Source organism: Eschrichtius robustus, chromosome 16 (genome assembly GCF_028021215.1).
Source record: "Eschrichtius robustus isolate mEscRob2 chromosome 16, mEscRob2.pri, whole genome shotgun sequence".
In the NCBI taxonomy this organism is placed as follows: Eukaryota; Metazoa; Chordata; class Mammalia; order Artiodactyla; family Eschrichtiidae; genus Eschrichtius; species Eschrichtius robustus.
In genome coordinates, this window is record NC_090839.1 from 15678789 (window position 1) to 15942286 (window position 263498).

The window sequence follows — 263498 nt, forward strand, 5'->3', positions numbered from 1 at the left end:
TACAAAAAGAACAACAGATCTCATTCAATTGGTTTTCCACAGCACTGCACATGCCCTTTTAAAAAATTTAGAGTTGAGCTCCAAATGAAAGTTCTTTTTTTATTGAGGTAAATTTGTTATATAGCAAACTTTAAATTTTTGGCATTATATAAATTATAATTTGATATTTGTATACACTACAAAGGGATCACCAGCATAAGTCTAGTTACCGTTCATCACTATACAATTGATCCCCTTCACCCTCCCCGCAACCAGCTTCCCATCTGGTAACCACTGATCTGTTCTCTCCATCTATGCGTTTGTTCTTGTTTTGTTTGTTTGTTCATTTGTTTTCTTATTTAGATTCCACATATTAGTGAAATCATATGGTATTTGTCATTCTCTGTCTGATTTATTTCACTTAGCGTAATACACTCTAGGTCCATCCATGTTGTCACAAATGCAAGATTTCATTCTCCCACGTCCTTATCAAGGATTATATCTCCCCAGGAGGTATAAGCTGCCAATATATCTCAAACTCCCCCGGCCCCCAGCTCTACGTTTCAGGACCTAAATTCCAGCTGAGTGTGGCCAAGAGATAGGGAGCTCCATTCTTCTACCCCAACTCCACTTGTAGGGTTGAGGCTCTACCCTACAGACTGAAGGTCAAGAATGCTGAGGCCACAGCAGCCCTTGGAATGGCTCATTCATAGGGTGGAGTTTTCATGCCAGGAAATAAATGTCTGTAAGACCAGAGGCTTCTGCCCATGCACAGAACGCTGTCTGTAAAACAGGGGTTCACCTCCAGAGAAGTGAACCACTATCTCCATCACAGCGCCATAGACATAGCTCAGAGATTTTGCCCAGGTTAAGAGGCTGTCTTTAACAACAGAAAGCTCTAAAGCTCTCCCCAAAGGAACCGACTTTTTTTGGAACAGAGTGTGGGAAAGTTCAAGCTGGAAGGCACTCTTAAAAACAACGGAGAGCCAAAAATAAATAAATAAATAAATTTTAAAAAAAACAACAAACAATGGAGAGGGGCTTCCCTGGTGGCGCAGTGGTTAAGAGTCCACCTGCCAATGCAGGGGACGTGGGTTTGAGCCCTGGTCCAGGAATATCCACATGCCATGGAGCAACTAAGCCAGTGGCCACAACTACTGAGCCTGTGCTCTAGAGCCCGCAAGCCACAAGTACTGAGCCCATGCGCCACAACTATTGAAGCCCGCGCACCTAGAGCCCGTGCTCCACAACAAGAGAAGCCACCGCAATGAGAAGCCCACACACCACAACGAAAAGTAGCCCCCGCTCGTAACTAAAGCCCGCATGCAGCAACGAAGACCCAACACAGCCAAAAATAAACAAATAAAATAAATAAATTTATTTAAAAAATTAAAAAACATTGGAGATTTTGGTGGTAAGCAATTAGGAGGAAGCTGCCGCTCCGTGAGAGCAAAAAACTCAACTACAGGCTAACTAGTTTACCTTTAAGTCAGATTTGAAGGTAACTCCCAGAGAGATTCACAGAAAAATAAAACTAAGAAGAACCTCCTAGGTGCAGCAAAATGGATGGACCTAGAGATTATGATACTAAGTGAAGTAAGTCGGAGAGAGAAAGACAGATACCATATGATATCACTTATATGTGCAATCTAAAATATGGCACAAATGAACTTATTTACAAAACAGAACCAGACTCACAGATATAGAGCACAGACTTGTGGTTGCCAAGGGGGAGGGGGGTGGGGGAGGGATGGACTGGGAGTTTGGCATTAGCAGATGCAAACTATTATATATAGGATGGATAAACAAGTTCCTATTGTATAGTACAGGGAACTATATTCAATATCCTGTGATAAACCATAATGGAATAGAATATGAAAAAGAATGTGTGTGTGTGTGTGTGTGTGTATATATATATATATATATATATATATATATAAAACTGAATCACTTTGCTCTACAGCAGAAATTAACACAACATTGTAAGTCAACTATACGTCAATAAAATACATTAAAAAAAAAAAAGAACCTCTTGTGGTCAGAGCAAACCTCAAAGACAAACCTCAAAACCTACCTCTGCAAAGGGGCCCAAATAATTGGAAAAGACTGTGTAGCAATTTATGCCACAGGGAATTTTTGGAAAAAAATAGAGCCATTCGCCTGCAATTTAGTGGAGCCTAAAAACTGAGTGTCATGCTGACAGTCACATAGCTTAACCGGAAGATCAGGAAAGACGGCTGAGGAGACCGTCTGATGATAACTTTCCTAAAGTAACGATTACGGGTTGGTACGTGGGAAAGGACTTAAGCTTGTTGGAAATTTTCCAGCGTTTGAGTATGTTTAGTGCTTCGAGAGATCCAATGTTCTGGGGTAATGGGATTAGGATAGATCAGTGGTTCTCAATCAGGATGATTTTGCGCCCCTGAGGACATTGGGCAGTGCCTGGGGATATTTTGCCATAACCTGGGGGGATGATCTTTCTAGTATGTAGAGCTCAGGAATGCTGCCAAACATCCTACAATCCACAGGAAAGCCCTGATCCCCACAAGTGGTAATAGTGTCAAAGGTAAGAAATCCTGGGTCAGATATATCGGGCCAGTATTTGTGTTCATCAAGGACAATTCCTTTGGGGAAACTGAAGGAAGAAAAGACATAATTGAGTGTTGAGAGCAGCATTATCAAGCAGATTTTGGTCAGCTGTCCTTCTGTGTCCCGACCTTTATGAAACATTGGTTCTTTCAGCTCACAATACCTAAAGGTGTCCTAATGCATAGATTCCAGATTCTCAGCAGAACTTCAGCTCTTGGCTTTATTTTAAAGGTCCAGTTTTTTCATCAGACGTTTGACTTGAGTTTTAGTGTTCTTACTTTTCAGAGCCCATTGAACATCTCAGTAACATGTTTGAAATCATATTAATACATTTATTTTTTAATTGAGGTGTAATTGGCATATAGCATTATATTAGCTTCAGGTGTACAACATAATGATTCAGTATTTGTATACACTTCGAAATGATCACAACAATAAGTCCAATGACTGATTTCAACGCCACCAAAATTGTCATAAAAATATATCAACTGAAATAGAACACACAGTAATGGTGAGGGAATACACACAACATAACGGAAGAAAAGAGAAACTCAATGCTTATGGGAATTTACAAATGATAAAGGCAGAATTCCCCGTCACCAGAGAAATGTTAGATAACTCAGTAAATGATATCGAGACAGATTATCAGCAGTTCAGGGGGAAATACTGGATTTCTGTCTCACCCATTATCTTCAAATAGGCTTTAGATGATCCAGGATGTAAACATAAAACTTGAACTATAAAAATACTCAAAGAATACGTAACCGAAGTTTTGTACACTATTGATTTGGGAATGATTTTCTGAAAGCAAACTGACACAGATAACCACATACAAATGAAAAACTTTTGTAGGACAAAATCAATCCTACAGTAGGAAAAATAATTAGAAATTGGAAAAATATGAGTAAATACATACAATAGGAATATATATTCCATAATATATAGAAAGATCGTTTACAATACAATAAAGAAAACAGATTACCTAATATAAACATGAACACAGACCAGGAATATGTGGATGGCAGAAAAAGTAATGCAAGTGGCATATATATATAAGTGGCCTACATATATATATATAAAACTGCACCTATAATTAAAGAAATGCAAACTAAAGTAAACACAATTCCTATTTTTTTCCCCATGAGACTGGTTTCCCACTGTTGATTTGGGGCAAGTTCCATCCACCATTGGTCTCTGTCTCAGTTATTGTAAAATGGGTGGCTTGAGCTCTTAGGACCCACCTTGCTTGAGAAAGACTCCAAGACTCTAAGCAAAGGTCTCTGCCTGGTGAGGAGTAAATTGGCACAAGAAGAGCAGAGAGATCATTGAGAGGACACCAAAATGAGGCAGGACACTCATGACAATGGCTAACTTGGCAAATTGTGGAGCATCAGTTCATAGCTGACTTCTTCTCATCTTCTCCCCAAATCTACGTTATCTTTGATTCTACACTTTGGCTTGAGAAATTCTGTTCCCCTGGAATTCCTGCCATGAACATGATGTCCGGTTCAGGTCAGACGAAAAGATCATAAAGTCTTTCTTTGAAAGGTTACTCATCCTCCTACCTTATTCAATATCTTACAGAAAGAGCAACAACCATTATATCAGGACAGGTAGTTCTCGGCCCCAGCTCTGTCCTTGACCCCTCGTGTGAACTTCGATGGTGCCCCTCGACTTCAGTTTTCTCATCTTCGAGATGAGGGTGTTTGTCTGGACCATGTCCAAGGGGATTTCCAACTCCAAATGCAATGGAAGGTTGTGGCTCAGAGCATCTGGGACGAGCTGAGAAGCACCAGGTGTCTGTGCATGACCCTTGTCACACCGGACTCCCTGGGGCAGATGCGCATGGCTGGCTAGAACAGAGTCTCCTCACGCAAGGAGGCTCTGGACAAGGAGAGCCTAAGAAGTGGCCAAAGAATGTCCAAAAATTATCAGTGACCCCAGGGTGCACACAAAGCCTGCAGATATGACATCAGGGCTTCATCTCGGCAAAAAGCTCCTCAGCTGGGGAACACTATGTCTCTGGTAGGAGCGTGGTAGCAGTTGAGCTGTTCCCAATGAACCACATGTTTTCTGGCTGCACTGCCCATTCTGGGAACTTCAGCAAGCATCTCTTGATGATTTCACTAATATCATGCAGCCCCAGAAGTTCTCACCTTTCCTGTGATCCTTGCTCTCTCCTCACCATGACATGCAGAGTGTGATGAGGCAGTAGGTGGTGTAGAGAATATTGGAGCCCTCCTGCTCCATCCAATCCCCTTTCCTTTTAACAGCTGGTTAAACGACAGGCCAGAAGCTGGGACCAGAACACAGAATGAAGAGGAGGCTCACAGTGGGAATGAGAATGCTTTAGACAACTTTCATGTCTTGACTTCTAAGCATACACACACCCTTCCTATAATGAGGGAGTATCGCACCAGGTCAGTCTTGGGAGTGGGAGGCTGAGGCCACATCCCCCGTGGAAGCTGGAAAGTCCAGATGCCTGTTCCCTCTTCCTTCTTTGCAGCCAGCACATATGCAGGAGTGCTTGTTTTAAGAACCCAGGCACAAACGCCATCATGGATGTGAGGACTAGTGATTGTTAGAAGCAGACACAGAGAAAGGAAGAAGCGAGGATTTCTCCTGGCAGCCAATGGCTGCAGCATCTCAATTCCAGGGAGAGAAGCGGAACGGATGTCCAAGGCTTTGGTAATGTTGGCTGGACAAGACGTGACATCATTCTGACCGGAGGCAGCGGTGGGGTGCTCTAGGGTGATTCAGGAGGAAACAACTCTGGGACAAGTATTATTGAAGAATTAGTGCCTTAGTATCTAAAAACACTCAGCTGCAGACTAGGGAAGACCAAGTACCATCTAGCGTGGAAAAGCTGGGAAGATAACCTGGGATTAAAATAGGGGCAGAAAAAATGATTCAGGTCCATTAAAAGTGACCTTGTGAAAGAAATTACTGCTCATAGAGAAACTGATAGAAGAGGTGTCTTGCTGTCTGGTCCGATAAGAGAAGGCACTTTCCCAGGGACATTTCCATGGTGACTAGGGAGTGTGGCCTTCTGTTTCCGAGGTGGCAACATTTGTGCTGTTCTCCCAATGTGAAAAGTCTCTGGAGTTTCACGGAGGGTATTTGACGTTCGTTGACTGACCACTACATTTTGGTACCTCCCTTTGGAGTTCATATTTGACTCTTGATGGACATTCTGGCTTCCCGTTGCAAAGGGTCACTTTCCTTCACTCTGATACCTCGGGCTGCGCTAAGATGCTTGGCATATGTGATGCTCCCACCTGACACTTAGATCTCCACTGAGTGACCCAAAGCAGCAAGGACCAAGGGGCAGCCTTTCCCAGGGCAATGCAGTATTGTCATCCACAGCAGCACCCAACCAGGGGCATTGGTGGCTGCGGTGAGTGTCCAGGACCACAGCAGAGGGGTCCACATCACACAGTCGTTGAGCTGTTGTTGGCTGTGATCACGCTGCCTGGACACTCATTCTCACAATGCCCTGAGCCTGAATCCTGATAATTCCATGCGCCACGTTTTGCAGATTGCATTCTCAGGGGAGCAGGAGCTGAGACAGAGTTAGGAGCGCAAGTTTCATGGCAAAGGAACACCTGTGCAATGGAAGGAGTGGAAGCAGGACTAGGTACCAGGAGCATCGCTGTGCTGACCTGACCTCATCCCTGCCAGCCCATTGGGGGAGCTCTGGGGCAAGGATTTTCCATTAGAGGTGTCCTCCCTTAGGACCCTTGAACCACAGCCTTACTCTGTCCCTGGCCAGGGGTCCCCTGGGTATCGTGTGACCTCAGCTCAATTACCAGGTTGTGGCTGAGAAGCACTTGCTGTCCGTGATCAGCTAACACACTCCGAGAAGCTGGGTGGCGAGTTGCTTCTCGAAGGGGGTCTGAGCTGCACAGCTCCTTCTGCTGCGGGGATTCACATCTCCATACACATTTGGGAACAGCTCTGGTGGGCTTTCTTCCTGCAGGAAACCATAGAGGATGAAGGTCCACGGGGCAAACTACAGCCCCGGCCCCTGCAATTGGTGTCAGGGCTACAACCGCTCGTCATCCTCGCCCTTCTCGTCACCCCATTCTAGTCTCCTTGTCCTCAGCTACCATCAACGCGACTCCCCGTGGCTTACCTGGTGGTGTGACCCAAACCCTCATTCCTGAGCATCGCCACACCCTTCTCAGGCCACGGTGGTGACACTTGTCCATTCACGGTCACATAGGGAAGGTACTACCAAGATACTGTGCTTTTCCTCTGTGCATCTTCACTGCTCTCTTCCAGTTCTGCCTGGCCTATCCTCTCTGAGATGCAGTTCAAGTTGAGAAAAATTCTGTCTGATTGGTTTGGCAGATCAGCTACTTAAAGGCTCTGTATTCTAAATATCATGAACTTTGTTTGCGGCCCCAATTAGTGAAACTGAAACATTATTCACCGTGAGCCTTGAAAATAACAGCTCGATTGTATTTCAGGGAAGATAGAAACTCACCCAAAGAGCAACCACGTGGACGTCGCCCAGCCACCTCATCCCTCTCGCAGACTCCTCGTCCTCAGGACCATGGGACCCGGAGAGCAGCCAAAAGGGTGAGAAAAGAAGCCAATCTGCAAAGTAGTCTCAGGATCATTTTTTTTCTCATACCACGGTGCTTTCCACCATTATACTTTATTATATTTATTTCTGCTTCCTTCCATTTTATTTTTTCTTCCTTTTTAAATCTAGGTTAAGTAGCTCGTGGTTTCACTATTTTGTAATTTTTTAAAATAGGATTTTGATTTAGTAATTAGATCTACTGTTTTCCTATTCTTGACTTTAGAAATTTTATGATTTTATCTTTATCATTATTTTCCTTTAGTTGTCCTTTGTTTTACTCTGTCCTTTTTTAGTTCCTTACGTTAAATTCCAGATTTTTCAAAATTTCGTTTTTATTATTCATATATATAAATGTTATATATATGAAATCTTGCCATTTGTGACAATATGGATGAATCTTGAGGACACTATGCTAGGTGAAATAAGTCAGAGAAAGACAAATACTATATAAACTCCCACATTTATAGCAGCATTTGTCACAATAACCAAGGTATGGAAACAACCTGAGTGCCCATAACAGATGAATGGATAAAGAAGATGTGGTATATGTAAATACATGTATACAATGGCATATTATTTAGCCATGAAAAAGAAGGAAAGCCTGCCATTTACAACGACATGGATAGACCCTGAACACATTATGCTAAGTGAGAAAAGTCAGACAGAGAAAGATGAGTATTGTATGATATCACTTATATATGGAATCTAAAGAAGCCAAACTCATATAAACAGAGAGCAAATTGGTGGTTACTAAGGTACAGGGGGGGATAAGAGAGATGTTATTTAAGGGTACAAACTTGTAAAGAGTAGTAAATAAGTCCTAAAGATCTAATGCACAGTAGAGTGAATATATACAAAAATATTGTATTATAATCGTCAAACTTGCTAAGAGACTAGAACTTAATTATTCCATCCACTAAAAAAATAAGATAATTATGTAACATGATGGAGGTGCTAATTATCACTACAGTGGCAATCATATTTCAATATATGTGTAACAAATTAACACGTGGCACACCTTAAATTTACACAGTGTTATATGTCAAATATATTTCAATTTTGCTAATCAAAACTACAATGAGGTACCACCTCACACCAGTCAGAATGGCCATGATTAAAAATTCTACAAATAATAAATGTTGGAGAGGGTGTGGAGAAAAGGGAACCCTCTTACACTGTTGGTGGGAATGTAAATTGGTACAGCCACTATGGAAAACAGTATGGAGGTTCCTCAAAAAACCAGAAATGGACTTGCCATATGATCCAGCAATCCCATTCCTGGCATGTACCCAGACAAAACTATAATTCAAAAAGATACGTGAACCCCTATGTTCATAGCAGCACTATTTACAATAGCCAAGGCAATAGAAACAACCTAAATGTCCACTGACAGAGGAATGGATAAAAGGAGATGTGGTATATATATGTACAATGGAATATTACTCAGCCATAAAAAAGAATGAAATTTGCAGCAACATGGATGGAGATTATCATACTAAGTGAGGTAAGTCAGAAAGAGAAAGACAAATACCGTATGATATCACTTGTATGTGGAATCTAAAATATGACACTAATGAACATATCTATGAAACAGAAACAGACTCACAGACATAGAGAACAGACTTGTGGTTGCCAAGGGGGTGGGGGGAGGGAAGGATTGGGAGTTTGGGATTAGCAGATGCAAACTATTACATATAGGATGGATAAACAACAAAATCTTATTGTATAGCACAGGGAACTATATTCAATATCCTGTGATAAACCATAATGGAAAAGAATATGAAAAAGAATATATATAGCTGAGTATAACTGAGTCACTTTGCTGTATAGCAGAAATTAACACAACATTGTAAATCATCTATACTTCAATAAGTTTTTAAATAAATAAAATAAATTTAAAAAGAAGAGCTGTGACAAAGCAATTAAACTTATCATCAAAACAGCTAAATAAAAAAGGCAACAAGTGCATGAAAAGGCAGTTCACAGAGGGAAAAAAAGTGTTAACACCTGAATCGATATGAAAGATGTACCATCTCATTGATCATAAAACACCAGTTCAAAAAGCATTTTGTTTCCACTGCATTTTACTGAAACATATTTTGTTCGCTAAAGACTTTGGATAATTCTTTCCCTTCTCTGGGCTTCAGTTCTACCAACTGTAAAATGAGGGAGCTGGAGAGATTGTTGCCAAGGGCTCCATCAGTCCCTTCCACAATGAAAGAGGCTGAAAGATTCTATCAGAGCCATTTTTCTGAATATTGTGAGATAAGAGTAGGAAACACAGGGAGTTGAGACCATTGAAAAGGAAGAATAAGTGGGTGAAGACTCCATTGAGAATAACTGCCTTGACATTGAGAAGAGCTGACTTGACAAATTTGTAGAGGATCATCTCGGCCAAATTGCTTCCATATGAACCAACTTCCCCATTAACTGTATTTTTCCATCGACGCATTTCCTACTTCCCCATTAACTGTACTTTTCCATCGACGCATTTCCTTGTACTGTTCCATCAGTCAAGAATATCGATCTCATCTTAGGGACCACCCTTCAAGATCCAAATCGCGTGAAACCATCAACGTGACCTTATTAAGAAGTTAGCTCTACATCTTGGTTTTGGACCCAGCGTGGCGGGGGAGCGCTCTGTGACTTTGGGAAGCCCTTCATCATCCTCTCTGGGCCTCAGGTTTTTCATGTTTAATGTAAAGAAGTGGTTCATGATAATCTCAGAGTGTACTGTCCGTTCTAACTAGATGGAAGGCTGTGTGATCAGGGAATTGCCAAGAGCTGATAACCAGTGGGCGCATGTTTTTGCCTCCGAGGACTGGCACCCCTGAGAAGGATGATACATGTGCCCAGTGGGAAGAGAGTGTTGTGTCCTTGTTCCTGTTCTAGATAGGGAATAAGAAGTACTTACAGTTCTCTGTAAACTTTGCAGTGACTGCTCAGTTGTTCTGCCCCTGGGACTGACCATGAAACCTCAGAGATGGGCAGAGGGCTCCCAGCCTCAGAGGGACGCTCAAGTCTGGTGGATGCTGGATCCAGTGGGTGGAAGTAGGGAGCAGGAATATGAATCCTTCCACTGGCACTGAACGTTTGATGTCTGTTCTTCTCACCAAGCCACTGTGAGTAGCTCAAAGGGCTTTTTGTGTGTGTGTGACCTTAATAGTGCCTGGAAGTAACAAATCAACTTTCTTACCCTCCCCCTGACTTCCTCCCCAGAGTTACTCACATGGTCAGATATGCCTGTATTAGGTTCTAGGTCGTTTGTGGAGGTTTACTGCAAAGAGCTCGAAAACCTCCATGTGCTCTGGCCTTCTCTTTTACAGATGGTGTCAGTGAGGTTCAGAGAGTGTGTGGAACTTTTCTGAGTCTAAGTGGATCAGAACAGAGGTCTGGGTGATGGCACAGTATTGCCTGCTTCTGAAATCCGGAAGGAAATCAGAGAACAGGGGGTACCTGGACGGAACGTGAGGCTGGATGTCTGAATGGGGATGAAAAGACTCTCTTCCCTGCCCAGGTATGGGCTCCCAGGTGAGCAGAACCTGGCCCAAATGGGGACATGGGACCAATGGATACCTGGTCCAAAGTCATGTCTCCCAAAATGGGCCCCTTATCATGCCATGAACCCCTTATTTCTTTGAATTAATAATTCCCCTTGACACTATAAATGATTAAAAATACTAGTGGGCTCCAGCTGCCAGGAGACAAATGTTTAGGCATCAGTTGGAATCAGAGAAATTTACGTTTGTAACAATTTGATCAAAATAGCCAGTTCCATAGGAAGGTAGAATGAACACTGGTCTAGGAAACAGGGAACCAGATCTTGGTGGCCCTGATTTGCTGAATGAAATTGTGAAAGGCATTTCTTCCTAAATTTCTCCCCATAAAATTGATATAAAACAATGATGAAAAATCTGAAAGTGAAATTAAGAAAACACTCCCATTTACCATTGCAACAAAAAGAGTAAAATATCTAGGAATAAACCTACCTAAGGAGACAAAAGACCTGTATGCAGAAAATTATAAGACACTGATAAAAGAAATTAAAGATGATACAAATAGATGGAGAGATATACCATATTCTTGGATTGGAAGAATCAACATTGTGAAGATGACTCTACTGCCCAAAGCAATCTACAGATTCAATGCAATCCCTGTCAAACTACCACTGGCATTTTTCACAGAACTAGAACAAAAAATTTCACAATTTGTATGGAAACACAAAAGACCCCGAATAGCCAAAGCAATCTTGAGAAAGAAAAACGGAGCTGGAGGAATCAGGCTCCCTGACTTCAGACTCTACTACAAAGCTACAGTAATCCAGACAGTATGGTACTGGCACAAAAACAGAAATATAGATCAATGGAACAGGATAGAAAGCCCAGAGATAAACCCACGCACATATGGTCACCTTATCTTTGATAAAGGAGGCAAGAATATACAGTGGAGAAAAGACAGCCTCTTCAATAAGTGGTGCTGGGAAAACTGGACAGCTACATGTAAAAGAATGAAATTAGAATACTCCCTAACACCATACACAAAAATAAACTCAAAATGGATTAAAGACCTAAATGTAACGCCAGACACCAGCAAACTCTTAGAGGAAAACATAGGCAGAACACTCTATGACATAAATCACAGCAAGATCCTTTTTGACCCACCTCCTAGAGAAATGGAAATAAAAACAAAAATAAACAAATGGGACCTAATGAAACTTAAAAGCTTTTGCACAGCAAAGGAAACCATAAACAAGATGAAAAGACAACCCTCAGAATGGGAGAAAATATTTGCAAATGAAGCAACTGACAAAGGATTAATCTCCAAAACATACAAGCAACTCATGCAGCTCAATACCAAAAAAACAAACAACCCAATCCAAAAATGGGCAGAAGACCTAAATAGACATTTCTCCAAAGAAGATATACAGATTTCCAACAAACACATTAAAGAATGTTCAACATCATTAATCATTAGAGAAATGCAAATCAAAACTACAATGAGATGTCATCTCACACCGGTCAGAATGGCCATCACCAAAAAATCTACAAACAATAAATGCTGGAGAGGGTGTGGAGAAAAGGGAACCCTCTTGCACCGTTGGCGGGAATGTAAATTGATACAGCCACTATGGAGAACAGTATGGAGGTTCCTTAAAAACTAAAAATAGAACTACCATACGACCCAGCAATCCCACTACTGGGCATATACCCTGAGAAAACCATAATTCAAAAAGAGTCATGTACCAAAATGTCCATTGCAGCTCTATTTACGATAGCCAGGACATGGAAGCAACCTAAGTGTCCATCGACAGATGAACGGATAAAGAAGATGTGGCACATATATACAATGGAATATTACTCAGCCATGAAAAGGAACGAAACTGAGTTATTTGTAGTGAGGTGGATGGAGTTAGAGTCTGTCATACAGAGTGAAGTAAGTCAGAAAGAGAAAAACAAATACCGTATGCTAACACATATATATGGAATCTAAAAGAAAAAAAGAAAAAAGAATGGTCAGAAGAACCTAGGAGCAAGACAGGAATAAAGATGCAGACCTACTAGAGAATGGACTTGAGGATACAGGGAAGGGGAAGGGTAAGCTGGGACAAAGTGAGAGAGTGGCATGGACATATATACACTACCAAATGTAAAATATATAGCTAGTGGGAAGCAGCCGCATAGCACAGGGAGATCAGCTCGGTGCTTTGTGACCACCTAGAGGGGTGGGATAAGGAGGGTGGGAGGGAGGGAGTTGCAAAAGGGAAGAGATATGGGGACACACGTATATGTATAACTGATTCACTTTGTTATAAAGCAGAAACTAACACACCATTGTAAAGCAATTATACTCCAATAAAGATGTTAAAAAAAAAAAGGTGGGGGGGAGGTACATCTACCCACAGACTTTTCTTTGTCCCTAACCCCTTGCTTGGATTGTTTTGTAAATCCGGTGCCAAGATCACCAAGGGAGGCTGTGCAGGGGCAAAACTATTTTATCCTTGAAAGTTACTATGAAAGTAGAGCTTTAACGTTTTCATCATAACAACAGCAAAAACAAAATGGTAATTACCTGAGGTGAAGGATTTGTTAACTATTCTTATTGTGGTAAACATTTTGCAGGGTATACATGTATCAAATCACCACGTTGTACACCTTAAACATTCATGTTATATGTCAATTTTTATCTCACTAAAGCTGGGGGGAGGGGGGCTTCCCTTGTGGTGCCGTGGTTAAGAATCCGGCTGCCAATGCAGGGGACACGGGTTCAAGCCCTGGTCTGGGAAGATCCCACATGCCGTGGAGCAACTAAGCCCGTGCGCCACAACTACTGAGCCTGCGCTCTAGACCCTGCGAGCCACAACTACTGAAGTCCACACGCCACAACTACTGAGCCCACGCATAGCAACTACTGAAGCCCACACGCCTAGAGCCCATGCTCTGCAACAAGAGAAGCCACCACAATGAGAAGCCCACGCACCGCAACAAAGAGCAACCCCCCTTCGCCACAGGTAGAGGAAGCCTGCGCGCAGCAAGGAAGACCCAACGCAGCCCTAAATAAATAAATAAATAAATTTATTTTAAAATAATAATAATAATAATAATAAATAAGTAAAGCTGGGGGGAAAAGAGACAAAATCGAAGGGGTAAATACTGCTATCTTCACCATACAGAATCTTCACATTCGGGAGCATGTTAATTATTTATTCAAGGCTTTTTTCTGTGCTACATGAACGCTTGTTTACATTTCTTTTTTAAAGTTCTGCCTGTTTCTCATTAAGTTTATTTGTTGAGCGGTTTAATTGTGTTGATATTATAAGTGGAAATTTTTTTCCATTCCATTTTCTGATTATTGCTAGTTTATAATAAAAATAGGATTTATGGGAATTCCCTGGCAGTCCAGTGGTTAGGACTCAGCGCTTTCACTGCCGTGGGCCCGGGTTCAATCCCTGGTTGGGGAACTAAGATCTTACAAGCCGCGTGGCACAGCCAAAAAAATTAAAAATTAAAAATTAAAATAGGATTTAGTTTAATTTTTAAATAGGATTTATCATCACATGTTCACTGTGTGTCTTTGGGTGATTAAGTGAAGCTTTCATGGTTTCAATCTCTTAACAAAATTAAAGATGTGTATACTACCCATCTGAGAGAGTTCTAATGAAAAATAAATAAGACAATACATATAACATATTTAGTACAGGATCTGGAACAGAGAAAACACTAAAACACAGAAACTGTTCTTACCACCGATGGTGTATTACGTGTTTGTCAGGCCAGAAGTTTAGCCACTGCTCTCACCTGTGCTCCAAGATGCGCAGTCCAGTCCATCCCCTGGAGAATGAGAGGGAAACCCTGGCTTGTAGGCCCCTGGGACGGACCAAGGGGCAGCGGGCTCTCTGTTCTCTCACCCCCAACAAAGCTTCTGCTCCCCACCTCCCCTCTAGCAGGAGCCCAACACACACACAAAAAGAAGAGGTGTTTCAGGGCCATAATGTCAGGGCTGAACTGACATTCATTATTATACTTCCAGAATAATTTCATCCAACCCTCCTCAGAATGAGTAGACAACTGAAGATCAGAGATTTGTCTGAGGTCATCCAACAATTGGGGAGGAGGCTGGGGCTAGAACTCAGGTCTCCTGATGCCCAAGCCTGTGCTCTGCCCACTTCACCCCAAATGCTCCTCCCCCTGCAGCTTTGACCTTCCCTGAGAACTTCATTGCACAAGGACAGTGGGGCAGGTGAGCCAACAGCAGAACCACGAGGTCATCAAAGTTTGCCCAACATACACCCTTATGCTGTCTTCACTCCTCGAGTCTGCTCTGCCCCAACTTGTATGTCTCCAGAGAACATTATTCAGCAATCACAAGAAAGGATCACGGATTCAATGTGTCTTGCCTCCTCATTCACATCTTAAAACAGAAAGCTGGGAGAGGATATTGCTTAACCCAAAGGAATTATATGTTATTGGAGGCATCTCAGGCATGAATAGGGGAAATGCTTCATGAGCAGGGATTTCCCAGCATGTGTTTCTATGTCTTCTTGGGAGGACATAGATCCCTGGGAAACATGAAAGGAAAAGAAGGAGGGAGCTATAGATTTAGCCGCAAGGGTTGGCTAGTCACACCGACAGGGCTGATCATAGCCAGGTCAGAAGTAGGGGTCAATTGGGAAGGTTTTGGGTTTTATTTCCCCCGTCCAAGGCCAAAGGCAAAATGTCTAGGTTTCCATTTCCTGGTGAAATGGAGGCTGCAGTTCTTGGGTTGATTATTGGATTTCTACAGTGAACCCTAGGAATGGGCCTTTCGTTCCTGCCCCCGCTCTCCTTCACACATCAGTAACATCTGCCGTGGGTCCCTCTCCACTCGCCACTGGGGACTGGAAGTCCCAACTCCACACCCATCTCCCCAGAGCCTCCAGGAGCCCAGAAGTCATAGGAGCCAGAAACAAATGGAGTAGAAAGTGGTCTTTTATTGGAAAGTACATGAGAGAGGCATCCCAGGTTTGGGCACCCTGGAGGAAAGGAAGAATGGGCAGTGTGGGAGAGGGTAGTGCTACAGGCACCAGGATCTGCATCCCTGGGGCTTCACAGGTGCAGTGAGAACAGACTCCGCCTGGTAGGAGAAAAGAGAATCAGAGATGCGATTCAGCAGGTCAAAGACTCAGAGGCAGTGGGAGGCAGGACCAAGCCCACTCGTCATCCCTCTCAGGACGAGACCCCTCAATCTCTCCATCACCTCCCTATGTCCTCTCCCCCACCAACCTAGGATCACTCTCCACCGCTCAGCCTTTCTGTGCCTTCACAGGTCACCTCTTCCTCCCCCCAGTTCTCACCTCACCAAGGATTCACACAGTCTCTCCCGCAAAAGCCCACACAGCACTTCATTCTCCCTGGGCAATCAGCATCTCTCAGACATTTGTTAGCGGGATTTATCATGGTGCACTGCATCTGAATGATGGGGCAGAGGCCAGGCTTATAGGGGAGTGTGACTTTGACTTGATCTTGTCCTTTGACTGGATCTTGTCCTTTGAATGGATGTTGTCCTTTGACTGGATCTTGTCCTTTCGCATTGCCTTGACCTTTAGAACAACAAAGAAATATCCCCACATTTACAACAGTGTATCTGCTTTAACCATCTAGTCTTTCCTCCAGGTCCAGCCACTGTTCACTGCAGTGTCCCTCAAAATGTGACTTGAGATAGGGGAGGGTCACCAGGGCTAGCTGGGGTCTGTGCTCTTGGAAGGCTGGGACCAGGGTTCCTCGGGTGTCCATCTCTTCCCCTCATCCTCCATTCTGGGTCCTAGGGCCCTCACGAGGGTATGCCAGACTGAAGTGTCTTTCAGAGGTGGTAAGGTCACTTTGGCATCTTTGAGGAAACTTAATGGAAGGGAAAGGAGCCGTGAGACACTTACCAGGAGACCTGAGCTCCATCCTGGCTCTGGAGATTGTTTTGGCAAATCCTCACCCCTCCCTAGGTCTCAATGTCCTCCTTTGGAAAATAGGGGTCCTCAAACTACATGATTTCTGAGGCCCTGTTGGTTTTTAACCTTCTCTTAGAGGACTGATGACAGGTGATTTTATGGGGCAGACAGGCAGGGGACAGACCCCACACCAAGGGATCAGATTCCTGGAGCCCCTCACTTCACTGAAAGTTCTGTCCAAGTATCAACACTTGAGGCCAAGGTCATGTAACAACACTCCTTCCACAAACAGCCCTGATATCTCAGTCCTGGGATGGAAAGCATGTAGAGTCTAGTAGGCAACTTCCTACTTCTCCGGATATGCTGGAAACCTACTGTCCAGGCTGAAGAGTGGGCTCTAGCCCTGCCTGCTGCTCTGGAAGTACCCCCTGTCAGTACCCAGGCTGCCCCCAACATCCTCTCCTCAACCCAACCCAGCCCCACCCAGGCCCCTTCCCCATTCACCTTTTATGACAGCTGCCTGTGCCACCAGTGTCCCAAGGACAAGAAGTACCACCACCGGGCTCAAGAAGTTTCTGGACTTCATGTTGTCAGACTTCATGTTGTCAGGAAGGTGAATGGCTAAGAGCTGAGGCCAAACCTAGTTTTATGCAGCTCCAGCTTGGCCTGGCGCCAAGGGTGGATCTCTGGTTTCACAAGGGACAAGGCGTACATTTTCTTAGTTCTACCAGGAAATATTCACCTCCATCCTGGGAGGGACCTTGGGCCTTTCCCCAAGGATAATTCACAGGGAGAAATGGCAGTTACTGTTGCATCATCTCTGATAGCCCCAAGAGTTACCTCACTTTCTCACAAAGAAGCAGGGCTGGCTGGCCCTTGGGCACCATTACAGCCAAATTCTTCATACTTAGAATAGAAAGAATATGGAGCCCAAAGAAGAGAAAGGAATCACCCATGGTCATTTAACAAGTCAGTGGTAGGTCTGGTGTTCAGTTTTCATAGCCAAGGTGTTCCCCAGTTACTCCCTGTTCCTGCAAGACCCACTCAGACCTACCCTAACAGTTTACCCCTCCCAGCATCAAGCTGGGCTTTTCTTTCATTCTCCCCTAACCCCAAGAAAAACTCTCAAAGGCATGTTTGCCTTGAACGTCTAATGACTAATCAGTATACTTTTCCATTTCACAGGTAGTCTCTGAAATGCCCCAAGAAAGTAACAGGGAAGGTGGAATTTGACATCTGGAATGGCATGATGCCCTTGAAATCACAGTCAGAAGAGAGAAAACACCCATAAAATAAAAGGAAGAAAATATAAATCATCTATAAGGTGGACATCTACAGTGCATACATCCAACATGGCTTCCTCCTTCTTAGAACAGCACCCTGTTTCTTCTGAAGAACTCTTGTTTCTTTGTACCATCAACTTAGGAATCTAATGGGGACTGCTGATTGTGAAAGCCTGACACCCAGTCACAGGAGGGTGTGTGTGTGTGTGTGTGTGTGTGTGTGTGTGTGTGTGTGTGTCTCAGGTCTACTGACGTCCTTTATTTGAATAGACACTAAGGGGAAGGGGGAAGTCCCTCCTTTTGGTAAAGGTGGTAGAGATGAGCCTGGGAACTCCAGAAGCTATGGTTCCAGTCTGGGAGGAGGTTAACTGTGTGAGAAAAAGGAAACTAATTCACTTAGAAAATCAGAGAAATGATGGTGAGAGAGGATTCGGAAGGCACAAGCCAGCCCTTCATTCCCCTTTATCTTGAGAGCAGCTCTTCCCACACCCTTCCCCTACTTTGGTTATGACCCAATAAATTGGCCTTCTGCCTAAGCTAGTCTGAGAAGGTATTTTGTCATTGCTACCATAGTTCAGAGTAATAAAAATGAATACCCAGAAGTTGGGTGTTGTCAGGGGCAGAACCTGAAGTGTGGAAATGACAATTGAGTTCTGGGTGAGACAGGGATTAAAGCAAACTAATTATTTTATAGTAAGCCAGTTGTTTAAATCTTCACCTTTGTCTCTTTGGATTCAGACCACATGCCCACCAATGCTGAAACATTAAGGAGATATAAACAAATGTCAGAACATTAGAGTCTGCAGGCTACTTTAAAAAAAAAAAAAAGCTCACTGCAAAGTAAGCTATACAAACAAAAGAATTGTGTAGAACATACCTATATTCTTTAAAGAATTAAGGCATTAAAATGGAAGCCTGTACTCACCTGCCAGGTGAAAAAGGAGACTAGTTACTCTATAGCCTATTACCCTATTAGCCTTTACTCCTATCCAATTTCTTCCCTCTCCATCCTCCACAGAGGTAACACTTTCCTGGATTTTCTAATTTTCTGTTAATTCAAGCATCTTGCTCATTTCTAATTGGGTGGTCTATCTTTTTCTTGTTGATCTGTAGAGAAAAGAAACTCTCACACATTACTAGTGAGAGTATATATTCATGCAACCTATTTGAAAGTAAATTTGGATCAGCTAGTAAAATTGAACATGAGCAAAATCTTTTAGATTTTTATCAATCTGATGGGCGAGAAGTGATACATTGCTGAAGTTTTTAGTTAGCATTTCTCTATCATGAATTATTTCAAGCATTTCTTCATATTTTAAAAGCCACTTATATTTCTTTACCTGAAAACTTCATTTCTTTTGCTCATTTTCCTGTATAGTCATTAACCTTTTTCTTCTCAATTTCTAGGCACTCTTTATATATTATAGAGAAAGGTCCTTTGTCTATGATATGGTTTATAAATAAAAAAATTTTTTAAACACTGAAGTCTTTTATTCTGTTTCCCTCAGATCCTAAGAGTTTCCTTTTCATTTGTTACCCCCTAGATGAAGTCTATTAGCAAACTGCATGCATATTTACATCAGTCAAGAAGTGTGAGCAGATACTTCCAACAAAGCATATAATATTTGAATTAGACATTTTGAATGTTGAAAGAATTAAAGAATCAGTCAGCTACTGGAGGTAATTTGTGCGGATTCTGAAGTATTTCTATACAACTTTGTTTCTAACAGAAAAGGGAAAACCCTGACTCTGAGTTTGGCTTCTTATTGTGCAGAAAGATTTGAGGACCAAGTTTCAGATATGGTGGGGTCACTCACCCTCATATCTAGTGAGCTCCATATATGAAGAGGCTTTCCTTTTGTTTTACAAGTAGCTCCTTATTGTAGGCTAGCCTTTCACCATTGAGAAATTAGGGTTTAGGTCTTAATCTAAGCAACACTGAGGTTTATTGCATCACCTCCATCCACAGGGGTCTGGTACCCAGGGAAGCCAAGGGTGAGAACAGGGTGAGCCCAGGACACACATGTTAGCAGAGACAGTGCAGCATGATGAGTTGTGCATCCAACACCCTAAGTGTGCTTTAGTTACCAGAATATTTGACACACCCACAAATTAAGTAGCAAAACATTTTAATCCATTAATTCTAAAAATAACGGAGACATTTTATATCCAGTGCCACTTCCTCAAAAGTCTACTGCAGATTAGACAGCCAGACTGCAAATTACAAAGCCAGACATTAAAGTTGAAGATGCAGTTTGGGACAAGACCATCATGGGGAGATTTCCCTCCTCTTTGCTCATAAACATAAGTTGTCAGCTTAAAAAAATCCTCAGACAGAAAAATAAAGCTTTCTCTCTATATAACGTCTTTATTTTAAATCTGTTTGTAATGTTTGAAGGCAAAACAGATAATCAGAAAACCAACCTCCCAAGCAAGTACAAGGATCTGAGCTGGACTCCTGGGACTAAAGACTGGTTTAGTTCTATTTCTACCAACACTGTGATGTGAGGTACCATGGTTCTTGTTTTAGTTACAAGAGGTGTTAGGAATGAATGCCCACACACAATTAATAATAGCTTATCTAGCACATAACTCTGCAGCACAGTACCAACAACAGGAGTATTTTAAAGCAGGGTGGAGAAGAAAGTAGACATTAATACAACTTAAGGTTTCCTTTGTTCTTCCCCTCCTTTTACAAGGAGAATTCAGCTCAGAAACAAAACTCCAGAATGCCCGTACTGTCCTTTGGCCCACCAGGCCCAGAGAGCCTCAGGCTTTAGTGATGTATCCTTCTCAGATGCGGAAATCATAGATTTCCCGTGTTTTGCTCACGTTTATCTTGATGAGTGTTCTTGCCTGTGCCAGTCTCAAGCCTCCTTGCTTGTTACATTCGTTCAGTAGAGCAGATTTGTATTCTAAATAGGCTCCTGGGACCAACCTCACCATCTGACAGATCTCCTTTTGTTTTTCATTCAACATCTCTGTGCCAGGGAGGCCAGTGAGGTTCAAGGGCGGTGCACTTCGTCTACCTGAATTCGAAGCCATTGGTACAGAAGGACTCAGGCCAGATTCAATGTCAGCCTGCCGGCGGAGCCACTGCTGGCAGGCTCTACTGTCCTGGATGTACTGGAGAACCTCTGAGAGCACAGTGCGTTTGAGGCGTTCCTCTTCTGGAGTCTTTTTGAGGTGATCCTAGGTTTGGCACTACAAAAATTGGTAATGCCTGCTGTCCTGTATTTCTGGAGCCTCTTGATTTCCCTTCGGAGTTCGAATTCCAATGCATGGCTTTCAATGAACTTGTCATGCTCCACTGGCGCCATTATCCTTGCAAATCGCCTCATTGTTTCATAAAGGTCTTGGACTTCCTTGGGATACAGCCGTTCCATTAACTGAAACTTTCCAAGGTTGATTAATCCATGGTCTCTTATAATTTTTTTTCCCCTTTGTCTCTCCTTTAACCTAGAATGATAGATATCTACAACAGCCATCTTCAGAGTGTGTAAAATGTCTGAGTCATCTTCAACAAAATCAATGTCTCTCAAGTCCCATTCTGCATAATTGTCAAACTCCTCATTGAAATCTGCTCGAGCTGGCATGTATCCTGCCATGTCCCAAGAAAGCAAGGAGTCAAAGGCAGGTCGGGGAGGGTCATCTGTAGAGTGAAATGGAATGGCTGTGTCAGCAGTTTTTGCCTCCTCTGCTTGCTTCAGGTTTAGCAGGGTAGAGGCGAACAGATGGTTATTGATGAAATGCTTCATGTAGTGCTTCTCACACTCCTCCTTGGTCTTGGTGCACATTTGATCGGCTACATCTTGTCAATTTCCAAAGCCACAGTCCATCACAGCTTCTAAAAGTGCCGTTTCTTCTTGAGCAGTCCAGCTGGGGTCAAGAACAGGAAAATCTGAGGTCATTATTTCATAAGTATGATCACTTTGATGTTTCTTGTACTCAAATCCTCGAGTGAAACATGCTTAAGGAACTCAAACGGTCCATTCCCCAGTTGGCAAAGACTGCTGCTTTGATATTCCTCAGTGTAAGGCTCCTTCAAGGAGATTTCAGAACTGGCCAACACATACAACAAAGCTGACCACCCCCCCCCCCACCGCGTCCCCCTCCTCCGCCTAAATAAAAATTTTAACTCATTCTTAGACCTGCACAGAACAGCTCAGGGTGGCACCCTTTCCTCCTTTTATCTAGATATTGCCTCCTGTTGTTTGGTTATTTCTGCTCTGGACTTCTGCATTTCTGCTTCATGATATCCTTAAACTGGTGAAATTGGTTCATTATCTTCTTTCAATTCATGTGCCAAAAAAAAAAATCTAAATGATACAAAAAGGATCATAGAAAAAAAATAACTTTCTAAATTGAAACAGACACCAGAAAAAGTAGAAAATCTGAATAATATTGTAAACATCCTAGAGATGGAATCAACAGTCAACAATTATTTGACCAAAAAAAAGCATTAGGATCAGATTTCTTCATATGCATATTCTATAAGGCAATCAAGGAACAACTAATTCTAATATGACATAAATAGAAAATAAGATACAATTTCCAGCACGTTTTATGAAGTAAACATAATCTTGATACCAGAACTTAATAAGAATTTATGTCAATTATATCTCAATAAAGCTGTTAAAAAATAAAATTCTCAACAAGGATACTATGAAAAAGGAAGATTCTAAGCCAATCTCAGTCATAGAACATAGATTCATGAACACAAAAAATCCTAAATGAGTCACTTACCACCTGAATGCAGTAATATGCAAAAAGGACAATTTTTTGTGACTAATTTTAATTTATCTGAGCTATCAAAGGTAGTTTAATGCTAGAAACTCAATTAATGTAATTCACCACACTAACAGATTAAAGAAAAAATATAAGCTTAGATACAGAGCAGCATACAATAAAATTCAAGATGCAGTTGCAATATAAAAATAGCAAATTAGGAATGAAGAATAATTCTTCTAAAGCGATAAAAACTACCCCATAGCAAACATCATACACAAATGTGAAAGGTTTTAACCTCTCCTTATAAAATCAGGAACTATTCCCAATTCTGTTCAATATTATTCTGGATACCCTATTCTATAACATCAGACAAGTAGAAGAAATAAAAGGTGCAAGTAAGTATTGGAAAGAAAAAACGAAACTGTCATTATTCAAAGATGATGCAACTGTGTTCAAAAAATTCCAGACAAATCTACAGATAAATTGTTAGAATCAATGAGAGTTTATCATGACAGACACATACAAAGGAAATATACAAAAATCAATGGTACTCTATACATCAACAATACAAATCAGTAAATGAAATTTTAATGATATATATAATTATATAAAATATGAAGAGCTTATGAATAAATGTAATAAATTTTGTGCAGAACCACTACAGAGAAAATTAGAAAACTTTAGTGAGAGACATTTTTTAACACCCTCAAAACAGAAAGGTATACCATGTTCATGGATTGGAAGACTCAATATGATAAGGGTGCCAATTCTCTTCAAACTGATTTTTAGTCTCAATGCAATCAAACCCCCAGAAAGGTTTTTGTAAAATTAAACCAAAAAAAAAAAAAAAGACAATATAATTCTAAAATGCATACAAAAAATGCAAAAGACAAGATAGCCAAGATATTCTTGAAGAAGAATAATTTAATAAGACTTGATATAGGAAATATCAAGGTTTATTTTAAAGCTGTAATAATTATGATAAAGTGGTATTACAACAATGATAGATATGCAAATGAAACAGAATAGAGAGTCCTAAAACAGATGATTGCACATAATGAGATTATGTTTTTAACTTGGCTATAGTAAACAAATATCACTTTGGTTATATTAAGAAGGCTGCACATCATAATATTAATATACATTCCTGAGTGGTTGATAGGAGGATACAGGTTAAAAAGGTAGGATAGAAAGAAGGAGAAGGCAAATAAAAACAAACAAATAAATAAATAAATATTGCTTTACCAAAGAACTCATCAAGTCTGATGTGATCCTATTACATTTATAAATATAAATGTCCACGAAATCTTACCAACAGAAAAAAAAGTAGGAGAGTAATATATGTGTTTTGATAACATTTCAGTCGAATATAGAACTCCTGACAATATTTATGTATGAAAAAGGAAAAGGGTTTGAAGGAATACACACTGCTGTGAACATTGGTTACATGATGATGATGGGAGGGGACAAGTATGAGTAGTTTTTCCTTTATATGTATTAGTTTCTAAGTTTTTTACTTGTCACAACTGTCGACAAAACTTCAGTTAACAGTCAAGTTAAGAAGAAAAGAGGGAATTTTATTTGAGCCAAACTGAGGATTATAAACCGGAAGACAGACTCTCAGAAAGCTCTGAGAAACTGTTCCACTTCCACCAACTTCAAGGTGGAAGTTGAAGGCACAGTCATATACATTTTCGAGACAAAGGATCATACATCAAAATGACATACTGATACTTTACACAAAGTTCACCAAGGTTACATAGTCCGGGTAAGCACATACAAAGAGAGCAGCAAGTCCATGACCCACTACAGAGTTGGGAAAGAATGCTGTTCTTTTAAGAAGTTACACTGCTAGTGTCAAAAGAAAGGGGAAAAAATTATCTTTATGGTCAAGCAGACACTATTATCTTTGAGGAGGTTTGGTTAATGTGTAATGCAGATGCACACTGCATATTAAGGAGGGAGGGAAGAGGCCCAAACGAATGCAGAGAGAGAATTTTATGTTTAATTTTTTCTTGTCCTGCCTGAAAATATGGATTTTATTTCATCACAGCAAAAGTGATCTGAACATATCAAATAAAGAAAATTAAAATTCATAATAAATTAGAATAAAGAACTTAAGCAATCATGTGAGTGGAGAAAGGTTAATTGAGAGTTGTATCTAAAGAAGTGATTATATACATGTAATCACTTTTTTAAAATATTTATTTTATTTATTTATGTATTTTGGCTGCACTGGGTCTTTGTTGCGGCATGTGGGATCTTTTAGCTGCGACATGTGGGCTTCTTAGTTGCGGCATGTGGATTCTTAGTTGTGGCACACATGTGGGACCTATTTCCCAGACCAGGGATCGAACCTGGGCCCCCTGCATTGGGAGTGCTGAGTCTTACCCACTGGACCACCAGGGAAGTCCCTATATGCATGTAATCATTAATGCAAGTGTTAAGAAGAGATGCTTAAATTATGTGTCATAATGTAAAAATATAATAGTGTGTTATTCTGATGCAGTCAAAAGAAATCACTCTAGGTAGTTCAAGCAGAAAAAAGAACTTCAGCTATTGTACAAGCACATTTCACTGTAAGAACCCAAATCACACGTGAAATCCTGGATGTGAAAGAGTCTGGGAAAAGATAGGCATTTGATTTACAACCCCTGCAGGAAGGCATTCTGGGAGCAGTTGAAATGCTTGTTGATGAAGACACTGCAGGTACCTGCCATACCCCTGCACCCTCCCACACTTACAGTTCCAAACATCAGCAAATATTCACCTCCCAGAAGGCAAAGCGCCCACCTTGCGTGGGAGTTGAAGTGAACGGGTCTGAGAACAAGAAAGGTCGGACACAAGTGCTGGGAGATAAAAAAAAAAAAAAAAAAAAAGATAAAAGAAAATGCATCGGGGAAAAAGAATATGGAGTATTTGAGAGAGGTTATTACCTTGAAATGTTAGAGTAATGTCTCTTAGTGGCCATGGCTGATGGCGGAAGCCCTCCTATTTCAGATGAGTATTTAACAATCAAAGAAGTCCACACGTGTATTAAGGAAACTGTCCGTTATTGTAGCAACAGAGGAGGGAGCCCTTGAGCTAAGAAACTAAGGAAACTATTCTAACCTCCAACCCTTACCACTCCAGTAAGATATTCCTTTCAATAACTGGTCCATGAAAATCTACTGATTTTAAAATAAGAAAGAAATTTGGAAATCATAGACCATACAAAAATACTCCTTTTTAAAAAACAGAAATGAGTAGCAAAGCTTAAAAGCATTTAAAACAGGATTTTTAAAATCCCCAGTACAATGTCACCACAAAGCTGAGAAAAACTGATATTCTAAAATAAATGTTTAAAATTAGTAAAGCAAATTAAAGGTATGAGGAACCATCATAAAGCAGAAATACAGAAACTCAAAGAAGAGATAGCAAAATAGCAGGGAGATGTGAAATGGAATCTGAAAGACAGTAGAGAAATTGAAGAAAAGGACAAAAACATTTCATATATAAGGACTAAGTAAAGTAAGGAAGAAAATGGAAAACATAAGAAAAGCAAAGAACATGAAATAAACATAAAGAAGTAGCTTAAAAATACAGAGAGAGTCTTAAATATTAAAAAGTCAATGGAGATTCACCAGAATCAAGTCCCACAAAGAAGAAAATCAAAACAACAAAATAGAAGAATTATTTAAAACTATAATTGAGGAAAATATTTCTGAAATAAAAGATTTGAGTCTACATATTAAAAGCTCACATTGTGATAAACATAAGATGAATGCAAGTAAAATTTTTGGACTTTCAAGATAAAAACAGAAGACTTCAGGAAGCCACCCTCACCCCCAACCCAAAAAACAAAATCTAAAAAAATCAGATTGTATGACAGCAATACTCAATGCCAGAAAATTGTGCAGCAAAACTTAGATACTCAAGGAAAGAAAGTGTGTACAGAGGATTTTTGTACAACTAATTTGTCCTGGACGTAAAAGGCTACAAGAATATATTTCTAAATGTGCAAGAACTCAAGGACTGTTGTTTCTAAGAGCTTTCCTGAGGAATTTATAAGGGACAAGTTTTATCCAACCAAGAAACATTTGTGAGAATTAGCAACATGATTACTGTTGAGTACTGAACATTTTAACTGTGGAACTAAGTCTAAGATGAAGGAATAACTAGTAAATAGTATGCAGATATGATCTGCTGTGAAAATGTAGAAATAGCAACACTTCCATCAAATAGGAGAATAAGGGAGAGTGAAAGTGATCAAAGAGTAAGCTCGATGATTGCTTTATATATAATAGCTTCAAGTCAAAGAATATTTAAAACACATAAGCTTCAACAAAATTAAAAATTTTTGTGCATCAGAGGGCATTATCGGGATAGTGAGATCACCTGCAGAGAGGGAGAAAATATTTGCAAGTCAGGCATCATCTGATAAGGGTCTAGGATCCAGACTATATAAAGAACTCTTAAAACTCAACATTAAAAAGGTGAACAACTCAATTTAAAAATGGGCAAAGAACTTGAAGAGATGTTTCTCTGAAGAAGATATACAAGAGGCCAGTGAGCACAAGAAAAGATATTCAGCATCATTAGTCATTAGGAAGATGCAAATCAAAATCCCAACAAGATACCACTTCATACCGAATAGTGTGACTATAACAAAAAAAATTTAACGGAAAGTGACAAGTGTTGACAAGGAGGTGAAGAAATTGGAACCCTTGTACATTGCTGGTGAGAAGGTAAAATAGTGCAGCCTCTGTGGAAAACAACTTGACAGCTCCTCCAAGAGGTCAGCATAGAATTACCAGATGACTCAGTAGTTCCACTCCCAGGTATACACCTAAAAGAACTGAAAACAGGAAGTTCTGGTCCATGACTGAGACATAGGAGTCTCCTGAACTCACCTCCACCCATGGTCATGCAAAGTCTACAGCAACATGCAGAGCAATTCTCCTGAAAGAAATCCAGAACCGAGCTAAGCCAATGCTACATATTGGGCAAGCAAAGAAATACCCACATTGAAAATGGTCTTGGCATACCCTTGGCATATGGGGAGCCACTGAGGACAAAGAAGGCAGCGTGGACAATCACAAAGGTTCAAGAGACAAACAAGAGCTTGGGAGGGTGGATGACAAGTTTCCTCTCCTACATGAGGCCACGCCATCAACACTGGGAGACGTGGCTGTTTTATCAAATGCCCAGAAACCAGTACAGACAGTCAAGGAAAATGAAGTCTCCACACTGGGTCTTGGATATCTGGAAATCCCTTCCCCCTACTGGGCACACCCACTTTCACCGAAATCTCCAGCTCTGACCACCGACCCTCAGCTCTGCTAGTCCTGCCATCTCACCAGGACTCCCAGTGCCTAATTATGTCCCAGAAATATCAGAAAGTTTTGCTGCAACAGTTTACTGGGAGGTCCCTGCTCTTTAAGCATCTCCCCTTTTGGAGTCTGAGATTCAGTCTCCACTGGCAGCCACTTTGTCCCCCTAGATGACACAGTAACCTCTTCCTGTGGTCTCTTTTGAGAAATAAATGATGAGGCAAAACACCCTGAGTCTCCAACATGTTAGAATAATTTACTGGCATGAGCAGTCTCCTCTAGACACTTGGGGTAGGGCCGACTTGGGGGGTGGCAGGAACTTACAGTGCAAAGGGAAGTTTCCTAGACAGAACCCAGTGACCTCATGGCTCTGCTGTCCATGGGCTGGTCTCGCTGCCCTGTTCCAAGGAAGCGCCAAGGAAGTCCAAGGCCCCAGGAGGAAACACTTTGAGTGACTACCAGAATGCTGGCCTGGAAGTCAGTCTCAGCTTTGCCCCCAATTTGCTGGGTGAACTCAGGAAAATAGCTCTCCCTCTCTGAGCTTCTGTTTTGGGTTTTGATTTTTATTGAGCTTGAAGGGCTCAGATGCAAAGGGCCATACTAGGCCAGGCATTATGAGGTTCTGAATACATCATCTCCTCTACCAAGAATAAAATTAACTCCTCTTGAAAAAATTTCATAAAAAGAAATTATACCTGAATTAAGTTGGCTTTCTAAAATTTAACTTTTGGAGGGTTGGCTTCCTTCTGTGAGTGGAGGTGGGAAACAGAAGCTGAGGGCTGGGAGTGGGCAAACAAGGAAACCCATGTCTCTTTTTGCCCCTGCAGGAAGACACCATCCATGGCTCCACCCGACCCCCATTCTCTGGGGACACGGGAAAGAGTGTGGGCTGGGCTGGGATAGAACCTTGACACCGGGGCAGCTTAAGACCAAGCCAGGGCCAGTGCCTGACCTCCAGGCCTGGCAAATTAAGAGGTACCACAAGTGGTGACCATCATTCATATTTTTAAACATTTTCTATGTTTCAGTCTCTGTACCAAATACACTATATGCATTATCTCCTTTAACCCTATTAACAACCCTCAAGATGGCATTAACTATTTTCCCAGTTCTGCAAACATATTGTTGAGACTTACAGAGGTTAATAACTCCCAGAGAAAAACGTGTTTCTTGATTGGTTCAAGAGGGCACAGTAGAAGGATGACTCCCTCTTTTTTTTTAAGATTTTTAGAAATTTCATGTAATGTCTGAAACATTTATATTTACATATTTCCATACAAATAACCCAATGAAAGTTTAGTATTAGTTGTTTTGTTTGTTTGTTTTTTATACTGCATGTTCTTATTAGGCATCAATTTTATACACATCAGTGTACACATGTCAATCCCAATCGCCCAATTCAGCACACCACCATCCCCAGCTCACCGCAGTTTTCCCCCCTTGGTGTCCATATGTCCGTTCTCTACATCTGTGTCTCAACTTCTGCCCTGCAAACCGGCTCATCTGTACCATTTTTCTAGGTTCCACATACATGCGTTAATATACCATATTTGTTTTTCTCTTTCTGACTTACTTCACTCTGTATGACAGTCTCTAGATCCATCCACGTCTCAACAAATGACTCAATTTCGTTCCTTTTTATGGCTGAGTAATATTCCATTGTATATATGTACCACAACTTCTTTATCCATTCGTCTGTTGATGGGCATTTAGGTTGCTTCCATGACCTGGCTATTGTAAATAGTGCTGCAATGAACATTGGGGTGCATGTGTCTTTTTGAATTATGGTTTTCTCTGGGTAAATGCCCAGTAGTGGGATTGCTGGGTCATATGGTAATTCTATTTTTAGTTTTTTAAGGAGCCTCCATATTGTTCTCCATAGTGGCTGTATCAATTTACATTCCCACCAACAGTGCAAGAGGGTTCCCTTTTCTCCACACCCTCTCCAGCATTTGTTGTTTGTAGATTTTCTGATGATACCCATTCTAACTGGTGTGAGGTGATACCTCATTGAAGTTTTGATTTGCATTTCTCTAATAATTAGTGATGTTGAGCAGCTTTTCATGTGCTTCGTGGCCGTCTGTATGTCTTCTTTGGAGAAATGTCTATTTAGGTCTTCTGCCCATTTTTGGATTGGGTTGTTTGTTTCTTCAATATTGAGCTGAATGAGCTGTTTATATATTTTGGAGATTAATCCTTTGTCCGTTGATTCGTTTGCAAATATTTTCTCCCATTCTGAGGGTTGTCTTTTTGTCTTGTCTGTAGTTTCCCTTGCTTTGCAAAAGCTTTTAAGTTTCATTAGGTCCCATTTGTTTATTTTTGTTTTTTTTTTTCTAATTACTGTAGGAGGTGGAGCAAAAAAGATCTTGCTGTGATTTATGTCAAAGAGCGTTCTTCCTATGTTTTCCTCTAAGAGTTTTATAGTGTCCAGTCTTACATTTAGGTCTCTAATCCATTTTGAGTTTATTTTTGTGTACGGTGTTAGGGAGTATTCTAATTTCATTCTTTTACATGTAGCTGTCCAGTTTTCCCAGTACCACTTATTGAAGAGACTGTCTTTTCTCCATTGTATATCTTTGCCTCCTTTGTCATAGATTAGTTTACCATAGGTGCTTGGGTTTATCTCTGGGCTTTCTATCTTGTTCCATTGATCTATGTTTCTGTTTTTGTGCCAGTACCATATTGTCTTGATTACTGTAGCTTTGTAGTATAGTCTGAAGTCAGGGAGTCTGATTCCTCCAGCTCCGTTTTTTTCCCTCAAGACTGCTTTGGCTATTCGGGGTCTTTTGTGTCTCCATACAAATTTTAAGATGATTTGTTCTAGCTCCATAAAAAATGCCATTGGTAATTTGATAGGGATTGCATTGAATCTGTAGATTGCTTTGGGTAGTATAGTCATTTTCACAATGTTGATTCTTCCAATCCAAGAACATGGTATATCTCTCCATCTATTTGTATCATCTTTAATTTCTTTCATCAGTGTCTTATAGTTTTCTGCATACAGGTCTTTTGTCTCCCTAGGTAGGTTTATTCCTAGGTATTTTATTCTTTTTGTTGCAATGGTAAATGGGAGTGTTTCCATAATTTCTCTTTCAGATTTTTCATCATTAGTGTATAGGAATGCAAGAGATTTCTGTGCATTAATTTTGTATCCTGCAACTTTACCATATTCATTAATTAGCTCTAGCAGTCTTCTTGTGGCAGTTTTAGGATTCTCTATGTATAGTATCATATCATCTGCAAACAGTGACAGTGTTACTTCTTCTTTTCCAATTTGTATGCCTTTTATTTCTTTTTCTTCTCTGATTGCCATGGCTAGGACTTCCAAAACTATGTTCAATAATAGTGGTGAGAGTGGACATCCTTGTCTCGTTCCTGATCTTAGAGGAAATGCTTTCAGTTTTTCACCATTGAGAATGATGTTTGCTGTGGGTTTGTCATATATGGCCTTTATTATGTTGAGGTAGTTTCCCTTTATGCCCACTTTCTGGAGAGTTTTTATCAGAAATGGGTGTTGAATTTTGTCAAAAGCTTTTTCTGCATCTATTGAGATGATCATATGGTTTTTCTTCTTCAATTTGTTAATATGGTGTATCACATTGATTGATTTGCGTATATTGAAGAATCCTTGCATCCCTGGGATAAATCCCACTTGATCGTAGTGTATGATCCTTTTAATGTGTTGTTGGATTCTGTTTGCTAGTATTCTGTAAAGGATTTTTCATCTATATTCATCAGTGATATTGGTCTGTAATTTTCTTTTTTTGCAGTGTCTTTGTCTGGTTTTGATATCAGGGTGATGGTGGCCTCATAGAATGAGTTTGGGAGTGTTCCTTCCTCTGCAATTTTTTGGAAGAGTTTGAGAAGGATAGGTGTTAGCTCTTCTCTAAATGTTTGATAGAATTCACCTGTGAAGCCGTCTGGTCCTGGACTTTTGTTGGAAGATTTTTAATCACAGTTTCAATTTCATTACTTGTGATTGGTCTGTTCATATTTTCTGTTTCTTCCTGGTTCAGTCTTGGAAGGTTATACCTTTCTAAGAATTTGTCCATTTCTTCCAGGTTGTCCATTTTATTGGCATAAAGTTGCTTGTAGTAGTCTCTTAGGATGCCTTGTATTTCTGCAGTGTCTGTTGTAACTTCTCCTTTTTCATTTCTGATTTTATTGATTTGAGTCCTCTCCCTGTTTTTCTTGATGAGTCTGGCTAATGGTTTATCAATTTTCTTTATCTTCTCAAAGAACTAGCTTTTAGTTTTGTTGATCTTTGCTATTGTTTTCTTTGTTTCTATTTCATTTATTTCCGCTCTGATCTTTATGATTTCTTTCCTTCTGGTAACTTTGGGGTTTGTTTGTTCTTCTTTCTCTAGTTTCTTTAGGCGTAAGGTTAGATTGTTTACTTGAGATTTTTCTTGTTTCTTTAGGTAGGCTTGTATAGCTATAAACTTCCCTCTTAGAACTGCTTTTGCTGCATCCCATAGGTTTTGGGTCGTCGTGTTTTCATTGTCATTTGTCTTTAGGTATTTTTTGATTTCCTCTTTGATTTCTTCAGTGATCTCTTGGTTATTTAGTAATGTATTGTTTAGCCTCCATGTGTTTGTCTTTGTTACATTTTTTTCCCCGTAATTCATTTCTAATCTCATAGCGTTGTGGTCAGAAAAGATGCTTGATATGATTTCAATGTTCTTAAATTTACTGAGGCTTGATTTGTGACCCAAGATGTGATCTATCCTGGAAAATGTTCCGTGCGCACTTGAGAAGAACGTGTAATCTGCTGTTTTTGGATGGAATGTCCTATAAGTATCAATTAAATCTATCTGGTCTATTGTGTCATTTAAAGCTTCTGTTTCCTTATTAATTTTCTGTTTGGATGATCTGTCCATTGGTGTAAGTGAGCTGTTGAAGTCTCCCCCACTATTATTGTGTTACTGTCAATTTCCTCTTTTATAGCTGTTAGCAGTTGCCTTATGTATTGAGGTACTCCTGTGTTGGGTGCATATATATTTATAATTGTTATATCTTCTTCTTGGATTGATCCCTTGATCATTATGTAGTGTCCTTCCTTGTCTCTTGTATCATTCTTTATTTTAAAGTCTATTTTATCTGATATGAGTATAGCTACTCCAGCTTTCTTTTGATTTCCATTTGCATGGATATCTTTTTCCATCCCCTCACTTTCAGTCTGTATGTGTCCCTAGGTCTGAAGTGGGTCTCTTGTAGACAGCATATATACGGGTCTTGTTTTTGTATCCATTCAGCAAGCCTGTGTCTTTTGGTTGAAGCATTTAATCCATTCACATTTAAGGTAATTATCGATATGTATGTTCCTATGACCATTTTCTCAATTGTTTTGGGTTCGTTTTTGTAGGTCCTTTTCTTCTCTTGTGTTTCCCACTTAGAGAAGTTCCTTTAGCATTTGTTGTAGAGCTGGTTTGGTGGTGCTGAATTCTCTTAGCTTTTGCTTGTCTGTACAGCTTTTGATTTCTCCATCAAATCTAAATGAGATCCTTGTCGGGTAGAGTAATCTTGGTTGTACGTTCTTCTCTTTCATCACTTTAAGTATATCATGCCACTCCCTTCTGGCTTGTAGAGTTTCTGCTGAGAAATCAGCTGTTAACCTTATGGGAGTTCCCTTGTATGTTTTTTGTCGTTTTTCCCTTGCTGCTTTCAATAATTTTTCTTTGTCTTTAATTTTTGCCACTTTGATTACTATGTGTCTCGGCATGTTTCTCCTTGGGTTTATCCTGTATGGGATTCTCTGTGCTTCCTGGACTTGGGTGGCTATTTCCTTTCTCATGTTAGGGAAGTTTTCGACTATAATCTCTTCAAATATTTTCTCGGGTCCTTTCTCTCTCTCTTCTCCTTCTGGGACCCCTATAATGCGAATGTTGTTGTGTTTAATGTTGTCCCAGAGGTCTCTTAGGCTCTCTTCATTTCTTTTCATTCTTTTTTCTTTAGTCTGTTCCGCAGCAGTGAATTCCACCATTCTGTCTTCCAGGTGACTTATCTGTTCTTCTGCCTCAGTTATTCTGCTATTGATTCCTTCTAGTGTAGTTATCATTTCAGTTATTGTATTGTTCATCTCTGTTTCTTTGTTCTTTAATTCCTCTAGGTCTTTGTTAATCATTTCTTACATCTTCTCAATCTTTGCCTCCATTCTTTTTCCGAGGTCCTGGATCATGTTCACTATCATTATTCTGAATTCTTTTTCTGGAAGGTTGCCTATCTCCACTTCATTTAGTTGTTTTTCTGGGGTTTTTTTCTTGTTCCTTCGGCTGGTATATAGCCCTCTGCCTTTTCATCTTGTCTATCTTTCTGTAACTGTAGTTTTTGGTCCACAGGCTGCAGGATTGTAGTTTTTCTTGCTTCTGCTGTCTGCCATCTGGTGGCTGAGGCTATCTAAGAGGCTTGATGGGAGACTCTGGTGGTGGGTAGAGCTGACTGTTAGGATGACTCCCTCTTGCGAGAACACCAGAATCACAGCAAATGGCTGAAAAATCATCGACAGGAAGACATTGGAACTCACCAAAAAAAAGATACCCCACATCCAAAGACAAAGGAGAAACCCCAATGAGATGGCAGGAGGGGTGCAATCACAATAAAATCAAATCCCATAACTGCTGGGTGGGTGACTCACAAACTGGACAACACTTATACCACAGAAGTCCACCCGCTGGAATGAAGGTTCTGAGCCCCACGTCTGGCTTCCCAACCTGGGGGTCTGGCAACAGGAGGAGTAATTCCTAGAGAATCAGACTTTGAAGGCTAGCAGGATTTGATTTCAGGACTTCGACAGGACTGGGGGAAACAGAGACTCCGCTCTTGGAGGGCACACACAAAGTAGTGTGCACATCGGGACCCAGAGGAAGGAGCAGTGACCCCATAGGAGATTGAACCAGACCTACCTGCTAGTGTTGGAGGGTCTCCTGCAGAGGCAGGGGGTGACTGTGTCTCACCATGATGACAAGGACACTGGCAGCAGAAGTTCTGGGAAGTAGTCCTTGGCATGAGCCCTCCCAGAGTCCGCAATTAGCCCCACCAAAGAGCCCAGGTAGGCTCCAGTGTTGGGTCGCCTCAGGCCAAACAACCAACAGGGAGGGAACCCAGCCCCACCCATCAGCAGACAAGTGGATTAAAGTTTTACTGAGCTCTGCCAACCAGAGCAACAGCCAGCTCTACCCACCACCAGTCCCTCCCATCAGGAAACTTGCACAAGCCTCTTAGATAGCCTCATCCACCAGAGGGCAGACGGCAGAAGCAAGAAGAACTACAATCCTGCAGCCTGTGGAACAAAAGCCACATTCACAGAAATATAGACAAGACGAAAAGGCAGAGGGCTATGTACCAGATGAAGGAACAAGATAAAACCCCAGAAAAACAACTAAATGAAGTGGAGATAGGCAACCTTCCAGAAAAAGAATTCAGAATAATGATAGTGAAGATGATCCAGGACCTCGGAAAAACAATGGAGGCAAAGATCGAGAAGATGCAAGAAATGTTTAACAAAGACCTAGAAGAATTAAAGAACAAACAAACAGAGATGAACAATACAATAACTGAAATGAAAAATACACTAGAAGGAATCAATAGCAGAATAACTGAGGCAGAAGAACGGATAAGTGACCTGGAAGACAGAATGGTGGAATTCATGCTGTGGAACAGAATAAAGAAAAAAGAATGGAAAGAAATGAAGAGAGCCTAAGAGACCTCTGAGACAACATTAAATGCAACAATATTCGCATTATAGGGGTCCCAGAAGGAGAAGAGAGAGAGAAAGGACCCAAGAAAATATTTGAAGAGATTATAGTCGAAAACTTCCCTAACAAGGGAAAGGAAATAGCCACCCAAGTCCAGGAAGTGCAGAGAGTCCCACACAGGATAAACCCAAGGAGAAACATGCCAAGACATATAGTAATCAAACTGACAAAAATTAAAGGCAAAGAAAAATTATTGAAAGCAGCAAGGGAAAAACGACAAAAAACATACAAGGGAACTCCCATAAGGTTAACAGCTGATTTCTCAGCAGAAACTCTACAAGCCAGAAGGGAGTGGCATGACATATTTAAAGTGATGAAAGGGAAGAACCTACAACCAAGATTACTCTACCCGACAAGGATCTCATTCAGATTTGATGGAGAAATCAAAAGCTTTACAGACAAGCAAAAGCTAAGAGAATTCAGCACTACCAAACCAGCTCTACAACAAACGCTAAAGGAACTTCTCAAAGTGGGAAACACAAGGGAAGAAAAGGACCTACAAAAACAAACCCATAACAATTAAGAAAATGGTAATAGGAACATACATATCGATAATTACCTTAAACGTGAATGGATTAAATGCTCCAACCAAAAGACACAGTCTCGCTGAATGGATACAAAAACAAGACCCATATATATGCTGTCTACAAGAGACCCACTTCAGACCTAGGGACACATACAGACTGAAAGTGAGGGGATGGAAAAAGATATTCCATGCAAATGGAAATCAAAAGAAAGCTGCAGTAACAATACTCATATCAGATAAAGTAGACTTTAGAATAAAGAATGTTACAAGAGACAAGGAAGGACGCTACATAATGATCAAGGGATCAATCCAAGAAGAAGATATAACAATTATAAATATATATGCACCCAACATAGGAGCACCTCAATACATAAGGCAACTGCTAACAGCTATAAGAGAGAAAATCGACAGTAACACAATAATAGTGGGGGACTTCAACAGCTCACTTACACCAATGGACAGATCATCCAAACAGAAAATTAATAAGGAAACAGAAGCTTTAAATGACACAATAGACCAGATAGATTTAATTGATATTTATAGGACATTCCATCCAAAAACAGCAGATTACTCTTTCTTCTTAAGTGTGCACGGAACATTCTCCAGGATAGATCACATCTTGGGTCACAAATCAAGCCTCAGTAAATTTAAGAAAATTGAAATAATATCAAGCATCTTTTCTGACCACAACACTATGAGATTAGAAATCAATTATGGGGGAAAAAATGTAACAAACACAAACACATGGAGGCTAAACAATACGTTACTAAATAACCAAGAGATCACTGAAGAAATCAAAGAGGAAATCAAAAAATACCTAGAGACAAATGACAATGAAAACACGATGATCCAAAACCTACGGATGCAGCAAAAGAAGTTTTAAGAGGGAAGTTTATAGCAATACAAGCCTACCTCAAGAAACAAAAAAAACTCAAATAAACAATCTAACCTTACACCTAAAGGACCTAGAGAAAGAAGAACAAACAAATCCCAAAGTTACCAGAAGGAAAGAAATCATAAAGATCAGAAAGAGCAGAAATAAATGAAATAGAAACAAAGAAAACGATAGCAAAGATCAATAAAACTAAAAGCTGGTTCTTTGAGAAGATAAAGAAAATTGATAAACCATTAGCCAGACTCATCAAGAAAAACAGGGAGAGGACTCAAATCAATAAAATCAGAAATGAAAAAGGAGACGTTACAACAGACACTGCAGAAATACAAACCATCCTAAGCGATGACTACAAGCAACTCTATGCCAATAAAATAGACAACCTGGAAGAAATGGACAGATTCTTAGAAAGGTATAACCTTCCAAGACTGAACCAGGAAGAAACAGAAAATGTGAACAGACCAATCACAAGTAATGAAATTGAAACTGTGATTAAAAATCTTCCAACAAACAAAAGTCCAGGACCAGATGGCTTCACAGGTGAATTCTATCAAACATTTAGAGAAGAGCTAACACCCATCCTTCACAAACTCTTCCAAAAAACTGCAGAGGAAGGAACATTCCCAAACTCATTCTATGAGGCCACCATCACCCTGATACCAAAACCAGACAAAGATACTACAAAAAAAGAAAATTACAGATCAATATCACTCATGAATATAGATGCAAAAATCCTCAAGAAAATACCAGCAAACAGAATCCAGCAACACATTAACAGGATCATACACCATGATCAAGTGGGATTTATCCCAGGGATGCAAGGATTCTTCAATATACGCAAATCAATCAATGTGATACACCATATTAACAAATTGAAGAAGAAAAACCATATGATCATCTCAATAGATGCAGAAAAAGCTTTTGACAAAATTCAACACCCATTTATGATAAAAACTCTCCAGAAAGTGTGCATAGAGGGAACCTACCTCAACATAATAAAGGCTATATATCACAAACCCACAGCAAACATTATTCTCAATGGTGAAAAACTGAAAGCATTTCCTCTAAGATCAGGAACAATACAAGGATGTCCACTCTTACCATTATTATTCAACATAGTTTTGGAAGTCCTAGCCATGGCAATCAGAGAAGAAAAAGAAATAAAAGGCATACAAATTGGAAAAGAAGTAGTAACACTGTCACTGTTTGCAGATGACATGATACTATACATAGAGAATCCTAAAGATGCCACTAGAAAACTATTAGAGCTAATCAATGAATTTGGTAAAGTTGCAGGATAAAAATTAATGCATAGAAATCTCTTGCATTCCTATACACTAATGATGAAAAATCTGAAAGAGAAATTAAGGAAACACTCCCATTTACCATTGCAACAAAAAGAATAAAATACCTAGGAATAAACCTACCTAGGGAGACAAAAGACCTGTATGCAGAAAACTATAAGACACTGATGAAAGAAATTAAAGATGATACAAATAGATGGAGAGATATACCATGTTCTTGGATTGGAAGAATCAATATTGTGAAAATGACTATGCTACCCAAAGCAGTCTACAGATTCAATGCAATCCCTATCAAATTACCAATGGCATTTTTTACAGAACTAGAACAAAAAAATCTTAAAATTTGTATGGAGATGCAAAAGACCCTGAATAGCCAAAGCAGTCTTGAGGGAAAAAAACGGACCTGGAGGAATCAGATTCCCTGACTTCAGACTATACTACAAAGCTACAGTAATCAAGACAATATGGTACTGGCACAAAAACAGAAATATAGATCAATGGAACAGGATAGAAAGCCCAGAGATAAACCCACGCACCTATGGTCAACTAATCTATGACAAAGGAGGCAAGGATATACAATGGAGAAAAGACAGTCTCTTCAATAAGTGGTGCTGGGAAAACTGGACAGCTACATGTAAAAGAATGAAATTAGAACATTCCCTAACACCATACACAAAAATAAACTCAAAATGGATTAGAGACCTAAATGTAAGACTGGACACTATAAAACTCTTAGAGGAAAACATAGGAAGAACACTCTTTGACATAAATCACAGCAAGACCTTTTTTGCTCCACCTCCTAGAGTAATGGAAAAAAAAACAAAAATAAACAAATGGGACCTAATGAAACTTAAAAGCTTTTGCAAAGCAAGGGAAACTACAGACAAGACAAAAAGACAACCCTCAGAATGGGAGAAAATATTTGCAAACGAATCAACGGACAAAGGATTAATCTCCAAAATATATAAATAGCTCATGCAGCTCAATATTAAAAAAACTAAGAACCCAATCCAAAAATGGGCAGAAGACCTAAATAGACATTTCTCCAAAGAAGACATACTGATGGCCAAGAAGCACATGAAAAGCTGCTCAACATCACTCATTATTAGAGAAATGCAAATCAAAACTACAATGAGGTATCACCTCACACCAGTTAGAAGGGGCATCATCAGAAAATCTACAAACAACAAATGCTGGAGAGGGTGTGGAGAAAAGGGAACCCTCTTGCACTGTTGGTGGGAATGTAAATTGATACAGCCACTATGGAGAACAGTATGGAGGTTCCTTAAAAAACTAAAAATAGAATTACCATATGACCCAGCAATCCCACTACTGGGCATATACCCAGAGAAAACCATAATTCAAAAAGACACATGCACCCGAATGTTCACTGAAGCACTATTTACAATAGCCAGGTCATGGAAGCAACCTAAATGCCCATCGACAGACGAATGGATAAAGAAGTTGTGGTACATATATACAATGGAATATTACTCAGCCACAAAAAGGAACGAAATTGGGTCATGTGTAGAGACGTGGATGGATCTAGAGACTGCCATACAGAGTGAAGTAAGTCAGAAAGAGAAAAACAAATATCGTATACTAACGCATATATGTGGAACCTAGAAAAATGGTACAGATGAACTGGTTTGCAGGGCAGAAATTGAGACACCAATGTAGAGAACAAACATATGGACACCAAGGGGGGAAAGCGACGGGGTGGGTGGTGGTGGTAGTGGTGGTGGGATGAACTGGGAGATTGGGATTGACATGTATACACTAATATGTATAAAATGGATAACTAATAAGAACCTGCTCTAAAAAAAAAATAGAATAAAATTCAAAAATTCAAAAGAAAAAAACCTCCGATATTTCTCTTGGTAATTAAGTAGGAGTAATTCGTATTATTAAATACTAGCATAAAGTAGATAGAAAATATGAGTAAAAAAATTCCTATTGAGCATTATCAAAATACATAAAATACCTACAAATAAATGAATCTAGAAATGTACAGAAATTTTCTGAAAAAAACCTACAAAACTTTACTAAATGACATTTAAAAAGGTATGGATAAATTAACTTTGAAATTTTCCATAATGAGAAAAAAAAGATTCTAAAAAGGTATGCTCTTCCCCAAACGGGAAGCCTCTACAAGGTCAAGATGTCCTTCTTGGCCAACATCATTTATACCTTAAATATAATCAAAATCAAAACCCAGTGGGTTTTCCAACCTCTAATGAAGTAATTGATTCAGGTGATGATCATCCATGGCTTCTAAAATCATTTGGTAAAAGTTTGACTGGGACGGGATATTTACAGGGGGCCGAGTCTTCACCTCACAGTTTATCTGCAGTTGTAAGTAGGAAAGCACCACTTTACAAAGAGAGTATGAGGGGATATCACCTAAAAAGCATTAATCTATCTTCACTGAACTAAAAGTCTTCCTCCTGAGATGCTGCAATACAAACACACAGCATGGCTGTGATGTGTTCTTGTCAAAATACCGAACTTGAACCTCAACCGACCTCATCTACAGGAAATACGAAGGATAGAGAAGTAAGTTGAAAGATATCACAGGGAAGTAACATGGGGTACTCTAAAGAACAATTCCTCTGTTTCGTTCAACAAATAAATAACACGAAGTAGGAAGAGGAGGACGGGAAGGAAGAGGAGAAGTACGCGTTGAAGAAATGTTCTAGATTAAAAGAAACTTAAGAGACATACAGCCAACTCGATGTGTGTGACTTGTTTGGATTCCATTCGAACAAACCAAGTGTACCAAGTTCTTTTTGAGATGGTGAGAAAAATAGACTATTAGATGATGTTAAGAAAATACTCTTAATTGTGTTAGGTATGACAACGGTATTGTGATTACGTGAGAACATGTCTTTATTTTTTTGAGATGCAAATTGAAGTATTGAAGGATAAAAATGAGAGATGCAGTGGATTTACTTTAAAATACTTCAGCCAAAAAAGGGGCGGGCTATACAAGAAGGAAGTGTTGTCAAATGTTAATTGCTGAGACTTATAAGTTTCAGAGATGTAATGTACAGGATGATGACTTTAGCTGTCAATACTGTATTGTACACTTGACAGTTGCTAAGAGAGTAGAGCTTTTTTTGTTGTTGTTCTTGCTGGATTATGCTCACTCTTTTCCCTCTCAGTTCTACTGAGATCACTGACACACAGCATTCTCTGTAAGTTTAAGGTGTACAGTGTAATGATTTGACTTACATATATCATGAAATGATTGCCACAGTAAGTTTAGTTAACATTCATCATCCCAGATACAAAAGAAAAAAACAATGTTCTCACCATAACAACCACTACCACAGAATGGTAATTGTGTGAGCTAAAGAATGTGTTCACTGTTGGTGGGAATGTAAATTAGTGCAGCCACTATGGAAAACAGTATGGAGGTTCCTCAAAAACCTAAAAATAGAGTTGCCATATGATCCAGCAATCTCAGTCCTGGGCATATATCTGGACAAAATTCTAATTCAAAAAGATACATGAACCCCTATGTTCACAGCAGCACTATTCACAATAGCCAAGATATGGAAACAACCTAAATGTCTATTGACAGATGAATGGATAAAGAAGATGTGATATATATATATAATGGAATATTACTCAGCCATAAAAAAGAGTGAAATAATGCCATTTGCAGCAACATAGATGGGCCTAGAGATTATCATACTAAGTGAAGCAAGTCAGAAAGAGAAAGACAAATACCATATGCTATCACTTATATGTGGAATCTAAAATGACACAAATGAACCTATCTACAAAACAGAAACAGACTCGCAGACATAGAGAAGAGACTTGTGGTTGCTGGGGGGCAAAGCAGTGGAGGGATGGACTGGGAGTTTGGGATTAGCAGATGCAAAATATTCTATATAGAATGGATAAACAACAAGGTCCTACTATATAGCACAGGGAACTATATTCAGTATCCTGTGATAGACCATAATGGAAAAGAATATGAAAAAGAATGCAGATATATGTATAACTGAATCACTTTTCTGTACAGCAGAAACTAACACAACATTGTAAATCAACTGTTACATCAATAAAATAAATTTTTTAAAAAAGAATGTATTAACTAACATTATTATGGTGATATGTAATATATATGTGTACCAAATCATCACATTGTGCACCTTAAACTTACACAATGTTATATGTCAATTAATATATCAACAAAGCTGGGAGAAATGTTGATTGTTGAATCTGGCTGATAGGTATACCGGGCCTCAGAAAAGTATTTACTGTTTTTTTGTGTGTGTGTGTTTGCAAATTTTTATGATAAAATGTTTAACAAAAAACAATGAAATTATTTTTGAAATTTAAAAAAATGATTGTTAGGTCCACATGAAAGAATGAAATACTTGTGACATGGACACTTGAAAATGTAGATTAATGAAGGGTAATGGGCACCACCAGTCACTAAAATGTATTGTGAAGCTACAATTACCAAAGCAATGATGGCACAAGAATAAACAGTCAATGAAGAAGAACAGAAACCCCAAACACAGCCCCTGTTACATATAAAACTTGAGTTTTTATAAAGTTCTGATTTCCAATCAATGGCAAAAGTTTGAATTATTCACTAAATGACACTAGGACAATTGCTTAATAACTTAGAACAAAAGGTATTTCCCTATCTCATATCCCTATGCCAAAATAGATTTCAGATGCATTAAAGAATTAACATGTTTTTCAAAATCCACAAAAGAAATGTAAGTTAATATAGTAAACATGCGTCTGACATCAGAGTTGAAAAGACTCTTTGCAGCATAAAAACAAAGGGAGAAAACACAAATGAAAAGACTGATCTGACTATCCCCAAATTTAAAACTTTGGTACAAAGCAAAAAACAAGAAAACAAATATTTGCAGGATAAGATTAAAACAAGCATTTAACAAACTCATCTCATTCAATCCTCAGGACCATCCTATAAAATAAATATTATTATCTCTATTTTATAGAGAGTAAACTGAGGTTTAAAAAAGTTAAGAAACGTGTCCAAAGTCACATGGCTAGAACCTGGTGGCACTAGGATTCAAAAGTAGGTCTGACCTAGAGAGGTGGGATAGGGAGGATGGGAGGGAGATGCAAGAGGGGGGAGATATGGGGATATATGTATATGTATAGTTGATTCGCTTTGTTATAAAGCAGAAACTAACACACCATTGTAAAGCAATTATACTCCAATAAAGATGTTAAAATTTTTTAAATAAATTAAAATATAAATAAATAAATTGGGAAAAATAAAGTAGGTCTGCCTGAGAAGCAGATTCGCAGATACAGAGAGCAAATTAGTGGTTACCAGTGGCGGGGTGGGGGGGCAACTTGAGGGGGAGGTACAAACTACTGGGTGTAAGATAGGCTACAGGGATGTATTGTACAACATGGGGAATATAGCCAATATTTTGTAATAACTGTAAATAGACTATAACCTTTAAAAACAGTATAATAATTTTAAAGACTTATTAAAAATAAATTAATTTAAAAAGTAGGTCTGCCTGACCCCAGTTTACATCCACTAACCACTTTACCATACTGCCTCTTGTGTACGACAAGCTAGTAGTATCCTTAATATATAAACAGTTCTTAGAACTCAATAATAAAAATAAAAGTACCCCCAATAAAAATGGGCAAAGTACAAAATCAGGTAATTCACACAAGAAGAAATACAGTCGGTCAGTGTGAACATATAAAGAAATGCTCTTCATCACCAACATTCAGAGAAAGGTGAATTAAAATGAGACACCATTTTCCATTGGCAGAGATTTTCTTTACTTCTTTTTAAATAGCATGTTATTTGGTGAGTATATCTGTTAAGGATATTTGGTTGTGAGCAATAGCAACTGAATTTTAGACAGTTCTCTTTAGAGCATTGCCTTCTCTGTTCAGGATTTGAGTGGAGGGGTGGGCAGGTTAGAGGTCATGGAACTGGGTCAAATGCCCTCACCTGTGATACAGAAATTACCTGGTGACTGGCAGGCAACCAGAATTATAGGAGTTGGGGAGCAATGACTCCACCAGGGATGCTGGGCAAACAAAAACAAGAGACGTCTACTGCAAAGCAGGTGCAGGCTCTCCTACACTCATTTCCTTCCTTTCTGAAATGGAATTTGATTGGATACTCAAAGCCTGAAATAGATCATGCCCTTTGACCTTGCATTTTTTTGTTGTTTTTGTTTTTGTTTGTTTTTTGGTTGGTTGTTTTATTTATTTATTTATTTACCTAATATTTTCTTTTAATTTTATTGCCAGCTTTATAAACTTTTTCACACTATATTGATATATATATATTTTTAAACATCTTTATTGGAGTATAATTGCTTTACAATGGTGTGTTAGTTTCTGCTTTATAACAAACTGAATCAATTATACATATACATATGTCCCCATATCTCTTCCCTCTTGCATTTCCCTCCCTCCCACCCTCCCTATCCCACCCCTCTAGGCGGTCACAAAGCACCGAGCTGATCTCCTTGTGCTATGTGGCTGCTTCCCACTAGCTATGTATTTTACGTTTGGTAGTGTATATATTTCCACGCCACTCTCTCACTTTGTCCCAGCTTACCCTTCCCCCTCTACATATCCTCAAGTCCATTCTCTAGTAGGTCTGCATCTTTATTCCTGTCTTGCCCCTAGGTTCTTCATGACCACTTTTTTTTTTAATTCCATATATATGTGTTAGCATACGGTATTTGCTTTTCTCTTTCTGACTTACTTCGCTCTGTAGGACAGTCTCTAGGTCCATCCACCTCACTACAAATAACTGTTTCATTCCTTTTTATGGCTGAGTAATAGTCCATTGTATATATGTGCCACATCTTCTTTATCCATTCATCTGTTGATGGACACTTAGGTTGATTCCATGTCCTGGCTATTGTAAATAAAGCTGCAATGAACATTTTGGTACATGACTCTTTTTGAATTATGGTTTTCTCAGGGTATATGCCCAGTAGTGGTATTGCTGGGTCGTATGGTAGTTCTCTTTTTAGTTTTTTAAGGAACCTCCATACTGTTCTCCATAGTGGCTGTATCAATTTACATTCCCACTGGTTGTTTTATTGAGGTATAATTAACATATAACATTATATTACTTTTAGGTGTACCACATGATCATTTGCTACTTGTATAGATTGTGAAATTGATCACCACAATAAAACTTGTTAACATCTGTTACCATATATAGTTACAAAATTTTTTCTTGTGAAGAGAACTTTCAAAATCTACTCTCTTAGCAACTTTCAAATATCTAATACAGTATTATTAACTATAGTCACCATGCTGTACATTACATTCCCAGGACTTATATATTTTATAACTGGAAGTTCGTACTTGTACATTTCTACTTTGACAAATTTACCCTAAGAAAATAAAGATGTGACTCAAAATGTATGTATAGAGATTGTTTCACAGCTTTATGTATGAAAGTTAAAAAATGGAAACTTATGTGTTTCACAATAAGGAAATAATTATATATGTTTTGGCATATCAATCTTACAAAATACCATATAATCATTAGAAATGATGATATTGGAGGACACTTCATGACACCGGAAAATGTCTACAAAATCATCTTATTTGGAAAAGCATTTCTCCAATATACATGTGTAGTTTGTAATCAGGAAGAAAAATTAGCCTCATAAAATTCTCCTTCTAAATAAAGCTGCCAAGGGGATGCTAGAATTCCAAAAGTCACATCAGATCATAGACTACAGGGCTCCTCTTTTCCTGAGAGCTTAGAAGATAGCATGAGGGATTCAAGTTAAACACAAGAAAGAACTTCCTGACTGTGGGAGCTGTCCTGGACTGGAACATGCCCTTCCATTCTCAGGGTCACATGAGGTATCGCCTCACTTCCAAGGACCTGGATGGGGATCATGGAGAGGTGATGACAGATGTCCCAGCCTAGTTAGAAATTAAATTTGTGTCCTTGAGCCAGCCCCTCCCATTGACAGCCTACAGTTTCCTTATCTTTCAAATGGGAGGGTGGGGAGGATGGTCTTGATCTCCTCCAGTCCTGGTAAGTTACTAAGGTTCAGTGGGGTTTCTGCTTGGGGGCCCTTAGGACCCTGAGCCCCAGTTGTCTCTCTTCCACCAAACGCAGGAGCGAGATGATGTGAAATCTACGGTGGGGGCCTTGGCTGAGACGATTTTTTGCTCAGGATCCCTTAGGGCCAGAGAAGGGGTCCCAGAGGCCACCTCCATCTGCTGTGACCAGCGACCGCAGCCAAACCTAAACCCTTGCCCCATCCACCCCCGACAGCTCAGCCAGCCCCAGGCGGAGGGCAGTTCTACCAGATGCCGCTGAAGGTGACCTTACCAAAGGTGGGGAGGTCTCACTCGCCCCTCCACGGGAGCCCAAGAGGGGAGGCCAGGGCTGGCCTCAATCACTGTGCCAGCCTGGGCCAGCCTTCTCCAGCAGAGAGCGCTGACCCTAACTCGAATGCTTCCTAAGCACCCAGAACTCTGCAAACCCCTCCTGGCCATTCAGAGCTGACTTTTATCCTCTGCCTAAGCCATTGCTGGGGCTTCAAAGTCTTAGAGAACCAGGAAAGGGAGCATCTGACTCAACAACCCTCACTCTTTATACAGATGAGAAAAACTGAAGTTCAAAGAGGAACAAGATTTCTCCAAATCACAGCCCAAGTCGGTGATACAGGCAGGACTGGATCCTAGCCCCAGGCACCCAGGGTCTGTCCCCACCCATCATCACTTCTTGCACAAGCACCCTTGCACAGAGGCTCTTGAGCAGGGGGTGAGGCCAGGATGAGGCAGACACATGCCACTCCATCCACCCCCTCTCCTTCCTCCCCTGACTCAGTTGCTCTAGCCTCCCTGAGGCTGCAGGTGTTAATTTAGGGGCCTCTGGGTTCCACCTTATTAGGTGTTGGCAACAGAAACATGAGGGCCCACAGCCTCCTTCTCCTGGTGGCCCTCCTGGCTTTGGGGAGCCAGCTGCCTGCTACCTTGGGCAGGAGGAAGGGAGGTGAGTATGGGTAGGTTTCTCTGCTCCAGGCATAGAGGTGGTTTCTACCTCGTAGGGGAGAATAAGAGTTTGGGGGAAAGCAAGCAATGCAGTGTGTGTGTGTGTGTGTGTGTATGTGTGTGTGTGTGTGTGTGTGTGTGTGTGAGTGTGCCTGTTTCTTAGTGCTTCCAGCAGCTTGCCTTTTGTCTGTATATCTTTGTGCCTGTAAGCCTGCCTGCGTGTGTTGCTGTAAATGTCTTCCTGCCAGTTTCCCCATGCTTGTCTGTGCCTGTCTACACATCTGAGTGTAAGATTGTGTTTACACACGTGCGCCTGTCTCTATGTACACGTGTATCTTTGTGCCTGCTTGTCTGCGTGGTTTGCATCTGCACATGTATCCTTAGGAACGACCGCATACATGTGTGCCTGAGCCTGTGTGCCTGTCCACATGAGAACACGCGTCTCCCTGTGCCTCTGGGGAGGGGAGGAGATGGACCAGCGGTCCCTGCTCTTTGGTTGTCTCCATGGAGGTGTCTGGATCTGTGGGTTCGCATGGCAGGGAGATGACTTTTCTGTCACCTTCTGTGGCCAGCTAGGCCTGGTCTGGCCCCCTGTCCATCTTGTTTCTGTCGTTCTCCAGCCTTCTCTGTCCCCCAGCCCAATCTGTGAAAGGGCCTCCAGAGTTGACTAGGGGGAGTGGTTTCTGGGATCTGGGATCTGTCTGGAGGAAGCTTTACCCCTACCTGTCTTCTCCTCCGCCTCCTCCAAAAGGCTGGGTCTGACCTGTCAACAGGTGCAGGAGGCTGGGGCTGCTGGGGTAGCTACACAGGTGCCTCCCGGCTCGGGCGATGCCTCCACCTCCAGCCCTTCTGGGGCTGTAACACTCTGACCTACATACACCCGGGCAGCCCTGGCCCTGCTTTGGGGGAAAAAGACAGTCACGGGGGCAGGTTCCCTCCTCCACAGGGCCCTGGGGAGCAGTTCTCTGCATCCTCTCTGCCCCTCGAGCCTTCCTCAGAGCTGCGAGCTGGTTTGGGAAGGACAGTGCTCAGAGGCCCCCAGGCTGACGAGGGAAGGATGCTGGCGAGTTCCAAGGCCAGGGCCGTGCTGGTTGTGATTCATGCACCATCACCACATTCCTCTCATTGCCATGTTGTGAGGTCGGGACTATCTTTATCCCCATTTTGGAGATAAGGAAACTGAGGCTCAGCGGGAAACCCCTTGCGCAAGGCCAAGGACAGGACTCTGAGTTAGTGTCACAGGTGGCATTTGGATGCAGGTCTTTGGAATCAGGCAAACTCACCCTCCCAACTTACTCCTTGGAAAATGAGGTCGCATGACTCTCTCATAGGAGTAAACAACATCTTGAGGAATAAGGTCCTGGCATCCAGTAAGTGCAGCCTAAGTGGGCACTTCAGGAGAGCTTCTGGGGGCACTGGGAGAGGACACCCCGAAACCCAGCCCAGCTGCACAGAGATGAGAGCTGGCACCTGCAGAACCTGAGCCCACGTCGGACCTGTGTCACGGCTCAGTGGGACACGCTGGTTTCCCCCTAATTCACACGCCCCTTTCTCCCCTGATTCTCTCCCATGAGACATCGGCCCGGGACTCAGTAGGATTTCAGACAATGGAGAGAGACACAGTGTTGTCTGTGAAAGCCCAAACACCTCTGTTTAAAAGACGCCTCCCCCCGTCCCCCTTACTCCCACCCCTCAAACATCTGGGCATCTCTGACATAAAGAGCCTGCACAGTCCCTGGTAAATAGTAAGTGACTGACCAATGTTTTCAATGGTTATGTGAACAGATCTGTGTCTGTGTAGCTCTGGGTGTGTGGTTGTGTGTATATGACTGTGTATGCACTTATATGTCTCCCTGTTCACAACAACACATATGCTATACACTTATGCATATATGACTGTGTATGTCTCAGTGTATGTATAATTATGTGTGTATATATTTATGTGTGTAGGCATGTGTTTATAACTTATTTGACTATGTGTATATGTCCCAGTTCATACATCCCAGTTCATTACACATGTATGTAACTATTAACTATCTTGTGACTGTCTGGATATATATATGTATATGAATATATACATATGTATGTGTATAGGTCAAACCATATGAAATTGCTATCTTTGTAGATCAACGAAGTTGAATATCAGCTATTTCATATGGTTAAGCCCATAGCTAATTGTGTGTATACATCTAAGTGTGTTTGCATATTTGACTGTGTATATGTATCTATTTCTATGAGCACAGATATCTATGTAACTGTGTCTGGCTGTGAGTCCTTCATTCTCTGAGTCTTCATATCCAAAGGCACATGAAGACTTGAGTGTGATGGGCAAAAAACAGGCCCTGCAAAGAGAAGCAGCTTGGAGTTGATCAGGAGCCAGCAAGTTAAAGAGTGTAGACAATGAGACCAGAGAGATGGGCAGGGTCCAGACCAGGCACAGCCTTGTTGGCCCAGGTGGAGATTTTGAACTTCTTTTTTTTTCTGTCTTTTATGTCATCTGAGTCTCAAACCAGCCCTGGGAGGAAGGAGTCCAGCTTCCGATTTCACAGACAGAAAACTGAGGCTTGGAATACAAAAATTAAAAAAAAAACTTGCCAGCCATTTACAACATGGATGGACTTTGAAGGCATTATGCTAAGTGAAATAAGTTAGACAGAGAAAGACAAATACTGTATGATCTCATCAAAAAAACAAAACAAGGGACTTCCCTGGCGGTCCAGCTTTTAAGACTCCACGCTTCCGCTGCAGGGGGCGCGGGTTCCAACCCTGGTCGGGGAGCTAAGATGCCGCATGCCACGCAGTGCAGTCAAAAAGTAAAAAAGAATAATAATTTTAAAAAAACCAAAGCAAAACAAAACAAATCAAGCTCATAGATACAGAAAACAGTTGGTGGTTGCCAAAGGTAGGGCGTGGCGGTAGGAGTGAAATGGGTGAAGGGGGTCAAAAGGTACACACTTCCAGATGTAAAACAAAATAAGTCACGAAAATATAATGTACAGCATGGTGAATATAGTTAATAATGCTATAGTGCATATTTGAAAGTTGCTAGGAGAGTTGATCTTAAAAGCTCTCATCACGAGAAAAAAAATTGTAACTTTATATGGTGACCAACGTTAATGAGACATTGCGGTGATCATTTCACAATATATACAAATGTTAAATCATCACATTGTGTACCTGAAACTAATTTAATGTTACATGTCAATTAGACCTCAATTAAAAAATTAAATAAAAAATTCAATACAAGCAAGTCCATTCAAAAAAAACATTGCCAAAGGACAGGCAAGAAGTAAGTAGTGGAGAATTTAGATTGTGTGATCTCCAGGACAATGCTTATACCTATTTCTGAACTGCCTCCAGCTGCAAAATTTGGGGGGTTCTCTTACAGAGAAATCTGGGGGCTGCCCACCAGACGATGGGCCCTGCATCCTATCGGTGCCTGATCAGTGTGTGGATGACAGCCATTGTCCCTCGAGGATGAAGTGCTGCCACAAAGCATGCTTCCGCCAGTGTGTCCGTAAGGTTTTCGGTAAGAGTCCCTCTCTACTTTGCTGACCGCCAGCCAAGCCCCAAGCCCCAGGGCCAGGGTACAGGCGGGAATCACCCGGCTCCTGTGTTGCAGTTAAGATGGGCAGCTGCCCCGAGGACCGACTGCGCTGCCTCAGCCCCGTGCAGCACCTGTGCTCCAAAGACTGGGACTGCCCAGGCCACAAACGGTGCTGCCTCAGTGCCTGCGGCCGGGACTGCAGAAACCCTCTCTGAGGTATGGCTGTGTGTGCCCGGGGCGAGTTCTTTCCCTCTCTGAGCCCCAGCCCTAAGAGATCCCTCCAGTTCAACAAGCTTAGCAGGAACCAACCCAGAAGCCTGGACCTCCTGTGGACGGAATTGGGGAAGTGAATGGGGTGGGAGGGGTCCTGTTAGGATGACAGAGGAACCAGGGATCCTTGTTCTCTTACTGAAATTGCTGCATCACCTGGACCACAACCCTAAACGCTCTGAGCTTCAGTTTGCCTTTGTGAAGGAGGGTGGGGAGTCCGGCCTTAGTGTCTGGGCTGATGGGGTCTGGATGGGGGATCAAGTCCAGAACCCAGAGCTTTATTATGGGAGGGGGTTAACCCTTTCCTTCTCTCTCCTCAGGCTAATTCTGATTTAGGATCCATAGCTCTGAACCTCAGGATGGGATTCCCTGCAGGAAGATATGATGATGGGGGGCCTGGGACCCAGCCACCAGATAACACTCTTTGCCAGCGGCAATTCCAACCTTCTGATAAACACTGTTCTAGAAGAATTTTCCAAACATCAATCTATTCACATACCCTTTTCACAATGTTCGCCATACCTGCAAAATAGCATGACGATATTCTGTGTATTGCCTGTACTCCTATTGCCTGTACTTCTGTATAAAAATAAATTTATTTCAAGAGAAACACTGGATATCGCTACTCTATATGGGATAAGCAGGATCACCTGTCACAAATAGAATGTACTTGTAAAAGCAGATGGAAAAGGGACTTCACTGGTGGTGCAGTGGTTAAGACTCTGAGCTCCCAATACAGTGGGCCTGGGCTCGATCCCTGGTCAAGGAACTAGATCCCACATGCATGCCGCAACTAAGAGTTTGCATGCCACAAATAAGGAGCCCAGCTGCCACAACTAAGACCCGGTGCAACCAAATGAATGAATAAAATATTTTTTAAATGTGTAACTTGGCAATTTAGAAAAAAGCAGATGCAATGAAAACAGCAAATTCCATTAAAGTAAATCATGTCAGATTAAAAGATATTAAATAATAGTATTAAATTCTGGCTAGATACTGCCACCTGCCAGGATGTGAGCCTGAAGCCTACTCTCTGTCTCTGTTGTAATAAAGGAAGATTAATGAGGGTTAAAGAGATGTTAAAGACACAGGCTTCTTATCTGAGAGTTCTTTCCTGGTGTAATTGGAAGGATTGAAAAGAACTTTCTCAATCCAAGAGTCAGTGTTGTATGATGTTGCATCCAGGCACACCCTAAGATCATTTCGAATCGCTCCATATTTGGGGAAATGTTGCCTGAACAGTTGGGATGTCATTATTTATGGGTGGGTCTGTCTCCATCACTGGACGATACCTCATTGGCCTCTATTTCTTGGGGGCCTGGTCATGGTCAGGACTTAATGAGTGGGGCTGTCCATGAGGGAATGACAGCCACCCCAAGGGACATTCCTGGACCCAGGGAGCTGGATTTCTGACTCTCCCTCTTCCCCAGGACTCACTTTGGGGTGGGAAAGGAGGCAGGCAGATTCCTCCCTGCTTTATCTGCTGGGTCTCCATTTGTGTCCTGATAGAATCTGGGGATGAAGTTGGGGATCCTGGGTCTTCTCCCCTTGTTCCTTTGCCCTTGCGGTGTCATCACAGGTGAGTCACTGCTCTGGCTTTCTGTTGGCCCTGTTGGAAGATGCAAGGATTCTACTTCTTCACTGCCACAGTCCTTCTCACAGGATTCAAATGGCTGAACTGATGACTCAAAAGCAGCAAATGCTAATTATATGGATACAAGGTGAGGCCTGGGAGGGGAGAAGATGGAGAACATTCAGGGAGTCACTGACTGCCTGTGAGCTTGGGTATTTCCCTTCCTCTTTCTGGGCCTCAGTTTGCCCATCTATAAACTCATGTGGTTAACTCAGAGAATACGGTACATTGTATTCTTTGCCCATAGTCTCTCCTTCCCTCCCCAACCTGACCCTGGCTTTTGTGGAGGAAAGTATACATCCCCTGCCTAGTGATTTGGGGCTTGGCCCTGGAACTTGCTTTGGCTAATGGGACGTGGGTGCAGGTGACAGTGTGCCAGTTTCAAGGCAAGGCACCAGGCTTCTTGGAGCTTCCACCCTCTGCCATGAGAAGAACTTGCCTAGAAGCCGCTGGTCTCAGATGAAAGACACCTGGTGGGGAGGGGCAGGCCTGAACTTGAGGTGTCCCAGCCAATCTTCAAACTTGTGAGAGGGAAATAAGTGTTTGTGATAGGAAGTCAGTGAGATTTGGGGGTTGTTCCTTACAGATTTATCACACTAAGAGCTTGTCTAATTCAGATAATGATTATTATTCTTTAGTGAACGCCCACTGTATGCTTCACACTTTATTTTATTTTTTAAATTAATTAATTAATTTATTTTTGGCTGTGCTGGGTCTTCGTTTCTGTGCAAGGGCTTTCTCTAGTTGTGGCAAGTGGGGACCACTCTTCATCGCGGTGCGCGGGCCTCTCACTGTCGCGGCCTCTCTTGTTGCGGAGCACAGGCTCCAGACGCGCAGGCTCAGTAATTGTGGCTCACGGGCTCAGTTGCTCCGCGGCATGTGGGATCTTCCCAGACCAGGGCTCGAACCCGTGTCCCCTGCCTTGGCAGGCAGATTCTCAACCACTGCGCCACCAGGGAAGCCCTGCTTCACACTTTAAAAGATCATTTCATCCACCCAATAAGCCCGAGAAAGGTGGGTATCGTTATTCCCATTTGCCAATGAAGGAGCGGAGCGTTGAGCTAAGAGGTGAAACAGCCAGAACTAAACCATATCATGTTCATCCTCAGATACTGATAAAATCAGCCACAGTTAAAATCACAGTGCACTTACCCTGTACCAGGTGTCATTTTCATTACTTTACCTGTAAAATCTCATTAAGTGCTCACAGCTTTACTATGTAGGCTTTATCATTTTTGCCCACGTCATGTATGAGGAAACTGAGGCACAAAGAGGTTAATCTGGCCAAGGTTGTACAGCTTATAACTAGTAGAGCCGGGATTCAACCCCGAGGAGTCTGATGCCAAAGCTTACAACCTTATTGACCACAATAATTACATTCTGTAATTATTGAAAAGAAGGAATTTGAAAATTCCTTCTAGCTCTAAAGACTCAGCTTCCATATCTGAAAACTGCGGATCACAAGACCCAAGACCCAAGAAGCATGAGTGACCAGCCTTAATTCTAGGTACCTAGAGCCTGAGTCTGAGGGTGTGCAGCTCATTGCCCTGGGTTCCTTTCCTGAAAGGCATCAGGGGGAAGAGATTCCCACATGAGCCAGTTAGGATTTGGCTGCCAAGGGCCCCATGTCCTGAGGCTTTGAGTTCTGAGCTAGTTGCCTGGAACAGCTGCAGGCGGCAGATCACAGGTCACGGCTTCCCTGGCTACAGGTGGCAGGCAGCAACTACACAGGCCATTCTAGGGTCACCTGCTTAGCTTCCTGGTTAACTTACTACTGTTCCATAAGGTCTGTGCTTTGGTCTCTGCAGTGTCAGTTCTGTCCTCAGCTACCAAATTCCAGCCCATCCAGCTCCATCTCCACTGCTTGTCTCCACTGCCCTTCTGGAAAATGCGGTGGGAGGCTGGACACCTGCGTCCAGGAGCCTGGGCCTTCAAACTCCAATCTCGCTTTCCTCCCTCCCTCATCCACGAAATGTTTGCTCACCACTTAGTGCAGGCTCTAGGCTGCGCCTTCACAGAGCTCCCACACTGGAGGCTGAGACAGAGCCCTAGCTACAGAGTTTATGTTATGCATCAGACTGGAGGAATCCAGGGGACCACGGGAGGCCAGGAGGGACCTAACTCAGCCTGGAGACCAGCGAAGACTTCCTGAAGGAGGGGCAGCCAAGCCAAGACCTTGAGTTTTAGTAGGAATTCACCAAGTATGACACCAACAGCAATGTCCCCAGTTAGATATATTTGCCCACCCCCAGGTTACCGGGGTGCTGGTGGCATTCTCTATTTTGACCTGGGTGGCTGTCACACAGATGCATAGATATGTAAAAAAAAAATCATTCAGCTGTAACTTAAGATTCATGCACTTTACTATAAGAACATTGTACTTCAATTTATTAAAGTAAATTAAAATTTTAAAAATTTGTTTCCTCCCTAGGAGGTCTCTGTTTCCTCACTGGTAAAATGAGGGAATCAGACAAGAGCATCTTCCTGCTCTAACCTCTTTTTTTTAAAATTTTTATTTAGTTTTGGCTGTGTTGGATCTTTGTTGCTGCGCGCGGGCTTCCTCTAGTTGCGGAGAGCGTGGGCTACTCTTCGTTGCGGTGCGCGGGCTTCTCATTGCGGTGGCTTCTCTTGTCGCAGAGCACGGGCTGTAGGCATAATCTCTTATTCTGAGGGAAGAACTGAAGTGGCACAGCCCAGAGATGCACCGTCCAATTGGTAGTCACTAGTCACAAGTGGCTACTGTGCACGTGAAATGTGATTAACCCAAATTGGGATTTACCGTCGGTGAATGTAGTAGGCAGAATTCTAAGATGATTCCCAGTGACACTTACCCCTGTATACTCTCCTCCTCTTTGAGAGTAGGTAAAAGGGAGACTGTCCTGGGTGGGCCTGGCCTTTAAAAGCAGAGCATTTTCTCTGGCTGCTCACACAGCCCTCCGGTTTGCCTAGGAGAATTTAAACATCCACGTTGGGACTGCCTGTGGGCCCACGTAGCCAGGAACCGCAGGCAGCCTTCAGGAGCTGAGAGTGATCCGCAGCAGACAGCAAGCAGGGAAAGAGGGAGGTCAGTTCTACAACCACAGGGAAACGAATTCCGCCAACAATCTGTGAGCTGGAGGAGAAGCCCACACCCCAGATGAGAACCACCACCCTGGCTGACACCTTAACTTCAACCTAGTAAGACCCTGAGTAGAGAATCTAGCCATGCCATACCCAGACTTTTGACCCACAGAAACTATGAGATGATCAATTTTGTATTGCCTTAAGTTGCTAAGTTTGTGGTAATTTGTTACACAGCAATAAAAAACTAATACCCTGGGGCTTCCCTGGCGGTGCAGCGGTTAAGAATCCGCCTGCCAACGCAGGGCACACGGGTTCAAGCTCTGGTCCGGGAGGGTCCCACATGCCGTGGAGCGGCTGGGCCCGTGTGCCGTGGCTAATGAGCCTGTGCTCTAGAGCCCATGAGCCACAACTACTGAGCCCGTGCGCTGCAACTACTGAAGCCTGTGCGCCTAGGGCCCGTGCTCCGCAACGGGAGGGGCCCCTGCAGTGAGAGGCTCGCGTACCGCAACAGGGAGTGGACCCCACTTGCTGCAGCTGGAGGGGGGCCCACGCGTGGCGGCGAGGACCCAATGCAGCCAAAAATAAATAAATAAAATAAATAAATTTATTTAAAAAGAAAAAAAACTAATAGCCTGGATTTTGAAGACTTAGCAGCAAAATGAAAATGTAAAATATCTCGTTAATAATTTATTTACTGATTCCATGTTGAAATTATAATATTTTGGTTAAATAAAATACGTTATTAAGACTAACGTCACCCGTTTCTTTTTACTGTTTTTAAATGTCACTATAAGAAAATTTAAAATTCTGTATGTGGCTTACATTACATCTATTGGACAGTGTTGGCCTAGAGGACTCAGAAGTCAACCATATGACCTTGAGCAAGTCACCTCACCTCTCAAAGCCTTACATTTCTTATCTGTGAGATTGGAATAATATCAATACTAGCACCTACGCCACAGATATATTTGCAGTTTAAGAGATGAGGTTTGTAGAATACTGGGCCCAAGGTAAGAGCTCAATAGATAAATCATTATTATTAACCATATTTGTAAAGTAGGAATCCTTTCCTGTATCCAGGTCCTAATCTTCAGGACCCTCTCCCCAAACAGGCACACAGTAGGTGCTTAATAAATGTTTGTGGGTTACACAACCTTGACAAAACTCTTTGGCACAGTTCTCTCTTACCCCCGGCACCACGAATCAGGAATCTGTGGGCAGGTGATGACACTGAACTTCAGGGGCAAAATGATCTGTTTCAAGATTTCCTTGCGGAAATCTTGGAAGATGTGAGTTCCAATCCCAGGTCCACAACTCCTAGCTAAGTGCCCTGAGCGAATGACTGGGCCTTGTCTGTGAAATGGGTAACAGAAGACCCTGTCCATGTCGTTTGTGTCAGGAATAACTTAGGTAAGTCACCTGAAGCCTGGTGCCTGGCCCATACTAAGGACTCAATTAAAGGAAGCTATTATTACTTCTGCTGCTGTTGTTGTTCCTTTGTCAGAGAAGCTCTGGCCAAAATCCCTCTCTAGAGGGACCCGCGCCCCTTAAATTACCCCTCATCCCCTGGCCCCTGACTTGTGGGGGGGTGCCCTGGCTGGGCCCCGTCTCCAGACATCCCCCCTCTCCCCAACTGCGTCAGGGATAGAAACCCCCGCCTCCGACAGCCCGCGGCCTCCCTCCCTCCCCCGGCAGCGATCGATGCGGCCTCAGCCACCAGGACGGAGGAAGACGGGGAAGGAGGGGTCAGCGGGGCCTCCGGGCAGAGACGTCGGGCGCGGCAAGCGGCTCCCCAGCCGCGGCACCTTCCGGGACCACGCTGCTGGCGGACGCCCTACAGGGCCCGCGACAGGTACGGGACCTCCCTGGGGGAGGGAGGCATGGTCCAGGGAAGGGGCGGGGGCTGCGAGAATGGGAGGCCAGGCTGCCCTGGGTCCCGGTGCCCGTGTCCCCGCTATGAGACCCCCCCCACCCCCACCCCTAGCCCAGGAGGGTGCAACGTGGGGCTGGCCGGGCTTGGGCTGTCCTGTCTGCTCATCAGCACAATGGGATTCGAAAACCTCCCTGTCAGGGTTGGTGGAAGGATTAAACCCGCGAAGTGTATCTGGAGCCCAGCGAAATGACCAGCACGTAGTAGGTGCTCAAAATAAATGTGTGGAGAGAGTCTTGAATCAAAAAGCCTAGTTTCCAACCTCAACTGTGCCATGGGCTAGCGGGGTAATTTGAGCAAATCACTTAGTCTTTCTTACTGATCCTCAGATTCTAGGCCGGGAAGGTCTGTGAAATTGATCGTCCCATTTCACAGAGCAGGGAGGTGAGTTCCAGAAAAAAAGAGAAAGCGATTTGCCCACAGCCCTGCACCTAATGGTTGATGGAACTAGATTAGAAACCCCATCTTTTGACACCAAGTCCAAGGAGGGGGGGAAGGCGTGGAGCTGCATTATATATGTATTTATTGTGCACAAATTATGTGCCAGGGACTGTGCTGCCGATAAACAATTTACCTCATTTAAGCCTCAAAACTTCTTATGGAAGGTATGATGGTCCCCAGTTTACAGATGAGGAAACCGAAGTTCACAGAGGGGCATGATTCTGCTCAAGGTCAACAGTTAGTAAGTGGCAGACTCAGAATCGGAACCTATGTCTGATGAGGGACGTGCAAGGGGTTGACATTTATTGCGCACCTATTGTGTTCCAGGGGCTTTGCACACATACTCACAATAACCCTTCACCAGAAGTGCTGCTATCCCCATTCTGTAGATAAGGGAGCTAAACCCCAGAGCTGGAGGAGACTGGCCAGAGGTCACACAAGTGACAGAGCTAAGGACGAAACCCTGACCCCCTTAAACACCAAGCCCAGGGTAAGTGAAGGGCACCCTGCCCGCTCCCTGCCAGGCACCGGGCCAGCTGCTTGATACATACTCAGTCCCCCGTCCACCCAAGGGAAGCAGGCATTACTGAACCCACAGCACAGATGAGATTTCTGAGGGTCAGGAGGTGAGTCACTAGTCCTCAGTTCCAGCAGAACTTGGAGACAGTAAGCAGTGGAAAGATGTAACACTTCCTGAGCATCCACCAAGGCCGAGCACTTCCATAACCTACCTTAATCCTCCAGCCTTCCTTGGGAGCAGGTGCTATTGTCCGCATTGTGAGTTGTGCACCATGCCAGAAAATGGGACCTGGAGGAAAGCATCTTCCTCAAGGCTCCAGAGGCATCAAGGGTGGCTATAAACCCAGGTTTGCCTGACTCCAGGAGACAAACAGGTCGATGATTTACTACACCCCTTCTGGGAGCCAGGCCTGCTAAAGGTCATTTAATCTTTCTAACCACACTTGGAGATGGATATTTTTAGCTCCGTTTGACAGAAGTTCAGAGAGGTGACATGACTTGCTTATGGTCACACAAGAGTGCCAAAATTCAATCAGACTGACTCTGCAGATGCTTTAAATAGCCTAAGCGAATGGCTCTCAATCTTGATCATGCATCAGAATCACCCTCCAAGCTTGTTGAAACACAGACTGCTGGACCGCATCCTCTGACTTTCTGATTCAGCAAGTCCAGAGCAGGCTGAGAGTACGCTGCATCCCCGACAAATTCCCAGGTGATGGTGAAGCTGGTAGTCCAGGGAACACACCTTAAGAACTTCTGGTCTAAACTGATTCTCTCAACGACCCTAGATAGTAATGCTTACTATCCCGCTGTGTAGAGGAGGAAGCTGAGCTTCAGAGTGCTGGCTTGAGCAAGAGCCCATAGGAAGCCTCTGGTATGCGAGAATCCAAGTTTCAGCAAGGAGACGTCCTGAATGAGCAGCCATCGGGTGCCAGGACATCTTGCCATTCGATAGCTTGCATAATCCTCCAAGGGATATCTCAGCATCCACTTTATGAAAATGAAGGGGTGGGGGGAGTTCTCAGTGATTTGGCCAAGGACCCCAGTGGGGGAGTGAGGGATATTCAAGCCCAAGCTTGACTCTTGAGTCCAGAGGGCACTTGACACTGTGTGCCTACGGCGTACCAGACGCTTCACGTAGAGCCTCCAACACCCCTGGCTGGGGATGGAGCAGGGAGGGGGTTTAGACCTGGTCTTCGTGGAAGGGAGGTCGTCCGGGAACGCCCCCTTCAGCGTGCCCCTCCCCTGTCCGCAGGGCCAGCGCGCGGCAGCCATGGTGAGCGAGTCCCCGGGGCCCGGAGCCCGGGTCCCCTGGCGGCGAAGCGACGAGGCGCTGCGCGTGAACGTGGGCGGCGTGCGGCGGCGGCTGAGCGCCCGCGCCCTGGCGCGCTTCCCGGGCACGCGGCTGGGCCGCCTGCACGCTGCGGCGTCGGAGGAGCAGGCGCGACGCCTGTGCGACGACTACGACGCGGCGGCGCGCGAGTTCTACTTCGATCGGCACCCGGGCTTCTTCCTGTGCCTGCTGCACTTCTACCGCACCGGCCGCCTGCACGTGCTCGACGAGCAGTGCGTCTTCGCCTTCGGCCAGGAGGCCGACTACTGGGGCCTGGGCGAGAGCGCGCTGGCCACGTGCTGCCGCGCGCGCTACCTGGAGCGGCGCGTGGCACGACCGCGCATCTGGGACGAGGACAGCGACACGCTGAGCAGCGTGGACCCGTGCCCCGAAGAGATCTCTGACGTGCAGCGAGAGCTGGCGCGCTACGGGGCGGTGCGCTGCGGCCGCCTGCGCCGCCGCCTCTGGCTCACCATGGAGAACCCGGGCTACTCGCTGCCCAGCAAGCTCTTCAGCTGCGTCTCCATCGGCGTGGTGCTCGCCTCCATCGCCGCCATGTGCATCCACAGCCTGCCCGAGTACCAGGCCCGCGAGGCAGCGGCCGCCGTGGCCGCGGTGGCCGCGGGCCGCAGGGTGGAAGGTTTGCGCGACGACCCGGTGCTGCGGCACCTCGAGTACTTCTGCATCGCCTGGTTCAGCTTCGAGGTGTCGTCGCGCCTCCTGCTAGCGCCCAGCACGCGCAACTTCTTCTGCCACCCGCTCAACCTCATCGACATCGTGTCCGTGCTGCCCTTCTATCTCACGCTACTGGCTGGCGTGGCACTCCCAGACCGGGTCGGAGCGGGTGGCGAGGAGCTGGGCGACCTGGGCAAGGTGGTGCAGGTGTTCCGGCTCATGCGCATCTTCCGCGTGCTCAAGTTGGCGCGCCACTCCACTGGGCTGCGCTCGCTGGGTGCAACGCTCAAGGTAAGGTTAGGGGTTTCGGGGAGGCGGGTGTAACCATGGGGCAGGTTAGCAGGGGAACTTCCAAGCCTGTGGTGTCCAGGCACACGGGGCTAGACACCAGGTGTGCATTTCACGTCCAGTCCTACCTTCCAAATAGCCCTGTAAGAAAGGTCTTTCTGTTATCTGTTTCCCAGGAGAGAAACGGAAAACCGAGGCAGAGCTTTGCTTGTCTTTCTTTCCAAAACCAAACCAAAACAAACAAACAATAACAAAAACAAGACAAAGGTTACTTTGGATCTATCTGTCAAACATCACAAAAATATGCCAAGCAGGATGCTCACTGGCTTCTCTGCTGAGCCTTCGTGCTGATATTATCAGGGAGCACGGGTATCATAGGTCACCCGTCATAGGCTAAGTCTAGCAATAGCCCCAGAACTAACACTTACTGACTGCTAACTCTGTGCCAATTTCATATCCATTATCGATTTCATCCTCAGGACAGCTTCCTCAGGAAGATGCTACTATTTATTCCCTTCCCATAGATGAAGAAGCTGAGGTTGGAGGGTTGGCTTTTTAAAGCCTGGTTGCAATTTATTGAGCACCTGCCCTGTGTCGGGGCCTGCGCTGGGGGTGAATCACTGCCCTGGCAAGCTTACCCTCAAGGGGGTGAAATTAGCCTGGTTTTGGGAGGGAGGAAATGTGAACAGCTTGGAAGAAGGCCTGGAGAGGGAAAAGGATGATGCTGGGAGGGGGACATGGAGGGAAGGGTGTGCCCACTGAGGAGGTTGGAGAGGTGAGTGGGGCAGGGTACTGAAGGGTCGTGAACTCTTGGCCCACAATTTTGGACTTTTTCCCGTGGGAATAGGGGATCCTGTGAGAGGTTTAAACAGGGGCAAGTGTTTTTGTGACTACTTTGCAGATGTGGAAACTGAGGCTCCAAGAGGTGGCAGGACTTGTCAGAGGTTCCTCAGCAAATAAGTGGTGCAGCCCAGAGAAGAATCCACCTGGTCCTGACCCTAGCACCTCTTTCTCCTAAAGCTCCATGCAACCCTGTTAAGAATCCCTAAAAGGTGCTGAAAGACCCCTTCCACCCGTGGCTTAGGAAAGCCTTTTGCATGCTCTCACGGCAGGGCAGCCAGGATGCTGGGTGCAGGCAGGGTGACCTGGGCAGACTGCTAGGGCAGGTAGAGGGAATTCCATTAGCCAGACGCCTGAACTGAGCATTTCTCCAGGGACAGTCCGCCCCAGAACTCTGCCTTGCCTCCACCATGCAGGAAGCCAGGGCCTGATGCTGCTAGCTTTTTCTGCAAGGAAGGAGAAGAGTGCTGATCAAAGCTGCAGCGTCCAAGGCACGGGTGTGAGACTTTGGATGAGAGCCTTGCTACTCAAAGCCAGGCCCCTGGCCAGCAGCAGTTTTCTAATTACCTGGGAGTTTGCAAAATCTGTGGCCCTACCCCAGACCTACTCAGTTAGTTCCCCCTACATGATTTCTCTGCACCTTACAGTTTGGGAGGCCCTGTTCCAGACTAGGGGTTCTCAGCCTCAGCACTATTGACATTTGGGGCCAGATAATTCTTCGTTGGGTTGCGGGGTGCTGTCCTGTGCATTGCAGGGTGATTAGCAGCATCTCTGGCCTCTACCCACTAGATGCCAGTAGCACGCCTCTCCCAGCTGTGACGACCAAAAATGTCTCTAGATATTGCCACGTGTCCCTTGGGGGACAGAACTGCACTATTCGAGAATCAGTGCCATAAGGCTTGGCCTTGGGGGCAGAACAAATATACATACCCATAGGCAAGTGCATTCAATGGGTGGTCCAGGGAACTTATATATCCTCTTAGCTTCCTTGAGAGGCAGAAAATATTTTTGTACTTATCAGAAATGGGATAGACCAGTCAGAAGGACATGAAACCAACTCTTTACACTGTGGAATATAAACTGTGGTTCTCTCTTGGTTCTGCAACAGTGTAAAAATCACCAGCTTTCCATTAACAGGCTGGCGCCACCAGTGGCCCCTGCATTAGAAGAAACAGCCATGGTTTAGCAGGCAGGCACTTTGGACAACAGAAATCAGGCCTGTGTTCAATCTCAGGGCGATTTGCTGGCTACTGTAGTTGAACAATCTTAGTGTGCAGGCAGGGCACCTGGGTGTTGGCACCAGCTCCACTTTGCTCCATGACTTTGGACCTGCCCCTTCTGCTCTCTGGGCCTCAGTTTCCCCATATGCCCAATACCAGGTCTGTAAGTTCACCAACTCTGACTTTCTGCATTCTCTTCCAGCACAGCTACCGTGAGGTGGGCATCTTGCTGCTGTACCTGGCCGTGGGTGTGTCTGTGTTCTCCTGCGTGGCCTACACAGCCGAGAAGGAGGAGGATGTGGGCTTTGACACCATCCCGGCCTGCTGGTGGTGGGGCACGGTGAGCATGACCACCGTGGGCTATGGGGATGTGGTGCCGGTGACAGTGGCTGGCAAGCTGGCAGCGTCGGGCTGCATCCTCGGGGGCATCCTGGTGGTGGCGCTCCCCATCACCATCATCTTCAACAAGTTCTCCCACTTCTACCGATGCCAGAAGGCCCTGGAGGCTGCCGTGCGCAACAGTGACCACTGGGAGTTTGAGGACTTGCTGAGCAGCGTTGACGGAGTGTCGGAGGCGTCTCTGGAGACCTCCCGAGAGACCTCCCAGGAGGGAAGATCTGAAGACCTGGAGGCCCAGGCCACTAGTGGGCCTCCAAACTCTCAGGTTTATTAAAACCAGGGCTCCATGCCCCCCTTCCCACACCCCTGCAGTGAGCTGAAACAGAGCAGAGATTCCTCCCCTGCTTAAGTTCTTCCTGGTGGCATGACCTCTCAGTATCACTCACTCTGGCTTCAGAAGTGATACCTGGAGGCCGGGTCCTTTCCTCCAAAGGCGCAGGGCAGCGTAGCGCTACCCTAGATTCTGTGAGTCTGGGGAGCAACCCAGAGACCTTCTAAACGAACCTCCGACCCACCCACGATGCAGGCATGAGCCAAAGAGGGAAAGTCAGAAGGATGCTAGCAATTCCTGAGCACCTTCTGTCTCTTAGCCATGTCACATTGGCCCTGTGTTGGAGGATGAGAATCGTCCCCATTTCACAGATGAGGAAACAGGCTCAGAGAGGCACAATGACTTGCCCAGATGTCGCACAACTAGAACTGGTAGAGCCAAGGTTGGAATCCCAGCTCGTTGGTCTGCCAAGGCAATGTTCCTTCCGCTGGTCTTTCTTCTGCCCTCACAAAATTTGCATGTGGTTGTAGGGGGAACCCCCTACATGGGGGGAACCCCCAGAGTTGGTTCATAGGGTTAGAACCTTCTGTTAGAGCTAGGGAAAGGACCAGACGGGGGATTCAGATGTAGGCTCCTGGACCTCAGAGGTGGTTCTTTTCCAGGAGCTTCCAACAGGAGTCAGCTTTCAAAGATGAGGTCTTTAAGGAAGGACTAGGAGGCTGCCCTCTTAGTGGATGGGCAAGACTTGCTAAACAATAGTCCTGAAGCTTCCTCCCAGGGCTGGCTTAAGATACAGAAAATCTGAAGGGGGCCCTGGCCTGAGGCCTGAGGTCTGGACCAGCTATGCTAGGACCTACTCCATTTCCACATTTCAGCCCATCTATTAGATGGTCACCATCTGTGCCCCAGAGGGAGATGAAAGCCAAATGGAGCACTGATTTAAAGCCAGCTCAGCTCTGAAGTGTTGGTGGCAAGGAGCTGCCGTGCATCGACACCTGTCCCCCCTTCCCTAGATTCCCCCCAGGCTGATCTTGGCAGTTCCCTTCTGCCCATGACGCAGACTTCCAGCCCTACCTTGGGTCACCATCCGGGCAAACGCTTGAGCCTCCTGTCCCTTGCGGCCAGGGCCAGCCCTCTCATCCTTGCTGGGGCCACATGTTTTATACTCGCCTGCTGAATCCTCTCTCTATTTGCTGAGAAAGTTGGGAGGGAAGGGTTCCTGCAGCCCTTTCCACATACTGTGGCTGGGACAGCCATCACTATCATGTCATTGCCGGACTGTGGCTCTGTCTGTCCCACCACACTGAGCTCCAAGATGGAAGACACTGTCTGCTTGAACCTGGCTTTGCGTGGAGCAGGTATTTAGTAAACGTTGAATAGATCAGCCAATTTGTACAGCCTACTGCATGTGGAGCACTGAGGAGAAAGAGGAAATAGAGAGACCTTGTCCTTAAGAGGACAGAGACAAGACCGAAAAGGAGATCCTTTCAGTTTGCCTCTCTCCTCCTCCTTGCTTTTTGAGGATTTAAAAATGACTTCCTGGGACTTCCCTGGCGGTCCAGTGGTGAAGACTTTGCCTTCCAATGCAGGGGGTGCGGGTTTGATCGGGGAGCTAGGATCCCACATGCCTCATGGCCAAAAAACCAAAACATAAAACAGAAGCAACATTGTAACAAATTCAATAAAGAGTTTAAAAATGGTCCACATCAAAAAAAATCTTTAAAAAATAAAAATAAAAATGACTTCCTTGTAAATTCTTTACTCGTTCATTCAACAAATATCTTTTAGAAGAGGCATTAGCTGGGGCTTTACGTGTGGCCTGCAGATGTGTTTTGTGAACAGTATTTTTAGTGTATTTTTTAAAATTCAAATGCCTTTGGGCGAGGCGCAGCCTCTCCAGTTCCCCATAGCGCCCCCCTCCCTCCCCCCCACCCACCTCCTCATACACACAGACACCACGGTGTTAGCCCCGCCACTTCTCAGATTTACTTTACCCACCTGGCCTCCTATTTATTAACTGCTTACTGGGTTTCAGAGATACAGTGGGAAACAAAATATATATTCCTATACTCATGAAGCTTACAGACTAGTGGGGGAGATGGATTTTAATTCAATAACCACATAAATATGTAATAGCTTTATGAAGTAAAGGGAACTACAAGCGTGTAAGGGAGCAGGGACCATTAACCGAGGTCAGAGAAGACTTTCCTGAGCAAGTGACTATCCCATCATAGGGATAAATACCTAATTAGGCAATGAGGGTGCCTGGAAGCGTGTTTCAAGCAGAGGGAACAGCATGTGCACAGGGCCTGGTACATAGTAGGCCCCTACATGTGGGTGGATTCTGAGTCTCCAGATTGGAGCAGAGACTGGAGCTAAGCCAAGGGGCTGCCTATGAATTCACCACACACACACACCAGCCCTCCTGCACACTCACCTCCTAACTTCTAGGCCCAGCTCTGCTCAGGTCAGAGCCCAGAGACCAGAAGGGCTGCATGCACCACCCTTGTGGTCTTGCTGGACATACACCAAGGAGCCAGACAGCTTCCAGACTCTGAGTCCCTAGAGAGGGTGTGAGGAAAGCTCAGGGAAAAATCATCTGACCTGCATCCATCATGAGGCTGTGTGTGGCCCTGGTAGAAAGGCAACAACTCACTCCCACTCCCGTGTATCAGTGAAAACCATTCTGCAAATAGAGAGACTGGGCCCAGGGGCCTGTTTCTGCCTGTGCGAAGCTGGCTGCCTGGCGTGCTTTCTGGGTGACTGGGGATGGTGGATGATACGTGGAGTGACTCAGAATCCACATTCTCGGGTTCCAATCTTGGATTAGGCACAGGTTGTAAGTGATAGGAATCCAGCGGGTTACTAACTTAGTCAAAAAGGGTAATTCATCAGAATAAATAAGTGAAATGATGAACAACCGTTACAGTTAGAGCTCTTTGTTTGCAAGCAACAGAAACTGACTTCCTTAAGAAAAAAAATTAATTTATTGGAGGGTGTACTGTTTCCTGTGGCTGCTGTAACCGATTGCCACAAACGATGAAACAAACTTGAAACAAGAGAAATTTATTTCTCTCACAGTTCTGGGGGCCAGATTCCAAAATCAAAGTGTGAGCAGGGCCACATTCCCTCCAGAAGCTCCAGGGTAGAGTCCTCTCCTTGTCTCTTCTAGCTTCTGGCAGCTGCCAGCATTTCCTGGCACGTGGCTGCATCCCTCCATTCTCTGCCTTTGTCATCACGTTGCCTTCTCCTCTGTGTGTGTCACATCTCCCAGGGCCTCTTTCTTATAAGGAGACTTGAGATGGCATTTAGGGCTCACTGGGATAATCCAAGATGATCTCACCTCAAGATCCAAATAAGGTAACATTTATAGGTTCCAGAGATTAGGATGTGGGCATATTTGGGGACCACCATTCAGCCCACAACAGAAAGGTATTGGTGAAGTTCACCCAGTCAAAGGAAAAACTGACTGGCCAGGCCTCAGGAAATGTAGGAATGAGCAGAGGTCTAGGGACCTCAGTAGCAGGACCCATGAACCTTCTGTTGAGGACATTGCCATTCAAATGATCCCTCTCCAATCACTTTCCTTCCCTGTATCATTCTGCTCAAAGCCCCAATCCCAGGAAAGAGGTTGATTTGCCTAGCTTGAGTCAGATGCCTCTCCCTTGATGGGGGCGAAGGGCAGGGTACCTGAATAAACATCTACAACAGACCACTTGGGATGGAAGAAAAGTAGTTACCCAAAGAAAAGTCCATGTGAGGTCACCAAAATAAAGGGGAAGGATGTTAATAGGCAAAAATAGCAGGTGTCAATTACATTCCAACCCCTGGCTGCCCAGCACATCATATGCTCACAGCTTCTTCCCATGCACACAATCTTATCAATGTTTCTAACATAAGGAAGCTATCTTGTATGTAATCAAAAATACACTTGTGGGGCTTCCCTGGTGGCTCAGTGGTTGAGAATCTGCCTGCCAATGCAGGGGATACGGGTTCAAGCCGTGGTCTGGGAAGATCCCACATGCCGCGGAGCAACTGGGCCCGTGAGCCACAACTACTGAGCCTGCGCGTCTGGAGGCTGTGCTCTGAAACAAGAGAGGCCGCGATGGTGAGAGGCCCGCGCACGGCGATGAAGAGTGGCGCCCACTTGCCGCAACTAGAGAAAGCCCTCGCACAGAAACGAAGACCCAACACAGCCATAAATAAAAAATAAAATTAAAAAAAAAATACACTTGTTACTCTCCAGGCCCTGTTAATGTTAATCAACATAGTGGATCAGTTTGATGTTGTGTGGAACAGGGATGACCAGGGAATCAAAGTCTTTCTGCTACAGAGCTAGAGAACTAAGGTATCCCTGGGTTGGATAGTCAAGGAAAACTGTTATCCCTTCCAGCTAATAGTAAAATTCTTCTAGTGGTTTCTGTTTCTTCGAATAGAGAATGAAACCCATAGAGGTATATTAGCTCCAGGAACTATGATTAGGTGCACGTACCTAACACAGAAGCTAAAATGGGATTTGCCACTTGATTAAAATAATCCACTGCCATTTTCTAAGACCCATCTAATTTTGCACCAGCCAAAGAGGGGAAACTAATGGTGTATTGATAGGAGTCATCCATCACCCTGTGGGAGCTTTGGTGGAAACACTAATCTATGCAGCCTCCCCAAAGATGTGGTATCTCTGTCGAGTTGTCTATTTTGAAACAGTTACTGAACTGAATTCTACTGGTCTCTTACATTATAATGGCCTCCATGGGTCAGGGAGCCAATGTAGGGATCTTTTCCAACTATCATTCAGGAACTGAAGAGACAGGATAACTTTGGGATCCCACTGGACCTCCAGTGATATGCACCAAGATCAAAACACAATTTTTCACATGATTGGTGGACCTGCAGTGGTCCTCTAGGACCCAAGTAATTGATATTAGCTTGAAGTCTTCATCCAAGTTTCCCTAAAAGGTTTGGGTATTTCCCTTTCTTCAGCACCCAGTTACCCTTGTAAATGGCCACAGTTCGTTTTGCAAGAGAACTGTTCACATTCCACTCAGGCCATAGTATGGCAGAGTCCTTCCTGTAGACAAGTAGTGTATCCTTCATTCAAAGAACTTTAGATCAATAAAAGAATTCAAGCCAGGGTGTTAGGTGGCCATCTGTAACTGTCACGGTGGTTTAAGTCAGGGCTTTTTTTATTTTGCATGGGCTGGAGAATGCCTTTGGTTTTTGTTTTGCTGAGTTTTGTTTTGTTTCTTGTGCCTTGTTCGTTATGCAAATCAAGTAAGACTTTAGTGGTCACCTTTGATGTCACTTTTCAGGGCCCTCTGGCATGAGATCTATGCCTGCTGAATATGATGATGATGGTTCCTAGTTAATTTCTGACAGTTAAATGCCAACACCTGGCCTCCCGCACCTCTGCATTCTTCCTTCTTTCTGAGATCAGAAACCCCACTTCAAATTGCAGCCCCTCCACCCAGCACTCCTGGTCTAGACTTTCCTCAAGCAAGGGTAAAGTGTTCTGAGTTCACCGAGGGCCATAGTTAGAGATATTTATGGGAAGGAGGCACAAAATGGATCCAATCCAGCATCACTGTCTTCAGAAATCTTTGAATCTCTTCCTCTACATGATGCTAAGGGACTTGGGAACTTTAAATTCCATTTCTCGTGGGCCAGCCTTTGGTCCAGGTGTGCATCAGCCAACCCATCCTTCATTAGAACCCATACCAGAATCCATGGTATGTGCACCCATGTCAAGAAGATCAGCCTGGTCCAAAATTACGTTTCCCCTTCCTTCATCCACTGCCCCAAAAATCCATTCCCACAAATACACGCCAAATTTCTGATGGCATCAATTAACAAGTTTCTGCAATTCTCTGTGGATCCAAGATTCTTTCCTACTCAGAGTCTATTTTTCACCCTCTAGGTTAAAACTGATCCTCACCTTCCAGCTAAGCAGGCTTGAGGGTTGGGGCAAGCAGGACATTGGGAAACTTCTGCAGTAAGGAAGGGTGAGGGCTGCTTCCCCCCGGTGTTGCAGATTGCCTCAGATTTCTCTCACACATCCTCTCTTACAGCCGTTCCACTGGTCATAATCCCACTCTTTCTCTCAGTACCTAACTTCATACATGTGCAGCAGGGCTGTGAATTCAGCAACCTGCAAAATCAATGGCCATCTTTGCTTTTTGGAGATCTCAGCCCACTGCAGGTCATAAGAGATTCTTTCTCTGTGGCCATATGCTCTACTCTTCCCCTCCCCCCCATTATATTTGGACTTCCTTTGTTGACTTCCCCTTTACATTATTCTGTACAGTTAGAAATAAGGCATTCTATTCCACAGCCTGGGCATTCCTCACATCCTTAAAGTTGAAGTGTGACACAAGCTGTCCCTTCCCTGAGAGCCAGATCCTCAGCCGTCGAATGATAACAAGTAACACAGGAAATAGCCTTTTACCGCTGCATCCCATGGTCTGCTGGTGTCCCAGGCTAGAGCACAAGCAGCAACCTTATTGTGTTTTGCCCTGTGACAGCCCAATTATGGAGGTATGTTGCCGTAACTCCACCCTAAGTCCAGTTTCTGTATCAGTTAGGAGTCTTTGGTTGTACACAACAGAATCGAACTCTAGAAAACTTAAGTAAAAAAAGACTGCATCTGATAGGTAGTGGATAGGATTAAAGTAAAATTAAACAACCAGGCTCTGAGAATGATAGGAATGAGGGCAAGACAGGGATCAAAGTAGTCAGAACCCATGAATCACCTCTTCAGGGCACTGCATTTAAAATGCTTTAGTGACACCTGCCTCTATTTTATGTATCACTCTGCTCAAAATTCACCAAAGATTGAATCTAACCGGACTGGTTTGGGTCACATGCTGATCACATTGCTGGGGATGAAGGAACCACCACTGATGGTCTCTCAGAACCCAGATGATGGAGCTCCCTGAAGAAAAGACGGGGTGCTTTCATTAAAATGAGGGAAAGGGATCCTGGGTGGGCAAAACCCAACAAATACCTATTACGATATCACTCGTCACTGGTGAGTGATGGTAGCCAGATGACTCGGCTTCAGCAATAACAGAATCTAGGGACAAGAGGGAGAGAGACCCAGAGACAGAGAGAGAGAGAGACTGATTTCTGCATCCCGTGGCAGACAACAGGGTTACCACCATCTCCCAATTAATTCCACCTCTTGTAGCACCCCTGCCAGCGAACTCCTTCCCAGTTCCAGTTTCAAAAATGTGTTAGAAGAGCTCTGATTGGCCCAGGTCCAGATGAGGTGACTGGATCACTCAACTGATGCAAAGAGTTGCATCTGTGAGGAGGTCGCCGCCACCATGTGAACCCTGGGCTGGTGTGGGAGTTGGACCTTTTCTAGAAGAGGAAGGGAGCGCCGCACAGGTCCCCGGGGTATCCCTTGCTGTCGTGCTCTCTTGGGCTTCGGTTTCACCTTCTGTAAAATGGAGAGATGTTGTTCTGAGATGTTCAGGAGTAACTGCAGAGTACATGGGACAGCTCTGTGTCCAGGGCTCTAGGATGGGACATCTGTGATGGTGTCTCCCTGTTTGCAGTGACCTGGGGTGGAGGGGAACTTCCCGAGTAAGTGAGACATAATGTTCCTTAGGGATGATCAGATTTGAGCTCTGCCCCATTCCCAACCGCATATTACAGAACAGAAAACCAAGACCCAGAGAGGTCCACAGTCATACCTCAGTTCGTTTGTGTGGAGACAAGCTTTTTAGCTCAAATAAGGGCCAAGCAGGGTGTTCATACTGGAAAATGGAGGTGGAAGGGAAGCTGGTTGACTCATAAGGTATTTCTTGCGGCTCCCAAGAGTGAAGATGACCTACCAACTGAAAATAATAACCACCCTTCACATGTCCGTGGCACACTACAGTTGACAAAGTGATTTCACATCCTTTATCTCATATATTTTTCACAACAACCCTGCAAGACAACAGCAACAATAATAAAATAGTATGATCATTTTTGAGCAGATTCAGGAAACTGTAGCCCATAGTCACTCAAAAAAGTAGTGAATTTTAAAAAAAAGCGGTGAATCAGGGATTCAAACTCGGGCTTCCTAATACTGCACTGTCCTCACTGGGCAGCACACCCCACCGTCATCACTTTGTCTGGCAAACTTAGCTCCCCAGGCACTGCTGAAGGAAGTGACTGTGAAATGTGGGTCCTGTTTTAAATTTCTTCTCTCCTCGGGCTCTGGACACAGCCCTTGGGTGCCGGCTGGGACGGTCCTTGATGACGACCAGCCCTCCTATTTCAGGCCAGCCAGACCCTGTGCCTGAGTGTGGAAAGAGTTCTCCAGAAAGTTTAATAAGCTGAGAAGCTAACCTTATAAGGCAGGAGCCTTTGAGATGACAGGGACAGCGTCTTTCGGAATCATGGCTGCTAGAAACGAGGAGAAGGACAAGGGCAGATGTTGACTAGTTCTTCACCTTGTTCCAAAGGACTGGGTTCAGAACCCTCAGGAAGGTCATGCATTCAGGAGGAGGCACTGTGTACACCTTACTCTTGGAGTCATACCTGGGTTCAGATATGGGCCTTCCTACTTCCCAGCTGCATGACCTTGGCTGGGATCTGTTGATCTCCAAGAAGCCCATCTCAGGGCCAACTTCCAACCTCCAACAGGGCTGGTACCCAAAGCCCTCGCCCACCTCCTTGGATTGGTAAGGAATCTTTCAGTTACAAGTGACAGAAACCCAACAAGGTGGCTTAAGTACCAGGGGATCTGGAGGTTCAGCTGAGGTCACCAACACTTCTCTCCTGCTCTGCTTTCCTGTGCTGGCTTCATTCTCAGGCGGGAGGTATGAAAATTATTTGAATATGATGGGAGACTATGAACGTTACTATGAGCATGGTGCAGAGGAAAGAATATGGGCCCTGAGGTCAGAGAGACTTAGACTCGAATCTCTGCTACTAAGGAGCTGTGTGATCTTGGCTGGATTTCTTTGCCTCTGTGAGCCCGTTTCTTCACTTGTCTTGAAGTAATAGACACCTACATCTCAGAGTATTAATATCAAGTTCAAGCAAGATAATATATGTGACAATGCCTGGTGCAATAAATGTTATATATTAGTCCTCAAAAAATGCATAGGAAGGAAAGCTCGGCAGCCCCCATCAGAGCTCTTGTTCTCCGTGGTAAAGCAACTCTGAGCAGAGGGCATTGGGAAAGGAAGTAGTTTGCATGTCCAGAGATCACAAAGCAGACTCACTCTTGTACGTGAGGCCCCAGCCGAGGTCTCAGAATGAACAGTGGGGTCAGGAAACCCGAATGTGAGTCCAGACTCAATATGGCCAACTGTCGGGCCTCAGCTGCATCATGAGTCAAAGCAGGATGCTGGCTGAGACAAATGCTGAGGGCTAGGAGTAGCTACCCCGTACATTTGCACGGGGCTGGGTAGTGCCCCTCTGATGGCCCTCCATCTCATCCCACGGACCACACAGCCCTGCATGCCCTTGTCTCACCTCTCTGACCTCACTGCCACCTACTCTCTCCTTTGTACACTGTTCCAGGCACGGTGGCCATCCTTCCAGCAAGTCAAGCTTTTGTTCTTGCCTCAGGGTCTTTGTTCTTGTTCCCTTAGCTTGGAATTCGTATCATCCATGTCTTCCGCCTAGCTTCCTCCTTCTTGTCATTCATTTCAAAGGTCATCTCTTCAAAGACCTGCCTAGATCCCTCTGTATAGAGCTGCCTCTCCCTACGCTATGTATACATACACACACACACACACACACACACACACACACACACACACTGCTCTCAGTCTCATTACTCTGCTTTGTCTTCTTTATGGTACTTCTTTGAAATGGCCATTTATTTGTTTACATGGTACACAGAATCACTGTGAATATGATAGTAACAAGTCTAAACGGATCTTGGTGTGTTGTCTTGCACTAGTGACTCCAATATTACAGGTGTTTGCTGACGCCACCGATGTAATTTTCTGAAATGGAGACTAACTCTTGGTAAATCTCCAAACAAAAACTTACAAGTGTCTCTCCATTCTACATAGTTCATCCTGGGAAAAAGAATAGTAAAAGCTTGTACAAGGTACTTTGTATCTAGATGTAAATGAGGTTTGGCTTAGCACCAGGTGTTTATAAATGAGTTTCTCACCAACATACGTGTCCAGTTAGACATTTGCATGTGGTGCTGAATGCAGGACAGTTTTTTTTGTCGTGCAGGATTGTCCCAGAACACCTGGCAGGACCTCTAGCATCCCCACCTCTGCCCATTAAATGCTGATAGGTCCCTGTTATCCGTGTCACAACAAAACACTCTCACGCATTTCCAAAATGCTTCCTGGTGGGCAGTACTGCACACTGTGGGAATCACATTATTTAGAGGAAGGGTTTAGTACTATATACCTCAGGGTCTGTGAGAAAAAAATGAAATAACCTAAAAGGCTCTGTATTGTGTCTGGCATATATAAGTGCTTAGTAAACATGAATTTACTTCATCTCTTTCCCTTATTCTGGCCATAAGTTCTCACTCTGACCAAGAGGGAACATCTACCATCAAGCCTGGCAACATGAAGGAAGATATGCTGAATATTTCAGGGAGTGAGTGAGAACATTAGGCAATAGGAAGCAGACATCACCCCCACTCCCAGAAAAGCTGGCAGAATAGCATGACGGTTATACAAATAGATTGTGGAACTATTATATGAAATACTGTAGAGCAATTTGACTCAAGACCTAAACTTAGTTTTCAGTGTAACTTTGCTCCCTCCCAGCTGTGGAGTAAATTTTTAAGACTAAGAGAACCCAGGCTCAGGCTAGGGAATTGTTTCTGGATAAGGATGGGCAGGACCCAACCGATCCCCTCTGAATGCTGGGCAGTGCCTGGCCTGGCTTCATCAACGACAGAGATGAAGGATTCCAAGGTGATCCTATGTCCAGACTCTCACACCAGACCCTTTGTATAGGCTGGTCCCTCTGCCCAGGATGCCTCCTCTCCCTCACTTCCCACCCCTTCTTCACCTGGTCGTCTCTTCCTCATTTTTAAAGTTCAGGATGTATTACCTCCTCCAGAAAAGCTTCCTTGGACATCCTAGCAGAACCGATTGTTGCTCCCTCCTGTGTCCACAGGTTGTGTACTTTCTTCTACCATAGTGTTTCCAATGTTGTATGCTTGTGGGCTGAACCGACTCCCCAGGTGGCCTGCAAGAGCTGTGTCTAGTTCATCTTTAAATCCCTGACAACCAGCTCAGTGCCTGGCACACAGTAGGTGTCCAACAAAAGTTTACTTCCTATGCCACCTACTTCTCCCCTGGCTTTGGATTCCAGAATAAACACACCACAGAGTCGATGTCACAAAGGTTCATAATACCATCATCCAGGCTATAGATGGAGGCTCTCATTTTTAAAAAGAGGATAGACTCTGATCCAAATGACAGTTTATTTTAAACAAAGGTGACAAGGTGGAGGAAGGAGGAAGGAGAAAGAACAACAATTCTAACATAAAAGCACATAGGAAGCATCTCAATTTTTTTTTAAAAAAGGCAGTGGAGGAAGCTATGTCTCATACATATACAAACTGCTGACCTCGATTGGTTATTTACATCCAAACTTTATAAAATAGCATTTCAAGTCAGCTCTTAAGCCAGTGTTATTAGTTTTTGTTACAAAAAGTTAAAGCTACAAACTTCACATTTTTAAGTTGTACATCTGCAACAGCATTTAAACTCTTTTTTTTTTTTTCCAAGTTGGTCTGAGTGCAAGCTGGTAGAAGAGATTTTCTTTTTCCAAACACAAAAAAGAACATGGATTCCAAATACAATGACTATAATCCTGATGAAAATACAGACATAGTGCTTAAGAAAGGATGGGGTGAGAGGATGTGGGCTGGGCAGGAACAATTTTCCAGTAAAAAAGGAGCTGCAATCTTTAGAGGCAACATGGTATGCTAGAAAGGGCCCTGGAATAAGGATCAGAAGACCTGGATTTGAATTCTGGCTCTGCCATATTCTAGCTACTTGACCTTGAGCAACAGACCTTACCTCTCTTGAGCCTCAGTTTCCTTATCTGTAAAATGAGGACAGTAATACCTGTATCACCCAGAGCCATTAAGTTTTCAAAGATAAAGGGTTATTCAGATCATCTACTTCTTCTTGAGTGAGCTATGGTACGTACTTTGTATCTTTCAAGGAATTTGTCCATTTTATTTAAGTTGTTGAATTTATTAGCATAAAGTTATTCATAAAGTTGTTATTAGCCTTTTAATATCTGTAGGATCTGTAATGATGTCACCTCTCTCATTCCTCATATTGGTAAGCACAACTGAATTTTAAATGGTATAATAATACATCTCTGGCAGCAGGTGCTAAATAAATTTTTCCTGGATCAGAACCTACAGTCTGGAGAAGTCAAGGCTATAGTTCTTAAGTTGCTTTGGAGTACTGGGTCTGTCTGTGTGTCCGTCTATCTATCTATTTAACCACGTATCCATCAAGCCAAACATTCATCCACCAATCCATCCGTCCATCCAATTGGTGGTTGGGAGAAGGGACAAGGAAAAAGAAAAATGGAAATTTGCTTCAAAATTACTGATGAGGAAGCAATAAAGATATTCCTGGAGAATCTGAGATTTTTAAAAGACACAGTTAGGTCTGGGTCATTGTTTCCTAGGAGAGAACAAGTGAGAGGCCCAGAGTCCCCTGGAAGCTTGAGTCACAAATGCTCAAGCAATGACTGACACTCAGGGCTCAACGGAAGCCAGCTGACCTATCTTGAATTTAGTATTCAAGGAAAAAAATGACTAGGATTTGCTTCTCTGCCCTCCTGTCACAAGAAAACAAACACACCTCGTCAGGAAATCCATCTCATCCAAAAAAAACTAACTTTTGGCCAAAGGGCTCTGCCTAGCTAGACTGGAAAGCAATGTACTTTGTTGGACCAGCATGCTGGATGCACACATGCTTGAAACAAAATAAACCTCAGATCGAGATTCATCACCCAAGAATATTTATGGGGGAAAACCAAACCTTCTTTTACTTGGCTCTAGCTTAGGAAGGGAGAAGAATGGGCATTCCCTTCCTGTCTGGCCAAGTGCAAAATCCTTTAAAAGAAAGAGAGAGAAAGAGAGAGAGACTGAGGCAGGACTGTTAATCAGCGCAGCAGATGGTGTAGGAAAATCCATGCTCCATACTTTGGGTTTTAAAACTCACTTGGCCGTCAGACTTGACTACTAATTCAGTGGTTTCCCAACCTGAGACTGCCAGCTAGAGATTTTTAGTCTGTGCAAGAAAAGTGGTCATTTCATTTTTACAAAGACTTGTTGGATAAACAGGGATTCAATATCCTGTGATAAACCATAATGGAAAAGAATGTGAAAAAGAATGTATATATATATATGTATAACTGAATCACTTTGCTGTACAGCAGAAATTAACACATCGTAAATCAACTATACTTGAATAAAATTTTAAAAAAATAAAAAAAGACGACTTGTGACTTTCCCTTTCCCTGTAAATACTGGTCCCACATGGTGAGGCTATGAATCCGGATTCTACCACTTACTACCTGCACTACCTTGAGAAAGAACTTTTTTCTCTCTGAACCTGTTTCCTCATCTATGAAATAGAGATAAAGTACATAATTCACAGAGTTACTGGGAAGTTTGGAGCTGCCACAAAGAGCCTACCTACCTAGCGCAGTGCCTGGCGTATAATGAGTGGTCATGATCGTTAGCTGCCGTTTATTATTGTAGCGGGATCCTCGAATTGTCCTCTGTTGTCTGTACCTGCCACAAGGCTGCTTAGCTGGCCAAGCCCTGCAGACCGACAACAGCCTCTTGCATTTTAAAAAACTTGCTGTAATTGTAAAGAACAGAATCCGGCCACAGAAAAGGAACATTCCCTGACTCTCCACTGATCCCCAGGTTCGGGTAGCAAAAGCAATAATGGAATCAAATTACAGTATCCTTAGGTGCAACCTAGTCAAAGCTCCCCTATCTGAGGGGAAGAGGTACTAGAAAACAAAAAGACAGTTGTCTTTCCCAACTGTCTGCTCTTGGCTGTGTGACTAAGTGACATGTGGCCTTGAGCCAAGGCTCCAGAGGGATGGCTCAGTGCTGTCTGTTGCAAAGCCCTCTGATCTGCTTTAGGCCCTACATCTGCCCGCGTGATGCCTGTCTGCTGCCCGGCAGATGCTGTGGAGCTCACGGAATGGCTGAAATGGAACGATCTGGCACTCCCCTTGGGAATCTCTTCACAGCCAGTCGCCTACCGAAGTGACAAAGCAAGAGCAAGTTTCCATTAGCAGGATTCCCTGAAACAACTTCACCAAAACTGACACAAGTGTCTTCCCTCCAAGAAGGGGCTGCTTGGTTCAGTGAAGCAGGAGTGAGAAGCCCCAAAGTCCAATTCCAGCTCTTACTTTAATTTGCTTTGTGATTTGGGCCATGTCACTTCTCCTCTCTAAGCCTCTGTTAGACCAGATGATGTCTATGGTCCCTTCCAGCTCTGGCATTTTACGGGTCTGGATTGAGTCTCCTGGAGAACAAATCTTAGTCTGATATTCATTTACCCTTTCCAGACCCCGCAGCAGTAAAATGAAAAAGAAAACAGTCCCATGTTTGAATGTGGGTCTCAAAAGCAATGCCCTCTACCCCTGTCTGTAAGGAATGTGGAGCAAAACGGCACGTGTGTAATCTTCACGTGGATGATGAGAACTTCAAAAACATTTTCCCTTTTGCAGACTGAACACAGCTCCACTTTGCTAGGAGTTCCTGGCAGGCCTGTCCCCTTGCTGGATCACGTCTCCTCTTAAGGCACTGGGCAGTGTCTTTGCTGTGACTCTAGGCATTTGGGAGAGTAGAGATGGATGAAAGGCGTTGAAACTGCAAAGGCCAGTCTTGCAAGGAGCATGCCAGGCTTCTCCTGGGACTCAGAAAGTAAACACCAGTGCTCAAGGCTTTCCCTTGGGCATCACTGATAGCTCCAGAAGCCAGGCATGGCCTGCACAAGGCTGAAAGCGTGGTAAAGGAACCGGCCCCAACCTAATCTGTCAGTGCAGCCCTGCAAAAGGGTGGGGTTGGCTCCAGGGGGTGGAGCGCCCCCAACAGTCTCCTGGTGTTCTCTGCCCTCGTGTCCCATAGTACCATAATCTTACAGAAAAGAGGCAACTGTTTAAAACTGTACCTATACAGAGATGCCACCACGCCATGTGGGGCATCTAGTTATAATTTATATATATATGCATATTTATATATATATTTTAAAGTCTTCCAGAAAGAACCACTGAAAGCTACTGGGAGAAGAAAAACAAAAGACAATGGGACACTTTCCCAGCTCTCACTCAACTAGGAGTCTCTGTTTCTGGGGTTGAAAACTCTGAGTTTCAAAGCGCCCACATGAATCCTCTGAAATGATATAACTACCCAGTTTAAATACACACATCAGGGCGGCGCGCTGACCGGCACGGCAGCCCTGGCCACTGGCGCACGTTCCTGAGTTCACAGAGGGGCTGGAGAGATGATGGAGGCAGCTGGAGGGGCGAGCGAGCCAGAGTTCACCGTCGGCCTGGGGCCCCGCCGGCCTGGCCTCCCTCAGAAGTTTTGCTGCCGCCGCTTCTTGGCCTCAATGGCATCAAGGATGGGCTGCCGCTTCGACTGGTACTTCTGCCGGATCTCTTCAATCTCCTGCTCCATCATGGGGTCCAGGGCCAAGAGCCTCTTCTGAAGGTCCTCCACTGTCCAACTCTTCAGCTACAAGAGAGGTAGAAAGTATAGTCATGACAAGGTCCAGGTCAGTGGCTTTTTGAGACAACTTATCCCGGGAAGAGTTCTTTTTTTTTTTGGCCGTGCCATGCGACTTGTGGGATCTTACTTCCCTGATCAGGGATTGAACCCATGCCCTCGGCAGTGAGAGTGCAGAGTCCTAACCACTAGACCGTGAGGAATTCCCCTGGGAAGAGTTCTAAGTGCTAATCTCTTTGATTTACTGTTCCTTGACCAGGAACTTAATGAATGAGACTTTCATCTCCCCTCTCTTGTAAATTAATTACATGGATTCATTGTTAGGGCACTAAAATAACAGTAACTTGGTATATACAGCATAATGACTGCCTCCTGGCTCTCATCCTACCCGTGACATGGGCATCCGCACGGTGGCCATGTCTCCCTCGGGACCCTACACCAGGGAGGACAGATGCTCGCTGAGGATCAGGTGCTCTCCCCGGCCCCCGTCTCCCCGCACCCCAGTGTCTTGGCACTGTCATCCTAGTCATCGCTAGCATATACTGGGGGCACCACTCTACGTGAGCACTTTATATGGATGATCTTCGTAAGTGTCTTGGGAATACAGACACAAGCCCTTTGTGGGGGTGGTGGGACGGGGGGCTAGTTGGAGAAGCCCGGAAACTTCTGAGATGAAGTTTCCGTCATGCAGAAAGGAAAAAGAGGGCCTGATATCTAAGTTAATAATAAAGGCAAGCACTTACACAATGCTCTCCATGCGCCAGACACTAAGTGCTTGACGTACATTATACATCAATTAATTTAATCCTCATGACAATCCTGTGATTTCAGTATATTATTATCCCTATGTCACAGATGAACAAGCCAAGGAAGAGGGTGGCTCAGTGATTTGCCCAGTGTCTCCTGGCTAAGAAGGGGCAGAGTCAAGATTCAAACCCAGAGGCCCTGCTCTTAACCAGCATCGGGGGCAGGCAGACTCGCAAAAGCACAGGTTTGAGAACCAACTCAACCTGTGTTGGAAACGTGGTTCTGCCTCTGCAGATGCTGTGAGACTCACGCCAGGGACCAATCTCTCCAGGGCTTCCTCATCTACAGAAGTGGGACCACAGGGCCTCATCGTGTTTGTTATAAGAATTAAATGAGACCGTGGCTGTCGGGTGGTCGGCACAGCGCCTGGTGTCCTGTGCGCTTAAAGATGGCAATGAGTGTGACAACACACAATCTTGGCTACAGCCCAGGGGGGCGCCATCTTCCACCTGTGTCTGCAGCTGTCAGGCAAGTGGCCTCGTGGCCATTGCTGTATGTGTGGAGTGTTCACTGCATCTGAGCGAGGCCAGGAATGAATGCCGACATTCTCCACAGCAGGTGGTGAGAAATTCCGTGAGCTCACAGCCAGTGCAACAGGCACCGTGTTTCAGGAACTCAAAAGGCTCACTCAAGTCTCGCAGGAGATTTATAGAATCACTGGCTCCCTCAGCCCCTTCCTGAGGCCTCACCAGGGAAAGGGTATCGAAAGGTGAGTGAAGGAGCCTCTTTCTGTCCCCCCCTTCCCTTTAGAGGGAAGCGCTGCAGTGGCCTCCCTAGAAATGGCTTAGTGACCTGTCACCACAGGAATGGCCCTTGGTCCGCTTCAGGGAGGTGGTCTGAGAAGTGAGAAAAGCCTCACAGTTCAAGACGGAAGGTTCTTTGTAATGTGAGAAGGGAAAGACTTGAGAGGGTGTGGAAGTGCTGGAAAGTCGGGCTGAAAAAATCCATCTCGCCTTCCAGCCTGTGTGGTTTTACACCATCCTGGAGGCTGGTGTTCTTGGTGCAGGGACACCCCGGAGGGTGATGCTTGCCTAGTCGTTAGCTTTTTCGATTCCTGCTCCAAAGAGAGGACACCCCAAACCTAATACTGGATGTAATTGGTGGTTAAGGACAGATCCTAACTGCACTGGCTATGTAACCTTGGACAAATAACTTGCCCTCTTTGAGCCTCACTTTTCTCCTCTGGAAAATAGACAATCCCAGTTCCTCCACCCTTGGGGTGAAAAGAGAATTGGACGAGTTCATAATAGGTGTGGCGCTCTTAGTGCAGGGCGTCATGTCGTATGTATTTGGTGGACAGTAAACATGCCATAAATGGTAGCTATCACTGTTGTTATTAGTAACCGTTATTGTTGTTGCTGTTATCAATATTATCGTTATTATTAATATTATTGGGAAGTCTCTAATTAATCTCTCATCAATAAGCTGTTCCTGTAACCTCAGATCCAAACCAGAGTCAAAGGAGTGAAAAAGAAAATATTCTACTCTATTTTGGGTTAACAATGCCTAAGGGCTGGCACTTTCCCACAATGCCCGTTAACGTCTACACAGTTTAACAAAATAGTTTTCATCCAACCATTCATCAAATATTCACCGAGTACCTACTATAGGCCAGGCACTGTGCACTGAAGGCACATAGGATCCTTCCGTGGAAAGAAAAACAAAAAGCTCCCCAAATCATTGCCCTTACGAAGCTTACATTTTAGTGAGGTGAGACAGACATATGACAATTAACACAGTAAATTAGTAAATGACTCTTAGGTGTTACAGAAAAGAAAAAAATACACTGAAGGAAGGCGAGTTGGGAATTGGGACGGGAGGCTTGCTTCTGATCCGTCCATTTGGATAAAGACTCAACTGCAAGACGAAGAAGTGAAAGTCGGTGTAACTGCACTGACTTGCCAACTTGTCCTGCCACTTCAGGACACCACCTCCTCCCTAGGCCTCAGTTTCCCCACTTGTAAGAGAGGGCTGCCTAGATGATCTCTAAGGTCTTTTGAAACTCAGTGGTTCTCAAAGTACGAGCCATGGATCACCTGCATCAGAATCACTTGTTGAAAATACAGACTCCTGAGCCCCCAGCCAGAGCTGCTTGATCAGGCTCCCAGGAGAGGAGGCGCAGGACTTCAGATGCTAAAGAAGCTATTCAGGCGTTTCTTCTTTTTTTAATTATTAGCACCTTTTAAAATTATTATTTATTTATTTATTTTGGCTGTGTTGGGTCTTCGTTTCTGTGCAAGGGCTTTCTCTAGTTGCGGCAAGCGGGGGCCACTCTCCATCGCGGTGCGCGGGCCTCTCACTATCGCGGCCTCTCTTGTTGCGGAGCACAGGCTCCAGACACGCAGGCTCAGCAGTTGTGGCTCACGGGCCTATCTCCTCCGCGGCATGTGGGATCTTCCCAGACCAGGGCTCGAAGCCGTGTCCCCTGCGTTAGCAGGCAGACCCTCAACCACTGCGCCACCAGGGAAGCCCTCAGGCGTTTCTTATAAGCCCTCAATTTGATAAGCGTGATCCTACACTTTCTTTCTCGTTTTCCTGGCAGTGAAATTCTCACAAAGTAATCGCTGCCTGTCTCGGGTCAAGGCTTCTTCTAGGTTTCCAATTTCTCTGCAGCTCTTTTGCCCTTGATTCTAATCTGGGGGCAACAACAAGAACCCTGGCTTTATCTCAGCCGCCTTCAGACTAATTTACTTGCCCTAAGGCCCTTGGGGCTTAAGTTACACCCGACCTATTAGAACACAGCCAGCCAGTCACACCATCCAGATATGGATTTTTATGAAAACAAGCTCAGAGAATGGTTTTTTGGCGCCAAGTGTAGCATTTCACCTTCCTGGTCCTTGGTGGCATAAATAAATTTCAAATGTATATCCTGCAGTAAAATAGCTGTGGTTCTACAGTTTGCTGCAGCCAGCATCCTGATGGAGAGTAAATGCTCATACCAGCCACAGAGGTAGCTTGAGTGGTTTTCACTAGCTAAAGGGAATATCACCATTGAGTATCTCACCTAAACCCTGGGACTGAAACATCCTCTCTACACTGATTCCCACAATTCCATCTCTAGACCAGAATTCTCCTCTGAACTCCAGACTCACACACCCTGATCAGATACTACTGGCTACCTCCGTCCCTTAACACATCCAAACTAAAACTCTTGCGTCCCATCCTCCCTCATCCCCAAACCTCTTCTCCTTACCCCCCGGTCTTCCCCATCTCAGGAATGGTACCCCCATCCTCCCAGGTGCTCAAAATCATCCCCGATTTTCCCCTTTCTGTCACCACCCCCTTTCCCACATACAGTCCTTCGATCTAGTCTCTGAAATACTGGTATAACTCAAATCCAACCACTTTCTTCATCTCTGCCTCCAAGCCCTCAATTCAGGCCACCATCATCTCCCAGCAACAAACAAAAATACAGAAATGAGCCGCCCTTATGTTGCCTACTGCATTTAGAATAAAATCCAGCAACTCACCAGGGGCTACAATGGCCCTACATCTCTGGCCTATCGTCCCCTCCGACTTCATGACCGCTGTTGCTCAGGACCCTCTAGCTATGCTTTATTTCAGATCGTCAGACAGGCCCCACTTTTCTGGCCTCAAGGGCTATGCAGTTAATGATCCTCCTGCCTGGATGGCTTGTGGCCAGTTCTTCCTTATCCTTTTGGCCTTAGCTCAGAATGTGAACTCCTCAGAGAACTCAAGCAAGCCCTCTCCTGCAAGCAAGCAAGCCCGTCTTATCTAGAAAGGCTGCTGGAGGAGCAGCTGGGTTTAGGGGGAGAGCAGTGGCTTTGAGTCAGATGGCCCCGGTTCCACGGGTGCCCTGCCTTTGGGAGCTAGATGGCCCTGGGCAAGTCTTTAATGTGTGCCGCACCTGCCTGCTTTCTCAATGGAGGACAACAGCATTTCACCTACAAGGGAAGTTGTGAGGCTTAGAGGTGTTGGTAAAGTATAAAACATAGCGCCCCATGAGCAGAAAGAAAGTAGATAAATGGAAGCTGCCACCTTAAGTCCTTTTTTGGAAAATGGAGGAAATAGGTGAGTAATATAAATAGTAGCTGCTGCTGTAAGAACTGAGCTTGATGAGCTCACAGCGTGGTGCAGGACACACACCCCACTCACAGGGGCGTCTCTAGTGAACTCTGTGTTAGAAACCCCGAATCAGATGGACCTGGCTTGTTTCTTCTGGGCCAGACGACAGCAAAGTCCTTAGATTGCCGGCATTAGGACGGAGCCAGAAGTGATTTCTGATGGGAAGTGATTTCTTCTCAAATGGCCTTAGCAACCCTGAGATTCTGAATGACGGCGTGTCAATGTCAGTTGCACAAGTGGCCTAGAGAACAACCGAGAAGATCTGGCTGGTGTTTCATCACAAGCAACAAGTTATAGAAATTACACTGACAGTGAGCCCATCTTGAATCAGCAGGGTCAAGCTAAACTGAGCACATTAGAACATACAGGAGAGTTTCATCCTGCCTTGGCAACGAGGCTCATGGTGAACAAACAATCCAAGGTATAGGATTTAGACCTATTTCAAAGTCCTGCTCCTCTGCTGCCAGAAACTCTCACCTCAGAAGACTATCATGAGAATGGTGTCATGATATGTCCCTAAAAAAAAATTCAAACATGTCATCCCTTCGGGACAGGTAAGTCAGGCTGATACCCTGTCACAGGTGATGTTTTATTTCAGCCAAGAACGAGGAAAGAACACACCTTTGGAATTTAGCAAGATGACAAGGAAGCTTGATAGAGGCTAAACGTCGGATGAAACTACCAGCAGGCCACCCCATTCCTTTACCACCCGTCACTAGAAGGTTAGCAAAAGTGCAACAGAGAAAACATATAAAGGTCAGGCAAAAGGCATCTAAGACATGGATTTAGTTCCACCAAAGATACGTTCCCTTTCTTGATGTGACCTTATCTTTATCTAGGGGTGGATTCAAGATTGGGGAGAGGTGACTCCAGTAAGATAAGACTCTCTGGTGATGCAGTCACCTCGCAGCAGCTGAGTGAGAAGATAGCCAAGCAGAAAAGCAAGGACGCTGACATCCAAATCACAGCTGGTGTGGATTAAGTAAGCACTAGATTATTCAATTTCAAAAGACCTTGCTCCTTAAGTAAGCCTTGTGAGAATTTTAATGAGACATTTCCTCTGATTCAAATTGTGGTCATGCCAAATCATGTTTCCATCAGTCTCTTATAAACTCTTCCTCATGCTTCTCCAATAAGGAAGAAAAGTGGCAAAACTGTTATCAGTGAATTATTACTTCAATCCCATTCTGAGCTTATGATGACTTCAAATCAATACATGGAACGGTTACCAGAATTCCAATCAAAGCAAACATGACTGCACGTGTATAAAATATTTACCAAGATGACTGGAATGAAATGCAGACTTTAAGCATAGGTAAAACAAAGACATCTGGCTTCAAGCAGGCACGGTGATATAATGACAAGAGCTCTGACAGGGGTCAGAAGATTGGCCTCAGACAACCTGAAGACTGTATCCAGACAGCCCCCTACCCAGAGAGGGTTCAGTATGAATCGTGTGTGTATGTGTGTGTGTTGTGTGTGTGTCTGCGTGCGTATGAAGGATGTAATTTGATAAATGGTATAAACAAAAAGACAAAAAGCAAAAGGGTTTTTTTCTTTAAATAATGGGGTTTTACTATAATATGAAAAATAGGGAATTCCTTGGTGGTCCAATGGTTAGGACTCTGAGCTTTCACTGCCGAGGGTGTGGGTTCAATCCCTGGTCGGGGAGCTAAGATCCCACAAGTGGTGCAGCAAAAGAAAGAGAGAGAGAGGGAAAGAGAGAGAGAAGGAGAGAGACAGAGAAAGAGAGAGAGAGAAAGAGAGTGAGAGAGAGAGAAAGAGAGGAGAGGAGGGAAGGAGAGAAAAGAAAGAAAGAAAAAGAAAGAAAGGGAGGGAGGGAGGAAGGAAGGAAGGAAGGAAGGAAGGGAGGAAGGGAGGGAGAGGGGGAGGAAGAAGGAAAGGAAGGGGACTCCCCTGGTGGCGCAGTGGTTAAGAATCCGCCTGCCAATGCAGGGGACACAGGTTCGAGCCCTGATCCGGGAAGATCCCACATGCCTCGGAGCAACTAGGCCCATGCGCCACAACTATTGAGCCTGTGCTCTAGAGCCCGCGAGCCACAACTACTGAGCTCACGCGCCACAACTATTGAAGCCCGCGCACCTACAGCCCATGCTCTGCAACAAGAGAAGCCACCGCCATGAGAAGCCCGCGCACCACAACGAAGAGTAGCCCCCGCTCACCGCAACTAGAGAAAGCCTGCGCGCAGCAATGAAGACCCAACGCAGCCATAAATAAATAAATACATAAATAAAACAAAACAAACTCTATGGAGATAAAACATAATCAAAAAAAAGAAGGGAAGGAAGGAAGGGGGAAAGAAAGAATAGTACTTGCATTCTCTTGGTAATTTGTGATTTACTGAAAGTCATCCTTAAACTTCCGTGACAAAATGAATTTTTGAAGAAGTACTTTTACATGCTTAGAATTTACTCCAACTCTGTTCTGGCATGAACTTTTACAGCTTACTCTGAAAATCACAAGGCACCTGCATTTTGTTGTTGTTTCGGTTTGGTTTTGTCTGTGAGTTTTATAATAGCCGTTGGCCAAAGGTAGTCAAGTCTTGACCAAACCCAGATTTTTCACTGCCAGCATGATTCTGGCTTTCCACAGCAAGAACCCAAAAAGAAATTTCATACCCCAAATATAAAAGAATAATGGATCTCAAGAGGCATTGCATTGCTAATATTTAACATTGTATCTTTAATTATAAAGATGCAGTGAGTACCGGCTCTGTGTCAGACACCTGTGCTTGGCCTGAACTGGGCAGGAGTAGGGACGATTGAGGACTGTGGCCAAGTTAGGGTGTGTATGGCACAGAAAGGGTATGGCAGGGTCCTTTCACACTAGAAGTAGAAATAAACGAGGTAGATAAGTCATGAAACCAAGCTACAGTATGAGGCATTACTGAGTAAGTGCCCAGTGACTGCTAATTAGAGCTCCTCTGAATTGAGTGCTATGTGCTAGGTAGGCATTGTGCTCAGCACTTTACATGCATCATCTCATGTAACCCTCAGAAGAGTCCACGAAATAAGCAGTGGTATCCATCTTACAGAGATGGAAACTGAGACTTAGAGAGATACAGGAATTGTTCCCCACCCCAGAGCCAGCAAATGTAAGTGGCTGGGTTAGGATGTGAGCTCTTGCATGTCTGAGTGCAAAGCCAAGCCAACTCTGTGTCAAGGCAACATGTACTACAGTTGAGAGAAGGAAGAATCCCTGTGGTCAGAGTCTCTGAGAGAAAGAGCTTGCCTTTTTATATATTTATAGTGCAAAGAAGGGGTACTCACTCTAATTCAGGGAAAGTCTGAATTGTAGAATTTTCAAAAATGAAATGCAAATCTTGTTATTGCAAGTAACTATCACATATGAGGTACAGGGAGCTAATAAAATTAGGTTAAGTAAATGAAAGGATTTACGAGTTCACTTATCAATATTACTAATAGCTACTCAAAATTCCTCTGGGTGCCATGGCTTTTCATGCCTCCATGCTTCTGCAGAACAGAATCTCCCTGTCTTCGGATTAGGAGATGCCCATCCAACCCTGCAGCCCAGCTCAAGCTCCCACTCTTCTCTCTCCCCAACTCCCTTTTCCTTTTACTGAAGTGGGAGCTATTTAAGAGTAGGAACTACCTCTAATATATTTTCAGAGAGTCAGGACAGCAGAAAACAGTTCTCAATGAATATTTAATAAAGAAATAGATCCTTCAGTCTTGAAGCCTTTGCTTGAAAACGATACTGATTTTTTATTGGCTTCCCTCAATTACTACTAAGACACCGGGCTTTTCGGAAGCTTTGAAAATATGTAATCAATAAATAAGCCTAAGAGCATAATATAAGTGTGTTAAGTAAGGTTATGTCAGTTACTCCAAACTGACTCATGCATGCCCAAATCAAAATAGCTCATCCAGTGTAATGACTGCAATAAAGTTACAAGGGAAAATGGACAGGAAAATCCACGCTGGTCTTGATTGCTGATGATTGCTCTTTAAGAAAAATTCTATTTTAAGAGTAGCTCTAAATTGGTTTATAGATTTCACACTTAAGGAAGACAGACTATGAGAGGAAAATTTTCAGGAAGTTAGCAAACACATAGCCTCCTAGAATAATTAAACGTCCTAAAATAACTGTCAATGTCTAAAGGAGGCAAAGTAGAAGAACAGAGCTGAATATGATGCTCCTGATATTTGAAAGCACTAAAGGGAGACATCAACAGTATCATCGTTCTTGCGGGACATTAATCTTTCAGAGGATATGAAAACCTAAAACACCAACTGCGCCAAGCTGCTGTTTTAATGTAGCTGGATAATTCAGGAAAAGGGCTAGCTGATCACACAAGAATCCCTATAAGTTGTGCCTTTGCACACTTTCTTGGGCTGGAAATTTCCAAGCTAACAAAAAGTCCAGGCTCTTTTCTCTCTTATCTTACCAAATAAGAAGAAGCCCAAAGAATCCCCAGCAAAATCTGAAGGCTGAAATACAAATTAATCTCACTTTATTTAATAAAGGTAGTATTAAAAGGTATCTTCAAACATAAATAGGATCCAGTCTAAATACACTAAAAGAACAAAATGTTTACAGAAAACTAGTCAAAAAGGAAAGTACAAACTCTCTGAGTAATGAACAGCACTCAATTTCTGGAAAGCATATAAAACCTCTATTAAGTCTTACTGCTGGGCACTCCCATGTAATGAAGGGTCAGAGATTTACAACCTAAGTACCCCCAAGAGAAATATTCTCACAATATCCTTTGAGAAAAAAAAAATTCTGCAGCAAAAGCAGGTAAGTTCTATCTGCAAGGCATGTCAGCACCTTTCTGCAATGGCCATCAAGTTTGGGGACCTAAATTCCTTACAGTATCAAAAAGAAAAAATTAGGTCTAGATAGAGGGGTGTGTGTGTGTGTAAGACTTACTCTGCCCAAACCACAAAACTGCTAAATATGGATTTTTACCATTTTCCTTTTCTTTTTCTGATTTAAGACTTCTGTAAAAAGTCATCTTTTTTTAAGAACTTAAATCAGAAAAATAAAAGCATTAATATGTATGTGCCCTAGATACTTAGAGACAGTCCTTTATTCTTTTCAACCAATGCTTAATCAGTATGGATAATCAAATGTGATTTAATTTATGCCATGGTAATACTTTTCAAATGTGTATCAATTCACAAACCAGAAAACATTCTTTGTAAAGACCATGTGTCCTAGTTTTTTGGTTCAGAAACAATGATCACCGTATTCCTAGCAGTAAGCTCATCCAAGCTCAGAGTTAAAAACACTTAGCTTCTCTGGTATGAAACTGTTCTTTAAAATTTGCATCCTAAATGTTTTCTATAGTGAGCAAGCATCATGAAGAAAGAAACTGTCTTCAACCCGGGGTCTGGCATAAAATTTGGAAACTATAATGACAGGGAGAGGGGAGAAGGGTGATAATAACAGGATGTATATGGTAATATACCATGGGAAGGTATATTTCATGATTAAGATGATGTTTATATCTGTCTATAAACATAGTCTTTGTAAGTTCTAATTTTCTTAAAACCTTTCCCCTCGTGAAATGTCTGACTGTTCATAGCACAAGTATATCTGACCGTTACTAGCACAAGTAGATAGTTAGTACTGCTTTTGACTTGATAGTATTTCTTTGAAAAAGAACAGGGAGAGTGTATCAGTTACCAATTTATTACCTCTCAGCTCTGAGTGCACCCTTCTCTGTGCAATGCTCTGTGATAAACATGCATGTTGAGTGCTTCTCCTTTGAAGTGTATGTGATGTTTTTCTCAGGAGAGGCTGGAGGGACAGTGCAGGGAGGAGGCGGGTGGCCTGAGCGTCCAGCACTGGGGCCAGCAGGGTGGATGTGAGGACAGTTGGTGGAGTGTGGCCCAGCCACGGCCCAGAACCTGGTTCCTGCGTGACCTTGCAGCCTCAGCCTGGTAATAATGTTTCAGCAGTCCTGTCGACGTGGACACCAGAGCTCCCACAAGGTTTGCAGGCTCTGAAGGTCTCCTGGCCCTGCTGGTACCCAGACCCTCAATGCACGTCCATGGCACTGGTTGCTGCTTGCCTGCTCCTTGCCTGCTCCTTGCCTGCACTCCAGAGGGCCATGAATGGTCTGCCCAGAGCCGTTGGGCCAGCTCGGGTCTGGCCAAACCAGCAAACTCCTCTGCTAGGCCACGGGCTGAACCCCACCTTCTCTATTGAGGTCTGAACCCCTGGTAGTTTGTCCTTCCTTGGGGACACTCCGTCAGCCCTAGCGAAGCATAGAGAGTTCCCCTATACTTTACAGCTCCTCTTTTACCATAGGTAATAACTCCTTGTGTTTTTTTTTAAATTTTTATTGGAGGATAGTTGATTTACAATGTTGTGTTAGTTTCAGGTGTACAGCAAAGTGACTCAGTTATACATATACGTATATCCACTCTTTTTTAGGCCATTATAGAGTACTAAGTAGAGTTCCCTGTGCTATACAGTAGGTCCTTATTAGTTATCTATTTTACGTATAGTAGTGTGTATGTGTCAATCCCAATCTCCCAGTTTATCCCTCCCCCCCTTTCCCCCAGTAACCATGTGTGTTTTGTATATCTGTGACTCTATTCTATTTCTGTTTTGTAGATAGGTTCATTTGCACTCTTGTTTTAGATTAATAACTCCTTGTAGTAAACCGCCCCCGTTTAACCTACAGTGTGGTTTGTATCTCCTGACTGGACCCAGACTGCTACAGGGAGACAGGGTGCCGGTGAGGACACACACGAGCACACGCTTTCCCACTCTTGGAAAAACGTCCAAAATGCCAAACCCCGAGGAAAAATTTCAATTTGAAAAATGCCCAGGCAATTTCAAATCCAGAATAGTTGAGAATGTTTATTTACAGCCCAAGTGTAGGATTAAAATACTCTTATTTCCTCCCACTGAAACCTATACTAATGGTGACTAGATAAACAAATTGTGGTTTAGCCATACAATCGAAACTACTCAGCAGTCAAAAGAACAACTCCAGGTACGTGGGACAACACCGAAGAATTGCAGAACAGCACACTAAATGAAAGAACCCTCCACAGAAGATTATGCCCTGAATGACTGACTCCATGCACAAACATCGTAGAAAAGACAAAACTAGCAGAACAAAAAACAGCATGAGGGAACTCTTGGGGGGGGATGGAAATGTTCTATATCCTGATTATGGTTGTGTTTACACAACTGTACACATCCGTCACAACTCAGCAAACTGTACACTAATTTAATCAGCCAATTTTATGGTATATAAATTTAACCTCAATAAACTTGACTTTATAAAGCAAAAACTACATATAAAAAATTGTGGAAGGTAGTTCAAGTAATACTTAAAGGGAATTTTAGAGCCTTACATGCATGGATTAGAAAAGAGAGATGATTTAAAATTATTAAGTTTAATTATCCAATTAGAGAAGGAAAAAACCCAGAATAAACCCAAAGAAAGTAGATAAAGGTCATATAAATTTATGAATTCAAAAGCTAATGCTCAATGGCAAGGATCAATAAAACCAAAAGCTGAATCTTTCAAATGATTAAAAAAAACCAAACCGAAACAAAAACCCAGAAAACTTCTGATAAATTTGATCAAGAAAAAAAAAGAAGAAGCAAACACTAGGAATGAAAACCAAGCTGGAACTACATATTCTACAAATTTTAAAATCCAAAACTTGATGCCAAAAAATTTAAAAACTTATATGCGATCAAGATTTCTAGGGGGGGAAAAACCCTAGATTTACTTGGAATAAAACCCAAAAGACGATGGACTAAGAAGTTTGGACCACAAGGATAAAGGAAAAAATGTATACTTAACTAATAGAGACACAGAGGATGAAGCAATCTTTGAAAATAGAGATAACCATGATATTCCTGAGCAAAGTTGCTTCCCCTATAAGCAGGAAAAAAAAAAAGTTAACCCAATTTCCAGTTCTCCCAACAAGGCAGGCAGACTACTGACACAACTCCTGAAGCTTCCTCCTGTGGGAGAAGGGAAATCTCCAGGGGCCAGAACCATTGTAATAATACTAATCCCACCTTCTTATAATACTAACAGTGCTATTCCTGGGAAATCAAGAAAGCACACAGAAAGGTAGGACAGAAGGATAAGCAGAAGCCCCCCTGGGGTTGCCTTGGTGAGAGGGTAGGATTTAAGGAACTTGTTGTATAATGATTATAGTAATAATTACTATAATATAAGCCAGCATTTTAAAAACATTTATTAACCACTATTAGCAGGTCACTACATCGAGTACTTTTTGTGTATTATCTCATTTGATCTTCATTAACTCTTACAGCTCTAATTGTTAACCTGATTCTTTAGGTGGAGAATTTGAGGTCTGCAGGATAACGTACTCTGTCTCCATCTGTAAAATGGAAAAGCCAGATAATCCCAACTAACCTTCTGGCAAGTTTCTGTGAGGAATAATCAAAATAAACATGAGGGTAGAAGTTCCCTAAGGACAAATTTTGACTGAAATCAAAAAACAAGGTATCTTCAGGCAGACCTTTGAAAGCAGCAGTATGTACTATTTCCCAACTGTGGAATCCCCCCTTCTCAGAGATGACCAGAAGTAGTCAAGAAAATGCTGGACGATGTCTCTTGTTGGAGACGTAGCAGGACTAGAACACACGCCTTTTAAGGCCCCTGTCCATTCTGAAAGCCCAGCACTCTCTGACTGACACAATGCCACGAGAGCTTATTGAGAGAGGTGAGGGCTTCTAGGAATTCCAGACATAGGCCATTTGTTACCTGTGCTTTCAGTGAAGCCAGGTGGAAGTGACCTCGGGACAGCCCTTCCTAGGGCCTGAGGTGTCAAGATACTGCTTGCAGGTCTTAGGATCCGTTTCTGCTTGTCCTTTTTTTTTTAATGTTTATTTATTTATTTGGCTGCGCCGGGTCTTAGTTGCGGCACACGGGATCTCTAGTTGCGGCATGTGGGATCTCTAGTTGCGGCATGTGGGATCTAGTTCCCTGACCAGGGATCGAACCCAGGCCCCCTGCATTGGGAGTGTGGAGTCTTAACCACTGGACCGCCAGGGAAGTCCCTCTGCTCTTCTGTTCTAAGCCATCTAGATCTAAATTATTTCTTACTCCTATTCACACTGCTGCTACCCAAATTCACGAAACCCATGGTCTGGACTCTGCTCTTTGGCTCACCATGTGGTTGAGATAAAAACCATCCTACACTGTAACAACAGAGAGTAACCGGCCATGGAGAATGAACTTGAAAGAAGGAGGCTGCAAGCAGCCACGGATCAGGTTGTCTCAGAACCAAAGGCAATGAAAACCAGTGTCAAGCTCACACAGGCTGATATCGTTCTAAACAACCCTCTGGGGTCACGAGCTGCGGCACTACAGCCTTGTTCTTGGTGCCATTTCAATAACCGAGTTATAAACCAAGCTTCCCTCGGCTGCTCGATTCCCCAGCAGAACAAGGCTGCTGTGGCTCGGGACAAAGACGACATTCATCTGCCATGTGGTTTCTCAGAAAGCATATCTAAACAGCAGGTTGCCCTGGCAATTTTGGATACATATTTCTTTTTCTGACTGATATTCTTGGCTGGTTTTCTGACAGTAAAAAGTGCAAGATCTCATTATATTCCCAAGTACAAATTAATTCAGCCTCAAAGCCCAGCTTTACAGGAAAAATAAGGAATCTGAAACAAAAACAGTATAGCTTGTCAGGAACAATTTAGGACAGTCTTCTCACCAGGAACCACTCGGCGTGGTTACCCTAGTAAAGACCATTAATGTGCAACTGGTGTTTATCCTGGCTGGCTCCTGGGCACTCACAAGGCACTACAGCATCAGAGACCAGAGTACTAATCATGGTCTCCATTCACCTTTCTTCCAGCACAGGATTATGAAAAGAAACTCATCAAAGAAAGGTTAACAAGTAAACAAGCATGGAGTTAGTCCAGGATGGAAAGATGGTGGCCAGAGACAGAGAGAGTAGCATCTGAGGTTTAAAATCCTGGCTTCATTCACACACTCCACAGACAAAACACCAACAACAAAGCAAACACATTTGGTAGTGTATATACGTCCCAGCTAGCTAGTGGGAAGCAGCCACATAGCACAGGGAGATCAGCTCGGTGCTTTGTGTCCACCTAGAGGGGTGGGATAGGGAGGGTAGGAGGGAGACGCAAGAGGGAGGAGATATGGTGATGTATGTATATGTATAGCTGATTCAATCTGTTATAAAGCAGAAACTGACACACCACTGTAAAGCAAATATACTCCAATAAAGATGTTAAAAAAATTAAAAAATTAAAAATAAATAAAATTATACATAAAAAGAGTAAAAAAAAAAATAAAGTTAACGACAAAACAAAAAACAAAACAAAACAAAAAAAGCAAACACAAAGCCTCAACTCCTAAACCTCTCACTGACAAGAAGAGAAAGCCTGGCTTAGTAAGTGCGAATGATCTCAGAGCAACCTCGCTCCAACCAAAAAAGCTCCCAATGCTAAACACCAAGTAAAAGGAGAATGAGGAAGTCAATCAAAATAACATGATGTGGGGCTTCCCTGGTGGCGCAGTGGTTAAGAATCTGCCTGCCAATGCAGGGGACACGGGTTCCAGCCCTGGTCCGGGAAGATCCCACATGCTGCAGAGCAACTAAGCCCGTGCGCCACAACTACTGAACCTGTGCTCTAGAGCCTGCGAGCCACAACTACTGAGCCCACATGCCACAACTACTGAGCCCACATGCCACAACTACTGAAGCCCATGTGCCTAGAGCCTGTGATCCGCAACAAGAGAAGCCACAGCAGTGAGAAGCCTGCGCACCGCAACGAAGAGTAGCCCCTGCTCACAACTAGAGAAAGCCCGCACGCAGCAACAAAGACCCAATGCAGCAAAAATAAAAATAATAATAATAACATGATGTGATGGACTATTATGTAACCATCAGAATGATGATTTTACAGGTGTTTCTAATGATATGAGAAAACGTCTGATAAGTGAAAAAAAAATCAAGATGCCATATGATATACACAGAATGAGCTATGTACAACAATTTAAGTATAAGAAATATGGAAACAAATACTTTAAAATGTGAACTGGGGGTGGTGGAACCGTAGAAGAAATTTTCTTCTCTAAGACTGGTGGTTTTAACCCAGACCTACACTGTCTTTCGACCACAGCAGCAGAATCTGCCTTTTTGCCTACAAGGTGAACGTAAAAACAAGCATCGATGATAAAATCTTTAAAAGACACTATCATAATTTAGGAGAATATGACTACAAAAGAGGAACCTGCCAAGAGGCTAAGATACTCAAGTAAGTTTCAAACTAGAAGAACTAAAAGCATTTCTAATTAAAGCTATAAAGAGAACCGATGTGAAAGAGTGAATCATCATTGCAGGTGAAAATATACCATTACAACAAATTCAACCCACAGCTAAATTCTACAATACAAGAGAAAGCTGGGAATCACTGTCATAGAAAGACCTCAGATACCTATTCATCAAACTTCCAAGAAAAAAATAAAACCATTTTAAAGTTATAATTACTAGGACTTAGAGAGGGTCTGAATTTGCCCCCCAAATATAAAGTCCCCAGCAACAAGAAACACTGACCATTGGAGGCTAGAGAATAGAAGGAAACTTAGGAGAAAAAGAAAAAGCACTGTACTTGATGCCAAATTATATAACCTGCAACCACCCTAAGAGGACCCCCCTGACTCCTTTTTCAGTCCAGCACTGAAGGCCTTTTGGTCAGAAATAATCAATTTTGCTTGGCAAAAGAAGCATCAAGACATAGAAATGCTTTGGATCAAATTCTGTAGAATCAGCCTATTTGAGATGCTTTAAAGTTAATGCCAAAACCAATCTGGTGTTCTGTTCACAGCTCCTTTCTAGAGGTTGTAAAAGCAGAAAAATATTTAAACTCAAAGTCTGAAGTGGAAACTTGCTATCTGTAAAAACAAGCCACTTTTAAATATTAGAAGCCTTCAAGCTTTGGTAATTCCAAATTCACCAGGTATATTAAAAATCATTGGTTGGAAGTAAAATTGGCTAGCTGTTTAGAAAAAGATGAAGCTGGATTGCAGCCTTACTCTTTACACCAAGACACATTCCAGACAGGATAAATAATGAAAATGAAAAAAGTAAACATTCTAAAAGAAAGTAAGGGTTAATATTTTTATAATGTTGGGATCGGAAAAACTTCTAAACATGGCATTAAATTCCAGAAACCATAAAGGAAAAGCTGCTAAATCAAAACACATAAAACTAAAAATACCTGGACAGTTAGACACCTTATATAAAGTTTTTAAAAACTAGGAAAATATCTTTATTGTATATGTTTAAAGGTTCATAATCTCACTTGATATATGAAGAACTCTTTGAAATCAATAGGAAAATAAGAATTCCAAGGATAATTAGATAAATAACACAAACTGACAATCCAGACACCAAAACAACAGGGGGATTTGACCATCGGTATCACAATCTTAAATTTATAAAGTTTGACCCAAGTGTTCTACTTGCAGGGGTTAACTCTAAGGACATATGTATTGTGCAAAGGTGGTTCATTAAAACAATGTTTAATATTAAAAAGCCGGAAGCCACCTAAAGGTCCACGATTTGGGGACTGCTTAAATCAGAGGTCATGAACGCAGCTGTTTTTTAGGGGCCGGCACAGGCAAGGAAAATGAGCTCAGTGGGCCAGTTTTGATACAGGGAAACAGGAAGTGGTGCAATCCGTGGTGAACTGGAGAGCTCAGACCCTCTTCAGTAATTCAAATTGTAAAAATTATGTGTGCCACAGCCAAACTGGCTCTCCCTTCTCCAGTCCCCACGGCCCCTCACGGTTAGATGTGTAATCCACAGCCACGGGGTACATACTACAGCTTGGTCTCTCCCCTCACTGTGAATGCGGGATGCTCACCTACCCGTCACACTGGAGGAGCTACAAAAGAGTTCACTGATGCAGCATCACTGGCTCCCAGGATCAGACAAAACCTTAAAGGTCATCTAGTCTACACGTTTCCTTGAGGCTACGGCCATTCCGCCTCATTGAACAGGCCCAGGTACAGAAGGTAGCCAGGAGAAGGGGAAGGCACGGATGGCTGGAAGGCCAGTAGTCAGGGAATAAGGCTTATCCTGTGGGATTTTCATTTTCCACAAGAAAAAAACTGAGATGGGAGGAGAGGTCGTGCGAATGAAAAAAAGCAAAATCCTCTGAATCACATACCTTCTATATAACTGTACATAAAACCGATCAAATACCAGGAACTCAAGCACGATTTCTGAAAATTCTCGCATAAAGTGCTGAGTTCACAGTACCACTGTTAAGCATTCCTTCAGCAATAAACTGCTGGGCAGCTGTTGCTCTCATTAACCAATCTGGCACAGAGAAGGGTTGCCACAGATAATGTGACAGATGATATATGGTATTTTATCACAAGATCTTAATTCATCCCAGGAACTGGTTTAAATCCATCCTAGAATGGTTGTAGTTTATAATTACAGTCTCAGCAGCATGTCAAAACTAGAAAATGTCCACCTGAATCTGGTATGGAACATTTCTTCCCAGTGAAAACAACTTTATGCTTGGTCCTGCCGTATCTGGGAATAATAACACTTGGGAGAAGACAGCCAATTCCTTGATTCACTTCATTTTAAACACTGCTCCCCCAAGATTTTTTAAACTCTCAGATACATCAAATGGAGAACAGATTTGTCGTTGCCACGTGTTAGGAAATGGGGTGGGAGGGTGTACCTATAAAAGCCAACAGGAGGAATCCTTGTGGTGATGGAACTGTTCTTTCACTCTTGATGGAGGAAAGTCAATATCCTGGTTGTGAAACTATGCTACGATTTTGCAAGATGTTACCAATGGGGCAACTGGGTATAGAGTACACAGGATCTCTCTGTATTATTTCTTACAACTACATGTGAATCTACAGTTATCTCAAAATAAAAAGTCTAGTTTTTAAAAAAGGAATATAGATAAGATTTTTAAAGGGATACATCCGTATTTGAAGGCTACAAAATCCTAGAATACTCTTTACTATGACTGTGCTAAGTAAAGAGCAAATGGAAGTGACTGGTGGGTCTATAAAGTAGATACGAGTTTGCTCTTCTTCCAGCAGCTGGCCACCCTCTAATCCGATGTGCGCAATGCGAACTCAGCTATACAAGCAGGAGCACTCGACAGGTGATGGCTCCCAGATATGGCTCTCTATTGGTCTGTCTTGCGTCTTTCTCATCTCATTTTCTCTTTCTCTCTCTCTCTTTCACACACACACACACACACATGAGCTATTTTATACCAACAAGCACACCCATCCGGATCAAAACTGTTTTGAAAAAGAACACAGATGTGAGAACTTTCCATGTCCTACAGCTCCCAGGTAGGCACAGAAGGGAAGAAATCTCATCAGAGAAAACACACAACGTCTGTAGGAATCAGTAAGTTTGATATTTAAACCCCATGAACAAGAAAGTCTCAACAGAATTAAGCTCATTTCAGGTGTTAAATAAATACTTTGAAGCAAACACCATTTAGCTAGGAGGGGGGAGCCGCCGCAGCAGGGCCCTCGACAGAGCTGTGAAATGAGCTTTGGGCTTGCCTCCTGCCACAGTCTCTCGTCTGGGGCGACCTACCTCATTATTTTTAACTCTTTTGCCCTGGTAGTTCATCTCTCCCACCTAAGTCTTACACACGAGTATAAAATTTACCAAATGCCTACTATGGGTCAGGCACTCTGTTAAACACTTTAAAAGCCTTTTCTAATTTAATCTTCTCAATAAGCCTGAGGTAAGTATGATTAGTATCTTCATTCTAGGTTAAGGGACTGGCCTAGAGTTACAGATCCTGTCAACAGTGAAGCCAGGACTGAATCCAGGTGTGTCTGGCTCTCGGTCAGCATGTTATCCTGCCTCCTGTGCTCATTTTGGTCTCTGGGGTGTCCAGAGCACCTCCCCACATTGTAAAAGGAGAGGGGAAAAAAAACTTCCATATACTGAGCATCTTTTATGTGCTTTACACAGGCTATCTCTTTCCGGCCCAAATAAACCCTTTGACAGGTATGCATTGTCTCCATTTTAAAGATCAGTGAACAAAGGCCGAGAGAACTTGAGGGCTCTTGAAGACTTTTTCATCTCACTTTTACTTAGTAGACGAAAAAACGAGAGCCCCAGAAAGATTAGGTGGCTTGCGTAAGGACACAAAGCTAGTTACTATCAGAGCCAAGATCTGATTGCCAGCCCACTGTTCTCTTTAATGATATCTAAGCTCTTGCTCTGAAAGGAACCAACATATTAATAATAGAGCAGGAACGCCAGGCACTTTGCTAGATGCTTTACATTCTTCATCCAACTCTGATCTAGGGGTTTCCCAACATCGCTGTTCCAATCAATGTTTTCTACTAACACGTACTACAGAAGGGGAACAAAACTTAAATTTCACATCTAACAATTTTACAAGGTGATTAACATGCTCCTATACACACGGATGAATGGATATTACAGGAAGAAAATATGAAGAGATTTGGAAAGGTTGTCAGAGAAGGCACAACGGGTTCGAACAACGTAATCAGATGACACATTCTGAGTACCTGGGTACCACGGCAATTTGCCAAGTGCTGGGCCCCTCAGAGAAAGACAATTCAGCCCCTGAATCAGATGATCACTCGCCATCAGCACGTGTGTGACACTTCTCACCACAGAAGCGTGTTATTCTGAGAAAAACTATGGTCTTGACATCAGAAAACTTAAATCGAAAGCCTAGCTTCGTCACCCATGAATCATGTGCCGTGGAGGGATGGGCGGGCGGGTACCCATAAGTCAGAGTCTCTGAGCCTCTCTGTCAACGAGTGGGAGCTTCTGCACCAGGATGCTGTGAGAGGCAAATGGGACAAGACTTCTGCAGGAACCCAACACACGATTAGCACCCAGTAACTGCTATTTTCATCAGTTCTTCTCAAATTCTACAACTTGAAAAGAGCAAGTGTCCCTGCCAGTAAAATTTAAAATAAGACAAATGGGGAAATGGGGAGGTATTAGTCAGAGGGTACCAAGTTCAGGTATACAAGATGAATAAGTCTTAGAGATCTACCATGCTGCACGGTGCCTACAGCAAACAATCCTGTATTGTATATACTTAAAAATTTGCCAGTAGGGTAGCTCTTATGTTAATAAAGAGTTCTTATCACACACACAAAAATAATAATAATAAAATAAATACAGAAGGTGGGAGGGAAAAGAAGACAAGATAATGAGCAACCAATATGAAGATTACTGGAGTGGGAGGTACAAAGTATCTGGGTGTAAGACAGGCTACAAGGATGTGTTGTAAAACACAGGGAATACAGCCAATATTTTCTAATAACTGTAAATGGAGTAGAATCTTTAAAAATTGTATAAATTTTTTAAAAAAATTAATAAAAAAGATTACTAAAAATATTCAATGTCTACCACTAAGGTAAGAAAAGTAAATTTACAGAAAAGCTAATATTGAATAGATAACAGGGTATGAGGGGGGAAAAATTCGGGAATAAGTGCCTGAATGAGACCGATAGGCACTTTGTGACAGAGATATCACCAGAGGGCATATCAAGTGTTTGCTGTAGCCATTAAGACTCCTACAATTGATACCTTTGTTGTCACAGAGGTTATATTTGGTCAAAACTCAAAGTGCTCTTAAAATAATAATGCCTTTTTAGAGTGAGCATGACATTTCCTGAACAACATCACAATTACTGTAAAACCCACGGTTACAAAGTAAATAATAAAAAACATCAAAAGAAGGTAAAAATTACATTGTTCCGACAAGGGGAATTACTTATGTAAATAACTGATGAAATGCAAAGCCTGTCAATCTACATTGTGTTCTGAACAAGCATGAAAAAAATCATTCGGGTCAATAATAAATACTCTTCTAATACTACAAAATTCCCATTAAGACTCGATAAACCTGAAACCATTCTTCCTGGTCACTAGAACCCCCATCACGTATTTTTGGAAAGAAGATTCTTTCACCTGCTTTGTAAAGTTAAATAAGTATCTAGTATGTCACTGGAGCTCACAATCAGTTTGTTTTGTTTTTCCTGTGAGAAAATACCCAAGAGTTAACAGAGACAGGAAGCAACCTGGGGATTTGGGTTCTAGACTTGATTCTGGCATTAAAGTAGGAAAGTTGCCTTTTTATGTCTGGATTTCAGATCCTCAAACTATAAATGGGATAAGACCCTCCTCTTGCCCCTCTCACAGGTACACTGTAAGAATCACCAAGTTAAAGAGGAAAATATGAATGCACCTTTAACTATATTAAATGTTGTATTAACCTAATGTGATGATATTACTGTCATCAGCAAATAGACGCATTCCAGAAGTCTGGGCTTAACAGCTCCTTTGGCCTTGTCTCTGGATTATCGGTTCTTGTTCAAAGACCTAATTCTTTTTTTTACAAAGGTAAAATAAAAAGTAAAATAATAATAAAATAAGCAACAATACTAATACACAATGAACCAAAAGCAAACATAAACAGCTTTACAATCCTCAGCTAATAGAATTCTATCATCGTTCTAAAAATAAACTTGGTTCAAATAACCCCAACTGACGTTTCATTTGATCCTTCCTCTAACCATGGAGGAAAAGCAGGACGGTCGGAATCATGCTTGATTTTTACATACCACAAACCTGAAAGAGAAAAGTCACTCATCCCAGCTCCCAGCTAAAGCCAGGGCCGTTCAACCCTCTTCTGACATAATTTGATGTTCATTCTACTGGTCTAAGTTACAAGGTACACCTATTTTCAAGGCACGTCCAACTTTCAGGTTGATGAAGGAATGTTATCATCAATTTTACACAGCTGGCAACCTCTCTGTATCACAAGGAAATTATCCTACCCAGGAAGCTGGGCACACAAGAAGTGAGAGGGTGGCATCTATTGGTGAAAAGTGTGTGCTGCAGTGGAAGTAGTCAGTGCGATTTGAAAAATATCAGTGATGTTAATAGTTTATGAAGTGAGGGGTGGGTACAAAGGAAAACCATATGGAACAGAGTAGTAAGGGAAAGCAAGAAAGCACTGAGTATATACACCACCAAATGTAAAACAGATAACTAGTGGGAAGCAGCTGCATAGCACAGGGAGATCAACTCGGTGCTTTGTGACCACCTAGAGGGGCGGGATAAGGAGGGTGGGAGGGAGGCCAAGAGGGAGGGGATATGGGGATATATGTATACATATAGCTGATTCACTTTGTTATTCTGCTGTTATACTGCTGTTATTCAGCAGAAACTAACACCACACTGTAAAGCAATTATACTCCAATAAAGATGTAAAATAAATAAATAAAATAATAAAAAAAAGAAAGCATCGAGAAGTTCTAAAAATGATACCCATGACCACTTTGGGTAATCAATTTCCAGCTGGTAATAGTTCTGATTCCTTTCTTTTAGAGCAGTTTTAAATCAGTCTCTTTGGGAGCAAGTTTTCTTCGGGAATGTATCTCTGGTTTTATAATGAAAGTCAATGGCAAATCAGTGGGGAAAGGGGTTTAGGTTACTGAAATTTACTTCATCGACGGTGTTTCAAGAAAGGAAGGGAGAAGGGAGGGAAAGAGAAGGAAGTTAACATTTATGAAATGCCTATTATGTTGAAGGCACTTTATATGCATTACCACACTTAATTCTCACTCACACACAAAATCTATCCTATAGGCAGCAATATTATCTCCATTTTACCGTGAGGAAACTGAGGCACAGAGAGAAGAAACTGGCCCTAAAATACTCAATAAATGGTAAAGTCAGGATGAGAAACCTAATAGTCTGACTGTAGTGATCTAAACTACCCAGGCATACATACCACCTCAACCAAAATAGTAGTCACTTAGTACACATAGGCATAATATATTTCCTTAGAAATAGACCCAACTGCAACCTTATAAGACTCTCTAAATAAATGTGAAATCTCATATTTTCCTTTCCAAAAACTTGGATGTAGAGAACAATCAATACACACAATGAGTTGTGCCTTTACAATACAATAAATTACCATCGATCAGCCTTCTCCTCACTGAATCACCTTCTCAATACCTCTTCTTCCTTACACTGGCAGCTCAAAATCTCAGTCACATAAGCATCGAACTCCAATAGTGAGATGAAGAAAGAAAAAGAGACACGCCTTCCATTCAGAATTATTGGTGCTTGGAGTGAACATGTCATCAAAGACAAAAGAGGCTCAATTCTGTTGTACTTTGCTTGAGTGATGAAGCATCGGGATTTTTAAGTAAATATGGTGACATTTGGGGAGGGAAATGATATAAGTACTACATCTCGAGGAACGAAAAGAATCCTACATCACCTTTTTTCTTTCAAAGGTACTAGGCTACAAAAGCAAATACTACTTTCAAAATTCTAATAGAGATCCTGCCTTTGGATGGGGGTGAGAAAATTGGCATAAACCTTTTCCCTGTCTTCTCAACATTTCATGTCCCAGGAATATAGATTACTGACCTGCCGAGAGTCCGTGTGAGAAAAAAAAAAAGGGAGGGGAAGGGAAGAAGAAAGACTGAAGAAAGGATCTGACAGCTCAAAGGAAGAAGAGTGAAAAAAGATAGGTCTAGGTAAATGAGACCACAATTCAATGTCATGGCTGTGGATTCAGCAGTAAGAAAAATAATTTACACTCACCTCAACTGACAATGGAAAACTCTGCTTTCTACATTAATAACTAATTTACATTTCAAAATGTTTGGAAGCTTCTGATTGATGAAGAGTAAATAATACTAAACTTAGAGTTGTTTTTCTTTTTCTTTTCTGACTTCAAATTTAGCAAAATTAAAGTAACTGACCCAAATCTGGCTTCAGTTGTAATGAGATTCAAACTTAAGAAATTTCAGGTTCTGATTACAGCAATTAGGAATCCCAGGCCTCCAGGGATTCTTTTGGTTCTTAATACCAACCTGGCAACATTTTGATACCTGGAGCATCTAACAATGTTTGCGGGGACACTGATTACACACACTCCTGTGACACAGGAGTTATGACTAAATCAGAGCCTAGTTAGTTTATATAACCAGCACCAGATTGTAGCAGAGGGATGCCACTGAATCAATCTACTCATTGCTAGTGAAACAAAAGACAACATAACTACAAAAAAGAAAAAAAAAAGCTACAGAGACTTAAAGTATGTAACTTGCTTCTCAAAACTGAAAGGCTACAGCTACGTTAAAAAACAAAGGTAGCAATTATAAAAAGTTTCAATCTCTGTTTATGAATAGGTTTATGAAGTGATCAACCTTAAAACCACTACAAACAACCCGCTTGTCTATCAACAGAGGACTGACTGAATAAACTACTGTACATCTTCACAACAGAATACTAAGCATCAGGAAAAAAAGTAATGACCATCCCTATATACTGCTGTGGAGTGATTCCTAGGACATACAGTTAAGTGAAAACAGAAAGGCAGATTAAAGTGTGTATAGCACACTTCTTATCTATGAGTGGGAGTACAAACATACATGTATTTGTATACAGTTGGCCCTCCACAGATCATCCACAGTTGGCTGAATCCACAGATGCAGAACTCATGGATACAGAGGGCCAACTACGGGACTTCAGCATCCTCCGATTTTGCCATATGTTGCAGCTCCTGGAACCAATCCCCCACGGATGCTGAGGGATGACTGTATACATATAACCAAAATGAAACAACAAAAAAGGAGGAAACAAAGTAGACGGAATAGGGACAGAAGCCAGATCTGAATAACTGTTTTGTAGTTTGCCTTTGGAACGAATTAGTTTGTATAATTATAAAGTGAAACAATAAAAAGCAATATCTAAAATCAGAAAGCAAATGAGAAAATAGCATGAGATGACTGGGGAAAACTGAACATGGACAAGGTATTTTATGGCATTAAAGAATTATTATTCTTAATTTTTAAAGGTATGATGATGGTATTGTGGTTATGGTTTTTTAAAGGGATCTTTACTCTTTTATAGGTATGTATGGAAATATTTAAAATGAAATATGCCTGGGATTTGCTTCAGAATAACCATGTGGTAGGAGTGGTAAACAGTAGAAGAGGAGGATCAGATAAAATAAGAATAGTCATGAGTTGATGATTGTTATAGCTGAGTGATGGGAAATTCATTACATTCTATCTTACTAATGGAGGCTGGGATATTTAAGGATATGCATTTTTAAAACTCATCTTGAAATAAATGGACAATAAAATCAAAGACAGACGTTTGGGGAGTGTTTCTTTTGTTTCTACAAAATGGCAGATAAAGTTTCAAGTTGTAGATACTTGTGTTCCCTGAAAGCATAAGATGCACCCTTAAGAGTATTAATGTAAATATGAGTAAATAAAACATTTCTGCCACCATAGCAATCGTGAGTTTAAATTATAAATAAGGTAGCAATAATTCTCATCTCCCACCAAATGTCTACTTTCTGAAGTGTACAGCCAAAAGCAAAAAGTGCCATCTAATAAAAAATGAGTAATTGACTATGTCCTGACAATTCAGTAAAGCTTCATAATAAAAACCCAAATAAATCTCTGTTTGGAGCCCTGATCTAGGAAAGAATGGTTACGATAAAGTCTCATAAAATCATAGGCTTTTTCCCTCCAGGGAAAAACTCAGTGCTAAAGTTTATCCTTCCCTACCACAAAAAGCCATCTGAATGGCTTTTAACTCTCCACGCAACCCAAACAATCAATCTTGTTCAGGTTCTGTTACTTTTATCAAATTAATTTTGAACTAACAGTTCGGTGGTTTTATATCTTGATGGACCCATTATCACACAACTTCAGGGAGATGTTAGCTTAGCTCTTTGTGCTGCATTAGGATTCTATTTTTAATTTCTCTGATACATCAAGGAAAAATCTAAAAGGGTACTAAATATTTCCCCCCAAAAAATAAGGGCACACTGGGCACTAATTTACTTCACCTGAAGGGCTCACCATCGCCCCCTCCCCCCTTCCTCGCACACCCATACCCCTACATTCCAAACACCATTACTTAGGACTTCCTGGCCATTCCACACCCCTTAATGCCTCCACACACACACTTCCCTCTCTCTGTCTCTGTGCCTACAACGTCCTTTCCCTCCTTCTCTAGCTCGAGAATTCCTAGTCATCTTTCAAAACACACTTCAAGGGCTTCCCTGGTGGCGCAGTGGTTGAGAATCTGCCTGCCAATGCAGGGGACACGGGTTTGAGCCCTGGTCCAGGAAGATCCCACATGCCGCGGAGCAACTAAGCCCATGCGCCACAACTACTGAGCCTGCGCTCTAGAGCCCGTGAGCCACAACTACTGAGCCCGCGTGCCACAACTACTGTAGCCTGCACGCCTAGAGCCCGTGCTCCGCAACAAGAGAAGCCACCGCAATGAGAAGCCTGTGCACTGCAACCAAGAGTAGCCCCCGCTCGCTGCAACTAGAGAAAGCCCGCGTGCACAGCAACAAAGACCCAACGCAGCCAAAAATAAATTAATTAATTAATTAAATAAATTTAAAAAAACAAAAAACATACAAAAAAACCCAAAATACACTTCAAATGAGACTTCTTGATGCCTCCCCTGGGGTTCTTTTTACTGAAGTTCTTGCTCCCTCTTCTGGGCTCCTACTACACGTTTTTATATGTACTTTATGGACAGAATTTACCAGAATAGCCTAGAGAGAGGCCATAAAGTGTAGGTGGTTAAGAGGCTAGGCTCTGGAGCCAAATCCCTGCTGTGCCACTTACTATCTGTATAACTTTATTCAAGTACTTACTCCCTTTAAGCCTCAGTGTTCTCATCCATAAAATGGCAATAATATTGCCTACCTCCCGGGATGGTTATAAGGACTGAGCTAATATACTTAAAGAATCTTACACCAATGTCTGGCACAAAGTAAGTTCTCAATAAATGTAAGCTATTATTAGCACAAGGTATCAAAATTATTTGATTGTCTTTTCTGCTACGCTATGTACTTTCTCAGGGTAGTGACTAAATATGTTGAATTAATTCAGAGACTGCCTCTGAGTTTAATTGAAAAGCATGTACTAACGATAAGCTAGGCAACTGCAAGGTGTTAGGAATACAGAGATGAGTAAAAATCCCAGCCGTCAAGGATCTTACAGTCTTGGCTATTCACACGTAGAGGACTTCAGTGTATAGAGACTGAATTAGTAAGTGGGGGCCAGCTATTACCAACTCTTTTTAAAGAATAAGTCATAAGAAATCTGGAGACAACTTTATTTGAATAAATAGGGAACTTACTCCAAAACCTAATATACCAAGAGCTGATAATCAGCAATCCCTGCAAAGTTAGTAAGATTGAAAAGTACTGTGGTTCATCTAGGTCTGCAGAAGCTCTGGCTAATTCCATTTAGACTAAAACCAAGGAAATCTAAGTATTGATAGAATTTTTAAAAAACATATCTCACTCCATTTTTTTTAAAATTTAAGTGAGCAATATGTTAATATAGTAATACATTCCCACTTTAAAAACAGTTAAAACTGAAGTTCTTCTCCTCAAAGGCAGTGACTCTTACCAAGTAGTTTTATATCCTATCTTTTTTATCTATACAGTTGCATGTGTACATAACAGAAATATGTAGTATGGTTTGCGGTTTTTAAAAAATTTACACAAATGGTATCACACAGCTTGCATTATTCTGCATTTTATCATTATTATATAATAAATTCCCATAATATACACAGGTATATTTCTCAGCTCTATCCTCTTACCATTGATCTATGTTTTCTTCTGGCAATATTGCAATGCTTTCGTTATTGTGGTGTTGTACATATAAATCCAACCTCATTGTCTTCTTTTTCAAAAGTATCTTGGATATTTTTATGCAATTACACTTCCATACAGGAACTAACTATGGTATAATGTTTAAACATCTAGTTATCTAGGTTTTCAAATATAATGATATAAAATTTTAAACAATAATATTCTCTTCCCATTCTTACATTGTTCTATCTCTAGTAACATTCTCTCCCCTTTCCTCTACTATAGTTTTTGGTATCTTCTTCCTTTTTAATTTGATCAAATCTGCCAAATGTTGGTTCCTTTCAAAGAACCAACTTTTGGTTTTACCGACCCAAATTTTGTTTGTTTTCTATTTCATTAAATTCTGCTTTTATCTTTATTTTTGTCTTATTTACAATCTTTCTTGTATTCTAAAAAGAAAATACAATTAAGGCTATAAATCTTCCTATGAATACCATTTTTGCTTCATCCCACAGGTTTAAATGACAGTGATCTGGATTTTGTACGGTTCTTATAATTCATTTCTCAACATTTTATAATTTCTGTTTTGATTTTATCTTTAAAGCAAGAATTATTTAGAAATATACTTTTACATTTCCAAGTGTAATAAAGTGGCTTTGGCTACTTTATTCTTGTTAATTTCCAACTTTTTATTATAGTTGGTGAATGTGGCCTGGATGACTTCTGTACTGAGATTTTTTTCAAGCACTTTAAAACATAGTCAAATTTTGTGAATATTCCATATATATTTTAAAATTTTCACGAATATTTGAAAAGTGTTCCTATTTTCTGTTTTATCAACCTTGTTAATTGTGTTAGTTTTGGTTTTTTGTCTAATTGAAATGTCAAATTTTGAGAGAAGAATATGTAAGCCATCAACTATGACTGCAGTTTTCTCATTGCTCCTTGTATTTCTATTGGTTTTGGATAAATATATATGCTTTGTATAGGTTCATGACTTTTGTCCTCTGGATCAAGCACACCTTTTAGCAACTTAAAATATGCCCCTTTCCCAGGTAATGTTCCCTTGTCTTGGATTCTATCTTATCTGATATTAATATTGCTTCACCGACTTTCTTTTAGGAATATTTGCCCAGCGTATCTTTTTCCATTCCTCTGTTATAAACTTTTTGGTGATATTTTATTTTAGCTATATCTCTTATAAACAGTAGTTAGCTGAATTTCGACGGTTATTTTTATCCAGAGTCGCCATCATTCAACAGGTGATTTTAATGCACTCGCGTGTATTGTGATTACTGATGTGTTTACGATGGACTGCTACCCTGTGTGTCATTCTGCTCCTTATATACACTCACCGTGTCCTGCTTCAGACTTTGTACTTCTTCCCTCCACCTTCCCGTGCCTGGCTTCCCCTCTTTATTCAGGTCTTGCTGAATGTCCCATCTCTCTGCAAGGCCTCCTCTCACACTATCTCTTACTGTGCTTTTTTTTTAAATAGCCACTATTACCTGAACTGGTATATTACCTGACTTAATGTCTGTTTCCCTCACCACAGTCAACTCCAGGAGAGCCTGGGTCTTGTCTGTCTTGTTCACCCTCTTGGTACTAAGCCTTCTTAGACGAAAATAGTACAGTGTGTTTTTGGAAGATCTATGAGCCAAACTGGGTTTAAGTTGACAGCTTTTTGTGGCTTTACGATGGCAAAATGGGAGGGTTTGAATTCTCATAAAAGCAACATTCATTTCCAAAAATGCATCTGTTTATGGACTATGAAATACTAATTGGAGAGAATATTGCATTTTCAAGCACTTTTTACTTACACTTTAATATACGTCAAAAATTAAAGGAAATCTTTGTTGCTTTTTCAATTTGGCAAATAAGGCAATTCAATTTTAGAAATGCAACAAGAATTCAGTTTCAGATGAAAATATGAAGTTTTTTGTCAGTATCAAGTTCTGCCACTGTTGATGATTTAATTACTTCCCATTTGCCATTTTGGGCAAAAAATTTCATTTCAAAATAGCAATTGCCTTCACAGGAATAAAGAGAATATCTTCTTTATAACTAAATACTGCCCGCTGGGAAATCAGAAAGTCTCTCTCTAAGAGACGGTTGGGGAGAACAGGACGGCTAGTCTGACACACATCCTTCTTTAAGCTTAGTGAGGTTACTCAGAACACTTTCTTCACTCAACAAACTGGTTCTTTCTATGCCAGATGTCACTTTCAAATGTACATTTTCCTGATTTTAGGTACTGCTTTGGTACCTCCAATAAGAGTACAGGAGACTCAAAAGGGGAGTAAAAAGGAAATTTTAAAGTCATGCAATGCTAATAAAATATGAATACATGTGATTTTGGAATTTCTATAGTACCTAACAGGAAAGAAAGAAGAAATTTATATGAATTTAGCAGGTTAGGATCATGCATAAGGTAGGTTAAAACTCAGATTACTGGGCACTGTCTCCAGAGAGTCTGATTTAGTGTGTCTCGGGTGGGGCCTGAGAAACCATTTCCAACAGGTTTCCAGGTGATGCTGACACTGCTGGCCTGGGGATCACACTTTGGGAAACACTATTTGAGAAATTATTTTAAATGCTTGATTTGGGATGAAGGTGATACAGCAAGAATATCAAGGCATTAAAAATAGTTTTCATCTGCTCTTTGGAACTTTGTGGTGTAGTAGCTCATATATACTCCACCTCAATTGTCTTTCATTGTTTAGCTTGAAATTCTCTTAAAAGAGAATTTTAAAATAAATTCTCCTGAAATTTTCAAGGTAAAATTAGAATAAAATTTTATATGTCAGGATGGGTTGGCTCAGACACACTGTGGACATATACGAATCCAAATGATTTAGAGCACGAGTCCCCAGATCAAATGTCCTAAAAATGCCAGACAGGTTAGATACCTAATACAAGTGAATGAAGTAGATCAGATCTTGAAGAGAGCCAGAGAGGTCAGACCCGAAGAGGGCAGCTGCTACTCAGCTCCAGACAACCATCAACCAAAAATGTAGGTCTTTTATGGTCAGATCTTCCAAGTTTTCAAAATAAGCTGGAGTTCTGACATTTCATGTAGAAGCTCTCAATTTTTAAACACAGGCAACTAATTTAAAACTTTTAAACACTGTGTAGGACACACAAAAGAGGTGTGTGGGCTGGATGATGCCAGTTTATAACCTCTGTTAAGTCTCAGGACCTTTCTCCTGCACCAGCCAGGAATAATACAGGTTGGGCAATGTGCTAACCTAGTCACCATACTCATGGGCCCACTCCCTCCAACAGCCATCTCCTTCCCAAATAAAAAGCTCTCTCTCTAAAGACCTACTAAAGCCCCTTTGCATAAGTAGCTTGCCTATCAAAATAAGTTCTCTGGCAATGATCTTAGTATGGGAAGGCTATGGCAGAGAGAAGTGAATTCTTCAAACGCTGGAACTGCTGATCCCAAATTAATGATTAGCTTAAAGTGACTGGAATCTCAGGATCATTAACTAGACCTGGGAATACAGATTTGAGGATTCTTAAGGATTCTATCACAATGGTGATGTGATCTGGTACCCAGAAGTTGTTTCATCTTTACCTAAAGACTCACTAAACTGAGAAAATCAGTGCTTACAAAGATGTCCACGACAACTACGGAGCCAACATGGAATCGCAAACATGAAGATTCAAATCTCTGAGTCTACTCTGATTAACAGTGTCAGCCTAGAACACTGTGTTAAGAAGGCTTCTGAAGCTGAATCCTGACTCAGTGGAAAATATGAATGCCAAAGACCTAGAAGAGAGGAATGGCAGCAGACGTGCCCCACATTTGGCCTCTTCTGTATAGTAGGTAACAACACTACACCTGTGTTCACAAAATCTAGTCTTCCTGTAGTACATTAATATAGCAACCAATATAATGTTTTCAAAACGTAAGTAGGATCAACTCACATCTTGCCAGTAGCTTTCCATCTCACTCAGAGTAAAAGCTGAAGTCCTTATTATTACACAAAAGCCCTAACGTCGTCTGACTCCCCATTACATCTCTGATCTCATTTCCTGCTACAACACATCCCCTTGATGCCATTCCAAACATACTATTCACTTCACTGTTCTGCAAACACACTAAGCAAGTTCCTGCCTCAGGACCTTTACATTTGCTATTCCAGCTGCCTGAAAAGCTCTTTCTCTGGAGAGTCACAAAGTTCACTCTCTCATCTTCTTACCAATGAGAACTTCCTTAACTCATTATTTTAAATTGCTACAAATTTACACACACACACACACACACTCCCTCCCTCTCCCTCTCCTTTTCTCCTTCCCTTCCCCACCGATCTTTTCCTGCTTCATACTTTCTACAACACTTACCACTATCTGACACACGAAATATTTTACTTCCTTATTTTCCTTCTTCTAAAATGAAACCTCCAAGAGGGATGAGTTTTTGACTGTTCTGTTCACTACTATATCCCTAGAAGAGTGTCAAGCACATACTGGCACTCAAAGAGCTAATAAATAAATGAGTGAACAAAGAGATGATAAAACAAATGAACCTGGGTCCTAACATGGGTTCAGGGACTAATCGGTTAAATAACCTCAGGTGAGTTATTCTGGTCCTCAAAAGATCTCTATCATTAGTTGTATAAACTATGACATTCTTGCTACTCTACAAAAGCAGAAACTATGTTATGGAAGAATGACATCATTTCCTCTAGACCGGTCAGTAGGATAGGAGAAAGCCAGGACTAGAAAGCCTCCCCAAATCCAAATCTAATGTGCAATCTAGTTCTTATAAACAACAGAATTATGACAGAATCTAAGAATGTAAAAATTAAATACTCCTAAACAGAAAATCCTTTTCTAGAAAAGGAATGCAGACTCCTTAGCTTACTTTTATTTGCACATTTTTTTTTTTACTGCCTCTACACATTAAATCTCTGTGAACATTAACAAGTGTCTGTGGTTGAGGGAGAACGTTCCACAGCAGAAAGAGGAAATACACACCCTGTTTTTCCTATGAAACTCTGGAATGATTTAATATTCAGCCTCGGACAAAATTCAGAATAATCCTCTCAGAGAGACTGAAATTAGGATAATGGTTAGCCAAACAACAAAGACACTACAAAATAGCACTAACTGCCCTCCAGTCTAATTCTTAAATATAAAATCACAATCCCAGATAAACTAGTAAAGACAGTGCATCTTCACTGGATGACTAAATATTTCTTTTACCATTAACAAATTCAAACTCAACAAAAGGAAAAATGGCAAGTGAATAAATAATTATTAAAGCAAAAGAGATGCCACTAATTAATCGGGGGCCCTCGGAACAGCTCAAATGTCAGTCAAAATGTTGTCTCAGACTCCTGAGGCCCTCAGTCCAGGAGCTGCCGCCAGGCGCATTTAGAGGAGCTGTGAGCTGCACAATAAAATGCTCAAGCACTTTGCACTTTCAGTGAAATGACAGAATTAGATGTGTGATATTTCAAACAACTTTCCCCCGCAGACATAACCATCTGCTTCCAAGTCTACTTACGAACTCATAGTCTCCATCCTGTGGAACTTTCCAATCTGAAGAGTTCTTCAGTGGGCCAGGGACACTCTTGCCAAAGCTGTTGATTTGATTTTCCTTTTCTTTTTGTTCAAAGTATTCAAGGAAAGATGGTCTTGCAGGCTGCATGGTCTCATCCCTTCCTGAAATCCAAGAAAAACAAAAGGTGAAATATAGTATCTCAAATTTCATATAAGTTTAGTAAATGGATCTGTCTCCAGATGGGCTATGGTCATGGAATCGGTGGCATTTTGTTAGATAAAGAGTCCTTCAAGATTCTAGTGAAAACTATAGGAAAAAGCACAAATGCTAACTCAAAATACTTTTCATAGAATTTCAGAGGATTCATAGCACCCCCAGGGTCCCTTTTTCTAAACGGGAAGACTTGGTGATGCAATAACTCTACATCAGCTACAAGTAATACTTTTTGGATCCCCTATAGCAAAGAGTTCCTATAACATTTAGACCGAAAAGAGAGAAGCAAGCCAAAATATTTATTAATCATCTACATATATAATATGCTCTACAGGCATTAGAGTCAGGAAGGGGGGATGATATCATAGTGATTGATTTCCCTTGGCAAAATCATGATCTAATTTGACTAATCAGAAAAATAGGCATGAAAAAGAATATCTAAGTAAATCACAACCCACTCCATGAAATATTATATAACTTTTAAAATACTATTTACAAATGGTTTATGATAAAGTTAAGGAAAAAAAATAAGATATTATATACAGTACAATCTCAACTCCATAAAATCATACACTTAGGAGAAAAAAAAGGACTAGAAAAAAATATACCAGAATGTTAACAGGATTTGTCTCTGACAGTAGGATTATAGGTGATTTTATTTAATTCTTTTAAATATTCTTTAAAAGAAGACAGTATAGGATAAATATTAAATAGATAGAACTGATTCTAAGAGTTACATGTGCCCAGGAGATGAAGAAATCTTCCAAGATGAGTGATCAGGAGAGACTGGTAGAAGGGCTTAGGTTAGCAGTCACAAAGCAGGGTAGCTACATAGTAGAGCAGAATCAGTAGTTATGTAACAGCAGTTACCATATGAGAGCAGAATACAGCAGTTACTAGTTAGAACTAGTAACAATCACAGAAAGAATAACTTTACCTGGCATGACTTAAAAACCTAGTTAGCTGAATGTACCTATTTCACAGTAGTCTAATACTGGGAAGTATAGAAGTTTTTTTTTCAGTACTTTGCATGAACATGTGGATTTATACTGCCCTTTCCCCCAGTAACCAGAAAAAAAGACCAGAAGGTTCAGAGCTTTAAGAAGTGAATGGGCAGGAGTCCAGAAGATAAAGAACAGCAAGTGTTTTCTCTCCAAGAACCGTTGTTCCATGCAATCTTATCTCTTGACATCTGCCTAGTCCCAGTTTCGAGCCAGCGCCCTGACTGCCTCTCAGATATTTGTCATCTTACTCACCATCACCACTGCCAAGTTCAACAGCAGCCAATCCCAGATTTGCCCACTTCCAGATGCTGCCAATAGCTTACTTCACTGTTGCCCCCTCATTTATTAGGGATCAAACACAATATTTGCTAGGACCAGTCAACAATTATGTGCTGAATGTCTGTTTTGTTTTGTCTGTTTTAGGTACGATGTTAGGTGCTTTTCACACTTATTTTGTTTACTTTTGAAATTAAATTTAAGGTATTATTTCATAATACAGTTCTGAAGGAAAGGCAACAAAATAAAACTTGTAAAAATGGGGGTGTTTTGGATTTCCTGACAAGTTCGGATGGAAAGGACTTTTGATCAGTGCCTTCCTCCAGGACCACCAGAGGAGAAGGTTGGCTCGGAGACAACTCTGCAGCAAGCCTACCCATAATCCTACACATCAAAAGGGGTATTTAGAGGGCCTCCTGAGCCGAGCAACTGTGACAGTGCTATAGATGGCTGAAATACGCAGTATGCAGTGTACTTTTATACAAAATATTCTGCGACTTCCCTGGCAGTCCAGTGGTTAAGACTTCACGCTCCCAATGCAGGGGGTGTGGGTTTGATCCCTGGTTGGGGAACTAAGATGCCACATGGTGCAGCCAAAAAACAAATCCGGACCAGATACTAGGTTCAGACCAGCTGAAGAGAATAGAAAGTCTAGAAACAAAGTAGAAAGCCCAAATGGATATCCAAACAACTGGATAGCTGTTTGGAAAAAGATTAAATTGTATCCACAGCTCATACCTTCAACCAGGAAAACTCCAAATGGATAAGAGCTCTAATTGTAAAAATGGAAACCATAAGTACTAGAAGAAAACATGTGTGAATGCAATGCATTTAAAACCTGAATGAGGAGAAAAGCTTTTTAACATACCATGACAAAAACCCAGATGCAATTAAAAAAAAAAAAAAGGATGTTTTCTTTGTGTGAAGGAAATATCACAGATTTTTAAAAATTAATAAACACAAATAGGGACTTCCCTGGTGGTCCAGTGGTTAAGAATCTACCTTCCAATGCAGGGGACGTGGGTTCGAACCGTGGTCGGGGAACTAAGATCCCACCTGCCGCAGGGCAACTAAGCCTGTGCACCACAACTAGAGAGAAGCCCATGCACCACAAGGAAGAGACCGTGCACCGCAACGGAAGATAATGCATGCCTCAACGAAGATCCCATCTGCCGCAACTAAGACCTGACGCACGGCCAAAAATAAAATAAATTAAAAAATAAAAATTAAGCACACATACGCTATAAGCCAAGACGAAAGACAAATGACGAACTCGAAGAAAATATTGGTAACAAGTAACCATAAAGGTTTTAAAAGAATTTTCTTTTAAAAATAAATTTTAGAGTTCTTTATATCTTAGGAAGATAAGCTCCCAAATATACAAAGAATTCCAAAAATTAAGGAAAAGAAGACCCAGAAAAAGGTAGAAATATGGGCTAAAGATAGTATACACACAAAGATACCCAATTAATCCTTAAACATGAAAAAAACGTGAAGGTTCACTCATGAGAGAAATTCAAATCAAAATTACTTGGAGATGCGATTTCTTACATTTCAGTTTGGCAAAAGTCAAAAGCTTGATAATACCCTATCTGCTGGTAAGGATGTGGCAACACAGGCGCTCTCATACATTGCTGAATTTGGATGCAAAGTAGTACAAGCCCTATGAAGGGGATCTGGCAATATTTAATTATCAGAATATGAAACTGAAGAAGGTACAAAAAATACTGGTGTGTGGAATTTAAACCGAGGTATTAACATGAACTCATGATTTATTAAAAAAATTTTTGCTGAGCTTTTTTTATTAAAAGGTCTTGAAGCAATGGCTACCCCATTAGCAATGAGCACAGCTAGCACTCAGATTTTGGTTTCCAAATACCATTCCCCACCACAAGGAGCTAAGCCTTCTTAAGAGAAATAGCTAATTCCAGGTCTAGGACAGGAAAAGTACAAAGTGAGCCTGGAACATCTTTTTGTGCCAAAAAAAAACAAGTACTCCCAAACTGATAAGGACATATCAGCAGGACACAGAAGCCACCTTGAGGGGCTCCCACCGGTAAATTCTGGGACACTGAGCATCAAAAACAAAACAAAACAAAACAAAAAACACTGAATAAAAAGAGTCCATGAGCTCAGAGTAATAATCTAAAAGTGAAGGGGGTTAGGAGAGAAGGGAAAAGCCCTTCTTTAGAAAAATCACCACCTGACAACTGTATTGTGGTAATAAAAGAGGGTACAGTTGACTCTGTATCTGCAGGTTCCGCATCTGTGGATTCAACCAACCAGGACTCGAAAACATTAAAAAAAAAAAAAAAAAAAAAATCCAGGAAGTTCCAAAAAGCAAAAGTGGAATTTGCTCCAAGCCAGCAACTATTTACATGTCATTTACATTATATTTACAACTATTTACATAACATTTACATTGTATTAGGTATTATAAGTACTCTAGAGATGATTTAAAGTATACAGGAAGATATGTGAAGGTTATATGCAAATACTATGCTGCTTCATATAAGGGACTTGAGCATCTGCAAGCATCTGTGGATTTTGGTACCCATGGTGGGTCCCCACCTATACCAAGGGACAACTTTATCCTCTTTCTTAGGAAATACACACAAAACAGAATATCTCCTTTTTTTGAAGATACACACCAATATTTGAGGGTAAGTTGTATATATCATGCATCAATCTCTCCTCATTACTTCTGTCATTTCATGTCTGTTTACACAGCCTTCTCTATAAATGCACAAAGAAATGACTGAAATGTGTTCATCAATAAAAATGGTAACTTCTGGAGAGAAATAACAGGTAATTTAAAATATGTTCTTCTGTGGAACTGTTACAAAAACCATAAAGACATAATTAAAAAAAAATCATATCCAACAATAAAAATTGTATAATTGGTACAATATACTTCTATGATGCCTCAGTAATTCCCTTCAGTTGCAATACAGGTGGATTTTAGAAATTCAAGTCTTTAAACCAGAGATGAAACACTAACAATAACATTTCTATGGTCTAAATCTAAACTATGTCATAAAGATCAAAGAAACATCTCTTAAGCTAGAGTATAATTGTTTGTCTAACTTCTATCACTGTTTAGATGAGAAAATGAGAACATTTGCTTTCTACATATTTGAATTCCTCTATATTTGATAACAATAGCCCTTTGCAACTCACTTAAAGATCTCTAATATTTTTGGAGTTAAAATACCTAATATCCTTTGTCCCTTTCAACAACTAAGGGTCACAAATAAGAAACTCTATCTAAAATGCCTTTCCTTTCACCTTTTGATATCAATATCAGGGACCTGATTATACCTAATATTTATTAGAAATCAATGTTCCCAAAACTATAGTGAATTTTGTAATAAGAGAAGTTTTTAATCTAATCACACATTCAGGTATAAGCCAGGAGTAAAATGGACACACATATAAGAAACTTAATGATAGTGAAATGATTAGTTAAATGGTTACGTGTACAGGATTACAAAATAGCTAAAATTGATTTTGGAGGCAGCACAATACACTACAAAAATCCCTAACCTGGGGTTCAAAGATCTAGATTCTGGTCCTGACTATATGATCTTGACTAAACCATAGGTTCCAATCTAAAACTGAAGCCATGGACCATATTATTTCTAGCGTGCCATTGCAGCTGTGAAAATTCCATGATACTATCACTTGACAGTGGCTTATGACAACATATTTCTGCCTAGGTACTGATAAACATTCAAAAGGAATTCTTACTCCAGAGGGATGATGACACTTGATCGTCTCTAATCTAAAATATGCCACAAATTAGATGTGCGTGGACATAAACCAAAGACCAGACCTACTCAACAAATATTTGTGACAAGACTGTCTCTGATTCTTTGAGTTTCTTTTTGTTGTTGTTAGTGGTGTTTGGGGGGCTTTTTAAAAATAGATGGAAGAGGTGACTAAATTCTCCTTGGCCCAAAACTGTAATAAAAATATCATCAATAGATGTAGGTTATTAAAATGTTTTATATAACTAAAGCTGAAGAAATGAATGAATCAACTGATGGGGGAAGACACCTCAACTGGCAAGAAACAACATGCATTCAAAAACAGGTGTATTTTTGATCCCTGTATTTAGTGATTCCAGAAGTTAACTGTTTACACCACAATGATTCTTTCCTTATATGTGAGGGTGCTTCACCACTGTACTTAGTTTATTGGAGGAAATAGCACTTCTATTGTGACCTACATTTTCTTAATAACACTATAATTAATTAGAGCACCTGTTCACAGTTTGACTTTATAGACTGATAATAATTTTCAGTAAACAGATCTGCATTACTATCACAATTAGTATCTACAATAGCATGTTTGCAAACACGGCCTCTATAATTCCCTGCAAGTAGCCTTGGTATCCTCGCCCTTTACTAGTGCCCTCCCACAATGACTCTAGGCCTGGCCGTGTGACTTGCTATGGCCACTGCAATAGCCAATTTATTGCAAGCAGGGACTTGAAAAGTGCTTGCACATCCTATTACCATGTAAATAAACCTAGTGGGCATGCTACATGGCGGAATACTATGTGGAGAGAGGCCTTGACCAGGTGGTCTTAGCTGAGGCCTTCAGAAGTCAGCCAGCCCCAGCTGACCACTAGTTTTTTTGTGTTTTTTTTAATTTACTTATTTATTTATTTTTGGCTGTTTTGGGTCTTCGTTGCTGTGCACAGGCTTCTCATTGCGGTGGCTTCTCTTGTTGCAGAGCATGGGCTCTAGGCGTGCAGGCTTCAGCAGTTGTGGCACGCAGGCTCAGTAGTTGTGGCTTGCGGGCTCTAGAGCGCAGGCTCAGTAGCTGTGGCACACAGTTGCTCCACTTCCTGAAGCAGGGCTCGAACCCATGTCCCCTGCGTTGGCAGGCGGATTCCTAACCACTGCGCCACCAAGGAAGTCCCTGACCACTAGGTTTTGAGGTGGTTTGCTACACAGCAAAAACGAACTGATACAGTATCTGAGATCTGTCTCAATCTCTCTCCATCACACCCACACACACCAATCTATATCTACAAAAAGAGTTCCAGTCTTCAGGAACTCAGGTTTCAAATTCAACTAACATTGACTGAATACTTTCTAAGTTTCAGGTTTTCTACCAGATGCTTCCACAGGATGTTGCCATCCACACTTCATGAACACCACGTAAGTAAAGTAGGAGGGAGGAGGATCTGCGCTTGTTGGCACTTAGCAAGTGCTACACAATGTATCATTTCGTTTCATCCTCCCATCTTTTGAGGTATGTACTATTATTTCCACTTTCTAGATGAGAAATTTGCCTACAGTTATACAAGGATAGGATCTGAACCCTGATCATCAGGCTTTAAGGCTGGCGAGCTGCCTTTCATATTGCAAATTCTCTAAAATCAAAATGAGAATTCTTGACATATCCGAACTGCCATTAGGTTGAGCATAGAAAGACTAGGGGAATGGAATTTTCCCAGTAACCTTATCCCTGGACTCTTCTTTCGGCACTCCTGAGCGCGACCATCAAGCGGTGCTGAAAAGTGTGAAAGAATCATTCCCAGCTGACTAAAGGCAATGCTGTCCCCAGGGCTTCTGCTGGCTGGTGGGCTTTCTGTTTCAGTGTGAGGCAGGGTATTTTTTTTCAGACATATCCCAGGAAATGAAGACGTTCCATTGAATGATAATACCAGAAACCTGAAGCCGTTGGGAGAATGAACTCAGCAGAAAAGTCGAACTTTGAAAACAGCCATGTCTTGCTCTGATTCTTTTATCTGATGCACGGAATGCATGAATTCCTATACTATGACTGGCCCGTTCTTCTTTGTAAGCAGCATCTGGCAAGCTAAATGGACAATCTGTCAAAGTCCACAAAGGGGCAAATTCATAAGCAACTGTATCTTATATTTATTTTTCTTTGAAAAATGCTATGTGGGACTTCCCTGGTGGTCCAGTGGTTAAGAATCCGGCTTCCAATGCAGGGGACGTGGGTTCAATCCCTGGTCGGGGAACTAAGATCCCACACGCCGTGGGGCAACTAAGCCCGCACGCAACAACTGCTGAGCCCGTGCACTCTAGAGCCCGTACGCCACAACTAGAGAGCCCGCATGCCACAACTACTGAGCCCACGTGCCACAACTAGAGAGAAGCCCATGCACCGCAACAAAGATCCCATGTGCCGCGACTAAGACCTGGCGCAGCCAAATAAATAAATAAATAATTTCTTTTTAAAGTTCTAAAACTAGATTGTAAACAAATCGGGTATATCCTTACAATGGAATATTATTCAGCCATAAAAAGAAATGGAGTACTGATATATGCTGTAACACTGGTGAACCTTGAAAACATTAAACTAAGTGAAAGAAGCCAAATACAAAGACCACATTTTATATGATTCCATTTATATAAAATGTTCAGAATAGGCAAATCCTGAGAGACAGAAAGCATGTTAATGGCTGCCTGGGGATGGAGGAAAGGGTAATGAGAAGTGACTGCTAACAGGATTGTGGTTTCTTTGGGGGATGATGAAAATGTCTGGAATTTGACAGTGGCTACGATTGCACAACCCTGCTAATATATTTTTAAAAACCACAGAACTCTACCTTAAAATGGTGAATTTTATATGTGAATTATATCTCAATTAAAAATAATAAATTTAAAAAAATTAGACTGTGGTGATGGTTGTGTAACTCCATAAATATACTAAAAACCACTGAATTGTATGCTTTAAATGAGTGAATTATATATCAATAAATTTTTTTAAAAAAAACAGAAAGATCCCTTTTCTCTAGTATTTACTTTTATTTCTGGATTCACATGAACTATAACACAATGCCAAGGTAGTCATAATTGGCCAGGAGCTTGACCAAAGACTGAGGCCCATCTTTTCCTTTGGAATGACCATCTACTAGACATTAAACTTTATGCCCTTCCGTTTTAAATGTTCATTTTCAAGACTGTCACCAAGTAAACCACAATGGTCAACCTACTCTTTCCTTAATTTCTACAATAACTCTTTTCTACCTGTTCAAAGTAGAGAACTCGGAAAAGCCTACATTTTCTTCTCTGTTTCAAGCGTGAATACTTGCAAGGAAACAACTCAGATAATCTCTCACGTGTTTTCTTCTGGCTTGGAATAATATGCCTTATCATAGCGCTGTTTGTTTTGTTTTTTAATCTAACACTTACTATGTGTGTGGTTTTTGGTTTTGGTTTTGTGACTGGGCATCTAGGCGCTTTACATGTATTAATTCATTTAATTACACACGTTACTATCCAAGTTTCTGTATGTGGCCATAAATATTCCTTTGAATGTTCTCTGAAACCACTAAGAATTGCCAGAACCATAAGTTATAAGGTTCTCCAGAGTCTAACTTTTGAATAACTCTTCCAGGAACCAGTTTTGGTAATTGCCTCTGTGTAAACTGATTTGACTTCTGGGCAATGAAGCTCTGGATCTTTAAGTCTAGCGTGCTACCATATGTCTATTCGGAGAGATCTGAATCCAGATTTCAAGGGGTTACTAACTAGAGCAGTAGAGGCAGCACATCTAAAAAGATACATACAAAAGGTTCACCGGTGAGAACGAGCCATACCTTGGTTCTTGCAACAACTTCCTGATTGGTCTCACGGTTTCCAGTCTTTTCAAACTCCATATCATCCCACTGACTGTCCTAAAAAACCACTTTGTTATGTCACTTTTCTGATCAAAATGTCTTTATATTACCCTATTACCAACAAAGTCAAGTTCAAACTTCTTACTTTGGCATTCAAGGTCCTCCAATATCTGGTCAACACCCACTTCAGCCAAACTGGATGTTCACCATATATCCCCTCCTTTCTGACTCTGCACCTGCCTGGAATATCGTCCCCAGCCTTTCTGTATATCTCATTTCTCACAAATCCTTCGACATTTTTCTGAACCACTTACCCAGCATTTGTCTTATTATTATATTACTACCTTTATACGTAGACGCCCTATCTCCTCAACTAAGTTATGTCAACATCAAATACCACTATCTGAGGCAGCCGGAGTAATGTTCCAGACATGTAAGGAATTAGAAACAACGGTACTAGTACAGTAGGCACTCCATACATGTTAGATAATGACAAAAGTCATCTCCCCCTTTTAACCTACAAATTCCGGGTCAGCAGTAAACATGTCATTTGGTTTTTGTACGCTACACAGTAACGACACATAGTGACTACCTAATAGATACTTTTTGGTGGGTATTAAATATTTATCTTTAACACATACTGGTTCCAAGCTGATATTTTTTTTAGAGCATAAACACTTAAGAGAATCATCTACTTTTTCTTTGGGACTCATTTAAATTTATCAGAATGTATCTCCATTTTCTTGCTGAGCAAGAGTAAGCAGGTCAGAACAGCTTAGAGCACCAGAAAAATATATTGCCCTAACTGATCAAAACTGATTTATCTGCTTCTCAGGCATAAGAGCCAAAGTATATCTTTTGGACTTTTTCCTGTATTCTTCATTACTACCATGCTACTGCCCTCTTTTGGAAAACAGATTTCCCCCATGGCTATTCTTGGCTCTCCTTTTACCAATTTAACTCTAATGGAGCAGCATATTATCCTCCTCAAAATACAGGCCTTGAGCCTTTCAGCCATGTCACACTGAGATCTGGTACTTTCATATCCTAACATGTGGTCTGGCAGGTGGTTTGAATGAATTTTCAGGCACCACGTGTCTGTGCTTTTTGGCTTATCCCAAAAGAATCAAGAATGTTAACTGTTTCCAAAGATAAAAGTGAGCCCAGCATCTGGACATAATCAGAAAAACTGCACAAACAATTAGGATTTAGTCTCCACTCTGGCAGGATGACCTTGAACTATCTGTGCAACTGTGAGAAAAGTCTGAGGACCAAGATCTCTGCTATTCTGCTGTAAATCCCACCCTAGAGGGAGATTCTGATAAATGCACAGTGAACCCCACTGATTATCTTTCAGGGATCGGAAAAAAAAAATCCAGTCAGTAATAAATTTCGCAGTGTTAAGATAACAGTTTGAAACTTCACAAAGGAAGGCTCACGTAGATTCAAAGTCTAGCCTTCTTTATAATCTACCATCTTATATTTTGAGCTATTGCTTAACAGATTCTCAAAACATGTTATCCTGTTACCAAGGAATTTGAATCACTCTCTCTCTCTCTCTCTCCTCAGCACATTTTAAAAACATTACTGAAACTGACAAGTGACCTTCCTTTAGATCAACCATCTTCATGCCAGTGCTTAGACACAGAAGTGGCACTTACAAAACACCGTTAATGCCAAGGGCACAAACTAAAAAAAAGTAAAAAACATGACTAGTAAGAGAAAAGGATTTAGGATGTAGAAAAGTAGCTCAGGTTGAAGGAATTTTTAGGTCCAATGAAAAAAACCACTGTCACACACTAAAAGACCCATTACTTACTATATACTTACTATACTACTTACCATTTTTAAGCATTTCTATGCTAAGCGTTTCCCATATCTATCTCCTATCATCTTAACAACCTGACAAAATAGGAACTTTTATGCTTCACTTTTTCAGGATAGGAAACTGAGGCTCAAAAAAGGAAATAACTTGTCAAAGCTGACAAAGTTTATAAAATTCTGAGCCAAGTGTCAAATCAAAGACTCTGATTCCAAAAATTAATGTTCTTTCCGCTACTCTTTTTTCTTTCTCCTACCCTTATTGAGAGACATGTTTCTAAAACCAAACTACGTTTTAAGTTTTAGCTTTGATATGTATAAGCACACTAATGCTATCTGAAATTCGCATATGATGCTGACGGTGAGTGGCAAAGATACATGGACTTAATATTCTCTGATGATAGTTTTAAACATCCTGAGGGGATCTGAAATCAGACAGTAAGGTTATTGTAGTAAAAGAAGCATTAAAATACCTGTAGTACTTTATGTCCTAGTAACTGTCCTTGCAATGTTATAATCTGAGTCAGAGAGAATGAGATAGAGAACACACAAGGGAGTCACTGTTATAACAATCCCCTTCAAAACACTGCAGGTGGAAAGAAGATAGGCTGTGAGTCAAGAATTTCCATCTTACACAGCTCTGAAATTAGCATCTGACCGATGGTGTTGAAATAAAATCATTTTAACAAGATCCTGGACTTTGGTTTTAACATGAGGAAACTCACAGCAACGATAGGTGCCTTCGTGAGACCTAGGACTTTCTGGGAAACTATAAATACGTAACGTTTTTACCACATAATACTATCACAGCAGTTTACCCGAAACATGGTTCTGAGTTGCTCTAACTTAATTATGCCACCATGCTTTAAAATTCTATTTCAAAGAGATTCATTAGAATACAATTAGAAATTCAAGTTTGAAATAGAAATCATCCACTCACTCCCTTTAGTTCACTGAGTCTAATTTAAAAGGCTTGAGTCAGTGGAAACAATCTTTCAATTCAGTGGTCCAAGTTCTGCAAGCCAGGTGGCCTAATAAGCCTGGAGATAAGGACGGGGAACGGGCTGCCATGTATCTCTTGGGAAGGCAGTGAGGACAAGAATACCATATCGTAGCCAATGAGTCTTGGAAGGGAGAACTGTTGCCTGTCAAATCTTTAGTAGATGAGGTACATATTTCAAGTGGCCGTCCTTTGGCTTGTCATTTCCTCATTTGGGGCAAAAGCATTTAACTGCTAAACTACAAATTTATGCAATTCGGGATCAGTTGCTCCAGGATTTTTTTGTTATCTCTGCCTCTGAAAAAAGAACTTTTTTTGTTGTTTTCAAAAGATACTTTATACTTAAAGTATTATTAAAGTATAATAATGTAGTTTATTTGACAACATATTTTTAATATGTTTTGAAAGCTTGGATTCTTTCTCTACTTCTAGTATAGAAGTTCTCATATTTGCTCCTAAATATAATATCTTATTTGATAATGATCAACTAAAACAGGATAAATTCTCTTCCTTTAAAAAAAAACGTTCGCTTGATAATGAAATGGTGAAACAATTTTTCTGCATATTAAGACGCACCAAAAAACACCCCACATATAATTTAATATAAAATACACGGATGGCAATATGTACAAAATTTCATTATTTTCATAGCACTACTAATGATATTCAGTGTCCAATATATTACTTTGAATGACATTATTAATAGTTAATATAACTGAATCACTTTGCTGTATACTTGAAACACATTATAAAATACCTATACCTCAATTTAAAAAATGGACACAATATAATTTTTTTCAATAAAAGGATTGTTAATTTAAAAAACTAACATTTTCCTAAACCTGTGTGATATGCTTGGTTTTCTAAAGCACAAATTTCTGTCAATATTAATGACAGATGTAATAGCTGAATCAGTAAAAACGAACAACCTCAAGATACTCTTTTATTAGGACACTCTTAAGTAAAACTCTTTCAAATTTATGAACTATCCCAAGTTAGCCTCTTGAGGTTTATTTCTAAAAACTGAAAATCATGAATTAAAAATCATGTAATGTTTTATGTTGACATATCAGATGTACAAAACCTTCCAATGTTACAAAGACTATCCGGATAACCTTCACCCAGATGCCTCAAATGTTAACATTTTACTACATTTCCATTATCATACGTCAATCTACCTAGCTATAAAACCTTGTCTGTTTATTATCACAGCTATGAGCCTTGATAATCCAAACACCAACATCACAAAAGCCTTAGGTTTGAAGATCCTAGAAATAGGTGTCAAAAGACAAGAAAGGCAGGCTTTTCACAATATTTAACAAGAAGCCCTGTACCACAGTAGCAATGAGGACTAGAAGTCAAAGGTTTGTCATCTAGGGTGACTTTAGAAAAGACGCTGAACTTTTAACTTGAACTTCCTCATTCTGTATGGCAGGAAGCTCATAACTAGTGGACCCATATCTCAGGGAAGGTGTGAAAGTCAAATATAAAAGGAACAATTCCCAGGAAGCGTTAACAATTCTAAATCTATATTCATCAGACAATGCAACCTCAAAATACAAAAGTCCTCCTCCCCAAAATATAAATCTCAAAATTAATAAAAATTGACAAATCACAACCACAGAGTAACAATTTTAACATATCTCCCTCAGAAACCAAAAGATCAAGTATCAAAAATTAGTGGGGAATAGCTATATTTGAAGACAATTAACAAGCTAAATCAACGGTATATATATAGATTCCTACAAACCATTAGAAAACACACATTCTTTCTAAGGCATACAAAGAACACTTAACAAAAATTACTGACATATTAGGCCACAAATGTCACAAGAAAACATCAAAAAACTGGTATCAGGGACTTCCCTGGCGGTCCAGTGGTTAAGACTTCACCTTCCAATGCAGGGGGTGCGGGTTTGATCCCTGGTTGGGGAGCTAAGATCCCACATGCCTGGCGCCAAAAAACCAAAACATAAAACAGAAGCAATATTGTAACAAATTCAATAAAGACTTTTAAAATGGTCCACATCAAAAAATCTTAAAAAAAAAAAACTGGTATCACACAGACTGTGTTCTTTAGCCACAATTCTCTGAAATTGAAAATTAAAAATAAGCAGTTAAAAAAATTCATACAATTTGGTTTTTAAAAAGCACTTCTGAATAATTCATGGGTTAAAAAAGAAATATGTAATAAGCACAAAGCATCACAAGCTGGGAAAAAGTACTTACAATGTGCCACATATGAAACTTATGGGATGCAGCGAAAACTGAACTTAGAGAAAAAATTACAAGGTTACCTGAATACATTAGTAAGCAAGAAAATTAAACAGCTAAGTGTTCAACTCAAAAATCAAAGAATAAAATTTAACAACAATTTTGATTAGAAAAGAAATCTCTTAAACTAGAAATAGACCTGATAATGGGTACCTACACCAAACCTACTACAAAATCAAACTTGATGGTAAATTATTAGAAGAATTTTCTTTAAGATAAGGAATAAGACAAGAATGCCCACTACCACCTCTATTATTGCAGGTCTTAGTAAGAAAAATATATAAGTATAAAGCTCAAAAGGAAAAACTAATGCACAGACAGACTGTCTTCATAAAAAAAAACTTCAGAAAACCTATTAGAACAAAAAAAATCCATAAAAATTAATTTAACAAAAGATCTAAAACATCTTTATAGATATAATTATAAAGCTATCTACGAAAAGATATAAGCCAAACAGATGGAAAGATAAACGATGTTCATGAATAGAAAGAATTAACATCATAAAGAAGGCAATTCTGCCTAATTAATCTGTGTATTCAGTGCAATTCAGTCAAAATCCCAGTGGTATTTTACAAAATTTGATACACCGATGCTAAAATTTACATGGAAGAATAATGATATAAATTTCAAGAGTAATCTGTATTGCAAGAAAAATAAAAAGGGGAAGGGGAATTTATTTTTGATAGATGGTCAAGGAAGGCCTGAGAAGGTAACAGGACCAAACATCTGAATGGAGGGAGAAAGCAAGTCTTTCAGATGGAAGGAATAAAATTAGATGACTATAGTTCATACTGTAAACTAAAAAAAATTCCTGATATATTTAATAAAGTCCTAAATGTGAACAGTAAAACTTATAACCTTTAGAAAAAAAAAAATAGGAGACTGTTTCTAAGACATTTGGATAGGAAAGAATTTCTTTTTTTAATTGAAATATTGTCAACATACAATATTATGTTAGCTTCAGATGTATTACATAATGATTTGACATTTGCATACATTATGAAATGATCACCACAATAAGTCTAGTAAATATCTATCACCATACAAAGTTATTACAATATTATTAAGAATTTCTTGGTTACCAAAGGGAAAAGGTAGGGAGGAGGGATAAATTAGGAGTTTGGGATTAACATATACACACTACTATATCTAAAATAATCAACAAGGACCTACTGTATAGCACAGGGAACTCTACTCAATATTCTGTAATAATCTATACGGGAAAAGAATCTGAAAAAGAATATATATATGTATATGTAAAACTGAATCACTTTGCTGTACACCTCAAACTAACACAACATTGTAAGTCAACTATACTCCAATATAAAGCAAACATTTTTAAAATATATTATTAAGAATTTCTTAAAGAAGGCACAAAAAACATACGGTATAAGAAAATTCAGACGAATGTGACTTCATGAAAACAAAAGTTGCTTTCTAAGAAAACATCCTGAAAAATTAAAAGCACAAGTCACAAGCTGGGAGAAAATATTTACAATGCACATAACTGACAAAAAATTAGTATCCAACATATAAAGAACCACTGCAAACCAGTAACAAAAAAAGAAAGAAAAAGAAAAGGAAAAGAGCAAAGGCTACTCCCAAAGTAAGCATCAGACTTGTATAGTCAACATGGAAATAAATTAAACAAAAACTAAAGAGGCTACACAAGAAAAGCTATAAACTGTCATTGTTAATGTTTATTTTGATACATAAAATAACTTTTCCCAAGTCAGTTCTGCACAAGAATTTTAAGTTTTATTTTTTTTAATGTATTCAATTACTTTGTTAGGGCCAATTTAGCTGATGATAGGTTCGAAACTATATCCGTGGTACTACGCTGCAGAAAGAAAACATCAGTTCTGGTTAAGGTCTACTGAGAAATCTGGGAAGAGAAAGGAAAAGTTTAAACTATTTTGAGATGTTCTAACCGACTTCAGTCTTATTTGAACTTTGCCAAGTATGAGGTATCCAATCTCCTACCTAAAATAAAGACATTGCCCTAGTGTTGCTGTGGTTACTTAAAATAGATGTTAAAATATAAATAAATAACAGTCTTGATCTAGAAAGAAGCCTTCCATAGAAAGGGGATTTGTGGACACAAGTGGGAACACCATTTAAACTCATAACCTGTTACAGAGCTCCCTCTGCCGGCCCAGAGAAAGTACAAGGGCCCTGACACTGACACAGAACCTCTCAAGTCACCTCAGGAATGTGCCCTTCAAACAGTGAGGGCAAAGTTCTTCTACGGTCCTTATGCAAAAAAACCCAGTGACACAGACCAACAGGAGAAGCCTTCCAAAATCCCCAAACTGATATTTTATCCAGACACGGGTTTTCAACGTAGTGTGGACAATGGTTTACCTCTATGGTTCTGACAGGGGTTCTTGGGGACTCTCATAAAGCAATCAAATCCCACCCCACTCTAACCCTCCCTCCAACTGCAATCTGATTCTTTATGGTAGATTCAGATATACACAACCAAAACATATTCCCTCAGATGTAACAAAATCATCAGAGGCTGGTTCCCTTTGAAAACCTTGTGCCCTTTGTGTCTGGAAATCCTGGGCAGACACAGAGCGAGGCTAGGTACTCAAACAACCAGCAAGGGGCACTGCAAGCTGAGACTTGCCATCAGATGCGCTTGTAACATGAGCCTTGGTCCTGTCCCTTAACAACTTAATAAAGGGGCTCTGCTGAGGAGCAGGGTAATATAATGGTTAAGAGCATGAGCTTTGAAATCAAATGTATTTGGCTTCAGGTCTTGGCTCTTCTGTTACTATGTAATCACCAGCAAGTTACTTAGTCTCTTTGCAATTCAGTTTCTGCTTCTGTGAAAGGCCGGGGGTGGGCTGTGAAAACACCACACATCATGGTTGTAATGATTAAAATATATGAAATGCTTATAAAGGATTAAGCACCGCACCTGGTAGATATTAAGTGCCTAATCATTAATGATTATTATTAACAGTTATAATGTCTATCCTCTTAGGTATAATAAATAATTTATATATAAAAAACAATTGTTTGACATGTACATGCTGCTATATTTAAAATGGATAACCAACAAGGACCTACTGTATAGCACAGGGAACTCTGCTCAATATTATGTAACAACCTAAATGGGAAGAGAATTCGAAAAAGAATAGATACATATATACGTTAAAAAAAAAAAAAAGAAGAGAAAAAAAACAACTGTTTCTTAAAAAAAAAAAAGTTAGCTTTGGAATCCCCTCAAAAGCCAGCACCAGTCTTACCATGAATTTTGATGGGTTTTATGTTACGGATCTAATGCCCATTAACATAAGGGTAGGCTTCCAGAACAAATCAGAAGTTCAGTAGAATGAAAAGACCATAGACTTCGGAGTTCTTTGAATTCCCAGCTCCCATGTTTACTAGCCATGTGACCATAGCAAATGTTAGCCACTGAAAAAATCGCAATGGCTGGGTCAAACAGCTGATTAGACATGGCTCAAAAAGGAATTACAGAATTAGAAGATGAATCCAGGGCTAACACCCAGAAAGTGGCACAGAGAGATTTAAAAAATGGAAAATATAAAGGAAAAATTGCTGTAAAGGGAAGAAACTAAGGATACTGATAGCTGCTATTAATCCTTGTGGAAGGTAAACTGGCACAAACTTTCTGGAGGACAATATGGCAATACCTGCACATTAAATTGTTCAAACACTTCTGGAAATTTTTCCTAGGAAACATTAAAAGGAAGGCAAAATTTATATGTAGGATGTTCCCTGCAGAGTTATTTGTACTAGTGAAAAACTGGAAACAACCAAAATGCCCAGCAATGGGTAAATGACCAAAAAACACTGTTAAGTGTGATAAATATAAAAAGGACTATGCAACAACATGAAAAATGCATATGCTTATTCAGTAGAAATTAATCAGAAATTAGAATACCTAAGCAAATTATTACCATATAGGAACTATACAGGCATATGGTCAAGAACAGGAGTTCTTTGCTGGAGTGAGAGGACTTAGGGGTGAACTACTTCCTTTTGTAACAGTGCATTAATACTGTTGTAATACTGTTGGTATAAATAATTTTTAATACAGTAAATGAGAATAGAGGCATTTGAAATATCTAACTTTTCTAAGGTACTAGGTGAAACCCTATTTATTTTCACAAATTTTAACCTGTAGAAACTTCAGTTCTATATTAGTCATGAGTTATATAATTTTTATAAACAATTAGAGCTACCAGGGACAAGGAAAATAAAGAAGATTAACAACTCTTTATTTTTATTGATTAAGGCACTGAGGCCCATACAGGGAAAGAGAATTGTCCAATGTAACACAGATAGTTATTATCTGAGCCAAGCTTGGTCAGACAGTCTCCTTTAAATGTTTAGAAATCAATATGAAGAAGTGGTCTAATGTCTGAGATCTGCTTTAAATTAATTCAGTTTGTTATTCTCTTTGGCGGAGAGCTGAAATATAATGGGCAGTGAGTTATTTTCGAAACTGGTTATATGTCCACAGGGGTCATGATATTATTCTGTGTAACTGTATATATTTTCATTTTCCATAATGAAAAGTTTCAGTAGCTCCTAAAATAATGAGTAAAGATCTCAGAATTAAGTGGCAAATCTATCTAACTTGTGACTCAAAACTGAATTACAAGACCTGAAACAGATTGTGAACTAAGTTTATTTAATGTCACTTAGCTGTGGCTGTTGAAGTTTTTAAATGGGTTTTTCCCTCATGACTATAATAAAAGATGCATGTTTCTCATTAGACATGCTAAAACTATCCAAGCTCAGAAACTGAACAAACAACCCACTAAATTAATGAGCACTTAAAATACGAAAATTACATTTGGAACAAAATTAATTCTTTAAATTTAAAAAGGTGGATTTTCCATAACACGTACATGCACAACACATGTTTAACGGGTCAGCCTAGTTATATTACACAGGGATTATAATCATCTGCGTAATTAAACCCTTTAAAACAAGCAGAAGATATAGCATTCCGAGTCAACAAAAAGAAGTCAGCAGCTCACTGCTGCAAAACAAACCTTCCTAACAAATCACACGGGCTAGCTACTTAAAAGAGCAAAAGAAAAAATAAATTTAGTACGTATCATTCACTCGATAATTTACGTAACACCAAATCTTGAGTCCAGGGGATGAAACATACTGTAAGAACACATTTTCGATAAGAATTTAAAGAGACACTAACTAGCAGGGAGTGACAATGTTTTAATGCACTCTTTGTAAATATCCATTTTTAAGGCCATAAAAAACGGTGCAAGGAGGAAGAAGGGAGAAAAAAAGGATTCTTAAGGCAATGCAGAATTCAAAGTCCCAATTTACAGGATACACTATGATATCGGCAGTATTTTTGGTGGGATTTTTTTCTCTGATAATAACTCTAGAAAATAATTTGGAAAATAAATAAAATTTAAAATACCTATAATCCCATTATCTACTTTTAATATTTGGTTTATTTTTCTCTGGCCTTCTGATTGGTTTTTTTCAGTCTTTTTTCTATGCACATATTAACATGTTAATTTATCTTTTTACTTTTGTAAAGCTAGAATATAATTTCTCTATATCTTCAATTATTTTCTTGGGCCAAATTCCTAGAAGTGGAATTTACTGAGTGAAAGGTTTGAATTTTTTAAACTCTTGATATGCACTACATTCCGGAAAAGTTAGATCAATTTACACATCCATCAGCAGTATTACTACTCTTTCACCATTTGTATAATTCTGACCTGAAGCCAAACACACATGATGAGCCTTGGCCCCAAAATAGAAAAAAGAAAACAAGAAAACCTTTTCCCTTCAAAAACAAAGGGTTGATTATAAATACACAGACCTGGAAGGTGAAAATTCAAGGGGGCTGCCTGAGATCTAAAGCCCTGGAATGGTGTGTTCTAGCCACAATAAACCAGCTGCAGTTGCCCTGAACTCACTGCCACTTGGACTTTGTGGACACGGCTCCCTCTGCTGGAACATCTCCACCCACCCTACTCACTGCCAACCTTCCTGCCTTTTTCCTCCAGGAATTTGTCAGTAATCCCCAGCCTAAATTAAATACTCTTCCACTCTGCTTCGCCAACACCCTCAGATTACCTCTGTTTTAAAGCCCATTTCATATGCTGAAGTGTAATTAAATGGTCTGTCCCCAGACTAGACAGTGACTTCCTTCAGGGCAAGGACTGTTTCTTCATTCCCTGCTGTATCCTCAGCATCTAGCAAAGTACCTGGGATACAGTAGGCACTGAAGAGAAATTTATTGAATGAATTAATCAATCACAAAGCAGTACGTCTAAAGCAGGAGTTAGAGAACTTTTTCTGTCTGTAAAGGATCAGACAGTAAACATTTCAGGCTTTGGGGGCCACACGGTCTCAGTCACAACTGCTCAACTCTGCCTTTGTAGTGCAAAAGCAGTCATAGACAATAGCAAATGAATGGACATGGCTGTGTTTCAATAAAACTTTATTGCTAAAACCAGGTGTCAGGCCAGATTTGGCCTGTGGACATAGTTTGCCAACCAGTCCCTGGTTTCGAGGAAGAAATTCTAAATTTTAAAAAGGGAAGGAAAATATTACTTATATGTGGAATCTAAAAAAATGGTACAAATGAACTTATTTACCAAACAGAAATAGTCACAGATATAGAAAACAAACTTATGGTTACCAAGGGGGAAAGGAGGGGGGAGGGATAAATTGGGAGATTGGGATTGACATATACACACTACTATATGTAAAATAGATAACTAATAAGGATCTACTGTATAGCCCAGGGAACTCTACTCAATACTCTGTAATGACCTGTATGGGAAAAGAATCTAAAAAAGCGTGGTTATATGTATATGTATAACTGATGCACAGCAGAAATTAACACAACATTGTAAATCAACTATATGCCAATAAAAATTAATTAAAAATAAAGTAAAAGAAAAAAGGAGGGCTTCCTTGGTGGCACAGTGGTTGAGAATCTGCCTGCCAATGCAGGGGACATGGGTTCGAGCCCTGGTCTGGGAAGATCCCACATGCCGCGGAGCAACTGGGCCCGTGAGCCACAATTACTGAGCTCAATTACTGAGCGTGTCTGGTGCCTGTGCTCCGCAACAAGAGAGGTCGCGATAGTGAGAGGCCCGCGCACCACGATGAAGAGTGGCCCCCGCTTGCCACAACTAGAGAAAGCCCTCGCACAGAAACAAAGACCCAACACAGCCATAAAAAAAAAATAAAGAAAGAAAGAAAGAAAAAAGGAAAGAAAAAAAAAGATGATGAAAAGATCATAGAGACTTAATGCTTTAAACCTACGCAAAGCTCAGGCTAAATTGTACGTTTAGAACTCAATTATTATTACCACTTTGTACTCCCAAATTCCTTTTCTCCATGACTTGTTCTGTAATGCACAGAGTAAAGGGAAAGGAAACAACTGAAGGGAGAGGAGAGGATGGCCCTCTTCAACGGGAACTGAGCACAGGTGTTAGACCTCAGTCATAGGCCAAATAAAAATGATCAACAGCATAAGAAAAGCAGCAGAGATGGGTTTACACTAGAAGGGATTGGATAGGACTCTTCAATTTGTACATTCACCCTTAACAGATTGACTGAGAATTGGTAAGTCTGGTTTAGACACACAGAGTATCGTGAAAACAGACTGAAGATAATATGTATGATAAATAGCTCAGAATTTCACTACACTTTGAATTATGCATCAAAACAACATATGTGCTACGTAGAAGTAAAATGTATAATAATGAAAGCACAAAGGAGAGGAGGGAGAAGCAAAAGAAGATATGCAAATGACCAAGAAATACATGAAAATATGCTCAAAAGCATCAGTCATTAGGAAAATGTAAATTAAAACCACTATGAAATACCACTACACACCTACTAGATCGTCTACATGTACAAAGCCTGCCCATACCAAGTGCTGGCCCAGATGTAGAACCATTGGAACTATCATACATTCATCTGGGCAATATAAATTAAACAGTCGCATAATCACTTAAATCAATAACAATCACTATAAATTAAACAAAAATAAAATAAACAATCACTTTGGAAAAAAGAAACAAAAAACAAATGTATGTGCTCACCTCCACAGATCAAGGAAAAGAAGGAAAAAGTGACAACATTCAACGAGAGAATGGCCGTTCAGGTTTGAAAGTCAATCCCTTCTTGTTGTTGATGCTTTCCTGCCTCTGATTCCACATGCCGGCTTCCTCCCTCCCCGAACCCTCCACTGCTGCCCCAACCCTCCAACACTCTTACTCCTTTGCTTGTGACAACAGACAGGAGCTTCAAGACTGAGTCCACGTGGACCACGAGAATCTGCTCGCTCTGGAATGTGCGTGGTCTGCCTGCGAAGTTAGTCTGTTTAATCAGAGCCTTACTTTTCATAGTGCCTTCCTCTTCCTCCTCCTCTGAGTTGATCACCATGGTGCCCAGCTGAGACGGCAACGTGTCATCGTGTTCGATCATAGTATTGGCCCCATCACTCATGGTGCTGGCTACTCGGACGGTGCCCATCTCGTCCCCTGTTGCTCGGACCATCGTGCCAGAATCCATTTCATCCTCCTCCTGGGAAAGGACGAAATCTCAAATGAGGGCTGATTAGATCAAAAGATTGAGTTTTCTGTATGTATAGCTGATTCACTTTGCTGTGGAGCGGAAGCTGACAAACCATTTGAAGCAATTATACTCCAACAAAAAAAAAAAATTAAAAAAACAAAAGATTGAGTTTTCTGAATTACTCTTACTCATCTTGGTGCAAATATTTCTGGATTTGATGCTTACTTGGGTTCTAAACCCAACTTGTAGAACCGAGAGCACTCTTTTTTTTTTAAATGAGTTGCCTGTCTTTTGATCACTGAGTTTACGAGCTTTTTTTTTTTTTTTAACTTTTGAGTTTATTTATTTATTTATTTATTTATGGCTGTGTTGGGTCTTCGTGTCTGTGCGAGGGCTTCCTCTAGTTGTGGCAAGTGGGGGCCACTCTTCATCGCGGTGCGCGGGCCTCTCACTGTCGCAGCCTCTCCTGTTGTGGAGCACAGGCTCCAGACGCGCAGGCTCAGCAACTGTGGCTCACGGGCCCAGTTGCTCCGCGTCACGTGGGATCTTCCCAGACCAGGGCTCGAACCCGCGTCCCCTGCATTGGCAGGCAGACTCTCAACCACTGCGCCACCAGGGAAGCCCAAGAGCACTCTTTTTTAATTGAACTATAATTGATGTACCATATTATATATGTTACAGGTGTAAAAGACATTGGGTCACGATTTTTAAAGGTTATACTCCATTGACAGTACTCTTACTATTCAACCAAAGAAGATCATCCATATGTAAAGTCTACATATTTAGTATGGATCCTAGACGCCCCAAAAGGGCATGGGAAAATCCAGTCTCAGACCTGAGTATTCTCTTTCCCGAATAAAAAGTTAAACTGAAGAAAAAATATGGAGGCAAAAGAATAAAATGTGGAAGCGTCTGAGGAAGCACTGAGAGACGAACAGACACAGACCCAGCAAGCCTCTAGCAAGCCCTGGTCCCAGACAGGACACGGTCAGCAAGAAGAGCCTCCAGTTCCAGGTGGAACCCACATCTCCAGCTCATCTTACCTGGCTGGCAATCATGAAATAACAAGCACTGATGCCCGAGGCCCACCACAACGCCCGCCACTGCCACTCACTGAGTTTTCTTCATCGTCCTGGTCCACCTCCCGCTGCTGGGCTTCCTGGCGTTTCAGCTTCACGTCCATGGCTTCGTTAATTAAATCCCGCAGTATGGACACTCCTTTGGCACTCTTGACAAATGGGTGCTTAGCAAGAAAGTTGAAGACGGTTTATATGGCACCAGTGCCAAAACACTGCCTGGCACACAGTAGGCACTTGACAATCTTTGTTGACTCTATCAGTGAATCTAATCTTTCTCTTTATGCTTTGGACTACAGCTAACCCACACTTGCTTTATAACTGTCAGCAGGTGCATTCAGGCTTTGCCCATCTTTTCTGGCTTGGCTGGAATGTTTCCTCCATTTCTCTCTACCAACTCTGGAGATTCTCAACAGGCTGGCACTGCCCCCTAGAGGAAGTTCTATAAACATCTTGGGAGCTTGTTGCTACAATGTTTGGAGAACACAAACTACATGGGACATAGGAAAGGGGGCAGGGACACAAGTAATCCCATAACGTGTGGAACAGTCTTACACAACAACAAACCATAGCACATTCTCCATATCTTTAAAATGTCTCAGAGTACATATACACTTTGATAAATAATGCTGACGAACTTTTTCAAGAGATAAGCAAAAAGTCTAGTAATTTGGGAGGTGATTTTGGAGAGGGGGCTTAAGCGGAATAAAGACATTGTTTAGAAATCACTGAATAGTTTACTCCTCCTGCTTATTCTTTCTATTCAATGTCCCATAGCATTTCCAACTATGTACTTAGGTAAAAAGGATTTTAGTGCCAAAGTGTAGTTACTACAGAAATACTAAAACTGGTCACTAATATGTAACAGATGTAGGCCCCAATATTATTCAATCTGCAAAGATACTTGAAACACAGGGATATTGCTGACTTTCCTTCATAGAAATAGTTTAAAGTTTTTAATGTTAATACCATCTTATATTTTTGTTGTCTGCCTTTGTAACACAGTAAGAAATCTATACTGTGAAAGTTACATGTGGAAATTCTTTTTTTTTGGGGGGGGAGCATTGCCTGTTGTTTTCCAAACTTATTCTGACATTGTCCTCAGTGTTTATCTGTAATCCATTCTCTGTTCCCCAGCACCCGTCAGAGGATATGGGCTCCAAGGTCTTTGCAAGGACCCTAGAGGCGGACAGTATACCTCAACGTGTGGTAAGATCGAAATACAGACGATATCTTGTCCATAAAACTGCATCAGTACCCCATCCAGGCAGGAAAAGAATTTGCCACTGCTCTTAGAAATAAGACCCAGCTCGTTTGCAAGAATATCATATTTCCTTGTTCTCGCCACTGGGCAAGTCTATAAGATCATTTCCCTCCTCTTATCATATATAAATGAGTCTGCCCTGTTATTACTTAACATTAGATTTCTGTTAGTGTCCATACACTCATTTTCCTGTGTTTCTTGAATGGAAAGGTTTCTGTTCTTCTTACTGCTCTTAAATCTAAACTCATTCATGATGCTAGATACAGTTGTCTCATTAATTCATTATGTCTATAAATTGAAAAGCTGGAGCATTTCTATATTGACATTTGTATTATTATAAATTATTATTCTTATATTTCTCCATCATAGCACCAACATTACCCTGATTCTTTTTAAACTTTGGGCATAAATAGATTTTAGCATCTATGAGTTTCATTCCAAAAGGATTATAAATGTTATATAAATGTTAAAAAAAATATGTATTGGTTATAAAAAGGGGGCATTGGATCTGACATGACTGAAAACCATTGGCCTAGCTCAGTAATAATAGCAGATATTTGTCAAATCTATTATATACTATCTTTAATATGCATAAAGCATTGTTCAAAGTCATACATATTATATCACTTAATCTTCACAACCAACATATGGGGCAGGTACTTGATTTCCACTGTATAGATAAGAAAAGTAAAGTAACAGAGAGGTTATGTTACTTGCCCAAGGTCATAGAGCTAGCAAACAGGGAGCCACGATTCAAACCCAGGACAGGCTCCAGAATCCAAGCTCCTAACTATTAAGCATACTGCCTGCCAAACCCCACCCATCCTTCAAGGCCCAAGCACACAGGTTACCTCCTCCAGGAAAGCAGTCCTGGTATCTCTAGTCCAAAGTGGCCTCTTTCCACCCTGAGCTACAACAGCACCTACCATTGATCCCAGTTCTCTGTCAGAACTGGGTATCTTTAATGGCACTCCTGCTTTGGGATCAAAAAGACTTAGGTTCTAATCCTGGCTTTGCTGTTTACCAGCTGAGCGGCTCTAAATGAGTTAACCTCTCTAAATCTTCATTTTCTCACCTATAAAAGTAAATTAATATCCCTCTCTCACAGGGTGTATGTGATGATTAAATGCCACAACATGCAAAGTATCTAGCACACAGTAGGTGCTCAATAAATGTCAGTTCCTGTTCTCTAATCCCATAGAGCCCTGTATTTTCTTATTATCTTGTTCAATGATTTAACTTTATTCTCTCTGTCTTTTCTAAGCAGTTACATTCAAAGGGAATATTTTATACCTCTTTACCATCTCCATGTAGGTGGGTTAACAGCATCTTTTGGTCAGCCTGTGAATGAAACAGAAAGAGGCAGCACCCCAGGGTGATTCATACCTGTAGGAGTTGAGTGGCCGTGGCTCTCTGCTCAGGGCTCTTTATGAGACACTGCTTCACAAAATCCATGAAGCTATCTGACCACAGTTCTGGCTTTCGGAATGTGGGAGGTGGGTTGGTAGGAATCATGAAGATTGCCTAGTTTTAAAAAAAAAAAAATTTGGCAAAATAAAAGTGATGCTCCAATAAAAATGTGACTGGAAATACATTTAGAGTTTGGTAAAATGATTTTTCTCTTCTCCACTACAAGCCCATCCAAATTACAACAAAAATCCAGGTATCTCAAAGTAGATCACTATAACAAATATAATAATAGTGAAAAAGTTTGAAATATTGCAAGAATTACCAAAATGTGACACAGAGACACAAAGTGAGCAAATGCTGTTGGAAAAATGGCGCTGATAGGGACTTCCCTGGTGGTCCAGTGGTTAAGGATCCGCCTTCCAATGCAGGGGACGTGGATTTGGTCCCTGGTCAGGGAACTAAGATCCCACATGCCGCGGGGCAACTAAGCCCACACGCCGCAACTACTGAGCCCGCGTGCTCTAGGGCTGCGTGTCACAACTAGAGAGAAGCCTGCACGCTGCAACAAAGAGCCCACATGCCACAACTAAGACCCAACTCAGCCAAACAAATAAATTAATTTTAAAAAATAGTCTTTTAAAAAAAAAGAAAAAGAAAAATGGCACTGATAGACTTTCTTAACACAGGGTTGCCACAAACCTTCAATTTGTCAAAAACTCAATAGAGTGAAGCACAATAAAATGAGGTATGTCTGTATTATTTATTGAGTTTCCAATAAAAGAGGTACAGCTTTTTAAAAACATAAAACTCTTTGCAATAAGCAGCTTAAATTATATTCTTTAAATCTAAAAATATAATGAGTAAATCTTCCCACCCTTCTCCACTTCTGCCCCCCCAAAAAGACAGGAGCTTATCTCTGGGCACATGAATACTTTTTAAAAAACTGTTAAGTCTATTAATAGAAGGACTACTTAATCAGAAGAGAGGGGGTGCTGAGTTGGGCAGTATGGAGAAGACTACAGAGCCGCTGAAGAAGGTAGGGTCAAGGTCTTGTAACAGTGCTATCATGAGGGGTTCTAGGGGTGGGGAAAGCCTGGAAACTGCTTAGCGTAGCAACACTGAAGGAGTTTCAGTGGAGACTGAACCTATGGGCCCTTCATACTCTAAAAGTGGATGGAAGTTGGAGAGTACAGAGCCGCTAGAACTTACACATGTAAATACCTATAAGGGCCAGGCAGGAAAAAGACAACAAATGAATCAGACTGGGTGTCAGTGACATGAGTTTAAAAAAATAGTCTACTTTCTTCTCAATACTACTATAAAAAACATTAGAGAAAACACTGCAATAAGTGATACTTGGTGAATAGGGAATCGTGGAGACTGATAAAGTGGAAAGCCCATGCCCTGTATAAAGGAGAGGACTGCTGCTCAGCTCCAGTTAGTGTTGTTACGTTAAAATGTGAGCACCTGAACTATTAAAAACATATACACTGTACAAGTCAACCACGCATCTCCTGGCCCACGTCCTGCCAGAGGGCTATTAATACACAACCTCTAGAATGGAGAGGGGTGGATTACACTTGACTTAATTAGTGACTACAACTAGTGGAAGTGTATCATCATCTGGAGGCTAGACTGACACTTATCAATTATTTACAATTAATTCATTTATTGTTTGGTACCTAACCAAGTAAGTCATTTAACTAAGTTTCTAATGATCACCGGTAACTAACCACCCCACTGGTTTTCTGCCCATTTCCTTACCCTCATTGGATGGATATCGGCATATGGGGGTTTTCCTTCAGCCATTTCTATGGCTGTTATTCCCAACGACCAGATGTCTGCCACACAGTTGTACCCAATTTCCTGAATCACTTCTGGAGCCATCCAAAATGGTGTTCCTATCACTGTATTTCGCTTGGCCATGGTATCCTAAAATAGAAAGGAGAGAGATCAACACTAAGCAATAAAACTGTTGAGAAAAAGAGTCCCTTCCAACAATAAGAAATGTCTTAGATTTGAAATACATACACAAACCATACTCAAGCATGATTGATCAAGCAAGTCACAAAAGAAATTCAAATGACATGGAAACATAAAAGATTCTCAATCAATTATTAAAACACAAAAAATAATCAATCAATTAATGAAACACTAAAATGAGATTGATTACTAATAACTATTGCTGATAATAACATAGATTAAAATACAAAATACAGGCACTAAAATACAATGTTATAGGAGCATAAACTGATACAATGTTTTAGTATGCAACTTGGCGATATTTATTAACTTTATATGTCCATATCCTTTGATTCAAATCTATTTCTAGAAATGTGTCCTATATGTAAGTACCCCAAGATATATGCACAAGTAGTGTAGAAACATTTGTAATAGAAGGGGGGGAAAAAAGAAAAAAGGAAACAACACAAATAACCAACTAAAGGAAGTAAGTTAAATATAATAAATATCCATACAATGAAAAAAAAGGACCTAGATACACCTTTCTGACATGGAAAAAATGTACAAGACACATTGTGAAGCAAAAAACTTATGTTCAAAATTATATATAATACAGCCTTGTCTTTGTAAAAGAAAAACAATGATCAGAACAACAATAAAACAACAACCAATAATAATAAACATTGTTGTTATATGGACAGCAAAAAAAAATCTCCAAGTAATATACACCAAACTATTAACAAGAGTCATATCTAGAAGACAGAATTACGAAAGACTTTTACTTTCCATCCCGTATAATTTTGTAAAACTCAGCTGGATTATGTGAGTGTGTATTACACGTGCAATCAGGAAATTTTAAAAAGAGAAGATTTAAAAAAGAGAAAATATGTGTGTACATATATATGTACATATATGATTTTCTTTTTTATAATATATATATATTTTTTATATAATATTATACTGTATATATATAGTCTTACTTTGGGGCTTAAATAATATATGAATATAGTACACATGGGCAAATAACTACTTGCATACTTTCCCAGAATAGCATGGCCCTAATGAAAGAGAACCTTCCTAGAATTCCTGTGTTTTAGGAAGAGAAGGATTTTAAACAGAACTAAATAGACAACAGGACTTCCCATCATCATCACCGATGTTCCTTCTAAAATGGCTATCACTTAAGCTAGGTTATGCCAGTCAGGAGCAAACAACAGGTAATATTTTTAAATTGATCTCACTTTGTCAGTCCTATGTAAAAAATTAACAAAGGAACTAACTTACTGCTTAAGTCATTTCCTTTGCTCTGAAACTTCAAATCTGCACCATTCAAGTGGTGATAGTCAATGTTGTTGTCAAGGATTATTTCCAATTAGAAATGGATATCTGGATAACTAAACATTTTTTGAACATTAAGAGTAATGAGTAGATACTAACCTAACTAGATCTGTATTACAAAGTTATATTAGTATAGTAGCATAGCAATGGAAAATATTAAGTCCAGAAACAGATTATGGTATACAAACACACACATACACAACCCTATATGTATATAAGTGTATAATTTGAAGATATGATTAAAACGTCATTTTTAAATCAGCAAGCAAAGGATAGATTATGGGGGGGAAAAAGCACTGGGCAACTGTCTATTCATTTGTAAGATTCTACACTTAAATTCCTACCTTATGCTTTCACCAAAGTAAGTTCAAATAGGTTGAAAATTTAAATACAAAGAACAAAATCCAAAAAGTACTAAAGGAAAGTATAGATGAATAGCTATACAATGTTGAAGCAGAAAAGGATTTAAAGCATAACATCACGAAGATGGCAATGTTTTCCAAATTGATTTACGATTCAACACAACCTCAACACAATTCAATTCAATCCCAACCAAAATCTCAATGACGTCCCAGTGTTTGTGCTTTTACTGTCATATCCAAAAAATCACTGCCAAGACCAATGCCAAGGAGCATTTTCCCTATGTTTTCTTCTAGGAGTTTTTGGGTTTCAGGCCTCATATTTAGGTTTTTTAATCCATTTTGAGTTAATTTTTGTGAGTGGTGTAAGAAAGGGGTCCAGTTTCATTCTTTTGCAAATGAATATCTAGTTTTCCCAAGACCATTTATTGGAGAGACCATCTTTTCCCACTGAGCATTCTTGGCTCCGTTGTCAAATATTAGTTGACCGTATAAACATGAGTTTATTTCTGGGCTCTTGATTCTGTTCCATTGGTCTATGTGTCTATTTTTATGCCAATACCATCCTGTTTTGATTACTTTAGCTTTGTAATAGAGTTTGCAATCAAGAAGTGTGAAACCTCCAGCTTTGTTCTCCTTTCTCAGGACTGCTTTGGCTATTTGGGGCCTTTTGTGGTCCCATATGAATTTTAAGATTGTTATTTTCTATTTCTGTGAAAAAAGTCTCAGTTACTAAATGCAATTGATATTTTAAATTGTGATATCTTTTACACAGCACCAGGAGAATTTTTTTTCAATTTGGTTTCCTTATTAAGATTGTAATTTAGATAATACTGTTTAGTACTGTTTACTTATGTGCTAACAACAAAATCTTTGGAAGGGCCCACAAATCACAGTATGGAATAAGTTCCTGAGCTTTTTTTTTAAAATATCAAAGCAATTTTTGTGCTGTTGCAATACCTATGAAACTCCCTAACATGTTCCAGGCAGGTTTAAAATTTTTTAAAATAAAACCTGTATATAATACCAGCTCTAAACAAACAAACAAACTATATATGTATATATTTTTCTACTACCCAAGAAAAATGACAGACAACATTGTCGCAAATTTTAGTATATATCTGTCCAGAACTCCTTCTATTTTTCTACACATATTTCACACATATTATCTGATTTTACAAAACCAGATAATTTTAGACTTCCTGTTTTAAAACAAGGTTTATTTCATTGCCATGCACTACTGAGGTAGGGGGAAAATCAAGAGTCTGTATTTTGGAACCAAATGAGGGGAGCGTTTTCAGTAAAGCCAACTGCCACCTGGAGGCTGAATGAGATGACATTCTGTCTTATTCAAGGAAAGCCATTTAGATTTAATTCTTCTTCCTTTTATAAATATGATGATGTAGTCCAGTAGAATGTAAACTTCTACTCCATTATTCCCTGTTTTAGTTTTTTTCTTTATCAAAGCTAAACAAAGTTAAACTATGGGACCTGAACTCCAGGAAAGGATCTAAAATAACCTACCAGCTCCTTTGTAACCTATTGGTACATTTTTAAAGTTTTTAAAATTCAATTATTTCAAATATTATATTTTTAAGTAAATAAATACAAGGAACTTCTTCTCAAGAAAGACCTGAAAGTTACCTACACAAGTAACATTTTTACTTACTGTAAGTTGACCTGCTACCCCAAAATCCGCAAGTTTGGCATGACCTTCTGTATTTAGCAAAATATTTCCTGCCTTGATATCTCGGTGTATTTTTCTCATAAAATGAAGGTATTCCAGTCCCTTAAGTGTTGACTGTAATATTGTAGCTATTTCATCTTCTGTTAACTGAAAAAAGAATGAGAAGTTAAAATTCTATTAGTTTACATCAGCAGATTTGAAAAAGGAAAAAAAAAAAATAAGACCCAAACTCCTTTCCTAGAATATACGACCTTATTCAACATGTAAACAGCATTTGACAGCTTATAATACCATCGCTACGCTGACCACTCCCAAAGTTATATTTCCAGCTCAGATCTCTCCCCAAATATCAGATTCATATATTCGCCCACACAACACCTCCAAATGAATACCTAACAAGCATCATAAGCATAACATGTCAAAATCAAATTCTTTATTTTTACCACCACCCTATCCCTTTCTTTACCACCCACTCACCTATTCTACTCTTCCCACGGTCTTCTCTCTCTCAGTAAAAGGCAATTTCATTCTTCCAGTTGCTCTGGCCAAAAACCTTGAGGTCATCCTTGGCTCTTCTCTATCTTCAAAATATATGCAACTATATCCTCTGTAATCACCCAGATCCAAGCCACTATCATGCCCTGCCAGAACTATTCTAATAATCTCCTAACTGGTCTCATTGCTTCTGCCCTTGACCCTCTACATTGTATTTTCCACACAGCAGCCATAATGAACCGTTTAAAATGTAAGCCATATCTGCTCAAAATCATCCAGTGGCTTCCTACGTCACTCAGAATTAAAGCCAGTCCTCACCAAGGTCTTACCTTATCTGGCTCCCAGCTACCTTCATCTTCTATCACCTTCTACCTTGCTCATCCTGTTTCAGCCACATAGGCTACCCTGCTATTCCTTGAACACTCTAAACACACTACCACTTCTGGGTCTTTTTATCTGCTGTTCTCTCTGCCTGCAGTGCCCTTCAACTAGATTTCTGGATGAGTTGGTCCCTTACTTCACTATCTCTGCCCAAATGTCGCCTCATCAGAAAATCAGAGAGGCCTTCGCTAGCTCCCTCCATTCCTAGATCATTCTCTATCCCCTTATCCTACTTATTGGTCATTGCAGCATTATCACCACCTGACGTACTATACATTACCTGTATACCTATTTATGTGACGTCTTCCCTATTAGAAACATAAGCTCCATTTTAAAATCTCTTTGATTTGCTTACTATTGAATCCCTAGCACCAACAAAGCCACCTAGCACACCGTAGGTTCTGAAAAAATATTTGCTGAATGATGATGAGTAAACGTAAGCAAGAATGCGGGAGACTGACAGAATATCTGATCAGTGCAATGCTGACTTTGTGCTGATCCAACCCCAGTCCTAAACAAACTCAATCAACAGACTCTCAATGAGTCCCCTTCTGACAAACAACTCATATTTAGAAGGGAATATGCTGTGGTGCAAAAAATATGCAATTTGAGATTAGAAAGACCTAGTTTTTACTCTTGGCTCTACTTTCTAGTTGTGTGACTTCAGCAAGTTATCTAATGTCTCTTAGTCTCAGTTGCTCCATCAATAAAATAGGCAAATCACCTTTCTTCAAGATCGTTATGAAAATCAAATGATATAGTAAAGCATGTAGGAATCCATGTTGTTTAATAACTATTACAGAATCAATCAATCAATCACCAAATATTTAATAAGCACCTATTATGAGCCAGGCACTATGCTAATAATATTAAAAATAACTAACAAATATTAAGCATTTCATCTATGCTACGCACTACTTTTATAATCTCACTTAATCCCTATAAAAATCGAATGAGGTAGGTACTATTATTATCATCACCGTTTTATAGATAATGAAGGTGAAGCACAGACAAGTAATTTGTGCCAAAGGTCACAGAGCTAATAAATGACAGAGCTTTCATTAAAATGCAAGCAAACACTATTGGCACAGTGGCAAGCAAGAGTTTGGGGTACCTTCCGTGGCCAAAGAACAAAGTTCATGACTTACTAACTCCTTATTCTAACCAGCTGAGCTAATCAGTTAAGGTAGCACTGCCCAACAGAAATATAACGTGAGCCACAAATATAACTTTTAATTTTCTAGTAGCTACACTTTAAAAAGAAAATGAAACAAGCAAAATTAACTTTGATTGTATATTTTACTTAACCATATTTATCCAAAAAATATTATCATTCCAATATAACAAAAAGTTAAAGATTTTCTATGTTCTTTTTTTGGTAATAATACTTCAAAATCTGGTATTTTATATTACAGCACATTTCAATTCAGAAATTGAATTGAACCCCACAGGGGCTAGCTATCAGGCTGGACAGTGCGGAGTTAAAACATTTCGCAAAATAATATGTGATAGTTAAAGATTAGCACTAAATAGTTAAAAATTACATGAATGTAATAAACTAATATTAAAACATCAAAAAACATCAAAAGCATCATTAAAATTAATTTTGGATTGTTTTAAAATACCTGAAATAAAATAACTTCATGCTGCATATAAGAAACCTTGGAACCCAATTTTTAATTCAATAAATTAATTATTGAAGCTTTGGGACTTCTTAACATATGTCTTACGTTAGGATATTACTCCTAGCTAAAGAACATGCTATTTAATTAGACAAACACACTAACTCTGAATAATGTAAATTAAGAAAAGGATATAGTAGTATGGATAATCCAAGTTAAAACTGAGTTTTTAAAACACTCCCACCTTATAATTTGTATAGCACCTCACAATTTACAAAGTATTTTCACAAAATTAAATTAATTTTCAAAATTCTGCATATAGGTACTATTATTCCTATTTTTCTTATTAAAACAAAACAAAAAACTAAAGGCTAAGGAAGTCCCTGCTTCTACTCTTATCCATTCACAGTCCACACAGAAGTTATCATTTTATTTTTTTATATTTATATTTTAAAAAATTCATTGGAGTATAGTTGATTTACAATGTTAATTTCTGCTGTACAGCAAAGTGATTTAGTTATACATATCCATACATTCTTTTTCATATTCTTTTCCATTATGGTTTAATCACAGGATATCAAATATATTGGGCTGGCCAAAAAGTTCGTTCAGGTTTTTCCGTAACATAGTATGGAAGAACCCAACCAAGGAGGTTGTTTCAAGATGGCGGAGTAGAAGGACGTGTGCTCACTCCCTCCAGCGAGAGCACCAGAATCAAAACTAACTGCTGAACAATCACTGACAGGAAGACACTGGAACTCACCAAAAAAGATACCCCACATCCAAAGACAAAGTAGAAGCCACAATGAGATGGTAGGAGGGGCGCAATCACAATAAAATCAAATCCCATAACTGCTGGGTGGGTGACTCACAAACTGGAGAACGCTTATACCACAGAAGTCCACCCACTGGAGTGAAGGTTCTGAGCCCCACGTCTGGCTTCCCAACCTGAGGGTCCGGCAACAGGAGGAGTAATTCCTAGAGAGGCAGACTTTGAAGGCTAGTGGGATTTGATTGCAGGACTTTGACAGGACTGGGGGGAAAACAGACTCCACCCTTGGATGGCACACACAAAGTAGTGTGTGCATCAGGACCCAGGGGAAGGAGCAGTGACCCCGTAGGAAACTGAACCAGACCTACCTGCTAGTGTTGGAGGGTCTCCTGCAGAGGTTGGGGGGTGGCTGTGTCACACTGTGAGGACAAGGAAACTGGCAGCAGAGTTCTGGGAAGTACTCCTTGGCATGAGCCCTCCCAGAGTCCGCCATCAGCTCCACCAAAGAGCCGGGTAGGCTCCAGTATTGGGTCGCCTCAGGCCAAACAACCAACAGGGAGGGAACCCAGCCTCACCCATCAGCAGACAAGCAGACTAAAGTTTTACTGAGCTCTGCCCACCAGAGCAACAGCCAGCTCTACCCACCACCAGTCCCTCCCATCAGGAAACTTGCACAAGCCTCTTAGATAGCCTCATCCAACAGAGGGCAGACAGCAGAAGCAAGAACTACAATCCTGCAGCCTGTGGAACAAAAGCCACATTCACAGAAAGACAGACAAGATGAAAAGGCAGAGGGCTATGTACCAGATGAAGGAACAAGATAAAACCCCAGAAAAACAACTAAATGAAGTGGAGATAGGCAACCTTCCAGAAAAAGAATTCAGAATAATGATAGTGAAGATGATCCAGGACCTCGGAAAAAGAATGGAGGCAAAGATCGAGAAGATGCAAGAAATGTTTAATAAAGACCTAGAAGAATTAAAGAACAAACAAACAGAGATGAACAACACAATAACTGAAATGAAAAATACACTAGACGGAATCAATAGCAGAATAACTGAGGCAGAAGAACGGATAAGTGACCTGGAAGACAGAATGGTGGAATTCACTGCTGCGGAACAGAATAAAGAAAAAAGAATGAAAAGAAATGGAGACAGCCTAAGAGACCTCTGGGACAACATTAAACACGCCAACATTCACATTATAGGGGTGTCAGGAGGAGGAGAGAGAGAGAAAGGAACCGAGAAAATATTTGAAGAGATTATAGTCGAAAACTTCCCTAACATGGGAAAGGAAATAGCCACCCAAGTCCAGGAAGCACAGAGAATCCCATACAGGATAAACACAAGGAGAAACACGCCAAGACACAGTAATCACATAGTAATCAAATTGACAAAAATTAAAGAAAAAGAAAAATTATTGAAAGCAACAAGGGAAAAACGACAAATAACATACAAGGGAACTCCCATAAGGTCAACAGCTGATTTCTCAGCAGAAACTCTACAAGCCAGAAGGGAGTGGCATGATATATTTAAAGTGATGAAAGGGAAGAACCTACAACCAAGATTACTCTACCTGGCAAGGATCTCATTCAGATTCGATGGAGAAATCAAAAGCTTTACAGACAAGCAAAAGCTAAGAGAATTCAGCACCACCAAACCAGCTCTACAACAAATGCTAAAGGAACTTCTCTAAGTGGGAAACACAAGAGAAAAGGACCTACAAAAACAAACCCATAACAATTAAGAAAATGGTTAATAGGAACATACATATCGATAACTACCTTAAACATAAATGGATTAAATGATCCAACCAAAAGACACAGGCTCGCTGAATGGATACAAAAACAAGACCCATATATATGCTGTCTACAAGAGACCCACTTCAGACTTAGGGACACATACAGACTGAAAGTGAGGGGATGGAAAAAGATATTCCAGGCAAATGGAAATCAAAAGAAAGCTGGAGTAGCAATACTCATATCAGATAAAATAGACTTTAAAAAAAAGAATGTTACAAGAGACAGGGATCAAGGGATCAATCCAAAAAGAAGATATAACAATTATACATGCATCCAACATAGGAGCACCTCAATACATAAGGCAACTGCTAACAGCTATAAAAGAGGAAATCAACAGTAACACAATAATAGTGGGGGACTTCAACAGCTCACTTACACCAATGGACAGATCATCCAAACAGAAAATTAATAAGGAAACACAAGCTTTAAATGACAAAATAGACCAGATTGATTTAATTGATATTTATAGGACATTCCATCCAAAAATAGCAGATTACACTTTCTTCTCAAGTGCACATGGAACATTCTCCAGGATAGATCACATCTTAGGTCACTAATAAAACCTCAATAAATTAAGAAAACTGAAATCATATCAAGCATCTTTTCTGACCACAACACTGTGAGATTAGAAATCAATTACGGGGAAAAAAACGTAGAAAACATAAACACATGGAGGCTAAACAATACGTTACTAAATAACCAAGAGATCCCTGAAGAAATCAAAGAGGAAATCAAAAAATACCTAGAGACAAATGACAATGAAAACACGATGATCCAAAACCTATGGAATGCAGCAAAAGAAGTTCTAAGAGGGAAGTTTATAGCAATACAAGCCTACCTCAAGAAACAAGAAAAATATCAAATAAACAATCTAACCTTACACCTAAAGGAACTAGAGAAAGAAGAACAAACAAAACCCAAAGTTAGCAGAAGGAAAGAAATCATAAAGATCAGAGCAGAAATAAGTGAAATAGAAACAAAGAAAACAATAGCAAAGGTCAATAAAACTAAAAGCTGGTTCTTTGAGAAGATAAACAAAATTGATAAACCATTAGCCGGACTCATCAAGAAAAAGAGGGAGAGGACTCAAATCAACAAAATTAGAAATGAAAAAGGAGAAGTTACAGCAGACACCACAGAAATACAAAGCACCCTAAGAGACTACTACAAGCAACTCTATGCCAATAAAATGGACAACCTGGAAGAAATGGACAAATTCTTAGAAAGGTATAACCTTCCAAGACTGAACCAGGAAGAAATAGAAAATATGAAAAGACCAATCACAAGTAATGAAATTGAAACTGTGATTAAAAATCTTCCAACAAACAGAAGTCCAGGACCAGATGGCTTCACAGGTGAATTCTATCAAACATTTAGAGAAGAGCTAACACCCATCCTTCTCAAACTCTTCCAAAAAACTGCAAAGGAAGGAACATTCCCAAACGCATTCTATGAGGCCACCATCACCCTGATACCAAAACCAGATAAAGATACTACAAAAAAAGAAAATTACAGACCAATATCACTGATGAATATAGATGAAAAATCCTTTACAGAATACTAGCAAACAGAATCCAACAACACATTAACAGGATCATACACCATGATCAAGTGGGATTTATCCCAGGGATCCAAGGATTCTTCAATATACGCAAATCAATCAATGTGATACACCATATTAACAAACTGAAGAAGAAAAACCATATGATCATCTCAATAGATGCAGAAAAAGCTTTTGACAAAATTCAACACCCATTTATGATAAAAACTCTCCAGAAAGTGGGCATAGAGGGAAACTACCTCAACATAATAAAGGCCATATATGACAAACCCACAGCAAACATCATTCTTAATGGTGAAAAACTGAAAGCATTTCCTCTAAGATCAGGAACAAGACAAGGATGTCCACTCTTGCCACTATTATTCAACATAGTTTTGGAAGTCCTAGCCTCGGCAATCGGAGAAGAAAAAGAAACAAAAGGAATACAAATTGGAAAAGAAGGAGTAAAACTGTCACTGTTTGCAGATGACATGATACTATACATAGAGAATCCTAAATATGCCACCAGAAAACTACTAGAGCTAATCAATGCATGTGGTAAAGTTGCAGGATACAAAATTTATGCACAGAAATCTCTTGCATTCCTATACACAAATGATGAAAAATCTGAAAGAGAAATTAAGGAAACACTCCCATTTACCATTGCAACTAAAATACTTAGGAATAAACCTACCTAGGGAGACAAAAGACCTGTATGCAGAAAACTATAAGACATGGATGAAAGAAATTAAAGATGATACAAACAGATGGAGAGATATACCATGTTCTTGGATTGGAAGAACCAATATTGTGAAAATGACTATACTACCCAAGGCAATCTACAGATTCAATGCAATCCCTATCAAATTACCAATGGCATCTTTTACAGAATTAGAACAAATCATCTTAAAATTTGTATGGAGACACAAAAGACCCCAAATAGCCAAAGCAGTCTTGAGGGAAAAAAACCAAGCTGGAGGAATCAGACTCCCTGACTTCAGATTATACTACAAAGCTACAGTAATCAAGACAATATGGTACTGGCACAAAAACAGAAATATAGATCAATGGAACAGGATAGAAAGCCCAGAGATAAACCCACACACCTATGGTCAATTAATCTATGACAAAGCAGGCAAGGATATACAATGGAGAAAAGACAGTCTCTTCAATAAGTGTTGCTGGGAAAATGGGACAGCTACACGTAAAAGAATGAAATTAGAACACTCCCTAACACCATACACAAAAATAAACTCAAAATGGATTAGAGACCTAAATGTAAGACCAGACACTATAAAACTCTTAGAGGAAAACATAGGAAGAACGCTCTTTGACATAAATCACAGCAAGATCTTTTTTGATCCACCTCCTAGAGTAATGGAAATAAAAACAGAAATAAACAAATGGGACCTAATGATACTTAAAAGCTTTTGCACAGCAAAGGAAACCATAAACAAGACCAAAAGACAACCCTCAGAATGGGAGAAAATATTTGCAAATGAATCAACGGACAAAGGATTAATCTCCAAAATATATAAACAGCTCATGCAGCTCAATATTAAAAAAACAAACAACCCAATCCAAAAATGGGCAGAAGACCTAAATAGACATTTCTCCAAAGAAGACATACTGATGGCCAAGAAGCACATGAAAAGCTGCTCAACATCACTCATTATTAGAGAAATGCAAATCAAAACTACAATGAGGTATCACCTCACACCAGTTAAAATGGGCATCATCAGAAAATCTACAAACAACAAATGCTGGAGAGGGTGTGGAGAAAAGGGAACCCTCTCACACTGTTGGTGGGAATGTAAACTGTTACAACCACTATGGAGAACAGTATGGAGGTTCCTTAAAAAACTAAAAATAGAATTACCATATGACCCAGCAATCCCACTGCTGGGCATATACCCAGAGAAAACCATAATTCAAAAAGACACAGGCACCCCAATGTTCACTGCGGCACTATTTACAATAGCCAGGTCATGGAAGCAACCTAAACGCCCATCGACAGACGAATGGATAAAGAAGATGTGGTACCTATATACAATGGAATATTACTCTTCCATAAAAAGGAACGAAATTCAGTCATTTGTAGAGACGTGGATGGATCTAGAGACTGTCATACAGCGTGAAGTAAGTCAGAAAGAGAAAAACAAATATCGTATACTAGCGCATATATGTGGAACCTAGAAAAATGGTACAGATGAACTGGTCTGTAGGGCAGAAATAGATATACAGATGTAGAGAACAAACGTATGGACACCAAGGGGGGAAAGTGGCGGGGGTGGTGGTGGTGGTGGGATGAATTGGGAGATTGGGATTGACATGTATACACTAATATGTATAAAATGGATAACTAATAAGAACCTGCTGTATAAAAAAATAAATTAAATTAAATTAAAAAAAACAAAACACCCAACCGAACTTTTTGGCCGACCCAGTAGGACCTTGTTGTTTATAGAAGTTATCTTTTATATCAGATGGCTCACTCACTTGCTTAGAACCCAGCAACGGTTTCCTATTGTACATGGAAAAAAATCAAACTCATTATCACGGCCAATAATACACAACATAATCTAGCGCTGCCCCCCTGCCTCACCTCACCTCCTACAGCTTCCCCCTTACTTATTCCTCTCTAGTCATCTAGTGGCCTTCTCTCCAGCACTCAAACATGCCAAATTCATTCTACCTAGAATGTTCTTTTAGAACTCATGGCTCCTTCTTGTCATTCACGTTTTACTTTAAATGTCGCCTCCCCGAGTGACATTTAAACGTTTCTCAGCCATTTCCTCGCAAGTAGCCCACCAAGCACTCACTATTACTTTATTGTCACTCCCTGTCTTCACAGCAGTTCTATCTGGTATTTATTCTCTGGTTACCATTAATTTGCTTTTTGTTGCCCTAATAGAAAATGCACTACCACGAGAGCATGGTCTTTGTCTTATTTACTACTGGATCCCGAAGGCCTAGAACAGTGTTCTAGAAATACTTACTGAATGAATAAACAAAGAGTTTAAGCAACTGAACCCAAACTAGAACCCATGACTCCTAGCTTTTCTCTCAGCAATCACAGTAACAGCAAATCATCTTTCACAGAGAGTTTCCTCTGATTAGGAGGACTTAGTGGAAGCTAATCTGTGAACACGCTGGGTAGGAGAAAACCCAACCAAATTTGAACACTCAGAACTCATTGCTTAACCAAGATTTGACAGTCATTTTTGTCCCCAGTTAGAAATAAGCAAAGCACTTCACTGGACTGGGTTGGTTGGTATCAAAACTGCCACATTTAAGCGACGTCAAAAAGCAGAGGGGGAAAGAACTATGGAAAGGGGGAAATACCTACCATTCCAGAAGGTAAACTTACCGTTTTATTTCGTAATCGAATGATATCAGACACAGAACCAGCCCCACAGTACTCCATCACAATCCACAAGTCTGTGTTCTTAAAATAACTGCCATAATATTTGACTACATGAGGGCTAGAGAGAGACAATACAAGTTAGTTGAAAAGCCTTCAAACATCCCTATTAATTCATGCTGTTAAATACATGAAAATTAATTTCTCAGCTCAAAAGATCAATTATTCATATTTAAGGTTAAAACATGCACCCTCTTGATGAGAATGTAAAATAGTACTGATTTCTGGAGGGCAATCATAGTAGTGCAAAAATTGTGTGGGTCCCTCAACCCAGCATTTGTAAATCTGCAATTCATCCTAAGAAAAGAATTACAGATATTCAAAAAGAAACAGGTAACATCACAGTACTGTGTATAAAAGTGAAAATTTAGATACCATCTAAATGTCTGACATTAGGGAGTTTCTTTAAGAGATAATGATATATCCGTTTAATGGAACAACCATGAATCCATGGAAAATGTTATAGAAGAATACTTGATAATACGAGACGATATTCTGTTTACCAAAAAACAAACAAACAAAAATGCAGGTTACATAATAGCAAGCATGGTGAAAAAGAGATATGGAAGGATATGTATACCAAGTAGTATTTAACAACGATTCTCTCTCCAAAGAGAAAAGTGGTTTCCTTTCTTTTTTTATTTGCATTTTTCCAAGAAGTCACATATACTTTGTAACAAGGAAAAAAATAAAATCACACTACAATCTATTGTAAAGGAAAGATATTCAGAATCAGACCTGAAAGTTTGGGTCTTGAGGACAGATTTCAGAAAAAAGTTAAAATCCCTTTGAAATGAAATAATTTGTCCTCTGAAGCTACCAGCTTTAGCTAGATCATTATCAGGGCTAAATAATATTGCATAACATAGTACGGGAAGATGCTAAAACCAACTCAGCTGCATTAACTCTCAAAATTTCAAACACCCCTTCATCCTTGGGAAACATGCCAATGACAAGGACAGCAGGAAAAAAAATACACACATACACAAAATGAATATTAATGAAGAAATGGATGAATAAACCTCTTAAGATACAGATCACCACCCCTGCTCTCCCTTCCCTGAATTTCTATAGTATTTAATGCCTCTACAAGGCAATTACTGTCAGGTACTCACTGCCGGAGTATGTCCTATACAATCTTGTATTGTCGACTAGATTCTCCTGTACATCTATAAGTCTGGCCTGTCCGATTAAAGTCTATAAACTCTGAGAGGACCAGCACTCTGCCCTGTATCTCTCTGTATTTCTTAGCACAGAGTAGGCTCTTTGAAATCCCTCATCTTTAATTAGAGACATTTGCACACTCTGTTTGGAACACAGCTCTTGCACAGTCTATCAAAAGTGGCAAAGTTCCAATTTGCCCACTGGAAAGAGCTCCTGTAATGTATCTTATGCAAGAGGCAAAGAAAAACTGCTACCTTACTCTGGTCCCTCCAATCAAGAAATAGGAGGGTTTTAGCCAGTACAGAGTAACCACAAAAGTATAAAGAAAAAAAGAAAGGGAGGGAGGGAGAAGAGAACTGATTGCGTTCACAAATCTACAAGACTTAAGGGCTCCTGGGCAAAATGCCTAGCAGGTAGCCCCACCTGCCTTAAGGTACAAGCCTTACAAACAGGAGGTACTGAGTTGATCTGCGGACCAAAAGAGCTTCAGAAGGATGAAGGCAGCCTCAAGGTGCAAGACTTTCTCATTCTCCTTTCAACTCCCCAGAGCTGCCACTGCCCTTCAGTTTGTGTTTCTCACCAATCTAAACTGAGGAAGCCTGCTCCACCACAGTGACCTCCCATGTTGTCATGGAGCTTCAGGGCAAACCACGTGCTTTTCTGTGGTCGCCTGCTGGCCCGACTTCCTGCTTGCAACATTTGACAAATCTTAGTTCCTCAAAAATAAAATACTTAACTACTCTCAACTGGAATCATTTCTTAAAATTGTGAAGGAAGGAACAGAACAGTAATACATAAATAAGTATTCTCTTTTTATAGGTCCATTTGCTACACTAAGGTTTCTGGAGCGAAAACCATTTGAATGATCTCTTCTTAGCTGTCTCTGTAGAAATGTTTTCTCAATAGGAAGTAAGAGAGATCATTATCAAAAAAAAAAAAAAAAAGGCTAGCCAGCACCACCTTCTGCCTCCTTGCCTCTTCTTCCTAGTTTTGAAAAGGGCTAAACTGAAACAAAACAATGCAAAAATAGAAACTCTGAAAGTTTAGCTGCTGAAACACAATCTTTTTCATCATTTTTCTTTCTGAAAAGAACATTCGTAGTGATTCCACTAAACTCTTCCGTTTGCAAACTACCTAAGTAAATGCAATTCTAGGCGTCAAACTCTAAATTATCACAGCATGTTCGAAACCATGTTATCTCCAAAATAACACCAGATGCCTTTACCTGTCACATTGCTGCATTATAGAGATTTCTTTGATTATCTCCTGCAGGTCTGACTCCACAGGAACTTGCTTAATAGCAACAATCTGACCTGTCTCTTTATGAATAGCTTTGTACACGCTGCCATAGGACCTGTAATTGGGGGAAGGAGAACATTTACAAAGTCAAAGCAAAGCCAAGAGATAAAAAGTGGTAAAACACAAGCAACTCACCATTCTAATTTATATCCCTACATGCCCAAGACATATATACTTAGCTACACTTGCAAAATTGAGATAGCTAAAGTACTTCAGGGAAAAATTGTCCTTAAGAGAACTTACCACAAAATGGCATCTTAAAAACTTCACATTTAAATTTTACTGAATGTATTAGTAGGAAATAACAGTGATAATTACAGTATCTACCATGTCTGATGTCTGCTAGAAATTGCATCATCTGAGGTTCATCCTTACAAAAAAGGGGGTCATGAAGGGTTCATCATCCCTATTTTACAGGCAAATGTGAAAAGGCTCAGAGAGGTTACATGACTTGCCCAAGGTCACATAAGTGATAAATAAGCGGTCAGTCCAGGATATGAATCCAGGTCTGTCAGAATACAAAGACTAGATTCTTTCCACATCTGTATTGGGGTACAAAAATGGGGGTCTTGGTTTTCTTGCACTCATTCTAATACCATGAGGTCTTTTAGTCCTTTCTCCTCTTACTTGCAATAATACTTAAAACATTAAGGAAACTAAAAATGTAAGCCTCTTAAATGCTAGTATCAGGTGAACAGAGCACATACAAATTCTTTTTGCCTTTTGCTCCATCTTCCCTTACGAGTTTATTATCAAGATAAATAAAAGGTTATGTAGCTATTCAATTTGGGGGCTAAAAGAACAGTAGATTCAGAATCTAAAGACCCAGGATTGGAGTCCTACCACCACTACATATCAGCTCTCATTTACAGACATATTATTAACCTTGTGCCTCAATTTTCTCACCTGTAAAATGACAACAATACTACTACAAGACAATTGTGATGGTTAAATGAGATATCATCATCTTGCATAGATTATATTTTCACTGAAATTCTGGATGGCTGTCAGTGAAATAACGAGTAAATTGTCTTTCATATTTCCCAAACACACCTGTTTCTTCATACTGTCTTAGTGAAAAAAAAGATCATAACAGTGCCACCTAATACATCAAAGTAGCTGAGTGTTCTAACAAAATGATGCTCAAGGATTGTTTCAATGTGAAAGTCACAGAAAACTTTTTTTAAAAATCTATGTAGAGCACACAAAAAAAATTTCCATTCCATCAGAATCCCTTATATTGGCAAAACTAGTATAATGATACTTAAATGTTGCCTAAAACTTTTTTTTTTTTGCCAGGGAAAGGCAACTGCTGACCATGTCTGGAAGATCCAACCACTGACCCTTCTTCCTTGATACGATAACCCTGATTTGTGAGGGTGGCAAATGCTTGGTCCCCGGGGATAAAGCACGGTGGTCCAAGCCAGTTGCAGGATTTCTATCCCCTTCTGCCAGTGACTGAACTAGTAGTAAGCATATGACCTAGTTCCAGCCAATGAAATTTAAGGGGAATTCTTCTGAAGGGTCTCTAGGAAAAACTTTCCTCCCTGGTAAGAGAGAAGCAAACAAGGTGGCCCATTTTCACCTGCCACTTCCTTTCCTGCTTTGGTTACTGTCACATGAGGCATGATGCTTGAAACTAACACGGCCATCTTGAGACTATGAGAATTACACAAACGCTAAACCATTATCAAGCCAGTTAGCCATTCTGGAATCTTTCACCCCCAGATTTTTTGCTACTTAGTTATTAAATGCTCTTATTGGTTAGCCACTGTTAGTTGGGTATTCTGTAACTTCATTCAAAGTTATTCTTGATACCCTAGGTCCCATACATGTGAAAAGGTCTTTATTTCACCCTCACTCTGGAATGAGTTTTTCTGGATATAGAATTCTTCTTTGACAATAGTTTCCCTCAGCTCTTTTACTGTAGTTTTTCATCTTCTATTGCTGTAAAGAAGTCAGTTGTCATCAGGTTATCATTTTTCATGGGTAATCTCTCTTTCTGTAGCTTTTCAGATTTCTCTTTATCCTTAACATTCTGTAATTTTACTATAACTAGAAATCGATTTATTTGGCACTTCATAAGCTTCTTCAATCTGAAGGCTTTACTCAAGTCTGGAAAATTCTTAGTATTATCTCTTTATTTCCTCTCTGTAACTTCTAATCTCCTTCTAGAGTTCCTATTGGACCTATATTGGACCTCCTCAATCCATGCTGTCTTCCTAGTTTCCAACAGTACATTTTTGTCCTGCATTCTGTGATCAGTCTCACTTCTAGCTTTCAATTCACAAATTCTCTCTTCAGCTTGTCTAGTTGACTGTTTATCCAATTTATTGGGCTCTAGAACTTCAATTATTGTAGTTTTCATTGTCAAGATTCCCAACTTTTTCTTTTTCATGGGGTTGTTCATGTTAATAATCTCGTGTTCTCCTTTTAAGGATGTTATTCCCTCCTTTTACCTTTTTGAAAATCGTAAACAAACGTTAAATCCTGTTTCAGATGGCTCCATTATTTCTATTTCCTTGGGTGGGAGTTCTCCCACTTGTTAGGTCTGTTGATTATCTCACGGCACTGGATTTCCTTGTATGGGTTTCCTTTTATTTTGAATGATTCTTCTCTACACAGTGCTCACTGTCATGAGTGTTTCATGATGTCAGGATGGTTTCACGGTTCCCCCAGCTCAGTCATCTAGGCTGTACAATTTAAACCAGGTCTTGCACTAGGATTTAGGGTTTTCACCCCTCAAGACACCATACCTGAATACAGTCCAGGCCCAGTTCCTATAGTCAGACCAGTCCCTCTGCTTTTTCCCCAGGCCACAGGCAAATGATACCACAACTTCATACAGGAAGCCCATCTACAGTCTCCCAACAAGGACAAGGCATGCTTTACTCTCCTCTTACTACAACAGCTATCTTTTCTATCCCTGGTCTATAGCTGGCTATGTATCCTTATATTTAAAAAAATAATTTTCATTTATTATTCTTATATATTTGAACTGGAAAGGAGAGGTTCCTACGTGCACTTACTCAGCAGTCTTGACCAGAACACCCTCCACACCTCACTATGCTATCTTGACAGCCAAGAAAACTCCAAGAGCTCATAGGAACAATTAAGATTCATGATTCCACAGATCACACTTACAGTACAGAGGATTTAGAAGGCTTCAGCAGTCATGCTCCCTTACAGGCAAGTCCCTTAAGACCTAATTCCCTACAACAAAAACTACAGTGATTCAATGAATTTTAACTGGCAGAGAATAAAGATGGTGGGAATGGAGGTGCTTCACGCAAGCTATGCAAGGCAAGGGTCAATGCAGAAACATAGAAATTATACAGTATTTGAGGCCAAATTAACCAGGCATAAGTCTTAATACCACTCACTAGCTATGAAACCATGGGCAAGATGTTTTTGTTATTATCCTATGATTAAAAACTTAAATGAGTCAATGTGTAAAACTTTAAGTATAAGAGAAAAAAAAAAGGCGCTAGGCTCTAATTCAAAACACTTTCCAAGTGCTATCCATCCATCCTGGTCTGGAGCTTTGGCTCTGCTCTGCCACAGATCCACATGATTTCCTCAAAATGCAGAATAGCTGCAGCCTTGGGAATCCGACACAATCTTTTAGCCAGAACTCATTTCACAAAGCCCATGTCAGTGAGAGTTCACAATCCATTCATTTTCCAGAACTATTTAGGGATGGCATGGCCATTTGTGTTTAGGAAGGAAGCACAGTTTGGGTTTTCCTTTGGGATTTTGCTCATTAAATGAAGCTTGTTCAGGCTCATTCAGTCGGGATGACAGAAATCCAAGCACTTGTGGTATCATTTAAAAAAACAATATGATGATAACATGGGAAGATCTGAGGTTTTAATTGTTTTCTCTCTGGTGATGTCTTTACAGGGAAATTTCCAAGGTCCTTAATGAAGACATCCATAGATCTAAAACATAATTTAAAATAATCATAATTAGCTTATTTCTCCTTATTTTACATTCCTGATCACTCTCTGTCTACAGTATTCTTTTGACATTCCTCACAACCAAACAACCCAAACAGAGCTCCCTTCAAGAACACCTAAATATACTTTAAGACTTAAGACTTAACTTTGTCATGATAAGATCTGAAAAAATGCTTCAATTGATATATTTAAAAATAAAATAATAATAGTTGCCATTTAACGAGGTCTTATTAGGTGACAAGCACTGTACTAAGTACTTCAGTCCCATCTCATGAAACACTCAACATAACCCTATGAGGGAGATGCAAATATCCCCACTTTATAGTTGAGGCTTGCGAAGTTTCAAAATATTCAGCAATTTGCTCGAGCTCACTTGTTTATTATGACTAATAAACAGTAGAGCAAGTTTTAACCCAGGTATGTCTAACTTCAGAGTCTAGGTTCTTACAACTGTAATATACTTTCATTAAAAATGAAAGAAACAAGTTAGTTACATACATAGTCAACTATGCCTACCACTCTTGATCTTATTCTAAGTATAACCTGTGAGCATGGTTAGATTAAGGGCCTTTGACTCATTGCCTTGAGGAAATACCAAGGATATCAAGTTAGAGCCGAAAATGGCAGGCAAGAGACATAGAAGGACTGGGTTTCTCCCCCTCATACCTTTAACAATGCCAAGTCAAATTGTGGTTTCAGATTCATCGTGTACTTGTCTTTTAGCAGCGCAGCTGGTGTCATCTTTTACTTCCCTTCTCTGCTTGATTTCTTGCTTGATTCCAAAGAGTATTTTTCCAACTTACAAAAAGATGATGACTAATGTTTTTCACAAGGAGGTAATCCATGAAAACCTATTCCATGTAATCCAGGATTGGGTTTAACATTGCATATCTATATTAGGCATAAATAACACTAAACTCCAAAATAATCTAATGACATATAAAAGCTGATTTTAAAGAACAGACATTAATTTGACATTTTTATAAGTTAACATTTCAGGTCTTCTCTTGAACCAAAAGTACTCCCAAGAGATTTTACAAAATTACACACACACCCACACGTTTATTTGCTTATATATGCATAAACTACCTCTGAAGAACACATAAAAAACTGCTATACTGGTTGCTTCTGGGTGGCTGAGAGATAGAGACAGGAGGCAAATTTTTTTCATTGTAACACTTTTACACTTTTTAAATTCTGAATCATGTGACTTGATTACCTATTCAAAAATGAACAACAAAAACTTAAGAAAGGGTGTCTCTAATATTTTAATGTCTTGGTCCTTAAGAAAAAGAAATAAACATACAAAGATTAAAAGCATCAATATATGCAAAAGTATAAAAACTTATGATATAACCTTTATTGTATCAGGAAAGCCAATGACGGCCACTATCTATTACCAAATATCATTTCACCAGTATTTTATAAACTCATTCACAATCTGTGTTTCAAGAAGTCCTCTGGTTCCCAATCTGTAATTCTGGATCTCTTAGGAAAGATGTAAAGGTAGTGACAGTCCTTGACTTATTTACTGTATTTCCCAAAGCTGCATTAACTATTGATAAAATGCTGAATTCCATTTTTTGGGGGTTTTTTTGGGTTTTTTTTGCTGCTCCCCGTGGCATGAAGGATCTTAGTTCCCTGACCAGGGATGGAACTCGTGCCCCCTGCAGTGGAAGTGTGGAGCCTTAACCACTGGACCGCCAGGGAAGTCCCTCCATTGTTTTTTTTCATGAAACAAGTTATTGCATATCTCTCAGAAGCTATGAACAGAAAATTAAAATATGTCTGATTAATAAAAAAATTTTAAATGAAGTAAAAACTAATTAGTGTTATCTGTTAAATAGATAAGATCATGCAAACCACAGATTTTACAAGAGAGAAAACAATAGATGTCCATGGTGTTGAAAAGACCAGGAATCACTATATCTGTCTACAGAACTGATTGGGGGAAGAGGGAAAGGGCATTTCAAGCATTAAATTTACCTCCTACACTACCCAGAGCAGTGGTGATATGCAACATTCCCCTTTCTTTTCCTTAGTTTTCCAAATTATTGCCACGAGAAAGGTTCACATCCTTCTGGTGTCGGGGCAGGAAAAAGACTGGGACCTACTCGTCCACCTACATTTTCTGTGTACTCACCCTTCTCCAAGTTTCTCTAAGACATCAAACACTTCTTCTGGTTGTTTAGTTAAACTATCTTCATCTAACTTTTTCAGCTGCCTGTGGATGAAGAAATTGAAACATAAAATACATTTTACTTGCTAGCAACTAGAATACAAAATGCATTATTTATTTTACAATTAGCATCTTAGGAATTTCTTTACAAAGTCTTCACTGGTAAATGACAATAAAGGCAAGCTAAGAGACCTCTAAGGGAAGCTGAAGGGCTGGTCTATGGACATGTTACACATGTCCTTGGTCACCCTGAACAGCAGAATCAGGACCAGAGGGTGAAGAGCTACCAAGAGGCTGACTTCAGTTCCACAGGAGTAAGAATTTTCTAACAAAAAAAGTTGTTACGAAATGGTTTAGACTGCCTTAAGAAGTCCCTAGATTCCCACCACTGGAGCATCTAAACAGTAAATGAGTCCTCATGTGGCTGAAATGTTATAGAGTGGATTTAAGTATTAGCTATAACCTTCAGAATCCATTTAAATCTTGAGATTCCATGAATTAAGATGGCATAACTCTCTGTTCAGAAAAGACGTTTAATGCAAGCTTAGCTATGAACTGAAACATGGTCTTAGACTAGAGGCCAAGGAAGACATAGAAGAGTCTTGCTCTCCATTAGCAAGACTTTGGTACTTCTGTCGAAACACGTGGATTCTGTAGGTATCACAGAAACAGAAAGTGGAGAGTATACACTCAGACGTGACCAAAAGTAAAAAATAACCAGGCAGCTGGGAGTTTCAGATAGTCTCACCAAGACTCTCTGATGGGCAGTTGTATACCTGACTATTCCCCGAAATCAAAGATAGGTGCTGCTCACAACTTCCAGATAATTTGGATTTTTCTGACTATGACAAACATGGGAGGTTAAATTAAGAGTAGGGTTTTTAAAAAAAAAACTCTGAGACCTCTGAAAATTATTAACAGGCTTAAAGGAGGAGTTTGCTAAGGACTATTTGCGTGTGTGGGTTCTACACAATGGTTTCCTGAAACTACAAAGGACAACAAAGAAAGGAGAGCTCAGGAAATGGTGAAATATGGAAGTAGTCCACCGAAAATTTCTTTGTAAAGAAAAATGTTTAAACTAGGTGGACAATACCAATTTTTACAAGAAAAGACTTGAACAAAAAAATACACATACACACACATACACATAAATGTGTACCTTCCTAGATATAGTGGCAAAACCATGAAAGAAGCCAAAAAAGAGAAAAAAAAAAAAAACCCCACACACCTGAACACATCAAGTGTATCCACCAATAAACGCTGATCTCAAAAAGACAATCTTAACAGGATTTTACAAATGTCAAAGACTAGAGAAATGGAGAACTGCTCCAAGTCAGTAACTGTCATAACTTGAAAATTAACATGACCACACCGACCTTTGAAAATCAAAAGGTCCGAAGAATTAAATTCCAATGACATAACAAAAATTCCGTTTCAAAACAAGAAGGACTGAAGTGAAACTCCTCTTCAATGTCAGAAGTGAAATTTCTATGAACTCAGAAATTAGAATGAACATCTCATAACCCGGGGGAGGGGGGTGAAGCATTGAATTTATAACTGTTTAAACAATGGACAATACCTCATTGCTCAAGTATAATTACAGTTTTATAAACAGTTCATATAAAGGAAGATCAAATGTGTTCCTTTGAAGTGGTGACTTCGTGGTTTACAAAAAGCAAAACTCACTATTTCAACTATTACAGAGAACACAGCATAACAAAGGAAACGGCCACTGCCATGAGAGACAGCTGCAGGCCTCTGATAATACTGTGACAGACAAACTTTATATGAGTGCTCAGATACTTCTTTAAAACAATCTAAGTGGGGTTTTTGTTTGGTTTGGGTCCAGTCTTAAGGGATCTTTTTATCTCTGGTGCCTGAACCCAGAGGTGGTCAATAAGAACATTTGTTAAATGGATTAATGAATGCAATGATGAGAATCATAAACCTTTCTCAGCAATCCTTGTGAGGTTTCAAAACTAAAAAGAATTTTGCCCTGAAAAAGTATTACTGTGTTATCGACAAATAAGATTTCTATGGAAAATCTTTTGATAAGGGACTCAATGCTATTTTTGACATGAGTCTTCATGGAAGAAGCATTATAACCAAGCAGCCCAACTCTGATGATTCAGCCCTCTCAGCTGTACTTCCCCAGGTCCTAGGTAGTTTCACTGCTTGCTCATAACTTAACAGGCCTGGCCAACACAGCCTCCATGGATCCAACACAGGGGGATGCTCTGCTCCTAAGTCAGATGGCCACGTGGACGGCCAGCATCCCAGAAATGTACTCTACACATTCCACCACACTATTTGTATCTAATGGCAACTCACTTTTTAAAATCATAAACTCCTACATAAACCGTCAACTTTAATCTATCGTCATTCACTTAGTCACACACAAATGTCAAACTCAAGAACACAGAGAGCACTTCCTGCATTGGGACTGCTTTCCCTTGTTGGAAACACATGCCATCTGAATCTCTGAAAAGACACCTGTATCTTTCAAAACACAAATAAGGGTGTTTATGAAGGAGTTACTCACCGGTTTGGCTAATTCCCAAACCTCTTTCTCCCACCTTAGAACTCTTGTAAGGTCCATTTTATTTATATATACCTATCCCTCTTTCCACACAGAAGTTGTTATGGGTTACAACAAATATATAAGATAAATGGATGAAATTTTTTAATGAAAATAAAATTAATGTGTTTCCCTCTCCCAACCCCCTCAAATTCATGTTAAAGTCCTAACCCCCAGTACCTCAGAATGTGACTGTATTTAGAGATAGGGCCTTTAAAGAGGTAATTAAGGTAAAAATGAGGTCATATGGGTGGGCCCTAATCCAACATGACTGGTGTCCTCATAAGAGGAGATAAGGACAGGTACAGAGGAAATACCATGTGAAGAGAGGTCTCAACAGAAACAACCCTGCTGATGGCTTGATCTCAGACTTCTAGCCTCCAGAACTGTGAGGAAATAAGTTTCTGTTGGTTAAGTCGCCCAGTCTGTGAAACTGACACAGCAGGCCTAACGAACTGATATAAATGATAATAAAGTTAATTGGCTGCAAGTCCGGCAGTTCACTAGCTATGGTGAGCAGGAAAGCACCAGTCATTCAAGTATTCAGCCCTCCTGGACAATTTTTTTTGAAATACTGACCCGCAGGTGTTTACTAATACTCCACTTATTTAATCTCAGTGATGTTGAAGATGGTTGAGAATCACACTGTAAGGTTAGAAAAGCTTGGAGCAACCTTATAGGTGTTACAGAGTACTTGCCCTCTTCATGAGAGGAGTTGTACTACTGTATGTTGATTAAAAATTATGCATAATTTGAAAAAGAAAAAAAAAAGAATTCAGCCCTGCAATGCTTTTCTCTTGCACATACAATAAAATTTTTAAAATCCAAAAGGTCCAGGAAATGAGTGCGTCAAAAACCAAAAAGGTTTACTCTTTTGCCCAAGATTATACAGCACAAGGCAAAAGCAGAAACAAAATGCAGATTCCTAATTCTCTTTTCAATTAAACCAGGGCCTCAGGGAAAGAACGAACACATTTTAGAAGGATTTATAATCAGTGTCGATTTATAATTGGATCTATGGTGCTATAGCATATATCTGCTAACATACACAAGGCCGTGTGAAACAGGGATACTTCCAGAAAGGCATCAGGGTGAGGCAGCCAAGAGCATGGACTCTGGACCAGACTACTTGGATTAAAATCCCAGCTCTGGGGCTTCCCTGGTGGCGCAGTGGTTAATCCCGCCTGCCAATGCAGGGGACACGGGTTCGACCCCTGGTCCGGGAAGATCCCACATGCCATGGAGCAACTAAGCCCGTGTGCCACAACTACTGAGCCTGCGCTCTAGAGCCTGAGTGCCACAACTACTGAAGCCCGCGTGCCTAGATTCCATGCTCCACAACAAGAGAAGCTACCGCAACGAGAAGCCCGCACACCACAACAAAGAGTATCCCCCGCTCGCCGCAACTAGAGAAAGCCAGTGCGCAGCAACAAAGACCCAACTCAGCCAAAAATTAATTAATTAATTAATTAATTTAAAAAGAAACCTCAGCTCTGTCACTTAGTAACTGCGGGACTTTTGGCTGATCACTAACCTCTCTGGGCCTCAGTTTCATCACCTGTAAAATAGAGATACAGGTGATGGGATTGTTGTGGGGGTCAAATGAGTCAACGATAAGTTGAACCACGTGAAACTTCTATTTTTATAGATTAAAAATGGTCAAATATCAGCAAATTCATATGATTCAACAAGAGACATGGAAAGCACTGAGAATAGTGTCTGGCACCCAGTAAGTGCTAGATGAGTGCAATAATGATTTTATTTCAGACTCAGCACACTACAGTAGGGTGAGCTGAGTCCATCCCAACCAGCTATTTGCCTTCTGCAGTGTTTGTGCCCTTCAGACAAAGCCAAGGGCGCAGCCCAGGCTGTCGATCCCTTCCCTTCACCTCTCCACTGCCCCGAATTCCCACACACTGAACACTTCCTACTTTAGAGCTCATTCTGCTCCAGGAAGTCAGAGGTCTCTGTGAAACTGAAGCGAACTGCACTGGCACCTCAGTCTCTACTCTCGATTTTTCTCCAGATGTGGCAGAGTGAGAGAAGACCCTGGTGTTCACAGAGCAAATCACTGATACAAGTGCAACCAACTCAGGGGATTAGACTTTCCAGGATCAGCCACCCCCCAGATCTTGACTTAAAACAATTTCCAGGGAGAAGTAGGATTTGGAGCTGATATAAAACAATACAGACCTGAAAAGGGCACAGTCTGGCCACGTCCAGTGACCCAGACCTAGAGCAAAGAAGTCAACATACAGGACTGTGTCTCAACTCTTCTGGGCCTCAATTTGCCCATCCTGAACATGGTCTCTTATTTCCCTCTCTACCTCCCAGTGTTGGATATGAGGAAAATTTGGAGGACCCTGGATATCAGGGATGAAAGGTGCCATCATCTAGAGTGGGGACACTACCAAAATCATCTTCTTACATGCTGTCCTCCACGAAGCCTCCCTTGCCAGACCGTCCACCTGCCTTGGCACATCTTCAGCCTCAGGCGCAAGGCTTTTCCCCTCAGCAGATCCTCTCCACTGCACCCCTCGGGTGGGACTCCCTCCCTTAGAAAGTCTGCCCAGCTCTCCTCTCTGCTAGTTCCCGACCCATCCCTTAGCCAGACCCCTCGTAGGTTCTCATCCGGCTTCAGCATGCTCCCTACCTCAGTGGGTCCCTTCTAGGACAGTCCTCACCCAGTGGCCCCCGCCCTCGGCAGGTGCTCTCCCTAACTTGTCCCCACGTTCGTCAGCAGCTGCTCCCCCCACCTGTCTCCCACTTCCGCCAGTATGTCCCCCCACCAGCAAGCGATCTCTCTAACCCGCCCCACGTTTATCCCCCTCGGCCGGACCCCCACCAGCCAGAGGTCCCTCATTCAGCAGGTGCCCCATCAGCCGGATCGCCCCGCAGGTCCGTCCCCTCCGGGGGCTCGCACACCAGTGTCTCCCCTCCGCCAGTTCCCGCCTTTCCCTCCCCCTCCACCCCCTTCCTCTTGGCCAGCAGCCCCTCACCGGCGCGGCGGGTTCCTGAGCTGCACCGTCTCCATGGCGCTGCCGGCAGCCGCCCAGACCCGCTCACTGCTCCATCCTCCCCCGGGACCTCCAGGATCCCGCCCCGCAGACCCTCCCACACTTCCGCTTTCCGCCCCTACCGGAAGCGGCGCGCGGGGCGGGAGCGGGGCGGGGCCGCGAGGTCCGGGCCTGGACCACGTGGTGTGGACCCGAGTCACGTGGTGCGGACCCGAGTCACGTGGTGCGCCGAGGCGAGGACCCGGAACTACGGAGCACTGGAGCGTCCTCCCGGGGGAGTCCTCCTCAATCAAGCTCGGGACGGCGTCCTTGTATCTTGCGACATTGTTCGCCCAAGACACTCGGTCTCGAGACCAAGAACCCATCTGTGCCTCGGGCCCGGCCCCTCATTTCTCAGACGGAGATACTGAGGCTTCTTGCGAAGCACCGGCTTGATAAGAACTGTGGATTCTTAACCAGCCAAGTTCTATGCGGGAGGTATTTGTGGTTTCCTACCGTTCCTTCCTGGTTGAATTCTTGTTCCAGGTGGAGGCTGGAACGTGCATAACCTCTCACTGGATGTCACAGAGCATCAGCCTGCAAGTTGCCGCATCCTCTTAAGAGCCTTACCTTTCAGTCAGTTTGAGGACATAAAAATAGCTAATGTTTATTAAGCTCTTACCATGTACTTGCTTTCATATATTATCTCATTTAATCCTTATGTCAAGCCTGTAACGTTATCTCCAATCTTATCTATTAATTATTTGACACTGCTTATCACGTTTGCGGTACTCTACTCCTATTAACTCGTTTAATATTCTTAACAACCCTGTAAGTTAGGTAATATTATTATTGTCGTAAGGCCAGAGAGGTGAAGCTCCCATAGCTAAAAGTATAGGTTTGGGGATTTAAATCCAGATGGATCTGATTCCAGAGCCTGCCCCACCAAACTGGAAAACCACTTGGACCCTCTGGTTGGGCATGAGAGACAGAGCTTCCTCTCCACTCAGAGATCCAGTTACAGCTGTGGAAGTTCATAAATCCTCAGTTGCCACCACCATCAGCAAGTGTTTAAGAAAGTGGAAGATTCCACCTAATTTACTCATAGAGAAAGTTACCCAAAGCAGCCTCTCACTGTTTTTAATTGTCCTGCTTTTCTCAAAGATATGCCATCTACAAAACCTAACACCTGAGCAACCACCTTTCAGGGTCACCCAGGTATGGGACCCCATATGTTAAAAGCGGAGTAATGGAGCCATTCTCCTGACAGGAGGAAAACATTTACTGAGAATCTACTATGTGCCAGGCACAATTCTAAGCTACCATTTAAGCCTCAAAAAACCCTATGAAGTAAGAATTATGCCCATAATTCCTCTGCTCCATGGTGTCAGTCAGCGGCAGTCAGCATTTGGATGAATCCCTGTCCAAAATGGCTCACTCACATGACTGACAAGTTGGTGTTGGTGTTGGCTGGGAGCCCACTTCGTGATCGGGGATGGGGGGGCCAACTCCATTTTTCTTGAGCCTCCTCACAGAATAAAGGCTGGGTTCTAAAGTATATTTCTGGAAAGAGCCAGGAGGAAGCTGTAATGCCTTTTAATGGCATAGCTTTGGAAGGTACATAATGTCATTTCCACTGTTGAAGGGGCCCCCAAAGACCCACCCAGTTTCAAGGAGAGTGGACATACGATTCCATCTCTTGATGGGGGAGTGGCAAGGTTTTGGAAGAGCATGGAGAACTGGAAGTACTGTTTCAGCCATTTGGGGAAAATACAACTTGCCTCAGGTATACTTGTCTGGTATACCACTTAGAATATATTCAGCCTCAAGCAACTGAAAAAGAAAGAACAATCTAAATGGTGGTTTAAGGCACAGTGGCATTTGTTGGGCTGCACCCCACAGGCCTACAAGGCCTGTGCTTGCCCAGCTTCAAGACCGAAGAAAGAGCCTGGAATCAGCAACAGAGACATCGATGGTTTGATGGATGGGAGTGCTTACATGCCTAAAGCAAGGTCCTGGAGTGACACCCCACCGTGTGCAGCTCACGGCAGGCAGGACATAGTGGCAGTCTTTGCTGGGGGGTGGGGGGGATTACCAGTTATAGGGGAATTGATATCAGGTGGGCTCATTAGTTACTAGGGAAACCAGCAGAGGGGCATGCCCCTCACCACCCCTTTGATAAGCTATGATTAGCTGGGGCCTAGGACAAGTACGGAGGAAGGTCAGTCATGTGAGTAGGGTGTAGGTGCCGCAGGCCCTGGTCCGGCAGGGGATGTACAGAGAGCAAGAGAACAGCCATCTTGAGTGGCCTGACCATACAGCATATCTTGTTTATAACTGAGAAGTCCAGAAGTCAGCAGTCCTAGGGTTGATTCAGGGGCACAAGCACGTCGATTTCATCTTTCCTCTCTGGCCTGATTCAGCATGTTGGCTCTTCATACTTGTGCTTATTGACTCACAATTGCAAAATGGCTGCCACACCTCCAGGTACCATGTCCTTAACCCAACAGAAAAAGAGCAAAAAAGGCTGTTTTGAAGTCCTGTGTCTCTCTCTTATCAGGGAAGGAAAACTTTCCCAGAAGCACCCAGCACACATCCTCCTATCTCATCGGCTAGATCAGGGTCACATGCTCACCCCTTGCCCAATCACTGGCAAAAGAATGAGATTATTGTGATTGGTTTACAGAAATCTTGATCCATTTTCTGGGCCAGGAGAATCTCAGGCAAAATTCAGACTGGAAGTAAAAATGGAGGTTGTTTAGTAGATAACCAGTGTGTGTGTCTGTGTGTGTGTGTGTGTGTGTGTGTGTGTGTGTGATCCGGTTTTCCCACCACACTAAGTGTTCCTTCTTTGCTCTTGTATGGGGCCTATGCTGGGCTGAGGGGATTCGGATGGAACAGCCACCCAACCCTCAGAATGTTTAAGGTCTGGTTGGGTTATGAGTTTACACAAATAATTACAGTTGACCCTTGAACAACATGGGTTTGAGCTGCATGGGTCCATGCGGATTTTTTAAAATATATATGTACCACAGGGCTTCCCTGGTGGCACAGTGGTTAAGAATCCACCTCCCAACGCAGGGGACACGGGTTTGAGCCCTGGTCTGGGAAGATCCCACATGCCACGGAGCAATTAAGCCCGTGCACCACAACTACTGAGCCTGTGCTCTAGAGCCCACGAGCCACAACTACTGAAGCCTGCACGCCTACAGCTTGTGCTCCGCAACAAGAGAAGCCACCTCAATGAGAAGCCTGCGCACCGCAACAAAGAGTAGCCCTTGTTCGCCATAACTAGAGAAATCCTGCGTGCAGCAATGGAGACCCAATGCAGCCAAATATATATATATATATACGTACTACAGTATTACACAACACAAGGTTGGTTGAATCCAAGGATGCAGAACCTTGGATAAGGAGGGCCAAGTGAAGTTACACACGGATTTTCAGTTCTGCAGGAGTTGGTTGTCCCTAACTCCTTCCTTGTTCAGGGGTCAATTGTATAACTAAATACCTGATGGCAGAGACCAGGTTTTTGTCAACAAACCTTTTTAAGTGCATGTTGGGTGCCAGATCCTATTAGGTCTGGGGAGAGAAAAATAAAGAAGACCTGCTTCCTGCCTTTAAAGACCTCACAGCCAAAAAATAAATAAAAATAAAAATAAATTAATTAATTAATTTAAAAAAAAAAAAGACCTCACAGTCTGAGAAAAACTGTAAACTGATGTGAAATAAAATTCATATTTTATGGCAAGACAAAAATATGAACATAAAAATTTTTGGCCTCCTCTCTCCCCTCTGCTGAGCACTGTGGATCTGCACTATGCATCAACCAAACCTCCCCATCAGCAGAAATACCTGCTCAACCATAAAGAGCAACATTCTCCTAGCATCAAGACAACTTCTTGAAAGATAACATTCCTTCTTGATCTTGTAGGGGGTCACGATGACACTTGCCCTCTGTCTCAAAAAACTTATATAACTGTGCCTTGACTTCTAATGGGGGGACAGTTCTCAGAGCCGAGGTGCTGTTCCCAGGTTACAATCCTCAAACTTGGCTCAAATGAAATTCTCCACTTCTTTCACAGATTGACTATTGATTAATTTTCATCGACAATGACAATCACAGAATAAGAGCTAAATTAGGAATAAAATCCGGGAGCAATAAGAGCAGAGGAGGGAGATTATGGGGGAGATGATGTCCGAGTTGATTATTGGTTGAGTCAGGATTAGGGAAGAGAAAAAAGTGTTTGGAAAAGAATTCCAGGAAGAGGAGAGCATAAGCAAAGGTAAAGAAGCAAAAGAAACAGCTTAATATGCACAGGTAGCAACAAGCAGCTTAAAAAAAATTGGAGTAGTAAGTTGGACATAGAGTGAAGTCAAATGAGTCTGAAGAGAAGCTAGTTTCCCTCAGCGAAAGATTTACATCAATCTATCAGTGCATTCATTTATAAAATCAGTATCTATAGATAACTAGGTGCCAGTTTCCAGCCTAAGTGCCTTTGCACTTGCTAACGCTCTGTCTTAAACAGCATTTCCTAAATAGTCTCAGGTCTCGGCTCAATTATTAGTCTCTCGGAGAGGCCTTCCCCACCCCTCTTACTTAAAAAGTCTCCACGTGGTCACCTTCTATGGTATTACTGTTTTCTTTTCCTTATAGCACTAATCACATTATGAGATTATCGTCTTCATTTGCTCATGAGGTAACTACAAGTCAGGCCCCCCGAGAATGTAAACACCAGGCAAGCAGGGACCTGTTCACGGTTTCATCCGCAGGGTTCTAGCGAGCCAAAACGTCCCGCCAATCTTCGAGGACCCCAATGCAGCTCCGCGCTAGGTCAGAACTGAGCATGCGCAGAGGGAGGGGCACTAGGAGCCTCGGGTTCGCGCAGGCCCCGCCCCTGCCCCGCTCCGTGCCGCCCTCTCCCCGCCCGGGTAGTCGTTGCACCCAAACACTCGCAGCTAGTGCTTCCGCCCAGACGCGGTTCCGCACGCCTCGGCGCGGGGGACCGAGGCGACCCCCAGTTTACCGGTCCGGCGCCAGGATGGCCCCCAAACTTCGAGACTCTGTGGAGGAGCTCCGCGCCGCCGGCAACCTGAGCTTCCGCAACGGCCAGTTCGCCGAGGCCGCCACACTCTATAGCCGCGCGCTACGGATGCTGCAGGCGCAAGGTGCGACCCCGGCCCCCCATTTCTCCGCCAGGCCTCCTTCTCCCTCTTGTCTCCCCCGACCCCAGCTACCCAGACGTCGCTCTGGCCCTTTCGGCCTAGGGCTTCCTTACCCCGCGGCCGACTGGCCAACCAGGCCCTCCCACCGCCCGCCCATTCCTCCCCCATCCCCCAGCTTGGGCATCCTACGAGAAACTTCCTTGGCCTTTCTTTCCACTTTTATTATTATTATTATTGTAACATGGTTTTATTACTGGTTCTTTGTGTGTGTGTGGATTTTTTTTTTAAATAAATTTATTTAGTTTTGGCTGTGTTGGGTCTTCGTTGCCGCGTGCCGGCTTTTCTCTAGTTGCAGCGAGCGGGGGCTACTCTTGGTTGTGGTGCCCGGGCTTCTCATTGCGGTGGCTTCTCTTGTGACGGAGCGCGGGCTTCAGTAGTTGTGGCTTGCAGGCTCAGTAGTTGTGGCGCACAGGCTTAGTAGCTCTGCGGCATGTGGGATCTTCCCGGACTAGGGCTCGAACCCGTGTCCCCTGCATTGGCAGGCGGATTCTTAACCACTGCGGCACCAGGGAAGACCTCTTGGTTCTTTTTTACTTAATGACATAAGAGGAACATATTTCCATATTAATAGATGTTTTATCATTTTTTACAGTGGTAAGAAAAACATTAAATTTACCATCTTAACCATTTGTAAGTGTAGAGTTCAGTAGAGTTAAGTATATTCACGTTGTTGTGCAACAGATCTCTGGAGCTTTTTCATCTTGCAACACTGAAACTCTGTACCCACTAAACATTAATTCCCCCTCTCCCCCCAGCCCTTGGTATCCACCTTTCTGCTTTCCATGTCAATGATTTTGACTACTTTAGGTACTTCAAATGAGTGGAATAATACAGTATTTGTCTTTTGTGACTGAATAATGTCTATGACATTATAATCTATGTTGTAGCATGTGACAGGCTTTCGTTCTTTTTTAAGGTTGCATAATATTCCATTGTGTGGATATACCATATTGTCTTTATCCATTCATATGTTAATGGACGTTTGAATTGCTTCCACCTCTTGGCTATGATGAACATGAATGTGCAGATATCTCCGAGATCTTGCTTTGAATTCTTTTGCATACATACCGGGAAGTGGGATTGCTGGATCAGATAGTAATTGTATTTTTAGTCTGGGGGGGGCAGGGAACCTCCATACTGTTTTCCATAATAGCTGTACCATTTTACACTCCCACCAGCAGGGCACAATGATTCCAACTTCTCAGCATCCTTACCAACACATTTTATTTTCTGTTCTTTCGATAGTGGCCATCCTGATAGGTGTGTGAGCTGCCTGCTTTTTAATTGTCCTATTGGACCCCATTCTGATATTTAGGCCTCATTCTGATCCCTGAGGCAACTCTCATTCTCCTCAACGGGTCAGTCTTTACTTAAATTAACATTTGTTCAGCACCTGTATGTAATGAGTGTATAATAAGACGGAGAAGGTTCTTTCTCTCAAGGGTCATACATCCTTGTTGGTGAGGGAGCCACAGGTGTGATCTTAAGCTAGTAAATAGCAAACAGCAACTGTGCAGTAATGATCAGGGCTATTGAAGACAGATGTGATGATGTCATAGGTTTGACTGGGGAGCTCCTTTATGAAGAATGGGAGGACGAGGACAACTTCTTTGCAGAAGTGACATTTGAGGTGATATCTGAATGGTAAGAAGAAGCCAAGTGCACAAAGTCTTGGGTGCCGAGCATTCCAGGTGGAAGGAACCGTAATTTCAAAGGCCCCAGACAGAATCAGCGGGTGTGTTCCAGGAGCCAAAGCACAGGGAGCCAGTGGAGGAAGTAGTAAGACTTGGTCAGTTACAGAGACAGAACCTTATTGTGTAGGCATTTTACATAGCAGTTCATGGTAAGAAGTTTGGGTTTTGTTCCCTGATAGGAAGCTACTGGAGAATTTTCAACAGAGGAGTAACCTTTTGTTACCAGTTCTCCCAGCCTCCGGCTCATTTCAGCCAACAGCAGCCTTTTGCCCAAAGCCTCTCCAGAATGTTTTATCCCAGAGCCTCATTGGAACCCCTTTCAGCCCCTCGTTGGTACCTCTTTCCCTTTGCCTTCCTCCTCTTTCTCATTTCCTTGGCTTGCATTTGTTGAGTACTTGCTAGACATTATAGACATTATCCCTTTTTATCTTCATACTAACTTACGGGTAAGACGCTTTATAGATGAGGGATCCAGAAGAGTTAAATTGCCTCTTCTGGGGTGACACAGTGAAGACATGTCAGAGGCAGAATTTGAATGTGGGTCTCTCCGATTCCCAAGTCCAAGTTTTTAATCATTTTGCTAGACTTTTTCCCAAATCCTCTCTAAGTTCCAGTCTTTTTTGTTTGAATTTTTGCAGTTTCAAGCCACTCTTTTGCCCCACTGCCCCGTCTTGTTTTCTAGAACACTTCTCTGTAGGCCCAGCTCCTCATCTCAACTTAATAAAGTTGCTGAGGAATGTGAGGTATTGATATTTCTGCCTTTTTCTTTCATCCTACCCCAGCTGGCCTGGAAAAACTTGTCTTTTTGTATGGATTTATTCTGGGCCCCAAGAAGAGCTGGCCTGATGTCTGGATTCAGCAGGGGACCAGAATTTGGTTCTGATCCTGCTACTGATTTTCTAGGTAATTTATGGGCAAGTCCCTTGATTTCTCTGATCAGTTCCCCTGATCTTGAAAGGAGAGCAGGGAGCAACCTAATACAACAAACCCTTTCAGCAAGTCTGTGAAATGATACCTTCATCTGATAGGTGAGCCCATGTGATCAGGGGGATTGAATGACTTGTGCAGGATTACAGGCTGGATTGTAGGTTCTGATGCCCTTTCCACCACACCACTGCTGTTTTCTGAGCAACCGTTTTCTGGTAACTTGAGATGGATTGCAAGTTTTTTTGTTTTTGTTTCTTTAATTAATTAATTTATTTATTTATTTTTGGCTGTGTTGGGTCTTCGTTTCTGTGCAAGGGCTTTCTCTAGTTGTGGCAAGCGGGGGCCACTCTTCATCGCGGTGCGTGGGCCTCTCACTATCGCGGCCTCTCTTTGTTGCGGAGCACAGGCTCCAGACGCGCAGGCTCAGTAGTTGTGGCTCACGGGCCTAGTTGCTCCGCGGCATGTGGGATCTTCCCAGACCAGGGCTCGAACCCGTGTCCCCTGCATTAGCAGGCAGATTCTCAACCACTGCGCCACCAGGGAAGCCCCCAGATTGCAAGTTTTGAATACTTGTGCTTGCTTCTTAAGGGCAAGGATGTATTTTGCTTATCTCTGTACTTTGCTGTCTCACTCAGGGCCTGGCAAACATAAGAGAAAAAAGAAGATAATTTTATTATATTTGGTATTGAATGAAAGAGATCATGCATCAATATGGTAACATGATACTTAGTGAAAAAGGCAAGCTGCAGGAGAGGCAAATGATGCCACTTAGGAAAAGCTTTAAAAGGAAGTGGACTTCCCTGGCGGTCCAGTGGTTAGGACTTTGCGCTTCCACTGCACTGGGTGCGGGTTTGATCCCTGGTCGGGGAACTAAGATCCCATATGCCGTGCGGCATGGCCAAAAAAGAAAAAAAAAAAAGATAGAAAGTGATATTTTGTCTTGCCTGTGAATACCTATGTAATAAAGATAGACATACATGAGAATGTGACATACCAACTTCAGGATTATGCCAACCTCTGGGGGACTGGGAAGGGGCCAAAGGGAAAAGGGTGGGGATGAGTGGAGCTTTAGTCATATCAAAAACAAAAAGGTGGAAACAAATAGTTTGTATGCTGAGTTTAGTGATGAATATCAACTATCTGTTATACTGGTTTCCATATGTTTCACAATTTTCAAAGGAGAGCTTGTTTTCTGTTCTTCTGGGTATATGCCTGGGAATGGAATCACTGGGTCAACACTTGACAGTTTCCACTTTTTGTTTGTTTTCATTATGGCTCATGCTAGTGGGTATGAAGTGGTTGAAAAATTATTTTTAAGAATGAAAATCCTTGTGGCCACAGTAAAGGACTTGAGCTTTCTGAGATTCCTAAGGATAAGGACTGCCTTTAGGGAAAGGTAGTAATGATTCTCTTCCCCAAGGGCTAGATTGAGCCCTTCTGCTGATTAAGTTCTCTGTAGTCCTGCCAGACCCAGCGGACTTGGCAAAATCCCCTCTGAGCAGGTAGAATTAGTTTTTTGTGTCCCCATAACACTTGTTCAGTCCATTTATCATAGCATTTATGACATTTTCGTCTCTTTTTTCTTTATTGGATTTACACGCTTCTTGTACTAAAATTAACAAACACACACACACACACACACACCCAGGTAGTTACAACATGGATTTCTTTGAGCTATTTCATTTTGATCTTTGGCCTGGTACCAAGTTCAGTGCTGGACTGAGTGAATGAGCAGAGGCTTGATTCCCTGTGAATGGCAGGAAGCTGGGTATTCTCACTCCCTTGACAGACTTGCCAGCCCATCAGACCAACAAGCCTGATCGGGTTCAATCATCTCTGCTGCCCTACTAAAGCCCAGAGAGCTCAGGGTGTGGATGCACCCCTGATATCCTGAGGCATCCATTTCCCAGCCTGTTAATAGTGCATTTTCTGCTTCCACCTGGGCAGGTTCTTCAGACCCAGAAAAAGAAAGTGTTCTCTACTCCAACCGAGCAGCATGCCACTTGAAGGATGGGAACTGCATAGACTGCATCAAGGACTGCACTTCGTGAGCGGGCAGGGCTGACTTCGGGGTGCTGGGGGCTCAGGAGGGGAGGCTGGGCTTCTCTGGTCCCACCAAGTTACCTCTGCGACAGATATGAGGAAATGTCACTAAGTGTCAGCAGGTCACTGAGAATAGGAAGCTCTCTTTGGTCCTTGTGGCCCCTGACTTGTGTCTTTGGAGCCTCAGCTCTGCTGCTGAAAGGAGTAGGGTGGGCAGTTAGAGGTAGGCCTTTAAGGCTTTGTGAGATCTGGGACCTGGGAATGAGGTAGAGTTGCAGACTAGTAACTGGCTTGCTTAGGTTTTTTTCTGGGGTGGATGTGGGTGAGAGAGGGAGGGAGGGAGAGAAAGAAAGAGGAATGGAGGTTAATAGATAGCCTCGAAAGAAGTAAGCAGAAAGGAGAAAATGGTATCCATCAATGACCAGGTGTAGAGGACGTTAAACAATTTTTCATACTTTCTTCTTCAAGCCAATCTGAGATTGCCTTCATGGTCATCGCTAAACTAGCACATGTACCTTAATGTGTTCTCAGATCTGCTATCGTGTGACATTGCCTTAGATTCATGCGCTGGTGATAGGTGGGAGAGGAGGAGAAAGGTGAGCATGGGCGTGGAGCCTGTGCTCAGTTGATTTGTACCAGGCCCCGTGCTAGGTTTCCTTCGTGGAGCGCTCGTGAGCACTCTGTAGGGTAAGTCAGCCATCCTTCCCAGGCTAGAGCTGGGTTGTGGAGGATTGAGGCGGTAGAGTGATTTGCCTGGGGTCACATGGTTAGTGGCAGAGGTGGAATTCAGACACTGATCCATCTGGCTCCAAAGCCTGTTTGTTATTCCCACTTGGCCACGCTCTATAGAAACATAGAAGCATGAAAGCTACAAGGCACTTATTCTTGATTTCGGGGGATTGCAACTATGAAAATCGATGCACGCGCGCACACATTTCACAATAGTAGTGGTTCTCTGCCCTCTTTCCCTACTCCGCTTCAGTCTAAGTTGAAAAGTCCCTCTTCTAAGACTTCACAGTCTAGCATTGTCTTGTCAGAAATGACCTCCCATGTACTGAGTGCTGCAGATGCCCCACCTGGAAGGAACTGCGGCGGGGAGCCCTGGTGACTCAGCAGCCCGATGACATTTCTGCCTCCTGTCCTAGAGCGCTGGCCTTGGTTCCCTTTGGCATGAAGCCCCTGCTGCGGCGAGCGTCAGCCTACGAGGCTCTGGAGAAGTACACCCTGGCCTACATGGACTACCTGACCGTGCTGCAGATTGATGACAGTGTGACGTCAGCCTTGGAAGGCAGCAGCAGGTGAGCCCGAGTCACTGTGGTCAGTCTCTCTGAGACGTCCTGTCCTCCCTGATTAGCTCGGAACCATTGCTTTGGTCGTCCTCTGGGAGGATCCCTTTGGGCTAGGCTTAGAAACTCCTAATGAGCATGTGCAGAAAGTGTGGAAGGACAGTCTGCTGTTGTATTTTAGCAGGTTTTTAAGGGGTCAGAATTACTGAGTTGTGGGGTCTTGCTTGGGGTTTTGTTTTTTTTTTGCCTAGATGCTCAAATGCATTCACACAGTAGTACTTAATTGAGCTCTGTTTAAGCCAGGTTCAGTGGGGAATACCGATATGAAAAAGAGATAGATCCCACTTGCTCCAAAGAGCTAACTAGAGTGGGGAAAGTAAGACACAGAACAAGCAGCTGTCACCCCAGGCTATAGGGCTATTGTTTGTGGATATGGTTCAGTATATTGTACTGTGACCCCTTCACAAGGCCCCTCAGGTGAAATGTCTTTCTGGTCTTCTGAGCAGTTGTCTTTAATCTCAGGATGCCCTCATTTGGGTAACTGGTCATGTTTCCCTCTTTGCATGGTCTGTTAGCCAGACACCACACTAACAGAAACCCTGAACAGGACTCCATGGTATCTGTTTAGTGCGTCCTTTCTGGCTTGACTTGTTTTCTCTCTGCTTCCTTTTAGTCTCTATCATTCAACAAAATCTGCCACTTATGTGCCAGACTTTGCACTAGGGCCTGGGCTGATGACTGAGACATACCTCTTCCTGCCCTAGTAGAGCTCCTGGTCTCCAGGAGGACGGCAGTCAGTCATAGGCAAACCTGCAGTGTGATGAGTGCTGTGGTAGAAGGCACCTAACAGGGGGAGACCAGAGAGGGCTTTCCAGAAAAGGTGAGCTGAGACAGAGAGATGAATAGTGCTCTGGGCCAGGGGCCGGCAAGGAGCATGGGCAGCGTGTGCACGGTGAGTGAGTAGGAGGTGTTAGAGGGATGGTGAGAAGTCCGCTGCTCATGGCGCTGCACACGCGGGGCTCGGTTCAGGAAGGTTGGTGAGGCCAGACCACACAGGGCCTTGTGTCCAGGGGCTTGGATTTAATCCGAACACAGTGAGGCATCGTGAAAGGGTCTTTAGCAGGGGGGCAACATGAGCAGATTTGAGAGAAAAGCTGAGTGGCCGCCCGCTGTGTCGACCATGAAGGAGAACAGAATAGGAAGCGGGTGGGCAGTAATCCAGAAGAGATGGTGGATAGAGAACAGTGGGACCGATTCAGGGGACATTCAGGTGGTATTTCAACAAGTGTTGGCGGTTGGAGGGTGGGGGGAAGGGAAGAAGAGAGGAGGCGTCCAGGTGGTTGACACACCGAGTTGGAGGTGACTGTGGGGCAGAGACCAGAGAAGCAAGAAGCCGGCTGGGCATTTACATGCATTCAGAGCAAAGGAGGAAAAATATGGGCCGAACATAGAGATCTGAAGGTCATCAGCGTAGAGGCGGCTTGAGGTTGTGGAAAAAAAACAGAGCACCACAGCAAGTGTGTGGGGGGAAGAGGATGGAGTTTGAGGAATTCCAACATTTGAGGGACGTACAGAGGAACAGCAGCTGGAGCAGGAGGAAGAAACCAGAGCGTTTAGTATCACGAAGGCAGGAGCGTTTCAGAGGGACGAAGACGCCATTCGGATCAGGTGTTTCGATGAGCTTAAGTAGACTCAGGGTTTAGGAATGAAGTCACTGGTGATTCTGATGGAAGCAGTTCAATGGGATCAGAAGCCAAATGGCAGTGGGCTTAAGGAGTCTGGCTGGGAAGGGGCAGAGGAGCGTAGCTGCCGTGTCAGGGGTCTGCCCGGGAGGAAGGAGTTAGCTGCTGAGAGTTGGAGTCGGTAGAGAGAAAGAATGCAGATGTGGGAGAGGGCGGTGCTGGCCGAGTGTGGCCCAAGAGAGGCAGGGAAAGATGGATCCCGAGCGGAGGTGGAGGGATTGGCCCTGTCAGCTCTTCTGTTTTGATGGGAGAGAAATAGGGATTGCTGTGTGCCCGTGCAGGTAGGTTTGTATTTAGGGTGTGAGGAAGTCCAAGGAGGAGGGTTAGGGAGCAGGGTGGAGGAGAGTAGAGTTTTGAAGCAGCTGGGCCGATCAGAAAAACAGCTTTGGGGGCTTAGAGCCCCTGAGTATGTAGTGATATCAGTCTGTGAGCTCCTCATTCTAGTAACACAGGAACATTGTTGTAGGAGCAGAAGTTACAGTTAGCTTCATGTACTCACTCAGCACATACTTAATGGGCCCTCGTGGGTGCCCGGTAATGTGCCAGGTGCTGGAGATCAGTTAACAAAACCAGCATGGTCCCTGAGCCTAGAAGGTGGGAGTGGGGAATGGGAAGTGGAGGAGATTGTTCTGGGGGCAGGGGAGAGCACGAGCAAACGCTTGAACGTGAGGATCGAGAGGCAGCGTGGCACACAATAAAAACGGAGGGGTGGGAGGGCACCAGGTCTCAGGCCCTGCCAGCCTAGTGAAATGGGAACCACTGAAAGATTTTAAAATTTGAATGACATAAGATTTGCATTTTTAGAAAAATCTCTGAGCATTAATCAAATGTCAGGTGTTTGCATGGCCTTGTAATAGATTCATTAAGAAAATATAAAGCATGTGGTTCTTGGGGCATGCATGGTCCCTTGGGGGTCAGGTTTAATTACCTTAGCAAGCACCAGATCATCCCTTTGAAGTTAACATAGTGTGGCAAGCGAGGGCCAGGCAGGGAGGGAGTGTCGTGGTGGCCGACCTGAGAAGACGTATGTGGTGGCAGGCTCCTGTTCCTTTCCTGCTGCGAGTCAGAAGCGTACAAAGAGATGGTTCAGACCAGGGGCAGATGATAACCGGCTCTCGTATACCTCCTTTGGGCTTACGAGAGGAGGAATATCTTCCTGACCCAGCTGGAAACCTCTCTGTGATCCTGCCTGCCTTTCCAGAATGACCAGAGCTCTTATGGACTCCTTTGGGCCCGACTGGCGCCAGAAGCTGCCCTCTATCCCCTTGGTGCCTGTTTCAGCTCAGAAGAGGTGGGAGTGTTTGCCTTCGGAAAACTGCAAAGAGACGGCTAAAAGCAAATCCAAAGAAAGCACAGCTACGAAGAGCAGAGGTAAGCTGTGACTTCCTGCCCAGAGAGGGTCCAGTCTCCCCAGAGCCACTTTCTTTAGAGTAATCCTGTAAAAATTGGCCTCGTGTAAGATGAGTTCTTTTAAAAATCCTATAAACAAAGTAAAAAACAAAACAAAAAAGCCTTAACCTCTTAGAGACTGTCTCCTCAGCTCTGCAGTGGGCGATGAGAAAGCCTACCCCACAGGTGTAGGGATTAGGTGATGTGAGGCTCGTTGAACTCCCAGCCTGGCGCACAGGTATGCGGTGTTAGTTCCCTTCTCATTCCTCCGGCAGCATTTGGATGTATCATTTAGGATGTTTTTGCTTGAAAGAACAGAAAAACTTCATGTGGTAAAGATAATAAAGAGAATTTATTGGCCCATATAACTGAAAGGCCTGGAGTTCAGGTTCAGGCACAGCTTGCTCCAGCAGCTCACTACATCATCAGACTCTGGCTCCATTTCTCTGCACTTCTGTCTGCGCTCTTCTCTAATGTGTATCGGCTTTGTCTGCAGGCAGTCTTCTTCCCTCCAAAGTAGTACAATAGCTGTAGCAGTTCCTTGACTCGCATCCATGTGCCATGCCTCCTGACCCAGAGGGAGAGAAAGAGTTCTTTTTCTGATAGCTACCTAAGAGAGGGTTTCTTTCCCCCAAATCCCCAGCTCCTCTCTTCTCAATTTATTTTGGCCTTATATGGTCACAGGCCATTCCCTGCACTCGTCACTGTGACCAGGGCTTGAGATTTTGTGATGAGCTCAGCTCTATGCCGTCCGCTCCACCTCCATAGCTGGAGGAACACACACACTGTATGAGTCCCTGGAGGGGGGTGAGTAAGAGATGGGAGATCAAAGCCAGGTAGCCCCAAACAGGAGACTGTCCACCTCAGGTCTATAAAAACAAGAGGCCCTTCTCCAGGCAGGGGCAACTGGAAACTCTTTTAATGCTCCAGGGGCGTCCTCCCAGCCCAGCAAGTGAGGTATTAAGGATGGGAGGTGCAGAGGAGGCGGGGCTGGAGCCTTGTATCGGGTGTACAGGAGGGCAGGAGTCGTTCCCCTTCCCAGGAGGAAACCTATCTGGCCGTGGGGAGAATTCCCTCCCTAGCATGAGAACGTGGGGTGCTAATGAACTCGATGCCCTCAGTGCACCTACCATTTACTTCATTCTTTTGTTGGAGTCAGAGCCAGGTGTGTCCCAGGCCCTGTGCTGAGCAGTGTGGCCCAGAGAGGCCCTCAGGAAGCTCTCGGCCCAGTGAGAGACTGAGACATAAACAGAGCAATTTAAAATACAGGAGGAAGGCCAAAACATTAATGCATCGAAACAGTCCTGAGAAGGAGACCACTGTAAAGACCCAAGTTTCAGGAAGGCGTGAGTATTGGGCAGGGAGTAGGAGGCATGAGTACTAGGAGGGAAGCCTAAGGAACTTCTTTTGAAATTACAGCGACTTAGATAAACAAAGTATACAGTAGGTAATAAAAATGTAGTGGTAGTTACTTTAAGAGGTAGTTGAGGTTGACCTATAACCAGGTGCTTATTAATATCTGTGGCATGAATAGATCAGTGAGCTTAAATGAATCCAGGCCCATGATACACCCACATGTGTCCTTCATTTGAAAGAGTGCTCACCTCCCTATTAACTCATTTTGTTTGGTCCTGATAATGACAGAGTGACTCAGGCAGGGAAGGGCTTACTCTCCTGACTGCACAGATCGGGGAACCAAGGCCCAGGGAGGTGAAGTAATACATGGCGTTATGGAAGGAACAGGGTTGGGCTTGGAGTCCAGAGTTCTCTGGGCTCTGCCACTTGGAGCTCCTCAGCCTTTCCTGTGACACCATGGTGTGGAGAATTAAGGAGCAGATCCCTGTTGCTTAGTGTCTGATGTAGCACAGAGTAACCTTTCTCTCCACGGGCTGCCCCCAGAGGCCACATCAGAGATGCTCAGTAGGGGGACCACCGCCCAGCCTTGCCTGCTACTTCTGTGTCTACACCCCTTCTCGCTGCAGCCTCAGCAGTAAGGGTTGGCCTAAGCTGTTTTCTAAGCTATGGAGCCATTCCTCCTTTTCCTCCTCTATAAAAATGCTGGGTTGGCCTCTGGGGGTAACCTTTAAATGTAAGACTAATCTCCCCAAGTCTAAAAATGCAATAATCCCTCTCCCCTCCCCAAACAATTTAACTTTTTCAAATCAGGAGGTATCTTACAATCAGTGTCAAAAGAAACTTTCCTGCCACCACTTCCCCTACCCCAGCCCTCTGAATTGTTATCAAATAGACAGCATCTTGAATTGAAGAAGCCATTGAGCCTCTCAGGGCATGGGAGAGAGGAAAAAGAATTGCTAGTGGGACTCTGGCTGGACTTTCCAGCTGACTTGGATCCCACCACGTGTTGGTGAGATAGGTTCCTATCTGCTCACTCAAGTCCCAAGCCGGGGCTGAAAGCTTTATGTGTGTAAAGGGCTTCACATGAGATGCATTAAAACGAACATACACTTAAGAGCTGCGCAACGGCAGTCCCACTCCTAGAGAATCGAACACATGTTCACATAAAAGCTTGTTCACAAATGTTCACAGCATCCTCATTCATAGCAGCCCAGAAGTGGAAACAGCCCAGATGTCCCTCACGTGATGAATGGATAAACAAACTGTGGTATACCCGTCCAGTGCAGTATCATTTGGCGATAAAAAGGAAGGAAATTCTGATACATGGTACAACACAGGTGAACCTTGAAAACACTATGCGAAGTGAAAGAAGTCACAAAAGAGCACATATTGTATGATTCCATTTAGATGAAATGTCCACAGTAGCAAATCCTAAAAGACGGAAAGTAGATTGGTTACCGAGGATGGGGGCAGGGGAATGGGAGGGACTGCTAATGGGTATGGGGTGTCTTTTGGAAGTGATGAAAATGTTCTGGAATTAGGTAGTAGTAATGGTTGCATAACTTTGGGAATACACTAAAATCAGTGATTTGTACACTTTAAAATGGTGAATTTTATGGTAGATAAATTGTATGTCAATAAATTTTAAAAAATAATAATAAAATACAGGAGGAAGAACAAGTGCTTTAGAGTCTCTAATGCTTGAGGAATTCAAATTGGGAACTGCCATCAGTGTGCTTGGGAGAGCTGGGGAAAGGCTCCTGGAGGTGACAGGTTGAGCTGGGCCTGAAAGGGTGAGCTCCTCAGGCGCGAAGGGAAGGGGGTTTTCGGCAGAGGCAGTGGAAGGAGTGAGAGAATGAAGTGGTGGGGCATCGCTGGTGGCTAGCGGGGACAAGCGTGGGGCAGCGTGGGGTGCGTCGCAGAGCCGAGGTGAAGCTGAGGATGTGTGCACGTTGCAACCCACTGGCTCTGCTTCTAGAGAAACTCGTGCACGTGTGCACAAGGAGACATGTACAAGGACGTTCAGAGCAGAAATTCGGTAAGAGGGACTTCCCAGGTGGCGCAGTGGTTAAGGATCCTCCTGCCAATGCAGGGGACACGGGTTCGAGCCCTGGTCCGGGAAGATCCCACATGCCGCGGAGCAACTAAGCCCGTACGCCACAACTACTGAGCCTGCGCTCTAGAGCCCGTGAGCCACAACTACTGAGCCCACGTGCCACAACTACTGAAGCCTGCGTGCCTGGAGCCTGTGCTCTGCAACAAGAGAAGCCACCACAATGAGAAGCCCGTGCACCGCAACAAAGAGTAGCCCCTGCTCGCCGCAACTAGAGAAAGCCCGCGCGCAGCAACGAAGACCCAACGCAGCCAAAAATAAATAATTTTTTTTTTTAATTAAAAAAAAGATTCTGTAAGAGCGAAAAGCAAAATAACCCAAGTCTCCATAAACAGTAGAATGGATAAATCAGTTGCATTGCAGCAGTGAGAATGAATGAAGGAGTTACAGGTGTGTGCATCCACGCAGATGAACCTCAGGAGTATAATTTTGAGGGGAAAAAGAATACATAAAATTATGTATTCCTTTATTTGAAGTTCTAAAACAACGTAAACAAGAAATAGTTTATAGATACTATTGTATATATAGTTAAACTAACCAAGAAAACGGGGTGGGGGGGGGTTGGTGTGCACAGAATTGGGGATAATGGTTTCCTCCAGGGTTGGATTGATTGCGGGAGAGGCTCACAGGATTTCAAAGGTCTTAGTAGATGTTCTGTTTCTTAAGGTGAGGGATGAGTTCAAGGGTATTAGTTTTATTCCTAAAACCTTACCCTTGTCATAAATATTGAGTATTTTATAAAGACAGTTTTAAAAAATTGAAAAAGCAGGTTGTATGGGAGCTGGGGCTGGAATAATTAACTGGGGCCGTGCAGTGAAGGGCCCCAAGGCCAGGCGGGGCAGCTGGCATTTCACCTTGTTCTCTCTGTCTCTCTTTCTCCCTGTCTCCCTCTCCCCACCCCGCCAGCCCGAAGGCTGGGGCACAGCTGCAGGTGTCGAGTTGGGGAGAACACTCACAGGCTCAGACCAAGCAGCTGAGGAGTAGCGGATACGTCTGCCCTTTTCTGGAAGCCCAGGATCTTCACCCTTGCTTACCACATGCTTGTTTATTTAAATACTTTCTCACTTATTCTCCTGCGTTAAGTTTATAGGGTGCTCTGCACTTTCTCCTGTTTTCTCACATTTCATCCCGGCAGTAGCCCTGTGTGGAATAGGTATTGCCCCCAGTGTATTGGTGAGCAAATCGAGGTCCAGAAGCGTTAGGTAGATCACACAGGACTTCCAGCTACTGAGTGGCAGTGCTGAGGCCAGAACCTGGGTTACTTTTTATTGTGTATTCATCATTGTGTGTGTAAAAATATGTTTATATCAGGAGTCCCAATCTCTTCCAAAGGAAGAACTGTGTTTAATATCCCAGAAGCCATTGTTCGGGGGTCTCATTACTCAGGCAGGATGCTTTACACAGTGCAGGAACGCTCTGGGGACAGAGCGTTCTAGACGGCTTAGAAGACAACGCTGCCCAGGAGATCTCCTGGAGCTCAGCTGGGCACCTGCTCCATGGTTTTTTCCTCTTCTGAATTTGTATCTAGTGCCTCCTGCTGGGGATGTGGAGAGAGCCAGAGTTCTGAAGGAGGAAGGCAATGAGCTTGTAAAGAAGGGGAACCATAAGCAAGCGATTGAGAAGTACAATGAGAGCCTCTGGTTTAGTAACTTGGAATCCGCCACGTACAGCAACAGGTACCTTCCACACGGCTGGCCTGGGGGATTTCAGGACACCGAACACTCTTCCGCAGTCTTCTCTTAGACTGTGATGGGCTCTGCATCCCAGCATTTAGTCAGTACAGGCATACCTCGGAGATATCGCAGGGTCAGTTCCAGACCACCACGGTAAAGCAAATATCGCAATAACTCGGGTCACACGAGTTTTGGGGTTTCCCTGTGCATCTGAAAGTTACGTTTACATTATACTGTAGTCTGTTAAATGTGCAATAGCATTATGTCTAAAAAACAACGTACGTACCTTAATTTAACAATACTTTATTGCTAAAAATTGCCAGTCATCATGTGAGCAGCAAGTCGTAGTAGTAACATCAAAGATCGCTGATCACAGATCGCTGTAACGAGTATAATCGTAATGAAAAAGTTTGAAATATTGTGAGAATCACCAACATGTGAAACAGATGCAAAGTGAACAAATGCTGCTGGAAAAATGGTGCCAGTAGACTTGCTCGATGCAGGGTTGCCACAAATCTTCAATTTTGATATCTTCAAAACACCTGTGAAGCACAGTAAAACGAGGTATGCCTGTGTGTTACAGCTCAAAACGTGCATTCACACTCTTTGGTCACGGTGAGATAGGCGTTGCCGGTGGCACTCACTCTCTTAAAGGGCAGAAACTGAGGGGTGCCCAAGGGGAGCCTGGGCTTTGTTCGCCCCCCCCACCCCCCGAATTTTCATTAACCAGATAAACATAGGATGTGAGTAAAAGCTATGGGCTTGCTATGCAAACACACCCCCAACACAAGTATTAAAGCCTCTGCACCTTCCCCGACTCTCACTCCGTGGGCTTCTCCAAGACCCTCTGGTTAGAAATTTCGGCACTGTCTGTCTGTGAGCACCAGGGCAGAACCCAGGGTATGGATTAACTATTGCCTGGCCTGAGCAAGAGAGAAGGGTCCAGTCTAGGCTGCGGGGTCGGACTTGCGGCGCTATAGAAGGGCCTGCGCCCTGAGCTGCCGCCAGTGGTCGGTGATTCTTTCCACCAACAGTGAGAGCCTGGGAGCCAGGGTACTGTCTCTTTATTGTGTAGGAGTCCCTGCTCAGCCGTAGCCCTCAAAGGTATTGGTAGTAGATGCTCATCCTGTTTTAATGTTGAGAAAACCAAGGCTCAGAGCAGGAAGGGCTTTTCCTCAGCTCACCCAGCCAATAAATGGCGGAGACAGAATTGGAACCTGGCTCCAGTGAGATCTGGTAGTTTTACTGTCAGAAGCTTGAAACATTCAGCAAGGGACCAGATCTGACCCAAACATTTGTTATAAGACGTTAATAAATCTTGTGAGTCCGTTTCTCCTTCCCAACATTACTCTTTAGTTCAGAAATCTTGGGTCTCCTATAGGCTCACCGTTCCTTATCCAAAACTCTTGGGATAAAATGTGTTTCCGATTTTAGGAAGGTATCATAGTGCATATGCTGAGTCACATAACACTCAGCAGGGTCTGGGCAGCTCGCGGAAGTTAATCGTTAAGTGTTTCTGCAGTGAAACATACGGAAATTCCAGGATCACATGGAATGGTGTAAAGAAAGACTAAGCAGCCTCATGTAAGTTCAGGTCAGGTTTTGCTGCCAAATGAGTTGAAAAGGGAACTTTTAGTTTTAAAGCATGGATGTTGGCATTTTGGATCTGTGGTTTTACTGGCCGATTGGACCCAGGTGCCTCAGTCAGCCAGGCTAACTCGGGGAAAAGGGCTGCAGCCCCTTTGTTTATGTTTGTGCAACAGCATCTTTTTTTTGGCTGTGTTGGGTCTTCGTTGCTGAGCGCGGGCTCTCTCTAGTTGCGGCGAGCGGGAGCTACTCTTCGTTGCGGTGCGCGGGCTTCTCATTGCGGTGGCTTCTCTCGTTGCGGAGCACGGGCTCTAGGCACGCGGGTTTCAGTAGTTGTGGCGCGCGGGCTCAGTAGTTGTGGCGCACGGGCTTAGTTGCTCCGCGGCATGTGGGATCTTCCCGGACCGGGGCTCGAACCCGTGTCCCCTGCATTGGCAGGCGGATTCTTAACCACTGCGCCACCAGGGAAGTCCAGCAGCATCTTCTGACTCCTCTTTCTGTGGGCTCTCTGGCCTTGCTTACCTCATGTTGCTGGAGACCTCTACTAACCCATTTTCCTGGATTTTTACTACATTCAGGACAGTGTTTATTTCAATACTGGTTTTCATGCAAATGTGTCTGTGCCACACTGTTAATTACTATTGCTTCGCAATACATCTTGTAGGGCTGGTCTTTTCCTTAATCTTCTTAATCAGAGCATCCCTGGCTATTTTCCCAACTTTGATCTTCTAGCTAAACCTTAGGCTCACTGTGATAAATTCCAAACCGTATCTTGTTGGGCTTTTGGTTGTAATTACATTGATTGTATAAATTTAATTTGGAAGACTGAAAGCTTTATACAGATCAATTTTCTATCCATTGTGGCGGAATATACCACATCCTGGATGCCATTTTAATGCTCCACTTCGTACATATGCATCTGTATGAACCAGTGCATCATCTTAGGCTCCGGTTCTGTCTGTACAGTTGATACCTGAGTGGATATCACTGTCAGGTACTTGGCACCTACAATTTGCCAGGCCCTGAATGGACCTCCAGAAGAGTCTCATTTAGTACTCAACAGCAGTCCTTCAGGTTAGGTCATGGTCCCAGTTTACCTAAGAGAAAACGGGTTCAGAAAGATGAATTAAATGATCATAAAGCTAAACAACTAATACATGGTGGAGCTGCGACTTAAGTCAGGTGTTTATACTCCAAAGCTTGAGTTCCTTTTCACTCACTTGTCTTGTCTCCTTCATGATGAAAACCCTTCTGATTGGATACAAAATCATTCTGTTTACCAAAAGCCAAGGGTGTTTATTCTATAAGCCAAAGTTATGCGTTTTTCACATCTTGAATATAATCTTTGGAGTTCATATGTAATCATTTTCATTGCAACATTTATATTCGGAAGTCACCAAATAGCACCTAATGCTTATACTGTGGTTCCTCTACTTCCCAGAAATTTGGCTAATTCTTTAAATTACCAGAGTCCATTGAGAGAACACTTTAGTTTCCTTAGAATTCTTCTGTGTTCAAATTTAGATCAGGGACTACTGTTCTAAAACTTAGTGGCTGACAACAGCCGTTTTATTTCGCTCATGATTCGTGAGCCAGGAATTCGGAAAGGGCAGTTCTTACTCAGGGTCTCTCATTCAGGGTCAACAAGATGGTAGCTGGGACTGGAGTCATCTAAACACTTCTCCTGCATACCTGGCACCAGGGCTGGGATGACTGAAATGGCTGGGGAATGGAACTGATAGAGCAAGCTGGAGCCTTTTTTCTTCTCTCCTGGCAGCCTTGTCGCATATGCTGGCTTGAGTGTCCTCACAGCATGGTGGCCTCAGGGTAGCTGGCTTCTCGCATGGCAGCTGAAGGCTCCAAGAGCAAGTGTCCCCAGAGAACAGGCTGACGCTGCAAGACCTCTGTAGCCTACCACTGGGACTCATACGTTCCTCTGTACTCTGTTGGTCAGGACAGTCACAGAACCTGCCTACATTCAAGAGGAAAGAACATAGGACCTCTTCAATGGGAAGAATGCCACAAAATTTGTGCCTGCATTTAAATTGTTACAAGGAGAAGCTTTTTCTAAGTTGATTTATAAGTTCCATGCAATCTCAGTGAAAATCCTAGAATTTTTTTACATTCTTGGTAATAATTCCATAATTTGACAGGAAAAGAATAACAGCATAAGAGAATTTAGATATGATAAAGTATGGGAAAAAGAGGAATTATCCAATAAATGGTGTTGGGTTGGCTGGAGAGAGTTCAAAAGAAACCCGAATCCCTACCCTCACTCCTTATTTTAAAATAAATTCTAAGTGGATCACAGTTTCAAATGTAAAAAGTAAAACCAGTAAGTTCTAGAACAATGTGTGGGTTAATTATCTTGCAGTGGGGAAGGTATTTGGTGGTGGTAGAAGGGGACCCACAGAAGTCATTAAAGAAGTTGGATAAATTTTATTTCATAAGTTTTAAAAACCTTACATAAAGACACTCAGCTTTACCTATATTTAAAGCAACTGCATTAAAACAGATGCTGTTTTCTTCCATATTGGCAGAAGTTAAAGGTTGAGACCCAGGGTTGGTACAGTTGCAGGAGAATAGTCTCTGTTAGTAACTGTTCTTAAGTACACTTGACCCTTGAACGAGGCGGCTGTTGGGAGCACTGACCCTCCTTGCAGTCAAAAAATCTCAGCATAATTTACAGTCGTCCTCTCGTATCTGCGGTTCTGCTGCATCTATGGAGTCCACCAAATGCAGATGGTGTAATACTCTAGAATTTGTTATTGAAAAAAATCTGCATATAAGTGGACCCGCGCAGTTCAAACCCGTGTTCCTCAAGGGGCAGCTGGTTTTTGGAGAGCATTTTGGTAATAATAAAAAATTTAAACGTATGTACCTTTTGATGCAGCAGTCCCTCCTGATAGGCATCTAAGATTAATGCGCAAGGATGTTGACGGTAGCATCGTTTATTTATAAACTGGAAACTGAAAAATATCTACTGATAAGGAATTAATAAAATAAATTATGGTACATACAAGTGAATACTATAAAAAGTGAGGTGGAATGGATATCTGTTTCGTTTTTAGTGATTATCGTTGGGGGAAAGGACTAAAAATGAATGAGAAAGATACAAATACATACTTTTCCCCCGTTGATGCAGAATGTGAAAATTTTCAAAATGTAAGTTGAATGAATTATGTATTGAACACCCATACACTTCCCAATTAAATTCATAAACATTGTTATAAAATCAAGTACGCTTCAGTTAAAAAGAACATTGTTATATTTGCTTTGTCACTATAGCCATCTATTGATCCATCTTCTCATCTTTGATGCATAAGTTGTAGACATCTTTACATTTCACCCCTAACATGTCAGCATGCCTGGTATTTATTTAGAGCCTGGTATTTGTTTTTTTCTTAAGGTAGATAATTTTTCTCAAGGGGAGCGTTTCGGGAAGCCTTTTTTCGCTTGGAAGAGTACAGTGTGGGAGCGTGAGGCGGACAGAACAATAGCACCGAACACGGTCAGGATCTCGAGTCGTTCGAGCCCGGGCTGAGTCCCAGGTCTGCCCCTCGGTAGTGGTGGAAGCTTGACGCGTCCCCTCTGCAGAAGGGGGCTGGGTGGCTGTGAGGACTGCGGGAGGGAGGAAGCACCCAGCACGGTGGGTGCGTTCGGGGAGCCGCAGGGCGCTACTCAGACTGCTGCGTGGCCCGCTCTTTCCCCTCAGGGCGCTCTGCCATCTGGTGCTGAAGCAGTACAAGGAGGCCGTGAAGGACTGCACGGAAGCCCTCAGGCTGGACGGAAGGAACGTGAAGGCGTTTTACAGACGGGCTCAAGCCTACAAGGCACTCAAGGTAAAGAGATTCTGGCCAGAGGCACCAACAGAGCCACAGCCAGTTGTGCCTGTGCTGGCACTTCCAGAGCACAGCCCAGGTGAGGGCTACCTGCCACGTGCCTTCTCGTCCAGGGGCCCAGGTGCTCCAGGCAGGCCTCCAGGCTGGGGTGCAGAAACCCTCTGCGGGCTCAGCAGCGGTCCCCACCCCTGCCTGGTGTCCCTGGGCCGGGGCTCCATCCCCACACCCTCTCTCTCCTCTCAGGACTATAAATCCAGCTTTGCGGACATCAACAGCCTCCTGCAGATTGAGCCCAGGAACGGCCCCGCACAGAAGTTGCGGCAGGAGGTTAACCGGAGCTTAAACTAAAAACCCAGAGGGGCAGCAGGACACCTCTGCCTGACCACCTTCCTCCGTGCCTGCTCCCGGGACCCGGCATGCCCCAGCGCCAGCTCCGAAGCACCCTCCTCTGCCCCTCAGAGACGTGATGGCCTCCCACCCCTCAAGAGGATTTGCCTGTTCAAATTAAGCTCAGTGTAGTCAAAAACAAGACTCTTTGTTGGAAAGGTCTCTCCCTGTTCCGAACTCCCTGCGCTGCGGACAGCGAGCGGGTCACACAGGCAGGTCCTCGTAGGCAGAGCCCTCGGCTGTCTCTGCCCAGCACGCTCCAGACCGAGTTGCCCTTCCAGCGTCCCCAGGCACCCTCACCGTGGTCCACCTGAGCAACCTGGGCTGGGGCGTGGGGGGCACTGGGAAGCCCTGAGCCGCCTACACCCAAAGCAGCCTGTTGAGCTGGTCTCCAGCGCTGCCGTCCCTGCCCGGTCCTCGGCACAGCACTCTGTGTTCTGAGCCCCAGTGCCTTTTGGCCGCGCCCTCCTTTGGTGGGGATGCAGGACCTGGCCCTTGGCCGGCTTTGTCTGTGGCTCTGTGCCGCCGCCCCCTGCGTGGAGGCGCCTGAGCTGTTTCAAGAGCCGGAAGGTGTGGCTGCTGCTTCGGAAGGCGAGATGGGGAGAAAGGCCTCCCGGAAGTCAGTGTCCTTCCGTCCCGGCAGGGACCCCTCGAGGCTTCTTAGTTCGTTGTAATATGTTGATGTTAATCTGAACTGAACTGACTGATTCTGTTGAACTGGGTGTTGAAGCTACCGCATTAACGTTTTCTACCTAAATGGCTGTTGTGCTTTCATTTACGCTTTTTCAGTTTTGGTTCATTTTGGAACTTTGCAATAATAAAAAAAAAGACTGCTTATGGCGCACTCATCCATTCTTTGATCAAATTTACTGGCATGTCTGCATGGGCCAGGCGCTACGTATAGTGCTGGGGAAACAGCGGTGAATAAAGACACGGTCCCTCCTCTCAGAGGGTTGACCGTCCCATGGACGCAAGAAGTTAATCGCACAAGAGTGAAACTGCAGCCGGCTTAAGTGTTCTAAAGGAGTGGTCGCAACACTTTCCCCAACTAGGGAGGTTTGACTCCGTGGAGGAAAAGGGGTCCCTGAGGAAGTCAAGTTTGAACTAAGTTAAGTTCTAATGTGGGGATCACAGCAGGTGAAGAGGGGAGGGAAGAGCAATCCAAGCAGCCGGAACAGCACTGGTGAAGGCCTCTGCTGGGAGGACAGGGCCAGGAAGTGCCATTCAACCTCACGAAGTGCGGTGTGGGTGAGGCTGGGGGCGCCTGAGGATCCGGCCAGAACGAAGGGCTGCCTCCCCCTGCCTGCCTGGACCGTGTCTTAGCTTAAATTGTCTTCATCTTAATGGAGAAGTTTGACTCCAGAAAGCCGGGCAGACAGGGCTTTTATTGTCCCTTTGCTCCCCCATCCCATTCGGTTCTGGGCAACATTCCGCTGTTAGCACGCTGCTTCCGCCCTCTCCAAGGGCCGAGTCTCTGAGCAACCAGACCTCCAGGCTGAAGCAGATTTTACAGTCACAGAAACTCCACGGGCCTGGCCCGGGGACCATTTCAAAGCGAGCAGCTGCACCCCCTTCTCTTGCTGCCTCTTAAGCAGGCATGACTCTCACCCAATATTAGGCAGGTTTAGAGGTGGCATCTAGTCACAACAGACTGACTTTCTCTTCTTGAGGTCCACAAGGCAAGTAGCTTGATTTCCTCATGAAAACATAGGAGGCAGACCAGCATAACCTGGAAATCACAACCTGGGAAGGTAACCGAAAGCCTTTCTACAAGAGTGGAGTCGTGACACAACGCCTTAGTCAGCCAGCCCAGAGCGAAGAAGCAGTTGCTGCTTGCAGAGTCTCCTGCCCTGCAGGCTGCTCAAGCCAGGCATCCAGAACCCCCACGCACATGTGGGCACCAGGAGCTTCAGTGCTGTGTGACGACTACTTAGTCCCCCGCTGCACGGTTGGTGGGTGGCAGCTGCTCCTCTGGGGCTCTTACAGGTTGTCCTGCTCAGTTCCTGGCAGCTCTGCTCTGTCTGGTGCACGGTTTACACGCCCTCTGTGTACGTTAGCGCAGCGCGCCTTTGGGTTTCTGTTCCTGTTTCTTACAGCCAAAGCCCCAACCCAGTCAAGGCTACCCTTTGCTCTGCCCACCTCCCTCTGACACAAGAAGGCCTCCTGGGAGACAAGACGGAGTTTGCAGCACTTTTAATGCACAAAGCAACAGGTAAGAAGCTGGCCGGGTGACCAGCCTTCATTCCACAAAAAGCTCAAGTGCAGATACAGCCCAGTTGGGAAGTTACGGTTCACAGGGCCTTAGAGCCAAGAGCAGGAAACGCTGTTCTCTTGTCAGCCAAGGGAGTAAGGAGTCCATTTTCTGGGGATGAAAAAATAAATGTTTCTAAAGCATGGCAGACACCCAGTCTTCAAGCAAGGACACAGACGAGCCCAAGCCAGGCGTTCCGGCAGGTCGCGTGGGGCCAGGCGGTGCCCGGGGGAAGGCCAGCCTATTCTGAGCGAGGCCGCCGGGGCGGGCAGCCGGCCCACTCGGCACCGGAGTCCACGCCAATTCCCATCACACAGTCTGTCCTCCTTGCCTTTGATCTTCACCGCTTCCCCTGAACGCCTCCTTGGTGCCTCCGAGATAAGCCAGTGACACCACAGCGTTCTCTGGGAGTCTGTGAATGTCCCTTCCCCGTTCCGTACAGCTTCTGGGCTCGGCTGCTCCGTCACCCTTCCCCTGACCACCACCCACCTGGTCCCGGCGCACGTGCACTCAGGTCTGCTCCGTGGCCTGGTGGTCCTGCAACACCGCCAGAGCCTCTTCGACCTGTGGGACACACGGGGGAGGGGTTGGTGCAGCTGCCCAGCAGGGTCCTGGGAGAGCCCTGCCTCCCCGCCTCGGCCCGCCGGATGCGAGAAGGCCCGCGCCCAGCCCCGCCGCCCCCTCTGACTGTGCTCACCGGCTCCCATGGCAGAAACCCACGGCCACCTTCTACACTGCCAGACGGCTGGGGGAACCCTAACCCTTGGGCTGGGTCAGAACACAGCGCCCTGTCGCACAGTCTTGCCTGCGGAGCTGCAGGGAGGCCGCAGGGGCTGAAGTAGCCGGCCCTTCACTAAGGCCCTCTGCCACCTCCACATTCTGCAGGTATCAGCCGATTCCAGCAAGAAGATACACTTCACCTGTCTAAGCAGCAGCCTACCGGCTCGCCTAGGAGAGGCCTTGATCGGTAACCCTCCTCTGCCCCCAGGCCCCCCCGCTCCTCGCAGGCTCCAGCCCACCTTGGCGTTGAGGGACTCTGGGGACTCCAGCAGGAGCAGCAGCTCCGAGTTGTCGATCTCCAGCAGCATGCCCGTGATCTTGCCCGCCAGCTGGGCGTGGACATTGTAGATAAGGGGGTAGAGACGCTCACCTGTACGGAAGAGCCTCTGAGGCTTATGCACACAGCTGGCGGACAGCCCGGGCGTCCCAGGGCGGGGGTGGTATTGTGGAACGCAGCAGAGGGGGCATCCGGGTTTTTGTCCCAGAACTGCTCCCTCCAGGTGTGTCCCTGAACACTCTCGAGGGCCTCTTCCCCAAGTGAGCATAGCCAACCCCGCCTTGGAGGCTTAGTGTGAAGAATCAAATTTGATATTACATGTAAAGTACACTGCATAGGCTCTGACACAAGGTTGGTTGCTGTTTTAAAGACTACTCTTAGGGCTTCCCTGGTGGCGCAGTGGTTAGGAATCCACCTGCCAATGCAGGGGACACGGGTTCGAGCCCTGGTCCGGGAAGATCCCACATGCCACAGAGCAACTAAGTCCGTGCGCCACAACTACTGAGCCTGCACTCCAGAGCCCGCGAGCCACAACTACTGAGCCTGTGTGCCACAACTACTGAAGCCCGCCTGCCTAGAGCCCATGCTTCGTAACAAGTGAAGCCACCGCAATGAGAAGCCTGCACACCGCAATGAAGAGTAGCCCCCGCTCGCCGCAGCTAGAGAAAGCCCGCGCACAGCAACAAAGACCCAACGCAGCCAAAAATAAATCAATTTTAAAAAATTAAAAAAAAAAAAAAAAAAAGACTACTCTTGTTCATTTGGCAAGAAATCACTTGAAGGATCACATTGAAATTCTGGACGGGATACGATAATGCTGAACTTGACTTCTTGGAGGGACAGGGGAGCCAAGCACACAAGATAAACTTACCTTCCACCACTGGGCACTTTGAGTGACGGGGCCTAGTGTTGGTGGTCAGCCCATCTGGGCAACGTGTGGAGGGTGCAGCCGGGGGTGGAGGTGCTGGGTGCCTTCAGCGGTGGGGGAGGGCTTCTCCCACAAGGGGAGTGAAGATGTTTCCAGGGCACTGCTTACAGAGCAGAGCCTTCTACCGCCACTAAGCCCATTTAGAATTTTTCTTTGAGGGGTGGGTAGTAAAGTGGCAAAACCCCAAGTGAGCCGAGCAAACAATGGCGTGGTGGCAATGGGGGCCTTCAGAGAAGAGTCTGGAGATCTAGGTGAAGGAAAGAGCCTGGGAACCACAGCAAGCTCGTTCATTCATTAAGCAGGTAGGGGCCTCCTTAAGGAGGGCCTGCCACAGAGGCCGGGATGGAGATGGACTGCACGGGAGATCAGGGGCCAGGGGGAACAATGTCTGTTTCCCCAGGGCACGTTTATGTTCTTCCTCCCTGCCGTGGGCACTGGGAGACCGAAGAAACACGGTGACAGCCTCTTCCCATCATGAGAGGTGTGAGGAACCACAGCACCCACCTTAGGGGCCATTTCCTGGCAGAAACCCAAGACCCTACCCTTCTGCTCCTCCTCCTGGCCCCTCATCTCCCCACATCTGGGGTCTCTCCCAGCCTGAGTCAAAGTCACAGAACAGCAGAGCTGGAAGAGATCTCGGGACCATCTGGTCTGACCAGCGTTTTAAGACAAGATGAACAGGGTCCTAGGAAGTAAAGGCCCTTTGGGCAAGTTCACCCGGCAGGTGGGTCAGCACGAGGCTGGGGACCTCGTCCCCACGTCTGACCTCCACTCAAGGCACTTCCCACCAGGTAAGCCGGCTGGTGGCACCCCCTTCCTGCTCCAGGGTCGAGGAACCAGCCACTCACCGATCATCTGCTTCTGCTCGTGCAGCGGCGCTGCGGCCAGCATGGACGCAGTCAGGGGCTCCTGTCCGGGGACACGCACAGCAGGCTCCTGGACCTGCACATGGTGCCGGGGACACATCCCTTAACCACACGGATGGGCAAGGCCTCAAAACACTGACACTTGTCGGGTGAGCACAGGCCTCCAGGAAGGCTCTGGAAGAGGGGGAGCAGGGGGCAAGGCATGGACAATCGGGTGGGACAGAATCCCTAACAAGGGCACGGTGAACTAGACGACAGTGACGTCCTAGTGCAGACGTGTTCCGTGGTGCTGGGAACCCTATGCGTGTTGTCAAGTGAAAGCCACACGTCACTGACCACCTGGTGCTAAAGAAAGCACTTTTTAATCAGGTAGCTTTATGGCCGCATCCCCAGCATGATTTCTGACCCTTTCGCATCTTGGTAACTTTAAAACCATTTTGCTCTCTAAAGCCTACTCTTGTTCATTTTGCAAAAAATAGTTTGAAGTATACACACAGAAATTCTAGACAGGATCTGAAAATGCTGAGTTGGAGAGTTTTTTTAGGGGGCAGGGAGATAAATACACAGCCTTTTAATTACAGAAGACATTTTCAGTTCTATTCTGCCGATTGATCACATCCTCGCTGCTTACTACGTAAATACTAAGGAAACCCAAGTTAATTTTGGTAATAACCCAGGCAAAGCAAATTGTGATGAACAAACAAACAAAAGAGATATCCCCACCACCCACCCTCTGTTAGTGGGTGGTGGGTGGGGATATCTCTTCTGATGGTACATGTTAATAAAGGAAACTTTACAAGCCAAGAAAAGAAAGAAAACCAAGGCCCAGACAGGGCCAGCACCTTAGACAAGGTTCTGAGCCAAGCAGCCCCGGAGCCCAAACTCAGTGGGCAGCTGGGCCAGCCTTACCCGGCGGGTGTTGTGTGTCGCCAAGGAACATCTGTGTGTCAGGAGAGGCCCCCTTGGTGAAGAGCACCCTGCCACACCGGGTCCTGTGGTCTGGGTACCGATGTTGGCTGTAAGAGATAAGCAGGGATGGTAAGGCCCGACAGCAACCCAAAGGCATAACACCTCAAAACCAGCATTCACGTAGAATCCCCAGCGCCGAGTAAAGGGTCAGCAGACAGGCGTGCAAACATCTGCCAAATGAAGGAACAGATGCTTGCCTTATAGCCAAAACCTGCTCCCCTGTTCACAGCTGCCGCAGTACTTAGGTTCAGATCCGGTGCTGCGCCCCTGCACATATGATCACTTTCACCCGCATAACACGACGGGAATACTGCTTTCACCTGGATTTGTTTTTTTGGCCGTGCTGCGCGGCATGTGAGATCTTAGTTCCTCGACCAGGGATCGAACCCACGCCCCCTGCAGTGGAAGCTCAGGGTCTTAACCACTGGACCGCCAGGGAAGTCCCTCACCCAGATTTTAGACAAGAGGATACCAGGTACAGTAGGTAGCACGACCACAGAGTGAGTGAGCCCCGGAACTGGGTCGGTAGGACCCCGGAGCCCACGCCGACTACTACACTGCGCGGCCTCAGATGCCGGCACCGCCCTCCAAGGGGGCCAGCAGCAGGGTCACCGTGGAAGCCGGTTCTGACTCCCTACCAGCAGCAAGCCCCTACCCACCACCGCACCCACCCTCCGTTCCATTCCTCCCGGCCCTGCCCACACTCACCCACTCCCTGGGCGTGGGGCACCAGGCGCGGCACGTGGGTGGAGATCTGCCTGGCACTGCCGAGGGGGACCGAGGGGCGCCGAGACACGGCTGCTGGCTGGACAACCGAGGCCACAGGAGGGTAGGCGGCTTGCGGCATAGAGAACATGGAGAAAGTTTGGGTGGAGGGGGACAATCAGGCGGGCACACTGCACCCTGACAGCTCTGGGGTGAGGAAGGGGATGGAAAGGGGAACCAGAACATTCTGCAGCAGAAAGAGGAGTGAATTCACTGGCAGACCCAGAACTCCAGGGGAGGGCGTTGGAAATCTGCAATTACAAAGCCAACTTCTGTCTACCCAGGACCCCAAGAGGCATAGGTACCAGGACCACACAGCCTGGTCCCCCAGGGCAGCTTCAGGTCAGGGTGAACGTCACTCTTAGAGAAGGACCATTCATCAACAGTAGCGCCAAAGGAGTATTATTTTCTCAGCTTTGCAGGAATTTTCACCGTCACCAATCAGGAGAGCCTTTGGAGCTCACTGAAGATAACAGCTGCGTGTGTGTGTTTTACGGGCTCGGCCCTGTCCTTGGTGATTTACACACATCTCACTCAGGCCCATGTTCACAAAAGGAAACCGAGGCTCAGAGAGGTGACGTGACCCGCCCAAATTAACACCCTGGGAAGCGGCAGAGCCAGGCTTGACCCCCAAGCTCGTGTCCTTAACCCACTGTGTTACACGCTGCCCCGTGGGACCCATGTGGAGGGCAGGGGCTGGGTCACTCACACGAGGGTCTGGGTAGCTGGGCCGTCCACCTGGGGGCAGGCTGGACAGGTGGGCCAGAGCCATAGTATGGGGCCTGGGCTGGAGGCTGTGTGGGACAGAAAGACCTAGAGTGAGGGGAGTTGGCAGCAGGGGAGGTGAGAAACTGCATCCCCTCAGGGACACCACTATGGGAATTCCACTGTCCCCTACAGGGGACTGGTCATTATAGACCCACAAAGCTGGGGTGAAGGCTCCTGCTTCCCACATCAGGAGGTCCATTAGCCCTGAACCCTTCAGGGCAAGATCTCAGGCTCAATCCTTGCCCCTCATGATCAGCACTACTAGCCCAGTGACCTGGATAAAAGGGCGACAATCCCACTGTTACTTGTGCCAGCTTAAGTAACTGCTAAGGGGGAGGAATGTTCCCATCCTCGGAGCCGTTCATCTTTCTACAGACATCTTTCTACTCCCTGCAGGTCACACAAGCTCCTTCCCCAAACCAGGCCCCTTAGAACATTAGCATCCAGGAGAGATGTTAGCAGGCATCCCACAAAAATGATCATCTAAGTTGGGGGAATGCTACATACTCTGCCAGTTTGGGAAAGTCATGGTGCCTACTGGCATATCAGGATAGAAGAAGGTACATAGTAAAGAAATCTAGGCTTCTTTGGCTTAATGCAATATTTTCCCAACGTATTTGACCGCAGAGAATCTTTCAGCATAACATTCACGAATCTCTCCCAGATCGGGAAGCACTGCTTGACAGGGACAAAATTACCCCTGTTAGAGATGGGGTGACAACGGCCGCCTGCCGAGTGCGTTTCCAGCAGAAGCATGTTGGGAATCTCTGTCTGCCTGTGAAGCTCTGATCTTCCTGCCCCACCTGGCTGTCAGGGAAGGGATGCGGACAGGAGGTCACCTGGGGCGCGGCGGGCAGGAAGTAGCTGGCAGGCTGCTGGAAGGAGCCCAGGAGGGGGCTGCCCAGGGCCCGCATGGTGGAGAGGCGCTGCATGTACTGGTTGGTCAGGATGGCCTTCCGCTCCTCCTTGCGCTGGGCCAGTGCCACGTACAGTGGCTTGGTCCCCACGATGCGCCCGTTCATCTCTGTCACGGCCTTCGTCGCCTCTTCTGGAGAGGAAAAACACACAAAGCCAAACCCTTTGCTGTGGCCACCCTCTGTCATCACCTAAAAGCAAGACAAGACAAGGGCTGCTGGGGGTGGAGAAGGAAGACTCCGGGGGCCATGCTCCCCACCCCCCGGGGGGCCCAGCCCAGTACTGAGGGTACCCAGGAGAAACTGCGATCAAGGGGGGTCCTCTCTCACCCACACATTTACTGAGGCCCACCGTATGCCAGATGCTTGACACGCCTTCTTATTACTCGACAGGTGCAGCCACCTGAGCAGGGAGGCACGGCCACTCCCACTTTACAGGCGATGGAAGTGAGGCTCAGAGTGACTTGTCCAAGACAGGTCCACTTGCTAATGAGGGCTGCTCATCGTTTACTAGACCATTCCCCAGAATCAGTGAGAACAGCTGCATTTCAGAGTTAATTTTGATCTCCAAATTTTCCTTCTGAAAAGATTTTCCTAAGCGGTGATGGAAAGCCGGCTTAAATTGTTACTGTATCTGCCTTCGTCCGTGTGGCTAAAATGAAGTGGGATGGTAGTTTGGGACAGGTTAAAATCTAGGGGCAGGGTTCTTTGGCCAGGCTACAATCTTAAACCTTTCTGTAGGGGTCACTATAATGAAAAATCTGCATTTCAACTACTCCTCGGGTTTTATTAAACTACCCATACGGTTCTTTAGTTCATTTGTGAATTATGGACAAAGTAAGATGCTCTTAAGAGTTATATTTCCTAGAGACTCCATGAAAGAGATTTGTATGGAATAGGAAAATAATTTGAATTTGTATTTTTGGTGCTTTATTGTGTTAATTTTCTTTGCGATAGAAACAAAATTCCTTACTCTTATGGGAAAAAAAAAAAAAAGAATGACTCACCCAGCCAGTGGGTCATACATTAGCCACAACTCAAACCTAATGCATGGTGCTGGTAAACCTCCATTGCCTCGGCAAGGCACGGAGCCAAGTTCTTTAGGAATCTGGGGAAGAGGTTCTTAGCCTTTTTTTTAAAAATTTTTTTATTAAAATAACCTTTCTATTGTGGAATGACTTTAGATTTATAGAAAAGTTGCAAAAATAGTACAGAGTTGCTGTATATCTTTCACCTAGCTTGACAAATGTACCATGTTAACAGCGGGACAAAACTACAATATTGACTGATTGGTACAATACTATTATTATCTACAATGCTATTAACTGAACTGCAGATTTCATCTGGATCTCACTGGACTTTCTAACATTTTTCTCTTCGAGGATCCCAACCATATTGCATATACGATTCTTGATCTTTTTTTAGGGTTGAGACACTGGCCTGACTCCATGAGGACTTGAGCTGAGAACATTTTAAATCTGCTCTATTAGAGCCCATGCTCTAACATCAATGATTTTCAACTGCACTTTGCTACTCATACAGGGGCCTCGACCTGAGCGTTCACAGATCCCCTCAGGGAGGTCAATGGATAGAATTCTGGGGGTCTGTGAACCCAGATGGGGGGAAAATGGCATCTTTATTTTTACATTAGCATTTCCTTCTATTTTGAATATAGGCAAAGAAAAAATATAGTAGCATTAGCTGTGCTTGTGACTTTGTCAAGAAGAATATTTTCGTATCACATTAATTACTGCTGATCTCAAAATCTTTTAGGCTCCTTGCTACTTCACTAGATCTTATAGTTTGTTTGTTTGTTTTTTTTACCTTTTTCAGCCATACCACGTGGCTTGTGGGATCCTAGTTCCCCGACCAGTGATTGAACCCAGGCCCTCGGCAGTGAGAGCATGGAGTCCTAACCACTGGACTGCCAGGGAATTCCCCTAGATCTTATAGCTTGATGCCTTAATAAAGCAGAACATACTGCTGTCACCTTAGTATTTTAACAAATATATTTCAATCCAACTGTTTTTTGTAATCTTATGAGTTTTCTTTTATGCATTTAAAAATATCCTCAGAAGGGGTCCACAGGCTTTATGAGACAGCCAAATTTTCTTGGCACAAAAATATTGTCTCAACAAATTAATAAGAACTTCTGTTAGGTAGTTTTAAAAAAGATAAAATTAGTACAACTAATACTTATGCAGGGACTTCCCTGGTGGTCCAGTGGTAAAGAATCCGCCTTACAATGCAGGGGACACAGGTTCGAGCCCTATCAGGGAACTAAGATGCCACATGCCTCGGAGCAACTAAGCCCACGTGCCACAACTACTGAGCCCACGCGCCTCAACTAGAGAGCCCGCGCCTCAACGAGAGAGCCCGCGTGCCACAAACTACAGAGTCCACGCACCCTGCAGCCCATGTGCCACAACTAGAGAGAGAAAAAGCCGCACACCGCAACTAGAAAGAAGCCTGCATGCCTCAGTGAAGATCTCGCGTGCCGCAACTAAGACCCAACACAGCCTAAATAAATCAATAGAAAATAAAAAATAAAATAAATAATAAAAAATACTCATGCAGAGCTTACTAGGAACTTAATCTCTACGAAGTACTTATAACACTATCATCTCATTTTCAATCACTATTTTATAAAATAGAAAATATATTAAATTATATAAATATATATAAACTTATGTAAAATTCCCATCTTAGAACAAGATGGTCCACCCCACTGTGCGTCAACTCTAAGCAATCCAGATTTTGTACAATTCCCTTCATTCAAGGGGTCCTCAAGGAGGTCAGTGAATCTCCTGAAATTATATGCAAGGTATGTGAACAATTATATCATTATTTCACTACTTATCGTGGGCAGGTGCTCCACTTGCAGGCCTTTTAGTTCTCAGGACACCTCTAGAAGTAGGTCATGTTGCTCCCATTTTACAGATGGGTAAACAGGGTCCAAATGGCAATGTCACTTCCTTCAGGCTCTACAGGTAGTTAATGGTAGGACTGGGATTTAGACCTACTTCTGATTAACTTTAAAATCCCAGCTTCCAACCACAAGACTACACCAAGTATGCATTTGCCAGGAAAGAGGGCCCAGAGCTTTTTATAAATCAGATTTATCAATTTACTGATTGATAAATCTAATCAGATTTCCTGATGCTTAATTCACAGGTCCCACAGCTTTCTGTCACTTTTTTGGGGAAAAGGTCCTTAACTCAAAAATTATTAGAACCTCTTCCCCAAATACCAGGCTCCCTGAAGGACATTTTAAATTGGATTCAACAGGCAAAAGAACTTCTAGACCACGTCCTAAGAACCCAACCATCACACCACACGTGCAGGTCCTCAGCCCCGTCACCCACACTGACCTCTTTGGAAAGTCCTTCATTCCCACCTGCAGCTCCCTACCTCCTCACAGTCAAGTCAAATGCTGCTGCCACTGCCACTTCTTACAGGAAGCCCTCCTTCCTGTTCCACTGAGTTCCCGCAGCTCTACTTCCTCCACTTACCCCAACCCCACCCCACCCTACAGTAGATTTGAGTTAGTGATGCATCTGACTTCCCCGCTAGACTATAAGTTACTCAAGGGCAAGGACCACGTCTGACTTATTCCTGTGTGCTTCCCACAGGGCCTGGCAAAACAGCAGGTGCTCAAGTATGGAATGAACGAACACTAGGTCTTCTTAAAATAACGTGGGGAGCTTTTAAAATTAAGATGCCCAGAGCTCTACATTCAGTTTGTCTGACTCGGATGTCTATTTAAGAGCTCTCCAGGATATCTTAATGAGAAGCCAGGGTTCAGAACCATCCAGGGAACCCACCGCCCACCCTCATCTTATAGATGAGGCTTGGAAGACATCTGCTCAAGGTCACAGAGCCAACATCACATCTCTGGTGCTAGGAGGGCACACGGTAGCCGCTCAATACGTAGGGAAGAGTGAGTGAAGAATGATGCAGCCCAAGCCTCTCATTTTCCAAATGGGGAAACTGAGGCCCGGAAAGGGGTTATGTCACCAGCCAAGGCCAGACAACAAAAGTCAATGGAAATTCTGAGACACAAATTTCTGGAATCTGGCATACAGTAGGCACTCAATAAATGCTTGTTGAATGAACCTCGGTTACAGTGAGCCCCAGCAAGTCCAGCTGTGTGACTGGGACTGTATTTCTACCCTCTTCCCCTCCAGCCCAGACAAGGCTGCAGATGGACGACAAGCTCCAATGGGGTCAGACCCAGCTCCCAAACTCCAGAAGGAGCAGCGCAGCACCAAATCCCTGGAAGCCCCGGGGCGGGGATGGGGGTGTGCGTGGGCAGTGAGGATGGGAGGGGAAGGCTACCGATCCCCTGTGGGTGCCCCCGGCCCTCACCTTGGCACTGGTGATCACTCCATAGGGAAAGAACTCTTTCCTCAGTTTCTCATCATCGATGGAGTCATCCAGGTTCTTCACATACAGGTTCACGCCCTAGAAGGAAAGGATACCCGCTAGATAGGTGTGCCCCTTCCCCTCCAAGCCCCAGAATGACTTGGGGTGGGGGGAGGGGCTTACATGGGCCAAGGGGGCACTGGAAGCCCCGCCCACCAAGCCTCCAGTTCTCAGTCTCATGCAGCACCCCTGCGCCTCACCCATCACTCAGCGAGCCCATCACCTGGAAGCTGCAGCCCCTCCCCACTCCCCCCATCTCTAAAGCCAAGTTCCCGAAAGCAAGCGGGATTGCTGGAGGAGGGAGTCGCATTCAGGGCTGCCCACACACAGACACTTTCACATCGAAGCAGCTGCCCCACAGGAAGCCTGTCCCTCACCTGGTAACGGGTCAGCCGGTCCTGCTTCATCTGCTCGAACCTGCGCTTCAGCTCATTCTGCCGCTCCACCCGCTTCTGGGCCCGGCCGACGTAGAGCAGCCGCCCACGCACCTCCCTCCCGTTCATCTCCATCACAGCCTGTGCGGAGAAGAGGCAGCCAGAGGGCTTGGTAACCACCCCCACGAGGCCTTGGCCTTAGCCCTGACCTCCAGTCCCATCTTCCGGGCCCAGACGGGGCCACCTGCAAGCCAGGCTGGCCTTGTTAGCTGAGAATACTTAGTACCAGGATCCAGGCCATTTAAAGTGAATCCATTTTTTAAAAACATGGGACAGAATTTCAGAGTAAACTGTAGATTTTTTAAAAATTGATTTGGGCTCTACTTGAAAAAGTGAAATTGAAATTTGCAAAGTTTCCCACGATGTAACATTTAGGTTCTAACTGTAACTACACACTGATGATTAGAACAAAGCAACAAGCATAATTCTTTCAAAAGGGCGTGATGGCGTAATCAACATCCTTCATGTTGGGTTCCACAGCACAGAGAACCGTTTTTGCTATGAGGACTTTAGAAACATTTGCTTCTTAACCCTTGATTTTTCTTTTCTTCAGTTAACTGGCCTAAGCCTGCCAGATCCCAAACTGTCAGTGGCTTTGATTGCATGAATTCCTACATCTTCTGCAAGACGTGCAATGTCTTAATCCATGAGGACCTACTGTATAGCACATAGAACTTGACTCAACACACTGTAATCACCGAAAAGGAATGTATAAGACTGGTAAGAATCTGAAAAAGAATATACAGATGTCTCTGTGTAAGTGAATCAAGTTGCTATACACCAGAAAGAAACATAACATTGTAAATCAGCTATACTCCACTATAAAAATAAAGATAAATTATTTTTAAAAAAAGGGAGGGAGAGAGAAATTGTTACTAAGTTCGTTCAGGGGCGGTGACCCAACCTGGTGTCACATAAAAAAAAAAAAAAAAAAAAAGATGTGCAATGTCCCTCTGCAATCCACTAATAATGAGCTGAATCGGCATTGACTTATCTGCAAAAATCAGACCCATGTGAGTACTGACGCAAAGGTTTGGATTAGACATTGGTGTTAGGGAGGAGAAATATTTGAAAGGGAACTGACTTTTTAAGTGGTCAGTTCATTAGTAAATATTTTCACATAATGACTTGCTTCCCTACCTAGACATGCAAATATATGTAAATATATGTAAAAACACTCTGGGGCCCCAAGAACTGCCTGATCTATAGCAGTCTTAAAGGTCATTACCAGGGAACTTCCCTGGTGGTCCAGTGGTAAAGAATCCCCCTTACAATGCAGGGAACCTGGGCTAGATCCCTGGTCAGGGAATTAAGACACCACATGCCGTGGGGCAACTAGGCCCGTGCACCGCAACTACTGAGCCTGCATACCTCAACTAGAGCCTGCGTGCCACAGACTACAGAGCCCACACACTCTAGACCCCGTGTGCCACAACAAAGAGCCTACGTGCTGCAACGAAAGATCCCGCATGCCTCAACGAAGATCCTGTGTGCCACAACTAAGACCCGACGCAGCATAAAATAAATAAATAAATAATAAATAAATCTTTTAAAAAACCCCAAAAAACAGGTCATTACCAAAGTCTCCAAGACCTTGGAGTCAATGGTTTCCCCTGCCAACTTCACTGCTCTACTCCAACTTGTCATTTTATAGTTGGGGCAACCAAAGTCTACAGAGAGGGTGGGACTTGTCCAAGGAGTCACAAGAAGTTACCTTTCAAAGGAGCCCTTTACCTAAGAACAAAACTTCAGGGTCAGAAAGAGTTGGCTCTAATCCCAGTGCTCTCTCCTCCTAGCTACAACCTGGTGGAACCTGATAACCACAGTAGAGCCCACACTGGTGGGAGGAGACAGGACAGTGTATGCAAAATCAGGTAGCACCTTGCCCGTGGTAAGTGCTCAGTGAGAAGTGGCTGCTATCAAGATGGCCCCAGGATCCAGGTCTCCAGCCAGAATCCACCACGAGCTGAGCTCTCCCATGACCAGTGATCTTAATGGGGCAGCAGCTACGGAAAGAGCTTCATGGTGGGAGGCAAAATCGGACATTATCCCTGCTTTGTTACTCATGCTGTGACCTTGTACCATTCCCTTGCTCAACAGATATGTATCTGGTACCTACCAGCAGTAAAATACTAGAGATTTAATGGTGACATGAGACCCAGCCCCTGCCCTCAGTTCCATCCATGGAGATCTGAGCTAATGATGGAGACAGACAGGAGGGGCACCTTGTCAGAAGCACTGAGGACAGGAAGAGGTGGCTTCCTGAAGGAGGGAAAAGTATAAGCTGAGACCCATCAATAATCTACAGCTACGCTGTCCAACATGGCAATCACTTGTTGCATGCAGCTACTGAATACTTGAAAAATGGCTAGTCTGAACTGACATGGGCTAGAGGTACCAGATTTCAAAGACGTAGTACAAAAAAGGGACTGTAAAATCTCAATTTTTATCAATGTAAATATTATATCACAATCAATTATATCAATATTATATCACATTGAAGTGATAATTTGAATAAGTTAAATAAAATATATTATTAAAGTTGCAGTGTTTTGGGTTTTTTTTTAACCCTTTTTAATGTGGCTACTGGACAATTTTGAACTGCACATGTGGCTCATGTTATATTTCTATTGGACAGCACTGGTCTAAAGAGTAGGGGAGGGGAAGTGTTTTGAGAAAACAATATTTTCAAAGTCTTGGAAGCAAGAAATAACATGGCACTTCCCCTCCCTGGCCTCATTCCCACGATCAATTCAAGAAGAGGGTAATGGCTGTCTCAAAGGCCCCTAGTAGCTCCCATGCTGCAAGATTCTATGAAAAGCCAGCCAGCCTCAGGGTATGGAAGCAACCGGAGGAGGCTGAAGGCGTCTGCCTTCACCCCAGGCAGGAAGGGCCCTGGCTTGTGTGGACCCATGCTGGGGAGGGACTATTTCCTCCACAGGCAGCTGGAGCCCTCCGCTCCTGATCTCCCTTCTTCCTAGTCCTGGCTCCGCACCTCCTCCACGAAACAGGGCCATGGGGAGGTTCCTACCTTCTGGGCTTCCTCATGCGTCTCAAAGTTGACAAAGCCAAAGCCGCGGGAGTGGCCGCTGTCATCCCTCATCACCTTGACACTCAGTATCTTCCCTGGGAAGGGCAACCCGTCTCAAAGGGGAGTCGGGCAAGCCCTGAGATGTCCCCTCCCTTCTCCCAAGTCTTCAGGAAGCCCCAGGGGGCACCCCCGTCCCAGCCCAAGCTGGGAGTAGAAGAGAAGTGATCCCCAGCTCCCTTGGGGAACACGCCCACCAAACTGGGAGAAGAGGTCCTGCAGGCACTGCTCATTCACGTCCACATGGAGGTTCTTCACGTAGATATTGGTGAACTCCATGGCCCGAGCTCCCAGCTCTGCATCCCGCTCCCGTCGGGGCTTGAAGTGGCCAACAAAGCTGTGGACACACCAACAGGGTAGGCAGCTGCCTATGGCTGCCATCGGCCACCCCCATCCCTGCCCCGGCCCACCCAGCAAGCCTGGGTCACTTGAGTCAATTGCCGACGGCCTCCACGATCTCTGTACCCCTCATCAAGGGACTGGGCAGGGCAATGCTCCTTAGATGGCATACATCCAAGGACTGACCACTTCCAACAGCCAAGCTTCTATGTTCCAGCGTAAGGTTAAGATGACCTCATTCTTGGGGCAAATGCACAGGATCTCCTACTGCACATGAGGCAGCTGAGTGCCCAGGAGATAAGAGCACAAATTTGGGAGTCACACAGACAAGGGCTTGAATCCTCGCTCTGCAGTTACCAAGCTGTGTGACCCTGGGCAAGTTACTTAACCTCTCTGAGCCTCAGTGTTCATTCCTGTAAAACTGGGGATCAAACTCACATCACAGGGATTTGCTTATTCATTTAACACGTACTGGGTGCACTGGGGAAGTGGCTGTGAGAGAACCAGATGTGGTTTATGCCAGTACTGCTGGGGTTGGGGAGGGGGGCACTGAAATCATTTAAATACATTATGAATTTTAAAAATTGTAATTTCTAAGTCCACATAAACACATCTAGGAAAGTATCTTAGATTAAGAAAAACAAAGCAAGCATAAGAAAATTTGATGGTACCTATAAGACGGCGGTCCCCAACCTTTTTGGCACCAGGGACCGGTTTCGTGGAAGACAATTTTTCCACGGACGGGGGTGGGGATGATTTGGGCGGTAATGCGAGCAATGGGGGGACGGTTCAGGCGGTAATGCTATCGATGGGGAGCGGCAGATGAAGCTTCCCTCACTCGCCCACCACTCACCTCCTGCTGTGCAGCCCGGTTCCTAACAGGCCGCAGACCGCTACCGGTCTGCGGCCCGGGGGTTGGGGACCCCTGATATAAGACATTTAGCACAAACAAGTGATAGCTGACACCAAAAATTGAAGGAAACTGAGTGACAAAGGAAAACAGGCAAACTAAAAGCTGACAAAGATAGAAACACACTTCTGGAGAACTGGGAAAAGCCCGCCAAAGTTCTGGTTCACTGACAGGAGGCTACCCTGAGAAACTCTGGACAAAATGACTCTGGGTGCATCTCCCACCCCAAAGCCTCCTCCACTGCTCAGTCTTGGGCATGGGGCTGGGCCATCTGATGGGCAGAACCAGAACTGGGGGAGGGAACTGCCAGAGCAGATTCTCTCCAGCATCTGCACCTCAACTTTCCCATCTGTGAAGTGGGGATGATGCCAAACTTACAGGCATGAAAATGGCAGGCTAAGCATATGCCAACCTTCCTTCCTGTCCCCAGATCTCAGGAAACAAAAGGTTTAATAAAATTCACAGCCATGCTGAGAAGGCTGGAAAACAGACAAAAATCACTCCGTCCATTGATGATTTGGCCATTAGCTGTTCCTGCTAGAATTTCTAAAGCATCGCCCCATTTGCTCCTCAGAACCCCTCTAATGCATAGCAGCGGCCCCATGTTTTACTTGAGGAAAGGGAGTCCCTGGGAGATTGAGCAACACGTCCGAGGTCATACTGCCAGGAAGAATACCGGCAGCTGCTCAGTGCCAGGCGCCCATTAGACGGTGGCAGTACTATGGGTCCTAAGTTGGTGGTACCATGATTCTGCTCCTTTAGCCCTGGCGCCACCCACACCCCACCACTCACACTTTGCGGTCATTCAACAGCATCCCGTTCATGGTGCTGATGGCGTTCTGTGCAGCCTCGTGGGTCTCAAAATGCACAAAGCCAAAGCCTCGGGAGCCATGATCATCACACACCACCTGGGCCACAGGGAAACAGGACATGAAAAGCATCCAACAGAGAAAAAGAATGGCAACGGCAATAATGACTAATATCTGAGTGCTTGCTCTGTGCCTGTGAAGACAATCCTATGTCGCACAACAGCCCTATTTTAGAGATGGGAAACGAAAGCTCAAAGAGGTCAATCTACTTGCTTAAGATCACACAGTAAGGAGGGATAGAGTCCTCAAACTGAACGCAGATCTCATCTATACCACAGACCAGCTTTTAATGATCTTCCTAAAGCGATGGATAAAAGGATTAGATTCAAGCCACCTTCCCCCCTTTCTGCATCTTTGTTTCTAACAGCAAGTTAGAAACAACCTGAGATCCATCAAGAGGAGACTGGTTAAGTAAATTACAGTATATTCATCTTGGTCTGCTGTATGTGCATAGTTGAAGAGAATGTGGTAGATTGCACGGCTGGCAGGGTTACCTGTAAGGTATACTGTTAAGTGGGGGGGAAAAATCAAGCCCATTTGGGTTAAAGTGGGCATCTATACTTCTGAGAAACCTTTTGGCATTTTTTGGTAACATCCAATTATGTTTCCGCTAACACAAGAAATACATATTTAGGGGAAACTTTTGGAAAGTGAGAGCAAGAGAGACAAAGAAATAGAGAAAGATTGAGAAAGTGAGGAAGAGAGGGGAAAGAAAGAAGGAAGGAAGGAAAACAGGAAGAGAGAAAGTGTGGGATGGTTATTTATTTTTTTTAAAAATTTATATACCATTTTTGAAAGGTTACTTTCCATTTACAGTGATTACAAAATATTGGCTCGATTTCCTGTGTTGTACAATACATCCTGGAGCCTATCTTAAACCTAATAGTTTGTACCTCCCACTCCCCATCCCCTATATTGCCCCTCCTCCCCCTCCCCACTGGTAACCACTAGTTTGTTCTCTGTATCTGTCCTCTGTATTTGTGAGTCTGCTTCTTTTTTTATTATATTCACTCATCTGCTGTAATTTTTAGATTCCACATATAAGTGATATCATATAGTGTTTGTCTTTCTCTGTCTGACTTATTTCACTTAGCATAATGCCCTCCAAGTCCATCCACATTGCTGCAAATGGCAAAATTTCATTCTTTTTTATGGCTGAGTAGTATTCCATTGTATATATATAAACCACATCGTCTTCATCCATCCATCTGTTGATGGACACTTAGGTTGCTTCCATAACTTGGCAGGGAAATTTTTAAAACAGACACACACAAAACTGTTAATAATTATTTCCGGGAACTAGTGTTGAAAGCGACGAAAGCTTTTTTTACTTTATTCCTTTCCAGGTTGTTTAAACTTTACCAATTAATCTATTATTTCAACAGCAAACTTGTTTCAAATTTTGAAAAGACCCACAAACATACTACTGCCATTCTGTAGGGCTCCCGACTCAAGTTAGGACAGACCTCGCGAATGGGAAAGACCTTCAGTTCACCGAGTTCCTGTCCCTCCAGCTGAACTTGCACTAAGACCCCTAATGACCATCTCACGGGGTCCACGGCTCCACTCATCCCTGCAGCCACCGCCCCAGCTCAACTAAGTGACATTTTCTGCCTCGACCACCACCCCAGCCTCCCAGCCCGGCTTCTGGGCTGACCACTGGGACGCTTTTTCTAAAATGTAACTGTGACCATGTCCCTCTGGGAAATAATCTCCAGTAGCTCCTACAATCCACAGAACTATACCAACTTGGCATTTGAGGCTCTCCAATTGGCCCTTCACAAGTCCTGCTTCCAAGTCCACACCCAACACGCACCCCCCTCCAGCCCCAAGCAGGGTCCCTCCGCTTTCAACTCAAGCCCAGGCCTGTCATTCAGATTTAATCACATTGATTGGGTTCCACTCTGAGCCAAGCACCTGCTAAGGGCATCACATACTGTTATATTTGTCATCAGAACCCTTCCAGGCAATTCCTAACCTCTGAGCCCCAGCTGCCCGATTGGGGAAAATGGGAATAAATGACTTGTCCGAGGTCGGCCAGCCAGCAGAAGTAACTATTTGATTCCTGTAGATGCTTAATGAGATGCTCGCTACTCTTTCAAGGGCTATCTATATTGTGAAGATTATGTGAGGTAAGATACATTCACAACCACCCTAAGAGGTAGGTTCTACCACTGCCCCCTTTTATAGAGGAAACTGAGGTATGGAGAGGTTAAACAACCAGCCCAAGGCCACACTGCCAGGAAGTGGAAGAGGCAGGATTTGAACCCAGGACACTTGGTCCCAAAGTCCAAGGTCTGGCTGACTATGTCATGCTGACTCTCTGCTCGGTAGGCTGGGCTGACCTTTGCACTTGAGTGGCGTGACTCCAAGCCCAGTGGAGTTCCACAGTGCCTCAGAAACCTTTCCTCAGCCCCAGGGCACTCTCCTTTCTGGGCCTTTGACTCCCCGGATCCCCGTGCATTCCCTTCAGAGCCCAATTTCCAGCTGTTCCTAAAAGTCTCACCATCTCCAACCAGCCTGAGAGCGCTTGGTAGCACACAAGGAACAGCTCTAACACAGAGGGTGCCATCACTCCCAACCTCTCCCCCTACCCCCGCCATCTCCCCAGAAGGGTGGACACGCCAGAGGCTATACGGTAACTGACCAGCCATCCTCATAAAACCTAAAAGCAAACACCAGGGGAACGGACCACACTGAATGCCTTGTATCTAACCAGGCCATAACAGGGCTTCATTAGGCCTGCAAAGACTTGCCTGAGTCTCACAGAACTTTCTGTCCAATCCTCAGTGGCCCAGAGGAAGCCTCAAGGCCTGGCTAACGGGGACAGACATACTCTTCCCTGTTAAGTTGGCTTCAGCTAAGCCAGCAAACCCATTGGTTCAGATCCTGCATTGGCCACTGACCTCCCACCCCCATAACATATAACTGTGAACAAGTAACCCCAACTCTGAGCCTCTCTGCCCTCCAGGGTAACTCCGGGATCCTCCTATTTGCATCTTAAGAGGTCATTTTGGGAAATTCAGCGAGGACGTGTATGCAGAAAATCTAGCACATAGAAAGTTCTGGATAAATCTGCTGTTATCACTGTAAGAACCTAGCACACAGTTAAGACTCTCTCTCTCTCTTCCATTGATCCTCAAAGACAGGAAACAGCCCTTTCTGTCTATCATGGCATGCCCTTAGCAGCTACTGCACCTCCTCCAGTCTGTCTGCCCCTCTGAGTCACAGGGGTATCCCCTCACTCACAGGGAGGTGGTGAGGTCTCACTTGAGAACTGCAGGACTGTCCCTGGCACACAGTAGGAGTCAAGGAAGAGTTCTAACACAGAGGGTGCCATCACTCCCCATACCCCCCTGCTGCCTCCCCAGAAGGCTGGACATGCCAAAGGCTGCAGGGTAACTGACCAGCCACCCTTATAAAATCTAGCGGGCAAAACACTCAGGGTTAAGCCCTGTCAGGACAGACTGACCTGCTGCATGGCCCCTGACCCTCAACTACAAAGTCAGAGAAGTGACCACAGCCCTTCCCAAATGATAATACAGCCATTAGCTCAACAAATATTTATTGAGCACCTACTATGTTTTCACATCTCAGGTACTGGGATACAGTGGTGAATAAGAACAAGATCCCTACTTCTAAGAAACTTCCATTCTATTTTAAGAGCAATGTTACAAACAAGGTCTGGTCCGTTGCCATCATGGCCTTCCTGTATCTACTTGCTTTGTCCTATAATTTCTACTGCCCTCTCATTCTGAATTTGGGCTGTTCTCATGACTTACTTCGGCCAGTAGAACGCAACCAAATGACAGTGTGCTAGTTCTGAACCTAGGTCTCAAAAGGCCAGGCGAGCTTCCACTCTCTGTCTCCTGGGACCCTGCTATTGCCATGAGAATAGCCTGGGCTAGCCTGCTGGAGGATGAAAGCCCACAGGGAGGAAAGCCGAGACGGTCCAGCTGACAACCACCCTCTCCCTAGAAGCAGAGCCATCCAGCTCTCAGTGGGCCTACAAAGGAACCCAGCCGAGAGCAGAAGAACTGCTCAGCTGAACTCAGCCCCAACCGCCAACGGCTGAATTACGAGCGGAATAAATCACTGTTGTTGAGAGCCATGAAGTTAGGAGGTGGTTACACAGCAAGAGCCAGTTGATACGTAGGCGACCACTAAAACTGAGAACAGCTACCATTCAGGTGCTTGCTGAACCTGGATCTTTACTGATGAGGTGCTGCTTGGTATCCCTCTACCACCACACAGGTGTCTAACACAGAACCCCCCCCCCCCAAGAGGCACACCCACCTTGCAAGAGAGGATGTTCCCAAAGGTGGAGAAGGTGTCATACAAGGCCTTGTTGTCAATGGAGTCTTCCAGGTTCTTGATGAAGACGTTGCCGACACCCGACTTGCGAAGTCCTGGGTCTCGCTGGGACCACATGATGCGGATGGGCTGGCCTTTGATCACCTCAAAGTTCATTGTGTCCAGTGCCCGCTCCGCTGGACAGGAGGAGAGAAAGGAGCTAGCGAAGGGGATTTTCTTTCCCTGAGCCCCAAGAGCGTAATTGGGAGCTGAGCCAAAAAAAGAAAAAAAAGAAAAAAGAAAAGAGCCACTGTCTGGGTCTCACTTGAGATAAGAGCTTGAAGGCTCAGGAGGGATAAACAGAAAGAATTCATGTGTGTGGTGCTCCTCCCACCTTCCAGGTAGGATCTCCTTCAACTCTTCAACATAATGACGTGAGCAGGAATTCCTATCCCCATTTTACAGAAGGGCAAACTGAGGCTCAGAAAGGGGAAAGATCAGGAGGGTCCCTATGACAAGGGTGGCAGCAGTTTGAGGAAACCGAAGCTCAGAGGTGCTGAGCAGCAGAGTTGAGATTTGATCCCAAGGAAGTATGGCTTTCGGGGAAGTGAACATCACCCCTCTGAGCCCACTTCTACACCTGTAAAGAGGGGATGATGATAATACTACCCACCTTTCTACATCTAACAAAGGGAGAGAATACCACCTGCCTCCAGGTTGTCAGACAGACTGAAAATTAAATAAGGTGTGCAAGGTGCCTTGTACTTTGTGCCTGGCACAAAATAGGTATCTGGTAAACAGTAGTATGTCTAAAAACAACAACAGCCTATGCTCATCCTTCTGCCAGGTGGTATGCTGTCCCCTGCTTCAGGGACACCTCTGGTTTCAGAGGGTTTGGAGGGGAACTGCGGAATACTCAGTGGGCAAGTTTCGAGAAGTCTGGGTTTTCCATCTAGTTCTGCCATAAACACCCAGGAGTAAAATCCTTCTCCTGTCTGGAGCTCAGTTTCCCCATCTATGAAGTCTGGCAGAAAGGTCAGGTTGTACAGGGCTTGGAGGAAGATGGCAAGAGGCAGTGGGTGGGTAGAGCAGAGCAGAGGGGAAGGCTCCCGGGAGTCCAGCTCTGCCACCTGCTGGGAAACCGGCAGAACCACCACAGCAAACTCCCAGATCAGGGAACCTCCCCATCCTCCCAGGAGACTCAGAGTAAAGGCACCCCCTTTTGGACTTGGCTGGGGCAGGTTTTTCTTGGTTATGTTTCTGGAGTCTTACACCTGAACGCTATAGTTACTATGATTTTTCTTAGGTTAGCACTTACCGGGGGCTTACAATGTACCACGTGATACTGGAGCTACTTCATAGACAAAGCCCTCCATTCCTTCCATGCTACTGGATAATAAGACTTAGCCCCACTTTACAAATGAAGAGATGCCAAGCGTGAAATCTTGCTCAAGCTCGCACTCTAGTGGCAGAGCTCCAACAAAACCCTGCGCTCCAATCTCTCTCCTCTCCACTCAACACCTAGCTGACAAGCTCTGATCCATCCTATCAGCTCTGAGAAACGGGTGGTGGAGCCTGGAGCGCAGGTAGCTTTTCTCGGTTCCCGAAGGTGGAGGCGCCTGGTGCAGGCGCCTCGGGTCCGGCTGCCGGGAAAGGCCACAAGCCCGAGGCCGAGCTCTCCCGGCTGCCCCGCTCATCACCCGTGTCTTCTCGGGCATCTTCCTCACCGGGTGCTTTGAATTGCTCATCCTCCCAATCACTCTATAAAGCAGGCACCACCCCCATTTTGCAGACAGGCAACTGAAGCTGAGAATGATTCATTTGCTCAAAGCCGCACAGCTGCCGGCTTTCTAATCCCAGGTCTGGCTGACCCCAAAGCCCTTGGCTGTTTTCACTGTCTTCACAGCTCTTCCGGAAAATGGAGCACCAGTAAAACACAGTAGGAGCACACTAACTGCTAGTTCCTGTCTCCGGGGCCTTTCGGAGCCCCTTCCAAGGCCTTGTATCTCTGACCCTCAGTTTCCCTGGCTGCAAAATGGAAGCTTTTGCAGGAGTAGCCAGAGATGAGAGCGCGCGCGGGTGGCTGGGATGCTGTCTGCCTGTCTGTCGGTCGGTCGGTGGGTCGGTCCGCCCCCCTCCCCCCGGGGGGCTCACCGTCGGCCGGCTGCTGGAAGTTGATGTAGGCGTAGCCCAGCGAGCGGCGGGTGGCCACGTCGCGGCACACGCGGATGGACAGGATGGGGCCGGCGGGCGAGAACTTCTCGTAGAGCATGGCCTCAGTCACGTCAGGGTGCAGGTCGCCCGCGTAGAGCGAGGCGAGCGGGTAACCCGGGCCGCTGGAGTTCATGGTGGGCGCGCGGCCCCGCGCTCGGCGCCCACGTGCGCTCACCCCGGCGGCGGGGGCGCGCGGGGCGGCCGGGTTCTTCCCACCCCCGTCCGCCCCCGGCCTTTACCTCCCCCGCCGCCCCGCGCGCCAATCGCGGGCGCGCTCAGACCCCGCCCCGCACCTGGGACCCCTGAGCCTTCTAGAAGCCCCAGGTGGGGGGCATCTCTGCCCCCGCGACGGGAGGCGGAGCGAGCTCTCACCGGGCCCCGGGTAGGGCTGCGGGGACGTGGGGGGGGGGGGTGGGGGGGGAGCTCCGAGCCGGCGCCAGCGGCGCAGAGAGGGCGGGGATACCACGGTAGGAGACCTGGGTCCTAATCCCCATTAGTCATGGTTGTCCTGCGCCCGTTTCCCTTCTCTGTGAAGTTGGGAGGATTCCCTTTACACAAGGATTAAAGGCGAGCGTGTGCTCCCTGCACGTTTCACACACAAACGGGAGAATTGCGAGCAGGATGCCCTGTTTCAAAGCTTGCGTACCTACCCTCCTGAAAGGAGGCTTCTCTCATCGAGACAGTCCGGATCTAGTCCCAGCCTTCTCGAACCGGCTTAGTGGTCTGGGGCTGACGGCTCCGTGTGAGAATTGTAGACCACGAAGGCCTTCCTTGACCCTGGTTCTACTGCCAAGACCTTTTCATGGGACGTCTCCTGAGCACCTTTCTCAACGAATCCACTCCACCTGCGCTCCACCACGAAGGCTCACCAAGTTCTTTGGGACCCAGCCGCTATGGAAACAGCAGGGGCCTAACAGAACAAGGTCACGGCAGTGGCCCCAAACTAAGCACCAAGACCCCTCCGTCAATCTTAGTTTGCAGCCCCAATCTGTGGTGTAGGGTCATTTTTGAAAAAAACTGGTCCAGTCCACTGTGGACGGATACTTCGCTGGGCCTCTCCTAGTTTCCTGCTTCAATGAAACAGGTAGCTTCCCACTGACCTTTGGTTGGGTGTGACAGGTGGAACAGCTTGGGAACCAGGAGCAGGAGTGGGTCTGGCTGCCCAGCCTTTACTAGCGAGAAAGCAGCAACCAATTCTAATCTGGGGCTTAAATACCTCCCTATCATGACCCCCCTCCCCGATCCTTGTGGGAATGTGGACGTTTTTATTTGTTATTTAGTTTCTTTTGGCTGCACCCTGTGGCTTGCAGGATCTTAAGTTCCCTGACCGGGGATCGAAGCTGGGCCCTGTGAGTGAAAGCGCCAAGTCCTAACCACTGGAGCACCAGGGAATTCCCAATGTGGATGTTTTTAGATGGGGGCAGATCCCATGAGGAAACTCAGTGCCACAGGCTTATCTTAGACAGTGTTAGGACAGGTGAGAGACGCATATAACCTTGGAGACGACCAGGACTTGCGCTACCATCTCTCAGTGGCTCGGTTACATCTGAGTTTTTTTAAAACGGAGGACGTGGTGGTGGTGCTGTGTGAGTGGGATGCAAAGTTAGCAGTCCGTATCAAGTCTTAGAAGCCACAGAGAGGACCCAACACCTGGATGGTTTGCTGTGGAAGGTGGACAGGCTCTGTGTTAATTCATGGCAATTTCTTCCCAGGCCCTCGACGTCTGGTTCTGAAGGATGAAATGAAGCTGCTCCCTCCTTGCAAAGAGCAGAGCCCTAAATAAGAGTGATGAGAACAGGCAGCTAGTTCTGGTGCTGATACAGGTGGCGCCACACATCAATGCACAGGCCAACTAACCGATAAAATTTTTTATTTCACTTTTGAGTTTTTACACTTTTCCTGATTATTCCATGTAAGGTGGAAACTAGAACTGTTTAAAAGACATACACAAGTCGAGTACATCAGTAACCGGGTCTTGTTTCTTGTTTGCTATACTATTTTCACCACCACAGGTGTGCTTGCTAGGCAATATAACCATCACAGAAGCAAACGTGAGGCAGAATACTGGTGAGGAAAAAACAAAGCAAGAGAGAGAGCTACCAGACATACAGACAGGCTCGTTCCACATTCACTACTGCGTTCTCAAGCGCCAAGTATTAACTGCACATTTTTGTTCAGCTAGAAAGGAGGGATTTTTTTTTTTTTTTTTTTTTTCCTTTTGGTTTGTTTGAAATCAGTGCATGAATGTTTCTCATTTCAGCAGATGGACAAACAGATGGACACTACGGCTATGGGGAATGTTCAGGGGGGAGGGGGGGACACTGTGAGACTGGTAGGCCTGGCTATTCCCAACTCTCCCCATCGCAGTGTTCATGCAACTTCCCTGCATTACAGGGTCTTGTTGACACGTGTCTGTGAACTTGACAGGATGGGTACACTTGGGAGAGCTGGTGACAGGTGCTAACAAGCATCATCAGGGCTGGCTGCAATATAAGGAGAAACCATGGATATTTAAAAATACTTTTTTGAGTCAGATCTTGGTGTGACTGAAGAGCAACCACCGTTGTGAGAACTGGAAGAAGACAGAGCTGAGATGCGGGAAGCTCTTTTCAACTCTCTGAAGCAAGGCCGGCTCACCGAAGTGCTCCTCAACATCCCTCACCCCCCCTTCCAGGTCCCCTGTCCCTGCTCATCTAGTACTAAACCGTGAGCAAAAGGCAAAGAGAAAGAGAATGCACAAAGAAAACAATGTAAGGAAGCTGAAGGACAGAAATTGAGAGAGAGAAGAGAAAACCAAAGTCAATAGTCAAAAAGGACAGTGGGGAAGAATGTTTAGATTTCAAAATTTTAAAGCCCCGAGCTAGGAAGAACCCAAAGACTGAGTACTTACTCCTCAAGTGAAGGGCAATCTCTGAAGAACATTATTCTTAAAGGTGTTACCCAGGAAACAGATAAGGCCATTCATAAGATACACGGCTTTTTTTTTCCTTCTTGAGCTCGTGGTTACAGGGAAAACAGATCCCACTATGGAAGCACAAGTTGCCAATCAGTAACATGCTGCTGTAGGAAAGGGGCTGGAATCACGTGTGGTCTGTGAGCACTGGACCTCTGCATGGTGTCATAAGCCAGTTATCTGCCACCAAGAATGTTAATTTCTGGCTTCGACTATCCTCAGAGGAAGACACTGTGGCCATCCGCAGTCATGAACCTTTGAGTGGCAACAGCCCCAACGGGTCAAGTGTCTACAAGCCCTGAACAGAACAGGCAGAATCACTGTGAATTACCATGAAACTCGAATGCCAAACTAGAGGTGTCTCATTCCAAGTCCCAGTGTCACAATATAATCTCTATAACTTTCTGTACAACTTTACAATGGAACCGTATTTCAGTGACTGTTTTGAATTGAATTAAACTTTCCAAAAAGTTACACGTAATTCAGGTCTATTTTGTTTTCTACCAGTAAGAGTTCTGCTAAATTACAAAACCCCATAATCACAGTGTTCAGTTTTTTTTAAAAAATCAAACACACAGTAATCCTGTCAATGTTCTTCAAAATCAAAACTTCAGAATGCCGTGGCATTTATGTGACCAATCTGAGTTTTAGATACAAATACCAGCTGCTTATCCCATGGACCATTTTTGCTAGGCTGAGGCTGTGAAAAACTGAAAGTCGACGTACGATTCTTTTTTTTTTTTTTTTTATCGCACAAAGGGATATACGTGGAGGGTACAGAGTGACACTGAAGAGATCACGAAGCACGACAGACATTAGTTCTCTCCCTCCCCAGCATCTCCTTCGTCTCCCTGGTTTTCAGACGTCCACAGCTGCAAAAGAAAAACAGAGCTATAAACAAAGTAGGGCTACTAAAAGCTTCCTCAGGGAGGTGGCCCAGTGTGTGTCATCTCATCTCATTTAACTGTTTAAAATTCTTCCTATATTACTGCAGACAGTGATGGCAAAGGTCAGAACTTCAGTAGGCATTTATAACCAATTTAAAAACTTAACTACACTTATAGGGTACAAATCCCCTCTTGAGTCTTAGGCAAGAGTGAATTACGAGGTAGAGGAATCGGAATAAGCTATAAGCCCTCCAGAAGCACTCATGGAATCAGAAGTACTTACAGTGAGATTGTCCCTAAGCAACTGCATGATCAGGGTGCTGTCTTTGTAAGACTCTTCATTCAGTGTGTCCAATTCAGCAATCGCTTCATCAAATGCCTAAAACAAAGAGCCTTCAGCAAAGAAGTCACAGGTTCCTTGGAACTAGTTTAGCCCAATATTTTTCTGCTAACAAGTGACTATCACTTCTCTTTCTGTACGGTACTTTGGGGGAACCTAGGTCATTGTTACCTTGTTTGCTAGTTATGTCAGCAAACACATGATGCTGGTTTATCAAGCGTCAACCAAAAATGACAAAAATTCCTAGATATGACCTTTACCTATTAAGTCAACAGGTATTACTGTTAACCCAGCACACTCATTCTAAGCAAGCTCACATGATTTTTCAATTACCAAAGACGTTTCTAGTAATCCACCCTTTTTCTTCAAGCTGAAACTCAAAAGGTCTGGATACAAGGGATAAACGGAGAACAGAAGTTCACACCACTAAATCTGATTCAATTAAGCGATGGAACTTTGAGCATTCATTTCACACAGTTTTACCAACTAAAAATTTTTAAAAGAGTGTGCATATTGGAAGACTACAAAAATATGTAGAAAAGGCAGCTGGGTTACCAAAAGAAGACAGGAGGTAATTCAGTTAACAAAGAAAACAAGATCTGATTTCCTTCCTTTACAAGCCATAACCTCCAGTCTTGGTACAAGGCTGACAATGCACAATACAGTGGAGGCCTACAGTCCAAAGCGTGACAAAAACAGCAAACTACCTTCTCCCTGGATTGTCCACAACCACCCCCAGCCCCAAAAGAGTAATCAAACAACACAAACAAAAATCAGCAGAAGGCACTGAGATGTCAAGAAGTAATAGGCGTGTATTTATTCCATAAAAGATATATACTCCTACCCCCGGAAAAATCTTCACAAAAGTCCAAGACAATGAGTTATGTTCAGGTAATTAAAAAATGGTACCAAAGAGCACAAGCAGTTTTACTACGATCAGAAACCACAGAGGGCACAACAATGTAAAACAACTATACCCCAATAAAAAATAAATAAATTTAAATTAAAAAAAAAAAAATCTGCCAAAAAAAAAAAAAAAAAAAAAGAGAAACCACAGAGGGTCTTTCTCACCGTTTTTGCCAGGCTGCAAGCCTTTTCAGGAGAGTTTAGAATCTCATAGTAAAAGACGGAGAAATTAAGTGCCAGGCCCAGTCGAATTGGGTGTGTAGGCTGCATTTCTTTCTTACTAATTTCAAATGCTTCCTGGTAAGCCTGCTGGGAGTTTGACACAGTGGCTATAAGAAAGATAAAAAATATGAAAGGTTGGGTCTTTCACAGATTGCATCATATGCTGGATCAACTATCAAATTATTTTACCAAACTGGGCTGGAGCACATGCGCTATCGAACGAGGGTCAGTGTCTCTACCATTCGATTAACAATCCTTTGTTAAATGTGTACTCTAATCCAAGTACCATATTAAATGCTTTGAGGAAAAACAAAGACCATGATGACAAAGTCTACAAAAGCAGTTAGGAAATACAGAAATAACCCTGAACAAGATAGAACATGGAAAACTATGAGCTCTGATGGAAAAATCATGGACTTCAGAGTCAGACTCAAAGCTGGAATCCCCAACTCTTATTAAGTGTGTGGTTTGGACTAAGTGAAAACCTCTGTGAGCCTTGGTTTCCTTATCAGAAAAAAAGGACAGACTCCCACCTGCACTCCTAGCGTTGTGTGAGGGATAAATGAGACACACAGGAGGCGCTTAATAAAGCATAGCTATGATTGTCACCATTACACTAATGCATGTATATGACAAAAGAAATGCATCTCTATTTACTATGGTGGTTTCGTTCTACCAAACATTTTAAAGTTTCACCTCTAAAAGAGAGCTACCAAATAATCCTTAAAATAAAGATCTCTTTAAATGCACTACTGCACCACACTTTTAATGCCCTCCAGATACTTGCCCCTTAGATACATTTGTCAACCCCTATGACCCTGGTTTAACACTGGTCAGCACAATGCTGTGGTCCTTTAAATTCTGAGTACAAACAAAGCAAAAACTTAAAATTATTATGAAGACTGGCTCCATTATTGGTCAAACTTCTTAAAAAAAAAAAAGTTACTTACTTTGTTTATTTTCTCCAGATGCCACCTCAGAAAGATATCTAAAATAATCGCCTTTCATTTTCAAGTAGAACACCTTACTTTCTGGTTGTGTAGCATTGGGAATAAGGTATTTGTCCAACAGCTCCTAAAAAGTGATTCACATTCTGTTAAGAATCTGGAAATATTACTTACAAGCTGTTAAAACTATGTTTGAGATTCAAGATACACACTACCACTTCTAAATAATTTTTTTGGAAGATTGAAAAAAATCGTAATTTTCATCCAAAGGTTTTAAATAGTTTTTAGCCCAGGTCATAACAGATGCCAGTATTTGTCTATTAAAAATCACTCTGACCGTCCATAAGGGGTTGATTAAAGTATAGCCATACAATGGAATGCTACATAGGCATTAAAAATGACGATGCAGAACTACTGTGATAACGTGGAAAGGTTCTCCAAAAGAAGTCTGGGGTGGGGGGCGGGGGGAAGCAGATAATAAAAACCATGTGACTCCTATTTTAATATTAAAATAGATATGTGTACATGCATGGAAATACCTAAGGGAAGAGTCTGGAAGAATATTTATCAAGATGTTAATAATGGTTCTCTAGGTGGTAGAATTAGAAGTGATTTTTTATTTTCTTATTTACACTCTTCTGCCCTGTGCTTTTTTTTTTAAAAAACATGAACTTGTATTAATTCTGTAATTAGAGAAAAAAAAAAAACAACTTTCCATTTTGGGAGAAAAAAACGTGATAATAGGGCAAACCTGCCAAGAAGTAAGTTTTGAATTGATCGGACCTGGGTAGAAATCCCTCCTCTGCTGCTTACTATCTGTATGACCCTGGACAAATGACCTAATCGCCCTGAGCCTCAGTTTCCTCAGCTACACACAGGGAAGCATAATAGCCACCTCCCAGCGTACTTATGAGGATAAATGAGCCAATGTTCACAAAGTGCTTAACATGCTGCCTGGCACGCAGTAAGCACTCCAAAAGTAGCTAATACTATTATTAATAATAAATTCCTTTAAACATTTATGCTTACAACAAAAGCAGTTCTGAAGGAGTCCAAGCTTCGTATACAGAGCAATATTTTCGAAGAGTTGTTTTAGAATGTGGCATCCTGAAAAACTGGTTAAGAGGCAGTAAGTACCATGCTTTTCTTCACATTCTTTCAGATGCTCATAAAAGCTGGTCTACAGTTCAGGAATTAGGGAACTTTCTTGCCTTTGGAATGCATGCCATACTTCATCTGAATACCAGATGTACCTAACATTCAGGAATTAGTGCACCGTTAACAAACCCCCGAATTACCAACAGGCAACAAATTTAGCCATGACACTCGTACACCACGACTCTAACAAAAAGAGCGGCTCAATGCAAAAGCTTAGCTGTAAGGGGATTTAATCAATCAAAGTGAGAAGATGCAGGGGGCAGCAGTCGTTTTAATATTCCTTGCAGACAGACAGGGTGTAACTCCTTATGGGTTAGGGATGAGGAGTACTGCCTGGAGGCTGACCAGCTTTGTACTGGTTTTCAAAAGAAAGGTGTCAAGGGCAGTAACTCGGGCGAGGCAGCCAGCAGGGGAGGAGGTAGATCCACAAGTGTGAATTCCTTTTCCCTTCAAAGCAGCCCTCACCGTTCATTTTTACCTGATTTCACCTGGAAGAAAAAGAAAGTTCCCAGTGGGCTCAGGATGTGAGGGAAAGACAATATGATCATGATTTGCTCTAGGATATGCGCCCCTCCCATCCAACCCCAGATGGTGGCTCGAGGGAAAGCAGTTAGCAATCAGTCGTCTGACTAAAGCTTATATAAAACACCAGAGAGGAGAATCCCCAAACCACTTCTGATTTGCCTTCGGAATGCAGGCCCGAACTGATGGACGTGGCTACCTTTCAGACAAAAACTGGACTCTACGCTGTGCAGGGACTGGGGAGAGGCTAAAAGGCAGGTCGGCTTTCTGCTCCTCTCTCCCCTACTGGAGATGGCACTGCCATCACACTAATACAGAGAATAGCCTCTCTGTGGCTGCATCTATCAAAAATCCTGCCTCTCTGGCCTCAACTTCTAAAGAAAAGATGGAGGGATGCTGACCAAATGTACCTGTTTTTCAGAGGTCTTTAGAAAGGAGAGGAAAATACTCCATAAGAGACGAGCAACCTCTGATCAGGTAAGAGGTAAGAAAAAAATCACATCGAAAAAAAAAAAAAAAAATCACATCGTATGCTTAAAACTTAGCTGCAGATGGTTTGCAGCTTCCCAGTATATTCAGACACCTTTCTCTCACAAGCTGTTTGAGAGTTCGCATTCGTACATGAAATGAATACTATTAGAAATCGTTGTTTAGAACAGGGACACTGGCCGCTTACCAGAACATCGTTGCAGATGTCCTGCAGCTCTGCCTCGATCTTCTCACGATACTCTTTGCCCATCTGCTGCTTCTTCTCGTTCCGCTCTGTTTTCTGTTCGATGCTGGAGATGACACGCCAGGAAGAACGGCGGGCACCGACCACATTCTTGTAGGCAACAGACAGCAGGTTTCTCTCCTCGTTGGAGAGCTCGTGCCCCTGCTCCGTGACTGCCTTCATGGCCGCAGCCATGTCATCGTAGCGCTCTGCCTGCTCGGCGAGTTTGGCTTTCTGTACCAGCTCACTTTTATCCATGGTCATTCCCTAGAACAAGAGCAAGAGAAAGAGAGAGAGAAAGCGAACGTCAGGCTTCGGGGCCCAGGAAATGCACGCGTGAATCTTCTTCCAAACCATCTGGAAGGAAACATACCTAAATGGGAAGCATCTACTTCCAAATGCCCTCAGTAATATCGAGCATGAGCGCCTGCAGGGTTAGGTTCCTTGCTACGGTCTTTTTTACTATTTTGGTCCATTTTCCCAACAGTCCTACAGGGCAGATATGGTCACAACAATCCCACCCCCCTCTATGAGGTGAAGAAATGGAGGTTCAGAGGAGGCAAGTGGTGTGCCCAGGGCTACGAGGTGGCAGAGAGCCAGAACTCAAACTCAAGTCTCTGTCTCTCGAGTTGTTTTCTTCCACTTTCCTAATCTGCCTCCTCAATGCACAGAGACGGCTTAATTCTTTAGAAGCTTATATTAAATATATGTCCTTTTCTTCTCTCAAGAATTATCTGGTTTTGCTGTTTTTCCCCACAGTATGTGGAAAAACACCTGAAGTGGGATGACTGTTTCAATCAATCTTAAAGCAAAAGATATGACTTTCAGTGTTATATTTGGCAGTGCCCATGAAGCAACAGGTACCTAAAAAATAGGAGCCATTTTTATCACATCTTCTGCAATGCACTAACTTTGTTACAAGGAGACACTGTCCACGAGAGCACAGACTTGAGGCAGGCAGGTTTGGCTCTACCTAGCACCAGCTCTGCTACTTACAAGTGGCATGACCTTGGTCAAATCACTCAGCCTCCGAGAGCTTCCGTTTCCTAACTGGAGAATAAGGATATTCCCAACTAACTCTCCAGCGGCTGCTGTGAGGCGCAAATGACCTCATCTATGTGAAGGCACTGTGAAAAGTCTAGACATTATATACAAATGTCAAGCACTAACTCTGTACGTGGTACAGGTTGCAAGAGATATGGGTGTATTCACCAAGATGCACAGCAACAGAAATGCAAACCGTAATTGAGTTTGCATAAAAGTTTTCCTGAAATAAGACAAAAACCTTAGTGATTTCAGTTTATCATTTTATCAAACCCTCTATACACCAATCAGTGAATACCTCTTAAATAATTCACCTCACCTTAGTCAATTCCCCACTATAATAATCACCATTAATAGAGTGCAATAATTTTTGGATAACACGTAGCTAAAGAATAATTTATTAACCAATAAGAGTTAGTTTTATGTACTGTTGGTTTAAATTTCAATTGTATATCCCCCTGTGCCACAGTGTAAAAATACACTAATATCTTAAGGTTTAAAAAGATAAAATACTACTTTAAAGAGTGGTAAGAATATCAATATTTTTAAAACAAATTATTTCATCACTTTATACATTGCATCACAATTTAAGACTGTGGCTTCACGTCAAAAGTCATTTCTGTATTTTCAAGGGAGAAATTCTATAGACAGGACCCTACCACAAAAAAAAGTTTTATTAGATGGAGGACAATTTTAAGATACACCCTAAATCTAGACAATTCAGAAAGGGTTGGTTCTCTAGTTCAGAACTGTGAGTTTTCTTCCCACAACTTATTATCTAAATCATATTCAGAGCTGTGTCCTTTGTAAGGCTCGCTGATTCTAACCTTACACTCTGAAGCAGATCTCACCTTGATCCGTCTGACTTCACCCACATCACCAGAATGAGACTACAACAGAGATAATAATCCATCCGCTCTCCTACATTTCCCAGCAACCCTTCTGCACTTCGGAGGGGTCATACAGTTAGTTCTGTCCAATGAAACATAAGCATAAATGACGCTACTTCCAGGTGTTGAAACTGCAAAAACCACGCGAGGCTCTCTTCTCTCACGGCAGCCATGTGATCTAGATGGTGCTGTCACAAAACAGCAGTTTCTGCAGCCTGAGTCCCTGAGTGACCATGCAGTACAGAGACCCCTGCAGGCCCGCACTGGACGTGCAACGTGAAGCCACTGAGATGTGGGGGCTGCTTGTTACCAACACACAACACAACCTAGTCCTACTCTAATACGAAGTCCATCGCAAATACACTATTCATCCTCTTAAAATTATATACTTCCTCCGTACGTCTAACTTTCTCAGATACTATCTCCATCTTTAAACAACCCTACTTTATGGTCCCTAAAAGTGAGAGGCAGAGGGAAGCCAACTTTCAACGAACTTCAGAAGTTTTCCAGTTTGCAGACTAATTCAGAGTTAAAAGTCACCTAGTGGCCCACTCCAAAGTACAGAAACAGCACCTGTGCAACTCTACCCAGGAAAGATTCCAATTAATAAAAGTCCTGGTCAAAGCCAATTCAAAGCTAAGCTATCCCATGCAGTATTACAAAAGAGTAATAGAGAAATGCAATTAGCACCGCCTAAGGGATGCCATGAAACTCTTTGGCTCTACCAGGCCCCTCAACTAAGGTCCCCTCAACCCCCGACTTCTCCTCTTCCCAAACATTAAAAGTTAAATCATCTCTCTACCAAGAATCCTGACGACTCCTTGGGACCTCCCAAATGTACACGCCCTATTTCTCAAAATAAAATGTGGCCTTTCTCGTTTGGGGCCAACTATTTCAGGCTTCTTTGGGATCACTGCAAGAGCTCTTGGAGACTGAGAACCATGATGATATGGTAAAGCTGAATGCATGTCTTAAAGAATGTAGTCATCTATTTAAAAATTTTTAAACACACACACACCCCCCTAACAACTTACAACAAACAAAATCCATAGCTAAATGTCCTGATGCCTACTGCTTACATAACTTTTGACTTATATAACATGGATTTTGAAGCAGCTAGACCAATTTCAACAGGAAATGGGTTACACAACACCCAGCGGTTTGGAGGAAGGCAGCAGACAAGGGAGAAACGAAAGTGTTCCTATTTCTACATCCCTAATAAACCTCCCACCCATCATCTTTCCCTAGTCCCACTGCTTTCAGCCTCTCATTACCTTTAACCTTCACATCTGCTATCAGAACCATTTTAAAGTTCTGATCAAGTCACGTCCTGCTCAAAATCCTTTACGGTTCCCTACTACTGACAGGAGAGTCAGATTTCCTCCCCTGTTAGTGAAAGTTTTCCAAGCTATCTCCCCAGGCTTCTCCCAAAACATGCCTTCTGCACAGCAGGTGCTTCTGTCAAAATGGTTTTCTTACACATGCTTCTCCGTCTCTGCGTCTGTGCTCACCAAGCCATCCCTCTGCCTGGAATGTCCTTTCCCGTTTATTCTGCATATAAAATTCTTCAGAGCACGGCTCAGATGGCATCCCCTTTATGAAACCTTTCTTAGGCCGCTTAACCTAAGCTGTCTAATCAGACAGCCACTGGCCACATGTTAAAACGGAAACGTCTTGGATATACGGAGTTAATTTTTTTTGTCGGGGGGCCCCACACTGCGCAGCTTGCAGGATTCTAGCTCCCCAACCAGGGATCGAACCTGGGCCACGGCAGTGAAAGCGCCGCGTCCCTACCACTGGACCGCCAGGGAAATCCCTGGAGTTAAATTTTTTTTAATTACGAAAATTGATTCCATCCTTTTCTCCCGTTTTTAAAATGCAGTTACCAGATAATTTTAAATTACGTGGGACTCACATCCTGTGTCTATCGGACAGCACTGCTCTAAGCTGAAAATATTCTCACAGAGCACTGCATCTATACTTCTCTTAACGTCTCAGCACATTTCTTCAGCACTACAATTATCTGTCTGTATCACGTATGCCCCTTCCCACACCATCAACTCCTTTAGGGCACACCCCCCGCAGCACCTCGCACAGAATCGGCATGAACAAATTTTCACTGAATGAGCGAGCAGACCCTAAAGCTGCAAATTTGGTAGAGTTCTGACTCTTCTCAAATAATTCAAAGCACCTATTCTTCACAAGCACATTACGTCCTCATTACATCTGTACCTCACTCCACGTACCTCTGCACCTGATTTCAAAATTACCCTTAGTCATACCCGGACTCTTACTCAGCAACTTTGGATGACTCTCTTTTGGCTACTCCACCCAATCTAAACTCTTATCTGGCTTGCCAAGTCCTTCATAATTTGGCTCCTCTGTACCTATTAGGCTTTCTCATCCACTGTTCTCCAACATGTACCTTTCTTGCAGGCTGGACATCACCGAATACCCTTAGTCGTCATGCTTAAACCTGTCTGAAATTACTTCAGTAGTTCCCTTCATCTAGAAAGCCCCCCGTTTACTCCCTGCCTATGTAAACTCTATCCATCCATCTAGGGCTAGAAAGCCTTCCTTGAATATCCCAGCCCCCACTGAGCTACCCTGCCCACGAATCCAAACACACTCGTAGCCTCTTACACAGCCCAGGCTTCTCTAGGCCTCCATTCTATATGTTCTATGGTCCAAGTAATGAGTGGTGTACCATTTACAAACAGTGTTACATGTGTATGTCCTCAAAGGAAAGCTTCACATTTGTTTCTCATCTAATGCCTAAAACTTTGCCAAGTACAAAACTAATACTCAAATAAATGTCTGTGAATTTTTTCAGCAGGTCATTACTGGGAGGCTACCTGTACGTGGTGTGGCAAGAGGCCTGTGTGTAAGCGCAGAGGCTGCCACTACACAGCTGTGTGAGCTCGGTCGGTCTCGGTCTTCCAACCTCTGAACTGGAGGCAACAGCAGCTACCTCAGGAGAGGTGCTCTGAAGATGAGGTGCAGGGAATCAAAGGATAACAAATGTGGAAATCTTTTTAAAAAGGTGCATAGTGCACAACAAATTGGAAGTGCTGTTATTCCTCTCACAGTACCTACACATCACTGTTTTAGCCCATAAATGTGAGTTTGGAATTAAGAAAAAAAAAAAAAAAGAAGACAACCCATGAGAAGGAAAAACAAGTCTAATTAATCTTGTACAGGAAGCGAATATGTTACGATTAACATTCCTGATGAGACTCGACCCCTCAACATCCTGAAAAATAGACACACCTGTTAACTGTAACACTTTCTTTTATAAATTTATTTATTTTTGGCTGCATTGGGTCTTTGTTGCTGCGTGCATGCAGGCTTTCTCTAGTTGCAGCGAGCGGGGGCTACTCTTCGCTGCGGTGCGCAGGCTTCTCATTGCGGTGGCTTCTCTTGTTGCGGAGCACGGGCTCTAGGCGCGCGGGCTTCAGCAGTTGTGGCTCTCATGCTCTAGGCGCGCAGGCTCAGAAGTTGTGTCGCACAGGCTTAGCTGCTCCACGGCGTGTGGGATCTTCTCGGACCAGGGCTCGAACCTGTGTCCCCCTGCATTGGCAGGCAGATTCTTAACCATCGCGCCAGCAGGGAAGTCCCAACTGTAACACTTTCATTCATTAGTTCCTGATTTCATTAAGAGGCGCCAAGTAGTGATGGTTTATAATCAGGGCCTACTTTTCTCCTGAGACTTTTGAACTGAGGACCCACCAAGAAAAACACTGGCAAAAGAGCCTTCATTTGCTCCTAAAAAGCCTTAAAAGGCTAGTCTCCTCATCAGGCTTGGCACTAACGGCACAGAGTCAAGATACCAGAGGGGACAAATGTATGAGAGGCCACAAGAGGTCTAACCCTGCAGTGGACCAAGAGATTTCCCAGATCAGGAAGATGCTGACATGCTCTCAAGCACGGGTGTCTATCTCTCTCAGTCACTGCAGGCAGCACTTCAGAGGACTGGGGAGCATTTGCTGATTAAACCAGCAACTGCTTAGTGGAGAATGGGAAACCGTCTAGATATCCAACAGGGGAGTGGCTGAAAAGACACAGCTGGCAAAGATTACATGGCCATCAAAAGAAGGGATTTAATGTCTTAGAAAGATCTGTTACAGAGGTATGGGGTGGCGGGAGCTGCACAACAGTCTTCCATTTTTGTAAAACATCCCCTAAAGAATGTTATGAGGAGTAATTCTAAAGGTGCCCATAAAATAACAGGATAAATAAATGAAACCCTAAATCAGACAGTGAATGCTAAAACAAAAGTATATATGAACCAACCTAGCCCCTCTATCTCAACTCGTTCGTTGCCTAAGGGATATTTTTCTAGCCCAGGGCAGAATCCTGAGAGGTCATTTCCCAGTGGCCAGAAGGAGACATCCAAGAATAAGAAGGGACAAAAATTAAAATAAAAATGACTATCCATTGCTAATCCATATAAAAAAAAAAAAAAAAGGCACTGCAAAGGACCTTATGAAATGTGGCCTTGAGAAGTATTAACTTTCAGCTACGTTTTGTTTTCAAGGAAAAGAACATGCTCAATTCTAAAATACTGAGCTTTAATTGAGTTTAATAATTTGCTAGAAATTTAAAACAAGGATTCCATTACCAGGTGTCAGGATTACTGAAGCTCCAACATGAAACCCGTATGAGTGGGACCTGTTTTTAGGAAAGCCCTACATACAAAAAATCTGGGCTTCTAAAGAGAAATTAGGTAATTTTTAAAATAATGTCTCCGAATCTCAGTTTCCTCAAATGTTAAAAGGAAACATTAATAGCTATCAAATAAGATGATATACATAAAATGCCTAGACAGCACTGGTCAAAGTAAAGGCGTAATAAATAGGCATATATTCTCACTCTTAAGCTACATCACAAAAATACAATGTATATAATTTAATGTGTGTTGAAATAACTGCAAATGAAAAAACTACCAGTATTTCCAAGAACTCTCTTTTGGAGTTCAGAATAGCACAGTCCTCCCCTCAGAGAGCTGAAACTCTCAGGGTAGGAACACGAGAAGGGAGGGCAGACATATTTAAGGATTCTAAAGCTTCCCCTTGAAGAAGCAACCAGGTAGAATTCAAAGGAGGAGGTTTCGTTTCAAAGAGGCTGGGCCCTGACTGGTTTTATGGGTGGGAGGGGTTCTGTGTAGGACAGGAAAGGGGGCTCCAGGGAGGGACAAGAAATACAGGTGTATGAATCAAGTGCAAGTATGTTTTTCTAGACGAAAAAGAAATCACAGGCCAAAGTAGATGAGGAACTGAGAAGAGTTAAGAATCTGGAGAGAGGAAACTGACAGGAGCACCTTAAAAATCTAGGCTAAGGGTGGGAGGGAGGGAGACGCGAGAGGGAAGAGATATGGGAACATATGTATATGTATAACTGATTCACTTTGTTATAAAGCAGGAACTAACACACCATTGTAAAGCAATTATACTCCAATAAAGATGTTAAAAAAAAAAAAATCTAGGCTAAAAAGTTCCACGGGGTAAGGAACTGACAGTCAATTCTGAAGAGCATTCACTGCCGGACCACCCCAGACACAGCACCCACAGCACCGTCAAGTCAAAGTTACAGTCCTGGAGTCACTCTGCTGGAGGAAAAGCAGATGCCAGACTACCGTGGGAGGGACTGAGAGAGCCAGTGGGACCAGGTGTTTAGTGGGCGTTACCAAGAAAAAATGAAGCACTCCTGGCTCTTAAAGAATTTTAATACCCAGTGAAAAACACCCGCTCTAAAAACGGGTCTGTGTGCCATTCTACACACAAAATTCAGAGTCCTTTAATAAATTTCATTCTATTCACATGCTTGCAGGCTCTTTGTTAGAAAATGAAACACAGCATGTCTAAAATACAAAGGCAATATAGCTCTGATATCCAGCCAACACTGAATTGTGGAGGGAAACATCACTTCTACTTCAAAATCCCTTCCTTCTTTCATATCAGTTGTTGAATATCATTGTTAATTATGTCCAATTAGCCAGAATTAAACCTGAAACAATGGAGGTGTTAAGTGATATATGCCCAAGGTCATACAATGTGAATCAATAGCAGACATGACAATAAATTGACCTCTTGGCTTGAAGTGATCAATGGAACAGAATAAAAAATTAAAATACGCTAATTCTGATTCATAATCTAATTGGTCAACCTTGTGAATAGGTTCAAAGGCTTTGGGCCCACCAACATAATGCAACCCAGTCCAATTTACCAGTACTACACACCAACTCCATAGATTACCTGACCTCTTGTGAGTCTCAGTTTTCTCATGCATAAAATAGGCAAATCTACCTAAGAGGGTTCTTGTAAGGAGTAAAATAGATCATGATGCAAAACATTTAGCACAGTCTCTGCACACTGTAAGCACTAAAATGGCAGCTACAGTATATTCCGCACAGAAGTCTACAAGCGGTCAGCCAGTGAAGGGACACTTACTACACACCTCATTTCTTTTCAATCCAGATGGCTTTCCCTAAGACTTTTAAAAGGAAGGCACATGTTAACTTACATATGCCTATTTCTAAAGTAGCACTGATCAGAATTCAGTGTAAATGTCTTTGTTGGCTCCCACACTGGATTGTGAGCTTAAGGTAGGAACCCAAACTTCTATCTTTGGGCACCCAACATGTAGCACAATGCCTGCCACACTGAATGTGAAACTACCTGATCAATGGATGCAGTTTTTTAAAGTGAACAAGGCTGCTATTTCCTATGTGGACAGAGGTAAGCAGACCACTTCTGACCTATAAAACACAGACTATATTTAAACTCTGTCTTAGACTACTCTTTGAAAAAAGCCATCTCAGCTCCAGTCAGGAGACAACACTATGCTCTCTGACCAATCGTTTCTCAGGTACCCATTGTTATATTTATAGGTTCAAACTGAGTTTCAAAAAGCCCTTGAACTCCTCTATTCAAAAGTCCAACCAATTAGTTATACAAAAAGCCACACCAGCTTATTGGTTTAGTAAATAACAACAAAATACCCATCATTTATGGTCTGCCTAAATGTGCAAAAAGTTAGGGGTTTATATCAACTCCTTTAATCTTAAGTATCCTAAGGGATAGATGTCACTGTCCCAATAACCTGTTACACAGGTATATTTGGTACACGCTCTTTCCTCTATGCAGCACCACCTCCTAAAGATCAATATGATTCTTAATGATTACTTAAGGAAAAGAGAGAATGACACTTTTTTGAAGAACCACACAAAGTTATTACAGTGAGGTTTGAGAACTGGACTTAATTTATCTAGCTTTAAAAATCAAAATAAAATTAGTTTAAAACAGCATATGTCAAAAACTCATCAGATTGTCAAACAAGCTTTAAGGTGAGCTTTGTGGGCAAACAATAACAATGGCCGGGGCTCATATCAACTTTATTGTCTCCTCCAATCTCTGCTCTGGTCAAGGCCATTCAGAAATAACTTTTATTGTTGGGTCTCTTAGGGAAAACAATGAAATAAACTAACCAGTACGGGAAAAAACTTACACAATAGAGGGCTGGCCAGATTATTTTAAAGTCACCTTACTAACCTACAGTCTGCTGGAAATGCCTTGATCTCAAGGCCATCAATCAATTTCATCTCATTGTAAGTATCAGAAACACATAATTATGCTTATGTTAGAAGATCTTTTAGCAGAGAAAGCGGAAAGATGATTGGCTTTTAGCATACACATGACAGAACAGAAAGTACTTTCATCCATTTTTCCTAAGTAGTCCCTTTAGAAAAATTCCCTCAGAATCCAGCTCTGTTAGTTTCTCCATAATGACACAGAGAAGACTAGGTAGGATCTGTTCATGTAGAGACCAAGATGGTTTTAAAGCTTAAAAATTGCTATTATACAACTAATTTCTTGCCTCCTAGCTAGTGTGAATTGTGGTCACCTGTCCTTAGAAAAATGTAGGAACCTAGGAACTTAAATTCCCTTTACAAGTAAATTTTAGTTCATTTTCTATGGTACCCTCATTTAAGGAAAACTGCTTAGTTTGATGCCACTGAAAGAGCAGACAGCATAATAGGACATTTTAATTTAGAATTCTTTCTCTACTTACATAGATATAGATACTTGGTCTTGACCAAATTCTATTAGAACCTAGGATTGGATAAATCAGTGTGCAACAAAGTAGCTGATGAATTTTCTCCCTAGTATGAAGCAAATACTAGAAAAACTGGGTTTTTCACAAGCTTGCTTCCTAATGCACACCAGCAGTATCTTCCCTGTATGCCAGAATAAATATACTACCCCCCCCCCAAGAAACTACATTATATCTATTTCCAAAAATAGCTAAGATTCCTGTCCAAACACATTTACTTGAATAAGATACGGGGAAAGAAAAACTAACTACTAGATGGTATTCACATGAAAGATATACATGTGTTGTTCTACCACAAGTAGAAATCTATCATTAGAGCCAGACTGCCCGGGTTTGATTCCTGGCTCCAGCACTTACCCAGTGCTGTGTGTGTGTATGCCCCCAGGAAAATTATTTAACTTCTCTGTGCCTCAGTTTCCTCAACTGTAAAATGGGGCTAGCAGTACTTACCTATCATTGGCTGTTATGAAGGCTCAGTTAGTATGTGTAAAGTGCTTAGAAAAAAGCTTGGCACATACAAATGGTAGCTATTATTATTACAGCTTGATGCTACCTCATCAGTTGATGAATAAATCATATGGAAGGACTTTATATGTGCTTATACTCTATAGCATATATACATATGTCTTATGTATATATATGTATATTCAGGAATGTAGTCAACCAACATTTATTAAACATCTGGTATATCTCACACCCTTATTTTAATTATTGAGTTTGTCACAATAATACATCAAAGACTATTACCATTTGCATTGATCAGATGAGAAAATGGGCTCAGAAAGCAGTACTGAAGATGCTCTACACAAAACTGTTCCAGAATAATGTATTGTTTTTTGAAAGCAACATGTGTACAAAGTAGAATGCAACCAAGGGGGAAAAGCCCCTTAACAGTGAACTCTGTGATTAAAACACAAAACCGAAAGCTTATATTTAACAATTTACAGTCTGTAAAAAGGTCTCTTGACAACTCTGGAGACAGAGAAACCAGGAACCAGAGATTAAGCAGCACACTGAAGACGACATTGCTAGAAAATGCTGCAGGCAAGAGCGGAATCAAATTTATCTGACTCCAAGTCCAGTGCTCTTTCTGCTTCTATATCCACAGCCAAATGGGTAAAATGCACTTTTTGCAGTGGCCCAAACCTCTGGAGACTCTGCCTCCAGAACTAGCATTAGGGGAATGTGCTCAGCCTGGTTTTGTGGAGGCTGCTTCCCTGATCCACAGAGCTCCGGTTCTAAAATGGCTCCAATGTAACACAAGCACGGCATGATGGGAAATGTACAGAAGATTACAGGGTAGGAGCCGTACTCCAGGGGCTGACAGGCTGTAAATATTTGTTACTGATGAAAGAGGAGATTCAACCTGGAAACCAGGTGTGTGGTCTAGGTCAGATCATCTCTTTTCTCATAAGGACTTCATCTGTAACATGGGTGAATGGTTTCTCATCTCACTGAAAGGAGAGGCTTGGGAAATAATTCAGCAGTTGCTACTGGATTATTAGCCTTCCACTGTGAAGATCACCTGTAAAATTCTAACTTGGGTCCAATAAAAACTGACAGGTTTTACCCTCACCATGTGTGCTAAGGACACAGATCCTAGAAAAACGAGGGTTCCGGCAACTGATATATTCCTAAATAAGAAATGGGGTGTCCTAGAAGCAGTCAAGAAGGAAATGACCGAAAATCATTAACACATATGAATACCTATAAATTTCTAACATGAAAAGGCAAAAAGCTGAGTACCCATGTGTCTAGTTCTATAAACTGCGTATGTGTGTGGTTTCATATGAACAATTGAGACAGAGTGAGAAATGCAGACAATTTTTCATATTCTCCCAAGTGCTTCATCTTTCTGTTTTGGCTCCTGTGGCCGCCTGATTTTATATGTTCATAACAACATCTTGCCAAATTCTGTCTCTCACACAGGGCAAGTAAAATCAGAACCTGATGCTATCTAGCCTTACCAAAGGGAAAAGCAGCGACGGCAAGGACAAGAGACAGGAATTTTTACAGAAAGGTTGGCGAATTGTCTTACCAATACTGCCACTTTTGAAAACCCCATTACATGTGAGTTCTCCATTTGCAATAGACAAAGATGTACTCATCTTGTGCAGAAAAGGGGCCTAATCACTCCCACCCCTTCGCCACCACCAGGGAGGCCACCAGGAAAATTTCAGTCCTAAAAACGTGCTAACACACAGTATGGGGGAATCTGGGGCGAGAACATAAAAGACTCTGGCATTAAATGACGGTAAATACCGTGGGAAAATATTCCGATTCTCAGCTTCCGACATTTTTTTTCCTGGGGATCCCGCCTGACTCAGTAACCAGTTCCAACAAATGCATTTTCTTGATTCAAACCTCAACCCTGTGCCTCCCAGGGAATCTCGGGTCCTGCCAGGCTCCCAAACCAGCGAACGATGATGAAATGGCTTTACTGCAAAGTGGGAGGGGGTTTTCCCTCTGCTCTCTCCCAAGGTTAAACCCCTTACCCATCCAGCGGGAGTCGAGCAGGGGCATTGGGGATCAAGAGCTCGCCCGCATTTGGTTACATTTTCATTTGCGGAAACCGGAAAGCGAGGAGCAGGGGTGACAGGGCTGAAAGGGTCGGTTCTGGCCGCTCAAGGCGCAGGGAGGGGTCGCGCGGGGATCGAAGATGGGTAGTGAGGGAGGGTCGGGGGTCCGCGGCCCGATGTCCCTTCCGGCCCGGTACGGCGCCGTACCCCGCCCGCCGGGCAGGGACGCAGGCGGCGAGGGCGGCCCGGGCCTCTCCCAGAACGAAGGGCCCAGCCCCGGAAACAGGGAGGGGCCGCGGCGAGGCCGAGCCCGCGTCGCAAGCGGCCGCACGGGGCCGAGGAGGCCGCGCGCCGCCGCCCCGAGGGCCCACCCGCGGGGTCGCCCTCGTCGCCACCGCCGCCGGTGGTGGGGGAGCTTTGGGCTCGGGCCCCCGGGGGCCCCAGGCGGACCCCGCGCCGCACTCACTGTGGGAGGACTGCAGGGGGGCAAAGACGCTTGCGAGCGGAGCTCCGGGCGCAGTGACCGCTTCCTTCCAAGCCCACTCCTCCGGCGGCGGCTGCAGTGACGGCGGCGGCAGCAGCTACCCCGGCTCCGGAATCGGCGGCGGCGGCGGCGGCGGCGGTGGCGGCAGCGGCAGCACTTCCGCTCCGGTCACCACTTCCGCTCTGGCCCGAGCCCCGCCCCTGCGCCGCCTCCTCATTGGGCGAGCGGGGCACGGGGTTGCCCCGGCCGCCCGAGAGGGGCGCCGACCGAGGGAGGAGGGAGAGTTGAGAGATGGGATGCTGCGGGCGGTGGAGGGCGGGGGTCAGGGCCGGGAGCAAGGAGGAGGCGGGCGTAGGGGGACGGAAATGGGGGCGGGGAGAGGAAAGCGAAGGCGGAAGGAGCGGGGGCGGAGCTGAGGGGGAATCTAGAAAGGGGACGTGTGGGAACCAGGGAGACTGGGCGAGGTTTGGGGTTCGGCGGGCCTGAGGCTTAGGCTTGGAACTCGCCCGCGTCAGGCCCAGAGTCTCCGAGGTCATCGGTTCCCACCCCACCCAAAAAGTAATCGTCAAGAGGTCGGAGGTTGAAGTCAGTCCTCTTTTGCTGTGTGCTTTGGGAATGCTGGATTTAGGGAAGGACAGATACTGCTCATCCCTAAATTTTCGCTTAGTCCTCCCTTCAGTCCTTCAAGGTACTGATCATTTCCTCCTTTTGTGGACTGAGGAAGCCAGGAATTGGACCGGCGAAGGCTTTTCTTGGAAGCCAGTGTGTGTGATCTCTTAATTGAATACCCCTCCCCAAAATCTTAGAGGAAGCTTAAGGAAAGGAACCAGGTCTCCATGGGCCCCCCACTCCTGTGACTGCTCTTCCCAAGGCAGTTTTTCAAAATGCCTCACCTCTACTCCTTCCCTTTCATTCATTCTTTTCAGCAGATATTTATTAAGCAGGCTTTATGTTTAGTGCTGGAGACACAAGACAGACAGGGCCCTGCTGTCTTGGAGTTTGCAGCCTGGTAGGAGATAAAACAAAGTAAATGGCCTTTTTCAATTCTCCTTTACCTTTACTTAGCTTATTGATCAACTTCTAACACATCACCCCACCCTCAGTCCTGCTCCCATCAACTGCCAAAGTGATCTTTGAAAAACCCCATTCTGATTGTGTCCTTTTCTTGCTTAAATCCTTTGGTGATTACTCAGACCTAGAAGACAATTGATAAGCTCCTTGAGTGCGACAATCAAGGTTCTCCAGAAGCTGCCCTTATCCTTCAGCTTCTCTCTCTGCTAGTTCTTCCCCAACACAAACCCCCAGTTCAACTGGATGATTCCTTATCCTCCCAATATGCCAGCTTTCAGTCTTTCTAAACCTTTTGTGTTAGTTGCCAACATTTTTTAAAGACAGAGATTTCTTTGTGAACAGAAATCTGCCGTCTCTGCCTTGTCTGGCAACACTGTGTCCACAGTTCTGTGTGGCAATTGGCTGAAACCAAGGAATGGCTGCCTGCTCTAGATCAGGTCTGGACTTGTCAAAGTGCCAGGGTCCCCTCCCCACCCCACCCCCCAGGCTGCTTTCTTCATTTACATTGTCTGTCATATAGGCATCTGTGCCAGTGACCCCTTACTACACCACCTTTTAACTTGAGCAAGATTGAGAGTGTTGCGTAATGTAAACAGCATGGATTTGACATCAAAACCATAGGATTTGGACCCTGGAAAAGTTCCCCAAGTGCAAAAACTTCCCCATGGGAATCCATCTTTGGCAAACCAAAGATCCGTAATCCAGAGACTGCTCAGGTCGAAGTAAACCTTAATATAATATGACCTTAGGCCCCCATCTAATAAATACCCTAGAGGGTCAGAGGGCTCATGATAATTACACCACAAATGACAACAGTGCATTGAGGGAACAGAATTGCCCTTTGCCAGTCATCCCTGGGTGCCTGCTAACGGTTGCACAGATTAGCTGCTTTCACCACCTCTGCATTCTAGGCCAGGGGTCGGCAAACCACAGCTATTAACTAACAGAGACACAAAGAGATATTAAAATACAATGTGGCATATGCAGCCATAGGAATATATATGGCCAGGGTATTATGGGAGTCTGAGGGAAGGGCACCTAACCCATCTTGAGAGTATGGTGGGAGAGCAGGAAAGACTTCCTTGAAGAGGTGATACTGGAGCCTTAGATTCCATAATGAATTTTTTTTAATTAATAGGCTTTATTTTTTTAGAGCGGTTTTAGGTTTACAGAAAAATTAACCAGATAGTACAGAGAGTTCCCATATACCCAGTTTCTCCCCACCCACAATGTCCCCTATTATTAACATCTTACATCAGTGTGGTACCTTAGTTACAATTGACGAACCAATATTGATACATTTTAAACTAAAGTCCATAGTTTCCATTAGGGTTCATTATTATTGTACAGGTCTAAGGATTTCGACAAATGGATATTAGGTATCTACCATGACAGTATCATACAGAACAGTTTCACTGTCCTAAAAATCCCCTGTGCTTCACCTATTCAACTCTCACCCTCTCCTCTCACCTCAACCCTTGGCAATCACTTCTCTTTTAGTTTTGCTTTTTCCAGATGTCATACAGTTAGAATCATACAGTATGTAGCCTCCACTGACTGGATTCTTTCACTAAACACTATGATATAAGATTCCTCTATGTCTTTTTATGGCTTGATAGCTCATTTCTTTTTATCACTGAATACTATTCCATGGTATGAATGTACCACCATTTGCCCATTCACCTACTGTTATGGATCGGCTCAAGTCCTCCAAAAAGATATGTTGAAGTCCTAATCTCTGGTACCTGTGAATGTAACCTGATTTGGAAAAAAGTCTTTGCAGATGTAATCCAGTTATGATGAGGTCGTTAGGGTGCGCCCTAATCCAATATAACTGATGTCCTTATAAAAAGAGGAAGCGGTCATATGGACACACACAGGGGGGAAATACCATTTGATGACAGAGGCAGGGATTGGAGTGATGTAGCTATAAGCCAAGGAATCCTAAGGATCCATAACCACCACCAGAAACTAGCAATAAGCAAGAAAGGATTCTACCCGAAATCTCAGAGGGAGCACGGCCCTGCTGATACCTTGATTTCAGACTTCTAGCCTCCAGAACTGTGAGAGAATAAATTTGGTTGTTTAAGCCCTCAGTTTGTTGTACTTTGCTACAGCAGACCTATGAAACTGATACACCTCCTGAGAGACATCTTGATTCAGCTTTTGACAGTTATGAATAAGGCTGCTATCCACATCTGTGTGCAGGTTTTTGTGTGGACACAAGTTGTCAGCTCATTTGGATAAACACCTGGGAGCATGACTGCTAGATCACGTGTTAAGATTATGTTTAGCTTTGTGAGAAATTGCCAAGCTGTTTTCCAAAGTGGCTGTACCATTTTGCATTTCCACCAGCAGTGAAAGAGTTCCTGATGCTCCACTTTCATGCCAGCATTGGGTATTGTCAAGTTTGGATTTTATTTTGTTTGTTTTTGATTTCATCCATTCTTACATAAATGTGTAATGTAAGATCCTGGTTTGTCTCCCCCACTGTTTCTTTTTGTTCCTAATATTCTGAAATTTTTGTTCCTAATATTCTGATTAATGGCCTTGAGTCACCCAGTGGGTTTCCTTCCTTCCTTTCTTCATTTTTTCCTCCTTACTTCCATCCCTCCCTTCCTTTCCCTTTCCTTCTTTTTCTTCCTCCCTCCCTCTTTTGTTTCTCTTTCTTTCACTTTTTATTATGATAATTTTCAAACAAATACAACAGTAGAGGGAATATACAGTAGGCTCCCTGTACTCATCACCCAGCTTTATTTATTTATTTTTTTAAAATTAATTTATTTATTTATTTATTTTTGGCTGTGTTGGGTCTCTGTTTCTGTGCAAGGGCTTTCTCTAGTTGCGGCGAGCAGGGGCCACTCTTCATCGCGGTGCGCGGGCCTCTCACTATCACGGCCTCTCTTGTTGTGGAGCACAGGCTCCAGATGCGCAGGCTCAGTAATTGTGGCTCACGGGCTCAGTTGCTCCGAGGCATGTGGGATCTTCCCAGACCAGGGCTCGAACCCGTGTCCCCTGCATTGGCAGGCAGACTCTCAACCACTGCGCCACCAGGGAAGCCCAGCAAGAGTGTTTTATAGGGGGGACTGTGTATTTCCTATTTCACTAGATCAGGAGACATGTAATGTCTAATTGTTCCTCAATGATCTCTTTCGATCTGAAAACTCATTTCTTTCAGTTCTGAAATAATTTTGTGAATTATTTCTTCAAAGATTTCCTTTCTTCATCTCTCTGTTTTCTACGTTTTCACTTTCTGGAACTCCAATTATTTGGATATCTGAGCTCCTGGAATGATTTTCTAATTTTATGTTTTTTCTCCCTCTCTCTTATATTTTTACCTTTTTGTGTTTGGGTCTACTTTCTGAATAGTATCCTCCAACCTGTATTTGGTTAGAGTTCTGTGCAGGAGACAGGATCAGAGACCACTCTAGGTATTTTAAGCAGAAAAGGATTTAATATAGGGAATTAGGTGCTTGCAAACTCGTTGGAAGAGCTGGGGTTGCTGAAATCAGGGGGACTTTTGTTTCAAAGTCACCATAGCTGTGGTTGAGAGGTCACATTTGCTACTCTTGCTGCTGCCACCGTAACTTCCTGACCACATGAAGCTGGGGACAGGGCACTGGATCAGGGAGTCTGGCCACTGACATTTGGCTCAAAGGTAAAGTTCAAAGACAGCAAAGTTGTTGTTTGGCTTGAATAAGAAGTTCAAATTGTGGAGTAGTCTATGACATGTGAACTCACATGAGGACTTTGATATTCATCCAACCGATGTTCATTCAACCAATTTTGGCCTTTCATTTTAATGAAACAGAAGCTGAACTCCTGACGGAGAGAGTTCTATAGGTGTAATCAGAAACAGAGCTCCAATAGCTTCACTAACTTTGCCAGACAAGAGTAGGCTATGTCAAGGAGGCCAGAGTTCTCCAAACTCACTGGATTGAATTTTGGTCACATAATCACCTTGGCTTTCATATAAATGAAGTCACTGGAAAGGTAGGCATCATTAATGAAAACAAATATGAATCTGTGTTTCAGTTTCATGATAGCTGAATCAGAAATAAGTTTCACAGTGTGTCTAGGTTTTGCAAGTTTCTACCTGTTGAGGAAGTAGCAAGGCATCCTCACGCTCCAGTACTTCCTCTAGCCTTGGAAGGTTCACAGAACTATCCTCCTCCAGTCTCTTTCTTCAGAGTGCCAGCTGGGCAAAAAGAACCATTAATTTTTTGGGGTGTTTGTGTGTGTATTTTAAGAATGATATTTTGTAGCATTTAATTTTAAGTAAGCAAACACCTGCTGTATTCATTTTAAATCATATATTTTTATTACCTGGTGATACATGAATATATTTTCACTGTAAGAAAACTAAAATATTAAAGATAAAAACTAAAGTCTCCTGTGATCACCACCCTCAATACCAGTTCTCCTGCCCAGAAAGTAACCAAGTATCAATTATATAGCAGCATGTATTAGTCAAGGGAGGTTAGGTTTTGCTGCAATAACAAACATCTTCAAAATTTCAGTGCCTTACAACAACAAAGGTTTATTTATTGATCCTTACATGTTTGTCATGTGTTGGCTTCAGCTGTATCTCTGGACACAGGTTGAAAAAGCAGGTAGGTTATGCTAATCTTAAGGCAGAGGGAAAAGAAACAATGGTGGAACCTCTTAAATCTTCTGCTTGGAAGTCTCATGTCACTTTCACCCACATTTCCTTGGTCAAAGCAAATTATATAGCCAAACCTACTTCAGTGAGGGTGTATAATCCTTCCATAGAGAGGGACAGTGAAAAATTTCCTGTAGTTTTATAGCGTACATAAAACTATAGAAATAGGTATCATTTTAATATAATTTATTGCAATACTGAACTTTACTTTCTTCATGCAAAAATATGTCTTAGAAGTCTTTCCATGTTATACAAATAGACCCATCTCCTTTTTATTTATTTATTTACTTATTTTTGACTGCGTTGGGTCTTCGTTGCTGTGCGCGGGCTTTCTCTAGTTGCAGCAAGCAGGGGCTACTCTTCGTTGTGGTGCGCAGGCTTCTCACTGCGGTGGCTTCTCTTGTTGCAGAGCACGGGCTCTGGCGCGCGGGCTTCAGTAGTTGTGGCACGTGGGCTCAGTAGTTGTGGCTCGCGGGCTCTAGAGCGCAAGCTCAGTAGTTGTGGCACACGGGCTTAGTTGCTCTGCGGCATGTAGGATCTCCCCGGACCAGGGCTCGTACCCGTGTCCCCTGCTTTGGCAGGTGGATTCTTAACCACTGGGCCACCAGGGAAGTCCCTCCATCTCCTTTTTAAACAGCTGCATTCATATGCCGTAATATGGATGTACTATGGTTTATTTAGCTATTTCCCTATTTGAAGACATTTAAGTTGCTTCTAATTTGTTATTACTGCAGACAAAAGTGTAGCAATATCCCTGTACTTGCCCCTTGTACATATGTGCAAGCGTTTCTCTGGGGTGGGTACAGAGAAGTGGAATTGCTCATGAATAGCTCATGAATAGTTCCAAAGGAACTGCCAATTTTCTCTCTGTATCCTAATACGACATACTCATTAGGAGAATTTCAAAGAGTTTAATAAAAGGACTACTGACAAAGAATAGAGTAGTATCCCAAGACTGATAGCAGTGAGGTTAGGCCTGAAGGAGCAAGAGGAGAGAGCAGTCAGCAGAGTCATGTGGAAAGGGATGGGTGAAGCCAGCCCAATATGGCCCTATAGTGAAGGAGTCAAGGGAATAAATGTCTCAAATCACTGTTTTCCCTTTGGTCTCCTACTGGGCTGACCTCAAGCAGATGACAGACAGCCAAGGAGTCTATTTATCTAGCCCGTCCTGGCCTGCATGCTGGAACACAGAGGAGGTGGAAAGAATAGAAAGCCAACCTGGAGGAGCAAATAGAAGATATCTATCCCATTCTCTTACCCACAGAACAGGAAATGACTTAATTGTTTGCCGATATGATAAGCAAACAAAAAAAATGCTACTTAAAAGTGCACTTTTAATTTGCATTGCCCTAATTATTAGTGAGGACTTCGGCTGATAATGCAGGGACCCAGACTGTCTTTTCCAGCACAGCTTAGGTTTAAATAACCTAACCCTAACTGATACAGCATCCAACTATTGACAGTTCATAGTCCTTACATTTAATTAGAAGGAAAGAGATCTTATTGTTACTGTTTGTAGAAAAATGGGGTTGATTTGGTGGTTTGTGCCATTAAGTCTTCTGGAACTTAGGCTCCTTTAGTCTTGTTGCTTCATCCTACATTAATTGCTCATTTGGACCAAGCTCACCTCATGGGTCCAAAATGTCTGCTCCAACTCCTGCCATTATATCTGCATCCAAACCAGAAGGAAAAAGAAGAGACCAGGAGGGAAAAGGTGGAGGTATTGGGTGCAACCCAGTGGTCTCTTAATGAAGGTTCTAGAATCTGCTATGTGATTACCTGATTTACACCCTGTTGGACAGAACTCAGTTACATGGCCATACTTGGCTATAAGGAAGGTTGGGAAGATTTTAATTTTATTTGGGGGACTAAGTGCCTAGGCACAAGGGAGATGACCTATAAATACTATTTTTAAAAGTCCAGGAATTGGACAGACATCCTTCTCTGGCAGGTGAGTTGGTCCTGCTTTCTAGGAGGAGTGTACCTGTACTTTGACCTCCATGACCCCTGGCTCTTCCCTTGGGGACACTCTTCCTTGTCCAGTATCCTCATGGCCAAATTTAATAGACACTAGTGTCACCTTTTTGGGGACTGCACAAATATTATAGCCCTGTTTCCTAATAGTTTTGGGTCCCTGGAGTTTCTCATTTCTTTGTAGAAGAAGTAAATGTGGAGATGTTTACTAGGGGACATTTAGTGGTCTCTGCCACAGATGCTCAGAATAATGCCTGGCCCATTTTTTCCATGTTTAAGTTCAGGAGTCATATCCTATATGGAGACTAAGGTCTAATGACAGTTTTTAAAGAAAAATCATACACAGTCAAAATTATTATTGATATATCCATGTGTGTTATCCTCCACAACTTTGTAAATGTGTATCAATTAGCCAAGGCTGCATAACAAGCCACCTCAAAACTCAGTGATATACCCATTCATCTGTCGATGGACATTTAGGTTTTCTCCATGTCCTGGCCATTGTAAATAGTGCTGCAAGAAGATGTGGTATATATATATAATGGAATATTACTCAGCCATAAAAAAGAATGAAATTGGGTCATTTGTAGATATGCTGATGGACCTAGAGTCTCATACAGAGTGAAGTAAGTCAGAAAGAGAAAAACAAATATTGTATATTAACACATATATGTGGAATCTAGAAAAATGGCACTGATGAACCTATTTGCAGGGCAGGAATAGAGACACAGACGTAGAGAATGGACGTGTGGACACAGCGGGGGAAGGGGAGGGTGGGATGAATGGGGAGACTAGGTTTGACATAAATACACTACCATGTGTAAAATAGATAGCTAGTGGGAACCTGCTGTATAACACAGGGAGCTCAGCTCAGTGCTCTGTGATGACCTAGATGGGTGGGATGGGCTCAGGGACGGGGGAGGGAGGTCCAAGAGGAAGGGGATATATGTATACATACATATAACTGATTCACTTCATCGTACAGCAGAAACTAACACAACATTGTAAAGCAATTATACTCCAATAAAAAAATAGTGATATAAAACAACAATCATTTACTTTCATGAAAAGTAAGTCTGCAGTCTGGCTGATCTAGCAGCCAGGGCATGTTCTCCTGCATAGCAGAAGCACTAGAGGGCAAAGCCAACCACGCAAGCACATTTCAAACCTCTGCTTGTGTCAATAACTGCTAACATCCCATTGGGAAAAGGAAGTCACACGGCCAAGCCTAAGGTCAGTGGGTGGGGAAGTATATATGTACACGACCAAGGCCAGCATCCCCCAACATCAAATTCCAGTCCTCCTATGGAGGTGGTGTGGGAGAGGAAGCGGAATGTTTTTAAACAATTTAATTTGCCATAAAATGATTTTTAAATCAATTGCTCTAATGCATTTGCCAATTTGTGGCCCTCGATTCTTCCATTTCTTATTTGAGGAGGTCAAGGAATCCATCACCAACCACTTGCCCAGTTAGTTGAACATCGCATTTTACTTCTTTGTTAACAGCTTGAAACCCATAAAATAATCTATATATTATTTCTGTATGAATTGGTCAAAATACATCAGTTATTGCAACTGGATGGCAGATATGGCCTGGGTCACAGGTTCACTGAGTGGATGGGGGGCAGAACCATTTTCACTCTTTAAATCCCCCCTCCCACTACCCATGACATTGACCTTGGCTACCTGTCAGCTGTTCCCCCTATTTGAGCAGCAGTGAAGATGGGACAAGTACATGGGTTCTGTAGTGGATACTGTGGCATGCTGCCCAGACCCCCCCACTCCAGGACTGAGGCACTTATATTCCCACAGCTGCTGCTAGCATAGGCTGCTGACAGCTCTCAGTCGAGTCCCTCTTGAGGATTTGCCCTTGGTTGAAGAAAACAACCTAGTCCAAGTTCTACATCCAATGACTGGATGAAGTGGGAGTCCCAGAGTCCTGCCTCCATGCCATCCTAGCTCCATCCTTACCCCTTGGCATCAGCTAAGGCCTCTGCTGAGGCTGCATGCAGTTTGATTTTTCCTTTCCACGTATGATCCTGAAAGCACTCTGGAATAATCTTCCCGCATGCATACCTCCACAGAGTTTTATTCCTGGGGAACCTAACCCACAACAGGCTCTGAAGTCAGACGGAACTGGGTTTTGAGTTTTATCCCAAATACCCACGAGCTATGTGGCCTTAGACATTATACATTCACTATAAGCCTCAATAAGCCTCAGATTTTTAATCTCTAAAGATGAAATAATGATAGTATATGCCTCTTATGGTTACAATGAGGATGAAGAGAAATAATGCATGTAAATCATATGATATCTGGCACGTGTTAGATTTTGCTGAAATGTATTCCCTTTTTGCTCAGCCCGTTGCCTGCATTTCCAGAAGCCAGTGTCTTCATGCCTCACCGAAACAGAAATGGTCCTGTTGTGCTAACTTCTTTCCAGCAGATGGCGACAGTGGATAACTCCTATCCAGCTCAGTTACAACTCTCACTATTCACAGATTACATACCAGTTTCACATGCCTCATCTCATTTGACTCTCCTTCAACAACCATTTACCAAGTGCTGATTATTCCATCATTTATTCTTTCATCCCTTCCTCAACACATGCTTGCTGAGACCTTACTCCAGCCAAAGTGCAGCTTTAAATCCCTTCTAAAATATCACGGTGACTAAGAAACAAACAAAAAAGGAAAGGAAAAGAAAAGAAAAGAAGAAGAAAAGAAAATTCCAAGCCCCAGCTGGAAAGCTGGATTTTGAGAGATAAAAAGACAAGTTTTAGCCACTGATTTCGTTCTGGTCCTGACTTGCTGCCAACGTGCCTGATGGAGGCTGCTTTAATAAAGCAATAAAGCAGAAGAAGCTTGATTTGAGTGAAACTGAGTCAGGAAGGAAATGATTCTTCTGAGGTGCCTCCCCAGAGACCATCCGCAGTCCTTCCCAAGGGCTATTGATCTGAAGGCACAGCAGTTGGTTCTTGGACTGGTTAAAATTGCCGAGTAGGAGAAAAAAAGAAAAAAAATCCATAAAGGAGGTGTTGAGGGCTTGCAGGGAGGAAGAGTGAGCTGGCCTGGATTCAGGAGCTCCTGATAGAAACGACTTTGCAGTTCTTTCTGCTTTGCAGCCGGCCAGTGAGCATTCCTGGAAGCCATGAGACCAGGCCGGCTGAGATCCTGGTGGGACAAAGGGTGCCCACCCTCAGCCTACTCTCGCTCACTCCAGAGCCGTGGGGGAATAAACTCACCTGAAGATCACCCCAGCAGTGCAATTTAGGGGTGCCAAGAAGGGCTCCCTCCATGGGTGAAATCCCTCTGTCTCTCAACAACCAGTCTCTGGACCCCAGATGCCACCATTAGTGATTCATGGTCCCTTAAAATGAAAACTGCAGGAATTAAGAGCTGACTATATAGGTAGGGGTGTGTGTGTGTGTGTGTGTGTGTGTGTGTGTGTGTGTGTGTGTCTGAGAGAAAGAGAGAGAGACTATACTGACTTGGAGAAAAGTCTGTGAATGTTCACATCAGTTGTTGACATGGGTTACCTTGAGCCAGAAGGTGTGGAGTAAGTTGGAAAGATTAATGGAGGATGGGAAAAGAGAAGGAAAAGAATAGGTAAGAAAAAAAATCACATTAAAAAAGGGCGTAGGAAATTCCCTGGCAGTCCAGTGGTTAGGACTCAGCGCTTTCACTGCTGAGGGAACAGGTTCGATCCCTGATCAGGGAACTAAGATCCTGCAAGCTGTGCGGCGTGGCCAAAAATAAATTAAAAAATAAATTAATTTTAAAAAAAGGATGTCCATGATTAAAAGTATTATTATTATTATTTTATATCACAATCAATATGACTTTACTCCAGGAATATAAAATTGGTTTAACATTAGAAAATGAACTCATATAATTTACCACTTTAACAGAATAAGGAGAACAACCATCTCAGTAGATGCAAAGAAAGCATTTGATAATATTCAACATAAGTTTATGATTTAAAAAAAAACCTTAAGAAATTAGGAGTAGAAGAAAACTTCCTTCATATGGTAAAGATTTTCTACAAAGAACATATAGCATATTTAATGGGAAAATATTGAAAGTATTTCCATTGAGGTCAAGAAAGAAACAGATTCCCAGTATGTCTATTTCTATTTATTATTGTGTTTGAGATCCTGGCCAGTGCAAACATAAAAGATTTGAAAGGAAGAAATTTACACACATGAGGGAAAAAAAAACCCAAATCTACCAATAAGCTATTAGAATTAAAAGTAAATTTAGCGGGACTTCCCTGGTGGCACAGTGGTTAAGAATCCACCTGCCAATGCAGGGGACGTGGGTTCGATCCCTGGTCCAGGGAGATCCCACATGCTGCAGAGCGACTAAGCCCATGCGCCACAATTACTGAAGCCCATGTGCCACAACTACTGAGCCTATGCTCTAGAGCCCGCGAGCCACAACTACTGAGCCCGCCAGTGCCACAACTACTGAAGCCTGAGCCCCTAAAGCCCGTGCTCCACAACAAGAGAAGCCACTGCAATGAGAAGCCCCTGCACTGCAATGAAGAGTAACCCCCGCTCACCGCAACTAGAGAAAGCCGGCGCACAGCAACAAAGACCCAACGCAGCTAAAAATAAATAAATTTATTTTAAAAAAAAATCCATGGACTAAATACTCAGCCATTAAGAAGTATGAAATTTTAAAAGAAGTAAATTTAGCAATCACCATATCAAAGTCAATATACAAAAGTCAATTGAATTTTTATTTACCATAAAAATTTAACATAAAACTTTGTTTAATAACATCAAAAAGAAAAAAGTACCATTTACTTGTATCACAAAACCCAAATAGCTAGGAGTAAATTTAAAGAAATATGTGCAAGACCTGTAAATTGAAAAACTTAAAACGTCACTGGGAGAAATGAAATCTCTAAATAAATAGATATTTCTTGTTCATGGGTCAGAAAACTCAATATTGTAAAGATGTCAATTCCCTCCAAATGGGTCTATAGATTCAGTGCAATTTTTTTCTTTGAAAAAGTAAGGAATATTTATTATTTGATTTCTGTAACATTTCTTCTGTTGCCTGTGAGTGTAAAGACATGCCTGAAAGATGCCCACTAAAATATTAACAGTAGCTATATACCGTGATAAGATTTTAGGGGATTTTACTTTCTTCCTTATAATTTTATATATTTAAAAATATTATAGAGTGTGTTTAAATTTAAAAAAAAAACCAAAAAAACTATTGCAAGCCAAATGGGAAAAGCAATGACAAAAGCTTAGACTTTAGTATCAGATAGGATTCAAATTCCAACTCCTCCATTCCCTAGCTGTGTGACTCAGAGCAAATTGCTTAACCTCTCTGCACCTCAGTTTCTTCCTCTTTAAAAGCAGGGGTTGAGTGGACAGCTCTTGTTTTTGCCTGCCCAGCACCTTTCCCCTTGATCTCCCTTTGGGAATCATCCCACCTAACTCCTACCACAATCCATTCGATTTGTGCAAGAGTGGCGAGCTCAGGTACCCACAGGATTTGGTTTGGTGATGTAAATGAGGGAAGTGGGCCAGGTGTGAGGAAGGAACATGGATAAAAGAAATATTTTACTTTCTTCTTTAATTCACTGTAAAAAACAAACAAACAAACAAACAAAACCAGTATTGCAAGATTTATGACAAACGGCTCTGATATGAGGCTTCAATGCTGAGACAATAGGGCATGGTGGGGACTGTGGAGAAATGGAGAAACCATACTCTATCCAAAGGGGACCCCTATCACAAGGGTGAAGAAGTGCACCCATGTTGCTGGAGTTCCAATTTGTCAAGAGAAGCCAGAAATCTGGATTTTAATGTGAAATCTCTCAATGTTTAATTTTTGGCAATGAATGCAAAAAAATTTTTAAGTGTGATGTTGGCCCAAAGGGTGCAGGCCAAATAAAGCATGATTCTGTCTGAGTGCCAGATCTGAGCCTGAGGGTCCGTTGTATGATTTCTGGTCCAGTGTGAGAGACAGATGGGTGGATGGGTAGTTTTGACACAGCTTGGTAAGTGTAAAGATGGAAACACATGATGTAATGGGGCAGAGAAGAGGAGCAGGGGTGGGAGAAGGGGTCTTTGAGGAGGAGATGGCACCCCATCTGAGTCCTACATGAAGGCTCAGCAGACCAAGAAACTGGGGTTGGGCAGTCCAGGCAGAGGTAACAGTCCAGGGGAGTTCCATGCTAGGGAACCTAGCAGATTGGCAAAGCTCAGGTGTCAGATGGGGGTGGGGAGCAGGGGGAGACAAGGCTGGGGAGGTGGGCGGGGCCCGATGGAGAGTGGCCTTGACCATATCATGTGTCTGTTCAACCATTTCTTAATTTTTCCACATTGTAATTTCTGCTGTTTTTGATAGAAAACCAGAGGTTGTTTCCATGCCCCCAAACCAACCATTTCCTGTGATGAAAAGAAGCCCTTTCGGCTGTCAAAGTTGGCAAAACTCCTCTTTCTCCTCCCCCCACCCCACCGCTCTGGCTCACCCTCATGTGTGTTTCACTCTCACCCCTGGAGTATCCAAGAAAATAAATACTTTTGACCTTTGTCAGAACACCTTGGACTGGCCAGTATAAAAAGAAACAATTTGCACAGGAGGAAATGTTTCAATTCCTCCCAAATGGCCCTCTTTTCTCTAATGTCCAAAGCCAAATGCAGTTATGATGCTGAGACCACAGGGGTAGTCTGCAGGACCCTGGGCTGCAGGTCATGAGTCCATTCTCATCCTGGTCCCACAGCCTGACTCCTCCAATAAGACCGGGCCACACATGCCCAACAGGAACATAAGCAGGTATGTTGGATGGTTTCCCAGAACCTCCTCCATCAGGGCTCAGGGCCCAAATCTCTTGCACACAGAGCCAGTGTGGCCCTGATGTCAGTGATGGTGTCTCCCCTCTAGCCAGCACGTGCCAAGCTCTCACCATACATGAGCTCATATAATCCCATAAAAGTCTCATCCCACTTTACAGGAAAGGAAGTTGAAGTCCAGGGAAGCTAAGTGATGGCGACTTGCCCCGTGCAGTGAAGCTTGAAAGTCTGACCTCAAAGACTATGCTATTTGAAATGAAATGTAGTTCATTGTGATGATTCGTTCTGTGTGTCAACCTGACTAGGCTAAGGGATGCCCAGATAGCTGGCAAAACATGATTTCTGGGTGTGTCTGTGAGGGTGTCTCTGGAAAAGATTAGCATTTGGTTCAATAGACTATGTAAAAATGGCCGTCCCCTGTGTGGATAAGCATCCTCCAATCCATTGAGAGCTCGATTCGAATAAAAAGGTGGAGGAAGGGTGAATTTGCTCTCTCTCCAGAGCTGGGACCTCCATCTTCTCCTGCCCTTGGACCTTGGAACTCCTGGTTCTCAGGTCTTTAGACTCAGACCAGATCTTTGATGTATACACATCTGTATCTATATCCATATCTATCAATACACATATATCTCCTGCTGGTTCTGTTTCTCTGGATAGCCCGAATACATTCATATACATGATAACATATTAAACAGCACAGGAAAGTTTACCATGAAAAGCAAACTCTCACCCCCAACTCCCTTGAGGCAACCTCTTTTAATCATTTTAATTTTCTGGTGATTACCTCCTTAATTATAAACAATAGCTAGATAATATTTACTGTCTGTAAAGTGTGCTTATAATCTCTGCTTTCTCCAACTGCTTGATATTTATATACTTATTTGTCGTTCTCATTTCTCTTCATAAATTCAATAAACATAACCTCTATCTTATTTTATCCCATGGACCATATCTTCTGACACTCCACTTTCTAAGATGAAGGTATGAGCAGTGTTTCTTTTCTCTCGCTGTTTCTATTTTCCACATTTTGTCAGCCTCACTTTTGTTTTTAAAGCGTCATTTTACTTACTGTGGTAGAGACTTCCAGAGTTCCCCTCTATCGGGGTCTCTCCTTCCAGACACATGGAGGATTATGTTTCCCCACCCCTTTGAGTTGGTATAACCACGTGACTAATTCTGGCCAATGGGTTGGGGGAGGAAGTGACCTTTGCTACTTCTAGGCTTGGAGCATTTAATGACTGGTGTGAGCTCCTCCTTCCCCCAACCTCCAGATGCAGATACCATGTTCTCCCACCTGCTGCCACACCTGGCAACATTCCATATGGAAAAGCCTCTGTCAGCAACCCCCAACCCCAGCAATGTACAATCAACATGTAATATGAGGGAGACATAAATCTTTGTTGTTCTAAGCCTCTGAGTGTTTGGGGGTTATTTGTCACTGCAACTTAAACATGCACATCCTAACTGATGTAGTTAACATTATATTCTGTCCTCCAACTATTACAATCAAGACTTTAATGTTTTGTCCATTCTTTAAATGAACAGATTACAAAAAAGATAAACTATTTCTGTCCTGGCAAGTCTGAAAATGTCTTTATTTGCCCTCACACTTGATTATGTTTGCCTGGGAATAGAATTCTAGGTTAAAAATCTCTTTTAGAATTTTCAAGATACTGCACTATTGGCATCTGGCTTTTGAATTTTGGTGAGAAATCTGATACTGGTCTGAGTCTTTTTCCCTCACAGACGATTTTTTTTTTTTTTTTTTTTTTTTTTTTGGCCGTGCTGCGCAGCTTGCAGGATCTCAGTTCCCCTACCAGGAATTGAAACCGGGCCACGGCAGTGAAAGTGCTGAATCCTAACCACTAGACCACCAGGGAACTCCCTAAATGAATATTTTTTAAATCCAGGGAAAACTTAGAATCTTTAAACTGTATCGCATCAGACACAGTTTAATATTTTTCTCATATTTTCTCTCTCTTGGTCTTTTCCATCTCTGTCTTTTTGTTCTACGTTGGGAGGACTTTCTTCAACTTTAAATTTCAGCCATCTATTAAAGTTTACATTTTAGCAATAGTGTATGTTTGAGAAATTTTAACAATATTTATATCAGTATAACAAACAGAAAAAAATCATGAATCCTAAGTGTACAAACGGATGAATTATCACAAAGTTAACACACGTGGATAAGGACACCCTAGTCAAGAAGTCGATTATTACCAACAAGTCGTTGTCCCCTTGTGCTCCTTCCCAATCACTACCCACCCCTTCTCTCCAAAGGTTTCCCATTCTACTGTTCTAACCCTGTCAATTGGTTCCTCCTGTTTTTTGAAACAAATAAGTGGAATCATACAAGTCATTTATCCTCTTGAAGCTCCAGTTTCCTCAGCTGTAAATTGGGAGTAAAAATATAACTAAAAGAACATGGTAGATTATAGGTGCTTAAGACATGTTTGTTTAATCTGTGTAGCTCACTGTACCTTAAATCACTTGCACAAGTGGTGGATTTCCAGCATAAAAAGAGGTTATATCATCAATGAACCAGAAAACCTGTAGTCCTAGGATCTGATATGGGCAGAGTAGGAGGTGAAAAGCCACTAAGTAGGAAAGGAACATTTTCTTTTGACATGAATGAGAATTCCTCTTGATCCACATCCTTACCAGCATTTGGTGTTGTCTGTGTTTTGGAGTTTGGCTGTTCTAAGAGGTGTGTAGTTTTAATTTGCATTTCCCTGATGACATGTGATGTGGAACATATTTTCCTATGCATGTTTGCTGTCGATTTGTCTTCTTTGGTGAGGTGTCTGTTAAGATCTTTGACTCACTTTTTTTAAAGCTTTTTAAAAAAAATTTATTTATTTAATTTATTTTTGGCTGCGTTGGGTCTTTGTTGCTGCGTGCAGGCTTTCTCTAGTTGTGTCGAGCGGGGGCTACTCTTCGTTGCGGCGTGCAGGCTTCTCATTGCAGTGGCTTCTCTTGTTGTGGAGCACAGGCTCTAGGCGCACAGGTTTCAGTAGTTGCGGCGCACAGGCTCAGTAGTTGTGGCTCACGGGCTCTAGAGCACAGACTAAGTAGTTGTGGCACACGGGCTTAGTTGCTCCGTGGCATGTGGGATCTTCCCAGACCAGGGCTCGAACCCATGTCCCCTGCATTGGCAGGTGAATTTTAACCGCTGTGCCACCAGGGAAGCCCATTGACTCACTTTTTAATTGGATTGTTTGTGTTCTTATTGTTGAGTTTTTGTATATTTTGGATAACAGTCCTTTATCAGATGTGTCGTTTGCAAATATTTTCTCCCAGTCTGTAACTTGTCTTCTCATTATCCTCACATTGTCTTTTGCAGAGTAGAAGTTTTTAATTTTAATGAAGTCCAGTTTATTATTTCCTTCGAGGATCGTGACTTTGGTGTTATATCTAAAAAGTTATTAGCATACCCAAGGTTTGCTCCTATTATCTTGTAAGACAGTGGTCCCCAGCCTTTTTGGCACCAGGGACCGGTTTTGTGGAAGACAATTTTTCCACAGATGGTGGAGGGGAGGATGGTTCAGGCGGTAATGAGAGCGAGCGATGGGGAGCGATGGGGAGCGGTGGGGAGCGGCAGATGAAGCTTTGCTCCTTCGCAGCCACTCACCTCCTGCTGTGCGGCCCGGTTCCTAACAGGCCGCGGACCCGTTGGGGATCTCTGTTGTAGGAGTTTGGTGCATGTGTGGTTTTAATCTAACCTGTGGCTTTTGCCCCCATCCAACTGGTTTCCAGTAATGCCCTTGGCTCATTGTCTTCTTTTTTTTTTTTTAATATTTATTTATTTGGCTGCGCTGGGTCTTAGTTGCAGCATGCGGAATCTTTTAGTTGCAGCATGTGGGATCTAGTTCCCCGAGCAGGGATGGAACCCGGGCCCCCTGTATTGGGAGCTTGGAGTCTTAGCCGCTGGACTACCAGGGAAATCCCTCATTGTCTTCTTACAGTCATGGCAATGTTAACATTCTATAACCTTCTCTTCTTTATCTTGCTAAGAAGGCAGTTTCAGCCCAGCATTTAAAATCTCCAGGTACTTGTGTTCTCCGATTACTTCCCCTTGCTTTACAAGTCTTCTTATCAGATTCAATTGAGACTTACACTTCCATAACCAAGATTTGTTTGATTCTACACAGGCTTAGGAGCTGATGTCTTCTCTCAGAGGTGGAATTACATTTACCAAGCTCATGGGACTGATGTGGAAAATGGGAATGTCAATGTATTCGCTGATAACAAGAAATAGAATTAAGCATACTGAAATTTTCTCATCAGCCTAACCAGCACATTCTTTCCTGAAGGCAGATCTAAGTGAAAAGTAAAATTATGTAAAATAAAGGAAAAGAAGATGACTTGGTGAGCATTTGACAGTTCAGCCCTATTGACTGAGAGCCTGTTACATGTCAAGCATCGTGCTGGACACAAGGCTGGACCCCAGGTGGAGAACAGCCAATAAGAGAGATGGGGCTCTGTGTTCACAGATCCTAGGCTACACAAAGAAGTTAATGAAACTTCTAGGTTAAAAAAAAGGAAAAAAACCAAAAAACTGCGCAACATAGCCTCTGCTTCCTCTCTGAAACTACTAAAATAACAGTACAGGGATTTTTCTTTAAAAAATACAATGCCCTGGGTGGCAGGGGGGAGGGATATACTGGGAGCTTGGGATTGACATATACACACTACTATATATAAAATAGATGACTAATAAGAACCTACTGTATAGCACAGGAAACTCTACTCAATACTCTGTAATGACCTGTATGGGAAAAGAATCTAAAAAACAGTGGATATATGTACATGTATAACTGATTCACTATGCCGTAGACCAGAAACAAACATAATGTTGTAAATCAACTACACTCCAATAAAAATTAATTAAAATTAAAAAAATACAGTGCCCTAAGACAAAGGTCAGCAAGCTATGGTCCATGAACCAAATCTAGCCTGCTCCCTGTTTATGTACAGCTCATAAGTGAAGAATAGCTTTGCGTTCTCGAATGGTTGGGAAAAAATAAAAAGCAGAATAATATTTTATGACACATGAAAATGTTAGGAAATTCAGATTCCAGTGTTCATAAATAAAGTTTTGTTGGAGCTTAGCCATGTGTTCCAATGCATGTTCCACGTATTGTTAATGGCTTCTTTCATGCTACATTGACATAGTTGAGTAGTTGCAATGGAGACCATATGGTGTGCAAAGCCAAAAATACTTACTATGTGGCCCTTTACAGAAAAGATTTGCCATCCCTTGCTCTAGAGCAGCTCTATTCCACAGAACTTTCCACAGTGACAAGGAACATCATGCACTGTCCAATATAGTTGCCAGCCACTAGCTCCATGTGGCTATTGAGCGCTTGAAATGTGGTTAGTGCGATTAAGGAATTGAAAGTTTGTTTTATTTTATTTTAATTAATTTAGATTTAAATAGCTGCAGGAGACCAGAGTCTGCTGTGTTGGATAGTGCAGCTGTAGAGAGTAACAGAAGCGGATCTGGATTAGGAAACACCAGGCACAGTGGATGATGGGACATCATCCTGAAAGCGGAGGGATGAAGTGAAAGTTTATATATGGAAGACTGAGATGCTGTGCCCAACCTCCTTCCCTCAGGCTTCTTTCCCAACCTAGCTTCCACATTGCTGGCATGGAGGATTGTACTCTCTTAAAGAGATGCTATAAGAGTCTTCTCTGGAGAATTTGACCAGCTCAGGAGGAAAACCCTAAGGATGCTGGCAATGGGAGCTCCCTAATGGACAGTCACACCAAAGCTCATAGTTAATAATTAGGCCTCCTCACGTGTATACAGAACCCAATCAATTTCAGTCTAGGTCCCACCCTTCAATGTGAGCAGACAGCCAAGGATCATCACACGTTGGAGGAAAGATGCAAAGAACAAAGAGATCAAACAGACAGACTTAAGCAAAGACCTGTGGGAGAACATAATTTGTTAAATTTGGAGATCCATGAAGTTGGATGAGAAAAATGGTCTTTATCTTTAAGTTCAACTTAAATTCACCATTTCCTTCACTTACGAACATAAGCAACAAACCAGAGTAGTATTAGCAGTTCCCGTGGCTTCACCAATAGAAAACAGGTATTTTCTTATCACAATGGTCTTACCAAAGGCACCTCAAAATATTATTTCTGCTCATCATGACTTTGAAATTATGCTAGGTATTAGACACACTGTTAAATCTGCTAATATAGAAGCACATATGTTACTATATGACAGATTTGGTTTTAAAATATTTTGATAACTGCATTTTGATATAAATGATTCCCTCTGTAATCTTCTGTATGGCAGTTTATTCATTGAAAAATATTAGGCTGAGAAGAGGTCCATGGGCTTCACCAGACTGCAAAGGGGTCTGTGGCACAAGAAGAGTTAAGAATCCCTGTGTTCATGTTCTCTTTAGAGCTACAAGTGGATGGGGAATGGAGGTAATAACCATCAAGTACTATGTGCCAGATTTTAATCCTCATCATTCTAAGAGTAGATATTATTATTATTATTATATTGATAGCTTTCATTAGTACTTGGAAATGCTCATTTTGTCATTTCTATGGGATGTTTGGAGGGAGGAGAGATGAACAGATGTGCTTAATCAGCCCTCTTGACCCAAAAGTTCAGTTTTCTTTTTTTTTTTTTCCAAAAGATTCTTTTATTAAAACTGGGTGACATCGATAAGGGGGCAGTACAAAAAAAATTTTGGTCCATGAAGAAAACATAATAATTCAGTTAATAAAAACATATATACACTACCAAACGTAAAACAGATAGCTAGTGGGAAGCAACCGCATAGCACAGGGAGATCAGCTCTGTGCTTTGTAACCACCTAGAGGGGTGGGATAGGGAGGGTGGGAGGGAGGGAGATGCAAGAGGGAAGACATATGGGGATATATGTATATGTATAGCTGATTCACTTTGTTATACAGCAGAAACTAACACACCTTTGTAAAGCAATTATACTCCAATAAAGATGTTTAAAAAAAAAACAAAACAGTTATCTTCAGGGACACTGTGTAGGAGTGCAGAGCCTCCTTCTCATGGTTCCAGCCCCAGGGACAGAGGTTGTCCAGTGTCACTGTGGGGAGAACCTTTCAAGGGAGGAGTGGGATAAGGACATAAAGGGGAAGACGGGGAGAAAGTTCTGCTGTCCCCAGTGTGGAACAGGCAGAGATACGGGGCTGGAGGATGTGCTCGCAGAAGCCTGAGGAGGGGG

The 263498-nt window shown here is 43.0% G+C and overlaps 7 protein-coding genes and 1 pseudogene across 14 annotated transcripts; 3 read left to right on the forward strand and 5 right to left on the reverse strand.

The window, feature by feature from the left end:
• Positions 1-15990: 15990 nt before the first annotated feature.
• On the reverse strand, positions 15991-17163 carry PI3 (peptidase inhibitor 3). Its single transcript, XM_068524726.1, has 2 exons — positions 17082-17163; positions 15991-16235 (listed from the first exon to the last, which is right to left on the reverse strand). The coding sequence occupies exons 1-2, from the start codon at positions 17161-17163 to the stop codon at positions 15991-15993; spliced, it is 327 nt and encodes a 108-aa protein (XP_068380827.1).
• Positions 17164-20629: 3466 nt separating this feature from the next.
• Positions 20630-21677, reverse strand: LOC137750072 (transcriptional adapter 2-alpha pseudogene; annotated as a pseudogene).
• Positions 21678-47307: 25630 nt separating this feature from the next.
• Positions 47308-51153, forward strand: WFDC5 (WAP four-disulfide core domain 5). The gene is made up of 3 exons (XM_068524727.1): positions 47308-47392; positions 50780-50920; positions 51014-51153. The coding sequence occupies exons 1-3, from the start codon at positions 47308-47310 to the stop codon at positions 51151-51153; spliced, it is 366 nt and encodes a 121-aa protein (XP_068380828.1).
• Positions 51154-59509: 8356 nt separating this feature from the next.
• KCNS1 (potassium voltage-gated channel modifier subfamily S member 1) lies at positions 59510-63823 on the forward strand. Of its 2 annotated transcripts, none has more exons than XM_068524391.1 (3): positions 59510-59590; positions 60056-61093; positions 63353-63823. In XM_068524391.1, exons 1-3 carry the CDS (start codon positions 59510-59512, stop codon positions 63821-63823), a joined length of 1590 nt encoding a protein of 529 aa, XP_068380492.1. The 2 variants fall into 2 exon arrangements, with proteins under 2 accessions (XP_068380492.1, XP_068380493.1); XM_068524392.1 differs by having other exon boundaries at positions 59510-59585; positions 60066-61093.
• Positions 63824-75483: 11660 nt separating this feature from the next.
• Positions 75484-169794, reverse strand: STK4 (serine/threonine kinase 4). Of its 2 annotated transcripts, XM_068565815.1 has the most exons (12): positions 164081-164103; positions 162604-162788; positions 161123-161919; positions 157905-158033; positions 155462-155576; positions 145463-145627; positions 141899-142066; positions 140111-140248; positions 137499-137627; positions 136207-136393; positions 113635-113792; positions 75484-79538 (listed from the first exon to the last, which is right to left on the reverse strand). In XM_068565815.1, exons 4-12 carry the CDS (start codon positions 157919-157921, stop codon positions 79380-79382), a joined length of 1236 nt encoding a protein of 411 aa, XP_068421916.1. In that variant the 5' UTR covers positions 157922-158033; positions 161123-161919; positions 162604-162788; positions 164081-164103; the 3' UTR covers positions 75484-79379. The 2 variants fall into 2 exon arrangements, with proteins under 2 accessions (XP_068421916.1, XP_068421915.1); XM_068565814.1 differs by lacking the exons at positions 161123-161919; positions 162604-162788 and adding an exon at positions 169694-169794 and having other exon boundaries at positions 164081-164161.
• A 4832-nt stretch (positions 169795-174626) lies between these two features.
• On the forward strand, positions 174627-195792 carry TOMM34 (translocase of outer mitochondrial membrane 34). 3 transcript variants are annotated; one of them, XR_011076863.1, is made up of 8 exons: positions 174627-174859; positions 179485-179584; positions 180726-180878; positions 183810-183979; positions 188995-189142; positions 192504-193891; positions 194136-194277; positions 194442-194519. XR_011076863.1 is itself a non-coding variant. In XM_068565413.1 (7 exons), the coding sequence occupies exons 1-7, from the start codon at positions 174733-174735 to the stop codon at positions 194914-194916; spliced, it is 930 nt and encodes a 309-aa protein (XP_068421514.1). In that variant the 5' UTR covers positions 174627-174732; the 3' UTR covers positions 194917-195792. The 3 variants fall into 3 exon arrangements, 2 of the variants coding, with proteins under 2 accessions (XP_068421514.1, XP_068421515.1); XM_068565413.1 differs by lacking the exons at positions 192504-193891; positions 194136-194277 and adding an exon at positions 194812-195792 and having other exon boundaries at positions 194442-194568; XM_068565414.1 differs by lacking the exons at positions 194136-194277; positions 194442-194519 and having other exon boundaries at positions 192504-194113.
• A 1339-nt stretch (positions 195793-197131) lies between these two features.
• PABPC1L (poly(A) binding protein cytoplasmic 1 like) lies at positions 197132-220215 on the reverse strand. Of its 4 annotated transcripts, XM_068565411.1 has the most exons (15): positions 219986-220215; positions 217835-218028; positions 213462-213577; positions 211618-211757; positions 211364-211458; positions 208276-208413; positions 207842-207937; positions 203399-203665; positions 202501-202585; positions 201735-201863; positions 200967-201073; positions 200040-200133; positions 198226-198356; positions 197696-197770; positions 197132-197317 (listed from the first exon to the last, which is right to left on the reverse strand). In XM_068565411.1, the coding sequence occupies exons 1-14, from the start codon at positions 220176-220178 to the stop codon at positions 197717-197719; spliced, it is 1839 nt and encodes a 612-aa protein (XP_068421512.1). In that variant the 5' UTR covers positions 220179-220215; the 3' UTR covers positions 197132-197317; positions 197696-197716. The 4 variants fall into 4 exon arrangements, with proteins under 4 accessions (XP_068421512.1, XP_068421511.1, XP_068421510.1 ...); XM_068565410.1 differs by having other exon boundaries at positions 197132-197770; XM_068565409.1 differs by lacking the exons at positions 197132-197317; positions 197696-197770 and having other exon boundaries at positions 197980-198356.
• A 1683-nt stretch (positions 220216-221898) lies between these two features.
• YWHAB (tyrosine 3-monooxygenase/tryptophan 5-monooxygenase activation protein beta) lies at positions 221899-241924 on the reverse strand. Its single transcript, XM_068525258.1, has 6 exons — positions 241724-241924; positions 228657-228959; positions 226304-226427; positions 225297-225460; positions 224169-224264; positions 221899-223870 (listed from the first exon to the last, which is right to left on the reverse strand). Exons 2-6 carry the CDS (start codon positions 228954-228956, stop codon positions 223814-223816), a joined length of 741 nt encoding a protein of 246 aa, XP_068381359.1. The 5' UTR covers positions 228957-228959; positions 241724-241924; the 3' UTR covers positions 221899-223813.
• Between the last annotated feature and the right edge of the window lie 21574 nt (positions 241925-263498).

What these genes read in the sequence shown, in the direction of transcription:
- TOMM34 (XM_068565413.1), top strand. Translation starts at nt 174,733, where the DNA reads ATGGCCCCCAAACTTCGAGACTCTGTGGAGGAGCTCCGCGCCGCCGGC. An exon ending in TGCATCAAGGACTGCACTTC is followed by an intron (nt 179,585 to 180,725) that starts GTGAGCGGGCAG and finishes CTCCTGTCCTAG; the next exon opens with AGCGCTGGCCTTGGTTCCCT. An exon ending in TCCGCCACGTACAGCAACAG is followed by an intron (nt 189,143 to 194,441) that starts GTACCTTCCACA and finishes CTTTCCCCTCAG; the next exon opens with GGCGCTCTGCCATCTGGTGC.
- PABPC1L (XM_068565409.1), bottom strand. Translation starts at nt 220,178, where the DNA reads ATGAACTCCAGCGGCCCGGGTTACCCGCTCGCCTCGCTCTACGCGGGC. An exon ending in TCCTGCCCGCCGCGCCCCAG is followed by an intron (nt 202,586 to 203,398) that starts GTGACCTCCTGT and finishes TGTCCCACACAG; the next exon opens with CCTCCAGCCCAGGCCCCATA. An exon ending in GCCCCACGCCCAGGGAGTGG is followed by an intron (nt 201,074 to 201,734) that starts GTGAGTGTGGGC and finishes TATCTCTTACAG; the next exon opens with CCAACATCGGTACCCAGACC.
- WFDC5 (XM_068524727.1), top strand. Translation starts at nt 47,308, where the DNA reads ATGAGGGCCCACAGCCTCCTTCTCCTGGTGGCCCTCCTGGCTTTGGGG. An exon ending in CTTGGGCAGGAGGAAGGGAG is followed by an intron (nt 47,393 to 50,779) that starts GTGAGTATGGGT and finishes GTTCTCTTACAG; the next exon opens with AGAAATCTGGGGGCTGCCCA. An exon ending in GTGTGTCCGTAAGGTTTTCG is followed by an intron (nt 50,921 to 51,013) that starts GTAAGAGTCCCT and finishes CCTGTGTTGCAG; the next exon opens with TTAAGATGGGCAGCTGCCCC.
- PI3 (XM_068524726.1), bottom strand. Translation starts at nt 17,163, where the DNA reads ATGAAGTCCAGAAACTTCTTGAGCCCGGTGGTGGTACTTCTTGTCCTT. An exon ending in ACAGGCAGCTGTCATAAAAG is followed by an intron (nt 16,236 to 17,081) that starts GTGAATGGGGAA and finishes GTTGTTCTAAAG; the next exon opens with GTCAAGGCAATGCGAAAGGA.
- YWHAB (XM_068525258.1), bottom strand. Translation starts at nt 228,956, where the DNA reads ATGACCATGGATAAAAGTGAGCTGGTACAGAAAGCCAAACTCGCCGAG. An exon ending in ATCTGGAGAAAATAAACAAA is followed by an intron (nt 225,461 to 226,303) that starts GTAAGTAACTTT and finishes TCTTTCTTATAG; the next exon opens with CCACTGTGTCAAACTCCCAG. An exon ending in CTTGCAGCCTGGCAAAAACG is followed by an intron (nt 224,265 to 225,296) that starts GTGAGAAAGACC and finishes TCTTTGTTTTAG; the next exon opens with GCATTTGATGAAGCGATTGC.
- KCNS1 (XM_068524391.1), top strand. Translation starts at nt 59,510, where the DNA reads ATGGTGAAGCTGGTAGTCCAGGGAACACACCTTAAGAACTTCTGGTCT. An exon ending in CAACGACCCTAGATAGTAAT is followed by an intron (nt 59,591 to 60,055) that starts GCTTACTATCCC and finishes CCGCAGGGCCAG; the next exon opens with CGCGCGGCAGCCATGGTGAG. An exon ending in CGCTGGGTGCAACGCTCAAG is followed by an intron (nt 61,094 to 63,352) that starts GTAAGGTTAGGG and finishes ATTCTCTTCCAG; the next exon opens with CACAGCTACCGTGAGGTGGG.
- STK4 (XM_068565814.1), bottom strand. Translation starts at nt 169,728, where the DNA reads ATGGAGACGGTGCAGCTCAGGAACCCGCCGCGCCG. An exon ending in AGGACGATGAAGAAAACTCA is followed by an intron (nt 136,394 to 137,498) that starts GTGAGTGGCAGT and finishes GTCCTTTCCCAG; the next exon opens with GAGGAGGATGAAATGGATTC. An exon ending in AGGATGGAGACTATGAGTTC is followed by an intron (nt 79,539 to 113,634) that starts GTAAGTAGACTT and finishes CCTCTCTTGTAG; the next exon opens with CTGAAGAGTTGGACAGTGGA.